The 288,358-nt window shown below is 40.6% G+C and overlaps 1 protein-coding gene across 1 annotated transcript; it reads left to right on the forward strand.

The window, feature by feature from the left end:
- The first annotated feature begins 106,211 nt into the window (after positions 1–106,211).
- On the forward strand, positions 106,212–107,282 carry LOC137503309 (zinc finger protein 568-like). The gene has a single exon (XM_068230858.1). It carries the CDS (start codon positions 106,212–106,214, stop codon positions 107,280–107,282), a length of 1,071 nt encoding a protein of 356 aa, XP_068086959.1.
- Positions 107,283–288,358: the final 181,076 nt, after the last annotated feature.

The following is a 288,358-nucleotide window of genomic DNA, read 5'->3' on the forward strand; positions in this document are numbered from 1 at the left end:
ACAAGTGTCCACTGATCAAGTCAAGTGGGACAAGGAATGGAGCCGGGTCATCACAAGGCTGTTTTAAATGTGGGGCTTTCTCACATATCGCCAAGAATTGTCCCAATTCGAATAGCACCCCCTCCTGCTCAACTTCTGGTGCAAATTCCACCTATGCCAATAATAAAAAGTGACTAGTGGCTTCGGCTGAGTCGACTAATCCATCTTCCCGAGACTCAGCCCCGGGTAAACAGGTTGTAACTTCAGGGAACGAGCAATTTTCAAATTCATCTTTTGAAGGTCCCAAAGAGTGTCTTAGGATTGCGGCGGATTCCCCCGCACCGGTCCCCTTTCTCAAAATTGAGTTAAATAACGAGCCTATAACAGCTCTCTTTGATTCAGGTAGTGTTTGTTCTATTATTTCGGCTGATTGGTATTCAAAATTGAAATCTGTTTGTAAGCTTCCTAACTATTGTTTGTCGGCGATCCAATACGTTTCGGCTAATTCCTCTCCATTAGAAATTCTCGGTTCCTTATATGTCAAAATTCGTATTTTTCAATTCACATGGAAAGTTAAATTGTTTGTGGCCAAGCATTTGTCTTGCCCCATTATATTGGGAGCGGACTTTATTTCTCACACTGGTCTTGTGCTCGATCTTCAGAGTAGGTCTTGCACTTTCAAATTTGCCTCTAATTGTAATATCCCTCTATTAAAGTGTAATTCTGCATCATGTTCTTCTATTTCGCCTACCCAGGATGAGATGTTGTTAGACCTTAGACATCTACCTGAGGAGCAGGCTGATAGTAATCGCAAATTGTGTCAGTCGTTTCCCGAGGTGTTCTCTGATACTCTTGGTGTTACTGACCTTATTGAATACAAAATTGAGGTCACGGATTCGATTCCTGTCCGTTTTCCACCTTATAGGCTATCTCCACCTAAAATGAAGGCTCTAAAAGAAATCATCGATCAGATGTTGAAGGACGGTATTATTAGGCCCTCTAAGTCAGCGTATTCTTCGCCTATTTTTTTAGTCCCGAAACCCCAAGGAGGCTTCAGGCCTGTCATTGATTACAGGGCTCTCAATCGGAAGGTGGTGTTACAATCTGTGCCCCTTCCCGACCTTCATTCTTGTTTTTCATGGTTTCGTAAGGCCAAGTTCTTTACTATCTTGGACTTGAATCAGGCCTATAATCAAATTCCAAAGTCTAAACATCTTACAGCGTTTGCCACGGACTGGAATTTATACGAATACAACCGCGTGCCCACGGGAGCAGCTGTACTCACTAGGCTACTAGATAGGGTCTTCTCCGACATCAAATTTGAGTACTTATATCACTACTTGGACGATGTCGTCGTATTTTCAGAGACTTTTGAAGAACATCTAGATCATCTGCGAGAAGTTCTCGATCGCCTTCGTAAGGCTGGGTTAACTGTTAAGTTGTCCAAGGTTGCCTTTGCTAAGCCCTCTATGTCTTTCCTAGGGCATATTGTGTCACCGGATGGTGTAGCAGTCGATCATTCTAGAACACAGGCCATCCGTGATTTTAAACCTCCCAAGGACATTAAAGGTATCGCCAGGTTCATTGGTATGGTGAATTTCTTCAGGAAGTTTATTCCTAACTTCGCTAATAGAGCGGTGCCCTTAAACCTTCTTCGTAGGAAAGGCATCAAATTCGAGTGGGGACCTTCTCAACAAGCCGCTTTTGATGACCTTAAATTATCTCTTTGTAATGCCCCTGTACTTGCTATGCCTGATTTCTCGAAGAAATTCATTGTCCAAACCGACGCATCGTCGTCAGCGGTAGCTGCAGTCCTTCTTCAAGAGACTGAACTAGGGAGGCGCCCCATCGCCTATGCGTCTAGGACATTGTCGGCTCAAGAAGCCAAGTATTCCATCTATGAGCTCGAAGGTTTGGCAGTCTTATTCGCCTTAGAGAAATTCCGTCTCTATCTGGAACATGTCAAATTCGACCTGGAGACAGATAATCAAGCCTTAAGCTGGGTCTTAGGTAGGCCGCGTCGTACTGGTCGTATAGCCCGCTGGGCCATCCGTATTTCTGCCTTCCAGTTTGATGTTAGACATATCAGAGGTACCGAAAATGTTGTTGCTGATGGACTCAGCCGTATGTTTTCTAACGACGTCGAGACCCACGAACCGGTCGACAGTTCATCACCTTCCGAGTCCATACTATCTAAGGTTAATGCCATCCTAACAGATGCTCCCATGCTCTTTAGGGATATCGAGAAATACCAACGTGAAGATCCGACGCTGGCTCCGATAATGGAAACCCTTTCTTCTGGGGAACATGTTGTCCCTTATGTTCTGAGGAATGGTGTTCTATGTTGCCCTTCGAGGCATGATAAGATGATGAAAGTTGTTGTTCCAGCGGTTCTTGTACCTATGATCTTCAAGTATTATCAGGAGACCCCATTAGGAGGGCATCTTGGTATCTTTAAAACTCGTGAAAAGATTCGTGAAATGTTCATCTGGAAAAGTATGGACGGTGAAATCCGTGAACTAGTAAAGGCTTGAAAATCCTGTTTGCTTAGTAAACCGACCATGTCCACCAAGGTAGGCCTCTTGTCTTCTCAGCAAGCGTCGCGCCCCATGGAACTCCTGTATATTGATTATGTAGGACCATTCCCCCAGTCAAAGGGTAATGCCAACAAGTTCATCCTTGTGTGTGTAGATGGTTTTACCAGATTTTCTTGGTTATTTCCGACTAAGCTGGCTACCGCTCAGTCTACCATTACTTGCTTAAATTCTATTTTTGCTTCTTTTGGTCCGTGCCAATATATTGTATCTGATAATGCTAAGGCTTTTACATCTAACTTATTTCGTAAATTCTGTTTTGACTTATCCATCTCTCATGTAACTACTTCTGCTTATTACCCTCAACCATCTCTGGCTGAACGGGTTAATCGTAATCTCAGGTCCGCACTTATTGCCTATCATCATGAAGATCATTCCAGGTGGGACACGTCCCTGCATTGGTTAGCTTTTGCTTTGAATTCGGCGGTTCATGAATCTCATAAGTTCACTCCAGCTTCCTTGATGTTCAAGTTTGTTCCCAACACGCCGCTCTCTAACCTTTGGTCTCTGAGTGACATTCTAACCGAGACAATAGATCCGGATAATATTAAAGATCTTTGGAAGAAGGCTAAAGCCAATCTTAAGGTATCTCATGAAAAGGTTAGGGAAAAGTATGATCGTGGACGGAGACCCACCACTTTGAAGGTAGGTGACCAGGTGATGGTCAAGAATTTTGTTCCCGCGGGCAAGCTTGCCCCCAATTTCATGGGCCATGCATCATTCTCGATTTTCTTACGCCGGTTACATTGTTAGTAAGCAATCCAGCCACCGAGAGGATATTTAGGGTTCACCTGTCCCAGGTGAAACCGGTGTAAATTTTGTGTCAACTTGCTTCATATAATTAGATAGGAATATGAAGGTTATTTTTTTTTTGAGTTCCACTCTTAAGGCATTCTGCTCCTTCTATTTTATTTTATATGTAAGCATTTCTGTGAAACCTCCCCCGATTTGTTAAACTGCCATCCTGTCCTTGCCACGGCCATTACCACGCTCCCGTCTCCTGCTCCACTACACACAGTGGCTGGCTTAGATGAAATGCCATGGATATCTGCACGCCGCTGGCCCCTCAATCTCTCTACATGCCTGTGCCCTCAAAAGAAACATGATGGTCCAACACAATTCTGCCGCCTAGCTTTAATGTTTCAGTGCCCCCGCAGCCGCGCGGCGCCGCGCCGCAACTGGGTTTGAGGAAGGGCCCCCTCGGCCCCAGCGAGGACGACATGTGCACGGCGAGCCGGAGCTCTCCTCCCGGCCAAGGCTGATGTGCGGCGCACGACCTGCTACTTGCCCGCAGCCTGTATATGTTCACCGCGGGCGCGGCGTGTTTCAACACCTCTGCTCCCTTCATAGTGCGGGCGAGCGGTATCTCAGGGTACTTGAGGGGTCCGAGCGGCCTCCTTTGGACGCAAGCTGCAACGGCCGGTCTGGCCATCCAACTTCATCAACCTCAACTACATGGACAGTTACGATAAGCAATGACTACACTCGGGAATTCAACAGCAATATTTGGTGGACATTGCAAAATTTTTCATCACTTTTAAGTATTAAAAGTTTATCCTCAGAATTCTACTTCTACAAACTTAAAAACTATTCTTCATCTGCAACAACAAAATTTTGAAACTAAATCAAACCAAATTAAGAAAATCTTATAAATTTTTTTGGCAATTAATCTCCATATCTACATCAAAACTTGGACCTTGTTTTCAAACAATTTCATGTGTCACCCCGGGAGGAACTTTTTGGGGGGGGGGGGGTCTGTACCGGGCGGTACACCTCCACTCCGCTAATTTAAAATGTGCGCCAGTTGAAACTCCTCTGCTGGAGGAAGTCTGAACTTTATCTACGCTATTAATTCTCTACTTTCTCAGAAGATGTCACCACGTGGAAAATTTTGAGTTTTTGAACTGTGTCATTTTTGATGTGGTTTTGTTTCGCTTGAAGTAAGAAGTGTGAACTTTCTCTTCTAGAGGACACTACTGAAGATCAACAATAGTGCAACCTAGTGCGGAGTCAAAGAACTATTTTGTTGGAGAAATTTTTATTTCAAATGTTTGTTCTTTGCTAAAAATTTTTCAGTCTTTGGTTAAGTTGGCAATATTAACCCCTTCTTTCCCCTTGTTTTAAATCTAGCGTATCCCGAATTTCTTGAATTAATTTTCCACCAATTATGTGTTTCTTCTTAGTATTGTGTAGGGGGTTTATTGATCTACCAATAAAATTATCGCGGGAGGGTGTTTTCATTCCCCTAACGCCTAGAACCTTCTGCGAGAGTATTTAAACTGCTGATTTTAGGGTCTCCGGGCCACTTCTGTTCCATCTTTCAGTGTATAAAGTACATAGCAGGAGGCGGGAAGCGCCTCTTTCCTCGGCAGCGGTCATCAATAAGGTAATGGCCGATTAATAAATTCTTCCTTTGCTAGCTCAGCAGTTTAACTCTCGGGGCGGGTGCGAAGCGTTCCTCCATGTAACCTTTACCTAAAATGTAACGATCTTTTCTTCTATTCTCTTTTAAGCTGCATATTGGGATAGAGAGTGCTAACCCTCTCGAGCTCCCACTCACATTGTCTTGAGGTGAACTTATTTTCTCAACCTATTCTTCGTTAATGTAAAACAAATTGTTCTTTCCTAAAGTCACCTCGGTAGTATGGGATTAGCCCTTGCATTAGTGGCCTAGAGCCAGATTAGGTTTTTAAAAACAAGTGTATTAGGAGTGCAAGATCGCCTCCTCTCAAATTGTTATTTTAGAGGTCATGTAATTGCCCATTTTTATTTAATAGACCTCAGTAGGTTGGGTATTTTACCCCTGTGTCTATGTCCAGTGAGGACAACTTGAAGGTGGAGTTTGGTGTGGCCTGGGAGAGGCTTACATTTTGAGAGCGAGTGGCTCTTTCGAAAATTGAGTGTTGTATGCCTCGTGGAGGCTTTTCTGTGTAATTTGGAGCAAGGGCTCCTAGGTATGAATGGGGTTTCTGCCACTCTGTTAAAACTCGTGTTTGGGGTAAAACTGAGCTGATTGCACAAGCAGTGTAAAATCAGGGCGCGAAGCCCAATTCCTGTAAATATTGTAACTACCCCTTTTGATTTGCTACTTTGTACCTGCCATGCTTGTTATTTCTTTGTTTTTGAAAAGAAAATATAACCTTGTTAAATTTTAAATTAATTTTGCTTTCGTAGCTGGAGACCTATTCACACCCGCACCTTCTTTCACCTCTACCTACCACGGATATCTCCGTAACACTCTCAATCCATCGTCGACGGAAATGCCTGTTTCTACCCCACCTACAAAGGAGATGAATATGGACACTTGGAAGGAAAAACCTCTTCACGGGAAATACCCCCACGAACTGGATCAGCCTCATGTCGACAAACCACCGTCGCACGCTTGGCTGACCTACTCTGGTATATTCTCTGAAACAGAAGGATTTGTTCTGGCCATCCAAATTCACGTAATTGCTTCACGGAACCACCGTAGATTCATCACGAATGATCCAAGAGTCGTCTCATACAACTCCCGCCGCTGTTCCAGAACTACAGAGACCATAAAGCACGTCATCTCTGGCTGCCCGTCCTTGACCAACACAGATTATAAGCACCGACATGATCAGGTAGCTAAAATCATTTACCAGAAACTTTCTGTAAAATGTGGATTTCTTCAGTCATCAACTGCATATTGGAAATATACAACTCCACCCGTTCTCGAAAACTCTTCATACAAACTACTATGGTACCAAGAAGGCATAACCGATGTCACGCTCTGCAACAATAGGCCAGATATTGTTCTAGTCGATAAATAAAAAATAGCCACAAGGATATTAAAATCCACAGAACTGGCAATAGAAATACAATGCCTGTGGAAACTAGAATCAGTCACGGCAGTTCCAACAGTAATATCATGTACTGGTGTTATTCCAGAAGGGTTGCACAGCTCTCTGGCCGCATTAAACCTGCATCATCACACATACGTCGAACTACAGAAAGATACCCTCCTGAGCACCTGCCACATTGTGAGAAAGTTTCTAGGAACAACTTTTCCTCTAACTTACGCCAAACAGCATGACGTTCCAGGCCGCAGTTCCAGTAATACTGAAGAACAGATTCCAAAAAGGGGAGATAAAGAGTTGTTTAGCGACATCATCTGTGCATATTTCTTGCATCTATATATTTAATCAATCAACGCACAGCAAAACCTACTGGAGATAATTGCATGAAAATTTGAGGACATGTTCCTACCGTAGCTTAGATGCGCACTAAGAAAGGATTTTTAAAATTCCTCTTTTAAAGGGTGAAAAGGGTTGAAAGGTGATGTTACATTTTTGTTGATTTTCTCCATTTCTGTGAAAGATGTAGTAGGTACTTATATTCATTCACATATTTATTTCCATATATCATAAATCTTCATCATCATCTGTTTACCCTCCAGGGTCGGCTTTTCCCTCGGACACAGCTAGGGATCCCACCTCTACCGCCTCAAGGGCAGTGTCCCGGAGCTTCAGACTCTTGGTCGGGGATACAACTGGGGAGAATGACCAGTACCTCGCCCAGGCGGCGTTACCTGCTATGCTTAACAGGGGCCTTGTGGAGGGATGGGAAGATTGGAAGGGATAGGCAGGGAAGAGGGAAGGAAGCGGCCGTGGCCTTATGCTAGGTACCATCCCGGCATTCGCCTGTAGGAGAAGTGGGAAACCACGGAAAACCACTTCCAGGATGGCTGAGGTGGGAATCGAACCCACCTCTACACAGTTGACCTCCCGAGGCTGAGTGGACCCCGTTCCAGCCCTCATACCACTTTTCAAATTTCGTGGCAGAGCCGGGAATCGAACCCGGGCCTCCGGGGGTGGCAGCTAATCACGCTAACCACTACACCACAGAGGCGGACTTATATCATAATTACTATTTTAAAAGAAATTCTTAAAATTTCGATTTCAAAGGGGTGAAAAGGGGTGATATGTGGTTTTACATTTGTGTTCAAAATATTCGTTTTTTAACAATATTCTACATATATATTCATTCAGTCTTCCAAATCGTCTCAATATTACAGCAAAAATCTTGCATTTCTTGAAAAGTCATCGGAAATATATGTATTTTCAAGATTTTTCAGATGAAATGCTTGCCTTGCGCGCATGAACCTTTGGCTTTTGCCAATTAAAAATGGCAGCGGCACTTTCTCCAACACATACGTGTACGTGCCGATTCACTCCGCTTCCGTGTATTTTAAGACGGTAATGAACCAAATCCTTAAAGGAAAGAAAATACAAATAACAGTATATAGGCCTACATATACGAATGTTTGTGAGTAAATTCGTGAGAAGTTATATTGGGTTGTGCTGATAGCACAACGGTTAAGTCAACGGACTACAGACTGTAAAAATGAAGGTTCGAATCTGCCTGTGGGCAGCCTTTTTTAAACTCAGGAATATTGTTTTATCAATGAGATTTATTACGGTTTTATATTTTGTTAGTGAGTTATGCAGCCGCTTACAGTTTAAATGAATTGTTTCATCCACACAACTGGTAGAAAAGGCTAGGCGAAAGCAGTACCAGTTCGGCACGAGCATGCGTCATTAACAAAGCTGTCTATGGTTCGAAGATATGTCGCTCATATTGACGAAGGAGAGACCGGAGGCAACTTGCATAATATTGTCGACCAGTAATGAAGTGAGTGCCACAGAACTCTTGAGCAATAAGGGTTTGAACCTTGGTAATCCTTGCTAATAACTACTCCTCCTCAGAAGAGTACAAACATTTCATACCAGAAGATACAACGTACTGGTGTGTGATATTTCAAGGAGACAGATAACAGACTGCAGCGCGATAACGTCTTTTTCACGCACACAGCATAATGGCAGTAACTTATCTAAACATTAATGGTGAAGTGTTGCCACATAACATTGCTTCTATTGTAGGTGGCGGTGCATGTCTGTTTAGATCTCTTTCTTACATTTTATATTCTACTCAGTTACGGCTTGATGAAGTTCGTGAAGCTATTGTTTCGTAAGTTGTTTCCATTTTGTCCGAAAATCATCTTGGTAATAACTATTCCTCTTCATAATAGTGCCGACTTATCGTGTCAGAAGATTCAACTTATGGTGGAACATGTGAGTTGACGGCATGAGGCAAAATTTTTCCATTCCGCTTTGAAGTTTATCGTGATATAAAGTTATACTGGATATTTAGTGATGAAGCTAATCCCGTAAAAAGATTGCGATTTACTGGTAATCTCTCTAACGGACATTTTGAAGTACCGTACTGTATGTGAATGTCTGTGCGAAGAAACAAGTGCTTCATTTGTTGTTACAAAAGTTTCTGAAAAACGTCGTACTCGATACTCAAACGGTATGAGAAAAATACAATTTAAAAAATAAGCAGTCACATTTTTACAAAATAATCCTTCCGCACGTACGGTACCATTGCTGGAAGTAAATACCAAAATGAAAATCCCGCAGTCCATAGAGCAGCAGCGGACACGTACCAGAAGAATAATCTCAAGTTTCATAGAGCAGCGGCAGTCACGTACCAGAAGAATAACCCCAAGGTTCACAGAGCAGCGGCACTGACATACCAGAAAAATAATCCCGAGTTTCATAGAGCAACGGCAGCTACACGCCAGCAAATTAATCGCGAATATCACAGGACAATTCAAATGCGATATGAGCAACATCACCCAGGGGTCCGAAGAGAAAGACGACTGCGTCCATGTAAAATTAAGTTTCGTTCCGGGATGTCTTACGATCCTGAAATGAATTACGAAGATAACAGCTTGATAACCATTGGTACAATCATCCATAAATGCCAATTCTGCAATGCTCTCAAGTGGAAAGATGAAACACCAGGCATGTGCTGCGATTCTGGCAAGGTTCTGCTGCCACCACTCTAATCTCCACCTGAACCATTGTACAGTTACTAATGGGTGCCCATCCAGATCATGGTAATTTTTTTGATCGAATTAGAAAACATATCAGCTGTTTTCAAATGACATCTTTTGGTGCTAAGCAAGTCATCCAACCCGGCTTTATGCCTACTTTCAAAGTACAAGGCCAAATTTAGCATTCCATAGGCAGTCTATTGCCAAATGCTCATCAAGATCCTGGATTTTCGCAGGTTTACTTTAATGAGACGGCTAATGAATTAAATCAGGGCCTCTCAGGGTGCATGCGCCTGGTGTATGCACTGTGCACGGTGCAAAAGACGACTTCGATTCGATGACCAGAGTGCAGACCCCCACTCCTCGACTTGGAGCAATAGCGCTGTCTCTCTCTTTCCCCACGCCTGTCTCGCTCGCTCCCCCTGTCTCCCTCTTCCTCACTTGCTCCGTAGCGCTCCAAATCCGAGCCGAGTTGAGCCGAGCCGAGCTTAGCCGAGTAGCCCAGAGACGAGGCGTTGGTGCGAGCCGAGCCGAGCGGGACCGATGCACAGTGCACGGAGCTCTTGCGCCTCGATTTGCACGCGTGAGATTTTGGGCGTTTGAGAGTCCCTGAATTAAATCAAGCATTGCTTACATATTTTGAAGCAGAAAAATAGAGTCTAAATCGGTCGACACGGTATTACAAACAGACGATGCTCTCAGTTATCCAGTAGAATTCCTAAATACTCTTAATCCTCCGCCAACGGCCGTAGCCGTGTTGAAATACCGCATCCCGTGAGATTCTCCGAAGTTAAGCAACATTGGGCGTGGTCGAGAAGTGGATGGGTTGCCACGCGCTGTTGGTGGGGGTAAGGGAATGGAGGAGCGGAAAGGAACCGCCCACCCTACCGCACGTAAACTCCGGCTCAGGACACCTCTGCGGGGGTTCGGACCTGCCTTCGGGCAGAACAACCCTTACCTTACCTTAATCCTCCAGGATTCCCATCTCACAAACTTCGTTTGAAAGTAGGAGCACCTGTAATGTTGTTACGTAACCTCAAACCACCTAAGTTGTGCAATGGCACTAGATTACGTGTGACGAGGTTAAAAAATAATAGAAGCTACTGTTATTACAAGAGAATTTCATTTAACAGCGAACTCGGAACACGCGTGAAACTTTTCAATTCCGGCCGAAGCCGGGACGGGAAAACACATCATTTACGTTCATGTCTTACATTTCGTACAAAAGTCGATGAACACGTAAGGTTGGTTCAGTGGACTTCAAAAGAAAATGGGAAATAAAATAATATAATGGGACATAACTCAACTATGACGCGAGCGAAGTCGCGGGGAAAGCGCTAGTAAATGTACATATTGTAATTATTTCTGTTGTAAATATTTGTTAATATATGTACCTATAGTTTCATAATCAAGAGTGTGACCCCTTGCATGGGCCGAGTCAGCCCATTATGTTACCGGCAGAAGCCGAGCCTTCCTAAATTGATATAATAATCTTATTGGCTTTACGTCCCACTAACTACTTTTACGGATTTGGGATTTGCCGAGGTCCGGGAATTTAGTCCCCAGGATTTCTTTCATGTGCTATTAAGGGGCTTATGTATTTGAGCACGTTAAAATACCACCGAACTGAGCCAAGTTCGAACCAGCCAAGTTGGTGTCAGAAGGCCAGCGCCTCAACCGTCTGAGCCACTCAGCTCGGTGAGGATGAAATCAATGACGGGTTGTTTCAGAAGTATGACGAAAAGCTATCAGGGTTTTATGGCGGAGACAGCACCCAGAAGACAGACAGGCCCTTTACCACAGGAGTGGAAGAAAGCGCTGCTCGACGGGCTCAGGAAAAACTGGCAGGATGTCAAAGAGGGCAGACGAACGACACAGACACTGAAAATGAGATTGGTTAGTTTTCATAATCTTCATAAATACACAGAAAAAGAACTTGATTCATAAACACATATTTCGAAAGAATGTCTTATGAACAGAGCTATCAAAAGTTATCACAAATAAACAGAAAATATAGAACGTGCTTCACAAATACATTTTTTGAATGAATGTCCTATTATTGTAGGAATATTGTTTGTAACGTTAATACGGAACTTGATAACCTTAGGAACTATTCGGAAAGTTGTGCAGCTAGTGTGGATTTGAACGCTACCTGTTGGCGTGACTATTTACTAAAGTGGCGCACCTGGTGGCCGCTATTAATGTGGCAAATGAACTGATACAAACAAAATACTAATGACCCATGTAGTCTGGAGTAAGATGGAGTCGACAGCAGGCGGATATTCGTGTTCCTGGCGAAAGACGTTGTTCAGAGGATTGGATTATGTTCCTGGCTAAATATATCAGTTGGTTTCAGGCTAGAAAAGCACTTTTCATCGGCGCTAGGCGTCAAAATGTTTTATTCCATTTTGATTTAACTTTGGGCAATTATGTTTTCTTATGCCCTTGTAACAGTTTGATTTCATTATGTATAATCAGCTTAACTAAGTATGTGCTGATTCCGGAACCTTAAACTTAATGATCTAATATTGTTATTGGCATGCTTTAAATAAAGAGTTTATTTATAGAAGTTTCCTGTATCGATTTTATAAGCAGGTAAAATAGCTATAGTTCGATCTCATAACTATAAAATTGGGAATCCTTAATAACCGTTCGGACCAAATTTTTCTTCTGTTAACATAATTTCTAATCTGATTCTTGCATAAAGTTTATTCAAGGTCTATCGAAGTTTCTTATATGCGAGGATGGGCCTAATAATATATCGTCACATTCTTTTCTACTGATGTAAACGAAGCCTCAAAATTATTATTTCGCCACACATTATTACAAAACCTTCGTAAATTTGACTACTCCAATTTATAATTGTTATATTTTCTACGGAACAGCTTATATTTGGTTATTGAGAGTTCCTATAGTGTCGTGAACTTAACATGAATCAAAATACGTAGATAAAAAACATTTTTGGTGATTATTTGTTAAATGTAGAAAACTTGGCGCACAAAAAGTATTAAATGAACACGTTTTATAAAAAAATTAATTTATAACACAACATATTAAAATAAACCCTTAAATTATGAATGTAGGTTATTTACATCGCAAAGAGACCAAAACTACCAAGAAAATAAATTAAATAAGTACAAATGTAAAAAAGGCATGACGAAAGATTATACTTATAAGTTCACACTATCACTAACCGTTCGTGAATATGACGACACCCACCCAATTATTACAAGAATGAGCAAAGATATCAACAATCGCACATGCCACAGTCAATAACTGCTCGAAAAAATCAGCTACACAAAATAGCGGCACGCACGCACGCGCGGAAGGCATTAAACTATACCGTTCTGCTACCTACTGTCGTAAAATTTACGAAGGGTTAGTGTTCTAGGGTTAAAACTAGTTTACAGTACGTTATATTATGCCTTGTCTATTGTTCAGGTTTGTTGCCTTATAATGGCATTTATTTTGATAATGAATACTTTTTTGCCCTTTCTCTTGTTTATAAAAAATAATGAAAGACAACTGATGTGCTGATCATTACCACATGACTATAACATATATTCTTCACGCTTGTCACTTCGTGGTTGTATCCTAAATAGTAATTGATTTGATGCTAGTTTATCTATTTATTAATTATCACCTCAATACGTTAATCGTAAAAGTTGAGATTTAATTATTTCCTGATCTGGCCTTGCATTGTTGGATGCGCTTGAGAACGGTTGGCTGTTGAGAGAGCTCTTGCATTATTGTAATGATAAAGTAGTTAAAATTATTGAAATTGCTTAATGTTTTGTATTTGTGATTCATTTAGTGCAATTTATATAGTGGTGTTTAGTGCTTGTTGGTAGAAATTGGGAGTAGTGATATTTATTTAAATTTTATAACATGTAATTCAGTTGGTCTTCAGTAATTTACGTTTTCTAGGTTAAGTAGGCTAGCTAGGTGTACCTTGTTTCGAATTTAGGTTTGGGCAATAATATTAACTTTTAAAATATTTGTGAATATCTGTAGGTTCGTTGGTATAATACTTACAAAGGCAGCTTATCATAAGGAATAGTACCGTAACTTCCGCCGAAATTCCTCCGGTATTTCGTATAGATATCCGTCCGAACTATCGCGAAGGTAATAATTTACTACATTTCTTCCATTTAAAAAGTAGTTAAAGAGATTACTCGGTAGTAGTTAACAGTCGTTGTATTGTTATTGATTATTGTCGCTCCTCATATTCAAATATTGCATTGTTGACTACAGTCGTGAACAAAGGGAGTAGTGTAGTCAAGTAAATATAAATATAAATCAGCTGGCCTTGTATTCCAGTCATTTGTACTTCTGAGTAGGTTAAAGTATCCGTAATTTATACTTCACTCCCTCGATCCTTCAGTATTTATGATCGGTTAGCTAATAATAATAAAGTTCATATATCCCAGTGGGCCTAATTGCAGTTAGAGTCCCTGGAGCAGTAGGAGTAGTTTTGATAGAAATATTTGAGAAATTATTGTAGACAACCTCGTATTTTTCAGTAGGCCTAATTAAGGACACTTTTACTCTCAGTCACGTGGAGTAGGGAAAATAATAGTAATCCACCGGCTGTAATAATCACGTAATCACATTTCAGTAGAATTGTAGTGAAGATAAGGTATAATATATTAGATAGTATCTTGCCAGTTATATTCGTGTTTTTCTTCCTGTACGGCAAACCTTTCGATACTTAAGAATTTAACCAAACGTAGTGTAGTGTAGTGTAGATACATTGTAGTATAGGTACAGTACATTTAGATAGTGCCGTATCTTGCCTGCTACATTCGTGTTTTATCTTTCGTGTGTATCTATTAGATCGTAATGCTAATAATAATTTGTCTAAGCATTTAGCTTTGTTGGTAATCTTTGAGTACAGTAGTTCTTGCAAAGTTGCAAACTATCCAAGATGGCGACTAGTGTGATGAGTGAGTAATTTTCGCTCCGTAAACATCCTACTCGATTCGCATAATAAGTTGCAGAAAGCGTTTGATCTGTGCATAGTTGTGGAACATAAATTGACAAGCGTCAGTTCTACACTCCCGTCATTGCTTTGAAAGAAGCAACTAGGAAAATAACTGAATTTGAAGAAGTGATGAAGGACTTTCAAGCTCGCTTGGACTCCGCTGTAAGTGCTGCCAACCCTCCGACTGTACTTCAAACGCTGGACGGCGAATTCCAGGCATTCAAGTCGCAAGTAACAACTGCAATTGGTGACCTGAAGAAACAACTAAGCGCGATAGAGGATAAAATTCAGAAACAGGATGAGGCATTAGATGAGGCAGAGCAATATAGTCGCCGAAATTGCCTACTGCTACACGGCGTCCCGGAAGAACCGTCTGAAGATGTATATAATAAGTCTTTGGATATAATAAAAACTAAATTTTCGATTGAGCTCTCAATGAGTGACGTTGACCGCTGTCACCGGCTGAGGCGCCGAAGCCGGACATCTGCACAAGTGGTTGCGCAAGGAAATCGCCCGATTATAATTAAATTCCTGCGCTATCATGATCGTGATAGTGTGTGGCGAGCCAAGCGTGCACTGAAGGGGAGTGGATTTCTTATCACAGAGTCCCTCACAAGTGTGAGGAAAAGTATATTAAATCGTGCTAGGGACTTTTGGGGACCAAGAAACTGTTGGACTCAGGACGGGAGAATATGTGTTTTGAAAGATAACACAAAGTTTCAAATATGCACGATTGCGCAACTAAATGCCTTAGCTGTGTAGGATGAACGAGTGGACTGTTAAATTTTATTATGTGTGTTTTCAGTAGTTTACGTTTGTGTGTGAGTGAGTGTGTGTATGTAATAGTCAGTGGATGTATTCAGTGCTGTTCTCAGGTAAGCTCATCTTATTTCATGTACCTACTATTAGTTTTCCTGTTATGTTGGTAGACGAATCTATCCCTTGTGTCAATGACCCGCATTCCTCGCCTCCCCTCTTAACTCAACCCTCACCCCTCCCATACTCTGAAGCAACGGGATCCATTCTGAGGCGACAGCTGATGAATCACCCGAGAGCTCTCTCGTGTTGTCACCTAAATTCACTATCCATTGCAGCTCACCTAGAAGAACTACAGGCAATTTTCGAAAATAATAAGGTGCATTGTATTGGCATATCAGAAAGCTGGTTACGTGGAGATTTGCCGTCATGTGCTGTAAATCTCGACGGATACTCGCTCTTACGACATGACCGTACTGACAGACGAGGTGGTGGAGTAGCCTTTTACTACAGGAATGATTTAAAATGCAAGATTATCTGCACCTCAGACCCAAGCCTTCCCCTGCGACCTGAGTATATGTTTGTTGAACTCGACTGTAATAAGAAAATATTAATAGGAATTGTATATAAGCCACCTAATATTAGACAAATGGGGGAATTCGAAGCAGCTTTAACTGATCTTATCTCGGTCTACGAAGATGTCATAGTCATTGGGGATTTTAATACTGACTTGTTAAAACAAACTAGTGAATCGGATAAGTTGTGTCACATATTCCATGCTCTGAACATGGAAATCCTACCACTTAACGCTACGAATCATGTCTACTACCCTGACCACTCGACTCACACTTTAATTGACCTTATAATTTCAAATCAACCCCAGAAAGTCGTTAAGCACGGACAGATCCCAGCTCCTGGGATGTCAACTCACGACTTATTGTACTTATGTTACTCTATCAGAGGACCGAAGTATAAAGCACGCTACGTTATTTTAAGAGACATAAAACATATTGAATTAGATGACCTACGTAATGACGCATATAACTTACCGTGGGATGACATACGTAATTTTCATGACATTGACTCAAAAGTCAACAGATTCAACTCATTAGTGCTGAACTTGTATGACAAACATGCTCCGGAGAGGCAGGTAAGATTTACCCGCCCCCCTTCTCCCTGGCTGACGACCGAGATAAGATCTGTTATGGCCAGCCGTGACCGTTGGTACAGACAATTCAGACGAACACGTGACAAAGATGACTTTGAGCAATACAGGATACTTAGAAACAAAGTTAAACAGCTAATTAGAAACAGTAAATGCCGCTACTTTCAACAGTTAGCGAGAAATAATAATTTAAACCAAACCTGGAAGAAGTTACGATCTCTGGGCATAGGCAAAGCCGTAGAAGAGCACATTCCCACCATATCTCTAGATACCTTAAATGATTACTTTTCTCAGCCTAAAGTCGGACCAGTTCCATTACCAGCTAATCCCACAAACTTAGCACGCTCTTCCGAGTGCGACCAGTTCTCTTTCCACACCGTTAGCGCAAATGATGTTCAACGTGTGCTGTACTCTATCAGTTCCGATGCGACAGGTAATGACGGTATCTCTATAAAATTAATTAAAAACATCATCGGGGCTGTACTACCAATACTGACTCACATATTCAACTACTGCCTGACCAATGGAGTATTCCCTAACGTTTGGAAAGACGCACTAATAAGGCCTATCCCGAAAAACAATACCTTGGATTCTCCACCAGATTACCCCCCTGTGTCCATCCTGCCACCCCTCGCAAAAGCACTCGAACGTCTGATTCATGCACAAATCACTGTATACCTGACCCAAAATTCCCTCCTTGACCCTTTTCAATCCGGCTTTAAAAAAGGACATAGTACCGCGACAGCATTACTGCGAGTTACGGACGACATCAGACAAGCGATAGACCAACGATATGTGACTGTAGCAACACTACTAGACCTAAGCAGCGCCTTTGACACAGTTAGCCCTGGGTTACTATTGCTGAAACTCCGTAGTCTCAACTTTAATATGACATCTCTTAAATTTTTTAGCTCCTACCTCACTGACCGTCGGCAACAAGTATCAGTAGGAGCAATGTACTCAGGATGGCACAACAAATCCATAGGTGTCCCGCAGGGGTCGGTTTTGGGCCCAGTTTTATTTGTTGTTAGTGTCAACGACATAGTGGACGCATTGAAATATAGCAAGTACCATATCTATGCAGATGATATTCAGATTTATTATCACCCATATCCACAAGACATAGATGTAGCCATTGACAGAGTAAATTTTGACTTACGACGACTGAATGACTATGCAAAAAAAACAGCTTGTTAATAAATCCTAACAAAACTCAGGCTATTATATTTGGTACCAAAATAAACCTCAACTTGTTAAAAAGTAGACATGTACCCCCAATTATTTTAAATAACATTGTCGTGCCCTATTGTACGTCAGTAAGAAACTTAGGCGTTATAATGATTGAGACCCTCAACTGGACTGAACAAGTGACAAATACATGCCGTAAAGTGCAGAAATCCCTTTTTCCTCTCAAACGCTACTCTTCTATATTTCCAAAAAATCTTAAAATACAACTGGTAAAATCCCTAATCTTACCAATTCTAGACTACTGCGACACTGTACTTACGGACATATCTCAAGACAGTAACAAGATGCTTGAACGGAGTTTGAACACCTGTATTCGATTCATATTTAAGCTGCGATATGGTTCTCACATTTCACCTTATTACAGGGAGTTGTCATGGCTTCGTGTTCATGAGCGTCGCAGTCTCCACATGTTGTCTCTTCTGCATGGAGTCCTAAACACAGGTGTACCGAATTATCTCTCTTCAAAATTCAATTACCTCTCCTCCTATCATAACCACGATACACGATCTGGCTCCTGTTTAACAATATCTCTCAGTCACTCCAGGACCTACAACCGCTCCTTTGTAGTCACTGCCGCGAGGCTGTGGAATACCCTACCTGCTACCATTAGGGATTTGCGTTCTCGTAGGAGATTTAAGATGGATTGCCGAAATCACTTTCTGAATACCTCTAGCTGACTTTTCGATGTGTGTAGTGTGAATGAGTGCGTGAATGAGCATATATTCATAAAAATTAGAAATACATTTGCCAGTTATAGGTTTTTTCTGTGTTTCCGTCTCTTATTATCACTAGTGTTAGTTTTATATTTATTATCATGTACACTTAGATTGTAGTGTTGTACATTCTACAATAGTTTTTTATTACAGTCTCCAAATTTTCTATTACTACCATATTATTTTAAAAAATCTGTTGCATTTAAATATTATATGTACGTTAATCATTTTAAATATTGTGGTTAAGTGTAAGAGAGGGCCTTGAGCCCTAACTTCGCCACGAATAAAGACGAATTACTTACTTACTTACTTACTTACTTACTTCATATCTGTTTGTGCTTAGTAGTGACATACGGTACCGGTATCGAAATTAGGATACGTCTGAAAGTAGTTTAAAAATTACTGTAGTGTACTGTACAGTAGTATACGAGTAATATCCTATTAGAATTTAGTGTGCTTATTTTATTATTGTAAAATATTTGTGTAGTACTGGTGTAGTAGAAGTATTCGTAGAAACTTTTATTAAAAATTCTGTTGTTGTAATTAGGATAGGCTTAATTGCAGTTTGGAATTGTGTAGTTCTTGTGTATTACTTTCGATATTCAGTAATTAACAGCAGTTTTTATCCTGTTACAGGTTGTAGGATAAAAAATAGAGTAGTATTGTAGTGTAGTCGTAGATTAATTACCCTATTGTTCTGTGATCTTTGAGTACTATCCCAGACAATATATCCCTCCGTTCATTTATTTTTTTAAATTATTTTATTTTTAATTTCATTTTTTTCGTAAAGAATGGCTAAGGAGCGCGAGTATACGAACTGTGGGTGTGGCGAGGCATTGAGGGGTATGAGGGAGGAGTTGTAAAGTTTGAGGGAGATAATTAGGATTCTCACAGAAGACAGGAAGGAATATAGGACTCCCTCAAACAATGTACAGGTTACAGTAGGTGTACAAGAAGGAGGGGAGGGAGAGGGGGAGTTGTAGAAGACAGGTGGTCTAATGTTCTAAGGGGAAGGAGATTGAAGGCTAAGGGCTCTATTCAGGATCAGAATTCAGGACAGGTGTCTGTGCGAAATCGGTACGAGTCACTCCAGGTAGACCAACAGAGGGAAGATGACGGACAGGGAACTGTTGGTGAGATGTGTGGAAGTAGGAGGAAGGGAAAAGGTAGGAAAGGGAAATGTAGAGTAGAGGATATGAAAAGACAGGTGGAACAGGGTCATGGGAAGGAGAAAAGGGAGGAGGAAGTAGCTTCTGCAGCTATCAGGAAAGATAGGACTGACCAGGAGGGGAGTGGATCAAATGAGGTGGGTAGGGTTGAGGCTCTGGTCATGGGGGATTCCATCGTTAGACACGTGGGGAAAGTGTGTGGAGGAAAGGGAACCAGGGTAGAATGTTATCCAGGAATTAGGTTGAGGCAGATGTTGAAGAAAGTAGAAGAGAGGGAGGAGGGGAAGGAGAAAGTGGTAGTGTTTCATGTTGGCACCAACAACGTAAGGCAAGCTGATATAAGTGCCATAGTTGAAGATGTGTGGGATCTGGTAAATGCAGTACGGGTGAAGTTTAAGAAAGCGGAGATTATTATTAGTGGAATACTGTGTAGGAGGGATACTGACTGGAGGGTGATTGGGGATTTAAATGAGACTATGTAGTGGGTATGTGGGGAACTGGGAGTGAAATTTCTAGATCCTAATGGGTGGGTAGGAGATGGGGATCTGCGCTCAGATGGCCTTAATTTAAACCGCAGTGGTACGTATAAGTTAGGAAATTTGTTTGGAAGGGTAATAGGGAGGTACACTCAGGTAAACAGGGTGGCCTAGGGAGCGGTGGTAAGGGAACACGGAACTGGAAATCAAGTAGGGATTACATAAAATTGTTAGTGTTGAACTGTAGAAGTATTGTAAAGAAAGGAATAGAATTAAGAAATTTAATAGATATATATTTACCAGATATTGTAATAGGAGTTGAATCATGGCTGAGAAATTATATAATGGATGGAGAAATTTTCTCACGGCACTGGAGTGTGTATCGTAGAGATGGGATAGGAATGGTGGGAGGGGGAGTGTTCATTCTGGTGAAAGAAGAATTTGTAAGCTACGAAAAAGATAAAGATGAGACACATGAAATTCTAGGTTTAAGGCTCATTTCTAAAGGTAGTAGGCAAACTTGATATATTTGGAGTGTACAGATCGGAAAATGGTAGCACTGACGCGGATTTGGAATTATATGATAGGATAGTCAGCTGTGTGGGAAATGACATGGAAAGAAATGTGATTGTAGCGGGAGATCTGAATTTGCCAGATGTCAATTGGGAAGGAAATGCGAACGACAGGAAGCATGACCAACAAATGGCAAATAAGTTAATATGGGAAGGACAGCTGATTAAGAATGTGATGGAACCAACCAGAGAGAAAAATATCTTGGATGTGATGCTGATAAAACCAGATGAGCTCTATAGGGAAACTGAAGTAATAGATGGTATTAGTGAACATGAAGCTGTTTTGTGGTAGTTAAAAATAAATGTGATAGAAAGGAAGGTCTTAAAAGTAGGACTATTAGGCAGTACCATATGGCTGATAAAGCAGGCATGAGGAAGTTTCTAAAAAGTAACTATGATCGGTGGCAACCGGTAAATAATAATGTAAGCAGACTCTGGGATGGGTTTAAAGAAATATTTGAGGAATGCGAAAACAGGTTTGTACGTTTTAGGGTGGTAAGGAATGGTAAAGACCCACCTTATTATAATAGAGAAATAACGAGGCTAAGAAGGAGGTGCAGACTGGAAAGAAATAGAGTTAGAAATGGCTGTGGAAGTAAGGAGAAATTGAAGGAACCTACTAGAAAATTGAATCTAGCAAAGAAGGCAGCTAAGGATAACATGATGGCAAGCATAATTGGCAGTCATACACATTTTAGTGAAAAATTGAAGGGTATGTATAGGTACTTTAAGGCAGAAACAGGTTCCAAGAAGGACATTCCAGGAATAATTAATGAACAAGGGGAGGGTGTATGTGAGGATCTTCAAAAGGCAGAAGTATTCAGTCAGCAGTATGTAAAGATTGTTGGTTACAAGGATAATATCGAGATAGAGGAGGAGACTAAGGCCAAAGAAGTAATAAAATTTACATATGATAACAATGATATTTACAATAAGATACGAAAGTTGAAAACTAGAAAAGCAGCTGGAATTGATCAGATTTCTGGGGCTGTACTAAAGACAATGGGTTGGTATATAGTACCATATCTGAAGTACTTATTTGATTATTGTTTGGTCGGAGGAGCTATACCAGATGAATGGAGAGTTGCTATTGTAGCCCTTGTGTATAAAGGAAAGGGTGATAGACATAAAGCTGAAAATTACAGGCCAGTCAGTTTGACATGCATTGTATGTAAGCTTTGGGAAGGCATTCTTTCTGATTATATTAGACATGTTTGTGAAATTAATAACTGGTTCGATAGAAGGCAGTTCGGTTTTAGGAAAGGTTATTCCACTGAAGCTCAACTTGTAGGATTCCAGCAAGATATAGCAGATATCTTGGATTCAGGATGTCAAATGGACTGAATCGCGATTGACCTGTCTAAAGCATTTGATAGGGTAGATCATGGGAGACTACTGGAAAAAATGAGTGTAATTGGACTAGACAAAAGAGTGACTGAATGGGTTGCTATATTTCTAGAAAATAGATCTCAGAGAATTAGAGTAGGTGAAGCTTTATCTGACCCTGTAATAATTAAGAGGGGAATTCCTCAAGGCAGTATTATCGGACCTTTATGTTTTCTTATATATATAAATGATATGAGTAAAGGAGTGGAATCGGAGGTAAGGCTTTTTGCGGATGATGTTATTCTCTATAGAGTGATAAATAAGTTACAAGATTGTGAGCAACTGAAACGTGACCTCGAAAATATTGTGAGATGGACAGCAGGCAACGGTATGTTGATAAACGGGGTTAAAAGTCAGGTCGTGAGTTTCACAAATAGGAAAAGTCCCCTCAGTTTTAATTACTGCGTTGATGGGGTGAACATTCCTTTTGGGGATCATTGTAAGTATCTAGGTGTTAATATAAGGAAAGATCTTCATTGGGGTAAGCACATAAATGGGATTGTAAATAAAGGGTACAGATCTCTGCACATGGTTATGAGGGTGTGTAGGGGTTGTAGTAAGGATGTAAAGGAGAGGACGTATAAGTCTCTGGTAAGACCCCAACTAGAGTATGGTTCCAGTGTATGGAACCCTCACCAGGATTACCTAATTCAAGAACTGGAAATAATCCAAAGAAAAGCAGCTCGATTTGTTCTGGATGATTTCCGACAAAAGAGTAGCGTTACAAAAATGCTGCAAAGTTTGAGTTGAGAAGAATTGAGAGAAAGAAGAGGAGCTGCTCGACTAAGTGGTATGTTCCGAGCTGTCAGCGGAGAGATGGCGTGGAATGACATTAGTAGACGAATAAGTCTGAGTGGCGTTTATAAAAGTAGGAAAGATGACAATATGAAGATAAAATTGGAATTCAAGAGGACAAACTGGGGAAAATATTCATTTATAGGAAGGGGAGTTAGGGTTTGGAATAACTTACCAAGGGAGACGTTCAATAAATTTCGAATTTCTTTGAAATCATTTAGGATTAGGCTAGAAAAGCAACAGGTAGGGAATCTGCCACCTGGGCGACTGCCCTAAATGCAGATCAGTATTGATTGATTGATTGATTGATTGATTGATTGATTGATTGATTGATTGATTGATTGATTGATTGATTGATTGATTGATTGATTGATTGATTGATTGATTGATTGATTGATTGATTGATTGATTGATTGATCAAACAGTTGTAATTTGGGGATTCCAGAATTTGAGCTCTAACCCATTTGGCAGTAATCAGTTTCCTTCAAGATATATTAAATAATTAATTATTGGTTGTAAGGACTCATTTAAACGTTATTACCTCAAATTAATAGCAAATTTAACCATGCAAATATTCTCATTTAGCTTCATAAATGTTATCTGTTATTTATATAAATAAAATTGTAGGGGTCCGCTGTCTGAAATTTCGTTTGTTTTGCCTATTTTTCAGATATTTTTCCGTTTTATGTCAACTCAATACCGAATCGGTGTTTTTTATTTTTCGTGTCTATTTGTCCGTTTGTCTGTTTGCTGTCTGTTTGTTTGTACCACCATCACGGTGAAACGCCTGGATAGATCTTAAACAAACGTCATATTTGGTATATACACATCCCGGGGAAGGTTTTGATATGCGTATCATTTTAAAATCTTTGAATAGACTGGGTGTTTATAGGAAAACCCAAACAGTTTTCCCCCATTTTCTGTTATACTACTGTCTTTCTGTAAACGTCGTGGTCTGTATGTGAAATATCTCTTCATTATAAACAACTTATAGTATGTTCATAATTGACCTTGCTCTTCAAATGACGGAGAAAATTACTAATTTCTGCGGGTATCATGCTCTGCATTGAGTGACCGACAGACCGACAACGAACCTACAGGTTACCATGGCAACTTCTCTGACTGCTTGCCAGCAAGGAAGTAGCGTATTGCCATTTTCGTCATCATTCCTGTAAATTCGTGGTTGTCCCTTGGGTAGAAAGCAAGAGAGACGTCAATCGGCCATTCTGCGGGATATTGGTAGAATATCGTTGGAGGTTATAACCGTCATCGAATAGCTTAAGTAATAACACCATTAGTCATCTTCTCATGTGTTTTCCTAAGAATCCCAGCGCCTAAATTTCCCATCTGTTACCGCTTTCTTATATCCTTAACTCATATCAGCATAATTTATTGAGCAGCATCTGATTTTCCAATACATTCACTTGGTGTTTACATATTATTGTCCTATCCGACTGTCCTCAATTATTGACCTATTTTCTATTAATTTCAACTTTCTTAACTGTATTATTTTCTTCCTCCATACATATGCGAATGCTAATCGCGAAGCCTGGACACTCTTTCTTTGAGGAAATATTCTAAGCTATGCAAATGTATAAATTTTGGCGCCGGAAAATATCGGAATAGGGATGAAATTTTAACGGCGGTGCAGACCTTCGTTTCGGGATAATTGGTGGCTAAGCGGTAAATCATCTCACAAAACAGAAAGCACAATCTTTTTCACTCTGGAGAGATCTACAACTTTGGTCGTATTTCTATCCCCTATACGTTAAATAGAGATGTATTTCTCGATTTCAAGTTAATTTTGTACTTCTTACACGATTATGTTCTCGCTTCGCACGCTTATAGGAAACATAATATAGTGACGACATTCAGCTCGCATGTTGACATGACCAGTTGCCATATGATAGCCAAATTTTGTGATTCTAGCTGTCACATGAGTGATAAAACTGTACAAAATGTTACTCAATTCAATGACTCTAACTCAATCTAACCCATAAATATAGGAGGTACGAGAAGATGTCGTAGGGCCAACCATGTAAACACTTAATGAGACGTCTGATGGTGAGGTCCGTTTGTAGATATGTCGTACAGTTTCAAAGCAGCGACTCTCGAAATAAAGGTCTGCACTTCTGGACGTGTACATGCTTATCTATATAAATAAAGTTGTAGGCGGTCCGCTGTCTGTAATTTCATTTGTTTTGCCAAATTTTCAGATATTTATCCGTTTTAGGTCAACTCAATACCGATCCGGTGATTTTTATTCTTCGTGTCCGTTTATCTGTCTGTTTGTTTGTCTGTTCCATCATCACGGCGAAACGGCTGGATGGATCTCGACCAAGCCTCATATTTAGTGTATACACATCCGGAGGAAGGTTTTGATATGCATATCATTTTTAAAATCTTTGAATAGACTGGGTGTTTATAGGAAAAAACGAACGGTTTTCCCCCATTTTCTCTTACACTACTGTCTTTCCGTAGACGCTGTGGACAATACATTATCATGCCTACAATAGGATTAGATGAAAGTTGCTGATGAATCAGAGAATTTAGCTTGATTGTGGAGCAAAGTGCGTTGTTGCAGTGCGAGTGAACGTAGCGCAGCGCTGCATTTAAATTCTAACGAATAAGACGAGACTTACATCAAGCAACAAGGAGTAACAATGGTTCAAAATATTGCAGATAGCTCTAAAACAAAAGAGAATACAACAAAAAAATAATTATTGAGAAAATTAAATAAAATAGATGCATTAGTAAAAGAAAACAGTGCTGAAACCTTCAACTCCAAACGTGAATGCGTAGCGACTACAAGCCACAAGTATCTGCGCGAATGTGACTACAAAAGTATGAGAGATTTTAATCGTTAAATTTTGAAAAAATAAGGCCCATTAGCAAAATTGCTTGAACAGGTGTAAACTATTATTAATGAAGGAAAAATCCTCAACATTTGAACATTTTTCTAGAAAAATGAAGATGAAATGGAACTGGGTGAGGAGTTGGAAGGAATCGGCTGTTTGCCTGCAAGTAAAATAGGAAACTGCAGTAAAGTATTTTCAGGACAGCCGATAGCTCTCTAATATCTCAAAACATTCCTATACGCTTTATTTGAACTTTTGTGAGGCAACCTGGACGAGGTACTTGTCCTCCTTCCCAGTTTATCCTTGACCCAAAGTCTCACGATCCAGGACACTGCTCTTGAAGCCGTAGATGTGGGATCCTTCGCTGAGTCCGAGGAATAAACCAACCCTGTGGGGTAAACTGATTAAGAAAGAAAGAATTTGTCACCGAGTGAAAAAAAATTTTCGCTGTTTTTATGCATCTGCTCCTATTCGAAGGCCTATGGTCTCTGCAACCACTATTATAATATAATATAATATAATATAATATAATATAATATAATATAATATAATATAATATAATATAATATAATATAATATAATATAATATAATATAATATAATATAGTATCCGACTCGTTGGCTGAATGGTCAGCATACTGGTTTTCGGTTCAGAGGGTCCCGGGCTCGATTCCCGGCCGGGTCATTGGTTAATTCCAGTGACTCGGGGCTGGGTGTTTGTGCTCTCCCCAACATCCCTGCAACTCACACACTACACCTAACACTATCCTCTACCACAATATAATGCAGTAGTCTACATATGGCAGATGCCGCCCACCTTCATCGGAGGGTCTGCCTTACAAGGGTTGCACCAGGCTAGAAATAGCCACACTAAATTATTCTTATAATATAACATAATATAATATGCTATAATTGTCGGGTGAGTTGGCTGTATGCGAGCTTGCATCCGGAAGATAGTGGGTTCGAACCCCACGGTTTTCAGCCCTAAAGATGGCTGTACCTTAATGAAGGCCACGGAAGATTCCTTCCTTCTCGTAGGCCTCTCCTATCGCAGCGAAGCCATAAGCCTTATCTGAGTTTATGTGCGGCGTAAAGCAAATAATATATATACTATAATTGAACAATCAAAGGCATATATGATGACAGTTGGGGTACGGAGAGCGAAATGAGTTCTTTGTTCAAGGAGTTAGAGGAATTAGACAAAGCTGTTTGTTATTCCTACTTTTAATGGATAAACTACTGGAAAGTAAAAAGTGACAGGGAGGGATTCAGTAAGCAGTTTGGCAGACTCTGCTGAAGCCCGGGATCTAGAAACTTCGCGTTGGCTGCTCTAACACTGAGATATGGTGGCCTAGTAGTAATTTGAAAATAGATGCAGTGAGTATCCAGAAACCTTAGAGAATTTTTGAATCTGAAGTTGGTGATACAAATCTGGAACAGGTAGATCACTTCAGCTATTTAGGATGTGTATTCTCCCAGGATGGTAGCACAGTAAGTGTGATTGGTACAGCAAAGCTAATGCAGTGAGTATCCAGAAACCTAAGAGAATGTAAACTGAAGTTGGTGATACAAATCTGGAACAGGTAGATCACTTCAGCTATTTAGGATGTGTATTCTCCCAGGATGGTAGCACAGTAAGTGTGAAGCTCGCAGTGTGTGTTTTATTTAATTTACAATTTGCTTTACGATACAGATAAGTCTTATGACGACGGGACAGCAGTGGGAAGGAAGCGCCCCAGCGTTTGCCTGGTATCAAAATGGGAAACCACGGAAAACCAGCTTCAGGGCTGCCGACAGTGGTGTTGACAGGTGTGTGACTCTAACCGCGCAGCCAGAGTGTTCTGTAAGAAAGAAGTCTATCTGTGTACCAATCTGTTTGCTGTTAGAAATAGCTGCTACAAACACGTGGGAACAATGGCAGGAAGGTACTAAGACTGAGTTAGGAATGAACACGGTAAATGAAGCGGTACACGTGAACCGGCTTCTGTGGAGAGGTCATGTGAAGCGAGCGGAGGAAGGTAGGTTGTCTAGGAGAATAATGAAGTAGTTGTGGAAGGTAAGTGACGTAGAGGGAAACACAGAAGACGATGGTCAGAATCAGTTTTAAAGATAAGAATATGGAAATAAACGAGGTCTCAGGTATAGTTGAATATAGATTATTCTTGAGGCGTTTAGTAACTTCACAAGTCTTGCAGACAGAACGCTGAAAGGCATAAGAGTGTATAGTATAGATGTTCTTCCTCGAGATAGTCATAGTGTTCATTTGCTCTGACGGCTGGACGTTACACTCGCGTCAAGAGGTCGAGGGACTCGCATCAAGTATTTCCGCCGCGCAGCTGGTGTTATAATTATTATGACCATATTTCCAGCTTTACTACGCATTTTCGGAAAACTCACAGATATTTGCATCATCTAACAATTTATTTTCCCAGTTGATAAATTAAAATTTATTTTACTAGCATCAACAATTCAAAGCTGGATTCTAGTTTTCCTGTGATGTGTGAAAGAAAGTTCCGCTCTATGCATACGTCTTCTCACTCAACCCACTGTCACCCTCATCCAATAGCTTCCACTGTTGTTCTATTGTTATCTGCGTGACTTACAATTTTAACCCTAGGAATATCAATATTTTTAATGTCATTGTATACCAACGGGAGTGTGCTTTGTGACGAGCACTTAAAGTCAAGTTCCTGTGAATCTCTGATGTTTATTATTGGAGATATTTACCAACTTATTTCACATTACTTACAATCAACTAAAGAAATATATTTCAACTTGGTAACATTATCAGCTGTCAACCCCATAAATAAACAGCTGACTGAGCTATTGTTAAAGTGCAAATATTTTCAATGTTCTACATTCAGTCTGATGAATCATTTCTACGCGTCTGGCGGATAACAGTTTTGAAACTGGGTTTATATGTGTATCTCTCTCATGATGGTAATCCAGCTCGCTTTTTTTAAATATATATATATTCTCAGTTCCTTCTTCGTTTTCACTAACAGTAATATCAATGTCGTCATCTTCGGACGAGTTAGCTATCTCGGAGAGTATTCCAGCATCCATCCATCAGGTGCAATGCTCTTGGAGTACACACAGAACTATCCAGTTAGTAATGTCTAGTAGCAGTCAAGAAAGAAACTATTTCAGTTTTACTGTGAGTGGCCAACAACGCTATAAATCCTGCCAATACTAATTAAGTGGAGGGGTTACTTCTTGCTCACTCATGTTTGAATGACTGCGCCGCCTTCAGACGGTAAAAATGAGCAAACCAAATACACCATTCGGAGTTGGTAACAATGAATACATTTTACAGTCTTTTAATATCAAATGTCAAAAGAAACAGAGCAATAAATAGCAGGTGGTGGGCACAATGTACCCCCCGTTAGTATTCCTGGGGTTAACTATAAGAAGGAACCACGAATCCAAACCTGACCGTTGCCAAAGAGAAGTAAATAATATACAGTAAGATAAAATAAACCCAGAAGAATAGAAAAAGTACAATTTCAACAATAGTATTGAATATTTTTGTTATTGGCTTTACGTACCACTAACTACTCTACTTGTATAGTTTTCGAAGACGCCGAGGTGCCGGAGTAGTATAATTGGACAGTTTTGCCGCCACCGCCACCGCGGGCTCCCAGAGGCCACCTCCACCGCCACCGCACTGGGGGGCCTCCCAGGGGCCTCCTCCACCGCCACCGCACTGGGAGGCCTCCCAGAGGTCTCCTCCACCACCCGCGGGAAATTTGATTTGGTAAACAAAGCCACGTGCTTTTTGACAGCTATCATCAACAACAACGCATCGCTAACCTCAGTACTGCCATCTTGACGGGCCTAAACCTCAGTGGTACCAACTTAACCTAACTAGCGCGAGATTTGAATTGGTAAACAAATCCACGTGCTTTTTGACAGCCACGTGCTGTTTGACAGACAACAACGCATCGCTAACCTCAGTACTGCCATCATTGCAGGCCTAAACCTCAGTAGTACCAACTTAACCTAACTAGCGCGAGATAAACAAAGCTACGTGCTCTTGGACAGCTGTCATCCGCCATCTTTAAACTACAGAGCACCGTGCTGCCCTCTTTATCGCAGTAGCTGCAAATTCGTCACCTGTCATCGGCAGTGCTGCCATCTTGGCGGGCCTAAACCTTAGTGCTACCAACTTAACCTCACTAACGCGAGATTTGAATCGGTAAACAAATCCACGTGCTTTTTTGACAGCTGTCATCCGCCATCTTTAATCTATAGAGCACAGTGCTGCCCTCTTTAGCTACTTACCTTTGAAATGTGGTGGCGGATAATTTGAAAAATGCTTTTTGACAGCAGCCATCTTTGAGCACCGTGCTGCCCTCTTTAGCTAGATACCTTTGAAATGTGGTGGCAGGCAATTCCACATGACAGCAGCCATCTTTAATCAAGAGAGCACCGTGCTGCCCTCTATGTGGTGGCGGCAATTTGAAAAATTCTACATGCTCTTGTTTGGAAACAAAGTCACGCGCTTTTTTGACATCCGTCATCCGCCATCTTTAATCAACAGAGCACAGAGCTGCCCTCTTTAGCTAGATACCTTTGAAATGTGGTGGCAGCAAATTCCAAGTGCTCTTGTTTGGAAACAAAGCCATGTGCTTTATTGACAGCTGTCATCCGCCATATTTAATCAACAGAGCACCGTGCTGCTATCATGTGGGCAATTTCGTCAGCTGTCATCCGCCATCTTTAATCCACAGAACACCGTGCTGCCCTCTTTATGGCTACTACCTTAAGCACGTAGTAGCGGGCAATTTGAAAAGTTCTGTTAGCTATCATCCGCCATTTTTAATCAAGAGAGCACCGTGCTGCCATCTTTAGCTAGATACCTTTGAAATGTGGTGGCGGATAATTTGAAAAATGATGCTTTTTGACAGCAGCCATCTTTGAGCGCCGTGCTACCCTCTATGTGGTGGCGGAAAATTCTACATGCTCTTGTTTGGAAACAAACCCACGCGCTTTTTTTGACAGCCATCATCCGCCATCTTTAAGCAACAGAGTACAGTGCTGCCCTCTTTGTTGTGGCGGTAAATTCCACGTGCTCTTGTTTGGAAACAAAGCCACATGCTCTTTTGACAGCTGTCACCCGCCATCTTTAACCAACAGAGCACTATGCTGCTATCATACGGGCAATTTCGTTAGCTGTCATCCGCCATCTTTAATGAACAGAGCACCGTGCTGCCCTCATGCGGGGCAATTTCGTTAGCTGTCATCCGCCATCTTTAATGAACAGAGCACCGTGCTGCCCTCATGCGGGGCAATTTCGTTAGCTGTCATCCGCCATCTTTTAATGAACAGAGCACCGTGCTGCCCTCATGCGGGGTAATTTCGTCAGCTGTCATCCGCCATCTTTTAATGAACAGAGCACCGTGCTGCCATCTTTGTGTTGGCATCTTTATTCTTTGACATGTGGTGGCGGCAAGTTCTACATCCACAATCTGAGAGCACCGTGACGTACTCTTCGCTGTGGCGGACAATTTAAAAAAGAACATATCAAGGAATACCTTTGTTCTAAAAGAAAACAAGACTACGGTTCTGAACGGCTTGCGTAAGATAGCGATTGTTATATCCTCCTTTTCCCTGCTCTGTTAAGGCATAGCTTTATCGAACATACAACGCGATCTTACACATAAGACAGCATGCATATCACGTACCTGCAAGTTTAGACTTGAACACATAATACTGCTTATAGTTCGACATTGTTGAACACTGCATTGCATGACTAGAATCGAGCCCTGTTTAGAAAGAAAAAATTATCTTCTCAGCATACTTAGTAAGCTGCTCTTTTTCCTCTATCAAGCTACATCTCTATCGAACACGCATTGCTGTAAAACATATTCTTAATCCCAAGAGAATCGAACCCGAGACTGCCGGGTGAGAGGCAAGCACACTAAACCAAACCGTAGGAGCTGGCAATTCTCTTTCTATATAATAATTTCGTGTAGCTATTTCCAGCCAAGTGCAGTCTAAAAATAAATCCTAGTCTTGTTACATCAGGAAGGGTAACTGGCTAAATCCTGGTCTTTCAGCGTCAGGAAGGGCAACCGGCCGTACCGTGAAACAATAGTGTATGATGTAAGAGGCTAGATACTGCTTTTTAAAATCTAAGAAGAGCATCTAGCTGTAAAACGCCGATTCTCGTGTTAGAAAGGGCAACTAGTTGTAAAACAGATTCTTAATCTCAGTTCTTTGACGTCAGGAAGGGCAACCGGTCGAAAACAGTAGTGTATGATGTAAGAGGCTAGATACTGCTATTTAAAATCCTAGGGGGGCATCCAGTTGTAAAACAGATTCTTGTGATTTAAAATCTCGCGTCAGGAAGGGCAACCGGCCGTACCGTAAAACAATAGTGTATGATGTAAGAGGCTAGATACTGCTTTTTAAAATCCTAGAAGGGCATCCTGTTGTAAAACGGATTCTTGTGATTTAAAATCTCGCGTCAGGAAGGGCAACCGGTCGTAAAACAGATTCTTGCGATTTAAACTCTTGCGTCAGGAGGAGGCACTCGGCTGTAAAACATATTTTTAATCCCGTCCCTGCTACGTTAGGAACCACATCTAGCTGTAAAAACAGGAGCTCAAAACATTTACAGTGTTAAGCTTTAGGAACGGGTTATGGGTTACATTTTTTGTTCTACCGCATAGAACACTATCTTTGAAGTTGTATCGGCGCACTCATTCAGAGCGAAGTGCGGAATGCATGCGTTGGCTGAAATTGTACACTCGGCTTCCGGCTGTACTAACCTTGAACGAGGACACTGCGTGCTGATAAGCCATTTGTAACTCACGGAACGGTTTCTTAGCTGTGTAGCATTTAGCTCGTGTAAGTTCCTAACATAAAATATTATGATTGTACAGAGAGGTTAAAACACAGCGCCAGAACATAGCCTACCCCTATCGAAAGAGCCTGCACGGCGCCGGCATAAAGGCTACTCCTGTTGAAGGAGCCTGTACAAGGTTTAACACCCCCCCATCAACAGCCCTTACTTAATGCTGGCTTTTTGCACACCCTCGAAACTGCCTAAGAATGTAATATACAATAGTAGGGAGAGGGTAAAACCCGGTGCCGGCACATAGCCTACTCCTACCGAAGAAGCCTGCACAAGGCTTAACGCCTCCATCCGACAGATGAATCGCCATCAACATCTTATACTCATAATCATTTTCGAAGGAGTCTGCACAAGGTTTAACGCCCCCATCAACAGCCCTTAATGCTGGCTTTTTGCATGCTCTCGAAACTACCTAAGAATGTAATATACTACAGTAGGGAGAGGGTAAAACCCAGTGCCGGCACATAGCCTATTCCTACCGAAGAAGCCTGCACACAGCTTAACGCCTCCATCCGACAGATGAATCAGCATCAATATCTTATACTCACAATCATTTCCGAAGGAGTCTGCCCAAGGTTTAACGTCCCCATCAACAGCCCTCACTTATTGCTGGCTTTTTTGCACGCCCTCGAAACTACCTAAGAATGTTATATACTACAGTAGGGAGAGGGTAAAACTCGGTGCCGGCACATAGCCTACTCCTACCGAAGAAGCCTGCACAAGGCTTATCGCCTCCATCCGACAGATGAATCGCCAGCAACACCTTGTACTCACAATCATTTTCGAAGGAGTCTGCACAAGGTTTAACGCGCCCATCAACAGCCCTTACTTAATGCTGGCTTTTTGCACACCCCGCCTCTTAGATCATACATCATAGTTTTACGACCGGTTACCCTTCCTGACGTTAAAGGACTAGGATTTTAAATCGCAGTATACGCGATAAATTTGTTGTAGCGGGTTTTATAACTCGATATCCCGGTACCGGCACATAGCCTACTCCTACCGAAGAAGCCTGCACAAGGCTTATTGCCTCCATCCGACAGATGAATCACCATCAACGTCTTGTACTTACAATCATTTTCGAAGGAGTCTGCACAAGGTTTAACGTCCCCATCAACAGCCCTTACTTAATGCTGCTTTTTGCACACCCCGCCTCTTAGATCATACACCATAGTTTTACGACCGGTTACCCTTCCTGACGTTAAAGGACTAGGATTTTTAAATCGCAGTATACGCGATAAATTTGTTGTAGCGGGTTTTATAACTAGATATCCCGGTACCGGCACATAGCCTACTCCTACCGAAGAAGCCTGCACAAGGCTTATCACCTCCATCCGACAAATGAATCACCATCAACGTCTTGTACTCACAATCATTTTAGAAGGAGTCTACACAAGGTTTAACGTCCCCATCAACAGTCCTTACTTAGTGCTGGCTTTTGGCACACCCCGCCTCTTAGATCATACACCATAGTTTTACGACCGGTTACCCTTCCTGACGTTAAAGGACTAGGATTTTAAATCGCAGTATACGCGATAAATTTGTTGTAGCGGGTTTTATAACTAGATATCCCGGTACCGGCACATAGCCTACTCCTACCGAAGAAGCCTGCACAAGGCTTATCACCTCCATCCGACAAATGAATCACCCTCAACACTCTTGTACTCGCAATCATTCTCGCTACTTCGCGAGATAGCGGGTTCGAACTCCTACTGTCGGAAGCCGTAAAAAGTAGCAAATGCTAGGCGAGGGACCTGCGCGATCATCATAAAGTGTAATTACATGATCTAGCTAAATGTAGTTTTAGCTCAATACCTTTACGTACCTACAGGTAAGGAATACCGCGGATGTAGCTTAGTACCCTCCCGTTTAAGTCCAGAGGTCGAGGATCGCGCGCTAACTTTCCAAGGCTCGATCCGCTGCAGAACTCTTAAATTCTAACACCTCGGCATCACCAGCAGGTTCGATCCCGGCTTAAATACATCAGCCTGCAGAACTCAGCGTAAGACCCTCAGGAGAGCTCTTGTTGCATAAACATTTCATTCCGACTGTACTGCAAACGTCTGCAATTCTTGATATCCGCTTGGTAACAAGGAGCATATTTACTCGCTGCAGTCTGTGTGAAGCGCTCTCAGTTCTTTGTATATGTTTATTACGTGCACATCTCCCGTCTAAGTACTATCCGCTGTGAATATTATTCTTCAGCCTTTAGCTTAAGGTAAGCCTGAACTGTTAGTTACTGTTTGCAAAGCAACTTCTACGCTAAGTAATAAACATCTACATTCATACATGTTTGCTCTTTTCTTTTTTAGGTACCGTTCGAGTTACAGGCTTGAAAGTACGCATTTTATTCATCCGAGTAACAGTCTGCAGCACGCGCATTTTTAAGGTATGTTTTCGAACTTTGAGTTGTAAAGATAGCTAGGCTAGCTGATGTACCCTACACTACATTCATATATGTTTGTTCTTTTCTTTTTAGGTACAACTAGAATATTATCATTCGAGTTACAGGCTTGAAAGTACGCATTTTATTCATCCGAGTAACAGTCTGCAGCGCGAAGATTTTAAGGTATGTCTGACCTCCATACGTTGAAACTTGGTTTCTTCCGAACATCGTAACTTTAAGCTAATCATAAATAGTTGTTCTCTTCAATCCTCATGCTATAGACGAGGTTAATCTTATAATTTCAAACTCACAGCAATGTCCGACCTCTATACGTTGAAAATTGGTTTCTTCCGAACATCGTAACTTTTGTCTATTGATAAATAGTCGTTCTCTTCAATCCTCATGCTATAGACGGGGGTAATTTTATAATTTCAAACACACATAGCTATGTCTGACCTCAACAGGCTGTAACATGGTTTCTTCTAAAACATCGTAACTTTAGTCTATTGATAAATAGTTATTTTCTTTAATCTGCATGTCATAGAAGAGGTTAATCTTATAATTTCAAACTCACAGCAATGTCCGACCTCTATACGTTGAAACTTGGTTTCTTCCGAACGTCGTAACTTTAAGATAATCATAAATAGTTGTTCTCTTCAATCCTCATGCTATAGACGAGGTTAATTTTATAATTTCAAACTCACAGCAATGTCCGACCTCTATACGTTGAAACTTGGTTTCTTCCGAACATCGTTACTTTAGTCTATTGATAAATAGTTATTTTCTTTAATCTGCATGTCATAGAAGAGGTTAATCTTATAATTTCAAACTCACAGCAATGTCTGGCCTGTACAGGTTCAAACTTGGTTTCTTCCGAACATAGCAACTTTAGTCTATTGATAAATAGTTGTTCTCTTCAATGTTTTATGCTGTAGAAGAGGTTAATCTTATACATTCAAACTCACAGCAATGTCTGACCTGTACAGTTTCAAACTTGGTTTCTTCCGAACATAGCAACTTTGGTCTATTGATAACTAGTTGTTCTCTTCAATCTTTCATGCTGTAGAAGAGGTTAGTCTTATAATTTCAAACTTTCAGCAATGTCTGACCTCTATAGGTTGAAACTTGGTTTCTTCCGAACATAGCAACTTTAGACTATTGATAAACAGTTATTTTCTTTAATCTGCATGCCATAGAAGAGGTTAATCTTATAATATCAAACTTACAGCAATGTCTAACCTCTATAGGTTGAAACTTCGTTTCTCCCGAACGTTATAACATTAGTCTAATGATAAGTAGTTGTTCTCTTCAATCCTCATGCTATAGAAGATGTTAATCTTATAATTTCAAACTTACAGCAATGTCTGACCTGTACAGGTTCAAACTTGGTTTCTTCCGAACATCGTAACTTTAGTCTATTGATAAATAGTTATTTTCTTTAATCTGCATGCTATAGAAGAGGATAATCTTATAATTTCAAACTCACAGCAATGTCTGACCTGTACAGGTTCAAACTTGGTTTCTTCTGAACATCGTAACTTTAGTCTATTGGTAAATAGAAATTTTCTTCAATCCTCATGCCATAGAAGAGGTTAATCTTATAATTTCAAACTTACAGCAATGTCTAACCTCTATAGGCTGAAACTTGGTTTCTTCCGAACATCGTAACTTTAGTCTATTGATAAATAGGTGTTCTCTTCAATCTTTCATGCTGTAGAAGAGGTTAATCTTATAATTTCAAACTCACAGCCATGTCTGACCTCTATAGGTTGAAACTTGATTTCTTCCGAACGTCGTAACATTAGTCTCATGATAAATAGTTGTTCTCTTCAATCTTTCATGCTGTAGAAGAAGTTAATCTTATAATTTCAAACTTTCAGCAATGTCTGACCTGTACAGGTTCAAACTTGGTTTCTTCCGAACATAGCAACTTTAGTCTATTGATAAATAGTTGTTCTCTTCAATCCTTCATGCTGTAGAAGAGGTTAATCTTATAATTTCAAACTCACAGCCATGTCTCACCTCTATAGGTTGAAACTTTGGTTTCTTCCGAACATCGTAACTCTAGGCTAGCACACTTACCCTTTTATATCCTATTATTACTATGTGTGATGCATGTGCTAACGCTACATTTATATATTTGTTGTTTTTAGAAAAACCATGGAGAAGATTAACCAGCTAGGTCATATTTCAACTCCAACTACCAAGCCGCTAACAAATCTACCGCTAAATGAGACATTTAAAGTAATTTCACTACCAAGATTAAAAACGAAATTTGGAGAAAGGATTTTATGTGTCTGCAAAGACTTTCAAGTTTTTTTACCTAATAGATTTAGCGTGCTAACTGATTTAGAAATAGAAGAACTAAATCAACGTTCTATTTTCATTATATATCGCGGCATAGAGAACAAATCTTGTGTTATTAGTTTTAGTGACGCGTAAAAGCATGTACATACAAGAATTACATCGAGAAAACAAAAGTATGCAAACATCACTACAAGTAAAATCATTCATGATAAAACTAGTACATACAAGATGTAAATAAATACTGTAGAATTGGCATATTCTTTTATTTTAGATTAGGTATTACCTTCTCCTCCTACTCCTTCCTCTCGAAGAAGAATAAGAGCAAGAAAGAAGATGTTGATTAAATTCGTAAGTATGTTATCGTCTAGCACAGTAAGTATGTTGAGAAGAGATTTTTTTTCCTAAACAGTGCTTGATTCTAGTCTTGTAATGTAGTGTACTACAACATCGCACTATAGTATGTGTATATATGTTTTTTGAACGGTAGTATGTAATCAAGTCTAAACTTGCACACTCTCGCTTTGCGATGCATGTTCGATAAAGATGTACCTTGGCAGGGTATGTAAAGGTAAAGGAAGTTATACACATCAATTAATGTTCTGATCACATGTTAAGGTTAACAACATCGAGTGCAGTGTTCGATTCTAGTCTTGATCACTTATCTAGTGTTTTGAGCACATCAATTAATGTTCTGATTACATGTTAAGGTTAACAACATCGAGTGCAGTGTTCGATTCTAGTCTTGCTATGTTTTAATCTCATTTCATGTTCTAATCACATGTTGAAGTTAACAACATCGAGTGCAGTGTTTGATTCTAGTCCTGTTATGTTTTACAATCTTGTTTTTTGCAATGCATGTTCGATAGAGGTGTACCTTGAAAGAGTAGGAAGAGTTCGATTCTAGTCTTGCTATGTTTGAACCTGATTTAATGTTCTAATCACATGTTGAAGTTAACATCAAGTGCAGTGTTCGATTCGAGTCTTGTTATGTTTTACAATTTTGCTTTTGCAATGCACGTTCGATAGAGATGTACCTTCACTGAGCAGGAAGAACAGCTCAGTAAGTATGTTGAGAAGAGAATTTTTTGTTTTTCTAAACAGTGCTTGATTCTAGTCTCGCCATGCTGTGTTCTGCAACATCGAACTATAGTACGGGATTCTAGTTGTAATAGGTTTTAAACAGCAGTATGTGTTCAAGTCTAAAAATGCATCACTCCAGTTACGCGATATGTATAAAGGTATTCTCCAACATGTCGTATCGTGTTCTATTCTAGACTTGATCACTTATCTAGTGTTTTGAACACATCAATTAATGTTCTGATCACATCTTAAGGTTAACAATATCGAGTGCAGTGTTCGATTCTAGTATTGCTATGTTTTAATGTTCTAATCACATGTTGAAGCTAAGCAAACAATAGCTATCTTGCGCAAGCTATTTAAAACTGTAGTCTTGTTTTCTCTTAGAAAAATCGATGTTCTGATCATATGTTGTATTGAGTACAGTGTTCGATTATATTCTTAATCGCTCCTTTTTGAATTGTCCGTTACTACGACCAAGAGCGCAGCACGGTGCTCTCAGATGGCGGATGTGGAATTTGCCACCACCACATGTCGAAGAATAAAGATGCTAACACGATGTTCTCTTGGCAGCTTTTCAAATTGTCTACCACCACATTTCAAATAAAGAGTGCGGCACTGCGCTCTCTTGATTAAAGATGGCGGATGACAGCTGACGAAATTACCCCGCATGAGGGCAGCACGGTGCTCTGTTCATTAAAAGATGGCGGATGACAGCTAACGAAATTGCCCCGCATGAGGGCAGCACGGTGCTCTGTTGATTAAAGATGGCGGATGACAGCTAACGAAATTGCCCCCCATGAGGGCAGCACAGTGCTCTGTTCATTAAAGATGGCGGATGACAGCGAACGAAATTGCCCGCATGATAGCAGCATAGTGCTCTGTTGGTTAAAGATGGCGGGTGACAGCTGTCAAAAGAGCATGTGGCTTTGTTTCCAAACAAGAGCACGTGGAATTTGCCGCCACAACAAAGAGGGCAGCACTGTACTCTGTTGCTTAAAGATGGCGGATGATGGCTGTCAAAAAAAGCGCGTGGGTTTGTTTCCAAACAAGAGCATGTAGAATTTTCCGCCACCACATAGAGGGTAGCACGGTGCTCAAAGATGGCTGCTGTCAAAAAGCATTTTTCAAATTTTCCGCCACCACATTTCAAAGGTATCTAGCTAAAGATGGCAGCACGGTGCTCTCTTGATTAAAGATGGCGGATGATAGCTAACAGAACTTTTCAAACTGCCCGCTACTACGTGCTTAAGGTAGTAGCCATAAAGAGGGCAGCACGGTGTTTTGTGGATTAAAGATGGCGGATGACAGCTGACGAAATTGCCCGCATGATAGCAGCACGGTGCTCTGTTGATTAAATATGGCGGATGACAGCTGTCAATAAAGCACATGGCTGTGTTTCCAAACAAGAGCACGTGGAATTTAATGCCACCACATTTCAGAGGTATCTATCTAAAGAGGGCAGCACTGTGCTCTGTTGATTAAAGATGGCGGATGACGGCTGTCAAAAATGCGCGTGACTTTGTTTCCAAACAAGAGCATGTAGAATTTTTCAAATTGCCGCCACCACATAGAGGGCAGCACGGTGCTCTCTTGATTAAAGATGGCTGCTGTCATGTGGAATTGCCTGCCACCACATTTCAAAGGTATCTAGCTAAAGAGGGCAGCACGGTGCTCAAAGATGGCTGCTGTCAAACAGCATTTTTCAAATTATCCGCCACCACATTTCAAAGGTAAGTAGCTAAAGAGGGCAGCACTGTGCTCTATAGATTAAAGATGGCGGATGACAGCTGTCAAAAAAGCACGTGGATTTGTTTACCGATCCAAATCTCGCGCTAGTGAGGTTAAGTAGATAGCACTAAGGTTTAGGCCCGCCAAGATGGCAGCACTGCCGATGACAGGTGACGAATTTTCAGCTACTGAGATAAAGAGGGCAGCACGGTGCTCTGTAGTTTAAAGATGGCGGATGACAGCTGTCCAAGAGCACGTAGCTTTGTTTATCTCGCGCTAGTTAGGTTAAGTTGGTACTACTGAGGTTTAGGCCTGCAATGATGGCAGTACTGAGGTTAGCGATGCGTTGTTGTCTGTCAAACAGCACGTGGCTGTCAAAAAGCACGTGGATTTGTTTACCAATTCAAATCTCGCGCTAGTTAGGTTAAGTTGGTACCACTGAGGTTTAGGCCCGTCAAGATGGCAGTACTGAGGTTAGCGATGCGTTGTTGTTGATGATAGCTGTCAAAAAGCACGTAGCTTTGTTTACCAATTCAAATTTCCTGCGGGTGGTGGAGGAGACCTCTGGGAGGCCTCCCAGTGCGGTGGTGGTGGAGGAGGCCCCTGGGAGGCCCCCCAGTGCGGTGGCGGTGGAGGTGGCCTCTGGGAGCCCGCGGTGGCGGTGGCGGCAGAACTGTCCAATTATACAACTTGCCGGAATTTAGTCCCGCAAGAGCACATTCACCTGCTCGTAAATCTACCAGCTTGGGGATGGCGTATTTGAACACCTTCAAATACCACCTGACTGAGCTAGGATCGCACCTGCCAAATTACGGTCAGAAAAAGTCCAGGTAAAATGTATATCAGTACTCGGAGAACCATATAACTAAGTCAAGAGTGTGAATTTAAATCGGTAGTTGGGATCCAAAACAGAGAGATGTTAATCCGTCTAAGGACATCCCTCATGGTCCTGTGATTTACACTATAAAAGGCCTTCTGATGACCAACTCCTGTGCTCCCTCTACCATCCAACGCATATTATTAATGATATCTATCCTAAAACGAGCTCGAGGTTTAGACAATTAAGGTTCTAATCTTCGTTGCGTGATCTTTAGCAACACCTTACTAGCATGTGATATTAGGACAAGCGTACTGTAGTTTGTGCTGTCCAACAGATCGCCTTTTTTTGGTATAGGAACGTAGATGATGGATCGTTTCCAGCCAGTGGGTATTGTTCCATTTTTCCAATCTGCTGACATAATACTCTTAAAGCTTTGACCGAACCCTCTAGTGTAGCTTTATTTTGATATTAGAGTATCTCCTTAGTAACTACATTTTGTATGTGTCTTGACACAGATGATGTACTATACTGTCTTAAACTACCTATGATACCCATAAAACAACTTTTAAGGGGGAACATACGTAAAAATGAGTAAAAATAGCAAATTTTTATTTGCTCATAATATACCGTAACATGTCAGGATTTTGATAAAAAAATATTACAGGTCAATGCCGTCTGTAAATATGAGAAAAATGAGTATCTGTAACTGCTTGTATACTGCCACGCCCAACTCTGTAGGACGAGTTTTTTCATTACTCTTACGGAGAATTTCCACGTGTTTGTCTTTCTTCCATGGAAACCTGTCATCAATAAAGCTGTGGAAAAGTATGGCCGCCGCATTCTTCAGGTTCCTTTATTGACAGCGTATTTATCTATATGTGTTGCTGTGGTTTCATATCCGATTTACCAATTGCTAATTTTGTTAGTTGTATGTTATTCAAAGTAGCAGTATGCCTTGAGGTGAACGTAGAGTTTTGAAGAAAGTAAAAAAAGGACAGTTCTTCTCGGTTTACGAAAACGAAATCGAATGTATCAGGGCAAGGCACAGAACAGGATACCAGTATCCGCAGTCCTTCGTTCAAGATATCCAGTGCTGCTGAGACGAATATTGATTGAGGCATTTCGTTCGATGAATACAAGATGGAAGATAAATCCTCAAGTGGGTTTAGGTTCATAGATTTGAGGATTCTGCGAGAAGTTATTCGTTCAGCTTGTGCATGTGCTAACTGTTGTGCGCGAGATTTGAAGTTATATGATGACGAAGAGAGGGTTGGTGTAGTCTGTACGTTATATTTGTATTGTGACAGCTGTCAGTTTTATATTGCTTCTAGAACGTCTGAAGTGAATAACTGGTCTTATTAAGCGACCTGAGATTGTGCTATGTAATGAGATGTTCAGGTATTGGAAGGGAAGATGCCAGCTTGTTTTGTGGAATTATGAACATGCCACCCCCAGCTGCAAGGTAGACTCATACAAAGAGAATTAATGTGAGGATAATCTGACATCATCAGTGCAGGAAGCTGTGAACCTAAACAGTGATTTGGAAACAACTGAATCAGATGTTCCCGTTACTGGCTTGCGTGTGTCTTGCGCTGACACAAGGATGAAGCGTGGGCAAAAGACGTGAGTGAACGATTCGGAGATGACTGGAGCAAGGTATTATAAAATTATAATTGGTTACTTATAATAATACCAGTCAATGAACCTGAATTATGATACGATATTCTGAAGTAAGAAAATTCCAAATTTAACACAAATGAATGAAATTCCCCTTGCAAGAAACTTATTCATTTAATTTTCATTATACTGATGTGTGTATGGTATTAGATCTGTTTTTAATTTTCCAGGCATATTTTTCCGACGAACCAGTGTTTGCAATAACAGGCGAAAGTAGTGAGTACGTGAGGAGAAGCACTGATGAAGAGTTCTTGCCCCAATTAATTGCACAAACTGTCAAGCATCCCATCCAGGTTATGGTCTGGAGTGTTACGTCAGTTCATGGTATAGGACGTCTGTATATTGTAGAGGGTATGATGAACCAGCCTCAATACAAAACAGTACTTGAAAGAAGATTATTGACGCAAATGAGAGAGTGGATTCCCAATGGTGACTTTGTATTCATACACGATGTTGCTCCTTGCCGTAAAGCGAAGTCTGTGACGAAGCTTTTAAGTGGAAACAAAGTAAAAGCACTTTCTTGGCCTGCAGTAGTCCAGATGTAAACCCCGTTGAGAATCTCTGGGCCATTGTGAAATGAAAACTGAAGAAAAACAGCATTACAACAAAGATAAATATCATAGAGTCACTTATTAATAAATGGCACTATGATAAGCAAATCAAAGATTCCTGCAAAAAAAATGTAGAAAGCATGCCATATCGCACTGAATCTGCCATATAATCAAAGAAAATGCATACCAAATACTAAATATGTGATTAATTTCAATTGGAAGAAAAATATCAATGAATAAAAGTGATTTTATACAAAATTTTCAAATTTTTCTAATAATTTTCACACCGCTGTAAAATCAACAATGCTAAGGTATTTTCTATAATCGATATCTCGATACAAAGAGCAATGCACAGAGATTATAAATATGACGAGACTGCAAGTGAACCCTTTAACAAACGAAGATGTAGGAACGAGGTAGGATCGGCATATAATCGTACACCTCCTATTGAATTTCGTGATGTTATTGTGCAAATTATTGCAATATCGTTCAATTTTCTAGTCATCTGAGTTCGCCAAAGCTATTTCTTTTTAGCAATATTGAGCAGTATAGCGTGACGTTCCCTGAACATCACTTTTTAGTCACTCTTCAAGCTTACCCTTGTCTGAATGAACAAAAACTGAAAACAGAATTGCAAGTTCTATATTCAAGACCAAGTCTGCGAGTGGCTGCCGGTGCTAAAACGTTGTTAAGGCTTCTTCATTCGGAATAACTTTCTGGTAATGCGTCAATGCTGTGAATAAAACCGTCACCATACACATGCCAACTGTTGAAAGTTAACGTCGTTCTTCGACTCAAAATGGGGTTGACATTTTTCTGAGAAACACTATGAGAAGATGGCTCTGTTCAGCCTTGGGAAACATCCCGGAGTTTAATAAGAAAGAAACAGAGCAGTACAGAGGAGCTAAAGAGAGAAGACTAGACCTTTTATACAAACAATAAATCATCAGGTGTGGTTATCATAATTATCTGCATGTTAATTACATTGTAATATTCCTTAATTAGTTAGCTTAGTTCAGTTCCGCTCTTTTTGGGTAGCGTTCTATCAAATGACAACCTAGCAGAACATGAGGTGAACAATCGAATCAATAAGGCAACACCATTTTTCCACCAGGTAAGACACATGCTGTGGGATGAGCAAATACCTATGAAAACAAAAATGACGTTGTACAAGTCCTATTATACACCAATTCTTACATGCAGTCTCGAAACCACAACAGTGACCAATAGAGATAATTACAAACTCCAGGCAGCTGAAATGAAACTTCTACGCACTGTGATCCATAAAACCAGGAAAGAAAAGGTTAGGAATGAGAAAATTCGAGAAGAAGTAGGAATAGATTATTTTCTCCTCAATAAGATTCAGATATCAAGACTGAAGTGGTTTGGCCACATGAAGAGGATGCCAGTTAACAGAACTGCAAGGAAGGAATTTGACAGAAAAGTAAGGAAGACGACCCGTGGGAAGGCCACGAAGGAAATGGATAGATTCAGTTAAGAACGATGTATTGCTGAGAGGTCATGATTGCAACAAGTTGGTGGAGGAGGAATGGTACAAGGCACATGGTACATATACCACACCCGGGAAACTGGAGATGGTTTAGGATGTTGATGATGATGATGAGTTCATATCCGCTCTCGAAAGCATTTTCTTCGTGCGGATGAAAGAATTCCGAATGATGTAGAATGATTTTTCACTGCTTACGTCAGTCAGAAAGGCTAGGATATATAGATCAAGGTCAGGAACCACCCTTTGTAGTGGGATTGCTGCCTGGGAGACTGGTTACCTCGGATCGAGTAGGGGTATTTCAGTCGCCCTGACAAAGAATACTGCGATGTATTCGAAACGTCAGCAAACTGTATGTAATGTACAAAAAACGACAACACCGTTCAACCCGGAAAGTAAACCAGCTTAAACGTGTTCAGGCTATACTCTTTAATTTCTGTAATAGTGTAGGGGATCTATTTCCTCTTAAAATCAGAGATGAGCACTAAAATATGCCAAACTCCTTGGCTCAACATATTTATGAACTGTCTAATAAAGTTAATAAATAATGTCAGGGTCTGCGGGTAGAAATGGGGTCTATGCTGTCCCATTAAAAGTCAGTACGGAAGAGGATCGTCTTCTCAAGGTTGTTCCAAATGCGGGCCATTCACACACCAGGCTAAGAACTGTAACTTGTCAAATGGTATATCTTCTTGTCCTACTTCTGTTTTTACCTTTACTAACCACAGCAATAGAAAATGACTAGGGTGCTCGGCTGAGTCCGCGCCACTATCTGCACCTCAAGGCCCAGCCCAGTTTAAATCGGAAATCATATCTTCTAAAGAGGGAAGAACGCCTAAGACCATCTTTGAAGGTCCAAAAGAGTGCCTCAAGATTGCCTCCGATACTTCAGATTTTGTTCCATTCCTTAAAATTGAAATAAGCAATGAACATGTTACTGCCCTCTTAGATTCCAGAAGTGTTCACTCTATTGTTTCGGAAGAATGGTATTCAAAATTAAAGCTTAGTTATAAATTTCCTGAATAAGTTTCTCCTTCTGTAAGATGTGTTTTCGCTAACTCTTGCCCACTAGAAATTTTAAGATTTACTCAGGTGAAACTTCGTATTTCTAAATTTACATCAAATTTTATGTTATTTGTTGGTAAAAATTTGTCATAGCCTGTGACATTAGGTGTAGATTTCATGTCATATTCCGGTATCGTGCTCGATTTTCAAAGTAACTTCTGCGCATTCAAATTTAGGATTAATTTTCATATACCTCATTTAAAATGTAATTCTGTATCATCATCTGTTATTTCGTCTACCGGGAGTGAGATGTCGTTTGACGTTAGCCATCTACCTGAGGAAGAGGCTAATTGCATTCGTAAATTATGTCAGTCATTTTCCGACGTTTTTCGGAAAATCTTGGTGTGACTGACTTACTTGAATACAAAATCGAGTTTCCGGATTCGGTCCGTCTAAGGTTTCCTCTGTACAGGCTATCTCCACCTGAAACAAAGTCCCTCAAGGAAATCATTGACCAAATGCTGAGGTATGGTATCATTCGACCCTGCAAGTAGGCGTATTCTTCACCCATTTTTTTGGTTCAGAAACCTCAAGGCGGCTTGATTAGAGGGCATTAAATCGTAAGATAATTCTATAATCAGCACCCCTTCCCGACTTGCATTCGTGTCTTTCTTGGTTTCGTAAGGCTATGTTCTTCACCATCTTAGATCTTAACGAAGCCTAAAACCAGATACCTCTGGTGGAAGAATCGAAATATCTGACTGCTATCGCTAGTGAATTGAACCTGCATGAATACAACCGGGTGCCTTTCTGGCTCCCTACGGACGTGGCTGTTCTTATATTTACAAACGTAAGGCCATGTTCTTCACCATATTAGATCTTAACCAAACCTATAACCAGATACCTCTGGTGGAAGAATCGAAATATATGACTGGTTTCGCTAGTGAATGGAACTTGTATGAATACAACGGGATGCCTTTCAGGCTCCCTGGGGACGTGGCGGTTTTTAATTGGCTGCTAGTTAGCATCTTCTCCAATATTAAATTTAATTATCTGTACCATTATCTGGATGATGTTGTTTTCTCCGAGACCTTTGAAGAACACTTCGCTCGTCTAGAGAAAGCCCTAAACACTTGTGTAAAGCTAGATTGACGATCAAGTTGTCAAAGGTACCTTTTGCTAAACCATCCATGTCCTTCTTGGGCCATACTGTGTCACCTTCTGGAGTTTCGGTCGATCATTTCAGAACTCACGCAATCCGTAGATTCGAGCCTCCTAAAAATGCTAAAGGTGTTGCCAGATTCATCAGCATGGTGAATTCCTAATCGTTGCTAGTAGGAAGGCACCCCTAAAAGGTGCCCAGTTTGAATTGCGGACATCACAGCAAGCTGCGTTTGAGGATCTGAAATCAGCTCTGTGTAACGCCCCGGTCTCGGCAATGCCAGATTTCTCCAAGAAGTTAACTTTACAGACAGACACCGCTTTATCTGCGGTGCGGCGGTTCTTCTTCAGGAATATGAAATCGGAAAGCGCCCAACTAAACAATGCGCCTGGAACATTGTCACCTCAAGAGACCAAGTACTCTATATATGAGTTGAAAAGACTGGCCGCCTGATTTGCCTTCGAAAAATTCCGCCTCTACCTTGAGGACGTTTAATTTTAATTGGAGACCGACGATCAGGCTCTGAGCTGGATTTTTACTAGGCCCCGTTGTACCGGACGCATCACCCGTTGGGCGACTAGGGTTTCAGCTTTTCAGTTTGACGTGCGACACATTCGAGTGTCGGAGAACGAAGTAGCAGTTGCTTAAGCCGAATGTTTTCCGGCGATTCAAATTCTGTTGATCCGAAGGAAAGACGTTCCCCTTCTATTTTCAAACCAATTGCATAAGTGCAATTTTGACTAATGCCTCTTTGTTATTTGACGATATAGCCAAATGCCAGCGTGGAGACACGGTGCATGCTCCTATTATGGAAACCCTTTCTTCTGGGGAATATGTCGTCTCTTATGTTTTGAGCAATGGAGATCTGTGTGGCCCTTCGAGGCACGATCAGAAGACAAAAATTGTCGTTCCAGCAGTGCTAGTACCTATGATTTTAAAGTATTACCATGAGATCGCATTAGGGGAAATCTATTCATCTATAAAACCAGAGAGAAGATAAGAGGGACGTTTATCTGGAAGAGTATGGATGGCGAGATTAGGGAACTGGTTAAGGCATGTAAGTCTTGTTTGATTAGCAAGCCCACGTTGTCAGCTAATTAAATACTATTGTCCTCACACCAAGCATCTCGCCCTATGGAGCGATTGTACATGGATTACGTCACACCCTTCCCCAATATAAAGGGAATGGGAATAAATTCATTCTTGTGTGTTGTGGGTGGTTTTACTCGGTTTTTATGGCTGTTTTCGACTAGGCTTGCCACTACTCAGTTTACTATTTCTTGTCTCAGTTCTGTTTTGTCGTCTTTTGGACCCTGTCAATATGTTGTTCCTGTTAACGCTAAGCCGTTCCCCTGTAATTTATTTCGTATGTTCTGTTTCGATCTCTCTATCTCGCATGTCACGACGTCTGCGCACCACCCACAACCATCCCTAGCTGAGCGGGTTAATCATAATCCTCGACCTGCCCTTATTGCTTTTCACCACGAAGATCATTCCCAAAGGGACACTTCCTTACACTGGTTATCATTAGCATTTAACTCGGCCATTCATAAATAGCACAAGTTTCTCCAATTTCTCTTATGTTTAAGTTTGTCCCAAATACTCATTTGTCAAATTCGTAGTCGACCAATGAGATTTTGCCACAGACAATAGATCCAGAGAATATCCCAGATTTATGGGGAAAAGCTAGAAATAATCTTAAGGCCTCTCACCGGAGAGTGAAAATGAGGTATGACCGTGGACAAAGATCCACCAAGTAGAAAATTGGAGATCAGGTAATGGTTAAAAACTTTGTTTCCGCGGGCAAGCTTGCCCTCAGATTTCATTAACCCTGCATTAGGCTTGATTTCCTTACTCCTGTCAATGAAATGAAAAGATTTTTGAGCTACACCTGTGTCAAGTAAAACCTGTGTAAAGGCATTTGCTTCTTCAGTATATGCCACCAAGGGATGATGTTGCTGATTTAATTATATTTCCTTCCTTAGCATCTTATTAGTTTAAGTTTTATATAATCAAGTTAGAATAAGGAGTCTTGCTACCCCTGTTGGCTGTGAAATATTGTATGTATTTAAGTAACATCATAACTTAAATTTCGTTTTTTGTTGAAATCCTTTTTTTTAAACCTTCCCTTCAATGATCTCATTATTATTCTGCCATTAAGGACCCTTCCTCCAAACCTGTGTCGAAACTCCGTACACTATTCCTCCAAAGTCGCCAACCGTACCTGCACCACATGTAACACTCTCTCTGAGTAAGTTACAGTTGCCCCAAAAATCAATACTACAGTGCCATATTTTCACCTGAGGCCACGTCTTGTCAATGAGCGAGAGATGCCGGCGCGGGGTATGGACCCGCCTCGTTCCGGCCGAGACTCCGTCCAAACTGACTCCTTTGGGAATATCATCCTCTGGAGTGGCTTTGATGCTGAACTCCAACCGCCCACTCTATATTTGGCCCGAACAATGCTACTTCGTAATTTGTGACCATCGCCTTGGTTGCTCCTCAAAATATACGGGAGGATGATATCTGAGGGTACCTTGGGGGCCCGGGCGACCCCATCCTGACATCGTCATCGGCGGCCGCTCTTGCTGTCGACTCTGGGAGCAACACCCCGAACTTCTACTACTTCGCAAACACTATCTAAACTACTTTACTTCAACAACTAAACATGAAAGGACTATCTATCAAGTGATACTCCAACTTATATATGTTTTATCAAAAATTATGTACGGCAAGATTCAAGATTTCAAAGCTGTTCATACCGTGGTAAAACCTTAGGGAGTGGCGGTCTGTACCGGGGGTGCACCTTCTCCGTGCAGTCAGACTGCTTGCCTTCTGTAAGGATATCTATGTAATTGAACTTGAATTAATGTTATGCAATACACTTGGATTTTCATCTATTAGATGTCTCTACCATCGGCCTAATTGTCCTCTCCGCCGGGATTAAAGATAATTTGTGTATACTTTCTCTAGCCAAATAAATTTTGTTTTCGGGTGTGTACAAGCATCCAGCCTATCTGTAAAGAGTTCTGGAACTTCCCCTCCAGATACTATAAAAGCTGAGCGCTTTAAGGCTGTATTGTCATGGTCATGGCTCCAGTTTATTGTGTGCGTCGTATACTAAAGTGGCAGAGGACGCAGTCGGCGTTCAAAGGCCCAGCAACTCAAGGTAATGGCAGAATTTTCTTAACATATGAAATGATTCAAAACTCTTTTATTTCATGTACATTACTAAACTCTGCTGTATAAATGAAAAAAAAATTCGCCAATCTAAGTAATCTGTTTTATTCCCTACTGGGAAATACATAATGTAAGGGGACAAGAGTGATTACCCTCTGTTGACTACCGTTCATCTCGGTATGGGGTGACTAAAGTTTCTTATCCTCTAAAATTATTAACAGATTTTGGTATTTAATGTTTATCATTTAGTCTCCCCGGCGCACAATACGCTTAGCCTCTGTATGTTGGGGCCATAAGCCCACTTAAGGTTTTAAGAGTTTTCTACAAGGAGCGCAGGTTTTTCGCCCTCATGGATTTTGTTTTTCCCCGATCTTTATCAACCTTTACCTTTTTACATCATAGCCATTTATTATGGGCACTCATCGCCCCTGTTTATGTTTCCGAAAAAAAACCAATAGAGCGGAAGTGACTGTAAATACCTGATTTGAAGATTGCCATTGTATAACCTTCTGCGCTATAAGAAAGTTATGCCTCTGAGTTTGGAGCTCAGACTCTTAGGCTATGGAAGTTAATGGAGCAAACCTTCTCTTATAAAATAGTATAACTGTTTCAGAGCTAATAATACTCATCCATCGTGTATTATCATCCTGATAATTCTCTCTAATTTTGTACCTGATTTTTGACTTTATGTCTTTGTTGTTGGAACTAACGAGTTCATTTTTATATTCTTATTGCTTTTTTTAGATCTTCTATTTACCAAATTTTAAATAAGAGAACAAGACGGAAGGAATACAATTTCAAAATGTTGGGCATTAAATTATGCTCTTGTCAATTCCTTGTCCATCCATTCAGCACAACACCTTCTTACATCTCTGTGATGCACGATATTTCCGGAATAATAATATTAGATGGTTCATGGTGTACGTTGCTGTAGTCACGTTCTAGTTCGTGAACCAAGGGCAACAGCTGAGTGGCCTAGTAAGTGGTCGAGAGTTGCTACGGAACAGGAGTGGGTCCTCAGAGATATTCTGTATAATGGCCCTTCATTCGCTCATGCGGCTAGGACTACACAATCCACCGATGGTCCCTAACCCGTTAGAGGAAAAATGCCCACCAGGACTATGTGTAAGTACGGTGACATCCTGCTTCATGGATTTACCAAGTTCAGTACGTTTTAAGAAAGCCTCGGACCTATGGGAGTAATGGTGACCCACTCTCACTTGACAGGCGAGGTTCTCCTTGGAAACAACTTTGTAAAAAATGGAATTCGATGGGGAGCTACGGAAAAAATAAAGTAGAACAGGCTGAGTCAGAAAAGAGGATGCAGCTGCATGTACTCGGTGTAAGTGAAATTAAGGGTAAGAAGAAATAACGAGGAAGAGACAGGAGATTATAAAGTATACTTGATTTGTGTTAAAAAAGTGAAAGTCAGAGTATCGGGTAGGACAGTTTATCAGGAATACTATTGTACGCAGCGTAGTTTCTGTTAGGCACGTAAATGAGCGAACGTTGTGGGTAGATTAGGCAGTTGGAGGAATTAGGACGAGAATTGTCTCAATTTATTCACCATGTGAGGGTGGAGATGAGGATGAAGTTGACAAGTTTTATGCAACATTGAGTGACATCGCAGTCAGGGTCAACAGCAAAGATAGGATAGTGCTGATGGGCGATACCAATGCGAGAGTTGGAAAGAGAACTGAAGTATTCGAAGGGGCGATTGGTAAATATGGGGAAGACATGGAAGCTAATGGGAAAGGGAAGCGTTTGCTGGACTTCTGTGCTGGTATGTGTTTAGCAGTTACGACTACATTCTTCAAGCATAAGGCTACTCACCACTACACGTGGAATGCTAGGGGTACCAGTTTCATAAAGTAGACTATATATTAACCGACTTCAAATTCAGGAAGTCTGTTAGGAATGTACGAGTTTTTAGGTGACTTTTCTGTTATACAGAGCACGGTCTGATCTGTAGTAAGTACGAGTATCTCAATGGCCTAGGACAGAGAAAGTGAAATCTGTCTGCAAAGGGATAAGTGTAGAAAATCTCCAGGACGAGGAATTTAGACAGAAGTAGGCCTACATGGATATTATTAGTGACAAGTTTCGAACAGTGGACAGTAAGCAGGTTACTGGTATAGAAAGAGAATATGTGGTATACAGGGATGCTGTAGTAGAAACAACAAGGGAATGACTAGGAACGACTGTGTGTAAAGATGGGCAAAGCGAACATCTTGGTGGAATGATGAGGTGACAGCAGCTTCTAAACGTAAAAAGAAGGCTTATCAGAAATGGCTCCAAGCAAGGGCCAATGCAGACATTGATTTGTACGCAGAAGAATGAAACAGAGCGAACGAAATAGTCGTTGAATCCAAAATGAAGTCGTGGGAAGATTTTGGTAATCACCTAGAAGGGCTATTTAAAGCATCAGAGAAACCTGGGCAGAAATACATAATCTTGGGAAATGAAGGAAAAAGGAAATGAGCAGTGTTTTGGTTAATTCAGGTGAACTCATAATAGATCCCAGGGAACCACAGGACAGGTGAAGGGAATATTTTGAAAATCGTCTCAACGTAAAAGGAAATCTTCCTGGTGGTGTCGCGAACAACCAAGCTTATGGGGAGGAAGAAAATGATGTGGTGAAATTACACTTGAGGAAGTGGAAAGGATGGTAAATAAACTCCATTGTCATAAAGCAGCAGGGATAGGCGAAATTAGACCTAATGTTGTGAAGTATAGCGGCAAGGCAGGGATGAAATTGCTTCATAGAATGCCGGTAGTACCTAAGATTAGAACCGAGTGTTGGTGAGGTACCTTCAGTTTGGACACATGCATTAATTGCACCTATCTATAAGCAAGGGAACAGGAAGAATTGCAACAACTATCGAGGTATCATATTGATTACTATACCAGGCAAAGTTTTTCACTGGCATCTTGGAAGGGAGGGTGTGATCAATTGTTGAGAGGAAGTTGGATGAAAACCAGTGTGGTTACAGACCACAGAGGAGCTGTCAGGATCCGACTTTCAGTACGGTATGCGCCTGGTAATTGAAAAATGTTACGAGATGAATAGACAGTTGTGCTTATGTTTCGTAGATCTAGCGAAAGTATATAGAAATAGAAATAGAAATATATTTATTTAAAGTTAATTACAAGTAGGACCAGAGGTCCCTTTGGCTGTAACTAACTGCCACTTTAACTTAAATGTATCACCTAACATACAAAATCTAATGAAAGAATACATAAGAAGCGTAAGATACATTTTCCTACTGAGGATATAAGAATAAGATTAAAAACTAAACATCTAGGAGGTTACAATAATGCTTTAACATTTCATAAACATACACTATACTAACAAGGAACAGAAGACGAAACAGAAACCTAAGAATTTTAAAGCCGAGGATGAATTAAGAGTAAAACTGAGCATCTAAAATGTATCTAGGGAATTATGATATTTCGTACTATTTAATTAATTTGGTGAAAATTCATTTACATGGCTTAATAAGTGGAAAGGTAGCGGTATTTAAGATATTTTTTCTGAGTTCCAACACTACTTTGCTGAATTTCATATAGTTTAAGATCGTTGTATAATTGAGAGGCAGTGACAATGAACGACTTACTGCACTTTACCGTACGATGCTGTGGAACCTGAAGGGTGTTAGCTGTAAACCTATTGTCCCGGTCGTGCACTTGACTCATCTGGACAAAGGACTTGGTCAAATATGAGGGAGCATTAGATTTTAAAATTCTCAGAAGTAAACAAGCAGCTGAGTATGATCGTCTATCCCTGAGTTTCAACCACTCTGCGGCTTTGTAGTAAGATGTTACGTGACAGTCTTTACGAATATTGAAGACGAATCGAACACAGGCATTCTGAATACGTTGGAGTTTGCTATTATATTTCTCAGAGATATCGCTGTAAATTACAGCGCCGTAATCTAAAATAGGAAATACCATAGTTTGGATCAGCATCTTTCTCACCGAGAAAGGAAGATACGGCAAGTTTCGTCGAAACTGATGCAATATGCCAGACACTTTCTTGACCAAGTGCTTGGCATGAAAGGTCCAGGACAGAGTGTTATCCATTAGAATACCTAAATTCTTAACACATTCCTGATACTTGACTACAGAACCGTTTACAATTACTGGAGGAATGTCCCTTTTGAAAAGATTTGATAAGTTTCTTCGATATCCTAGAAAAATAGCTAAAGTTTTGTTTTCATTTAATAGTAAATTATGACTTAGTGTATATTGATGTAGTCTTTCTATATCTAGATTCATTTTACTAATACTTTCGACAACACGATTCACAGGAAAATGGTAATAGATCTGTAAATCATCGGCATACATATGATGTCTCGTGTAGCGTAAAACTCCAGGCAGATCGTTTATATATATGAGAGGGTAACGTGGGAAAAGATGTTCACCATACTGAGGGGCTATGGAATTAAGGGTAGATTATTAGAATCAATCAAAGGCATTTATGATAAAAATTGGGCAGCAGTGAGAATTGATGGTAGAATGAGTTCTTGTTTCTGGATGCTTACAGGGTTAGACAAGGCTGTAATCTTTCTCATTAGCTCTTCGTAATTTACGTGTATCATCTGCTGAAAGGTATAAATTGGCAGGGAGAGATTCAGGCAGGTGGAAATGTAGTAAGCAGCCTGGCCTCTACTGACGTCTTCGTCTTAATGGCAGATTGTGATTGTGCCGAAAGCCTGCAGTCTAAAGTGTTGGAACTTGAAAATATGTGCAATGAGTATGGTATGACAATTAGCCTCTCCACGTCTAAATTGATGTCACTAGGTAAGAAAGTCAACAGAATTGAATGTCAGATTGGTGATACAAAGCTGGAAGAGGTAGATAATTTTTTTTTTTGTGTTCCCCCAGGATGGTAATATAGTAAGTGAGATTGAATCAAGCTGTAGTAAAGTTAATGCAGTGAGCTGGCTGTTGCGATCAACAGTGTTCTGTAAAAAGGAAGTTAGCTCCTGGACGAATCTGTCTTTACATCGGTGTGTTTCCAGACCATCTTTGCTTTACGAGAGCGAAAGTTGGGTGGACTCAGGATATCTTATTTATAAGTTAGAAGTACAAGACATGAAAGTAGCGAGAATTATTGATTTTACAAACAGGTGGGAACAATGGCAGGAGAGTACACGGAATAACCAGATAACGGCTAATTTAGGAATGAACTCGATGGACGAAACTGTACGCGTAAATCGTCTTTGGTGGAGGGGACATGTGCGACGAATGAAGCAGGATAGGTTACCTAGGAGAATAATAGTCGCTATTATGGAGGGTAAGAGGAGTAGAGGGAGACCAAGATGATGGTGGTTTTACTCAGTTTCTAACGATTTAAAGATAAGAGGTATAGAATTAAATGAGGTCACGGCACTAGTTGCAAATAGAGGATTGTCGCGACGTATAATAAATTCACAGAGGCTTGCAGACTGAACGCTGGAAGGCATAACGGACTATAATGAAAATGCATGTATATATGTATAAAAGCCGGACGATTTTATTTCCCCTTGTGTACGAAGAATTGGATCGTAAAATTCAGTCACTTGATCCCTCCTTCCATGGCATAACACTCCTTAAGACTTATGGACCTGCTTTGGAATTCCCTTTTTCACCCGGAGAGGTTCCTTCTCTCTTACATACCGGTATCCTCCTTGAGCCAGACTTAGCGGGACATTGCACCCAGTGTCGCATACTGCAATTGTAGACATTACGAATATGTTAAACTACAACTCTCACCACAGTTGTGTATTTTGGTATACCGTATATGAGTGTTACAGTGTGATTTATTACAAGTACGGTATTGGAACTGGGTGATATAACAAGCCCATTCACATTTCAAGCGAATTCAGAAGCAGAAGAAGTGTCGCATAGTCTGCAGTGGTCATTAGTAATACATCCTTTCCTAAATTCAGCCTGATCTACTGACTGTTGCAAATCAAATTTGTTCTTCAAGAGTTTGTTGTAGGTGATTTATCAACATTCAAATATCCGGTTTTGTTTCGAAGTGGCTGATATGTTGTTATATAAGGCGCGTAATAGCCAATTCTACAGCTTATTCCGTTAAGTGATTTACGGATTTTCTTCTTTGAGGAATTGTGATTTGTATCATTCTACACTGTGTTCACAACCAGTAACATATTGTTGGTAAGTTCAGTCATATACTTTTGCTAAATATATAGATCTCAATTGAGAATATTAGAAGTTAATATCAATCTTTCTCAGTTTCAGCATTCTCCTAATTTTTACTATTTAATTTTATTAATTTTCTTAAATTTTATTTTTAATTAAGCATTCAAAATGAATACGCATATATCTAGCTTGCTTTTTAAAAAACTCCCAGCCTGTGCGTTGCAAGTACCTGCAAGATGTGTGTAGCAGCAATATATCTCAATTTAGTGAAATGACGATCTTTTTCTGAAGAGCTACGCAGATGAGGATTGCGGATGGTAGTTTCAGAAAGAAATTCAGTATGTAGTGTGTAATTTTAATTATTGTTTTCTTTACACTACAGGTTGCGACATATGGCAGTAGGGTTCCAAATCTTGAAATGTTTCCATTTAGGATATCTGTATCTTGTTATATCAGTGTTGTTATGGAGATTCTTCAGTATCACATCATTATCCCACAGCAGCTACATCCGGTTTTTATTCGTGATGATGTAGGTAACAGTTGGCTGCCTCTCTGATTTATTGGTGTGTAGAAGATTATCAGGGGCGAGTGGCGGTGAGTTTGCATGGTGTCGAATCCTAGGATCTGCAGCCCTGGAAAACGTTTCCGTGTTCCCCATTTTATCATTACTTAACCTTAATTAAAGCTGCTGCGTACCTAATCTAATCCCTTTCCCTTGGAGTTGTTAGTGCAACATTAAACTGCTAGCAGGAATGGAAGAACAATCCTCAGGAATACATTCTGGCTGTGGAAGCTGTAAAAGCAGTTGCTTGAAAGTAAAGCTAATAACATATTAATAGAATAACCTGTGATGGCCAGAACAAGTAAACACAGCACATTTCAGTAGTGTCCCCTACATTGAAATATACAAAATACTATTGAGCATAGTTTCCTGAATAGATATGTGTTTAGATAGAAATCTGTTCCCCGGCAATGTGTAAGAATAGACTCAATTAGCCCAATTAGCCACAGTAACAAAGTTTATATATTACCTGTAGGAGAAATTGTAGTATTCATTGTTAGTGCAGTAAGTTTACATTTACAGTGAAGTATCACAAAGTGACTAAAAAACACTGCTATTGGGTGAAATGAATTCCCTGAGGCACTACTCGAGGTATTCAACATAGACAATTTTTGTACCACCTGGGGAACAATAAACAGTTGTTGGATACAAGGATAATGTCCAGATAGAGGAGAAGACTAATGCTAAAGAGTATTCAAATTTACATATGATAACAATGACATTTACAATAAGACACAAAAGTTGAAAACTAGAAAAGCGGCTAGGATTGATAAGATTTCTGGGGATATACTAAAGACAATGGGATGGGATAGAGTACCATATCTGAAGTACTTATTTGATTATTGTTTGCTTGAAGGAGCTATACCAAATGAATGGACAGTTGCTATAGTAGCCCCTGTGTATAAAGGAAAGGGTGATAGACATAAAGCTGAAAATTACAGGCCAGTAAGTTTGACATGCATTGTATGTATGCTATGGGAAGACATTCTTTCTGATTATATTAGACATGTTTGTGAAATTAATAACTGGTTCGATAGAAGGCAGTTCGGTTTTAGGAAAGATTATTGTACTGAAGCTCAACTTGTAGGATTCCAGCAAGATATAGCAGATATCTTGGATTCAGAAGGTCATATGGACTGTATTGTGATTGACCTGTCTAAAGCATTTGATAGGGTGGATCAAGGGAGACTTCTGGCAAAAATGAGTGCAATTGAACTAGACAACAGAATGGCTGAATTGGTTGCTATATTTCTAGAAAATAGATCTCAGAGAAGCTTTACCTGACCCTGTAATAATTAAGAGGAGAATTCCTCAATTTGGTGTTATTGGACCTTAAAGTTTTCTTGTATATAAATGATATGAGTAAACAAGTGGAATCAGAGGTAAGGCTTTTTGTGGATGATGTTATTCTGTATAGAGTAATAAATAAGTTACAAGATTGTGAGCAACTGCAAAGTGACGTCGATAATGTTGTGAAATGGACAGCAGGCAATGGTATGTTGATAAACGGGGTTAAAAGTCAGGTTGTAAGTTTCACAAATAGGAAAAGTCCTCTCAGTTGTAATTACTGCATTGATGGGGTGAAAGTTCCTTTTAGGGATCATTGTAAGTATCTAGGTGTTAATGTAGGGAAAGATCTTCACTGGGGTAATCACATAAATGCGATTGTAAATAAAGGGTACAGATCTCTGCACATGGTTATGAGGGTGTTTAGGGGTTGTGGTAAGGATATAAAGAAGAGGGCATATAATTCTCTGGTAAGACCCCAACTAGAGTATGGTTCCAGTGTATGGGACCCTCACCAGCATTATCTGATTCATGGAATGAAAATCCACAGGAAAGCAGCGCATCGATTTGTTCTGGTTGATTTCCGGCAAAAGAGTAGCGTTACAAAAATGTTGCGAAGTTTGGGCTGGGAAGAATTGGGAGAAAGAAGACGAGCTGCTCGGTTAAGTGGTATATCACTTAGTTTACAAAAGGAGTATATTTATTACCCCACATATGCAATACAATTAATACTATTGTAACGTGTTGGCGGGGTAACTAAGTAAATAAATGCATACAGCACCTGGTAGCAACCTATTTCTAAGATTTATTAACTAAGCACTATAATTACAGATTTACACACACACAGACGATAGCCGAGCTTACAAGTTACACAAGTACACTTACGGTTCGCGCGCTCTCTCTCTTAGTTTCTCTTAGGTTCCATCTACAATGACACACACACACGCACAGAGTCATCGATTATTTACAGTACACTCTCTCAGCCACTCAGTCACACTCGTTAGCGCTGTCACGGTCGTCAGCCTCGCAGGTCGGGATAGTATCCGCTGTTCACTCAACCCGTTGAACTCCGCAGTCTTCACACGTCGTCTCCTAGTGTTCCCTTCTTCGCCGCTCCAGAACACTCCAGGTTCTCCTCCAGCAGCCAGTCTCAAGGGACGCACACACACACGATATCAGGAAGACAGGAACGAGTCGTTGGCTCCGACAGACAGATACTCGATCAGGCTGCACTCTGTCAGGCTATTACTGACTGCTCTCCAGCGAACTCAGTCTCGCTCCCACTCACTCACTAACTAACTGTCACTCTCCAATTCTCACTGACTAGCTCTCACTGACTAACTGACTGTAGGCAACTAACTGCTCTTTTATACCTGCGCCAGCCCTTCTGGAATAGTCCGGATATTCGATGGATCGAAAAACCTCGCAAAATAGAAGACTCCAGATTAATCTTCCAGTCGTTTCCGTAGTTCGCTGCGGCGCGACCACGGATAGAAGTGAGATGGGCCGACCCAGCGCTTGAGTGTTGCTCGCGGATTGGCGCGCTCGAGCGTAAAGGGGGTGGGGCGATGGGTGACCTCCCGGGGCGTAGCGAGTTAGCATGGCGGCCTCTACAACCATTACATTGCCCCCTCCACGTTTCGCTGCAATACAGTTTGTTCGGTTGGCCACCACCTTCCCATGGGGGATCCGCTGGGTCCGGTCGACGGTGTCCTCGTTCCCGTTGGTAACGATCAGCAAGTCCTCGCGTGGCAGCCGGATCTTTGGTGGTTATCTTTTCGTCCACCCGCGTCTATTTTCAGGGCTTGAGCGCCTTCGTAGTTCTCTAGTGCGATGCCGGGGACTGGTTTGCTCGTCCCAGATTTAGGCCTGCTGGATTTCCTCTTCTTCCGGGGTGCGGAATTTGGTGTTCGTACCGACACGCAGCTTCGTGCCGGAACAAGTGTCCTAGTCAGGTGGCATCCTTGTTCGTTGGTCATCGGTTCGTCTTTCATTGCTGCTCCCTCTCCTAGTAGGGGTCCCTCCAGCCGTGCCGTTGCAGTCGCTGCCGCTGTCTCGTGGGCCATCATCAGAGCCTCTTCCTAGTTCTGTTTCTTGCCGATCGTCCTCCCTGGACGGATCTCAGCGCCACGTAGTTTCTCACAGGCGTCAGCCGCCTCGAGCTTGGTGTCACCTCGCGATAACTCTTCCACAGTCACGTCGCCTAGTCTCTCGATCTCGGCGTCAATTATCCGGGGCGTTATATCTGTGCGCTGAGTCCTCTCCTGCGACTGGACTCGGTAGATGGCTCTCTGTTGGTGGACCCCGCAGCGTACGTCGAGCAATCCCATAACCTCCTCGTAGGTCGAACTTGGCTGGGGGCTGCGTTGTACACGTGGCCCGGCGATTGGATATTCGGCACTCTTCTTGGACGTCCGGTCTTGAACTGGGTCCGGCATGTTCTCTTGTAAGTAATCCCGTCGCCCCGTAGGTTTTCCAACTTCACGATGCTGGAGCCGCCGTCGCTGCTAGCAGGATTCTTTCGCGTCTCCACAGCCATCGTTTCCGCACGCAGGGCACTCACTTCCACCTCTGGGCCTCGAACTCCGGACTCCACAACCGCGAGCATCTCTTCGGATCCCTTTTCGTCCAGTTCGTTGCCATCCCGCACATCGTCAACGTCGCCCTCGGTTTCGAGAGAGCACACTTCGTCCTAACTCTTCCGTTGACTCAAATCGGTTTTCAGCTGGTCCGGGTTTGACCTCCGCTCAGATCTCAGTTCACTAATGAGTTCGCCATAACCAGATAAAATTTTATTTTCAAGTTCACTAAACTTGCTTAGAAAAATCTGAAGCTGTTCGGAATTCATTTCTGCCGGCTAGAAAATAAGCTACCAGGTACTCGATTCTGACACCAGTTTTTACGTAAGAGTTTATCCACTAGTGTATCACACTTGTCCATTCCACTTCTGACGCCAGTTGTAACGTTTTGGCGGGGTAACTAAGTAAATAAATGCGTACAGCACCTGGTAGCAACCTATTTCTAAGATTTATTAACTAAGCACTATAATTACAGATTTACACACACAGACGATAGCCGAGCTTACAAGTTACACAAGTACACTTACGGTTCGCGCGCTCTCTCTCTTAGTTTCTCTTAGGTTCCATCTACAATGACACACACACGCACAGAGTCATCGATTATTTACAGTACACTCTCTCAGCCACTCAGTCACACTCGTTAGCGCTGTCACGGTCGTCAGCCTGGCAGGTCGGGATAGTATCCGCTGTTCACTCAACCCGTTGAACTCCGCAGTCTTCACACGTCGTCTCCTAGTGTTCCCTTCTTCGCCGCTCCAGAATACTCCAGGTTCTCCTCCAGCAGCCAGTCTCAAGGGACACACACACACACACACACACACGATATCAGGAAGACAGGAACGAGTCGTCGGCTCCGACAGACAGATACTCGATCAGGCTGCACTATGTCAGGCTACCATTGACTGGTCTCCAGCGAACTCAATCTCGCTCCCACTCACTCACTAACTAACTGTCACCCTCCAATTCTCACTGACTAACTGACTGTAGGCATGTAACTGCTCTTTTATACCTGCGCCAGCCCTTCTGGAATAGTCCGGATGTTCGATGGATCGAGGAACCTCGCGAAATAGAAGACTCCAGATTAATCTTCCAGTCGTTTCCGTAGTTCGCTGCGGCGCGACCACGGATAGAAGTGAGAAGGGCTGGCCCAGCGCTTGAGTGTTGCTCGCGGATTGGCGCGCTCGAGCGTAAAGGGGGTGGGGCGATGGGTGATGCTCCGGCCGTAGCGAGTTAGCATGGCGGACTCTACAACCATTACACTATGTTATGTGGTTAAATAAACATTGAAATTCATAATTTTAAGGTGACATGTTTCGCCTTCTTTTATTGGGCATCTTCAGCCTTGTTTAATCTTAAAACAAACATTATTTAGAGGACATTGACATTTATGATTTATAAAAATTGAACTGTGTATTCTTAAGGTTAAACAAACTAAGGAATAGTAGTTATAAAATATGATGTTGACATGGCATATACAACATATGTTAAAATCATCGTAAACAATTTTAAAATCTTTGCCCAAAAGAAAATCTGTTTCATATAAAATTCTAAAAACAACTCTAGTCTGGCACTGAAGTGGATCTTCTTCGTAAGAAAATTCGAGCATATGTTAGCTTGAGGCTGTTGTCAATACAAGTCTTCGATAGACTAGATTGGTTGAAACGTTGAGGTTGGATTTTGTATCCTTTTGTGAACAGTAGCCTAAGAATATTGGCCAGGAGGAAAGGCGAATGTTTTAAATTACCTTATTAAGTTCGTTGATCTGTAAATTATCGTAATATAACAAACAAAAAGAAAGGCGTGTATGACGGTGTGTGTTTTAATTGTATGTTAATATCCAAGAGTTATGTATTATGTAAAACGGGTACTTACTCATTCGCCGTAACTATGTATATCTTTGTGTATTAGCAGCGTTGTTCTGTCTGGAGTTCCTACTCCTCGTGTTGTATCGATGTGGTAGAGGAGGATCGGAATGTTGAGGGGAAGGTAAAACGCACACCGTGTTACACGTCTTTCTGCTTTGTTTCATTACAGTATATGCACATCCTTTTCCACGATGGTCTACATCTTCTAGAGGGAATACACTTTCACGAGAAATTCAAACATACCTGTCAAATACCAGATATACTTGTTTCAAAAGCAGCTTCAACCAGCACAACAACATCTTTCCTTGCACTGGTTATATTACTATATATTACGATTATTTATGGATCAATCAACTTAATGAGATAATTTGAAACATTCGCCTCTTCTCCTGGTCAATATTCTTTAGCTCCTCTTCGCAAAAATAAACAAAATCCAGCCTCAACGTTTCAACCAGCTACTCAATTGAAGACTTGTACTGACAATTGCCTCAAGCTAACATATGCTCGAATTTTCTTACGAAGAGGATCCACTTCAGTTCCAGACAAGAGTTGTTTTTAGAATTTTATATGACACAAATTTGCTTTTGGACAAAGATTTTAAAATTGTTTACAATGATTTTAACATGAGCTGTATATGTCATGTCTCAACATCATACATTGTACCTACTATTCCTTAGTGTTTTTAACCTTAAGACATCAAAGTTCAAATTTTGGAAAACATAAATATTATTGTCCTCTAAATAATGTTTGTTTTAATATTAAATAAGGCTGATGATGCCAAATAAGGGAAGGGCGGAACATGTCCCCTTAAAATTTTGAACATCTCTGTTTATTTAACCACATAACGTGGTATTAATTGTATTGAATTGACGGGGTAATAAATATACTCCTTTTGTAAACTAAGTGTGCTTGCTGTTTTCAATATGGAACCAAAATGAGAGTGATGGTTTGTAACAAGTGGTACGTTCGGATCTGTTAGCGGGGAGATGGAATTGAATGACATTAGTAGACGAATAAGTTTGAGTGGCATCTTAAAAAGTAGGAAAGATCACAATATGAAGATAAAGTTGGAATTCAAGAGTACAGACTGGGGCAAATATTCATTTATAGGAAGGGGAGTTAGGGATTGGAATAACTTACCAAGGGAGATGTTCAATAAATTTCCAGTTTCTTTGAGTTCATTTAAGAAAAGATTAGTAAAACAACAGATAGGGAATCTGCCACCTGGGTGACTGCCCTAAATGCAGATCAGTATTGATTGATTGAAACTGCTAAACATTTAAACCAATTGTTTGACATGGAACTCCCTACAAGGGGCGCTCTGGTAAACACCACTCGGTTCTGTCATTAGACGTGACATGCACAGAAAAATAAAGAAAGGACACTTAAGTAATTGTTGATGGCATTGCTCAATGCAATGAGCTGATTGTATAAATTTTTGTCTTAATATCAGTAGAATTTTCTTCATTTTCCATTTCCAGTCTTTTGCATTGAAATGTGAATCAAGTACCTCCTCAGTTTTTCTCTACCACTCCCTTCCTTCCTCGAATATTTTTTCTACATTTACTCCATTCTTCTCTGTACTCTCCTTTCCATATCCATTCACCCTTTTCTGGGCATTCCCCGATGTCTTTCTCTTATGACTTTCTCTGTAAATACTTACTTTGGTACTCTATCCTCTTCCATTCTCATCATGTGTCCATACCATTTTAGCATACGGGACTCAATCTTGCCTTTCAGTTCAGGGAATCCAACCCTCTCCCTGATGTCTATGTTTCTGACTTTATCCGCTCTTGCCCTCCCTATTATTTCTCTTAAGGAATTTCATCTTGGCCTCTTGCATTCTGCTTTCATCATGTTTTATTGTTGTCCATGTGCCTGATGCATATGTCAAAATTGTTTTGTAATACATTGGGTGCAGAATTTTCTCATATATCTTTCGGACGTACCAGGTACAGACTATACATCTCACACATTAGTAAAACTCATTGGCTTGTTCAATTCTCTTTCCAATTTCTTAATTTATTTTCCCATCTTCTGCAATTATTCTCCCCAAATACTTGAAGCTTTTTCCACAACTTCTAATGGTCTTCCATTTACTTCAATATTCCCACTTCCTTCTCTATTACCTCTCGACACCACTACTATCATACACTTTTCCATACTTATTTTCATTCCATATTCCTCTATCTCCTAATACCATACAGTGTCTTGTTCTTGTGCTTCCATTTCATCTTCTCCGCATATTACTGTGTCATCTGCAGAGATGCCTTCTTGTTTTCCATTGTTTGTATACTTTTGTGGATTTCTTCCATGACTGTAGTGAAGATTGGAGGGGATAAAACACATCCTTTTTGAAGTCCTGTTTCTACTTTGAACCAGATAGTTTGTCCCATCGTAGTATTCATACTACTTACTCACTTGTCTTTCATGGCTTTCATAATTGGTTCTCCTCTCCCTGCCCTTTTATTTATCAATGCATCACGTGCCATGGTACACTAACACATGCCTTGTAAATATTGATAAATATCATCACTGAATCCAGCCTAAATTTCCATCTGTTCTCCATCACGTTCGTTAGGTTCACAGATTGAAAAAAATTAAAATTATGTTTTCACTGAATATGGAGTACGACACCATATGGAAGTGAAACACGGATAATAACTGATGCCGAAAACACAGAGTTGAATCCTTTGAATGGCCATGATATCAGAAGTTCTTGATTATCAGATTGATAGAAAATGTCTCAAATAAAGAAATAGTGAATCAGCTGGATGAGGGGAGAATGTTTTGAGAGAATTTGATCCTGAGAAGGAAAATTTTGATAGAACAAATCTCAAAGAGTTGTCATCTTGTTCAGTTAGTTTTGAAGCTATTTGCAAAGGATATAAATTGTAGGAAGGGAGTCTCCGTGGCTCAGATGGCAGCGCGTCGGTCTCTCACCGCTGGATACCGTGGTTCGAATCCCGGTCACTCCATGTGAGATTTGTGCCGGACAAATGGGAGGCGGGACGGGTTTTTCTCCGGGTACTCCGGTTTTCCCTGTCATCTTTCATTCCAGCAACACTCTCCATTCTCATTTCATAGCAACTATCAGTCATTAATAAATCACTTTGGGAGTGGCGACCCTATCATACTAATAGCCTATATCTTCTTCATTCATTCCATCCCTGACCTGGTCAATGACCAGAAAACAAGTTATAGATTTTCATAAATTGTAGGAAGATTTCAAGATATGGACCCAGGTGATCAGAGTGATATGCAAACGGAATAGTCACTTAATTTTCAAGAAGTTTTGTGCATTTCGATCACATTGGATTTTTAATAAGAAAGGTCATCTTGTTGCGGTTTCAGTTCCATATAAAACTGTATCTTATATAGCTATTAATATGATATATGGTGTCATATAATACTAGGGGTCCATTGACTATGATCTTGATATTGACAGATATGTTAACTTATATTTCCTATGGAAGTGATCACTGTTTTAGGAGTCATGTAAAACTAGACACCGTTAGCTATGATCGAAGTATCAGTCATAGAAAACTTGAGGTCCTTAGCTATGATCACAATATCAACAGGCATATCAAATTTTGAGTTCTTCATTATGTTCATAATATGATGGTCATGTAAAATTACAAGCTTGTTGCTTAGTCTGTTGACAAACAACATATGTAGCAATGACATCAACAAGGTAATATATTTTTCCAGCTTATGTTTCAGTGTAAGGTCATTGGAAGTAATCAACGATCCCAGTACCTTCTACTTCAGTTGCAGTACGGAATGGACCTGGAAATAAAGATCAAAGAGGAACCAGCCGGGCTTGATGGAACAACAAATGCATCTCTTGTAAGTCTCATTCCAGATAACGTTATAGAATTTTACTCTTAGCAGTTCAATAAGTTTGACAGGGGTATAATTTACTATGTGCATCCCCAATATTAACACCAGCAGTCACCATTTGCTGCATGGGCATCTAAGCGTAGTACGACTCTGTTTTGTTTCTTTGTCTTGGAATACACCACAACATGCTACACAAAGCTGCCAAATCTTAGGAACTTAAGGTTGTGGTTGGATTAGTCTGTACTTTTTACTGTCAGTATCTATCTAACTCTCCTGTAGGGAATGCTTCTCTTCTATTTTCCCCCTCCGATTATAATAGAGGATGGTTGGCCCATTGAATTGATTTTAAAACTAATATTCTCCAACAGTACTGCACCACCATTAGCACCACATGTTAAAAATTATTACTCCTACCATAATTAGTGTAGAAGAAGTTAAATCACAAATCATTCGTTAGTGTTTTTGAGACGATACGCCAGTCTGCTAAACAAAAAGTCAACACAGGTGTGATTATTCTGGGTTACCCTCACATCCACAATATGCTGGAAGATATTATGTGTGTTGAAGAAAGAGCAGATTTGCCTATGACATGTGAGGGATAAAATAGCTCAAAATCTGAATATACTTATCTCAAAATAAGTATTTTTCTCAGGCATTGAATTCATTCAAAAAGGCTGAGTAGTGAATAGCTCATTTTATTCCTCAAATGCAGGTCAGCCTATGTTATATAGAGAACCATGTCTAAGGGCTCTAGAATGCAGGATTTCTGAGAATAATTTCTTAAGGCTCTTAAGGCACATTAAACAGAGTTTTTCTTTCCACATTTTCATTATTTCCCTGTCCTTTTTGTTCATCCTTTTCATCCATTCCTTAGTTCAGCTACTGTTCTCTTCTATATTGAATGCGTTAAGTTGGTATATTGTAGAACTTGATACTTTAATTCACTTTTAGTAGTAGGTTAACTTATATTAAAACATGAGCTTTTATTCACAGTCCCTTCCCCCCCTTTACTGTTGACAAGGTTTTATGAATCCAAGTGAAAAATGTAAATGTTTTGTCGTGGATCATAAGGGATCTTCTGAAACTGCAGATATACACTCCAACACTGCTGATTCTCCACTGACGGTGTTCTCATCCCCTCAGCTCCTCACAGAACACTACATAACATGCTTATAGTAGTAAAATATTTCATTTCTAGTTGCTTTTCCTTTGGGCTACATCACATATTTTGCTGGTATATGACTGTGATAAGTCTGCTTCATTCATGTTTATTTTTTTTCATTTTAAACTTGGAAGCATTGATATATGCTGTTTGAAACAGAACTGCCTTAATGGTTTACGTAGCCCCCGTGATCTCAGCAAAACCAGAGTAGAGAATATTATTCCATTATTTCAAGGTATTTTAATCTGTCTATAAACAAACTGTATGCTGAGAACAAAAAATTATTTAGAACAGTTGTAAAGCTTCTAATTGGTTCACACAACTTTTATGATTTGATTGATATGATTGTACATATGAAAACAGTTCATACAATTTAGTGTTTATGCCTATCGCTGCTTCCTTCCAAATTCTGTGTGAGATGGCCCCAATTCCATCCCTGGTATTATATCTTCTGATATGGCTAGAAAATATTTTGCATTTTATATTTTGTTCTCCATCTCATCCTTTCTCTGACATAAGGAGTGGGCAAGAATAGTAACACCATTCTCAGTACAGCCTTTGGTTATAACAGTTCTTTGCTGGTAGAAATCATCCTTAAACATCAGTGAAAATTCTGAAAGTAACTGTAATACTGGAAATCAATGAATTAACATGCTCATTTGTTAGTGACAGTATTTGTAGATGTGTGTTATGAGCATACCTAATATAACTTATTTTCCACAGGAAAATTTTGAACACGTATCAGAAGTGATAGCTCTGAAAGAAGAAGTTAAATCAGAGTTAGCAGAGCCAGGGTCATCGCAGGAAAACTTTCGTGAGGTAATGTGCATAATTTGATAAGCGATCATCAGGAAATGGAACTGGGTAGAAAATTGCTCAACAGATACCAGGGTTTGATCCTTCATTTCAGGGTACATGAGTGATAGTCCTACAGAAAATATACTTTTTTATGAGATTGACTGTTTACTTACCTAGTTTTCACTTTTCCTTCAAGTTGTTCCACCATCTTGCGTTATGATTTGTGCAGCAGTTAGGATTATTCCAAAGACCTCTATTCTATGTTATTTGGGATCTGGTATCATTCCTACTAATACTTTTGAATTTGTAAATAGTTTTGAACACAAAGTAGCTAAAAGACACATTGTTTTGTTACTGTTACAGGATATTTTACTAGTTGGTTCCAAATGAAACACCTTTGTTATTTTATTGATTATATTAATTATTGATTTCTAGATAATGCAGTAATTTGTTCATACAAGTTGTAGTTGATGTGCTTGTTTACTGTCAGCATTCGCTTGTATACCACACACATTGCAGCCATCTCTTGGGAAGTGAAAAATATTCTTATTCTTCCTAATGTGATCTGTGGTGTTACTAGTCCATTTTGACTTATAATATTTGTACCAGGAAGTACACCTCAACCCCGCACATTTAATAGAAGTGCCTTAAGGAACACTATCTATTGAACAAAACTTGAAACTGCTAATGCATAAAGTAGTAATCAGAAGATGTCACTACTGAATAACTGAGTAATATTTTATTTTAAAGTTACTTAAACTGACTGGATTTCTTTGTTTTGTTTTGGTGTACATCTATAAGTTTGAACTTTGCTCCATAGATGTCCGTACAAAAAACTGAAGTCTTGCACTCTGGTGCAAGGTGTAATAATTAATGATTTAAAGAAGTCTTGTGTTTATAAGTTTTCTAATCTAAATTGACTTTCATGTATTTTGATAGTTCATGGTTTGCAACACTTCCTTCTCATTCTGCCAGCTTTGGAGTCTGGCCAATCACAAATTTTCTGTATTTATTTTTTGGCCAATCATAAGCTTCTTGTATCTACTTGAGTATCCAATAAATTGAGAGGGTGTGGTCGGATTTAGTCCGATGCCTTCTCGAACCCTCCACTCGGGTATAAATGCCGCGGCTTTTTCTAGTTACCTCGTCTAAACTCGTCAAATATCTGAGTGTGTGTGTTAATAGAGGAGGCGGTGTGCCTAATTGTTCGGCAGGAAGTACATCAGCCCAGGTAAAAGCCACCAGTTTTCTATCTCTGTATCTATCTCCGCAAACTCACCCGAGGGGTAGGTTCTTATATTTAACTATGTAACCATCTGTTTACTATAACGTAAACTTTATTTCTGCTAATGTAAAATTTCATACAGACTTAAACTGTAAATCTGTGAATAGAGAATTCTTTACCATCTCGAATTCCCCTTCAATTTATCTTGATGTGACTACGATTTTGTAACTTTTTTTCCTCCTGTAAATCACTCATTAACTTCTATTTCTATTCACCTCAGTAGTGTGGGATTCCCTAGCCTCTGCATCATTGGGCCACAAGCCCAAGTAGGGTATTAAATCTTGGTTTTAAAGGAGCGCAAGTGTACGGCTCCATACATTTTGAGTTTGGGCCAGTATTTTATCCTGTTCCTCTTTTCCACAAAGGCCCGGTAGTATGGGTAATAGATACCCCAGTGTAAAGGAATTGTAAATTGTACATTGTGCTTGAAGAGGCAAGAAATTGTAAGGTTTGAGCATAGCCTCCTTGGTTGAATTTAAAGAGCATGTAAACTCTTTTGTGATATTGGTGTAATATTGAGGGGGGCCTTCGGAAGGCTGTACGTTTAACCTTTGGAGTAAGGTGCTCTTGAACTGTGTCTTGGGAGATATCTCTCGTTATCTAAACAAACACAACATTTGTGAAGTTGTAAACTTGTAAATTGGAGCTGGAAGCTCAAAACTTGTAATTTCCAACCCTTGCATTTCTATTTTTGTTTGCTATTTTGTGTCTGACATTTTGTTCCTTCACCTAGTGAAAATTTTTGTTAAGTTTGAGATCTGAAAAGAAATATAACCTTTATTTTAATGTTTAAATTAATCTTTGATATCGTAGATAGACCCAATCAAAGCCGACACCTTTTTTCATCTCTCTGCGTTCCACAGATAATCCCGGAACAATATTACTTCAACATGCAAGGAATAGATAAGCGATTCAAGAGTTATCTTGCCTTTATGTTTCGTAGTTCGTAAGGGATAGTGTTTGTGAATAGGGCTAGTAAGTTCACCGTTACTCACCTGAACTTTCGTTACGTGAATGAATTCGTCATTACCAGGATATGTTGATTGTTGATGCCCATAGGGAACCTCAAGCATTTGTTCCGAATGAGTAAATTTATAATACCAATATAAATGGTCCGTCCAAATGTCCAATAATGGACCATTTATATTGGTATTACCAGGATACACATTAGATCACTGTCATTGCCCACTTCATAGCATTTGTGTCATCTTCTTTCAGTTTGACTATGTTGCTATGGGGTATTTCATTGCCCATTTATTGAGATATTCATTTCAACATTTCTTCTGGGAGTTCTGGGTTAGCTGCTGAAAGTATAGCCTTGTGGGCAAGGTTGTATAATCATGATCAGAGAGTGAAGTAATTGACTCTCCTATAAGGAAATGGGATGTTGTTAGGTAGGAAGTGTCAAAAGGGTCATCATTTAGCTTTGGTGAGTGGATGTGAGTATGTGTTGTAATAATGGTCCCTTCTTTGTTGGTGGAGCGATAAGAACCCATCACTCGTCTGAGCTGATATATCAGACTCCTGACAACTGCTTCCCAGATTCCACCAGTGTGGTGCTGCAGAAGGGATGAAATGCCACTTGAGTCCCATGCCTGCAGTTGTGTGAAAAGTAGGTTTTCTGAGGGTTGTTTTGTAGAAAGGCCTTGATTTCTGTAGCTGCTCCAAAGAAGTTTGTTCCATTATTGCTGTAAATATTCAGGAGTTGACCTCTATGAGAACTAAGTCGATAAAGTGCGGAGAGAAATGTTGTGGTGAGATCAGGTATCATGTCTATTTAGACAGCCTTGGTAGATAAGCGGTCTGGTCTTGTTCGATTTCACACGATTTTTTACTAGAATTGGGCAGGCATACTCTATGCTAGTTATAACAAATGGGTATGTCAGGGTTAGAGGCACCCTTTGTGTATTTTGCATTAATTGTTCTGAGTTATCTGCATTCAACTTAGAACACTTGAGATGTGTATGAGTGTGGCTTCTTTCAGTCCCCTTTGCTGATGAGATCCTAAACTTTTCTCTCAGTGTGTTGAGTGCCATTATGAAGTAGATGAAGGTGTTCTGCCACCATAACTATATTTGTGAGATGAAGCAGAATTTCTAATTCTTCCAGTCCACTAGTATTGGAGTATTGTGCAGTCTTCCACCAACAAGAAGATGGCCTTCCTTATGTATGATTGGATGTATAGTCTTTATATGAGTTGATAGTTTCCTACACAACATTAGTCTAACATTTGTATACAGGGTTCATCTCCGATACGAACAGTGGACTTTAATTTCACTCCGTGGGTTGTTTACAACAATCTCAGATAATTATATGTCACAAATCTCGTGACTGGTCCGTATTAAAATGTACATTAATTCAACAATGTTACAAAAGTTTATTGAAATCCATGTATTCAGTACACGTTGGGTTCTTAATATTAAGATTTTGATCTTGTCATACTAATTTAAGGAGACATGTTTTGCCCATTGCATGGGCATCATCAGCCATGATCTCATTCCTAAGGGATAAAAATCACGATCCTGATCACTCTAGTCAAAGTGTTACATAGAGGAACGTGTGTTATAAATATGAGGAGACTTGTTGTAATTTCACAAATGACAATTTGCACAATTAAGACATGTCTAAATTCACAAATTCCAATTTACACAATTAAGGCACGTCTAAAAGATGTTTGGTGAAAGGATGTATGTGTTATGAGAGTGGTCCATTCTTTGTTGGTGAAGCGATAAGAATCCATCACTCTTCTGAGGAGATATATCAGACTCTTGACAGATGCTTCCCAGATTCCACCAAAGTGTGTTGCTGCAGGAGGGATGAAATGCCATGTCAGTCTCATGCCTGCAGTTGTGTGAAGAGTTGGTTTTCTGAGGGTTGTTTTGCAAGAAAGCCTTTTTTTCTTTAGCTGCTCCGAAGAAGTTTTGCCATTATCAGTGTAAATGTTCAGCCTACAGCCAACACTGCATAAGCTCAATGCTCCGCCCATCTCCTCTCCTCCGCCACACTCCGTTCCCTAAATGCCATACAGATACAATACAAGATGTGCAAGTGTCATTTGTTCTGATGCTGCAAAGGCAACTAGTTAACACCAGAAAGGTCAAGGGGGTAAGTAAATGTATACACAGCGTTTTTTGTCAAATTTAACCCTTATATCCTAATCTTGAATATCTTCCTACCCTCCTCTCGTTACAGATTCTTTACCACACATCCCTCAATAGTAGATTTCAACATTGAAGCTGTAGCCAACTTCAAGCATGAGCGTCCCCATTTGACTAATAAGACAGGAGTAGGTTATCACATCAGCTAGTAAAGACATACACATTAACACACATTCATGAACATGTTTTCACTTCTACAAAAAAAAAAAAAGAAGACTGGCCTCACCATCCAATACAGGTTTAACAGAGTTTCGCCCATACGGGAAACCGGGGAATGTCAGGGAATTCAATAAGTAGCAGGAAATCCAGGAAATAACAGGGAATTCAGAAAAAAGTCTCAAAATTCGTTCTTCTACCAGATGAAATGGTCATACCATGTTTATCCATTAATAGAAGCACATGTTTCAATTTTTATAACATTAATCGTGGGTATGTCTTTTATGCCAGGAATAAATTGTAAATAAATCTGAATAAACATTAAAGAAAACAAATGTGATCTTGAATGTGAAGTAACCAATAGCATCAGTAGCTATATGGATAGGCTATAGCAAGCAGTAGCGACTATGATTGATCGACTGATCGATCAAATTTTCAATGTTTTGATCTGCTTACTATTGTATATTCTGTGTTGTTGGGGAATGGCAAGGCCTACATTGCGTTCTCAATTTTCTAATCGCTTAAATACATTGCTTCCACAACAAAATTTGCGTATAGACAAAATACCACAACCCAACGGATGACTGTTTGTTTACTTTGAAATGACATCTGCGATAGTCACTACCTCGTAAAATGTATATACTGACAAAAAACACTGACTGAATGCAGGAAATGGGCCGATGACCTTCGATGTTAGGCCGCTTAAAACAACAAGCATCAACAACAACATGAAAGCAGGAAAGTGTGAAATTCACTGAAACTTAATACTCATTCTAGTGCTCATTATTATTATTATTATTATTTTTATTATTATTATTATTATTATTATTATTACAATTATTAAACGTACTGATGTAGGTAAACCTTGTGTAAATGTATAATGCATCAGGACACCGTTCAGGCCGCACCATGTATAGTTTCTAACCTATCTGTTGAAATGTTTGGTGACGGACGTGAGTGAATGAGGCTCCACAGTAATCAAGTGATTTGAAGGTGTTATACAGCAGTGGAAGTGATAAAAACTTGCAGAAATGTTACATTTGTATATACCCACATGTTTTGTCGGTATTGATCTTCTTTTTGTTCCAAATTTTCATTGTAAAGAAAATGGCCCACCGAAACAATGGAGTTGGAAGCCCAGCCACTACCAGTGCTGCCAACATACGCTGCCTCATGAAGTGTGTGTGGACGACTTCATTAATTCGGACAGCTTCCTTGAAAAAATTGTGCAGGCCATTTTGACCTGCATAACAGAAGTGGTCATAAAAGAACTTGAAAAAAGTTTAAAATTTAATATCAGAACACTTTCAGAGTTACCTAAAAAACTTGATAAGAAGGAGACAGAAATCCACAAACTGAAGAAGGATGCTAAGTATGATTCATTTGAGCAATACAGCAGAAGTAATGTAAGAATTTTCGGCATCCCTGAATGTTCGAACGAAAGCTGTGATGAACCAGTGCTGAACGTGTGCAAAGCAGTAGGTGTAGATGTTAGACTTAATGGCATTGATAGGTGTCACGGAGCAGGACCTCGATCACCAAGGAAAATGAGACCTATCCTAGTGAAATTGTTGTCCTATCGCTCATGTCAGGATATCTTCACTAGGAAAAGGAAACTAAAGGCTCATCCACGAAAATCCATGAAAATCTAATGGCTATCAGAATGTCCATCTTGAAAATGGCAATTCAGCATTTTGGTTGTACAAACACTTTGACTTACTCAGGAGACATCGTAATCAAAAATGCCGACGGGATGAAATTAAGAGTGTGCCAGTTAATGGAACTTCCTATGGCATAAGCTTCTGTTGCAGTGCTGCCTTATCACTTGGCAATGTGAGTCCACTCCCATCTTTCAACATAAGTCACAGCTGAGAACCTAGTTTTTTCAAGTAGCTTTATCTATGTATCTAGCTCTCTACTTTTCTATCCATTTACTGTATTTATTTATCTATTTATCTAAATATCTATTTGCTTATCTCCCTTCTGATCCTACCACCTGTCCATCTACTTATCCTTTTTATTAATTTTCCTAACTGGTTCTAACTTAAGTTAGGCCTCCATATTACGTCCACATAGATCTCACACCAACACTATGTACAATAAGCTCCTACTTGTGTATTCTGTATGCCTAATCTGCTGTTGCACATTATTATTATTATTAATATTATTACTACTACGGACAATTTCACTATCTAAAATATGTTAATTGCTGACCATTCATAGGATATAGTCGCATGCTGTGTTCTAGTTAATTTTATTTTACTAATTGGCAATGCATCCCACAGCCGTATTCCCTATGACCATAGCAATACATTCCCTTGTCACACTTCCCCTTCCCAATCCATCCCTTCAACCTGTCTACCTGCTAGTCCATTGACCCAATCCCCACTCCTTGAAGCTGCAACACACATTCTCCAGTCAGCCCTAAATAGACATAAAAGCGCACTTCACATGTCACCTTAATGCAAAGAGTTTAGTTTCTCAAGCTCGTATACATGAACTAAAAGCGATTTTCATACTACTGTCCTTTGATATAATCTTATGCAGTGAAAGTTGGTTCAAAGTCAAACAGCAGGCTAAGAATCTGGAATTACCTGGCTACTGCCTTCTGAGGAATGAGAGACTTGGCAAAGGGAGAGGTGGGGTCTGTGCTTTGTCTCTTCGTGCTTGATACCTCAAATTATCAGTCAGTCTCCTCAACCGTATGAGCGAAAACCTGAGTACATGTTCATTGAGATACAGGTCTCTACTGTGAAATGCTTAGTAGGTGCTGTATACAAGCCACCTAAAGCTCACCGTCTGAATGACTTAGAGACAGATCTTAACAGAACCTATGTACAAACATGTTATAATGATGGGAGACTTCAATACAAACCTTCCAGATTCAGATCCTTCCAAAACCACCCATCTATTGAACATGTGTCTGGCATGCGGTATGGCGATCCTCCTACTTTCTCCCACTCACCACACTAAAACTTCACACACACTACTGAACGTAATAGTAATGAACAGCCCTGACAGAGTATTACATCATGGCCAGATATCTCCTCCCGGACTGTCAGCCCATGACATTATCTTTATGTCTTACGCACTGCAATACCCCAAACATAAACCTAAATATGTGACTTACAGAGACTATAGCCATACTGACATCGAAAAATTATTGAAAGACGCTATTTCGATTTTGTGGCAGGAGATAACTCATACAACTAACATTGACAACATGGTCAACCCTTTCAATAACATGATATTTCACATTTTTGACAAACACGCCCCTCTATGAAGAGCACGCATCTTTAAAAGACTCCTCCGTGGATAAAAAATATTAGAAGTAATGATGGCCAAGCGGGATGCAGCTCATAGGAAATATAAACATTACCCGACAGAGGAAAACTTTACTACAAATGACTATGTATTAAAACGGCTGATACAGTAAGAAACGCTCGACTATCGTACGCCCATGGCCTTATAAAACCTCACCTTATGGAAGTCATTCCGACAATTCGGACTAAATAAACCGAACATGGTAGACGATTTGGAGTTTTCTGTTGATGAATTCAATAATCACTTAATGTCTTCCTATGTTCAGTTAAACGAAGAAGCAAAAGAAAATCTTTTGAGTGCAAATTACAATCCACTACGCATAGGCATAGACAAATTTTATTGTAGTTATATCTCACCTCTGCAAGTAAAAGCGCTTTTCTTGCAAATTAAAACTAAATCCACAGGGGTGGACAACATATGCATTATAATGATAAAGAAAATTATCGACACCATTATTCCAGTATTGACATTCATATACAACTTCTTCCTTCAAAACAGTGTATTTCCAACTGTCTGTAAAATGACCCTGGTACGTCCTTTACAAAAAACAAAATCTCCTAGACTAAACAGTGACTACAGACCTAATAATATACTGTCTATAACAGCCAAAGGACTCGAACACATTGTGCATAATCAAATCACGAACTATCTCAACGACCACGACATACTAGACCCACACTAGTCAGCTTTCCGACGAAATCACAGTACATGTACTACCTTACTAAGCGTGAGTGATGAGGCTACTGATGAGCAAAAGCTGACAATTCTAGTATTGTTGGACTTCAGCAAAGCATTTGACTCTGTAGACCATGAGTTGCTCCTATACAAACTTTATCGCCTAGGGTTCTCCTACAGTACTCTGAAATGGATGGGAGCCTATTTACGCGAACGTCACCAAAGTATCGTCAATCAGGGTACCTTTTCTTCGTGGCAATATGTAAAAACAGGTGTAACACAAGGGTCAACCCTAGCTCCCTTGCCACTTTCTGTCTATGTCAATGACTTAGCTAAACAGCTGACTCATTGTAAATGTCACATTTTTGCTGGCAACGTACAATTGTATATCCATGCAAAACCAACGGACGTTTCGGAAGCAATCGACGAAATTAGCATGGATCTAGTACGCCCTCCTCGTGGCATTGCCCCATAGGTTAGCATTGGGGGCACTCTACACCCAGGGTCTTGACGGGTTCTTTTATTGTTGTGGGGCTGTTTCATAGGATCACAGGACTTTGTATGTGCCTCAGCTAGCTAATATGTTCCGGTGAATAGAAATCGCATCAACGGTGGAAAATTGGTTTCGGAATCCTATCAGGCGGCTTATTATCAAATTTCTATATTAAAGTTTCTAAGCCAATCGCCGTTATGTTTGCATCACCTATTTTCATAATTTATGACATGCTTGTAACAATCGAGACCTTGTCTTGAATTAAAATAGATTATACCAAATATGATCTTGGAATTTGAAGTAACTTCATAAGTAAGGCCATGTATATCTATTTTATAATGAAAAAATGGAGATATTCTGGATCGGATTATATTTATTAATATAAATGATCCTACTAGTTAAGACGAAACCAAAGTATAACCCAGATTTCAAATATTACCGAAAAACAAATTGGTAATGACATAAAACGGCTGTCGTAATTTAATTAATTTATACCCGATTCAACATAATGCAGTGATTTCAAATTGATCATTCCTCATTTTATAATAGCTATTTGAAATTCCAAACCTAAATCTATATTTATTCAATAACATGCCTAAACCTGGAAAATTACCATTATGACCGTGTTCTTTCTTTTACTCCACAAGTTTTAGGTGTTCTTATTCCTTCAGTTTTGATTTGATGTCTGATTTTCAATAGGAGAATCTCGTTCATGTCAAATTCAGCTGATAATGATGTCTTTTTATATGTGATGCCTAACCTAATTAAAATAAATAATCATCACCACCTTAACTAACTCGTACGTCCTGATGAGGTTCGCCTCAACGCGACAATAATTACACGTCCATCCTCGCGCATACCTTCGAGGATCATGTTACCTTAATGCTAATGCATAAAATAAATAATCAAAGATAATATACGTAAGGACAAGAATATATACATTCAAATGTTAATAAAACCACATACGACATCTCTACTACATCTACTAAACTACCATGTCCATGAAGTAAACATCTAACTTATTAATATCACGTCATATATCCTCGAAGCTGTATGCGTGGTAAGCCTTATGCACGCCTCAAACACGTCGCCGTCATACCTACTAAAAACCCTAATGATTGACATAAATTTTGAATATGACATCCGAAACGTAACGATAATCGATAGGACAATTGTGACCGACATCTCATCGCAATTAATAATTATCTGCCTTACCATCTTACCCTACACTTACATATCAACATTACGATCCCAGCATTCAATCATATAAGAGTATTATAACCTTAACATCATCTTATACCAGCGCATTACAATTTCAGCATTAGCTTATATACGAGTGTTACACCTCCTTTTGCTTTATCTAACTTCACACTGGCATAACGCAATTAAACAATACGTTCTATGTAGCGACATCAAGATAAATCTTCATTGTCACCTCCCATCTTATTAAATAATCCACACAGCACAGCACTTTTCATTATTTCAACCACTAAATTTTATGTAAGCTAACCCACACATCAGTGGCATATCGCGATATCATCCCCTTGTTTTATTATTCATCATCATAATAACTATTACCACCACAAGCACTTAATACACTTGAATTATTCATCAACACAATGACCACCATCATCGCAGGTACTTAATATATTTGACACTCACACCATCATCATTGTCATTATTATTATTATCTCACGTTGATTCACACTAGTGTAATTACTCACAACATTACTACATTTGTGTCACTTACCTGCATTACCAAGGTTAGCTTCGCGATAAATATGCTGATTCTATGTTAATGTTGTTACATATGTATACATAGGCTCGTGTCTTCCAGTAATCACGGCACTACAACATAATATAAGCGATGTCGAAGTCATCCACTAACATAACCATTCATTCACTCGCATGGTATCGTATCATTTCGAATGCCGAGTCGCCAAACGCATATGGGAATTCCTATATACCAAATAACATAATATCACGCCGCTCGAGGTGTAATTACTATTACGTTTTGGCGAACTACTTCAGAACATGTACTACATATACATTACTACCTACATTAAAGAAACTAGTGACTAAAATAAAATACAGAAGCATGTTGCATCAAATAAAGTGCACACAGTAAAAAGACATCATTATAATGGAAAGCAGTTACTGACTTGAATGGCCAGGGTTATATGAATCACTGGCTTAGGTTATCCATCCCAGTAACCACTCCATCATCTCAGCTGGACCTACTCGTACATGATTTAGCACTCCATATTCTCCTGTGAATTAGTACTTCTTGAATACATTTCTGACAACATCATTTTAGACTCATGCAGATTACACCTGAAAAAGTTTAATATTAGTTCTTTGACAACACACAGAGCCACTAGTAAATCAATTACGCATACACTTTTGATTATATGAAGTTATTTACGATGCGGACAATCTCTATTATATATCGTATTGCTCCTTCTGTAATGGCTTGGCCTTTATACAATCATAAGCATATCACCGTTATTTTAGGCCAGGTGCATTCGCTTAACTGCATATACATATCCCCTATTAACTTCCTTTTGCATACAATTTCTAATTTTTACGTATCATTTCCATACTACCATCACATTGACATTAACAATGAACAAGAATACTTTTAAAGTTTTACACAAGTCATAGAATAACAAAATTACATACTAGATGTGGAACTCTATCTTAGGTGTTTACTTACATCAACTGACACCTAGATGTCGCTACCGTTCTTATTAACAAATATCGATATTTTATACTCCGTAACATTACCCTATGTGTTCAATCTTTGGTTTCGTCTTGTTTTCATACATTCTACATTTTACATTTGATTTAATTCTAACAATATTTACACATATATACACGTTTTCTCCGCTTAGAGATGAAAGTAAAGTCCTTTCTTCACAATCACTTCATTGCGTATTCGACATTTATAAACCAGTCCTCGTCTAAACTGCTCCGACGCCATGTTTCCGGACCTCGTGCTAGTTGGTTTTTGTTTGCGCTGTAGCATGTCACACATGAATACGGCACACTAGAAGCCATAAGCTAATGATCTTCCCAGCATGGACTTATTTTAAACCCAAAACATCCCAAACCATAGCAGTTGCCCACTCAAGACTTATTTCCACTAATTACTGCATGCCCACTCCTCAGGTATGACTTCAAAAGCAAGCTTTACTCTAAAAAGTCTCGGAGTGGTCATTGAACAGCACTTCTCGTGGACGGATCAGAGAATATCTGTGAGTAGACGATTTTTCGCGATGCTGCGCCTATTGAACAATTTCAAATTTACTTTCCCCATTCAGTTTAAGGAAGAAACTAGTTGAAACCCTCGTTCTTCCAATATTCGATTATTGTGACGTAGTTTACAAAGGCATGAAAACCGAGCTTCGGGATAAACTACGATGTGCACAGAATGCCTGTGTAAGATTTATATTTAATCTGAAATTTTGAGATCATTTTACCCAGTCTTATGTCGACCTCGGATGGCTACGCCTTGAAGACATACGCAAGCTGCATACCCTAACTTCATTGTATCAAATCCTTAGGTTACAATCCCCATCTTACTTGTATGAACAATTTCATAGCCTTTCTGAACACCATGATAAAGACACCAGAGCGCTGAGCTCGACATTGCTCGCTATTCCTAAGCAAAAATCATTTACCTACAATAATTCCTTCACTGTTGTGGCCAGCCGTGAATGGAAATTCCTTCTGCAGGAGGTCAGAGGGATATCAAACCGAGGAAGATTTAAAAGTATGTGCTAAAAATATCTCTATGAAACGAGCTTGTAGAGCGACAGATTTCTTCTTAATCACCTTCTTCTCCTATCCTGGCCTTTCCTCCTCCTCTTCTTCTTCTCCTTATATCATTCATCAGTAGTGTTAGAGAGTACTCAGCTGTGGCTCCCTACATAGTTAACCTTATCCCGATCCCCATTTTGTAATGTTTTTCGCCAACAATAAAAACACGAAAACTGTAACATTTGTTTGTGTGTTGGATTCTCCAAATTATTATTATTATTATTATTATTATTATTATTATTATTATTATTATTATTATTATTATTATCATCATTATTAGTGTGTGGTTTTTATGGTACTTAATAATTGAATAGCCGAGCTGAGTAGCTCAAACGGTTAAGGCGCTAGCCTTCTAACCCCAACTTGGCAGGTTTTATTCTAGCTCAGCCCAGTGGTATTTGAAAGTGTTCAAATACGTCCGCCTTGTTTCGCTAGATTTACTGGCACATGAAGGAAAGCTTGCAGGACTAAATTCTGGCACATTGGCATCTTGAAAAATTGTTTAAAGCGGGGATTGAAATTTCTGCACTCAGCAAATTCATTGCGGAGCTGAGTAGCTCAAGAGTTTAAAGTTTCTTATTGTGCGTGAACGTTGACTATTCAGCATGAAAGCAGTTTTGAGCTTCAAAATTATTATTGCAAACTTTTCAAACTTTCGAGTGTAGTTAGTAAGACGTAAAGAGAATGTTATTATTGCCCCCCCCCCTCCCGTGAAAGGAACTCGAATTTGATGTGTTTCAATTAAACAAACAAGCTTTTAATGTACAGTCCTTTAGTTAGCATTCTTGTTTCTTGCCAATGTAAAGAAGCCACTGGTTCGATTCCTAGTTTGGTCTGTGATTTTTAATTTATTTTAGCTCGATGGTTGTGTGTATTGAATCCTTTAGCTATTATGATAGTCAACAGTCCAAGGGAAAGTGTGCTGAATTTGATTACCAGGTGGCCTGGGGATTTTTTAATTGCTCCCTGCTCTAATGTAAGGTGCCATGTGATGTAAACATTTCAGCAGGAAATTACACATCTCCAGGTTTCAAATCTGCAGCCCACAGTTCGATGCGCGAACAATAAACTTTGTGTTCCCTGTCTTAGCAATTAAGTTACCTCCAAGTCTGGTCAACTTGCTCGTACCGCCAATGTTCATTTTCTAAGATGTGCATGCTAGGCTAATTGCAAAAACAATGAACTTTGTATTTCATGTCACGGCAAATATTTCCAAGTCTAATCAGAATATTCCTACAATCAATTTCATTTTTGCTGAGACGTACATGTGTCACGACCTTACTTAATACAAAATTTGTTGCATTCTCTTTCCACATTCAGTTAACATAGTTTGTGCGAATCGTTCACACTTAGTCTTCAGTGAAAGAAAAGCTTGTCATCGACTCCGGGTCAGGTTGAGGTCTTTCAACATTTTTTCTTCTTATGAACTTAAGACCTTTAGTTCTGAGTCGAAGTTAGCTCCAGGTTTGAGAACCCAAATCAGCGATTGTTTTCTTTGCTCAGAATTAGAAGTTTGAATTTTTGGAGTTAGATATTTGAATAGCACTTCAGCTTTGGGTCCAAGCGTGCTCCATGTTCAAATCCTAGTATTGCTAGTGATTTTTCCTCTGAATCTTGTAACGCTAAACTAGGTGTTTCAGTGAAACACATAAGCTGTTAATGTACAGTCATTTAGTTAGCATGGTTGTTTGTTTCCCAAGTAAATGAGTCCCGGTTCAAATCCTAGTCGGGTCGGCGAAATTTTCATTTCTTGTAGCTCAAAAGTTGGGTGTTTCTGTACTTAACACACAATAATTTAGTTACTATGGTAGACAGCAGTCCAACGGAAAGATTGCTGAGTTAGATTTCCAGTCGGTGTGGGGAATTTTTTAATTTGACGCAGCTCAAATGTTAGGTGTTTAGAATTAAATAGAAACTTTCAGCGTGCAGTCATTTACTTAGCATGATACTCAGCAGTCCCAGTAACATGTAGTGAACATTTTTATGATGTTCTGAACGCTTAAGTTTTAATCTCTTAAGTGATATCAACAGTATTATATTTCTAGAATTCTAGAAAATGGTTTTCCGTGGTTTCCCAGTTTCACACCAGGCAAATGCTGGGGCTGTACCTTAATGAAGGCCACGGCCGCTTCCTTCCCACTCCTAGCTCTTTCCTGTCCCATCGTCGCCATAAGACCTATCTGTGTCGGTGCGACGTAAAACAACTAGCCAAAAAAAAGGAATTCTAGAATAATTCTAAAACTCAAATATCTGAGCTCGAATTGTTACAATAAACATTTAGAGTTCCAAACACTAAAAACCAGCAGTACATTACGCAACAACATCTGTGACTCTGCAGCCGCTCAGCTTGAGGACCTTGAAATAGCTTTATAGAGGTATGTCCCTATGAATAGTGCACATGTGTTAAACCTTTCACCATCTCCACAGTCCCATACCATCATCTTGTTCCACATTCAAATCTGAGCCCTAGACCATACCTCATTCCCTTTTGCCCTTTAGTTTGTAGCCCTTTTGGCCTTTCGCAGTCACTCAGCTCCATGACCTGATGTCAACTTTCCGCGTTATGCCCCCATGAATAAAGCACATGTATTAAGCTTTACACCATCTGTCTTGTCTTATTAAAATAATGTGAATGGCCGCCATGCACTACGAAGCTCAGCTCCTAAAGCCCATGCACCATGTCTCATCTTGTCTAGTTACGTTAAGCCTGGGGTTGAATGTCAAACTCGAGTCTGTAACGCCCTTGTAAGGTTAAGCCGGGCAGAAAATCCGTGCTTGATAGCTTAAGCCAGCACTCTTGGACATCAAACTTGAGTCTGTAAAGCTAATGACCTTGTAAGGTTAAGCCTAGGGTTGAGTCCATGGCCTGTGATATTAGGCCTCGAGTCGAATCCATGCATGTTAGGTTAAGTTTGCATTCTTGGCTAAGCCCTACTTTTCAAATACCCCAAACCTCCAAAAGTTAGGTCATGTGAGGTTAATCATTTTATTTAGGCATGATTATTACATGACGTGTGTTCTTCATCATTTATTGAACATTCGAGAACTTATGTCTCTCTCGCTATAAGAATCATGATCGAATAACTAGAAGAATGATCACTTTAGCACATTAAGATGATTTGTCAATCTATCTTCCCACATTATAGAAGATAGCCTAATAATGGTTTAATATTTGCATTAATTAGATACGTTTCCTTAATTAGACAAGCTTGGTGTTGTTGAGTGAGCACAGAGAGTGATTTATTACCTTAAACTGTGCTGTTCGCTTCATATGCTCAATAATATACTCTCCATAATGCAATATTGGTTGCTACTTCCTCACTGTTCATAAATATGAGCTATCATTCCATTCTGTCACTTAAGAAGGCTAGGCTATTTCCGTTGAGCACTAACCGCCTTCTTAAATAGAGCCTCGTATGTTATTAAAGCCTATTATTAACACTCCTTCATTTACATCCACGTTCATTACTTTTAACATAACTTACCTTTATATCATAAGTTTAGTTCCTAATGTACATAAGTAACATTTGGGGGACAATTTATACTTCATTGATGAAATTATGCAAGATGAGGTGTAATATTATGTAAAAAATTCACAAAGGAATGCACCGTATTCATCCCTGTTAGTGTTTTAGGTTCTAAGTTAAACAAATTGGTCTGTGATTTTTAACACTTAATTGTTAATGCACTACCTTGTTAATGAAATTCAAATAATAGAACTATTACAATATCAACACATTTCAACTCTTAGAAGTACACTCATCTTCATAAACAACAGAATACCTTGAAAGACTGGAGGTAGGAAGTTCATATTCACAGGACATGTTCATTAGTATTTTCTGCAGAAACGATTAGCATTTCAGTACCCCAGATTCGGCATGTGCCCCGTTGCCTAGTAGGCGCTGGGTCCTCCAGGGGCACTGATAACTTATTCCATGTGTGATGGCATCAACACGTATAAGGCACAGATGGGGTCCTGGGTTATAGCCATCCATGCTGCATTCACCTGGCTCCACAGTTCATCTTTGGTGGTTGGCATTGGGTCAGAGCTCCACACCCGTCCTTTCACCATATCCCACACATTTTCAATTAGCGCCAAGTCCGATGATCAGGTGGGCCAGGGCAACCGTCTGACATTCTGTGACAACAAGAAAGCACGTGTTCATGCAGCGACATGTGGTCGCGCATTGACCTGCTGAAATAAGGCGTCTGGGGTGTTGTGTAGAAAGGGTGTGGCTAAATTCGCAGGATGCCATTCACGTAGGTCAAACTCGTAACATTGACCTGGACACACACCAACTCTGATTTGTGGTTGTACCCAATAGCACCCCACACCATAACGCCTTTAGTTGGCGCTGTATGTCTTGTGTGAAAGCAGTCAGTGTGATGCCTCTCCCCCTGTCTGCGGCGACCCAAAATGCGGCCATCATTTTCAAACAGAAAGGACCTGGATTCGTCCGAAAACACTATCTGCTGCCATTCCTGTCCCCAGTGACGTCGTTTCATACATCATTGCAGTCTAGCATGTTTATGCACATTGGTCAAAGTTAGGCGGAGAAGTGGAAGACGCGCTGGTAACCCATATCGTAATCAACGGGGACGGATTGTCACTCCTGGTAGTGAACGATGTGTTCCACTGTTCCACTGTTGCGCCAGAGCCGAGGAAGACGCAAATCTGTTCTGCAATGCCATCCGGATGAGGTGTCGATCTTCTCTGGTTGGTGTGACCGGACCCATCTCGTTGTGATCTACGGCCTTCTATGAACGTTCCGTACACAACCGCTGCACTGCCGACACACTTCGCACACAAGCTGCAGTTTACCAGATAGATGTATCACGTTCTCTCATGCCAACAAATCGCCTTCTTTCAAACTCACTAACTTGACAATACTTTTCTTGCATACGTCTGCGAGGCATCAGGCACGTCTTCTCAAGTCACGCTGATCCATTACCTTTGGTTTATAGTGACAACGAGAGCCGCAGGCACAATTTACGAGTCCGTGGTTGTGCGCAGGGATATCGATGTGGACCTTGAACCTGAGGATCGGCATGTTTCAAATGCTAATCGTTTCTTCAGAACATACTAATGCATATGTCCTGTGAATATGAACTTCCTATTCCTAGTCTTTCAAGGTGCTCTGGATTTTATGGACATGAGTGTATTTCAATCATTCACAAAATTTACCAACACCAATAAGTAGATGAGAAGCGGTAAGAATCTGTAACAACACAAAATAATAGAAGATATTATTTCAAGAATGAAGTCCTTCTGAAAAGGAAATTAATATTAAAAAGGTTCTCTACCTTTTATGATGGAAGTTGATTAAGTCCTGGCTGGCAACGTCTCACGATTGGTCCCTTTAGCACCCTTTAGGGTGTCGTGGGATCTCCCCTTTTAGTGGCACATTCCGGAAGTAATATCCCTTGCAAGGTGCACCATGATGAAAGTAGAGATTCCTCTTGCAGGCAGCATGATGATTCCCCTTGTTCATTGTCTTGCAGGCTTCTTGTAACAGTAGGCTTCCACTCACACACATATACACATACTGACACATACTGAAACTAAAATGGCACATTAATATGTGTTCCAACCATGCCTATTTAAATGTCAGTCGACAGGTAACTTGCGGGTTCAGATGATTTGCACCCCACACGTGTTCTGGAATTAATATTGTAGTGGTTATGTCGCGCAGAAGACGAAACAATGTGTTCCCTTTGTAAGACATCACGGCTAATAAACGACGTTTGGCATTGGATATCTTGTCGAATTATAGTGGGAAAGCGAAGTGAAGTTGTGCTTTAAAGTAGAGCAGTATGAAAACAGTAGAGTAAAATCTGAGTAAGTTGAGCGTCGGTTTCACACTGATTTTATCAGTCCTCAGTCTAGAAGGTTTGATTAGTAGGAAACCAATCATACATTTCTTCACGTCTTCTTATAGTATCATGGTTCAAAACTGATCTTGTGAAGAATTCTGAAAACTTGCCGGGCGGTGTTAGCCTTGAAAATTTTAACTGTTCATATCTGTCACATGTTAACCTCCTGACCAATAAGAAAATAGGGACGGGTCGCCACACGACCATGCAGCTATGAGCTTAAAGGCGAATTTCTCCAAGGTTATCAGATCTTGGCCTTCACCAGAGCTGTTACATGACCCATTGACCGAATTAAATTAAGCTTTTGCGGCAATCTCAATTTTAACTCCAATTATGCCATTTTCGGGTGCAGTGTGTTGTAGATGAAAGATTTATTTCCACAGTATATACTGCTGTATTAATTATACAGAAGTATGAAAAGTGCATTATTTTGATTTATTGATGCCTTGTTGAATTAGTAAAATTGGTTTGCAGAAATCCTGTGTGTGGTGTGAAAATCGCATTTTCAGTATAGTTTGTTGTGTAGAATTTTAAGGTGAAATTATCTGTAGACTTGTACAGTGCTTACGCAGTGTCATTCTACATTATTAGCAGTTAACTTCTCTGAGATGCCCAGCTATCGTTTAGCTGTTAATGTTAATACTATAATTGGTTTTACAGTAAAATAATGGTAATCATTACATTTACTATTTCTTAATTGATATTTCACCCATGTGTCATTGAAATGTGTTTGATCCAACCCAGTCTCCTCATTTTGGAGATAAATTGACCCGTGAGTATTTCTCTATGCCCAGATACCTTTGATGCATGATTCCCGTTTACAGCATATACCCTGCAATTGATTAGTATTTTCGTACACTTCTCTTCCAAATATTCCATGCGATAATTCTGGACGTCGGTTTATCTTCACATAAATTTGTACGTTGTTTCTTAATATGGATAGATCTGTGTTGATGTAGGACAGTCAAAGTTCATAGAACTATTGTGATAAAGCTTTTTCTTGATTGTTGTCTCTTTTCCTTTGTCCCATCAGTGAGAGACTTTGCTTGTTGTATCTTTGGAAGATGAGGCAGTTTAAAGAACTCATTATCAACTGGCTGACAAGCTTCTTCAGTGCCAGAGTTGAATCTGGCTCTGTTCCCAGTCATTGGGCTGTAAACATCCTTGTGTCTATTTTTTAGCAAAATGACGATTCAGCAGAATGTGCAAATTACCATCCAAATTGCACCCAATTGTACATGAGATGATCTTTTAGAGTAGCCTTCATTATTGACTGGGTGAAATCGCCGGCATTATTGCTATACAATGCATCTTCATTTAGGGTGATGGAACAACTCATGCAATTTTCACTGCCAAAATGCTAATTGAAAAGCACTGAGAGTACCAGCCGGCAGTGTACATTGTCTTCCTTGATACTGGAATTACTTTCAGCCGTGTTACTACGGCTTGTTGCTGTGTACGGTGTTGAATGTTGACAGATTTAGAAAGGTATGAAGTAGCAATTACACAGCATGAGAATGTGTATACCTCATTAGTCGATGGGCATCGCAGCCGTCACTCGTGACGCATAGGATATGTCACCAATGGTTTGGTCATGTCCTTTTGCAGTACCTGACGCAGTTGACAATTTCACCTAATCCTTTGAAATTAATTTACAATATCCACTATACGGAACATTGAATGTAATACACAAAAATTTAAAACTAGAAATGCTGCTGGGATGCGTAAAATTTCTGGGCATATACGAAAGTCAGTTCTTTGAGATACTGATTAGAGTATGTATGAAACAGCTATACCAGATGAATGAATACTTAGTATAATAGCACTCTGTGTATAGAGAAAATGTGCTAAACTTAGGGCTAGTAATTACACAATAGTCGTCTTGACTTGTGTTGCATGCAAGCTCTTGGAATGCATTCTTTCTGATTATGTTATACACATTTAAGAAATTACCAACTGGCTCGATAGAAGGTAGTTCAGATTTAGGAAACATTATTCCACTGAAGCTCATCTTGTGGATTCCAGCATGATATAGCAGATATATTAGATTCAGGAAGTCAAATGTATCACGATTGACATATCCAAGGATTTTCTTAGGGTAGATCTCGGGAAACTACTGACAAAAAATTAGTGCGTTCGGGATAAATAAAGATATGGCCAAATTATTAAACCTTAAAAATTCGAGAATTGAACAGATAAGATGTTACCAATTTTTAAGTTGATGACATTAGTACTTTTTATGCACCCCCTTAGCTTTCATGAGCGACTTGATTAGACTGGGCATACCCTCAAACAGTATTTTACACTGACTCTTTAAATCGTCATCATGACACCAGATCTGACCGAGCTTCTCAATCAAGCCAATTTCTGTCGTTATACTTTTTGGACTTTTCTTTGCTATTTTCTAAGGATATTCTATGGGGTTCATGTCTGGACTGTTTCTAGGCTTTGTTCTTGCATAAAAATCTTATCTTGCATAAAAATAAATTCACTTTGGCCGAATTACTCTTGCACCTGAGCTACCAAACGGGTTCTTAATACTATACTGTTCACGTCTCATAGTTCCTTCTACAATATATAATCGTCCACAGCCATACCAAGAAAACACACTGCAGACCATCACTAAAGTTGGATGCTTCACTCAATCTGGATGGAATGCTTCTCCTTATCTTCTGACATATTGACTTGTCTCTTCTATGACAGGAAATACCGATTCGTCACTAAAGCAAACCTGAAATAAATAAAACAAATAAGCCTAGCATTAAATGCAATAAGCTGTATGGTTTAAAAGAAGAATTCCATACATTTACTGTACTGTACGGTTACATCACTTAGATTGGGTTATAATGGAATAATGAATGGTCATTTAGGAATTACAGTAATTGTCATGGACTTGCCTGTTTCCATTCATCAGATGACCAATTCTGGAGAGTCATGGCACACTGGAACCTCTTTACAGCCATAGCAGGAGTAAACTTCGCTTTGCCTTGAAGTCATCTTGCTTTCATTCCAGCATTAAACAGCTCTCGCCTCGGAGTCCTGGCTAATACAAATGACCCATACTCTTCTAATTTCTTACGTAAATCCAAACTAGTAACCTTGCGGTTGTTTACTGACAAATTAATCAGTTTTGCTTCCTCCTTGGGGTTGGTTTCTTCTTCTGCACACAGTTTCCAACACGTCGACATTTTGTCTTGGGCCGATGACCGATGTTAGGCCCCTTAAAACAACAATAATCATCATCATCATCATCATCATCATCATCATCATCATCATCACATTCTGTCTTCCCGTTATCTTCACATATTAAAACTCTACTTACAGATTGCTGTGGTATTTGCAATCTAGAATCTATTTCTTGTTGTGATTGACGTTTCTCAAGAAGTAGCTCTCTGACAATGCCTTTCTTGGTGAAAGGTCTCTTCGTCTCCCCATAACCTCAAATTTTGACAGTTCTCTAGAACCACTCTTAAGAAATACCAACTGAACTCCTGAATAGTATCAATAATACATGTAATTTACAGAATGCACAGTATTAATAATAGGTCACATTATTTACTTCCAAACAGCAACAATATGCAGGTAATAAAGATAAACAACAGAACATGCTCACTAACAAAAATGACACAAAACCATGTGAATAATGAAATTGCATTGTGGTTCTCACTGTAGCCACTGTATGAAAAACATACAATAGTGTGGACCAGGATATCCCAAGTGGAAACTTTGCCTCCAAACAAGTTCAAGGATTAGGCTATAAAGGTCGATAGTTTACATAAAGGTAGAAATATAACTGTCACCATTAAAATTTGGCCACGTCTGGTGTATTTCTACAAAATAGGACTCAGAGCATTAGAGTAGGTGAAGCTTTATTTGATCCTGTAACAATTATGGGATTGGGTCCCACAGGGCAGTATTATGAGACCTTTATTTTCTGATATATTAAACAATATGAATAATGAACTGAAAAAAGTAATGAGGCTCTGTGTAATAAATAAGTTTCAGGATTATGACTAACTGAAAAAGACCTTGACAATATTGTAAGATGGACATTGGGCAATGCTATATTTGTAAACATGGTGAAAAGTCAGTTTCTTTGTTTCACATATAGAAAGAGTCCTCTCCGGTTTTTTTATTGTATTGATGGGTGAAATTTCTTCATGGGGATCTCTGTAAGTACCTAGCTATTCATAATAAGGATATAGCTTCATTATGGTAATCATTTAAACATATTGAAAATAAAATTTACAGATTTCTTAATATGATTATGAGGTTATTTAGGGGTTGTAAAGGAGAGGGCATATAAATCTCCAGCAAAGCCACAATGAGAGTGTGAGACCATCACCAGTATTACTTGAGTAGAGAACAGGAAATGATCCACAGAAATATCTCCATTTCTTGCAGGTGATTTCTAACAAAAGAGTTGTGTTACATAGATGTTGCAAAGTTTCAGCTGGGGGAAATTGGAGAAAGGAGACAAGTGTTTGATTAAGCAGTATATTCTGAGATGTCATTGGAGAGATGGCTTGGAATGACATTAGTTGATGAATACATTTAAGTCATGTTCTTTAACTGTAGGAAAGGTCACAACATGAAGATAAGTTTGAATTCAAGGGGACAAATTTTGGCAAATGTTCACTTATAGTAAAATGATTTAGTGATTGTAATAATATGTTTCATATATTTCCACAATCTTTTTTCTATATAAACAACCAACAGCCCTAATTGCTGTTGTTTGATTGATTCATTGATTGATTCATTCATTGATTGGGACATTAACTGATTTATGCTTTTGGTCTTAATGTGATGTACAGAGGGGGGATGATGGATATTTCTATGCTTATGATTTAATCATTGTCCACTTGTTGGGAAAGTGATGGGAGTACTGTGGGATGATTTGATATTACAGTGAAGTGTTTTTGGAAAGAAAGTATATAGGAACATGGAAATGAACAAAGAGGTGACAAGTTAAGTCATATGTAGGAAGATGGGAGCAGGGGAATATGAATATAAGAGGATGAAGAATATGGCTAATCATTGTGGAATTAGGGATCAACAGAAAGAGAAACAGAAGCAAGGAATGGTATTGGGTAATGATTTGGAGATACTGCTTACTATTATTTATTTCCCTAAAATTGTACATGTTCACATACATGGAAGTACCTCCACCCATACATGTATGTGTACATATACTCTGCTGAATATTCACAAATATGTAGGTGATTTTAAATTTACAAATTTGCAATGCTCCTCCCTTTCTGAGCTACTGTGTTTACTGCTCTCCAACAGTGTGTTCCTTTTCATATTCTTATATCTCATCAATTGTTTGAAAAGCAGTGCCAAAGGGACTCAGGTTAAAACACAGCAGGTCATTGTGCAAGTTAGGTTCCAAAAAGGGTAAACAATTAAATAAGTAAATGCAATGTAATTTTTAACCTAATAGAATTTGTATAGTATTATTTGAAGTAGTTGCACAGGTGGTATGTGTGTTGATTATGTTTGTAAAACAGAAAACATTATGAGTAAGAGTTTGTAAATTCTATACATTTATTAAGGATGAGCTGTGTGCTTAATAGAAAAAAATAGCAAAAATTGTAGAATACTGTTTTTAGGAAATTGTCTTCTTCTCTGTCCTTTTAAAATTTAGTGCTTGATAATAATGTATTTTTGTGTACCATTTACCACCAAGGTAGACACCTCTCTTGCATTTCATGGGATTTTCATTTGATTGTTCCTTTCCATTATATATTTTTTAAATGGGGGATAAATTAATTATACTCTTCTTGTGCCACTATGAAATTTATTTTCTCAGCTGTTTCTATTTTAGGCCTATATATTTTTATTCCTTACTTCTTTATTCTACTTGTCTTATTTCTTACTGACAGCCTTCCGAAGATACTAAGGAGGAAATATTCATAGAGGAACAAACTGATGAAAAGCTGTTGCCGTACATCAAAGAAGAAACAAAGTACGTACACTACAAGTTTTATACAATATGGAATATGTTGTACCTATTCACAGTTGTGTTCAGTAGTGGTTGGTTTATCTCCAAAATGGCCATGTTCATCAGTTCAATCCTGTCTTTACAAGGTTACATTTAAACACTAATATCTGAAAATTCTATTGGTTAAAATTATCAAAAATATTCAGGAACTTTAAGGTCATATTTAATGTTCCATCATGTACTCGTAGTTTTATTCAATATATATCTACAAAAAGAATCTCTAGTAAAGCTAGATATTTTCGAAGTGTATTTGTTTACAATACCTTTAAGCAACCATGAAAAAGTGTTCTTTCTTTCACTTTCTCTGCTTCATTTGTTCATCACATTCTTATCATCTGAAATGCTATCTGAAACTATTGCTTCCAGATATTCTGAGTAATATTTTTATACGTGCATGCCAACAGTGACACACAGAGAAAGCTATATTGTAGATTAGAAATTAAATCTTCTAATTCGAAATTGTTAAGTTTTATGTACATTGTAAACAATAAATATTTCAAACTAACATAATCAGTTTCATTAATCAATATAATGATGGCTCAGTTCAATAATGTGATAACTCGAAGAATGTCATTTTGAAATTATTTGGTTAGATTCCTTTTTTCTGATCATTTCTGTTCTCTTGTGTGTTAAGTCAGATTCCTCCATTTGTGGACGCCAAAGCAGATAATGTGTTGTAGAAATGAAACTTTGAGGTCAGTTATGCTACATCTTCGGTATCATAGTTTTCAAATAAAACTTGTGCATTGTTGTAAGCATAAAAAATTGTGCTATTGATTTATGTTTATTCCAGTGATGTGGTCACACTTTCTGATTCATTTTAGTGTTCATTGTCAGTCAGGTGCTTCTAGTGTTATGATTGCAAACATACTTACACAATTAGTATTAACTAATAAAATGGACAGGTACAAGTGGAATTTAAAATTTGTTCAGGTTGCCTAAAAAATTCAGAATTCTTCAAGTAAGTGAATTTATTATCTCATAAAAGTAGATAAATAGGCGGTATATTATTGCTTCACGTCCGTAGGTTTACCCTCAAAGTGCCCTACACGTGACCGCCGGGTGGTGCTAAGAAAGCAATAACTGTGGCTGCTGGACCTATCTTTTTAAAGATCCTCCAGCAATAGCAGAAGTATTTCATGGAAATGGCTCTTCTCAGAGCTACCAGACAACAAACATCGTACCTTTCATCCATGTTCTCGAGCTTAACGTAGAAAGCATCAGCTGAGCAAAATGTGACTACCTATCCAAAGTTATCCTGAATAATAATATAGATGTGTGGGTATACATGAAATCCATACAGCCAATGAAGAAGAGTTTCAGAAAAGGGGCCTCATTAATGGTTTCACAGCTCTTGGTGCAACATATCACAGTGCACATGGTATAGCTACTTATGTTCGTAATAATATCCAAGATGCCTCACTGCTCTTTCAAAACGAAGACGAAGACATCCATTGTGTTGCTGTGCGTGTGGCACATGTTACTATTTTTAACATTTATAAACCCCAAACGCACAGTGGTCAGGTACCGTACTCCCGACTGCTCAACACCCTGCAGTTTATATAGGCGACTTCAACAGCCATCACGAACTATGGAAGTACTCGAATAACAATGAATGTGGAAAGAAACTCGTAGAATGGACAGAAATGAACAATCTCCACCCGATTTTTACCCAAAAGATCTTGGTACTTTCCAATGAGCTGCATGAAATAGGGATTTCAATCCTGACTTGTGATCTGTTAGCTGCAATGAGGCAGGACAGCCCTTACATACCAGTCGTAAAGTGTTAAGACATTTTCCCCACAGTCAACATGGCCCCATTGTAGTGGACATTGGCATCAAAATTCCTGTTGTACGGTCAATACCACATGCTCGGAGGAACTTCAGAAAAACAAACTTGTCAACATTCACCACTGAACTGGATAAATGTGTTCGGTGGATTGCTCCCAAGCACAATTACAAGCGTTTCGTAGATGCAGTTATGATGGAGACTAAGAAGAAGAGTATGCCATAGAAAATAATACATCCCTGGTTGGAATGCAGAGACTGATGCACTCTATAAAGAATATCTGCATACTGGTGATGAAGACATAGCTGATGAACTTCTTTCCAGCATGGATACTACCCGGAGAGAACGGTGGATTGAAACAGTGGAGAATATCGACCTAACTCATTCCAGTAGAAGATCTTGGGGGCACCGCAGAAAACTTGGAGGAAGGACACATTTGGTGAAGGAACAGCCTGGAGTTACTCCGGATGAAGTAGCATCTCACATCGTCACAACTTCCCAAACTCTGCCGGGGTGAGTGGCTCAGACGGTTGAGGCGCTGGCCTTCTGACCCCAACTTGGCATGTTCGATCCTGGCTCAGTCCGGTGGTATTTGAAGGTGCTCAAATACGTCAGCCTCGTGTCGGTAGATTTACTGGCACGTAAAAGAACTCCCGTGGGACAAAGTTTCGGCACCTCGCCGTCTCCGAAAACCGTAAAAGAGTAGTTAGTGGGACGTAAGGCAAATAACATTATTATTAACTTCCCAAACTCCATCAGATAAGAAACATACCAAATACATACGGCGCCAGCTCCAAACTCTGGAATCAAGAACACCACGCACATCAAGGTATTCACAACCGCTTACGGTGCAAGACATCAATGCTGCTCTCAATGACGTTAAACCAAGTACAGCTCCAGATTTTGACGACATTCATCCAGAATTTCGCATTCATTTAGGGAAGAATGCAAGAAGTTGGCTGTTAAGGTTTTTTACCGACCTTCTACAGAACAGACAACTCCCGGCAGAATTCAAACGAACGAAAGTGATTTCCATCTTGAAACCAGGTAAGCCTGCCAATGACCCAAGCAGTTATAGACCAGTTGCCCTTCTTTTTGATAGCCTATTCCACAACAGAATCAGCGCAACTATTTTTCAGCGTATTACAGTTGATCAAGCTGGATTCAGGCCAAATCGCAGCTGCTGCGATCAAGTGCTTTCACTGACATTCCACATGGAAGCAGGTTTCCAGAAACAACTCAAGACCTCAGCTGTATTCATTGATCTTACAGCAGCATTTGACGCAGTCTGGGGGGGAAGGATTAATTTACAAGCTTCTCAGAATTGTACCCTGTAGGACCATCGTGCAGGTTATAAGCAATATGCTCAATGACAGAAGATTTCGAGTGTGTATGGGAAATAGTACGAGTAGAGAAAGGAAGCTAAAAAATGGATTACCTGAAGGATCGGTACTGTCTCCCCTACTGTTCAATTTGTATATCTCTGATCTCCCAGAAATATCATCACAAACATTTTGTTATGCTGATATCATAACACTAGCTACTCAAATTTGAGACCTTAGTGTGACAGAAGAAGTGCTACAAAGAGACCTGATTTCACTTGAAACATACTTCAAGAAATGGCAACTGTGTCCTAACCCTAACAAAACAGAAGTGTCATGTTTTCACCTGAATAATCGCCAAGCTGGCATTAAACTTCACATACGTTTTTGTCACCAAGAACTTCGGCATAGCAGCTATCCCAAATATTTGGGGATTACACTTGATCGCACACTATCTTACACACAGCATCTTATGAATCTGTCCAGAAAGCTCAAAACACGTAATATTATCCTTCAGGTATTGTATGGCTCAAGTTGGTGTTCATCAGCAAAGACTTCATGATCTTCTACTTTGGGACTGGTTTTCTCGTGTGCTGAGTACTGTGCACCAGTTTGGCTGGATAGCCCATATACAAGACTAATTGATACTCAACTGAATGCTAGCTTGCAGTTAATATCTGGTACTATCCAGTCCACATCCCTTTATTGGCTCCCAATTCTGTCAGGTAAAATGCCACCTGTTTTAAAAAGATGAAATGCTACCATCCGAGAGTTCAAGAAGATAGACATGAACCCTCAACTGCCTGTTTTGGATGATATTCCTGTTCTCAAGGTAACGAGGCTCGAGTCACGACATCCATCTTTGCATGATGCTGTCGCATTGGCTGATGGGAATTTTCACCCTTTAGAAGAATGGAGAAGTCGCTGGAAAGTTGCCACAGACAGTTCCTTACACAACATCTTTTCTGGTGAACATCATCTACCGCGTAAGATTTGGACTACTGAATTGGGTGAGAACAAATCATGGACGACGCAGGGATGCCCTTTATAAGTGGAAATATATCTCATCACCAGAGTGCGACTTTGGTGCATCTCGACAGATGATCCCCATATTGTAAGTGAATGTACACGACGTTCCTACACAGGTAGTCCGAGTGACTTTTTGGAACCAACAGAGGAAGCCATACAGTGGATCACTCAACTGGACATTCTGCTATAAAACATGTTTCTTGTCTGTGTCTATTTGTAAATACTATATATTTGTATATACGTATCTAACTTGTTGCCCTATGCTAATAATAATAATAATAATACGTAAATAACGTAGTGATATAATATTCTTTCAAAATTGTAATTATTGTCACTGACCTTACAAAGTACCACAAGTGTATGTGCTGTTTTAAAACATTTAATGCAGTAGTGTTTTTGAACTGTAGTTGTGACATTGCTAATTAACTTTTTGCTGTCACACCTTTGTTGGTTACTGTGTGAAATGATCTTTGATAATCCCTGGGAAATGATTCTATAGTCTCGGATTGGTGCTCTTAATCAAGCCCTTGTATCAGCAGGTCATGCGATGGCTAGTCGTAGCCTAAGGTTTGTCTTCAAACAAGATTTGTAATGGAAACTACGAATTCTGTATGGTTTATTTGATTTTGTGAGTGGTTAGGGTCTTCTCGGCTCTTATGTGATGCACTGACTTGTTCCTACTGTACTTTCACAACTAGTGGCAAGAAATATTCATGTCGGTCCTCAGAACTACCCAGTACCAGCTCACACTCTCTGTTTCTTTGTAATTCATATGTAACAGGACACAATAGGCTATGTTAGAGAGCAATCTTGTATTATGACCACCAGTAAAAATGTTGCTTATGAATCCTTTTCACACACAAAATCATATTTCTATTTTTGATGGAGTCTAAATTAGCTTTCTACTTTCTAAACATATTTTGTGCAGAGACCAGCAAAGCGACATGCATTTTATGTGTCTTCTTTTTTCTTGGCATATATGTCAGAGGACAGTCCATTGTCTACGTAGCTTAGTCCATTTTACATCATAGATTTTAGATGCTTCTGAAGGATTCAGTCGACCGGATCTTATCTGCTACTTCCCACTTTGTTTTATACCTCACCTCAGGCGCTATTGTTTCCTCACTCTCATTTCAGCAGTCTACAAATATCATGCCGCAACTTAAATGACTTCCTATAAAATGTCTAACATATTTGCCATGCCAGTTGGGTATTGAATTACATAAGAAAAGATTTTAAGATTCATAAAATTTCCTACTTGTGGAAATACACGTATTTCTGAGGTTACCAATTAGTGTTGAGATTACCTTCCATTTGTGGAGAGACACATCGTCCTGAGCTAACTAGTGATGAGGCTTAGTTCCGTTTGTGTAGAGACACATGGTCCTGAAGTAACCACTTAGTTATGTGGCTTCCTTCCAGCTTTAGAGCGTTGAGTGTCACATGGCCCTGAGCTGACCACTTTGTGCCGCACCTCCATGGTCTTCATATTTATAGGCGTGATCGGAGTGAAAATAACAAACTGATTAATATGATCGTCTGCTGACTATGATGTATGTAAGCAGAAATATGAATTGCAAAATTCCATTCAGGCTAGAATACACTGACGGACTCCCCTCTTGTAGGTACTGAGACAGTATTACGGATTTAAAACTGCTTTCCCAAGGAACGGTTTTGATTTGGCCAATTAGCCGTAGAAAACAGTGTCACGTTTATATTCTCAACTTGGATTTCTCCTACTTGTAAACCATCATATTTCTTAAGTAATTAATTTATTCTCTGGGACTTGCTCTCGATAGTTAACTCTCATTCTGCTGTGTGCTGCCATCTGTTATGGTGTGGTCGAAACGTGGCCTCGCCTCCGACCAATCAGGGAGCTCCTCGCCACCTTGTTGAACTGCTCTCTTCCAGCGGGAGTAATCGGCCATTATGAAATGAGAAGAAGCTTGACCATGATGGAGGAAGGACATGCTACTCACTCGCTCCGGCTTTTGGCCTTAGCGCACATTATGGATCCGACATAATATATTAGTGCGATGGCTTTCAGCCATTCTAAAGGTTTAATTTTTAAATTTTGAAGACCGTCCTCCTTTCTGCAGTTAATGCAATATTTTGTGATATTACGTGTGTATGGAGCAACTGACGCGTTGATGTTACTACAAGCCTGATTCTGCAACTGTAAGTTTCTTCTTAATTTAAATTGAGCTTAGTCGCCGGAGACCGGAATGATGTTTTGGAAAACATGCCCTCTTCTAGAACTTTCGTGTGTTTAAGACCTTTGAAAAAGCCATAATGCTAGTTGTTGGTTCAAAAATTTAAAATGCAGTAACTGTTCAAGTTTTTCGGGTTTCCTCTGTAAAAATTTATATATATATATATATATATATATATATAGTATACATATCCTAATGCTCTGGATATGTGTGGTATGAAGGTGTATTACGTTTCATCTAGTTTGGGAAATTATGAAAAGTTATGATTATTATTAATGTGGAGTTTTGGGAGATAAGGTGTATCTCCTCTATATTTTCTTCAAAGGAACTCTACCTCTTGGAAAGGTTTTAGGACCATGTGAGTTTTCTCCAGGGTATCAGAAATTTAGTTTGGGTCTCTTTTAATTTTATTCCTGCTTTTCCTTTTATTTTTTTCTTGTAAAATGTAAATGAATGAGTTTTGGAATTTCCGGTTTCCTTATGCTTCGACCATTGTTATGCTTATGCTTTGTGATTGGTCATTGCCAACTCTTGATGGCGAATGTTGGTTACTATGGCTACTCTGTAGTGATGGTAGTGGTTGTTTTTGGGATTCTGTCGCTTTTGTAAATATTTTATTTTGGTGTCTGTGTGACTTTAACACTTTATCCAAACTTTCTTGACTTGATTTTTTCCCGGTTTGTGTTTGTTCGGCTGTCTTAACGTCTGTTTATTCTACTTGTGTTTATGTCACTCGAGACGTAATTACCCTGATCCCCTTGCGAAAGCTCCATGATCACACTATCCGGACGAATATAATAAGTTAAATGAAAGTAAGAGTAAATGAAGAGAAAACTTGTACTTTGAAGGTCACCCTTTGTAAAGCACCCCAAAGGCACTACTCACTTAAAGTAATTATCATGTAGTCATGTACCTTTTACACTTATTTCTGGTTGGCCGACCTCAGTTTTTCAGGAGTTTTCCTCAGTTGTTAATTACCTTATATTATTGTTTGTTTTTATCTTCTATGGACGGTATTATTTAATTTTATTTTTATATTTAAAAAAAGGTTGATCTACTTTGGGTATCAAGATTAAATTATTTTACCTCCTTAAAGGTATGTTGTTGTTCTTTCTTTCACTTTCTGGTGTTCTGATGTCCAGTACAGGGATTAATTTAAATTATCCACGGTTTGTTGTGACACTTCTCAACTTGTTAAGGTAAGTTTTTCTTGTTCTCTTGTTGTTGGAAGGAGTGTATAGTGTCTGATTAAGCTTCCACTTATTTCTTACGAACTGGTGCAGTTGTGTAACTGCTAGTTCATACCTTGGGCTGGCCGGTATAGTTGTTGTTGTGGTGTTTGGCAATGTAACGGCACAGTACTCATAAAATTTCACCGGATATTCAAACTGTCCTTCCCATTTAACACAGATATACCCATTTTTTGTTTTGTTGAGTTATAAATTTTTCTTCACAATGCATTTATAGGAGTCACTTAAACACGAAATCAAGAAGCTTTCAGCCATTCAAACACTATTTTGTGAAAATAAGTTTTTATAGATATCGGACATAGGCTTTAGGGGAGCAAATTTGAACATACAATAAACTAATTTGAATGTTAGGATGTGTAAAATATCCTTTGCACTCCATTTTTGTAACAGAATATTCATCAGTCTGCATCTGGTGGCAGGGTCCGGTGTTGTGGTTCATTGACTCCAGTTAGTTCGGTCTCGGGCCATGTCTGCGTGTAGTCTGCCAACTTTCAGGCCGTTGTGCACTTTATCAGTCTATGCGGTTTGTTTCGTCCCTAGCGCCTCTTTTCACCGACTTTCTGTGTAATACTCTGACTTTCCCAATGTATCGTCCTCTACACGCAACACTTGCCCAAACAAGCGCACACGCCTTTCCCCAATTTTCTTCTGGATCGCTGCAATGCCAAAACGTTTTCTAATAACATCATTTGAAATGTGATCTAGTCTAGTTATGCCAGCCTTCCACCTAAGCAACTTCGTATCCATGATGCTTATTTGGCGTTCTACCTCTAAAGCTGGGCAGCATTCGTTGCCGTAGAAAACGACAGGATGGATATCGATAGGACAGATATCAGTTCGGTAGAACTTAGTTTAGAGATGGCCCTTCGTCCAAAGTGCGGAAGGGCGCCTGTTGTCATTCTCCACTTCAGTCAGGCTTTGTATATCCTTAAGTTGACTTCATCAGTAAGTTGGCCATAATCATAGAGTGTGGAGCCAATATACTTAAATATCTCTACTCGTGCTATATCTTCAACGTCAACATGCATGGTTCCAACTTCTCGACGATTTAATGCAATGTATTCTGTCTTGTTCTTGTTGAGGCGCGGGGCTTATTGCGCTAGTCGATTGTTCCAGTCTTCTGTTTGACGCTGCAGGTCTAGCTTATTCTCTTCAGCCAAATGATATCATTTGCTTAGATAAGTGTCCATGGTATTGAACTGCACAGGTTTGTGGTAATTGTGTCCTTCACAAGAATGAGCTGCAGTGGTGATAAGCCGGAGCCTTGATGGACTCCTACAGTTATGCGGAAGTCATCAGACGCTCCTGCGGCAGCTTGAACACAACTCATTTGTTCTTTGTAGAGCAATTATACCCTCTCAGCAAGGTGCTCTGGAATGCCATGTACTTGTAGGGCTGACTGATTAGGTCATGAATTACCCGATGGGAGGGCTTCTAAGGGACCAGAAATTTGTCATGAAGCCTCTTATTCTTTTCACAGTGTTTCTCAAGTAATAGTCCGGCAGCATGGGTTTCTCCTATTGCGCCACAATTTTACACAAATCCAGCTTGGCTTGTTGTATGTTTGGCTAAATCGCTAATCCTTTTGTCGAAGATTTGTTCTAAGTCTCTCGTTGCGAGGCTCAGAAGTATGTTCGGGCCGTGATTAGAAAAATCGCCAGGACTTCCCTTATTTCTGAATTGATACTCCGTCGCCAGTCTGTTTGTTTTTGACCTTCTTTGATGATATGGTTGAAAAGCTTGCTTTAGCCACACTGCTGCATCCCCCCATTGAGAGAAACAAAACTGCCGGAAGATAATCGGGACAGATGGCTTTCCCTGATTTCATTTCCTTCAGCATAGCCTGGACTTTAGTGACGTCATTTTCCTACGTTGGACCTTCAACAGCGGAGGTGATTAGGATTGGTAGATACGGAAATTCCACGATTGAAATGTTGTCAAAATAGTTCCGCCAGTGTACTCGCCCTTCCCGCCTGTCCAGTAGCAAATCGTCTGTTTCCTCATTGATGCCGTAAAAATGTTGGACTTCTGACGTTTTACGTTGGCTCGATTGGACTAGCCGTTAAAAATTCCGCTCGAATTCGCGCATGTCATGTTTCACATATAGTCCTGCCTACCGGTTTGATTATGTTACGGCAAATACCTCCTTCATTTTACGAGTGGCAGCCTCGTTGGCATTCCAACGAGCAAGAAACTTGTGGTACAGCTGCTTCTTCAACCGTACTGCATATTTAACATCTTCATTCCTTAGCCATATATCATGTTTAATCCTTCGTTGTCGTCGCCCTGATTTAATTGTTCCAGGAATAGAGCGAAAGGCGTCTTTCAGTTTAGTCTGGCTCACTTCAACTATGGTGATTTGTTACTCTGTAACTTTTGCAACGACGTTAGTCTCCTTCTTCAGGGGCAACCATTGGATCCCAATTTGTCTATTTCCTGCGAAGTATTGGGCTCTTGGTGACTTTATCCGCAGCTTAGATGACTGGTCTTTGTTGCATCGCAAGGATTTAATAAGGGACAACTGTTATCCCTAGAATATCTTCGAGATTTCACTCTCTCACAAGGATGTAGTCAATGCGAATTGGATGGGAGCCACTGTAGTACTGAGTAGATTAATATCACTCTTTTTGAACCGTGTGTTAGCGATGATCAGTTTCTGCATAATCGCGAATTTTTTGGGCATCGTCGTTCTTTTCACTAGTCCATGAACGGCATGGACTGTTTGTTCTTCTTTCCTCGGTCCGACACGTCCATTCAGATCAGCGGCAGCGATAAGATAGTCAGCGGTCTTCTTGTCAGGCGGTGCCCAGAACGCATCTTTTTGGTTTCCATGAGCACGTCAGTTTGTGGAGCGTTGCTGTGAAAAATTGGAATTTCCCTCTTTCCCCGGTGCGGACGAGTTACATCAAGCGATTGTCAAACTTTTGCACCTCGGAGACTGAACCGTCAAATTTAGCTGATATGACAATGTCAACACCATGAACTGTCCTTCGGTTTCTATTGTACACCAGTTAGTAACCACACCTCTTTTCCCATGACGTTTCTCCATTCCATCTTTTTTTCCGCACCTCTCAGATGCCTACAAGCCTTTTCTCAAGTGCAGATGCTTATTCGCTACTTCATCCAGGCATAATTCAATGATGTGATACAAAATGGAGGTACTAGCATGGTTAGCCGTCACAGCCCGTGCGACGGTAACCCTAGCATACTTTTCATGCTGACTGGGCCCTGCCAATGCGCGTCCCTTCCAGGGGCTGCACTAACCTTGGCTCCGATACCATGAGACATATTTCTGTAATGATATAACGGTATTATTTTACGGCCGGCTTGTCTTGAGCATTTTAGAGCTCATGACAGAAGGGAGTAACTCAGCTCCGGACATGGAGAACAGATGCCTTTTGCAGCCACTCCTCTAGAGAAGAAACGCTACCCTCTTTTCTGCATTAACTTCCACAAATTTAGTGTACCTCTTCCGCCACCTGGTCCCTACTGAACGTCTCCATCTCCGCCAAAGTTGCCATTAAAGACTTTGTACATGTTTGGTACGCGAGAGCTTTTATATTTTGCTCAAGTTCATCGGCAGGCCAGCGGGGATCCCGTATCCGTCACCTGGGACGCGCCACGAGTTACAGCAATATAGCTGGTTCGTATAGAATATTTATCAATGCAAAATGAAACATTATTTTACTGAAAACTAATTGTGAACCTGATAAATTACTTGTCACAAGAATCACGTATTCACGTAAAGAAGAAGGGTTACAGACGTTTGCACCTTTGCTTGGCGTGATATGCCACAGAACGCATGACATACAATCCAGTGTCGTATTTTCTGCCCCCTGTTGTCTAGTCGTGTCAACATCAATATCTTGTTTGATGATCCAGAGATTTAGTCTGTCATATCTGGAATCAATGTCCCCCTTTCATTTGTCCACTTATTTTCTCCAAAGAGTGCAGTAACAATACATGGTCGAGCCTCTCATTAGTTGGCTTGTGAGCCAGTCATGCATTCGACTGGGCCATGTGAATTCATTTCATACAGCATGAATTGGAAAGTACCTGTTCATGTTACAATATATTTTAGCCTGCGTGATCGATTTTCCCATGTGGCAGTTGTAAGCGGATCTCACCTTTAACCCTTCTTCCGTAGAATATGTAGAACTACTCTGTGGTGGGGAGAGAGGCTCAGAATTGGATGCTATCCAACTATGTTATCAATCCACTAAAAATAATCACGTTGCCCGTGATCTTTTGAAATAAATAGAATAACATTCCTTCCTTTACATAGCAGCAATATCCACTACAGTGCAATTCAACGTCTTGTCATCTCGAATTTTGGCTCAAGCCTTGATTTTCATGCTCCTTCTATCCGTATTGTTAAAGTAATACTTGCAAGGATATTCAAGGGCATGATAGGTTGCGTTTGGTTTAAATCAGGATATTAGAACATTGTAATAAAACGCTACCACCAAAGCCATATTCTGTGTTGCCTTCATAATGTCTATAACAGCAGTGTCTTGAGGAGAAAAGACAGTATCAATGCTAGGGAGAGAGCCGTCGTATACTTGTTATATTTCAGCTTTTCCAGGAATTCATCAGTATTAGTGGTTTCCGTGTTAAATACAGCAATTAAGACGTAGAGTGATGTAGTACATGGTAGTAATTATGAACGTCCTTGTATAAACCTACCGTCCTATATATAGGTTGGCTATGTTTGATTGCACATCAAAGATACATATTTCGGAAAAGCGACAGAGTGACATAATAAAATGCTATAGTGATATGATAACAATGTACAAATACAATATGTACAATTGTGTGACAAAATAACATTCATAAAAGATTCAACAGATGTTGCTGAATGTCGGCAAACGTTCTCAACTTTATTAATATCTACAACACAGACATTCTCTCAAACAACCTCAAGAACAAGGTCCTTTACAAAAATTATTACTTGCTTGCGACAAAGCGCCGAATGGTTCAACGAGATCAAAACTCCAAAGCATATGCCGTTCTTTAAGTAGGAGAACAGACTACGGATTTCGGTAGAATAATATGTGCTGGATTAAAGAGCTTGTATGAGTATTTACCCTTTTAGGCTGGACCACTTCTCATGCTTTCTTCAAATGAGGTCTATTAACTCGTACATTTCTAAACCGTGACAAGTTTCTTGCGCGTGATTACGTGATTAAGAAAGGACGCAACACATTCTCGTTACAAGTGAGAGGTTTTGAATTTTAACCTCAGATAATGTTTACTCTCAGGAATGTAATGTTTAGGAGTAACGAGCTCTCTGCACTGGATATCAGTGATTGGAATGTCCAGTAGCAAATCCCCTGTGTGAGAGTTGTAGTGGATTTAGCTGTTGAACTATTGGTCACATGGTTTTAATTTGTCACTGTAGATCGAGACCCGAGGTGAGCTATAGAGATCATCAACCTCCGGGCGGCGGATCAGCTAGTTTTAGGTGTAGTGTGTGCAGTGACATCCTGGCTGGGAAGTTGGACCTCTTGCGACATCTGAAGAGACACAAGGAAGATCGACCCTTCAACTGCGATCACTGCGGAAAGGTGTTATGTAGCCGAAGCAGCTTGTCGGAACACCTCAGGATCCACCCGCTCCAAGTGTGCGTATTTTCTGATAAATGCTTTACAAAGAGGAAAATGCTGACAGAGGACACTCGATTGCATATAGGTGCGATTATAAACGAATGCTCAGTATCTCATAGAAATTTCAGGAAAAGGCCGGATGTTATGCTGGCTCACCCAGGCGAGAAGCCATACCGTTGCAATGTCTGTAGTAAATCATTCATACAGAAAGGCAATCAAATCAAACATATGCGGACCCATACAGGTGAGAAGCCATACAGCTGCGGTGTCTGTGGCAAATCATTCATAAAGAAAGGCAATCTAACCGAACATGTGCGGACCCATACAGGTGGGAGGCCATTCAGTTGCGGTGTCTGTCTCAAATCCTTCATTCAGAAAGGCAAACTAACCGATCATATGCGGACTCATACAGGCGAGAAGCCATACAGTTGCAACGTCTGTAGCAAATCATTCAGCAAGAAAGGCTGTCTGACCGAACATATGCGGATCCATACAGGTGAGAAGCCATACAGTTGCCGTGTCTGTGGCAAATCATTCATAAAGAAAGGCAAACTAACCGATCATATGCGGACTCATACAGGCGAGAAGCCTTACAGCTGCAATGTCTGTAGCAGATCATTCATTCTGAAAAGCATTCTAACCGGTCATATGCGGATCCATACAGGTGAGAAGCCATACAGTTGCAATGTCTGTGGCAAATCATTCAGGACGAAAAGCAGTCTAAGCGAACATATGCGGACCCATACAGGCGAGAAGCCATACAGCTGTCGTGTCTCTGGCAAATCATTCATAAAGAGAGGCAAACTAACCGATCATATGCGGACTCATACAGGCGAGAAGCCATACAGATGCAATGTCTGTAGCAAATCATTCATACTAAAAGGCATTCTAACGTGTCATATACGGACCCATACAGGCGAGAAGCCATTCATTTGCAATGTCTGTGGCAAATCATTCAGAAAGAAAGGCAGTCTGACCGATCATATGCGGACCCATACAGGCGAGAAGCCATACAGCTGCAATGTCTGTGCCAAATCATTCATAATGAGAGGCAAACTAACCGATCATATGCGGACCCATAGAGGTGTTAAGGCATACAGCTGCAATGTCTGTGGCAAATCATTCATGAACAAAGGCAGTCTGACCGATCATATGTGTACCCATACAGGCAAAAAGCCTCAGAGCTGCAATATCAGTGGCAAATCATACATATAGAAAGGCAGTTTGACCGACCATTCGCGGACCCATAGAGGCGTGAAGCTTAACAGCTGCAATGTTTGTGACAAATCATTCATCCTGAACAGCACACTCACTGTTCATCTGTGGAAACACACAAAAAGGTAGTCATACTGTTGCAAAGTCTGTGGCAAATCATTCAGCCGGAAAGACACTCTATCTCATCATATGTGGACCCATACAGACGAGACTTTCTGTGGCGAACCCTTTAGCAGGGAATATAACCATGCTTTCACATGCGCTCTCACACGGACGAAATGCCTTACTCTTGCAATGTCTGTGGCATGTTATTCGGCAGTAAATCCGTCCATGCTATTCACGTGCGGACACACATAGATGAGAAGCAATAATTCTGCAATGTCTGTGGCATGTAATTCACCAGTAAATCCGTCCAAGCAAGTCACATACGGACACACACAGTTGAGAGGCCATACTCCTGCAACGTCTGTGGGAATTCCTTCAGCCAGAAAGTCCATCTAGGCAGGTCAGATGCGTACCCTCACAGGCGATATACCACACTCTTGTAATGTGTTCGGCAAATCATTCATCCAGAAACGCGAGTTAGGAGATGACATGCGGACACACTTAGGCGAGAAGCCATATTGCTGCAATATCTGTGGCATATTCTTCAGCATCAAAGTCAGCCCAGTAGTTCATATGCTGACTGGCACAGGCAAAAAGCCAATCTCATGCAATGTTTGAATCAGGGTATTCAGCAGGAGATCCCACCTAGCACGTCGTATGCGGACTCACACGGGTGTAAGGCGCACTGCCGCAATATCTGTTGCAAATCCCTCACCCAGAAAACCGACCTACCAGTTCACATGCGGACTCACACAGGCCAGGAGCTATAATGGTGTTATGTCTGTGACAAATATACAGCCAAGAAGATCCCTTTAACATTTCAGATCAGAACACACACGACTGCTCTGTTTTGCAATAAAATGTTAAGAGAATCATTTAAGTTAACCACGCACATGTAAACCACACTGGTGAAATGCCGCACTCTACCGTGTTTCTTGGCAAATCGTTCGCACGCAGCACCACGCTGTCGGTTCACACGGGCGATACGGCGCACGAGCGTCACGTCACGTCGTGATTAAGCCGCACGTGATTTAATAACAATGTTATTTTGCTTAACGTCCCACTAACTACTACACAAGTGTCCGGAGTTCCACAAGACCTCCAATTCCGGAGATGTAGCAAGGCGCATGCGATCGCACACAGCAGAGAAGTAGTAAGCTCTTCAGCTAGAACAGCACCTTTTCTGCGACCTCATAACATACATCGGGGAGCGGTCCATCCTTTTGTACCATTTTCTCTGAGAGAAAATCTTCAGGTAACATAATGCTAGGTCCGTGTACGAAAAGAGCAAAGGTCATTTCATGAATTATCTCCTCATCAACCACAGATATATATAACCGCTTGTTCTCAACCATGGACGACCCTTTTTATGTTTTTGGACCAAAGTAGAAGTGTGCTCATCAACAATCGTTTGGGAGCCGTCCAGGACGAGGATAAGAATTAATTCGGATGAACACAGAAGGATCCTATGACAAAGAAAACTGGTAAAAGACTAGAAGCGCATGAAAGAAGTATTCAGACTTATGAATAAACAATACAAGGGAATTAGCAAGTGCCGAATCAAGTCATAATACGACGCAATTTAAGAAATTGTTGCTGAAACCTGAGCATATCTGTGCTTCCGTTTCCTACATGTCGTGTTTTCTTTTAATTATGAGTAGACCAGTAGCTCAAAACTGTACATACTCCCTCGGCACTTGTACGATAGTATTGTGTCTGTTAGCCGGTTCTGAATGCAAATTGAAAGTTCTACTTCAGTGCCTATAGCTATTCATGAATGTCACGTAATTCTCGAGGGGCGTCTTTAAGTAGGGACTCGTATGTTGACAGCTGCAGTATACTTTTCCCCATTTTAGTTTACCTGGGGGCAGTTAATTGGCCTCTCTCTTTTCTCTAACGGGGCCACAAGGAAGTTACTAAATATCTCTTATATCTCCACGTTGCAAGTGTTGAAGAGACATAGTGAGTAATGAACCCTTTTCGTCATGTCAAACTGGTGTTTGCCTGTTCCAGGTCTTCAGCTTGAATTGTTAACTCTTGTATCTCAGGGGGTGTTAATGGCTCTTCGTCACTTGCAGACATGACTATTGGGGTATCAAGGAAGGCCTACATAAATTAAAAGCCTACATAATCTAACTATTTTATTCAATAAAATACAATGAAAAATGATGCCGGGTTTGTTAACAAATATGGCCATAAACAGTGTTCTGCGGTCAGTGATATTAATATAACGCTGCGGCTGGACGACTTCGAGTTGAAATTAATATCCACCACAAAAAAGTCTGAAGGGCTTTTCACAGAAAACCAGTTTATGGTTAACTAGAAAACAACATGAGATTCAACCTGCTCAGCTCCATAAAGAACTGTGCGTTATGCATCCGATTTCTCGATCGTCTAAATATGAGGAAGTGTTTTCGATACCTTTTTAATTTAGGCCATCCACTGACTGTCCATCAGCATAGGACGAGATACCTGGACCCTCAATGGAATCTGAGAAACGTCGAAATGTACATCACTGAGCTATCATGGTCACCCACTATATTAATGTTTAAGGTTGAGGACCAAAGTGACCTATCGTTGAAGTTAATTGAATGTGCGTGATGACCACAGTGACCCTCCTAAACAAGTGGACTTCAAGTGCCAGTGAATAATAGCGTAAAATTATACAACATAAAATAGTGTTATTTGTATTGACTGAATGATGATTCATGAACCGAAATAACAGGTTGAAGTCAGTGATTGGAATAAATTCATGAAAACCTGTGAAAAGAAATTCTGTTAACATTTAGTTATAACCTTCAGTCAAACCCCAAAATAAACTCGACTCATGTGTAACCCTTACATATTTTAGGTCTCGGAGTTCAACTGCATCCACTTATAGTCCTGCTAAAATATAAACACACAAAATATTACAACTCCTTTATAAACAACATGGCAAAAATCATGGGTATCCCATGGACTAATGGCAGGGTGCTACTACACCCTATGGAATACTATGTGGTACTGACTCATTGTGTCAAACAAACCTGTCATCTAGGAGCAGTTGGCTAGCTACGTAATTTCACGATCCTAGCATGGGAGAGCAATCCCAAGAATCCCTTCCATGCACTTCAACCACCATCCTGCTTTCCACTGAAGGACACGCCATCGGCAGTCCTTAACACCTAGCTGCACTATGAATATATCAAGAAATGGAAATCTTAATATCTAAGGACAAACTTCTGACACCAAAGTAATTATTTAAACGCTCAGTGGCAATACGAACTATGACTGTGTTATGGAAACATCGAAACTAGAATACATAGTCAAGTGTTCGGGAATGTTACTGAGAATCCACTCTTGTCATTTGCCTATGCAGTAGAATTGAAATTCAAATTACTCCCCATTTATTGTAACATCAATAATGTTGTAACACGGGCCTCTATTTCCTAAGAGGTTCCGCCGCATATAAATGTGAACACCTGTTATCTCGTCAAACAGGTTTATACCTGCCGCTCTCCACTGGCTTACACAAGTGAGCAAACCGATCTCGCCACGGATGGCCTTTTACTACAGCACAAATCTTCGTCCAAATCTTTGTATTATCACAATATATCGGTCAACATTATTGCCATCACGAATAATTTCAAGTCTAATGGGATCTGTAGGATTTGATATGCATTTCACTGGTACTAATGGAGTAATTGGATGAACAAAGAATCCCTCTGGATATACGAACCTGTTTTTTGTTCAAACCATGGACCTTACCATATTTGAAAACACTCTGTCCTGATTTTTCCCTCGAGCATTTTTACAAAGAAACCTCGGCATTATCTACACCATTACCTCTGGAGTATCTACTAGGAGCATGTCTCACAAACTGAGTCGCATGGTTTCGTAACTACATGGACAAATAGAACTTATCTACCACCGACAGTTATGGACAGTTACGAAGTTTCTCACTTCACTTGGAAATTCAATAGTCCAGACGCATATGACACTGACTTCAACATAGACCCCAAACCTCAATACACCGAACCCCGAGCTATCACCTCCTGACAAATGTATCGCAGACTGACACTTCACAAAAAAGCATACCACATGGATGGTAACTATTACTCATTCCATTACTTATTATTATTATTATTCCAAAATGTTTTGCCCCACTAAGGAGCGCGATTGTACTTATTTTGCAGATGGTTGTGCTTTCTTCTCCTGCCAGAGTTTCTTCCCTCTTTGTGTTTATCATCTGTTCTTCCTTCTGTGTAACTGTGTACTCATCCTGGGTTCTCAGCAAAATGATGTTTGTTCACCAACGTTCTAAAGCTAGGCGTGTCCCGTATAATTTCATCTGGTATGTTGATTTCTTGAAGATCCTTTTCAATTTCGATTATCCAGTTATTCTGACTTTAAGCGAGGAGGCATTATTAAATTTTTAGTGAGTCTTTCATCATCTATTCTTTGAATATGGCAATCAAACTTCAATCACCTTTTCCAAAGATTGTATCTAATATTTCCTCAATATGTTGATATAATTCCGGAGACCTCCTATTCATCCACACTCCTATGCATACTGGGCCATGGTTTCCCTGAGGACTTCCCTATCTTGTTTTTCGATCATTTTAGATAATGATCTTTCTCGACTGATCAAGGTTTCTGACGTGTGTAATGTTTGAGGCTTAATTACGGTGTTATAATGCTTTAACATAGCGTTGCTTGATACTGATATTTTGTCGTACTTTTCCATGTGGTTCTATGGCCTACTTGTAATATAGAAATCTCTCTCTGTTTTCCTCATGATTTAATGCAGATTGTTTTATGATTTTCCCAAGTATTTGAAATTATTTACCTGAGTAATATTGCGAAAATGAGTTACCAGATTTTGTTTGTGTAATTATCGAGTAGATCCTCCCATGTATTGGGTTTTCTTATATGAGTTTTAGATTCTTTTTAGATGCAATTGCACGAAGTTTTACAGGGACTGAATTCGTTCCTGCCTATTGTTGGATAAAATAATGAAACCTTTTGTGAAGGCCGAACATTTGATATGAATTTTATGATTAACTAGCTTCACGGAAAGTGTCTTGAGGCAAGCTCAGATGCTAAATATCTTAGTTATACTGCTGAGATAGATTAAAGTCGAATTCTCCCCTGTCTTCAACTTATTAGCGTTATGAAATCAATTATTGTTATTAGTATGAGATAATATTTGTAAATATTATTTGTTTTAGTGATGTAGCCACACGCCAAATAAATAAATAAAGAAAGAAAGAAATATTGGAATTACTGACATCTACAAATTAGAAGTTGACCAGACCTTTCCAATTTGCATACTCAACTGATCCTCTAAATTTCACTGCTATACTGCAAACGTGTTCCTCATTACGTCTGAACAAATTTTATGAGAAATGCACTAAATCTAACGTCCCATCCTTAAAAAAATACGAATAAATGTCGGTTATAACACAGTGACACTTCTACCATACGCAAGCATCGTAAATTTCTACTTGTGTCTTTTCAGCACAAAAATTAATAGCTGAAACTGTGATAAACTTCCACTAAAATATTACAAGGTCAAATCAGACCTACAGATAGCAAAATACACCATGCTACGTTGTAGAAGTTACTATAAAAATAATTTCGTGTGGCTATTTCTAGCCGAGTGTAGCCCTTGTGAGGTAGACCCTCCGATGAGGGTGGGCGGCATCTGCCACGTGTAGGGAACTGCGTGTTATTGTGTTATGTGTGGTGTGTGAGATTCAGGGATATTGGGGACAGCACAGACACCCAGCCCCCGGGCCATTGGAATTAACTAATGAAGGTTAAAATTCCCGACCCGGCCGGGAATCGAACCCGAGGCCCTCTGAAACGAAGGCCAGTACGCTGACCATTCAGCCAACGAGTCGGACTGTAGAATTTACTGAAATACACAGACTATATTTAACACTTATCAGCTCCCATTTTCTGCTCAACTTCGTCCTCTGTATGTACAGGTTTACTGGTTTATGTTACGCAAGTTTTCATAATAATATTTTGCACTTTGATTATTTTATTTCTATTATTCACTTAATTTTAAGAATCTGAAAGACAAAACAAAATATATAGCCTTGCAATTTACTGGACACTCTTATTATATGCATTCAGGAAAGTCGCCGAGACTAGAATCTTCGCCGTCCAAAAATCAAGGTCATGTGTTTAGTGGTTGAACACCCTCAGTGCTATCCAACATCCAGATCATCTCCCGTGATGACATTGAGACTCTCACAGTAGAGCTCAATCAGTAAGCCACCAGGTACTGTATTTAGATTTGTGGAGCTTTCCAGCATCAACATGTGAATTTTTTGGTTGGTGACATCAAGAGTCATAATACAACATGGGGCTACCCAGGTACCAAAGAAAGAGGAGAAGCTGGCGTAGAATGGACAGATTCGTGCAATCTATTTCTACAGCATGATAACAAACTTCCAGTAGCATTCAACAGTGCGAGATGGAGGATGGATATTATCCAGATATTATATTACAGTATCTGCGTAAGCAAACACATATCTCGGTTTTCAGCGAAATCAGTGGGGCAAACAATCCCTCATCGTCCTGTTATATGCCAGATATATGCTGCAATCTGACCGCAGACAGTTCCTTTTCATACATACATCTTCATTACAGACTTTTATGCCTTTCATCGTTCAGTCTGCGACTCTCTGTGAATTTACAAAACGCCACCACAAAATTCTGTTTGCAACTAGTTCTGTGGCCTCGTCTTAGTTCAATACATCTTACCTTTAAATCGTTAGAATCTGAGTGCCTTTTCGAAGATGATGTCATTTTAAGAAGGCTGATTGGGGGAAATGTATTATTTCACTGCACGAGAACATTTTGAATATGGAGCATTTTCCTTAATGTGATGATTATGTAAATATCGTGACATTTTTCTCGTATCTCAATTCGCTGACGGTGAACACTATATACAAAAACTATTGAAATATTGAGAAACTATCGTGATCTCTTTGACAACGATCATTTGAGATCCGATACCGTCCAAGCTGGGGAAGATTTCTTAAAAGCGATATCTAATAACAGGTGCGATGGGGACACTGATCTAAGGAAGGATAGCCAGAAAGGCTGGAGGTTTCTTAAACGTCTGAGTTGTAACCAACCAGTTACAGAGGGTCATGCGAATGTTACAGCTAAACAGATTGCCCACCAGCTCGTGGAACATGGTAAACCTCACCAACATACTTCAAAATGTTACGGTCAGAAGAATTAGAGTCTAGTCATCTTATGTGGCTTTTCTGTATGGCAGCCATTGGCAGTTGTAAGAGCGGTAAGGGAGTGGGGACACACGACATCAAGTAACAGCAGATTATCCACGAACCTGCTACGCTGCCGTAGCATGGGGAGAGGTGTTACTCCCACGTGCTGCGTCCCAGGTGGCGTGTAGGGGGTTCTTACCTGGTTTTCCAGTCGACGTGAGCGAAATAATATAGCTCTCGCGGACCAAACACACAGATCTCTGTGGGTGGAGGACGAGACCAAGGGATGCTGAATTTTGAACCAAATTACTTGTGCTTAGTTCCACTATCCTTGTGATTAGTAGCACAAACTGAGGAATACCATGGGTCTGTTAGAGGATCACTGTGTATTTATAGTACCCATCACTATGACGGAGGCTAACCCTTTGCCTAGATTCGGTTAGAGGATTCCAGGTAGATAAAAGAAGCTAACGTCGCTCGGGTGTTTCAGCAACTGGTTGTGGAAACATGGGTGTGCGTTCCGAGGAACTCCACCGGATAGTACGAGTCCCAGGGATTTGTACAACTATATGACGAACACCATGGGTTGCGTTCCAAGGAACATCTGAAGTCTAGGTTTTATCTGTCATTAGTACCCACTATGTGAGGAAAACAACGGGAATGTACGGGTCCCTCAGATTTTCACAACTATGTGACGAACACCATGGGATTGCGTTCCAAGGAACATCTGAAGTCTAGGTTTTATCTCTCATTAGTACCCACTATGTGAGGAAAACAACGGGAATGTACGGGTCCCTCAGATTAGCACAACTATGTGACGAACACCATGGGATTGCGTTCCGAGGAACAGCACGGGTCTGGGATTTTCCTGACATTCTTACCCACTATGTGGGGAAGACCACGGGATAGAACGGGTCCCTGAGACTTCTGAAACTATGTGACGAACACCATGGGCTCGCGTTCTCAGGATCACCACTGGTCTGTGTTTTACTTGTCATTAGTACGCACTATATGAGGAACACCAGTACAGGTCGCTGTGATTAGTACCAATATGTGATGAACACCATGGGATAGTACGGGTCCCTCTGATTAGTAACACAATGTGAGGAATACCATGGGATGGTACGGGTCCCCGTAATTAGTTCGCACTCTGTGATGAACTTTACGGGATACTACGGATCCCTGTGAATAGTACAAATGTGTGAGGAGCACCACGGTATAATAGGCTCCCTATTATTAGTACCGCTATATGAGGAACACCAGGGTATAGTACGGGTCCCTGTGATTAGTACCACTATGAGAGGAACACCACGGGATAGTACGGGTCCCTGAGATTTGAACAACTATGTGAGGAAGACCTAGTGCTTCGTTCCGAGGAGCACCACGGTATAGTACGAGTTCCTGTGATTAGTTACGCTATGTGATGAACATCATGGGTCCGCGTTGCATGGAACACCACTGGTCTAGGATTCACCTGAAATTAGTACCCACTATGTGAGGAACACCACCGGATAATACGGGTCCATGTGATTAGTACCACTATGTGATGAATTCCAGTGGTTTGCGTTTTGAGGAAAACCACAGGTCTGCCGTTTACCTGTCATTAGTACCACAATATGAGGAACACCATGGGTCTGCGTTGCATATAACACCACTGGTCTAGGATTTACCTGAAATTAGTACCCACTTTTTGAGGGACACCATGTGCTTCGTTCCGAGGAGCACGACGGTATAGTACGGGTCCCTGTGATTAGTTACGTTTTGTGAGGAACATCCCTGTATAGTTCGTGTCACTGAGATTTGTACAACTATGTGAGGAACACCATGGGTTTTCATTCCGAGGAAAACCCCGGGATAGAACGGGTCCCTGTGATTAGTACCCACTTTGTGAGGAACACCCCTGTATAGTTCGTGTCACTGAGATTTGTACAACTATGTGATGAATACCATGGGTTTGCGTTCCTAGGAAAACCACGGGTCTCGTGTTCACCTGTCATTAGTATCACAATGTGAGGAACACCATGGAGAATCACGGGTCTGGGATTTACCTGGCATTATTACCCACTATGTGACGAACACTACGCGATAGTACGAGTCCGTGAGATTTGTACAACTATGTGACGATCACCGTGGGTTCGCGTTCCCAGGAACACCATGGGTCTGGGGGTCACCTGTCATTAGTACCCACTATATGAGGAACGCCACGGGATTGTACGGGGTCCTGTGATTAGTACCACTATGTGATGAACACAATGGGTTTGTGTTCCGAGGAACACCACGGGTCTGGGGTTTACCTGTCATTCGTACAACTATGTGAACAACACGACGGATAGTACTGTTCCCTGAGATTTGTACAACTGTGTGAGGTACATTTTGGGTTTGCCTCCGAGGAACACTACGGGTCTGGGTTTTACTTCTCATTAATGCCCATTATGTGAGGAACACCACGTGTGTGGGTTTTACCTCTCATTAGTACCACAGTGTGAGGAACACCGCGGGATAATACGGGTCCCGGTGATTAGTACCAACTATGTGGGTAACACCACGGTATAGTACGGGTCACTGTGATTACTATTCAATATGTCAAGGAATACCGTGGGGTAGAACGGGTCCCTGTGAATAGTACCCACTATGTGGGGAACACTATGGGTTTGAGTTGCCTATGGGTTGCGCCCTTTTGTGTGGAACACCGAATTTTTACGTTATTTTCTAGAAATACCGTTCTCACAACATAAGGTAAATGTCAAGAGTGTTAGCACGACCAGGGATAAAATAAGCAAAAGGACGACTTACGAATTATCCCAACAGAAGGCCGTCGCTGATTGAGGAAGCTCTGGACACAAGAGGCCTAGCGAATCAACTAAAATAAGCTTAACTAATTGGCTGAAATAATAACTCAAATTAAATTGATCAAACAAAATTTAATTAGGTAAATAATTTAAGAATTTTCAACCTCAAAACTATTTTTTTTAATCAATTACCACTGCACAATGAACGTGAACACCTTTCAGAATAATTAATCAAGGATATCAATTGAAAATAAATTATTTTAACACTAACTCAAATTGCCAGGAGGCAGAAAATATTTTTGAACAATAAACAAACGTAAATCAATAGAAGATTAAAATCTTAAGACAACTATTACTGAAAGAAAGCTGAAATTTCCCTAATGAATTTCTCGGTTACTCCAGGGCTGCATTAAAATTAAATTAAATCCACCAAAAAGCATAACTTCAGTTAACACCATGAAATCATTCGAAACATGGACATAAATCCATAAATAGGATAAATAACCCTAATATTCTCCAAGGTACGGTAGCTTAAACCAAATGAGTTAATCAAACTCATCAGAAAAACCTTCCATATGCACGAAGATCCACACCAAAAATCAGCTGAAAATCAAGTTACCAACAATAATTCGATACTCAAATGTCAAATTCAACACAGCATGGCCACGGTATATTTTCATTCTGTTATACAGAACACAACTTAGCTACCTCGCTGCTTAAATTCCAAGTCGACCGCTAGATAGCACACCATCACCATTTAGAGAAAGTCCATGGAATCCTGAAGTTTGAATACACGGTGGGCCAGACAAGAAAATGGACACATAATAAATGTGCATCGTATCATCGCGAAGATTAATTTTAAATCCATTACACCGTGGTTCTTCTTTACTAGCGATAGGTACCTTTATGAGGGGCCATTCACCTAGATTTTCGACCTCTTTAGACACAAAGCATAATCGATTCAAGGATGTGCTTTGGAAGCAGTTCCTTGGTCAGTATATACCATTGTTATAAGTTAGCTTCTGGATAGGTGCACCATTTCGGAGCGGATCCGCTGATTGTTTTAAGTTCATAATAATTGTTCATCGTCGTGTTTATATTTGTATTCGTAGGATTGATTATTGGAATTCTTCTTAATGTTTAATATTCGAGTTGGATCCGCTGATTATCTTGCTTTCGTATTAGTCCATTCATTATTCACAATCAAGATTTGAATTCCGGTCAGAGGTTGAATATTTGGACTTTTAAATTGTTTTTACATTTCGTATCATTAGGGGCCAAGGAGCTAGATGCTAGGCCTCTTTAAACAATAATCATCATCACATCACGAAGATATGGAGTATACTTGGCTAATTGTTACTCACGTTGCAGTTCCGTCATGAGGAATGTAATCACTATACAGCTCAGGAGATTTCTGGGTGTGGCTGTTGTATGTTGAGTGCAGATTGAAGTATGTATAGATGGCCGAGTAGTAAACAGTCCTCCCTCTGTTATACATAACGGAAAGGCGAGGTAAGCTGAGCCACAGCTTGTAGGAACACGTCATTCCACTCGACGGCCACAAGCGTTGCCAGATTCCCACTTTGACGGCAGTTTCATTTTGCTACATCTTCAGAGCTACACCGACAAAGTGTTTTATGTTTCCTTTCTGATAAATTTCTTGCCGCTTCGGATTGCTCTTCCATTTACTGGATGCCACACCTTCAGTACTCTACTGACCTTCATACGGACCGGATTCCTGGGAATGCCCCGCTCAGTTTCCGGTGGTACATAGGCAACTACTAACGCAAATTCGACCACGGCATACAGCGAAGACACCGGCCGTGAAAAACTAAACCGAGAGTCTCAGAGAGTTCAGGAAGCTCTCGAGCCTAAGGAGCAGGCAGTGGTGAAGTGACCGCCCGCTTCATCAAGGACATCTTAAAACATCTTCCTTCCAACATATTTACACAAAACTCTAAATTCTCTTGGTTTCTTGCCTGTAGCTCCACATCTCCCTTGCTAGTGTCCTGGCCAACGGGTCCCAACGTGTACGCTCTGGGTGCGCCTCAACTCGCAATGAGAACGAGACGCCCCGGGAATGCGGAGCCGCACAGCAGCGCGGCCCATCTTCCCTCGGTCCGCACGAGGCGGGACCTTCACTTTCATTGCGCCTTTAGGTTTAGTGTCAACCCAATGACTCGCGCACATGTTAGACTCCTTGGTCCGTGTTTCAAGACGGTTCGTGAAATTACCCGAAGCTTTTGCTTCGCTGCCGGGAGTCTACAAGATTTTTCTGTCCGAGGCATCCCCAAACCAACAGCTGAGCGGGGCCGGAGCCGGGCCGGAGGTCCGTCGTCCATGCCACGCGCCCTCGCTTGTCAGGGGCCGGACGCCTGCCCCGAAGGGCGGCGAATCAACTCCGCGCACACATACCGTCGAGCCGTCGGCCGGAACACCGGGGGTCTGTCCGACGAACACGCCTTGCGACGCGGATGAACAGGCTACACACCCAGGCCTTAGACCGACACCCAACGGGTCGCGACGTCCAACGAGGGGAGAAGTGCGGCCCACTGACCTCCTCACCACTACCCGGCCGAGTAGAAACCTGTTACCACCCTGACGCCGGATTGCTCCGTGCAGGGGGACAGACCCATCTGGCCAAAGCAGGGGAAGAGGCGCGGATAAGGCTTGAATCTCCCCGGTTGAGGTATTTTCGGGTTTCTCACGTTTACCCCCGAACGGTTTCACGTACTCTTGAACTCTCTCTTCAATGTTCTTTTCAGCTTTCCCTCACGGTACTTGTTCGCTATCGGTCTCGTGGTCATATTTAGCCTTAGATGAAGTTTACCACCCACTTACGGCTGCATTCCCAAGCAACCCCACTCTAAGGAGAGATCCTCCCGGAAGCCGCAGCGGTCTCTACGGGCCTGGAACCCTCTGCGGAGCGTGGCCCCTTTCAAGAAGGACTTGAACTCGCCGCAGGTTCCCGGTTAAGTGGACCCTCCCAAACACCACATTTCCCGGCAGGGTGAACCTGCGAGATTCGGTGCTGGGCTCTTCCCTGTTCGCTCGCCGCTACTAAGGGAATCCTTGTTAGTTTCTTTTCCTCCGCTTAATAATATGCTTAAATTCAGCGGGTAGTCTCGCCTGCTCTGAGGTCGTGTTTGGTTTGTGCATGTCGCACAAAATGTTCGGTCGCTGCACACACAGCACACACTTTCGAGCTTGGTCGCGGGGCAAGGGCGGCGAACCGGCGCCAGTAGACACAAAGACGCTGCGCGGACTAACCCTCCCGTCTCACACACTCTCAGTGGTGGTGTCGACCGGTCCAGCTCCACCGGGGTGAAGCTCTTTTCAGGAGACGCGGCGGCGGCCGTGGCCGCACGAACCGCGACGCTCCCACCCTTCGAACGCAATGTCGCGTTCAGTTTTAGCAACCGACCCTCAGCCAGGCGTGGTCCGGGAACGGAATCCATCGAAATGGTGCCTTAAATGAAGACTTCCAATTTTGACACAAAGTAGGGGCCCATTTCAACCAGGACCGATGTTCCTATCATAAGGGTATTGCTGACTTAATTTGACGATAAAGATCAGGGGGCTTGATAGCCTATTATCATTGTCGCTGAGCTGGCTGCAGTTGGAGTTCTGGCCACGGAATTCGGGAGTTATACGAATTACGTCCAGAAAGTAAGTTCCGTTTGGTAATAAAACTAAATTGTGTACAGATACAGAAAAATTATTTATTGCACAAAATTCCACAACTCTTAAACTCCTTTTCCCCATAACTGCAGACATTTGTCATAGCGGGGCACACGTTTTTGTATATCTTCTTCATAGAAGTTTGCCGCCGGTGTCTTCAACCAGTTCTTTCAGCACTAATTGTAAACCTGCGGTTTTCCCAATAGCGTGAAGCAGTTCTTCTGTAACCAAAGATGGACGCCCACTTCGTTCTTCATCGTGCACGTCACTACGTCCTTCATTGAACTGTCGGACCCACCTTCTCACCATTGAATCACTCATCGCATTTTGTCCGTAAACGTCGCAAACTTGCCGATAAATTTCAATTGGTTTCACTTTCCTAGCATTCAGAAAACGAATCACAGATCTGATTTCACAAGTGGCGGGATGTTCAATCAACACCGACATTGTAAACAAGCACAACAAAGCGTACGTAGCTGACAGCGGTCTCAAAATGGCACACGCTTCTTCTCCTTGATACAGAGCGTCTACCGTGCATGTGCGGACCTGCGATCACAGCGCTACAGCGGAGATAAATTGAAACGGAACTTACTTTCTGGACGTGCCTCGTAAAATGAAGACATCCTCCGGTTCGGATTCCACATTACACTAGAAAACCTTGGTCATGATCAAGGTATATATGTCCATGAGAGACAAGAAGTTTCCTCGCAGAAGAGACTAATTCATCTTGGTGTTGCTTTATTCCCAGTTGTCCAGAGACTTCTTTGGTTACATGGTAAACTGACTAATACTATATGATGTTGGTCTGGATGGAAAAGATATACGAAACGTTGCCAACCTGTATTAGCATCAGTTCGCATCTCTTAAGGTTGATAACACCAACGTCTGTGCTATTGAAATGAAGCAAGGGATGAGGCTCTGTTATAACTCCACTCCTCTTCAATAACTTCTATGAAAGGGTGCTTTTCTGATATCAGTATTGTTAAAGGAATCGTAATAAATAATCTGCCATATGCGGATGATACCCTTCGGTTTGCAATAAGTGCTGAAGGTCCAGAGATATTAGCGAACTGTGTGGTCAAACAGAGTTGTGCGTTTAAACACGAAAAATACTAACTTAATGATCGTAAGAAAACATGTCATTCAACCTATAAACTTGAGAGTAGCGGGCACATCACTAAAGCAAGTCCAGTACTTTAGGTCTCTCACCTGCGTACTTGATCACAGCTTGAGCAGTCCTGTTGAAACTGGGTCCAAAGGACTGCCTTCAAGAGATTTATTTAAATCCTCTGTAACAGGGACTTCATTTTCTCCGTCCATGTTTACTTCGGTGTTGTGTATCTCCTGTCTTTCTTAATGTTCTTGAGGCCTGAACACCATCCTTTGAGATGTGAGGCTACAGTACTCCCAGCTGGAGGTTACGTACAATATCATTCGAAATTATGAGGTAGTGCAGTTGTTTATACGTTTATATAATTATAAGTTAAAACCAAATCCATCAAAAACCCAGATCCATGCTTTTCACGTGAGGAATGAAGAAGCATCTTGAAACTTGCAGGTCAAGTAGATGGGATAGCTACTGGAACACAGTGATACACCTATGTACCTGTGGCCACACTTTGGAGGTATCACTGCGCCAACACCGAGGCAAAACTCCTCTCTCACGATGCTTTGACATGATCAGGCAGGGCTGCTCATCCAGCTCGCCTGAAACTTGCGAAACTTGAATAGATGTTGCTCCGTAACTACGGAGAGCCCTGGACGACGTGGAAGTCTTCAAAGAGAGTGCGAATTGCGACAACGTAAAGAGGAACATCCACCTGATACTACTGCTCATATCTGGCACTAGGCAGCACCACTGTACTATGTATAATCTCTCTTGTAATTTTTACTGTATTATGCGACTGACACAAATAAATAAATGACCTCCTTCAGTTTATCTCAAAGATATATTTTAGGAAAAGAGGTGTAGGAGAATAAGGAGAAAAATCTTTGCTACGGACTGTGCAAGAATGGTATGGGCTCGGTACCCCAGCTTGCTGAGGACAAGGGTCAGATCGCCCCGATGACAGCCGACATATGATAAGGATATTGTAGAAGAAGAACAAGAAGATGAATCATTGCTAGATTTATATTGTGAATATATCTGTACATCGTAGAATGGAATAAGCCTGAATTATTCCGCCTCGTGTGGCTTAAATACTGTTTTAATAATAGACATGGCCTAACTGTAACTGCTGAATGTTTCATACGGCACAGCGACACACGGCGCACTTCCGTCTCGGAATCCAAGAGAAACAGTGCTTCGCGATGGCGTGGAGGAACATGAACCACGTTTCATAGCTAAGTCTGATTCACGGACTAAAATGTTCGACGTTCTAATACAGATAAAATATGACGATCATAAAGTATTTAATGAGCAAATGTACAACGTACAGTATGATAAATATATGATGCACAGTATTATAGTACCGGTAATATACAGCGTTTCCTTCCTCATTACGCGCTTATAATGGCACTAAAAGCAATCAATTTTTCCGTTAAATGCACATTAAAACAGTAACTAATGTGAATAATTATAAAATGATTAACAAAATATAAAAACAGTTCAAAATAGTTATTCTATGTATACGTAATCCAGCTGCAAAAGTAGTCTAAGTAAGTGGACCAACTTGAATAATTATAAAATGAGTAATTAAATCTCAGAAGAGCCCAAGATCGATATTATGTGTATAGTAACAGACTTAGTCTATTCCAGTTTAAAATTTTACTTCAAATTGAAGTTTTAAAAAATAATTTTAGAAACATTTGTACTCGGCAAACCGAAGCGACTTTCTCTTATAATGTGACCCTGCTTTGAGGACAATAATATAATGTTTCCGTGTGAAAGACCTTACATTGTGGAGTGCATTGTTATTTTAATCACTTGACTCGCGATTCGGAATTCTCGGCTTATCTTCAGGGCAATGTCACGCGGAGTGAGGCGAGGAGATGAACAAAGCACCGTCACTGTTTCAAAGCTCTGCTGTTCCGAAGCATCGATGGTTCCTGTTCACGCGACATGACACACTAAGTGATCTCAATGCTTCGAAACAGTGAAGCCTTGATGTGTTGATTGCGCCGGCACAGTGTTTCGAAGCCTACTGGGTCTACGGTATAAATGTAAGGTAATCTAGAGGCACCTTCTCTGAAATATACATGCTAATTTTTCGCTTATGAACATTCAGAGTGGATGGCAGATGTTCATACATCTCTGTAGCTTGTACCGTCACGCAGGAGTACAAATTATTCTCAAGTGCTGGCAGATATCCACCTCGTTTATACCTCGGAACACGGGCCGCATGACAGTACCTCGAAATGTTTCGTCGTAGATAAGTACAGAAATATTACGGCAATCACCTCACAACACGATGGATCCCGAGGAGGGATGACAGCTGCTTTAACATTGGAGCTATATTTCTTTCTCTTCTACTGTTTCTTTTCAAATATTAAATTTTACACTCTGCTAAACAAATAACGATTCAGGTACAGATCTGGCTTGTTAGCTTGGGTACAATGTTGGAAAAATTAGATAACAATGATTTAACAATATGAGCATGAAGCTCCCTAATTACAATTTTTAAATCAGCGCTACTGATCCTTTCAATCAACTGTCAAGGAGACGGATCTTCCAATTTCTACATCAGGGGAAGAGCTTTTTGTTCTACAAATTCACATTTTAGTAGAATATTCTCGAAATTTACAAGTTCCTGGCCTATCCAGGCACAACCTACATTTAACAAAATGAAACAGTACTCCCTGTCCTAACTGCTCAACAGTCTAACAGCTTAAATATGAAGTGAATGATGTTAACTGTAACGGGGGTAACAAGTACCCATCCTACCTGACCTTTGATAAAAACAAAAGTTAAAATTACTGGCCGAAAATCGAAATGTTTAGGAGGCAAACACATTCACTACTTGATATTTACATGAAATTCTTAAAACCCTATTTGGGCTTATGGCCCGACGTTAGAGAGGTGACTACATGGAGAAAACGTTTAAGTTACAGATATGCTAGGTGTATTTTAACGGTTACAAAATCATGGTCACCTCAATGTCAACTCGAGAGGGAATACATGAGAGTTACTCACTCTCTATTCCCTGATTATGGTTAAGTTTTTTGACTTGTTTGTTTTATCTCAAAATCTACTTGTTAGTTCTTTTCTCCTGAAGTGGTTTTTTCCACATGTTTGAATACATCAGGTATTCAGAGGGAAGCGATAAGCTGTGACACGTGACCAAGCTGTGTATCGGCCATCTTTTCCTGCAGCTAGCGGCGTCTGGCGTCATTTGATCCCTGCGCATCTTGGAAGGAGGAATAAGGACAGGCTTGATACAAACACAAATTACTGTCAAAGACTCGGGAAGTGTGTCTTATTATTATCTTTATAAGTACTTCTTAATTTCCAACTGACACATAATTTGCGTTCAGTCTGCAACCCTCTGTGGTTCATTTAGTTTCATTGCTTTAATCTTTATCTCGTTAAGAACTGAGTCTAACCATCGTCGTATTGGTCCTCCCTGTACTTCTCTTACCCTCTATTGCAGTGTACATTATTCTTCGCCACTCGCCAAATATTACCCCACCACGAAAGCCACACTAAACAGCAGCTGTACTGTACGAATTGGGATTGAACTACCCTCATTCCGAATATCCTCCTGCCATTGTTTCCACCTGATTGTACCAGCAGTCATTCTCACTAATTTCAGTTCTGTTACTTGTATCGCATAAATAATGTACCCCACATCCACCCAGCTTTCACTCCCATGCAGCAAAGTTGATATGAAAACAGACCGAAGAAAAGATAGTGTGGTCTGGGAATTCTTTCTCACAGAATGCCGTTGATCAAACTCTGAGCTCACTGCAGTGGCTTTTCACAGGGAGGGCTACAACTCAGAATATACTTGAGGTGGCCACACCTATTCTGTAGCAACTTGTATCCCTCTGTACACATTACATGGCCATACCAAGTAGGTTATAAAGACAATAGCGGAAACACTCTCGAAAGTGCAGCCACTACCACTATCTAGCGGCTCGCAGTCGACTGCCCCTTGTGGCTGCTATGATATAATACCTGAACCAGGGGTCTCGAAATTGTATTGTATTGTATTGATTTTAAGTTTTAGACGAATTATGGAATAGCTTTTCAAGTACAACATGTGAGAACATTTAATGGGGAATATCATGTTACTTGATTCATATTTCTTCACTAGAAAGAGGAAGTTTTCAGGGCCATGGGAATTAAGTTCAAGGGACATCAAAACATTTTTACACACATTGTGTGCCAGTCTTGGGATTGCCCAACCAAGAACATAATTGTCTGCATTTGCCTGTGTAGTTTGCACATTACTGTCGATGATCTCATTTTTCATTACAATTAGGTCTCTTATCACTAATATTTAATCTTTCATTCACAACGTAACTCATTTTCAAATAATTGTATTTGTTTAGGAATACTGCAGCATCAGCCTCACAATTGCTACCTTCTGATGTGGATAGTAAGTTATATATCTAACAGTTCTTAATGCACTGTGAATATCAGATGCATCTGGAGCTACAGTATTGCCCTCTTTACCTCTGACAATGGCAAATGAATTTTGCAGACAATCTTGTGTCAGTCTTCTAGTGAAGATAAATTGAAAATCCAGTGCTCCATCAATTATGACCCCAAAATCTTAAGAGCAGTGATATTATCTACCCAGCAATGAATACATATTGGGTTGAGATTACTATTATCACCTCTGTTTAACACAATGATCTACCTTAGATATTTTCAATTTCTACCAATTTTTTCTAAATGATTTGAGTCACTGCAAAGGTGTTTTCTATACTGCTTAGGGCTTGTGATACTACATTTTGAGGAATTCAAGATGTCAAATAGTATGTCACATATTTCAATTAAAACAGTTCTAATATCTGCATAGAGTGGTAGTGATTAAGATGAACACGCACCTTTATGCCACAAGCAAGATAATGACTCATAGTCCGAACAGCTAAACACACTCTCATTGGTGAAAAGGAGGGAAGTGAAATACATTGTTTTATTAATTTTGGGGCTAGTCTGGGAACAATGTTTGAATCTTTGTTATAAAATTCTTCAGTATGAGACTAGCCACAAATTTTCCCTCCTACATTTAAATCATTCTTCTTTCGATTGTTTTTGAGTGATTTAATCAAGTGAGGGGCATCATAGATAAAGTATATTTTTTCATCATTTATTTCTGTTACGGGGATACCGTGGTGGTCAGAGGGGAAAGAAGGTGCGGGCATGAATGGGTCTATCTATGACAATCAAAATATTAATTAAAAGCTTTAAAATTAGAGTTATATTCATTTTTGGCTGTTTTTATGCTATGTTTTAACAAAACAATTCGCACAACAACAGAACAAGATTTCAAGTACAGAACTAGCTCGTTAGCTTAGATACAAGATAGGAGAAATCAGAAAAATCAATCAAAATTGCTAATTATCAATACGAGCTTAAAGCTCCTAATTTTACAAATGTTACTTGAGCACTACTGCTCCATCCACTCAGTGGTCAAGGAGACAGGTCTCCCAATTTCATTTACAGAGTACTCACAACGTACAATCTTCCGAGAGCACCTCTTGCTCTACAACGTTAGCGCCTTCCAAAAGGCACCATTCAATATTTACACTAACACCTCTACAAGAATAGAAAGATTATCTATGCTCTATGAATATGTCTAGAAGGCTGCGCTTCGAACCTTATACCCTTACTGCCTTCTCAAGGCAACCTTCAACTTTTACATTTACAACCAGTGCACATTTGCTCAATAAAATTAACACTTTCCAGGCCTCTCGAGGCACAACCTACATTTTACAATTCAAACCGTATTCACTGTATTACACACTCAACAGTCTAACATCTTAACATTAATAATCAATTTTACAGAAGTATAGAATACCCATTCTACCGGAACTTGGTGGGAGACAAAAATCACAGATTAAAGTTACTGGCCCAAAAATCAAAATGATGCGGAGGCGGACACTTGCACTCCTTGAAATTTGCACTCAAAACATCAAAACCCTATTTGAGCTTCGGCCCGAAGTTACAGAGGCTAAGCCTATACTACTGAGGTGACTAGATGGGGAAAATGTAAGTTAGGAAAGTTACAGAGAGAAAACGGGTACAAAGTCATAGTCACCTCTAAGTCAAGTTGATAGGGAACTCAAGAGGTGTCACTCTCTCTAGTCCCGAATTATAACTAAGTGCTTTTCGGCTTGTTTAAAATTTACATTAGAAGTAGACATTTACATTTTAGAAGACTGGAAATTTAATGTTACATTATTAAAGATAGGAAACCCTCCCCTCGAGTTAGCTTTCAGAGGCTATCACATAGTTATTAAAGGGCTGCCATACCTTAATCTGCTGGAATACTCGATGAAGGGCGAGACGCCGCCGCCTCATCTATTAACACACACTCAGTAGACTGGACGATCAATAAGGCAAGGTAGCTCGAAAAGGTACCATATTTTATATCCGAGAGAAAGGTTCTAGAGAGCTCTGGGCTAAGGCTCAACACACCTCCAAAGTTTATTGGATAATCAAAAAGGTACAAGATTGATCCTATTGGCTAAAAGGAAAATATACGAAATCTTATATTGGTCGATATTTGAAGTTAGTGGACAAAGATAGAGGTGTTGCAAGCTGTAATACACCCAAAACAAAGCGTAATCAACACAGTTTAGGAAACCTCAAAATAAAAATTACTTTAGGATTTGAATAGTTCCTCTTCACACTAGAGTGCATACCACACGTTTTTTGGCAGAGATATCTCTAGAGAAAAGTCCAAACTTCTTGCGCTAGTAGTTGCGACATTCATATATCAGATGGCATTCTTCAAGACGCTTCATTTCCCTTAAAGTCTCTCCTCACAGTTAAAGTTTGACATTTCGCTGGTTAGAAGAAAGAATATCAAGTTGTATTTTACAGACAGAAATGTTCTTGAAAAAGTTCATGTTTAAGAAATTACGTTATAAACAAGTCTTGAAGCCTTCTTTCAGCCGTACCAGTGTAAGTATAAGTTCAAGTTTTGACGGCAAGAGCAGCCGCCGCAGCCGGTGCCCAAGTTGGGTCGCCCGGATCCCCCAAGTACTCTCAGATACATCTCTCCCGCTACCTTGAGAGGCGTAGCCATGGTGTTGGTCGCCACAGACCAAATATAGTGTCACTGCTCCAAGATGGGCAGGCGGTTGTGTTACCGCACCACATCCCTCGCGGGAAAGGATGGTGTTCCAGTACGTCGTTATGCAGGAGACGGGGCCAGAGCAGAGTGGGCCCTTACCCCACGCCGGTGTCCCTCGCCAGATGTTGAGGCACGGCCGCAGATGAAAGAGAGGGGACTGAAACGGTCATTTATTTGGCGACAGGAATTTTTTTTGTGGAGAGCGAGAGTTGTGTATTTTTCTAATTTGCAGTTTCAGATAAGGCGGGCTGCGTCGAGGATGAGTGTGTGACTAGCAGGCTTGGACTTAGAGTCGGGGGATAAGGTAATGAGATACGGGCAACGGGATAAAATAAACTTAACTAGAGGTGAAGGTTGTATAGGATTTAGTATATGCACAAGATACTGCCCGTAGGTGGATATGGGAGGAGTAGAAGGCCTCCCCATATACCTTACAAACTGATATTTTTAAAAAAAAATACAGAACTGACGCAGAAGAAATATAACTGATTTCTTACTGCCATGACATACTGGACTATACTGAAAAACAAACGATTATACCGGTTTAATCTGCGAAAGTGAACTCTAAATATCCTCTCAATGGCTGGGTTGCAGACCAAAAGAGTGACAGGAGTTAAGAAGTCCAAAATAATACATGGCCCATGAAATCTGAGGGCAAGCTTGCCTGCTGTTGGGAATGTATCTTCGAACACCATATTTATTAACATTTAACTGTTTGATATATGTACCAACACAAATATTTACAAGAAAAGGTAAAAATTTCCCAAACATACCGGCCACCAAAAGGCACTGGTCTTTTAAGAAGGGAAAAAGAAAGATAATTCACTTCAGGAATAAACACATAACACAGATAGTCAGGGAGTTCATAAAGGTATAAATCACATCACTGTGTAACTCGAAACTTTAAGTATTCTTTCTCATTCTCAGGCAAAACACACAACTTCTTGATGGATCGTTTTATGATACCGGAGTTTGTTCTCACAGTGGCGACCCGTACGAGGTTGTCTTCACCAGGATGAACAGACTCTATTATGCCCATTCACCATTGCAGAAGTGGTAGGTTGTCATCTTTGATGAACACAAGATCTCCAATTCGAAGATTAGGATGTTTCTCAGTCCACTTGTGGCGCTGCTGCAGAGTGTTAATATATTCCCTATGCCATTGTTTCCAGAAGTCCTGGGTCATCTCTTGAAGATGTTGTCATCTGGAAAGTCTGTTTATGGAACCGTGAACAAGTTCATGATCAGGAAGTGCAGTAATTTGTTCCCCAATTAGAAAATGAGATGGGTTAAACAAGATAAGACTGTAGGATCGTCGCTGAGTCTTGTTAGAGGACGAGAATTCAGGCAGGCCTCTATTTGGGAAGAAAGGGTAGTTAATTCTTCAAAGTTAATCACCGTGCTACCCATAGTTCTTCGCAGATGGTACTTGAAAGATTTCACATGGTCTCCCAAACTCCGCCGAAATGCGGTGCTGATGGAGGGAAGAAATGCCAGGCGATCCCCTTTGTGGTTGCAGCTTCGACAATATTTCTGTTTTGATCAGAATCTTGGAGAAATTCTTGCAGTTCTTTCAGCTCCCTTGCAGCACCGACGAAGTTAGTGCCATTGTCGCTATAGATATTTGATCGACATCCTCTGCGTGACGTGAAACGTCACAGTGCGGCCATGAATGCATCCGGCGTAAGGTCTGAGACAACTTCCAAATGTACAGCTCTTGTGGCAAGGCAAGTGAAGATGGCGACGTAGGCCTTGCCCGTTCGTTTGCTTCGCAGTGTTCCAATTCTTATAAAAAATGGACCAGCATAGTCTACCCCCACGTTCAGGAATGATCTTGCAGGGGCGATTCTTTCTTTGGGAAGATTTCCCATCTTCTGTTGATTTGTTGTCAATTTTAATTTGTAGCATGGCAAGCATGAATGAATGCACCCTTTAACGACTTGTTGAATTCTTGGAATCCAATATCCCCCACGTAATGATGATATCAGGAGTTGGGGTCCAGCGTGGAGTAATATTTGATGTTCACTTAAAATAATAAGTTTCGTTAGGTGATGCTTGGGAGGTAATGTAAGTTGATGTTTAGCTTCGTAAGAGATGGATGATGCATTTTACAGTCTTCCACCAACACGAAGATAGCCATGTTGGTCCAGAGTCGGGCTTAAATTCCTAATTTTGCTAGCTGAGTGAATGTTCTTTCCTTGCTCTAGGCAACGAATTCCTTCACGATAGGATATTGCTTGAATAATCTTGATACATACATTGAGGGCATTACTTATTTCTTGAGGCCTTAACGGGGACATGTCGCGATCATCGGGGTTTCTCCTGCAGTTTGAAGCAAATCTGAGGCAATAGCTAATCGTCCTGAGTAGTCGGTTTAACGAAGAGAATGTGTTTAGAAATGAGTCGTTATGTTGCACAATAACAAGTGAAGTTAATATTCTTTTGTCTGGTATCTTGTTAGGGTCGGAGACAGTTTCTTGTTTCGGCCAAGCTGAGGGGTCTAAGCATAGCCAGGCTGGACCGTACCACCACAGCATGTTGTTCTTCATGTCTGTTGGTTCAATGCCTCGCGAGACGAGATCTGCTGGGTTATCCTGTGATTTAACATGAGACCAGTGATTCGAGGGAGCAATTTCTTGAATTTCTGCAACCCTATTTGCTACGAACGTCCTCCATTTAGTGGGGCACGCATTTAACCATGCTAGTACAATTGTCGAGTCAGTCCAAAGCTGTATCTTAGTGAATGGCAGTTGTAGTGAGGCAAGTGTTTTCTTCAGGAGATGGGAGAGCAGTAAGGCACCACACAATTCTAGTCGGGGAATTGAGACTTGCTTTAAAGGTGCGACTCTCGATTTTGCGCATAACAATCTGATAAGAACGTCACCCTTGTTGTTCACAGACCTCACGTAAATACGGCGCCATAAGCGTGATGTGAAGCATCGCAGAAACCATGGATGTCTATGGACTTGATTTTCCCTTCAGCGAGAACACACCTTGGGACCTTGATGCTATTAAGCGTGGGGATCTGATCATATAATTTCAAACAAATATCAAGTAAGTTTACTGGTAAAGGGTCATCCCATCCTGACCTTTCCTGCCAGAGACGTTGCATGAAAACCTTGAAGATGATTACTACAGGGCTTATAAATCCAAGTGGGTCGAAAATTGAGGATATCGTTGAGAGCACCATTCTCTTTGTGAACGTCGTATCACCCATTAATTCTTGAAAATTTGCGCTACAGTTTATTTGAAACTTGTCCGTGGATGGCTGCCAAGTCAACCCTAATGTCTTTACCATGTCACTAACGTTGTCAGTTAACGAGTGCTTAGGTTTCTCGTAAGCTTTCTGGGATGGAGTTCAGTAATTCAGGGCTATTGGAAAACCATTTTCGCAAAGGAAACCCTGCACGACTGAGAAGCTGTTGTAACTCGATTCGCAGCTCCAGGGCTTCTTCTAAAGTATCTGCTCCAGAAAGACAGTCATCAACATAGATGTCACGTTTGAGGATCGCGGCCGCTCTCGGGAATTCGGACGCTTCTTCGAGTGCTAATTGCTGGAGACATCTTGTGGACAGAAACGATGCTGCAGACGTGCCGTATGGAACAGTGTTAAGAGCATAAGATTTTAGATTATCTTGAGGATGTTCTCTCCATAGGATGCACTGTAAGTGTCGATGTTTCGGATGAACCATTATCTGGCGGTACATCTTTTCAATATCAACAACCCTATTTGCTACGAACGTCCTCCATTTAGTGGGGCACGCATTTAACCATGCTAGTACAATTGTCGAGTCAGTCCAAAGCTGTATCTTAGTGAATGGCAGTTGTAGTGAGGCAAGTGTTTTCTTCAGGAGATGGGAGAGCAGTAAGTGAGTGCGGAATCTCGTAACTATTGAGCAAAGATCTTCTTGAATTGTAGGTCCTACCATTAAGATATCGTTTAAGGCAGTACCGTTGTCAGTTCTTGCTGATCCATCAAATACGGCTCTTGTTTTAGTAGTGCTGCTAGAATGCTTGACAACAGCGTGATGAGGCATATAATATCTTTCTCCTTCAACGGGTTCTGACTGAAGTTTCGTCATGTGTCCAAGGGTCTGGTACTCTCTCATGAAGGTGATGTAATTTTTACGAAGGTCGTCTTGAGTTTGTAGTTTCCGGTTATGATAGATGAAAACGTCGGCTGGCAGTCTGCATTGAGTTTACAAGTTGCAACTCTCTCTTAAGGGGTAGCTCTACGATGAATCTCCCAGTTTCATCTCTTCTTGTGGTGTCCTTGAAATGGGCTTCACATTCCTTCTCTTCAGGCGAGTGTGTAACATGGTTCACTTCCTCGAGGCTCCAGAACTTCTGAATTTGTATTTCTAAGTTGAGGTCAGATCTGATAAAGAGCGACTTGGTTGGTGTCTCCTCTTCCCTTTCTCGATTGAGTTGTGAATATTCTCCGCTGAGAATCCATCCTAGCTGTGTGTTCTGTAGGCATGGTTACCCTTGTCGGCTTTTTCTTCCGGGTTGCAGGAGCTGTAAGAAAAACTGTGCGCCAATCAGTAAATTGGTTGCCTGAGGGATGTGAAAGTCAGGATCAGCGAGAGTGATGTCTTGTGGAATGTTCCAGTCCTTGCAATTGATATGTGAGACAGGTATATTGCCAGTTATTCTGGGAAGAACAATACATTCCATGTTGAAGTGATAATCGTTGTTTTTTGAGTGAACCTCAATATTCACTGCTGTGTTTGCTTGGGATGTGAGTTCACCAAAAGCTTGCAGTGTTATGGCGCTGGTCTTTTTCTTTTTCAGTCTCAGTTGTTGCACCATGTGTTCGGATATAAAGTTACTCTGCGAACCATTGTCGAGTATGGGATGAACTAAATGGAATGTTCCCTGACCGTCCTTGATCTTTACTAAAGCCGTACTCAGAAGTATCTGATTCTGCGATGTGCTTCTCAGAGAATGATAAGTTGATTGTTGTGGATTGTTGTTTTGATTTGCGGGAGATGATATATGGTCAGTCTCATGATGCAACAACGTGTGGTGATATTTGTTACATAATCTACATGATGTTTTTGATGTACATGCCTTCCAAGTGTGAGATGAGCTCAGGCAGTTGCTGTATAGATTTTTATCCTTTACTACTTTGAACCTTCCATCACAATCTAATTTAAGAAAGTCTGGGCACCTATAAAGCTGATGTTCATCTGAACAGATGCAACATTGTCTTGACGTTGTAATGTATGACTGTTGAGCTGCGATTTTTGACCTTGAACTTGTCTGATGGTTTTGCGATAGACTGGGAGAGGGGTTGGAGGCACAAAGGTGCAATGTCTGACAACGTCTCTCCAAGAACTTAACAAGTTCTTTAAACTCTATAGCTTCGAAATGAGAATGTTTATTTTCGAATTCTAGTCTCAATTTCTTATCCACTCGCGATAGTAAGAGCTCGTTTAGGAGAAGATCTAGAATGCTTATCTTAGTATCTAGTGCGTTCAGCGCATCAATGCTACCTCGGAATTTATTTACGAGTTGGCGTATCTCTGTTTCGGTTGAACATACTTTACCCGAGGATTCTAGGATCTGTTTAATATATTCAGCAGCTATTAATTTTGGCGAGTGATACCTGCTCACGAGAAGGTCATAAGCTACAGTAAAATTGGAGTCTGAAAGCCAATATTCCTAACAGCATCCTTGGCTTCTCCTTTAAGCGAGGATAACATGTAATGAAAGTTCTCAACGTTTGACAGATCATTGTTATTAACTATCAGGTTCTGAAAGGTGTCCCTGAAGTGAAGCCAAGTTGTTAATGTACCGTCAAATGTAGGGAGCTTGATTTCTGGCAATTTTATTTGCCTTCCTACATTATTGGTTGAAAGAGAACGTACTTCGTCAGCTAAATGTGAAGTCTGGGAAATGATAGCCTTTCTAAGCTTAGCTTCCAGAAGATCGCTATTATTTTCGAATTCCTGGTGGTAATCGATATGTGAATCGATATTTTCGTCATCATTTAGCTCGAGTTCAGTTTGAATGTATTTGAAATCTTCCTTAAGAGAATGTAGCCTATTCAGTTTTACTTCCATTAAAGTTGTGTCTGCCGTATCAAGTTCTGAGCTCACAAAGCTTTGTATGCGTGTTATACCGGCTTTAAGAACGGATCTTTTCTTCATTAGAGCTCTCTTTGTAACGGGATCCATGTTGCATTTGTAGAGATTAATACGAATGACTGGTGTCGTCTTTACGTGTCAAATCCGTCTAATTTCCGCCTTCTAAATCATGCGGCACGAATGTAACCGTGTTAGAATTTCCGTGCCATGGATCTTAGTTCTCATATGTCACACTAGATGACGCTACTTGTCATTATAACGATGTGCAATCCGTTGTTTTGTACAGGTCGCTTATTCTCCTTGGTACAGGTTATTTTCTAAACACTACGGTAGATGTCATAATCACAATGTCCAAGGCAATGCGTTGAAACACACAGAATCAACATGTTTCACAAAATTGATGCAGTAAGTAATAGTATTTCATTACATTATATCCTTTGATACCTTGTAAATACCAAAACTTGCCAGGTTCAGGAGTTTGCCGTTAGTAGTATAATTGGATGGTTCGGGCGCCGCCTCCGCCTCCGGCTCTCGGGAGAGCCCTCCGCCTCCCGCGGGAAATTTGAATTTTGGCGCGAGATTTGAATTTGTAAACAAAGCCACGTGCTTTTTGACAGCTGTCATCGACAACAACACATCGCTAACCTCACTGCTGCCATCTTGACGGGCCTAAACCTCAGTGGTACCAACTTAACCTAACTAGCGCGAGATTTGAATCGGTAAACAAAGCCACATGTTTTTGACAGCCACGTGCTTTTTGACAGACAACAACGCATCGCTAACCTCACTGCTGCCATCTTGACGGGCCTAAACCTCAGTAGTACCAACTGAACCTAAATAGCGCGAGATAAACAAAACCACGTGTTTTTTGACAGCCACGTGCTTTTTGACAGACAACAACGTATCGCAAACCTCAGTGCAGCCATCTTGACGGACCTAAACGTTAGTGGTACCAACTTAACCTAACTAGCGTGAGATAAACAAATCCACGTGCTTTTTTGACAGCTGTCATCCGCCATCTGAGAGCACCGTGCTGCCCTCTTTATCGCAGTAGCTGCAAATTCGTCACCTGTCATCGGCAGTGCTGCCATCTTGGCGGGCCTAAACCTTAGTGCTACCAACTTAACCTCACTAGCGTGAGATAAACAAATCTACGTGCTTTTTGACAGATGTCATCCGTCATCTATAATCTATAGAGCACAGTGCTGCCCTCTTTAGCTACTTACCTTTGAAATGTGGTGGCGGATAATTTGAAAAATGCTTTTTGATAGCAGCCATCTTTAATCGACAGAGCACCGTGCTGCACTCTGGTGACAGACAATTCCACGAGACAGCAGCCATCTTTAATCAAGAGAGCACAGGGCTGCACTCTTTGTGGTGGCGGCAAATTTCACATGCTCTTGTTTGGAAACAAAGCCACGTGCTTTTTTTGACAGCTACCACCCGCCATCTTTAATCAAGAGAGCATCGTGCTGCACTCTCTGGTTGAAATGTGGTGGCGGCAAATTCTACATTCTCTTGTTTGGAAACAAACCTATGCGCTTTTTTGACAGCTATCATCCGCCATCTTTAATCCAGAGAGCACCGTGCTGCACTCTCTAGTTGAAATATGGTGGCGGCAAATTCTACATTCTCTTGTTTGGAAACAAACCTATGCGCTTTTTTGACAGCTATCATCCGCCATCTTTAATCCAGAGAGAACAGTGCTGCACTCTTTAGTTGAAATGTGGTGGTGGCAAATTCTACGCACTCTACAAACTCATGTGCTTTTCTGACAGCTGTCATCCGCCATCTTTAATCCAGAGAGAACAGTGCTGCACTCTATGTGGTGGCGACAAATTCCACGTGCTCTTGTTTGGAAACAAATTCTACGTGCTCTTCAGCTGTCATCCACCATCTTTAATCAAGAGAGCACCATGCTGCCCTCTTTGTGGTGGCGGATAATTTGAAAAATTCTTTTTTGACAAGCAGCCATCTTTAATCCAGATAGAACAGTGCTGCCCTCTTTAGCTACTTACCTTTGAGGCGGTTAATTTGAAAAATTCTATTTGACAAGCTGCCATCTTTAATGAAAAGAGCATCGTGCTGCTATCTTGCGGGTAATTTTTACGTCACAGCTGTCATCCACCATCTTGCATTGCTAACCTTAGTGCTGCCCTCTTTAGCTACTTACCTTTGAAAAAAAATCTATTTGACAAGCTGTCACCCGCCATCTTGCATCGCAAACCTCAGTGCTGCACTCTTTAGTTGAGATGTGGTGGCGGATAATTTGAAAAAATCTTTATGACAAGCAGCTACCTTTAATCCAGAGAGAACAGTGCTGCCATCTTTAGTTACCGCTATCTTACATCGCTTACCTCGGTGCTGCACTCTTTAGTTGAAATGTGGTGGCGTTAAATTCGAACAAGTTTAATCACGCATCGGGAAAGCTAGAGTAAGCACGTGCTGCAGTGATGACGTCATCATGCATGTTTAGACTTGTCCGTTTTCTTAAGAGTAAGTCGGTGTAAAGGAATGTGGTGGCGGTAAATTCCAACAAGTTTAATCATGCATCGGGGGAGCTAGAGTAAGCACGTGCTGCAGTGATGACGTCATCATGCATATGTAGACTTGTCCGTTTTCTTAAGAGTAAGTCGGTGTAAAGGAATGCAATAAGTATGCATCATAAAAACAAGAGTTTTCATGTGCTGCAGTCATGACGTTATTGTGCATGTTTAAACCCGTTCGTTGACTAAAAGTTTTAGTCTTCGAGAAACAGTGATAGAGAGTGGTGTGCAAACATGACGAAAACATTAATAGTTGATGTGCAAGGCTTTAAAGTAAACGGAAACAAATTTGTGTTTAAAGAGGCGGCTGTGTTAGATTGCAGTGTGTTGTGGGCACCAAAACTTGTTAGTTTAGTATTTAGTCCACCGTTCCCTTACTGTTTGCAAACAGATGAAGATAAAAAGCAGACTCAGTGGATTGAAAACAATTTAGGTTTGAAGTGGGAAGAAAAGGGAATACCTTATCGTTTTCTACTTTTAATGATGAATGCACATTTGTCAAGAGCAGATCTTGTTCTTTTAAAGGGTTGTGAAAAGAAAGAATGGTTGCGTGATTTTCTACCATCATCGTGTGAAATTATCGACATTAATGAATTGGGGTGTCCATCATTTAACACCCTTCCGAAAGAGCATAGTAGAGAAACAAGCAAACAGTCTTTACAACATGTATGCATGCTCTTTGATTGGTTGTGTTGCAGTGCATGCCGGGAAGTGAACAACATATGTAAACTGCAGTGTCGAAATAACCTTAGTGTAAAAGAAACATTTGTAGAGTAAAGACATCATGTCATTTCTAACAGATACTAAGTGTAACGCAGTTGAAAAGGCGATCGTAAAATTTTATGCATGCAAAAAGAAACTAAACACTTTTACTGAAGAAGAGTTAAATGCATTACCAAAGGCATTTTTGGTTAATGTAGCTGCAAATGCTGTAAAGAAGATTTGGGATAAGGTGCCTCGTGAGTGGACTCAAGATCCTGTTTTGTCAGAGCTTTAAACGTGTAGTTTACATCATGAACACGTGAGTTTAGGTAGAAGACCTTCTGTGAGACAGTGCCGTACATGTCAACTAATTAAACTCTATCACGGACCTAAAACTAACGAGTTGTCTTCGCTTATAAACACTTATCATGGCTGTGGAGAGAGTAAACAGGGAAAAGGTGAAGAAACGTGCTGGGAGAAAGATGAGGAAGCATGTTGGGCGTGGACTCATCAATAGAGTGATTGATCTTCTTTTCTTCGGGCTTCATCTCCCCTGCGGCCCTAGAACACGTTCGCCTGACACGAAATTACTTGCTGCCTGCATAGAGTATGTCGTGTAGCTGTTAAAATCTGCTTCGTAAAGTTATGCTGTGTGTGTGTGTGTGTGTTATTACCTAGTGCTTTAGCTGCTCAGAAGATAGCAGCACTTGTCGTTGTTGGTGTAATAAAACGAAAACTGAGTGACAAAGACCGTAAAATAAACAAAGGATAAAAATGTATATATAGTCTAAAATAAATATGAATTGTCAAAACATATTACAGGTGTTGTTTAATCCTACAGCATGTCCTAGTGACTTAGAAGAAAGGAAACGTAGAGGATTAAAAGAAAACACACATAAGATTTAAAGTACATCCTCTTTATTAATCCATGAATTAAAGCTGTTATTAAAACCAAGCCATTTAACATACAGTTTATTGCCACGACGTCGAATAACACGTTCAACTAAATAGTGATCAGGATATTTTGTTTTCTGCAGTTCTTCGATGTAGAATCCTCCTTCAATAGGCTGTCCTCTGAGATCGCGAAGTAAATACGTAACTGGATTAGTAAGCTTAAAACTTCTGATTTGAAAAATTTCAGTGCTCCAGTTAGGTGTGTATCCTTTTGCAAAGATAGACTTGTGTTTGCTGATGCGAAGAAAATCACCTTCTTTAAAGCGCTGGCGACGTGGATCAGCTGTTTTAATTACAAGATGAATAGCATTTATACGAGGAGTATTCTTTGTAACAAGACGTGGCTTTGTTCAGATAGTGCGATGAGGTGTATCGTTGTAGGTAGATAAAAGTCTAGGTAGCAGATCAATCCAACGATATGAACTTTGCGCTGTAAATTCTCGCCACATCATTGTTTTGAGTGTACGATTAAAGCGTTCTACAACACTTGCCTTGAGATTGCTGAACGTAGAGTAGTGTTGAATGCCAAGTAACTTGAGGTAAGAAGAAAAATCCTTGTTGTAAAACTATTTACCTTGATCAGTTTGAAGAAGCCTTGGGCAGCGTTTCGATTCTTCAACAATATGTTTAAATGCTTCTTTAACTTGAACTGCTGTTTTAGAACGCAAGGGTTGTGCAAAAGCAAACTTCGAGTACACATCGATAACAGTAAGTAGATACTTATACCCCTTATTACTAGAGGCATATGGAATCATTTCTACTAAGTCTGCTTGCCAGAGATCATCTTTTCCTCGTGTAATAACGCGTCTCCGACAGTAGGTGCGACGTGCTGGTTTATGTAACTCATGTGCGATGTTTACCTTTACAGGTGAGATCTTCTCCTGACGAGCCATTACAAAATAATACCGGCATAAAGTAGTTCTCTTTCTATTTCTAGAATTTCTGATCCGTGACCAGTGTGACCAGCCTCTTGCGATGCTCTTAAAAGTTGTAATCGTTCAACGAGTAAGTTTGGGTCATTCCAGTATTTTACATCCACATACGGCAACAAAGGCTTGTAGATAACATCAAGACTACGTGCAGTCGGAAACAGCTTAGAAATAAACTCACGATACTTGTAACTCTTATTCGCATTTAGAGCTTCTGTTCTCTTGTAATTACGTCGTGTTGCATCAGTAGCAAAAAGTATTGCTTTATATTTTTTAAGATCATCTTGTAAAATTATATCCTTCTCAGGTATTCGTGAGAAAAGAAGTTCTAAGAGTCCTTTCGTAGGTTTATAGGTAACACCTTTTACAATGAGTTTGTTGTTATTAATCTTAACATTTGAATTTCCTATCCGGAAACAGTCATCTTCGTAGCGAATACCGTAGGTAGTGTCAGTTTGTCCTGTAAAAAGTTTTTCTGTATAAGGTGCAAAGAGAGATCCATAGGTATCTTGAATATAAGTTCTAAACTGATTGCGATACTCTGGTGCAATCATAACCTCAGACAAAGATGGTAGATTTTGCGTCGATGTAGTAGGTGTTTCAGCAGTAACATCTGTAGTTGAAAACTCAACACGCTTAGATGGTGATGTATCATTAAGTTCTTCTTCTTCCTTATCTTCCTCTTCTTGATCTACATCCTGCTTCTTCTCTTCCTTATCTTGTTCATGCTTTTCTTCTTCATGCTTCTCTTTATGATATGATGTTTGCATAGAAGCAAAACATGAAGTAGACTGCGGTAATGAAGTAGAATTAAAAATTTCTTTGAGTGGTGTACTTAGTTATGTTTTTAAAAATAAATCTGTGTCTGCTTGAATACGTTTAAGCTCCTTAAATGTCCGTCGAATATTGTTTCGAGCTTGGATGATATGTTTAGTGATCTCCTTGCTAGATGTTAACATGATGATGGTTTTTAATCAAGTAGTTACTGTAATTCTGTGTTAATGCATATAAAATGATCGAAACCCATGCGATATCGTCCATGCTGTACATCACTTTCTTTATCAATAACTAAAAAGCTGTAAAGGTGTAATGACCAACATTTAGCACACATACGTTTAAAGTCATCGAATGTCATATCAGTGTTAACATGATCGTTGTACACATGTCGCATGTTGCGCTCATCTTGCCGAAAAAGCACAATAACATTTGCGTTATCGCGTATCAACTGCTTAGGCACACGAGAATAGGTTTGGCACAAATAGATGCAATCAACATATTTATGCCGACCCATACTAAAGAATGCACGAATAACGTTTTGCTGTTCTGTTGCGACATCATCAAAGATCATAAGAGAATTAGGAAGCACATCGTCTGGTGATGGTACTTGCTCATGCGAATTAAATTTAAAATATCTTACTCCATCTTTAACTAGATCGTGCATTACAGTTTGTAGAATAGTATATGGCGGCTGATAGACTGACTTTGCGAAAACGTAAATATTCTCGAAGCGTACACCATTTACATAAGTAATAAGTGTGAGTAAAAGATTTGTTTTCCCGCATCCCGACGGACCTGATATAATACATCGAACAGTAAAAGGAAACAACGTTCCATGACGTTTTCTTGTAGTTGTACTAGAACTAGGTAAGAGATGTGGTAAAATGTCGGTAACAGGTAGCGTGTCTTGCTGCTTTATAATCTTCATGATAACTGAATCATAAAGTACGCAATAGTAATATATATATTAAACGAAACAAGAGGTAACGGTTAGTTTATGATTTGCTCTTGACTAGTAAAGTCGTGTCCAGCATGGTGAAACAACGATATCCAAACGACATGAAGAAGTAGAAGAAGAAAGTAAAAACTGTTGGATGGAAAGATGTTATAAAGGCTGCGCAAAAAGCTATTCGAGGGGAATACAATCCTCGTGTGTCTATTACTAAGGCGTTACGCGCAGCAAGAGCGAGAATTTCTCCAAAGTGCAGAGCAATATTTAGTAAACGTGCACGAATTATTCCTGTACCAAAACGAGGAGGATTTCTTCCTGCGCTGTTTGCTGGCTTAGCAGCTTTAAGTTCATTGCTAGGTGGTGCTAGTGCTGTAGCGAGAACTGTCAAAGCTGTAGAAGAAGCGAAACAACAGTTGAAAGAGAGTGAACGTCATAACAAGACGATGGAGGCAATTGCGTTACGAGGCAAAGGTATGAACATGAAGCTAGCGCCATACAAGAAAGGGCTTGGTATCTACATTTCTCCAAAAAACGTCTACTGAATGCACTGCCATATCGAGCTCTAACGCATGATGAAGTTTTTACGTTTGCTAAACAACTAGGAATTCATTATTTTCGAGGAGTGTATATGCGCGATCAACTACCAGCGCGCCCACGTGAACGTGAAAGTGCCGTAATTCACTTGGACGACAGTCGTGGACCTGGAACTCATTACGTTGCTTATGTAAAACGTAAATCTAAAGTATGGTATTTTGATAGCTATGGAGACTTACCTCCTCCTTTTGAGCTCATTCGTTATTTCGGAAGCAGTGCGGACATTGTTTACAATAAAAACCGTGTGCAAAACGCATGTGCGGACGATTATGTCTTATGTTCTTATATCAAACCCAGACAGTAGAGAAAGTGCATTAGTGTCTACGTGATGACGAACAGTGAAAGAACGTTTGCTGTACGTGGAGAAGGACCTGAAACAACCGTCTATTTTAATCCACCAATCGAACTTAGCTATCAGCCGCATAGTCTTGGACTAGTATCGTTTGAAAGCTACAATAAAATCTATAATGTGCGTGATGGTGTAAACAAGTTCTATTACGATGAGTATGTGCTAACACTACCCTCAGGTAGTTATTCAGTAGACGATATTCATGACTATATTGAAAGTACGTTAATTGATCAGTTTGGAGAAGATAGTTTTAGTAATCATTATTACAAGTTCTCAATCACTATAAGCAACATTACAAATAAATGTGTTATTGAATCATCATTTAAGATTGACTTCAAATCACAACCTGATTCGATTGGACCATTGCTTGGATTTTCATCGAGGGAGCTCCTACCGAACGTACGTTACGAGTCTGATCAACCTATAACACTCTTCGATGATTATCATGTGAACATTACTTGTAATATTATTACAGACTTCAATAGTAATCTACAAAATTCACACGTCCTGCACGACTTTATTGTTACAGAGGAACGTGGATATACTATATGTGAGAAACCAGCAGTGTTCATTGTGTCTGTAAAACACATTAGCAAAATTACTCTTAGACTTGTAAATAAACTTAATCAGCTTATTCATTTAGATCGGCACGCGTACGTAGCTTACAAACTACATCTCAAACCAGTATGAAAAACATCTATAAAACACGGTGTACATTCCGAAGACATACTACATGTGTGCAGAGACTCATCGAGTTAACAGATACCCATAAGCAGATACTCCAAGATTTAGGATATACTCTACTACAACAGAATGGAAGAAATGCTAGACATTACGAGTACAGTAGAAACTCGTGAAGGTGTAGTATGAAGTGAGCTTCATTCCTATCAACCTTTTACGTTTGGATTAAATAACAATGACGAAATTCATGTTATTATTAATCAGCAAGATGTATACACCTTACCACATGGAAGCTACCTCTATACTGAAGGACGACTAGAAAAGTCGGATGGAAGTGGACTAAGCACATCACAACTAAACAACCATGCTCTAGCTTTTCTCTTTTCTGAAACGCGATGTGAAGTAAATAATGTTGAAATAGATCGAACGAAGAATGTTGATATTACAAGTGCAATGAAACTCTACCCTTCTTTCTGTGATGAAGAAAGTAATCTTTTGACGATGGCAGGATGGTGTCCAAAAGCTACTAACAACTGAATGATTAATGAGGATGGAACTTTTACGGGTATGTTATCACTGAAACATATTTTTGGATTCGCAGAAGACTTTACACGTATTATAATCAACGCAAAACAAGAGCTTATTCTAATCCGTGATCGAAGTGATTACAATTCTCTTAAAGCAATAGAAACACCAGTAGAATTGAAAATTACACTTCATCGTATACTGTGGAGGATTCCACATGTAACCTTATCTGCTCGTGAAAAACTTCGATTGCTCAAGATTGTAGAAAATGATACACCATTACCTATACGTTTTCGAAGTTGGGAACTGCATGAATATCCTGTGTTTCCACCTACAAACAAGCATATCTGGGCTGTTAAAACATCACGTTTTACTGAGAAGCCCTTGTACATTATTTTTGGATTTCAAACTAATCGTAAATTCAATCACGAAAAAGATAGCTCACTGTTTGATCACTGTAAATTAAGACACGTTAGACTATATCTCAACGGAATTACGTATCCCTACGAAAACATAGACATTAACTTTGAGAAAAATAAGTTTGGGATGCTCTATGATATGTTTTGTAAATTTCAATCATCGTATTATCAGAAAGAAGATCGTCCGCTATTTACACCACAAGAATTAAAGCACCGTTTGTAGTTATAGACTGCTCTTATCATGAAGAATCTATAAAATAATCTCCAGTTGATATTCGTTTAGAATTTGAAACGTCTGAAAACATTCCTGCTAACACAGCAGCCTATTGTCTTATTATTCATATGAGTGATGTTACTTACCATCCGCTAACGAATATTGTTACGAGACTATAAATAAGAATAGCTCCTTATCATTTACATTAGTGTGTGCTTCGATATCATACTCTATGGAACAAAACTGTAAATGTGCATGCTGTTTGCATGCTCATACGCAACATCTTATTTATCTTACACGAGTGAGTGAGGCTATTAAGATGTTCTATAAACATAGAACCTCGATGTCAAAACATCTTATTCCATACTTACCGCCAGGATTTTTATCTACGTACGCTGCCTCTTACGTACATAATTTTCGGGACATCCTTCCTCCACACAGTAAGATGTCGATCGAATTAGCTTTATACAGAACTTGTCAACGACATTACAAGCATCGAGGAGAAAATGGTGATGATGATTGGGATGAACCAAATCCGAGGTTTGAACACTGTACACAGAGTATGAATGAACTTTCTCTAGTACCTCATGATGATGATGATGATGATGATGATGATTCCGAAAAGGAATAACAACAAGGTAGGAAGTGTATGTATGATCTTCTCAGTAAAGCATAACATACTTAGTATAATATATTTCTAAATGTTTTGTTTAATTTTAATGTTGTAGGAGGCATTTCAGAAGCATACGTTTTTAAGAAGCATACCAACCTCGTCAGCAGCAAAACGAACACTGTTGTAGTAGATTGTAAAGAATATTGAATCGCATAAATGTTGTACTTATTGCATTCAATATCCCAATGATAACTATCTCCGCTTCCTCAAAATTCCTCCGCTCTGCAGCAAACAGATCCCACAAACCTCCTGCTTGCCTTGCATTGAAAACTACCATCGTCTTCTTATATCCCTCCAGCAATTCTATTTTCCTCAGCATCTGCCTTAATACTCCACTCTTGTTCCCTTTCCTCTACGTGCCTGACCAGAGCCTCAACCTCGCAAACTTTAGATCATGTCCTTTCCCGGTCACTTCTTCCTCCCTCCCCTTCCGCCTATCAAGTACTTTACGTTTCCCTTTCCTCTTGCCCTTCCCAATCATTTAACACTTCCCTGATCACCATCTTCCCTCTGCTCATCTTCCTGCGGTGATTCAAACCAACAGCTCCTGGGCCCACTCCCTATGGATAACACTTAGCCATCGTTGTCCTTGACCCTAAGACATTTGCCCACTTGTCTTTTCTTCCGTTTTGACTGCCTACCTGCTCTCTGAGGATCGGAAGTGCCAGCGCGGAAGTGTCCGTTACGGGCTCATAGAAGGCCAGGAAACAAGAAGGGGAAGAAGAAGAGAAGGAGAGGAAGAAGAAGACGAAGAAGAAAGTATCCTATTGAGTAGATGATTCAGACTTAAACATTGCCGACAATAAGTAATCTCTTCAGCTGGCTATATCTGAGTCGCTAGAGCCACTAAGGCCGGGGGTTCAGGGCTCTATGGCGCGTGATTTTTGGATGAAAATCACTACCTAGTATCGCCGTGGATTCGATCCTCAGCTTTTCCAGGTGGGAAGCCGTCACCTAAGCCACTGATGTAATCACACACACACACAATAACAATTGTACCGGAGTTCACCTTCTCCGTCCAGTTAAACTGCGTGCCTTCTATAAGGCCATCTATGAAATTGAACTTGAAATAATGTTATGCAATTTCAACTATTAGATGCCTCTACCATCAGCCTAAGTGCCCCCTCTAGCTGAATTAAGGACAATTCATTCTTAATGGAAAGTTAAGGTTCAGAGGTGGATAACCTTAGTTTTGAAAATTGTTTTGTTCTTGTGTCAAGGTTGTCACCAATTCCGCCTTCTCAATCGCCTGTATCTATCAACCAATTAGAAATTTTGTGAATATTTTCTCTAACCAATTAAAATTGGGGGTGTGTACAAGCATCCAGCCTATCTGTCAAGAGTTTTGGAAACTTCCTCTCCATATACTATAAATGCCGGGCTCTTTAAGGCCGTATTGTCATTGCCATGGCTCCGGTTTATTGTGTGCGGCGTATACTAAAGTGACAGGGGTCGTAGATCGGCGTTCGAAAGCCCCAGCAACTCAAGCTAATGGCAGAATGTTCTTAACATGTGATAGCTCCGGCAGATACCTTGAGGGGAAGGTTTCAGTGTACTTTTATTTCATGTACATTTCTGAACCTGGTGGTTTAAAATGTAAAATTTTCGGCCATTCTAAGGACTCTGTTTTATTCCCCACTGGGAGATACGTAACGTAAGGGGACAAGAGTGATTACCCTATGTTGACTCCCATTCAACTCGGTATGGGGTGACTAAAGTTTCTTATCCTCTAAAATTATTAACCCTGTTTTTGTATTTAGAGATTATCATTCGGTTGCCCTGGAGTGGAATAGTGTTTGCCTCTGTATCGTCGGCCCATAAGTCCATTTAGGATTTTAAGAGTTTTCTAGAAGGAGCGGAGGATTTTGCCCCCCCTGCATTTAGTTTGCGGGCGATCATTATCAATCGTCTTCTTTTTACATTATGGTCATTTAGTATGGGCACTAATTGTCCCAATTTGTGTTTCCGGGAAGGAAAACGAAAAACTGTTGACCAGAAGTGACTGTAATTACTTCATTTGAAGATCGCCATTGTATTTCCTTGTGCACAATAAGAAATTCTTGCCTCTGAGAAGTTGAACTGTATTAAATTTTAGAGCTCAGACTTCTAGGCTATGGAATATAGTGAAGCACACCTGCTCTTATAAAATAGTGTACCTGTCTCTATGATACTCATCCCTCGCACATCATCATGCTGATAACTCTCTCTACTTTTGTACCAGATTTTGTAATTTAAGTCGTTGTTGTTGGAGCTAACGAGCTCGTTATTATATTGTTATTGTTTATTCTGATCTTTTACTTACCAAAGTTTGATTAAGAGAAAAAGTAAGGAATAAAATTTCAAAATTTAGTGCATTAAATTATGCTCTGGTCAATTCCTTGTCCGCTCATTCACCCCAGCACTTTCTCACACCTCTGTGATCCACAATATTTCCGGAACAAGTGGTAGAAGAGCGTAGTTCATGGGCCTGGACAAAGCTCCTTCTGATGGAATGACTAAAAATTTGAAATTGAACACTAGAAATTTTTCGGTGTTCTAATTATTCCGAATTTTGTCAAAATTCTTTCATCATGCCTGGTCCTAGAGAGGTTGTGGCTCGTTGGCGTTTGCGCAAGGAAGAACTTGTTTATGAACTAATTGTGAGAAAGTTTCAGTCTACTGGTACGGTTGTAACAGAGGCATCTAGAGTCAAAGATTCTTTGGATTTACCTATTAGTGTTCCTGTGTATGGAGAGAAGGAAGTTGGTGACGCTTTATCCACGATCACCACTAACATTGCAGACCTCGCTTCTGTTTTGAGTTTCTTTAATGATGTAAGTCCTCTCGTAACCAGCTTAAACGTATTTAGGCTAGACTCTTTAATTTCTATAAAAGGGTAGGCTATATCTTTATTGTTGAACAAACAGGCTTCCGCCAATACATGTTCTTATTCACATCAGGTTATAATTAAAAATTAAATAAGTAAAATAAGTAAGTACAATAAATTAAATTCTATATCAATAAGGGCTTTGAACAACTCCTTCTCGGAGGTCCAGTGGCCATGGCATTTCGGCAAACAGCGTATGAGCTAACAATGTCAATTAACAAATGGCATGATAGATAAAATAGTTAACGTAAAGTTAAGACAATGATAACAAGGAGCAAGGTGTCGCAACCCTGTAAACCTACTTCTACCTCCTACCCTGTCAGCATGTCTAATGGAAATATTACTGCATGCTGACGTCCTAGCCTCTAGAATACTGAGTGCCAATCTCTTACTGACCTGATTATGCTCGCTACTTCACTATTTACATTCCATGCCATTACATCATATACTCCCTCGTATTTCTCTGAGACATTGTTTTCTCACTGCGCATAAAAACTTATTCAGGCCACTGTTATTTCTTCACTGATTTGCAATCCATACAGTAATTTTATGTTCATCTCTTCATCTGCACATTTTTTGCTGCTTAACTTTTAGGAGTTTTGCCCTTAATATCTCTATTCCTATACAGCTACAAAGAAAATGTAAGTCATCTTGTTCGGACTCACATAGTATACACTGAGAGCTCTTCCTGATCCTGTTCCACCCTTTGTTTCTATGCAACCCAATCAGCCATCATAGTAACCTACCCTTTGATCTTCCGTCCCCAAATCTAATACTTAATTTGGAGAACTGGTATACCTTGTAGAATAGGCTGATCGAAGGCGTTTCCCTACATTCTTCCAAACATTTCTGGGTCTGTCTGTCCTTAATTCACATTGTTAGGGCCCGCTGCATTCAAATTTCGCCAAATATATCCCATACCCAATTCCTCAACATAACTTTGGATTTCTGCTAGCCAACCCTCATCATACATTCCTTCCAGTTCATATCTATATAATTCCTGCCGCCGCTTTCTCGTCTTATTCTAGTCCAGTAATTTAGCACCCTTTTGACACAGTCCAACTCAATGAACTCCCCGCATTAGATTAGCGCCCCCACATTAGCTGTGCATTGCGGTAGCCTCGTAACACCTTTGCTGAACTTGTATATTATTTGATTCAGGCTGTCCCTTTTCTTTTCTAATCCCCACAATTCAACCCCATAAAAAGCTATGATTAGGACCAGCGATTTTAGTAGTACTCTAAGTACTTTTAGCTTGCTCCTGGGTATTTGGCGAATAGAAATTTTATTGCTGCAAGTGCTGCAACCCCCCTTAGCTTGCATTTCTTTATGTGGTCGTCCCAACCTCCTTTTCTGTTTATTGTCATTCCTAAATATTCTAATCTATCTACTTCCTCTATTCTTGCCCCTTGTATCGATCATTCTCTTGCTTTTTTACCCTCCTTCTTCTACATAAAATCACCACCTTTGTTTTATTATAGTTAATTTTCAGCTACCACTTATTTGCATAATCTACTAGTTTATCCAGACTTTTTTCAGTCCATCCCTAGTCAGCGTCATTAACAGAACATCATCTGCGAAAATCAGTTCTGGGATCTCCATGTTATCCACTGCCGGTACAGTCCACCTAGCCCCTCCATGCTCATCCAATATATCATTTTTAAATAGTATAAATAATATAGGCGATAATTTACACCCTTGTTTGAGGCCCTGCTTGCATTCTCTCGGTTTGCTTATTAAATTGTTCTCTAGTTTGACACTACTATATACTCTTTGATACAGCGCCTCTATTGCACGTATCATTTTCCTAGAGACTTCCAACCTCCCTATTTTTTCTTTAACGCCTTTCTGCTTACCGTGTCGAACGCTTTCTCAAAATCGACTGCTGCTAGAAATAAGCATCCTTTTTTCCGCACAGTGTATTTCTCCGCTAGCATTTTCACAATCATTATATTATCTATCATTTGCCTCCCCCTCCTGAAACCTCTCTGGAATTTGGAGACTTTGCCGTTGTTTTCGGCCCAATCTCTTAGTCTATTGGCTGAGACACCTGTGTAAACTTTTCTCAATGAGTCTAACAGGGCTATATCTCGGTACTTTTGCTCCGTTGAAAACCCTATTTAATTGGTTTACAATTCCTTCTACAATCTGACCGTATTTACTTATTTGTTTCCAGCATGCATTACTAATACCATTCCCGCCCCCCTCGCTGATTTTATCTTCAGATTTCCAATCACCTCCTTAACTTCTTCTATCGTGATATCCCTATCTAGTTCGTGGATGCTTACTTCCACGTTAGACCACGTGACCTGCTTTCTTCCCTTACACTCCCAATCGTCCCTTCCTCCTAATAGCTCGCTAAAATACGCCACCTATTTTGCATAGTCAATATTCATTTTCTTCGGACCCTTCCCTCCTGTATTGATCATATTTATTCTCTCCCAATTATTGTCAGTCTTTAATAGAGTAGGGCATCTATTTTCTCTTAAAATCAGTGAGCAACACTCAAGTATAAAAATCTCCTTAGCTCAACGTATGTCTGAGCTGTCTAATAAAGTTAGTATATTGTTGTCTGGGTCTGCGGGTGGAAGGAGTGACTATGCTTCCCCATTAAATGTCAATACGGAAGAGGATCCGAACGAATCCTCAGACAGTTCGGAATCAGTCGAGCAACAACAACCTTCTGCCCCACCCAAAAAAATTCGTTGGCAATCCACAAAATCATCCGCCATTTTTCATTAACAATGTAGCTTTGACCCTCCTCAAAACTCGGCTACCCCTCCGATGATATCTACGGGTTTTAGCAGATTACCCCATCCTTTAGCCATTTACTCAAAACGTTTTCTAGATTTTCAGTTAACTCAAATAATGACGTAATTGCATTTTATGATTTCTAGTGGAATTTCAGGATCAAGCCTTGGTGTTTTCCCTCTCACATTCACAAATCTTACAGATCAGTTACCCTTCCACTGTTGGGGTTCTAGCAGATAATTTTGTTAAGGCGATATCGGAAAGGAGTTCCATTGAAACCTTGCATGCCCACTTGTTTGCAAACTTCTTCCCTGCAAGAACCTTGTCCTCCCAAATTCATAAATACTACTTCTGAGTCCAGAGGCTAGATGAAAACCCAGCGGACTTTATACAGGATATTAAGTTTTTACTAGAGTTTTTGCATTACACTATTCTGAAGGCCAAATTGTACAAACTATCGTCGAAGGGATGTCGCCATCTTATAGATCATTCTTGTGTTTCGATTCCCGTCCGCAAAAGTTTAGGGAACTTGAGGCCATGTTAGTGTCGCCTGAAGTAGTTGAATATGCAGATACTCTGCGAGTCGCTCGAATTCCATCAGCATCTCGGCCACCACATCACCGAACCTTCTCACCCCGTAAGTGTTATACGTGTGGGTCGGTGGACCATCCAAGAAATAAGCGTCCTCTATTAAAAATTAACGTACCTAAAAATGGGGGGTCGTCTTCTGAAGGATGTATCTAACGCGGGCCATTCACACACCTGGCTAATAACTGTAACTAATCAAATAGTACACCTTCTTGTCCTACTTCAGGTTTTACCTCTGTTAACCAGAGCAATAGAAAATGACGAGGCTGCAAGCTGCTCGACACTATCTGTATCTCAAGGCTTAGTCCAATTTAAGTCTGGAATCGTATGTTCTGAGGAGGGAAGACTACCTAAGACCATCTTGAAGGTCCCAAATAGTGTCTCAAGGTTGCCTCTGATACTTGAGATTTGTTCCATTCCTTAAAATTGAAATAAACATTGAACATATTACTGCCCTTTTAGATTTCGGAAGTGTTATCTCCATTATTTCAGAAGAATGGTATTCCAAATTAAAGTTTTGTTGTAAATTTCCTGAATATGTTTCTTACTCTGCAAGACGTGTTTCGGCTAACTCTTCTCCTCTAGAAATTTTAGGATTTATTCAAGCGAAAATTTGTATTTTAAATTGGCATGGAAGTTTAAGTTATTTGTTGCTAAACATTCTCATGCCCTGTGATATTAGGGGTAGATTTCATGTCACATTCCGGTATCGTGCTCGATCTTCAAAGTAAATCCTGCATATTCTTATTTAGGAGTAATTTCCATATACCTCTTTTAAAACGTACTTCTGTGTCAAGTTCTGTGATTTCGCTTACCCAGAATGAGATGCCGTTAGACTTTAGTCATCTACCTTATGTTCGGGCTAATTGCATTCGTAAATTGTCAGTCATTTTCCGACATTTTTCGGAAAATCTCCGTGTTACTGACTTAACTGAATACAAGATCGAGTTTTCGGATTCCGTCCATGTAAGATTTCCTCCATACAGTCTATCTGCACCTAAAAGGAAGGCCCTCAAGGAAATCATTGACCAAATGCTGAGGGATGTTATCATTCCACCCTCCAAGTGAGCGTATTCTTCACTCATTTTTCTGGTTCCGAAACCTCAAGGCTGCTTCAGGCCAGTAATTGATTAGAGGGCGTTAAATCGTAAGATAATTCTATAATCAGTGCCCTTTCTCGACTTGCATTCATGTTTTCCTTGCTTTCGTAAGGCTATGTTCTTCACCATCATAGATCTTATCTAGATACCTCTGGCGGAAGAATCGAAATATATGACTTCTTTCGCTACTGAATGGAGCCTGTATGAATACAATCGGGTGCCTTTCTGGCTCCCTACGGACGCGGCGGTCCTTAATAGTCTGCTAGTTAGTGTCTTCTCCGATATTAAATTTTGATATCTGTACCATTATCTGGATAATCCTCCGAGACTTTTGAAGAACACGTCGCTCATCTAAGGAAAGCTCTAAAACACCTTCGTAAAGGTGTATTGACGGTCAAGTTGTCAAAGGTACCTTTTGTTAATCCATCTATGTCCTTCTAGGGGTGTACTGCGTCACCTGATGGAGTTTCCGTCGATTATTCCAGAACTCACGCAATCCGTAACCTCAAGACTCCCAAAGATGCTAAAGGAGTTGCCAGATTCATGAGCAAGGTGAATTCCCAACCTTCGTTAATAGGACGGCAGCCCTAAACCTTCTCTGCAGGAAAGGTGTCAGGTTTGAATTGGGGCGTCGCAGCAAGCTGCGTTTGAGGATCTAAAATTAGCTCTGTGTAACGCCTCGGTCTTGGCAGTGCCATATTTCCCCAGGAAGTTAATTTTACAAACAGACGCCCCTTCATCTCCGATCGCGGCTTTTTTCTTCAGGAATATGAACTCGGATGGCAACCAATTGCCTATGTGTCTAGAACCTTGTCACCGCTATTGGCCAAGTACTGTATAAGCCCTATAATAGTTAAAAGGACTGACCGTCCCATTTGCCTCAGAAAAATTCCGTCTTACCTTGAGCGCGTTAAATTTGAATTCGAGATCAACAATCAGGCACTGATCTGGGTTTTGCATAGGCCCCTTCGTACCGGGCACATCGCCCGACGAGCAACTAGGATCTCAGCTTTTCAGTTTGACGTGCGACACATTCGGGGGTCCGAGAATGTAGTCGCAGGTGCCTTAAGGCAAATGTTTTCCGGCGATTCTAATTCTGTTGATCCTGAGGAAAGGCGTTTGCCTTCTATTTTCAAACCACCTAGCATAAATGCCATTTTGACTGATGCCTCTTTGTTATTAAACGATATAGCCAAATATCAACTTGAAGATCTGGTGCATGCTCCTATTATGGAAAACATCTTCTGGGGAATATATCGTCTCTTATGTTTTGAGGAATGGAGTTCTGTGCTGCCCTTCGAGGCACGATCAGGTGATGAAAATTTTCGTTCCAGCAGTTCTATTACCTATGATTTTCAAGTATTACCAAGAGACCGCATTAGGGGGACATCTAGGCATCCATAAAACCAGATAGAAGATAAGGGAGACGTTTATCTGGAAGAGTATGGATATCAAGATTAGGGAACTGGTCAAAGCATTAAAGTCTTGTTTGATTAGCAAGCCCACGTTGTATACCTATTTACGACTATTGTACTCACACCAAGCATCTCGCGCTATGGCGCGATTGTATATCGATTACGTCGGAATCTTCCCTCAATCTATAGGGAATGGGAATAAATTCATTCGCGTATGTGTGGGTGAATGGTTTCACACGGTTCTCATGGCTGTTTCCTACTAGGCTTGCTACTGCTCAGTCCAGTATTTCCTGCCTCAATGCTGTTTTGTCATCTTTTGTACCCTGACAATATATCGTTTAATTTATTTCGTAAGTTCTGTTTCTATCTATCTCACATGACACGATGTCTGCGTACCACCCACAGCCACAGTCACAGCCACAGCTGAGCGGGTTAATCATAATCCTCGATCTACTCTTATTGCCTTCCACCTGAAGATCTCTCTCGTTGGGACACTTTTTTACACTGGTGATCATTAGCATTTAACTCGGTCGTTCATGAGTCTCACAAGTTTTCTCCAATTTCTCCTATGTTTAAGTTTGTCCCAAATTCCCCTTTGTCAAATTTGTAGTCGATCAAAGAACTTATGCCAGAGACAACAGATCCAGAGAATACCCGGGATTTATGGAGAAAAGCTAGAAATAATCTTAAGGCCTCTCAACGGAGAACAAAAATGAGGTATGACCGTGGACAAAGACCCACCAATTTAAAAAATTGGAGATCAGGTATTGGTTAAAAATTTTGTTCCCGCGGACAAGCTTTCCCCAAGATTTCATGGACCTTGCATTGTCCTTTGTTTCGTTACTCCTGTCACCCTTTTGGTGAGTAACGCGGGAGATGAAAGGATTTTAGTGGTACACATGTATCACGTAAAACCTGTGTGAGGCCTTTGATTTTTCATTATAAGCCACCAAGTGATGATGTAGCTGATTTAGTTATATTTATTTCCTTAGCATCTCATTAGTTTGAGTTTTATATAAGCAAGTTATAATACGGAGGACTTCTGCTCCTGTGAGTTGTGAAATATTTTATGTAATTAAGTTATATCCTAAGTTAACTTTCATTTTTTGTTTAAATCCTTTTTTGAAGACGTTCCATTCAATGATTTCAAAACCATTCTGCCATTAATAACCCTGCCTCCAAACCTGTGTCAGAAATTCCGTGCACTAGTCCTTCAAAGTCGCCAGCCTTACCTGCACTACATGTAACACTGTCTGCGAGTAAGTTACCGTTGCCCCAATGTTCAGCGTCACAGTGCCCTGCATTCACCTGAGGCCACGTCGTGTCAACCAGCGTGAGATGCCGGAGGGGGTGTATGGACCCGTCTCGTAACGGTTGAGACTCGGTCTAAACTGACTCCTTTGGGACTATCATCCTTGGGAGTGGCTTGGATGCTGGACTCCGACCGCCCACTCTACCCTTGGCCCGATCAATGCTACTTGGTACTTTGGGACCATCGCCTTGGTTGTTTCCCACAATATACGGGTGGATGGTATCTCAGAGTACCTTCTGGGTTCGGCGTCCCCATATTGACATCGTCAGTGGCGGCCGCTCTTGCCATCGTGTCTGGGCGCAACAGCCTGAACTTCTACTACTTGGCAAACACTATCTAAACTACCTTAGTTCAACAAATAAACAAGAAAGGATTCTCCATAGAGTGATGATCCAACTATATGTTTTCTCAATAATTATATATGAAAAGATTCAAGATTTCAAAGCTGTTCATACCGTGTTAAAAACTTAGGGGGTGTCGGGCTGTATCGGGGTTAACCTTCTCCGTCCAGTTAAACTGCGTGTACCGGGCGAGTTGGCCATGCGGTTAGGGGTGCGCGGCTGTGAGCACACATCCGGGAGATAGTGGGTTCGAACCCCACTGTCGGCAGCCCTGAAGATTGTTTTCCGTGGTTTCCCATTTACACACAACGCAAATGCTTGTGCTGTACCTTAATTAAGGCCACGGCTGCTTCGTTCCCATTCCTAGACCTTTCTGGTCGCATCGTCGCCATAAGACCTATCTGTGTCGGTGCGACCTAAAGCTTACATAAAAAGAAATAAACTGCGTGCCTTCTATACGGCCACCTATGTAATTGAACTTGAAATAATGTTATGCAAGACACTTGGTTTTTCAACTATGAGATGTCTCTACCATCAGCCTAATTGCCACCTCTGGCGGGATTAGGGACAATTACTTCTAAAGAGAAAGCTAACTTACAGAGGTGGCTAACCTTAGTTTTGAAGATTGTTTTGTACTTGTGTCATGGTAGTCAACAATTCTGCCCCCCTCCCCTCTCAATCTCCTGCACTATCAACCGATTATAAATTATGCGAATGTTAATTTCTTCAGCCAAATAAAATTTGGGGTGTGTACAAGCATCCAGCCTATCTGTAAAAAGTTCTGGAACTTCCCCTCTAGATACTATAAACGCTGGGCGCTTCAAGGCCGTATTTTCATTGTTATGGCTCCAGTTTATTATGTGCGGCGTATACTAAAGTGGCAGGCGTCGCAAATCGGCGTTCGGAAGGCCCAACAACTCAAGGTAATGGTAGAACTTTCTTAACATGTGATAGTTCCGGCAGGTAGCTTGAGGGAAACCTTTCAAAGCTCTTTAATTTCATGTACATTTCTAATCCAGTTGGTTTAAATGTAAAATTTCCGCCAGTCTAAGGACTCTGCTTTATTCCCTACTGGGAAATATGTAATGTAAAGGGACAAGAATGATTACACTCTGTTGATTACCATTCAACTCGGTATGGAGTGACTAAAGTTTTTATCATCTAAAATTATTAACAGTTTTTGGTATTTAATGTTTATCATTTGGACACCCCGGCGCAAAATAGGCTTAGCCTCTGTATCTGTTTGCCACAAGCCCACTTAAAGTTTCAAGAGATTTCTAGAAGGAGTGCTGTATTTTCGCCTCCCTGCATTTTGTTTTCCCCCGATGGTCATCAACCTTTTCCTTTTTACATTATGGCCATATAGTATGGGCACTTATTGCCCCTATTTATATTTCCGAAAAAGAAACTGGAAATAATTGAGCAGAAGTGACTGTTAATACGTCATTACAAGATTGCCATTGTATAACCTTGTGCGCTATAAGAAATTTATGCCTCTGAGTGGCTGGACTGTATTACATTTTGGAGCTCAGACTCTTAGGCTATGGAAGTTAATGGAGAAAACTTACTCTTATAAAATAGTGTGCCTGTTTCAGAGCTATAATACTCATCCCTCTACTTTTGGACCTGATTTTGGACTATAAGTCGTTGTTGCTGGAGATAATGAGTTCATTATTATATTGTTATTGTTTATTCAGATAACCTATTTACCAAATTTTGAATAAGAGAAACAAGAAAGAAGGAAAAAATTCTAAATTCTGTGCATTAAATTATGCTCTTGTCAATTCCTTGCCCATCATTGAGCCCAGCACCTTCTTACACCCCGTGATCCAATAATAATAATAATAATAATAATAATAATAATAATAATAATAATAATAATAATAATAATAAGGCCGAGATTGTTCCAGGAATGCGAAAAATATCTGAGGCAGATTGGTATTTGAGACCAAGATATTCCTGACAGGAGCGCATTCAGAAGTTTCGTGAACAGGGACGTATTTTCCTTGCATGCAAGGAATCCACTGCATGAGTTATGATAGCGCAAAGGACTGTATGAAGTATGATTTTAGGTTGTTTCAAGGCAAGTGTTATTAATTTCATCTCTCAGAAGTGCAAAAGTTCCGCACAACTGCACTAGTTCCGTTGCTTGACACGTGTGGGTCTGGTGTAGTCTCGCCATCTAATCTATTGTAAAAAGAAAGAGACAGCAAATGGAGGAGTTAAGGACGTAACGCATTCAATTTTAAAATTGCGTTCAGTGGTAGACATAGTTCTGAAACCCTCCGCATGATGTCACTGCACTCGAATCTTTGTCACTCTTTACGTGCTACCCGCTGCCGTCTGTCAGCAGCTTCGGAGAAAGTCGGAACGCCCAAGGTATGAAGATAACGGTCGAGCGGCAAGCACGGATTACTTCCTGGCGAGATGTGCTCTCTTCGGTACGCATTCCATGTGGCTGCTCCATTTTACAAGACTGACCTTACGACGATAGCCAGCCGAAAGTTTTATGGAGGTTTTTTAAAATGTATAGGTAATCTGTTGCTGTTAATCCATTCAAATATTTGCCAGTATTTCTCTACCTTGTTATATACAGAGGAAGAAGGTCCTTTCAGCCAGCTGGACTTGGTGAAAATAAAATTGCGTACCAGGCTCCACGCCAGAACTGCTTCACGCTTCACGCCAGAAAACGCATTTAGAAATGTTAGGAAGATCTGTTACACATAATTATGAATTCTCTGAAAATACCTTGCGTAAGACAGGTGTTAGGGACCTATGCCTACCCGGTATAGGTATAACCAATTGATCACATAATAAACACTCACAACTGCTATAAAAGAAACACTATATTACAATTTCACACATGACAGTCCGTCAGCCATACTTGCTTTTCTTTTTCCAAAGATCATCATAACAACAGTCAATCACTCATAGTAAACATGACATACTCCCACCTTTTGATACCAATCAAAACACAATGTTTACAGACAGAGGCGAGAAGGTATTTTAACTCTTCTTTCACTCCTGGTGAAGTTGCGGCTGCCGAGACTTACTCTCTCAGGAACCGTATCACTGGGTAAGTCCATCTCCTCACTCCCACCATCAACCTCCAATGGATAAAGGTGCCTCGTAGGACGGATGAGTTCTTCTAAGGATGTTTTCACCCCAACTACCCTGGTCACTTTGTCTTTACCTGGAAATATAGCTGTCACTCTCCCCAGTGGTCAGTAGAATCTTCTCTTGTCATCACTACCAATGATGACCACATCTCCTACTTTCCAATGCCGATCAGACTCCTTGCCCGGTGGACAACACAGAAGGCTACCCAGATATTCCAGGCGGAATCTTCTCCTCAGTTCATTCCTCAGCCGTTGAAGGTACTGAAACCTTCTTGAGAGACTGACCTGATCTAGTTTGTCTAAATCTGTAGTAGCAAGCACGGGAATGTCCTGAAGAAACATTGACGGAGTTAGAGGTACCAATGCATCACGACTTTCTGAAATGTAGGTGAGAGGTCTGGAGTTAATTGCAGATTCACAATCAGCAATAACAGTCAATAGTTCCTCATACGTCAAGATAGCCTTGCCTAAAACACGCCTTAAGAGTTTCTTGACCATTTGCACAATGCGCTCCCAGAATCCACCCCACCAAGGAGCTGAAGGAGGACTAAACTTCCACTCAATTCTAGTAACCAATGTTTCCCCACCTATTTTTTCCAATCAGTGTTGCCGAACTATTTGTTAACCCAAGCAATGTTTGTCCCATTGTCACTATAAATCACATGAGGCCTGCCTCGTCGGGCTATGAAGCGCCTAATGGCTAGTAAAAACCCTGTAGCCGACAAAGTCATTACTAGTTCAAAATGGACTGCTCTAACAACTGCACATGTAAAAATCACAATCCAAGCCTTGTCTTTGGATTTTAGAAATAGTGGTCCAGCAAGATCGACTCCTACCACTTCAAATACACCTGCATCTCTCACACGATCTTCTGGAAGGGCTGGCATTTCAGGAACTGATATTTTCATTTCGAATCTTCTACATTGTATACATTTCCTGATGACTTTACGAATTGTTCTTCTTCCCTTTGGTATCCAGTAGTGCTCCCGCTGTATGGCGAGTAAAATCTGAACATCAGCATGAGAAGCCCTCATATGGTGTTCTCTGATTATCACCTCAGTCAGAGGGTGATTTGATGGGAAAAAAACAGGTGTACGGAAATCGTATTCATCCTTTCTGTTGGTGATTTTTGTCTTAACCCTGACGAGGTCCAGCTGGTCTTTGAAAAGGGCCAATGTTTTTGTTGGTTGTCCCTTTCAGTAAAGTTCTCTTCTTGAACAATTCTCAACAGTCGTCTCTCCGCCATTGAGATTTCAAAACAATCCAATTCAGAAGCAACATTCTACTCTACGTCCTTTCTCGCATTGTTGATGAACCGCAGCATCCGGGCCACCATTCTGACGATTTTTTAATACTGAGAAAAGAATCTTAAATACCACTGCTTTTCCTGGGAGACAAGCATAGTAGTCGTAAAAAGGCTTTTTTTTCTTTCTTCATTGACCTCCTCTTCATTAATTTCTACTGCGCGCGATGGCCAACTGTTCTGTTCCAACTTTAACCAAGCGGGTCCCTCCCACCAACGAGAAGAAATCAGCTGCGAAGTAGAGCAACCTCTCGAAGGTAGGTCTGCTGGGTTGTCTGTGCCTGGTAGATGAAACCAACGCTTAGGATTAGATAATAATCTAATTTCTTTCACTCTGTTGGTGACGAACACTCCCCAAGCTTCCTCTCTTCTTATCCAACATAGCACAGAAGAAGAGTCACTCCAATAGTACTCCGGGATGTCCGTCAGATTCAAACTTTCTTTCACAGAAAAAGCGAGACGTGAGCCTATAGTGCAGGCTAATAACTCCAGTCTCGACATCGTTATTATCTTTAAGGGGGCTACCCTTGATTTTGCTGCGACCAGTCGCACTTCAAACTCTTTTCCATTGAAATATCTTAAGAAAATAACGGCTGCATAAGCCACTTGACTGGCATCACAAAATACATGCATACTCCATGACGATTTGTCCTCACAACTAGAAAATCTTCTAGGCAGTTCAATTTCAGCAACAGAGGACAACTCATTCAACCACTTATTGAATTTGATTTTGGTGTCTTCACTTAACGGACTATCCCAACTTACTTTCTCTCTCCAACTTTCCTGTAGTAAAACCTTAGGTACAATGGAAACTGGACAAGTAAAACCAATTGGGTCAAAAATACTTTGAGTCATTGACAAAACTGTCCTCCTTGTGAGAACATCAGAGTCATTCAACTTCACCATTTTACATGACTAAACATCAGCTACGGGGTGACAGGTGTCACTTTAGGTACTTCATCCTCCAGAGTCAACCTGGTGTACTCCCATCCTCTTAGGTCAAATTTTCCTTGCAACAGTAGCTCCTTCGACTCATCCACAAATTGTTTAAGTTCTTCTTCTGTGTTCACGGAAGTGACGCAGTTGTCCACATACAGAGATGTTGTCAGTTTATCTGCGGTTTCACGGAAGCATGAACTGTTTTTAAATGAAGATCCAATACCGCTACAAGTAGCAACGGACTGCACTTAACTCCAAAAAACCCGTTTGTGGCGGTATATTTTAAGAGTTCCCTCAGCAAAATTCTCCCACCACAGGAATTTCAAAATGTTTCGATCCCGAAGATCCAATATCGCTCCAAGTAGAAACGGACTGCAGTTAACTCCAAAAACAACCCGTTTGTGGCGGTAAATTTTAAGAGTTCCCTCAGAAAAATTTTCCCACTACAGGAATTTCAAAAAGTTTCGATCCCTTTCAGCGACTGCGATTTGAAGAAAGGCCTTCTTTATGTCTGAGATCACGCCAATCCTGTTTAAACGGAACCGGTTCAAAATTGATGGAATTACGTCTAATAGATTAGGTCCCTTCTCCAGACAGTCGTTGAGTGAAAGTCCTCCTTTCGATTTACATGAAGCATCAAACACAGGCCTCACTGCTGTAGTCGATTCTTCCTTAAAAACTCCTCGGTGCGGTAAAAAGTACCCAACATCCTGAGAGCTTTCTTGGCTAACTTCTTCAATTATCCCTCCATCTTTCCATTCATGGAGCATCTGCTGGTACTTCTCAAAATTTTCTTCCTTGATTAAGCGGTGTGTAGCAGAAACCAGTCTTTTTTATGCAACATCCTTGTTGTCTGACAATAGCTGCTGATCTTCTTTCCATGGAAGTACGACTTCATATCGTCCTTGCTCATCTATCTTAACATTTTCTTGGAAATGTTTCAATGTTGCCTTTTCAATTTCCTTCTTCGACAACGTTTCGGTCGGATCACAAATTCCTATGCTTTCCAAGTTCCATAGTTCACCCAAAGAAGCCTTTCTCACAAGCAGAGAGTTCACCATAGACACTGTGTTAGAGTTCTCAGTTGTCATCCAGAGCTGTCCCATCATTGTACAACCAAATGTGGTTCTAACAGCAACCAAACCAGACCTCAACTTGATTGTTTCCCCTGTCAATAAACTTCCCACGTTGTCTGCACCAATGGGTAACTCAATCTCCGATGGCTCTGGACCACAATCAGAGAGCCAAATTTTCTTTTCTCTGATCTCATCCATCCAAGGACCCCCTTTTAAACGTGGGATTGTACCACAAATTACCTTTAGTCCCAGCACCTTAATGTTTTGAGAAATTGAATGACGTAGGTTGACAATAGCTCTCCTATACAGGTTATGATCGTTTGCACCGATTGAAGCACCCCCAAAAATCTTGTGTTCAATTTTTTCAGTCTTTGATCGAATATACCCCATTTCCACGGCTGTTTTGTCCAATAGATAGGATCTCTGTGAGCCTGTATCCAGCAATGCCCGTACAGATCTTTCTTTCCCTTGATGATTTAACCTAACTACAAGAGTTTGTAACAGTACTTCCGAAACATCACTGGTTTGGGTGTTAAAGGTTACAGATGGGCCACCTGACAACTTTGAACCCCATTCTTGGTTCTTCTCATCACCCTTATAACCCCTTTTATTTACATCTAATTTGGGACATATAATAGCCTCATGTTTATCACTGCACACGAGACATTTTTGTTTCGTAATACAATTAGCAGCCCTATGTCCCACCTTCAGAAATGAAAAACAAGCTTTATTCTCTGACAACCTTTTATGTTTATCCTTAAGTTCAATTCTTGAGCCAGATGACACCCTTTGCTGTCATGCGGTTTATTACAGAAGACACACTCCAAACTGTTTCCTTTTCCAGCGAAAAGTACACTAGCAGTAGCCAAATCTTGCTCCTCCCGCTCCCGTTCTTTAATCTTAGCACTCCTCGATTTATTAGAGAGTCCAAAACCAGCTTGAGCGAATGTAATACTCTCTTCATTCTCTACTTCACCCTTTCTGAAAACCAAGTAAAGCGGTCAGTTTGTCAGCATGACCATTATCCAGATCCGTTTTAGTCGTTGATGAACTCCTCATCCAGACACGTAGTACTGAACCCTTGGCTTACCATTCCATCGTTGGTCGGCCACAGCTGCTACAATAGAGCAATATTGAACTCTTAAATCTTGGGGTCGTTGCGGGAATGTTTCGGTCACGATCTTAAGCAAACGATGGGGTTCAGAAGAGAGCCTAACTACTTGAAATGAGGAGCAAATATGTGATTAGTAAATTTTATTAAATTCTTAATGGCACAAAAAAATTATTTATATAAATCCTTGACAAAATTAATTATCAATTATTAAATGTTTCAAACGCAGTCACATTGCGTAGCGTTAATTCATTTCTTACAATATCGAAGAGTTTTCTTCGGAGAAAATAGGAATCTCATAAATTGCTGGACGGTGAAACTGAAAAAGCGAAAAGAAAACCTGAAAAATCGGGCACCTATTGATCCAAACGATAACTGAGAATTAATCTACATGATCCGTGGAAAATCTGACCTTCAACAAGTAGAACGCCTGATTTCCTCTCAATAAAGGTTATCCACCAGTCGAATACCCTTTCGGATACGGAACACCCGCCGAATGGACCCTTAATCGAACCAAATTGACTATCAGTTGCTTTGGATAGGTTACGAACTATTATTGGAAAGCATGGTGTTCACTACAAGTTAACAGCAGCATTCACAATTGAAACCAAAATTCCACCATGTATTTGTCATTTCATTACACCCTTAAGTGATAAAATAATCCCGATGCTAAACGTGCATCACCCAAACAGCTGTTCAGAAGGAACCAACAACAACACGGTCCGGGAGGATCTTACGTTACGTCGTTCTGAAGGAACAAAACTGCGAAATGCAGGAAACACTTATTTATCACACATTTAGAAGAAATGCCAAACACTGAAGTTAATTAAAAAGTGGTAAATCACCTGAAAAATATTATTATAAAACCGACTTTCAGGTTATGAATGGTTACGTTACGCTTAATAAAATTACAAGTCCACATGGTAAAATAAAACAAATTTAAAGAATTCTTTCCTATTTAACAATGACTACCACCACAGATCCATCTACTTATTGTTTGTCCCAACACACTACCTACAAAGTTATCAATTGATCGAACTCGACTACGTATAAAAATGAAAGAACGACAATGATTTAAAATAAAATATATTACTGGCTGACGAATCGAATCCGCATTTGTAACTCAAGTCTCATACTAATACGTTGAGTGTCAACATGCACACTATCAAAGCGAAACGAAAAAAAATACCGAAGTTATTTGGACTCAAACTCGCATGGAGAACTGCAGTAAAATATTCAATCACCGTTAGCTCAGTGCCCAATGTTGGATAACCCTCATTTTGCCGATAGCGGTTCCATAATCTTAGGCAAACACCTTCCAGCTGTTGAGGGATGCGCGCAAGCTTGGCCTCGTTATTACCGAGCTAACTCTCTTCACATTTCATATTCTACTGCAGACACTACCTTCGATCAAGTCACTTCGCAAAATCATCTAATCTACGACTTGAGTATGTACAGCTGACATCCCAGACCTATCATCGGGCCTACTTAACATCTGTACACCCTAACACTAACCTCTATGTACACGAACCTTCCTAATTCTATCGGTGAGCGTGAACTAGGACGTCTCATCATCAGTATACTCCTAGGATAACATGTGATGTCCTAAATCTATTGTCGGGCGGAAACTGGGTCGTATACGCTTCCCCTAGCATATCAGGCGAAATCGTAATTTCAAACAAACTCTGATATTTCGGCTGTAAATCTGGTCGAAATTAATAACACACAGCGAAACAGCTCTTGCCACAGAAAGAACGCAAGTCGGGAAAATGCAACGAGTCCCTATCTTGTTACTAAACGTGACCATTGAAAAAAATATCGCGTGGCGAACAATCCACGACTCAAACACGATCTCAGCATGCGCAATGAAGTTTAGAAAAGAGTAACAGCTTCCAACACACGTCTAACATTTAGTGGATGTCGTCAAAAATAATAATCATCACCAGCGCAGAAATCCATACTATAATTTTAGGGTGAGGTCCTCAAATCGCCTACCGTCATTTTTTCCAAATATTCATATCCATGACTATCCAGTGAAACGAAATCCAATGAACCTATACAGCCAAGCACATCGCTTTAAAACGTCCAATATCTCATCCCACAATATTTTCCTATTTAACGATAAATTACAGCCTTGTAATTTATGAACTTTACTGATTGGAAACTTGTCATTATGTCAAATAACACCAGCCGTGTGTTCGAAATGCTCTTCTATCCTTGAGGTCCTATCATTCTAATATTCATTATATTGACTTACGTAACTAGTCACTTGAAATTTTACTACCAAGAGTTACCATCTTCACCAAATCGTTTTTCACTTGAGATCTTATTTGAAATTTACTGTGCTTCACACAATAATTATCTCGAACCGACCTTCTCCAGGTCCCAGCTTTCGGATCGTTAGCGAAATATACTACAGCCTGCCACATAAATCTCACATTTAATATACAGCCTGTCTCAAAAATCCTTCCTCGGCAAATATAGCTTGTCTCAAAAATTCATTTTTATCGCCTTCTCATGGCGGTATTACGTAAAAATCCAGGCTCCCTTTTGCCTTCAACATTTCTTCAACTCTTATCTCCACATATATAAACTCTTCGCTCTCAATCCATTTTTCTTATATTTCAAGACCTTTTCAAACCTCAATCCTCGCGTGAAAAACAACAACTTTTGTAAAAATATACCTTTTTATTTTTACTGTTACTACAACTTTCGGACCTCGTGAATACAACAACACACCGTGATTTTCCATATCATCGACATACACGATGTCACAAAATTTTACTTCCCATGAATAAAACAACTTTATCGGATTTCACTGGAAATTTTCTGGACGCCCGCAAACCTTGTGGAACATTCTTGTTAAATCCACTTTTAAAATAGGAAAATTTTATCCCGCGGTAGACATTATTATTATTATTATTATTATTATTATTATTATTATTATTATTATTACAAAAATTTTCTGAATTCAAACTATATTCGAAATTAAGACATTCGCCACGAATACTTTATCATTGTCACCTTCCTAATTTTCCTCAATTCGGACAATATCTCAAAGAATATTAACACAAGATTTAAACGTCGCATTTTATAGTTCCTTGACGTGAATTTTACAACACTAAAGATTTTCACACGCTAACCAGAAATATAACACATTCGCTCGATCATTATAAAATACCAACCCGACACACGCCTTGAAATTTGGTTAGGACAAACAACATTCTAACTACAACATTGATTAAAAGGTTACAGACCTGTGATCTTAGCCGTCATCCTGGAGTTCTGGATGCATTTAGCCAGCAAACCTCTCGTCTAGCCTTCCATGGCTAACGTGTACATCTCCTTATAAATATATATAACTTAAATTACACAATACTTTATAACGCACTTTCGACACGGTCGCCCTTGTGACGAGCTCGCTCCTCAAATGACGACTGACTTGTTCACCCTACTAAAAAGTCCAGATGTTCCAACAGATAAGAAACCAGACACTGTAGCTCTCATCCAGACTCTAACAAATACACTGACTGACAGAGCAAATGCAACACCAAGAAGGAGTGGTCAGAACTTTATGCCAATTGCAGGGTAGACTGACGTCACTGAGGTATGCTCATGATGTGAAATGCGCCGCTGTGCTGCGCACGTAGCGAACGATAAATGGGACACGGCGTTGGCGAATGGACCACTTCGTACCGTGATTTATCAGCCGACAGTCATTGTAGAACGTGTTGTCGTGTGCCACAGGACACGTGTATAGCTAAGAATGCCAGCGCGCCGTCAACGGAGGCATTTCCAGCAGACAGACGACTTTACGAGGGGTATGGTGCTCGGGCTGAGAAGGGCAGGTTGGTCGCTTCGTCAAATCGCAGCCGATACCCATAGGGACGTGTCCACGGTGCAGCGCCTGTGGCGAAGATGGTTGGCGCAGGGACATGTGGCACGTGCGAGGGGTCCAGGCGCAGCCCGAGTGACGTCAGCACGCGAGGATCGGCGCATCCGTCGCCAAGCGGTGGCAGCCCCGCACTTCAGGTCAACCGCCATTCTTCAGCATGTGCAAGACACCCTGGCTGTTCCAATATCGACCAGAACAATTTCCCGTCGATTGGTTGAAGGAGGCCTGCACTCCCGGCGTCCGCTCAGAAGACTACCATTGACTCCACAGCATAGACGTGCACGCCTGGCATGGTGCCGGGCTAGAGCGACTTGGATGAGGGAATGGCGGAACGTCGTGTTCTCCGATGAGTCACGCTTCTGTTCTGTCAGTGATAGTCACCGCAGACGAGTGTGGCGTCGGCGTGGAGAAAGGTCAAATCCGGCAGTAACTGTGGAGCGCCCTACCGCTAGACAACGCGACATCATGGTTTGCGGCGCTATTGCGTATGATTCCACGTCACCTCTAGTGCGTATTCAAGGCACGTTAAATGCCCACCGCTACGTGCAGCCCAACAGGCTCTACGAGGTGTACAGATGCTTCCGTGGCCAGCGTACTCTCCGGATCTCTCGCCAATCGAACACGTGTGGGATCTCATTGGACGCCGTTTGCAAACTCTGCCCCAGCCTCGTACGGACGACCAACTGTGGCAAATGGTTGACAGAGAATGGAGAACCATTCCTCAGGACACCATCCGCACTCTTATTGACTCTGTACCTCGACGTGTTTCTGCGTGCATCGCCGCTCGCGGTGGTCCTACATCCTACTGAGTCGATGCCGTGCGCATTGTGTAACCTGCATATCGGTTTGAAATAAACATCAATTATTCATCCGTGCCGTCTCTGTTTTTTCCCCAACTTTCATCCCTTTCGAACCACTCCTCCTTGGTGTTGCATTGTCACTGTCAGTCAGTGTATTATACGCACGCACTGAATACAAAGGGGAACTCAATTACTTATTCACCAAATATCTAAACCTTCAAAGTTCCTATTAGCGGCAGCTCAGAAAATTTCTATCATCTTCCATTCTGACAGTATATTTGAATCATGGCCACGAACATGTAATAAGTTTTTGGAGACCAAATTTTCACACTTTTCTGCCGACGAGGGACGTGGGATCCGCCGCTCCAGAAACCAGACAGACGCTGTGTAATGTTCGAAGGGAGATTTCTTTTATATCCTATGGGGTGACGCTACTCACACGATGAAGCTTGGTTGCACAATCTGCTAATTCCGCATCCAATAGACCGATTTTCCTGATATTTGTCCCATAACTTCGGACAGACTTACGATTTATTTCTGTGTTAATTTCATAATTTTCCCATACTCGCAACAGGTGAAATAAATTATTTCTGCCCGGGCGTTTCGCGGGTTTTCTTCATTCATCGACCTTGGCACGTGTCACTAGTCCGCGGATCGGACGCGGATTTGTCCCTAGGCTTAACTGCATTTATATTTACCCTGGGGGTTCTGTCTTCACCTAGGCTTTAAGAATAATTTAGATTCTTTATTTCTGGACTTACTGTGTTGCCAAAATCTCTCGTTACGAAGAATTCCTTGAATTTGGAAAATTGTTGAATATTCGAAGTCCACCGAAGAGTCCCGGCGTTTCTCGAGCTTGCGGCTCGGCTTGACACGGGGAGCTCGTTCCCACGAGACAGCCAGACTCAGGAAATGCAAACATGGCCGCTCTCAAACAAGTAACTTTTATTTGAAATAACTATTGAGAAAAACATATTTCTCCTCGTAGAATTATGGGTTCAGTACTTCCTCAGGCAAGCAAGATTCTTCTAACGGAAAGAGCATCGAGTCGTACTTATCTCGAGTAACGCCTATTGATTCTAAAGCTCTGAGCTGTGCTTCTAACTTGTCGTATAAGCTAGCAAGCATAGGCTTCTCCCTTGTCTGAGAAACAGTTTTTACTACAAGACTTATGAGCTCCCTGACATAGAATTTGTCAATAAATCTTCTCTTCCAAACCTACCTTTAAGGGATTCTACAGCCTTAGAGTAATTTTCAGCAGTGTAGGGGAAACTAGTAACTAAATCTCTAGCTCGGCTATCAACCTTCATGGACTGGATTAGGTATTGAAATTTATCTTCATCCTCAATTTCAGAGTCCTAATGGATGCGCCGAAATCGTCCCCAAAATTCCAACCAATTCCTAACCTCCCAATCGAATATCACAAGTTCTGTCTTCGGTAATTTCTACTGCCTTTTGTTTTTATTCTCAGCTGATGCAGTTGATCTACCTGACACTACTTCCAACACATTGGCATTGTTAGCTTGTAACCAAAGGGCATATTTTTGTCTTGCATCATCTAATTTGTCTCTGAAACTGTCTATAGATTCGTACTCACGTGCATACTCGTCATCTCCTTCTCTGCCAGTAATAAATCTAACACTTTTCTGTCCAACGGTGCCAGTTCCTTTCCTAACCTTTCCAATTTATTTATCAAGGATTGCAACGTGTCTTCATGAATGCCGTCTTGTATTTCTTGACTTAAATTTTGCAAGAGCAAATTGTACGTTTTCGTAAAAGTCGCTCTAACCGGCCTCCGAGCTTTCGTTAACTTCTCCATTTCAACACAATCTACAAGTTGTATACATTAATACGTATCCTGGCAAGGTCGCCACAATTTTGTTAGGGACCTATGCCTACCCGGTATAGGTATAACCAATTGATCACATAATAAACACTCACAACTGCTATAAAAGAAACACTATATTACGAAAATACAATTTCACACATTACAGTCCGTCAGCCACACTTGTTTTTTTTTCCAAAGATCATCATAACAACAGCCAAGCACTCATAGTGTAAACATGACAACAGGAACCTCAGCTGCATATTCATATTCCAATTGCAACTACACCAGAAGAAGAATCTGAGTCTTCTCATTTATTAGGTACGTTGTAGTTATTCATCCATTTAATGTTTCAGTATTCCCCTCATATAGACCTAGTTCACAAAATTTCATATAATTAAGGCCACGGCCGCTTCCTTCCACTTCCTAGGCCTCTCCTATCCGATCGTCGCCAAAAGACCTATCTGTGTCGGTGCGACGTAAAGCAAAGAGCAAAAGAATATTTCATATAGTGACATTTTATCTTATTTGGCGACTTCATGATAATTGGCAACACGGAATCTAGCAGCTCCCCAAGTTGAGTAGAGACTACCCAATGTTTACTTAAACTGAGCAAACAGATCTATTCAATTTGTATATTTATTTTTTATATTCAATTTATGCTTTCTTGCATAAACAAATAAGGAAATAACCCAAATGCACGTATTAATATCACCATACTCTTAAGAGTGTTAATGTGGAGAAAAAAGTCATTCCATTCGACTGAACACAATTTATAGGCCAATCTAAGAGAAAAGTTGGGGCTCATAAGGTGGAATAAAACATTTAAACCGGGCGAGTTGGCCACGCGAATAGGGGCGTGCAGCTGTGAGCAAGCATCCGGGAGATAGTGGGTTCGAGGCGCACTGTCGGCAGCCCTGAAGATAGTTTTCTGTGGTTTCCCATTTTCACACCAGGCAAATAACACACCACAGCCAATTCCTTCCAACTCCTAGCCCTTTCCTATCCCATCGTCGCCATTCGACCTATCTGTGTCAGTGCTAGGTACAGCAAGTCGTAGGTTGTGGGAATTATATACGGGCACTGGTAAATAAATACTTTGTCTACACACAAAACAATCAATGTCAACAACATGAGGCACAACGAAATCACACGCACTTGGAGCGGAGTAGCAAAATCATGTTATCACATGGTAACCGACACGAGACTACGGTATTGTATTCAGGTTATCTTAAGATGAGTGTATTGGCGTAGAAGAATAACCAACTAAAATAACAACATCTGTTAAAATTGTTCGTACCACACAGAAATAACCAACTAAAATAACAACATCTGTTAAAATTGTTCGTACCACATAGAAATAATCAACTAAAATAACAACATCTGTTAAAATTGTTCATACCACATAGAAAACGCTCGTAAATTTCAAAGTGCCCTAATACGACAGCCTCTTGTCAGAAGATTTACTGGCACGTAAAAGAACTCCTGCGGATAGAATTTCGGCACCTCGACGTCCATGGATACCGTAACAATAAATGGGGGCAGTAAAACAGTTCAGATATTACTGTTCATACAATAACAGCTGCTCAACCCTTTTTCCTTTTCCTGTGCGACGGTTCTTATTCTCGGTCACTATCTGTCCTGCCCCATGTGTAATGATGTCTAAAATGAGATTAATGTAGTAGTGGTTAAAATTAGGTGGTGATCGACAGAAAACTAAAGAAGTTCATAATTTCAGTCATTACTCCCCTTATTATAATGTAATATTAATGGAAATATTAAGGGAATTAGATTTTACACACTAATAGAGCATATCAAAAATTTACGGGCTTGTGATAAAACACCTGCATAGATTCTACCGTCAGTGGGTAGGGCCTGACATATCCCTCTCTGATGAGTGCAGTGTCAGGCATAAGGAAAAACATTGGTTTTATAGAGTAAATACTTGTATAGGCTTATATCTAACATTGTAATATTAGTTAGTTATTCAGGAACATTAACAGGACGTTTCCACAGGATTCGTCTTCCCCAGCTCTTTAACAGCTAAAAAGGACAATTATCAGCTTAGAGAAATGTTTTCCCGTGGATAAAACAGGTAAATCGCTTCTTCTCTCTCAAACAGCTGATTCATACGCCCCTCGAACCATCGAGCTTGAAATAGCGTAAGAGGTGCGGTGCGGTAGAAGGCTATATGGTTTGTCCTTCATATTAAGACCTAAACAAGCACCAGCTATCGTAAAATATACGTACTAACTCGGCCGCTATGCTGTTGCTAAGATGCTCATAATAATCTACCTCGTTCATTGAACGAAGTGCCGCGTGAGCTCTTTCCAAGCAGACAGCACAAATGAATTACCTCGTTCATTTGAAAACAAATAAGCTTGCACAAGAATGGCCAATGGCGTGACATGTTAATGGTCACGTGACAGCACATCACTCACACTTCTCAAATGGGGGAGAAGCAGTTATACAAAATTAGAAAGCTTATATGTCTCTCCGTCTCTTACATACCATTTCTTTACTCAGTCAGACTGGCGGCAGCATTGTGGAGCTGTTTTCTGTTCGTGTCATAATAAGCTAACTCGTTAATTTGAACGAAGTGCCGCGAGGGCTGTTTCTAGGCCTATATCTCGTTATGAACTACCCCGTCCATTTGAACTAGTTCATTTGAACTACCCAAGGCTATGTACGTTATCTATTGAACTAGTTCGAGCAAATGAACTAAGTGGACCCATCCCTGCTGTTTCTGTTTCGAAGTGGCTGCTATGTTGTTATATGAGGCGCGTATTAACCAATTCTACAGCTTATTCCGTTTAAGTGAGTTATGGATTTTCTTCATTGAGGAATTGTGATTTCTATCATTTTACACTGTGTCCACAACCTCTAACATATTGTCGGTAAGGTTCAAATTCAATAATTCAATTTTGCTAAATGTATGGTTCTCAATTGAGAATATTGGAAGTTAATACTAATGTTTTTAAGTTTCAGCATTCTACATATTTTAAATATTTAATGCTCATAATTTTCTTAAATTTTATTTTAAATTAAGCATTAAAAATGAATACGCATATAACTAGCTTGCTTTTTAGAAAACTCCCAGCCTTTGCGTTGCAAGTGCCTGCAAGTTTTGTGTAGTAGCCAGGGTGCAAAATCGCGTAGGGGGCTGGGGGGTGAAGGGAGATATTTCACCCCCACCGACGCTTTTATCTCAGACGTTCTCCCACTAAAATTACCCGGGGGATCCTTTTATTATTAAAAAAAAAAAAACAGGAAAATGTAGACCACATAATTTATTACTGAAATTAATGATTTTACTGGCTATATTTTCATAAAAACATCAGAAATAATTCAAATGACTGCCAGACCTTGAGCAGTGAAACTACGCAGTGGCACGTGCAGCCTATTGTTGATGTTTCACGCTGGCAAATTCATTTGAAACCCGGACACAAATGTAAATTACTTGAAGTTCTCCTCCCTTGTCATTTCTATATCTATCAATCAATCAATACTGATCTGCATTTAGGGCAGTCGCCCAGGTGGCAGATTCCCTATCTGTTGTTTTCCTAGCCTTTTCCTAAATGATTTCAAAGAAATTGGAAATTTATTGAATATCTCCCTTGGTAAGTTATTCCAATCCCTAACTCCTCTTCCTATAAATGAATATTTGCCCCAGTTTGTCCTCTTGAATTCCAACTTTACCTTCATATTGTGATCTTTTCTACTTTTATAAACGCCACTCAAACTTATTCGTCTACTAATGTCATTCCACGCCATCTCTCCGCTGACAGCTCGGAATATACCACTTAGTCGAGCAGCTCTTCTTCTTTCTCTCAATTCTTCCCAGCCCAAACTTTGCAACATTTTTTTAACGCTAATCTTTTGTCGGAAATCACAAATCACCCAGAACAAATCGAGCTGCTTTTCTTTCGATTTTTTCCAGTTCTTGAATCAGGTAATCCTGGTGAGGGTCCCATACACTGGAACCATACTCTAGTTGGGGTCTTACCAGAGACTTATATGCCCTCTCCTTTACATACTTATTACAATCCCTAAACACCCTCATAACCATGTGCAGAGATCTGTACCCTTTATTTACAATCCCATTTATGTGATTACCCCAATGAAGATCTTTCCTTATATAAACACCTAGATACCTACAATGATCCCCAAAGGGATCATTCACCCCATCAATGCAGTAATTAAAACTGAGAGGTCTTTTCCTTTTTGTGAAACTCACAACCTGACTTTTAACCCCGTTTATCAACATACCATTGCCTGCTGTCCATCTCACAACATTTTCGAGGTCACGTTGCAGTTGCTCACAATCTTGTAACTTATTTATTACTCTATAGAAAATAACATCATCCGCAAAAAGCCTTACCTCTGATTCCACTCCTTTACTGATATCATTTATATATATAAGAAAACATAAAGGTCCGATAATACTGCCTTGAGGAATTCCCCTCTTAATTATTACAGAGTCAGATAAAGCTTCACCTACTCTAATTCTCTGAGATCTATTTTATAGAAATATAGCAACCCATTCAGTCACTCTTTTGTCTAGTCCAATTGCGCTCATTTGTGCCAGTAGTCTCCCATGATCCATCATATCAAATGCTTTAGACAGGTCAATCGCGATAGGTCGATAGCGATAGCGCGGTAGCACGAATTTACACCACTCCTGTACTTCTTGGAGTGTGTGTGTTTCCCATAGGTATCAATAGGAAAATATTCACTTGAGCAGGGTACAAACTGACAGATTTGTTCTGTCAACTCAAAGCCCTTGTAGAGGAAAGTTTCATTAAAAAAGCAATAAATCATGACAAATTGCGCCTCGCCTGGCCTTTCATATGACAGCGACAGTCTCTCATGAACTTGTCAGCTGATTGGAATAACGTTCTAATGTTTATCGTTCCCCTTATAACAGCATAATTCAAACAAAAATATCTCAAATTTACATTTTTCTGGGTGGAAGGGTAATTAAATTACAGGGGAATTTTATACCCCCTCCCCCCTGCCAGGTACTGCCTGAAATAAACACCAGTATTAACTACTTCTCCCACCTCACCACTTCTTTCTGATTTTGCACCCTGGTAGTAGAAATATATCATATATCTAAATTTAGTGGAATGAGGATTTTTTTCTGAAGAGCAACGCAGATGAAGAAATACGGATGGTAGTTTCAGAAATAAATTGCAATATGTAAGGTGTAATTTTAATTATTGTTTTGCTGGTTATTTACCTCTGTGTGCAATTTTATAGTGACGTTGTGAATGTTGAGTTGTTCTTTATTCTGTATGCCAGGACATATGGTAGTAGATTTCATAATCTTGAGAGGTTTCCATTTAGATATCTGTATCTTGTTATATCAGTGTTGTTATGGAGATTCTTCTGTATCACAATCACCATTACCCCACAGCAGCTATATCCGGTATTTATTCGTGATGATTTAGGTAACAGTTAGCTGCCTCTATGATTTATTGGTGTGTAACAGGTTTTCAGGGTTGAGTAGCGGTGAGTTTGCATGGGTTCGAATCCTAGGATCTGCAGTCCTGAAAAAGGTTTCCGTGGTTTCCCCATTTTATCGTTAATTAACATTAATTAATGCCATTGCATACCTAATCTTATTCCTTTCCCTTGGAGTTGTTAGTGCAACATTAAGCTGCTACCAGGAATGGAAGAACAATCTTCAGGAATAAATTCTGGCTGTTGTAACTAAAATGTAGTTGCTTAAAAGTAAACCCAATAACAGATTATTAGAATAACCTGTGATGGCCCGAACAAGTAAACACGGCACTCTTCAGTATTGATCATAGTTACCTGAATAGGTATGTGTTTACGTAGAAACCTGTTCCCTGGCAATGCATAAGAATCAACTCAATTTGCCAGAGGAACGAAGCTTGTAGGAGAAATTTTAGTATTCATTGTTAGTGCAGTATGTTTACATTTCCAGTAAAATATCACAGAGTGACTAACGAACACTGCTGTTGGGTGAAATGAATTCACTGAGGCACCACTCAAGGTATTCAACATAGACAATTTTTGTACCACCTGGAGAACAATAAAAACTGCTTAACATTTAAACCAATTGTTTGACATGGAACTCCCTACAAGGGGCACTCTGGTAAACACCACTCGGTTGTGTCATTAGACATGGCATGCACAGAAAAATTAAGAAAGGACACTTAAGTAAAGGTTGGTGGCATTGTTCGGTGAAATTAGCTGATAGCAGTATTGTATACATTTTTGCCTTCAGTTCAACAGAATTTTCTTCATTTTCCATTTCCAGTCTTCTGGGTAGAAATGTGAATCAAGAACCTCCTCAGTTTTTTTCTCTCCACCACTCCTTCCCTTCCTCGAATATTTTTTCTACTTTTACTCCACTCTCGTCTGTACTCTCTTTCACCATATCCATTCACCCCTCTCTGGGTATTCGTCGATGTCTTTCTCCTATGACTTTCTCTGTAAATACTCACTGTGGAGCTATATCCTCTTCCATTCTTATCATGTGTCCATACCATTTCAGCTTATCAGTCTCTATCTTGCCTTTCAGTTCAGGGAATCCAATTCACTCCCTCATTTCTATGTTTCTAGGGGCCGATGACCTACGATGTAAGGCCCCTTAAAACAACAAACATCATCATCATCAGCGTCATTTCTATGTTTCTGACTTTATCCCTTTATGCCCTCCCCGTTATATCTCTAAGGAATTTCATCTTGGCCTCTTGCATTCTGCGTTCATCTTGTTTTGTTGTTGTCCATATGCCTGATGCATATGTCAAATTTGGTGTGTAATACGTAGGGTGAAAAATTTTCTTTATTCCATTGGACGTCCCAGTTACAGACTATACATCTCACACATTGGTAAAACGCATTGGCTTGTTGAATTCTCTTTCCAATTTCATAACTTATTTTCCCATCTTCTGCACTTATTCTCCCCGAATACTTGAAGCTTTCCACAACTGCTAATGGTCTTCCAATTATTTCAGTATTCCCACATCCTTCTCTATTACCTGTCGTCACCACTACTATCATACACTTTTCCCCACCTATTTTCATTCCATATTCCTCCATCTCCTGATTCCATACAGTATCTTGTTCTTGTGCTTCCATTTCATCTTCTTCACATATTACTGTCTCATCTGCAAAGAGTGAGGCCTTTGCCTCCTTGGTTCCCATTTTTTTGTTGTATACTTTTTTGAATTTCATCCATGACTGTAATGAAGATTGGAGGGGATAATACACATCCTTTTTGAAGTCCTGTTTCTACTTTGAACCATTTTGTTTGTCCTATCATAGTATTCATACTACTTACTCACTTTTCGTTCATGGCTTTTGTAATTGGCTCTTCACCTCTGCCTGTCTTCTTTTTTATCAATGCATCCGAGACCACTTGCCATGTTACACTGACATATGCCTTCTCAGTATCGATAAATATCATCACTGAATCCAGCCTAAATTCCCATCTGTTCTCCATCACGTTCTTTGGGATCAACAGATTGACAAATGTAAAAATTATGTTTACACTGAGTAAGGAGTATTACACCGTATGGAAGTGAAACACAGATATTAACTGGTGCCAAGAAAAACAGAGTTGAAGCCTTCTAAAGGCCGTGTTATCAGAAGTTCTTAAAGGTCAGACTGATAGAACATGTAAGATGTACAATATTATAGGGCAGGATCCACCTTTCAATACTCCGTAATAAGATGGTAAAAAGTAGTTACAACCTGTTTAATGGGACCGGTTTCAACACATTTTAAGTGTCATCATCAGCCAATTAGCGAAGATCTTAAAATAACTAGCACATTGAATACAGGCAAAAAATTAACATTGTATCATAACGTAGCAATTCAGTAAATGTTCAAAACACAATCACTGTCAAGAGAGTAAACAGAACATCACTATCTTGCGCCGAAAACAAATATAGCTGAAGTTCATAAGCAGGTCAAGTATGCACTTATGTAAAGTCGTTGCTAGGCAGGTCTTGTAGGCATTTGTTTCTCCGGCCGAAGAGCAAAAGGTGACGTGAATGAAGTCCTAGGAAAACAGTGTAGGATTTAATTTCGTCAAATTTCAAAGTGGATATATAGGTTTTTTTAAAATAATTTAAAACGTTAAAAAAGAATAAAGCCAAATAAAAAATATATTTAAAAATAGGAAGAAATAATGAAAGAAATACGAGGTTCAACTCGAAACAACTTGCCGTAGTAATTGATAAAGAAATGATAAATAGAGAAAGGAGGGACGTTAATTAGAGGGTGGTGATGGTGGTGGTGGTGGTGTTGGTGGTGGTGGTGGTGGTGGTGGTGGTGGTGGTTATTGTTATTAGAGGAAATACAATTGGGCAACAATCCTTAATATAACACTAATTCGAAGAAAAAAGAAAGAGAACCGACACTTCGAAAAATGAAGATATCGGTTAAAGGAAGACAAGGGCCACGAAGGGCGTGAAAATGAAAGACTCCGTAGCCCTCGCAAACCTAATAGCATCGGGGTCGGAAAAGAACAAGAATTGACCAAGGGAGGTCGGACAGGATAGATGAAAGTGAGGAGCCTGGCACAAGTAAGTGGAAGCAATGCCAGGACTCAGCTAAGGGCCCCGTGGTCGCCAACCCACGCTCTGAAGTTCAGAGCCCCTGGGGGATGGAGGATGGGAAGGAAAGAAAAATGGAAGGGATCCGATACTTCGAAAAATGAAGATATCAGCCAAAGGAAGACAAGGGCCACGAAGGGCGTGAAAATGAAAGACTCCCTAGCCCTCGAAAAACTAATAGCGTCGGGGTCGGAAAGGAACAAGAGTTGACCAAGGGAGGTCGGACAGGATAGATGAAAGTGAGGAGCCTGGCACAAGTAAGTGGAAGCAATGCCAGGACTCAGCTAAGGGCCCCCGTGGTCGTCAATCCACGTTCCGAAGTTCAGAGCCCCTGGGGGATGGAGGGTGGGAAGGAAAGAAAAATGGAAGAGATCCGATACTTCGAAAAATGAAGATATCAGCCAAAAGAAGACAAGGGCCAACGAAGGGCGTGAAAATGAAAGACTCCTTAGCCCTTCGGAAACCTAAAAGCGTCGGGGTCGGAAAGGAACAAGAGTTGACCAAGGGAGGTCGGACAGGATAGATGAAAGTGAGGAGCCTGGCACAAGTAAGTGGAAGCAATGCCAGGACTCGGCTAAGGGCCCCGTGGTCGTCAATCCACGTTCCGAAGTTCAGAGCCCCTGGAGGATGGAGGGTGGGAAGGAAAGAAAAATGGAAGGGATCCGATACTTCGAAAAATGAAGATATCAGCCAAAAGAAGACAAGGGCCAACGAAGGGCGTGAAAATGAAAGACTCCCTAGCCCTTCGGAAACCTAAAAGCGTCGAGGTCGGAAAGGAACAAGAGTTGACCAAGGGAGGTCGGACAGGATAAATGAAAGTGAGGAGCCTGGCACAAGTAAGTGGAAGCAATGCCAGGACTCAGCTAAGGGCCCCCGTGGTCGTCAATCCACGTTCCGAAGTTCAGAGCCCCTGGGGGATGGAGGGTGGGAAGGAAAGAAAAATGGAAGAGATCCGATACTTCGAAAAATGAAGATATCAGCCAAAAGAAGACAAGGGTCAACGAAGGGCGTGAAAATGAAAGACTCGCTAGCCCTTTGGAAACCTAAAAGCGTCGGGGTCGGAAAGGAACAAGAGTTGACCAAGGGAGGTCGGACAGGATAGATGAAAGTGAGGAGCCTGGCACAAGTAAGTGGAAGCAATGCCAGGACTCAGCTAAGGGCCCCCGTTTTCGCCAAACCACGATCCGAAGTTCAGAACCTCTGGGGGATGGAGGGTGGGAAGGAAAGAAAAATGGAAGGGATCCGATACTTCGAAAAATGAAGATATCAGCCAAAAGAAGACAAGGGCCATGAAGGGCGTGAAAATGAAAGACTCCCTAGCCCTCGGAAACCTAAAAGCGTCGGGGTCGGAAAGGAACAAGAGTTGAACAAGGGAGGTCGGACAGGATAGATGAAAGTGAGGAGCCTGGCACAAGTAAGTGGAAGCAATGCCAGGACTCGGCTAAGGGCCCCGTGGTCGCCAACCCACGCTCCGAAGTTCAGAGCCCCTTGGGTGAGAAGGGGGAGAACTGAGGAGGATCAAGGGGGGTGTTGCGGAAGGGGGAAGTGGCATGAGAGGGTATTGTGTAAATTGTGAAAGATTGATTCCTTATTTGTTGACTTCAGGTTATTTAAAAAGGAGATGAGAAAATCGAAAAGGGGATTGGGTTTCTCAGAAATATCATTCAGATTAAGATTTGGATTGAAAAACTGGTCGAGGTGTATAAAACAGTTTTCGGTGATGTCTAGGAGAGGGCCTTTATTTAGAGTGCTGAGAATTTCAATATCCTGGTTTATTGTAGTGAAAGCATGTTTTGTGTCATGTATGTGTTGTCCCACTGCCGAAAATCTGTTGTGCTTTATTGCATTAACGTGTCCAAAGTACCTAATTTTGAAGTTGCGACCAGTTTGACCTATGTAAGAAGAATAACAGTTGTGGCACTTAAAACGGTATACGCCTGATTTAGAAAAGACACTTGTTCTATTTAAGGAGTGGGAATTATGTAATAATTCAAGGTTTCTATTATTAGTTCGAAAAGAAATCATAGTATTATGTTTTTTGAAGACATTAGCTATACTATAGGTATTTGCATTGAATGTGAATGTGGTGTAAGCAGCTGGTTTGGGAATATCTTTTAAGAGTGTTGTGTTAGGGCGGTGTCTAAATTTGTTAATGATTTGTTCAATAAAATAAGAATTATAACCGTTAAATTTGGCAATAGATCGGATGATGTTTAGTTCTTTATTTAAGTTATCCTTTGATAGCGGAATTTTGAAGGCGCAGTTAACCATACTGTTGTATGAAGCACGTTTATGTATGTATGGTTAACCGCGCCTTCAAAATTCCGCTATCAAAGGATAACTTAAATAAAGAACTAAACATCATCCGATCTATTGCCAAATTTAACGGTTATAATTCTTATTTTATTGAACAAATCATTAACAAATTTAGACACCGCCCTAACACAACACTCTTAAACGATATTCCCAAACCAGCTGCTTACACCACATTCACATTCAATGCAAATACCTATAGTATAGCTAATGTCTTCAAAAAACATAATACTATGATTTCTTTTCGAACTAATAATAGAAACCATGAATTATTACATAATTCCCACTCCTTAAATAGAACAAGTGTCTTTTCTAAATCAGGCGTATACCGTTTTAAGTGCCACAACTGTTATTCTTCTTACATAGGTCAAACTGGTCGCAACTTCAAAATTAGGTACTTTGAACACGTTAATGCAATAAAGCACAACAGATTTTCGGCAGTGGGACAACACATACATGACACAAAACATGCTTTCACTACAATAAACCAGGATATTGAAATTCTCAGCACTCTAAATAAAGGCCCTCTCCTAGACATCACCGAAAACTGTTTTATACACCTCGACCAGTTTTTCAATCCAAATCTTAATCTGAATGATATTTCTGAGAAACCCAATCCCCTTTTCGATTTTCTCATCTCCTCTTTAAATAACCTGAAGTCAACAAATAAGGAATCAATCTTTCACAATTTACACAATACCCTCTCATGCCACTTCCCCCTTCCGCAACACCCCCCTTGATCCTCCTCAGTTCTCCCCCTTCTCACCCAAGGGGCTCTGAACTTCGGAGCGTGGGTTGGCGACCACGGGGCCCTTAGCCGAGTCCTGGCATTGCTTCCACTTACTTGTGCCAGGCTCCTCACTTTCATCTATCCTGTCCGACCTCCCTTGTTCAACTCTTGTTCCTTTCCGACCCCGACGCTTTTAGGTTTCCGAGGGCTAGGGAGTCTTTCATTTTCACGCCCTTCATGGCCCTTGTCTTCTTTTGGCTGATATCTTCATTTTTCGAAGTATCGGATCCCTTCCATTTTTCTTTCCTTCCCACCCTCCATCCCCCAGAGGTTCTGAACTTCGGATCGTGGTTTGGCGACAACGGGGGCCCTTAGCTGAGTCCTGGCATTGCTTCCACTTACTTGTGCCAGGCTCCTCACTTTCATCTATCCTGTCCGACCTCCCTTGGTCAACTCTTGTTCCTTTCCGACCCCGACGCTTTTAGGTTTCCAAAGGGCTAGAGAGTCTTTCATTTTCACGCCCTTCGTTGACCCTTGTCTTCTTTTGGCTGATATCTTCATTTTTCGAAGTATCGGATCTCTTCCATTTTTCTTTCCTTCCCACCCTCCATCCCCCAGGGGCTCTGAACTTCGGAACGTGGATTGACGACCACGGGGGCCCTTAGCTGAGTCCTGGCATTGCTTCCACTTACTTGTGCCAGGCTCCTCACTTTCATCTATCCTGTCCGACCTCCCTTGGTCAACTCTTGTTCCTTTCCGACCCCGACGCTTTTAGGTTTCCGAAGGGCTAAGGAGTCTTTCATTTTCACGCCCTTCGTTGGCCCTTGTCTTCTTTTGGCTGATATCTTCATTTTTCGAAGTATCGGATCCCTTCCATTTTTCTTTCCTTCCCACCCTCCATCCCCCAGGGGCTCTGAACTTCGGAACGTGGATTGACGACCACGGGGGCCCTTAGCTGAGTCCTGGCATTGCTTCCACTTACTTGTGCCAGGCTCCTCACTTTCATCTATCCTGTCCGACCTCCCTTGGTCAACTCTTGTTCCTTTCCGACCCCGACGCTATTAGTTTTTCGAGGGCTAGGGAGTCTTTCATTTTCACGCCCTTCGTGGCCCTTGTCTTCCTTTGGCTGATATCTTCATTTTTCGAAGTATCGGATCCCTTCCATTTTTCTTTCCTTCCCATCCTCCATCCCCCAGGGGCTCTGAACTTCAGAGCGTGGGTTGGCGACCACGGGGCCCTTAGCTGAGTCCTGGCATTGCTTCCACTTACTTGTGCCAGGCTCCTCACTTTCATCTATCCTGTCCGACCTCCCTTGGTCAATTCTTGTTCTTTTCCGACCCCGATGCTATTAGGTTTGCGAGGGCTACGGAGTCTTTCATTTTCACGCCCTTCGTGGCCCTTGTCTTCCTTTAACCGATATCTTCATTTTTCGAAGTGTCGGTTCTCTTTCTTTTTTCTTCGAATTAGTGTTATATTAAGGATTGTTGCCCAATTGTATTTCCTCTAATAACAATAACCACCACCACCACCACCACCACCTCCACCACCACCATCACCACCCTCTAATTAACGTCCCCCCTTTCTCTATTTATCATTTCTTTATCAATTACTACGGCAAGTTGTTTCGAGTTGAACCTCGTATTTCTTTCATTATTTCTTCCTATTTTTTAAATATATTTTTTATTTGGCTTTATTCTTTTTTAACGTTTTAAATTATTTTAAAAAAACCTATATATCCACTTTGAAATTTGACGAAATTAAATCCTACACTGTTTTCCTAGGACTTCATTCACGTCACCTTTTGCTCTTCGGCCGGAGAAACAAATGCCTACAAGACCTGCCTAGCAACGACTTTACATAAGTGCATACTTGACCTGCTTATGAACTTCAGCTATATTTGTTTTCGGCGCAAGATAGTGATGTTCTGTTTACTCTCTTGACTGTGATTATTGTGTTTTGAACATTTACTGAATTGCTACGTTATGATACAATGTTAATTTTTTGCCTGTATTCAATGTGCTAGTTATTTTAAGATCTTCGCTAATTGGCTGATGATGACACTTAAAATGTGTTGAAACCGGTCCCATTAAACAGGTTGTAACTACTTTTTACCATCTTATTACGGAGTATTGAAAGGTGGATCCTGCCCTATAATATTGTACATCTTATTTCTCTATTCAATACGGAACAATAATGAAGTTTTTAACTTTAAATGATAGAACATGTCTCAAATAAAGTGATAGTGAATCCGCTTGGTGAGAGGAGAATGGTTTGAGAGAATTTGATCCTGGGAAGGAAAATTTTGATAGAACATATCTCAAAGAACTGTGAACTTGTTCAGTTAGTTTTGAAGCTGATTGCAAAGGATAAAAATGGTATGAAGATTCCGAGATATGCGCCCGGGTGATCAGAGTGATATGCAAACCCTAGGGTCACTGAATTTTCCAAACGTTTTGTGCGTTGGATTTTTAACAATAAAGGTCATCTTGTTGCGGTTTCACTTCCATATAAAGCTGTATGTTATATAGCTATTAATATGATATAAGGTGTCATGTAATACTAGGTGTCCTTTGACTATGATCTTGATATTGACAGATATGTTAACTTATATTTCATATGGAAGAGATCAGTGTTTTAGAAGTCATGTAAAACTGGAGGTCCTTCACTTTGATCGAAGTATCAGTCATAGAAAACTTTGAGGTCCTATAGGTATGATCACAATATCAACAGTCCTGTAAAATTTTGGGTTTTTCAGTGTGGTCATAATATTGATGGTCATGTAAAATTACAAGGTTGCTGCTTAGTCTGTTGACAGACACAAAATATCAATGACATCAATAAGGTAATATAATTTTCTGGTTTATGTTTCAGTGTAAGGTCATTGGAAGTAATCAACAAGTGCAGTACCTTCTAACTACTTCAGTTTGCAGTGCAAAATGGACCTCGAAGCAAAGATCAAAGAGGAACCAGCCTGGTTTGAAGGAACAACAACTGCATCACTTGTAAGTCTCATTCCAGATAACTTTATAGAGGTCAGAAATTAACCCTTAAAAACTGAATAAGTTTGGCAGGGGCATAATTTTTTATGTGCTTCCTCAGTATTATCACCAACGGTCACCACTTGCTGCATGAGCATCTATGCATAGTACGCATCTGTTTTGTTTCTTTGTCTCCGATTACACCACAAACAAAGTGCTACACAAAGCTGCCAACTCTTAGGAAGTTAAGGTTGGGGTTGGATTAGTCTGTACCTTTTACTGTCAGTATCAAAATTATTTTGGTTTAGGGATTGCACATCTTCTATTTTCCCCTCTGATTGTAATAGAGGATGGATGGCCGTTGTATTTTCTTTGAACCAAATCTTCCAACACTACTGCACCACCATTACCACCACATGTTAAAAATAATGACTCCTATTGTAATTAGTGTAGAAGAAGTTAAATGACAAATCTTTCATTCAAGTTTTTGAGACTGAATTCTCCAGTCTGCTAAACAAAAAGTCAACACTGGTGTGATTATTCTGCATTACCCTCATATCCACAATGTGCTGGAATATGTGTGTGTTAAAGGAAGAGCAAATTGGCCTATGGCATATGAGGGATAAAATAGCTCAAAATCTGAATGTATGTTCTCTCAGAGTAAGTATTTTGCACAGATGTTGAATTAATTTATATCTGTGGGCTCTAGAATGCACAATTTCTGAGAATAATATCTTTAATATGACCCTTCTTAGTGGGCTGTGACACTTCAAGGCCTCAAGGCACATTAAACAAAAAAAAATTCTTTCCTCATTGTATTTATTTCCCTCTCCTTCTTGTGCATCCTTTTCATCCATTCCTTAGTTCGGCTACTAGGGTTAAGTCCGTTTTTTCTGGAACTTCATACTTTAATTCACTTTTATTAGTAAGCTAACTTATAATAGAACATAAGCTTTTGATCACAATCCTTCCTCCCGTTTGGTGCCGACAAGGTTTAATGATTCGAAGTGAGTATTTAAGTGTCTCGTAGTAGATCATAAAAGATCTTCTGAAACTGCACATGTACACTTCATCACTGCTGACTCTCCACTGACAGTGTTCTCATCTGCACAGTTCTTCACAGAGCACTACATAACATGCTTGTAGTAGTGAAATATTTCATTTCTAGTTGCTTTGACTTTCGGCAACAGCACATCTTTTGCTGGTATGTGACTGTGATAAGCCTGCTTCTTTCATGTTTATTTTTTTATTTTACACTTGGAAGCATTGAAATATGCTTTTTGATACAAAACTGTCTTAATGCTTTATGTAGCCCCTGTGATCTCAGCAAAACCAGACTAGAGAATGTCATTCCATTCTTTCAAGTTATTTTAATCTGTTTATAAACAAACTGTATGCTGAGAACAAAAAAATATTTAAAACCGTTGTAACACTTCTGATTGGTTCAAACAACTTTAAAGATTTGATTGATATGATGGTACATATGAAAATAGTTCATACAATTTAGTGTTTGTGCCTATGGCTGCTTCCTTCAAAATTCTGTGTTAGATGGCCCCAATTCTATCCCTGGTAGTATATCTTCTGATATGGCTAGAAGATGTTTCTTATTTTATATTTTGTTCTCAGTCTCATCCTCTCTCTGACATGAGGAGTGAGCAAGAATAGTAACACCATTCTCAGTACAGCCTTTGGTTATAACAATCCTCTGGTGGTAGAAATCTTCCTTAAACATGAATGAAATTCTGAAAGTAACTTTAATACTGGAAATTAATGAATTAACACGCTCATTTCTTGGTGACTCTTTTTGTAGATGAGTGTTATGAGCATACTTACTATATGTTATTTTCCACAGGAAAATTTTGAACATGTATCAGAAGTGATAGCTGTGAAAGAAGAAGTAAAATCAGAGTTAACGGAGCCAGGGTCATCCCAGGATAACCCTCTTGAGGTAATGTACATAATTTCATAAGCCATTGTCAGGTAATGGAAATCGTTAGAAAATTGTTCAACAGATACCAGGGTTTGATCCGTCATTTCATTGTACATGATTGATAGTCCTACAGAAACTGTATTTTTTTTATGAGATTGACTGTTGACTTACCTGATTTTTACTTTTCCTTCAAGTTGTTCCACAATTTTGCATTATGAATTGTGCAGCTGTTAGGATTATTCCAAAGACCTGTACTTTATATCACTTGGGAGCTGGTATCATTCCTACTTTTACTTTTGAATTTGTAAATAGTTTTGAACACAAAGTAGCTATTACATTCGTCGTCTTGTTACTGTTACAGGATATTTTATTAGTTGTTTCCAAATGATTCACCTTTGTTATCTTATTGATTATATTACTTTTTGATTTCTAGATAATACAGTAATTTGTGATGCAAGTTGCAGGTGATATGCTTGTTTACTGTGAGCATTCGCTTATATACAACACACATTGTAGCCGTCTCGTTGCAAGTGAAAAATATTCTTATACTTCCTAATGTGGTCTATGGTGTTACTTGTCCATTGTGACATATAATATTACTTATGCATTCAATGGAAGAAATAAGCCATTCAGGAGTTTTCTTACCTTTCTCTTTCATACTTCGTAAGGGATAGTGTTTGTGAATAGGCCTTGTAAGTTCACTGTTACTCACCTGAACATTCGTTACATGAATGAATTTGTCATTACCAGGATACACATTTGATCACTGTCATTGTTCACTTCATAGTATACATGCTTTCTTCTTTCAGTATGACTATGTTGCTATGGGGTATTTCATTGCCCTTTTATTGAGGTATTCGTGTCACCACCTGTTCCACAAGTTATGGGTTAGCTATTGAAAATATAGCCTTGTGGACAAGGTTTTAATGGGAGAGGAAGTATAATCATAATCAGAGAGTGTAGTAATTGGCTCTCCTATACGGAAATGGGATGTAGTTAGTTAAGAAGTGTCAAAAGGGTTATCATTTAGCTTTCGTGAGAGGATGTGTTGTAAGAATGGTCCATTCTTTGTTGGTGAAGCGATAAGAATCCGTCACTCATCTGAGGTATTATATCCGACTCTTGACAGCTGCTTCCAAGATTTCACCAATGTGTGGTACTGTAGAAGGGATGAAATGTCACGTCATTCCCATGCCTGCAGTTGTATGAAAAGTTGGTTTTCTGGGGGTTGTTTTGCCAAAAAGCCTTGATTTTTATAGCTGCTCTGAAGTAGTTTGTGCAGTTATTGCTATAAATGTTCAGGGGTTGACCTCTATGAGAAATAAGTCAATAAAGTGCATAGGGATATGTTGTTGTGGTGAGATCAGGTATCATGTCTATGTAGACAGCCTTGGTAGCTAGGCATTCTGGTCTTGTTCGATTTCACACGATTTTTTATTAGAATTGGGCCAGAATAGTCTATGCTAGTTTTATGGAATTGGTATGTTGGGGCTACAGGCACCTTTTGTGTATTTCGCTTGAATTGTTCTGAGGTATCTGCATTCAACTTAGAACACTTGAGACGTGTATGAGTGTGGCTCCTTTCTGTCCCCCTTGCTGATGGAATCCTAAACTTGTCTCTCAGAGACTTGGGTGCCAGGATGAAGTAGTCGAGGTGTTCCGCCATCATAATTATATTTGTGAGATAATGCAGAATTTCTAATGTTTCTTCTTCACTGGTATTGGAGTATTGTGCAGTTTTCCACTCACAAGAAGATGGCATTCTTGATCTATGTTTGGATTCATAGTCTGTGTGTGAGTTGATAGTTTCCTACACAACATTAATCTAACATTTGTATATAAGGTTCAACCCTGATACGAATAGTGGACATCAGTTTGACTCCGTGGGTTGTTTACGACAATCTCAGATAATTATATGTTACAAATTTCATGATTGGTACATATTGAAATGTACATTAATTCACCAATGTTACAAAAGTTTATTGAAATTCCTGTGTTTAATACACGTTGGGTTCTTAAAATTATGATATACATCTTGTCATACTAAGTTAATGGGACATTTTTTGCCCATTGCATGGGCATGATCAGCCATGATCTCATGTCTAAGGGATAAAAATCAGGATCCTGATTACTCTAGTCAAAGTGTTACATAGAGGAACATGTGTTATAAAAGTGAGGAAACTTGTTGTGAGTTCACAAACAAAAATTTACTCAATTAAGACACGTCTAAAAAATATTTGGTGAGAGGATGTATGTGTTATAAGAGTGCTACCTTCTTTGTTGGTGAAGCGATAATAATCCATCACTCTTCTGAGCTGATATATCAGACTCTTGACAGCTGCTTTCCAGATTCCACTAAAGTATGGTGCTGCAGTGGGGATGAAATGCCATGTCAGTCCCATGCCTGCAGTTGTGTGAAGAGTTGGTTTTCTGAGGGTTGATTTGTGAGAAAGGTCTTGATTTCTTTAGCTGCTCTGAAGACGTTTGTGCCATTATCGCCGTAAATGTTCAGCCAACAGCGCATAAGCTCAATGCTCCGCCCATCTCCTCTCTTCCACCACACCCCCTTCCCTAGATACCATACAGATACTAGAAGTGCAAGTGTCATGCGTTCTGATGCTGCTAAGGCAACTAGATCACACCAGAAAGGTCAACGGGGTAAGTAATTGAATACACAGCATTTTTGTCAGATATAACCCTTTCTTCTCTAATCTTGAAAATCCTTTTACCCTCCTCTCGTTACAGATTCTTTGTCACACATCCCTCAATAGCAGATTTCAACATTGAAGCTGTAGCCAACTTCAAGCACGAGCGTCCCCATTTGACTAATATGACAAGAGGAGGCTATCACATTGGCTAGTAAAGACGCACACAGCAACACACAGTCGTGAACCTTTTTTCACTTCTTCAACAAAAATAAGAAGATTGTGTCCTCACCATACAAATACGGGCTTAACAGGGTGTCCACCCGTATGGAAAACTGGAAACCGGGGAATGTCGGAGAATTCGATAAATAGAGGGAAAACCAGGAAACTTCAGGGAATTCGGAAAATTTCAGGAAATTCATTCTTCTGCCAGATATTTGTTACTAGAAGCACATTTTTTCAGTTTTTATCATATTAATCTTGGGCATGTCTTTTATACCAAGAATAAATTGTAAAGAAACAATTTACATTTTGTAAATGTGTAATGCTACTGCCTTGTGAGGAATGACAGACTTGGCAAAGGGGGACGTGGGGTCTGTGCTTTTGTCTCTTCACTCTTGAAACTTCAAATTATCTGCCAGTCGCCTCAACAGTATGAGCAAAACCTGAGTACATATTAGTAGAGATACAGGTCTCTACTCTGAAATGCTTAGTAGGTGCTCTATACAAGCCACCTAAATCTCGCCGTCTGAATGACTTAGAGACTGATCCTTACAGACTGTTACCTCTCTACGAACATCTTATAATGATGGAACACTTCAATACAAACCTTCTAGATCCACATTATTCCGAAAGCACCCATCTATTGAATACGTTTCCGGCATGCGGTATGGTGATCCTCCCACTTTCTCCCACTCACCTCACTAAAACTTCACACACACTACTGGACCCAATAGTAACGAACAAGCCTGACACAGTATTACATCACGGCCAGACATCTCCTCCTGGACTGTCAGCCCATGACATTATCTTTATGTCTTATGCACTGCAATGTCCCATACATAAACCTAAGTACGTAACTTACAGAGACTATAGCCGTATTGACAATGAAAAATTATTGGAAGGCCCAATTTCGATGCCGTGGCAGAAGTTAACTCGTGAAACCATCATTGGCGACATGGTCACCACATTCAATAACATGATACTACAATTTTTTGACAAGCACACCCCTCTACGAACATCACGTGTCTGTAGAAGACTCTCCCCGTAGCTAAATGATGATATTAGAGCAATGATGGCTAAGCAGGATGCAGCTCATAGGAAATACAAACGTTACCCGACAGAGGAAAACTTTATCTATTACAAACGAATACATAATAAAATGACTCTGACAGTAAGAAACGCTCGACTACGGTATGCCCATGACCTTATAAAACCTGACATAAGACCCGTTACCTTATGGAAGTCAATCCAAAAATTTGGACTAAATAAACTGGACAAGGTAGACGATTTGGAGATTTCTCTTGATGAATTGAATAATCGCTTTGTATCCTCCCATGTTCAATTAAACGAAGAAGCAAGAGAAAATCTTTTGCGGGCAATTTACAACACGCCACCCGTAGGCAGATTTTATTGTAGTTATGTCTAACACCTGCAAGTGAAAGCGGCTATCTTGCGAATTAAAACTAAATCCATAAGGGTGGAAAATATATACATTATAATGCTAAAGAAAATTATCGTTGCTATTATTCCATTATTGACATTCATATACAACTTCTCCCTTCAAAGTATTGTATTTCTAAATGTCTGTAAAATGGCCCTGGTACAGCCCTTCCCAAAAACAAAATATTCTAGACTAAACAGTGACTACAAACCTATTAATATACTGTCTATAATAGCCAGGGGACTCAAACACATTGTGCATAATCAAATTGCGAACTATCTCAATGACCACGACATACTAGACCCACACCAGTCAGGTTTTCGACGAAATCACAGTAGGTGTACTACCTTACTAAGTGTGACTGACGATGTAAGACAGGCTGTTGATGAGCAAAAACTGACAATTCTAGTATTATTGGACTTCAGCAAACCATTGCCTCTCTAGGCACAACCTACATTTAACAAGACCTTATCAATTGATTTTTAAGTTTACACAGGGGTATTGAGTACCCTTTCTGCCGGGCCTTTGTGAAAAATAATATTTTCAATTACTGGCCCAAAAATCAAAATTATGGAGGCAGGAGCATGTGCTCCCTGAAATCAAAGATTAAAACCCTACTTGGGCTAGTGGCCCAACGATGCAGAGGCTAGTCCCACACTACTGAGGTGACTAGATGGAGGACAATTTACAAGACTACAGATAGAAAATGGTTAAAAAGCATAGTCACCCCAAAAACTCGAGAGTGTATCACACTCTCTATTCCCGAATTTCAGTTAAGTACACTTGATTTACTTGAACGTTTACATGAGAAGAAAGAGTAGTTTACATTTTAGGAAATGGACTGTTACATAGTTAAATTTGGAACCTTCCCCTCGAGTCAGCTCGCGGAGATAACTACTGAGATAGAAAAATGGTGGCCATTACCTTAGCTGATGTTCTGCCTGCTGATGGATGAGGCCCCCTTCCCCTCTTTTAGCACACACACTCAATAGCATGACGATCAGTAAGACAAGTTGACTCAAAACAGTGTCAGCTTTTATTCCCGAGAGGAAGGTTCGAGATTGCTCTGGGCTAAGACCAGACACACCCCCTCAATTTTATTGGACAATCGAAAAGTTAAAAGAAGCCTATGATTGGTAGAAAAATAAATACACAAAATTTTTATTGGCCAGAGTCCAAAGCTGGCGGGATGAGTAAGAAGTGTTGAAAACCTGGAAGTATCAAAAACAAAGGTAATCTGTTCAGTTCAGAAAACCTATAAACACAACATTTCTTTAAATTTCTTGTTGTTCCCCTTTACACCAGAGTGCATAACATCAGTTTGTTAATAGAGACATCTATGGGGAGAAGTCCAAACTTCTTGAAATAGCTTTTGCCAACTGTGATACACAAAAAAAACAAGTGAAATCCAGTCAGTTTAAGAAATCTAAAAATAACACATTACTCTAACACTTTAGTAGTAACATCTGTTGACCAACATGCCAACTTCCTGCACTAGTTGTTTCAATTTTTATGTGATAGATAGCGTTCTTCAAGGCACTTATTTTAAATGCATAGGGTTGAGGTGTACCTCCCGGTACAGACGCCCTCCCCCAGTAGTCTTTCCCTGGGTGACACTGTAGAAATTTGCAAAAAAAAAATTATGTTGGAATTTCACGGATGGAAAACTTCTTGCTGAATGTTCAGTTTAGAAAAAAAGTTTGAAAACCAGCCTAGAAGTCTTCCTGAAGTTCTCAAAGTCCGTGATGCCTAGTTCAAGTTTGATGGCAATAGCGACTGACACTGCCTATACCCAGGTGGTGTCCCCCGGGACCCCCCATGTACCCTCAGACATGCCTCTCCCACTACCTTGAGAGGGTTAGCTGTGGTGGTGCCCACCACAGACAAGATATAGTAATGCTGCTCCAAGATGGGTAGGCGGTTGAGTTATCGCACCCCAGTCTTTGCCGGAAAGGATGGAGCTTCGGTGTGCTGTTCAGAAGGAGACTGGACCAGAGTGGAGTGGGCCCTTACCCTACACCGGCATCACTCGCCAGATGTTGCGACATGGCTGCTGTTGGCTTAGAGGGCACTGAAGCAGTAATTTGTTCGGTGACAGAGATTGTTTGCTGGAGATTGAGGGTCTTTATTATTTTGCAGGTTTTTATGAGGCGGGCGGCGTAGCGGATGAGTGTGTGTCTGTTTTCCAGGGTTTGGAGACTGGGGCTAGGTTATGGCCACTAGGCCATGGACAAACAGAAACCCTTATTGGAGGTGAAGGTTGTACAAATCTAATTGCAATACATGATATGAATTTCTTACGATCGGGGCAGAAAGCCTCCATATTTCAAAATAAGTTACCTAATTAATTTTATGATTTAAGATGATTACTGTAAGGAATATAACCTTTGCATACTGCCAAGCTTTAGTGGCCTATGTACTAAAACAAGGAATTTTTTACTGGTTTCACCTGAGAAAGGTGAACCCTAAATATCCTCTCATTGGCTGGGTTGCTGACCAATAAGGTGACAGCAGGTTAAGAAATCGAAAACAATACATGGCCCACGAAGTCTGGGAGCAAGCTTGCCCACAGGTACAATTTTTTTTACCATAACCTGTTCTCCAACTTTTAAATTGGTAGGCCTCCGTCCATGATCATATTCCTCTCTAACTTTTTCATGAGAAGCTTTAAAGTTACTCTTAGCCTTCTTCCATAGATCTCTAATATAATCGGGATCTATTGGCACTGGCAACATGTCATTAAGTGACCATATATTAGACAGCGGCATGTGGGAACAAATTTAAACATGAGGGTGATTATTACCTTAAACTAAGCTGGTCGCCTCATGTGCTCAGTAATATACTCTCCATAATGCAATATTCGTTGCTACTTCCTCAGTGTTCATAAATATGAGCTATCATCCCATTCTGTCACTTAACAAGGCTAGACTATTTCTTAAATAGAGCATCCTGTGGCATTAAAGCCTATTATTAACACTCGGTCATTAAATCCACGTTCATTACTTTTAACATAACTTACTTTTATATCATAAGTTTAGTTCCTAATGTACATGAATAACATTTGGGTGACAGTTGATACTTCATTAATGAAATGATGCAAGATGAGGTGTCATTATATAAAAAATTCACAAAGGAATGCATCATATCCATCCCAGTTAGTCTTTTAGGTTCTAAGTTAAACAAATTGGTCTATAATTTTTAACACTTTATTGTTAGTGCACTACGCTGTTAGTGGCATTCAAATAATTGAATACTTACAACATATTTCAACTGATAGAAGTGCACTCATGTTCATAAAACAGAACACCTTTAAAGACTAGAGATAGGAAATTCATATTCACATGACATGTTCATTAGTATGTTCTGCAGAAATGATTAGCATTTCAGTCACCCAGGTATGACATGTGCCCTGTTGCTTAGTAGGCACTTTGTCCTCGAGGGGCACTGATAACTTGTTCCACGTGTGATGGCATCAACGCGTACAAGGCGCAAATGGCATCCTGGGGGATAGCCATCATGTGGTTCCACAGTTCATCTTTGGTGGTTAGCAGCGCCGCACCCGTCCTTTCACCATATCCCACACATTTTCGATTAGCGACAAGTCCGATGATCAGGTGGGCCAGGGCAACAGTCTGACATCCTGTGACAACAAGAGGGCACGTGTTCGTGCAGCAACATGTGGTCGCGCATTGTCATGTTGAAATATGCTATCTGGGGTGTCGTGCAGAAAGGGTATGGCTACGGGTCGCAGGATATCGTTCACGTAGGTCAAACTTTTAACAGTGACCTGGACATGCACCAGCTGTGATTCATGTTTGTACCCTATAGCACCCCACACCATAAAGCCTTGAGTTGGCTCTGTATGTCTCGTGTGAATGCAGTCAGTGTGATGCCTCCCCCCTGTCTGCGGCGAACGAGAATGCGGCCTTCATTTATAAACGAACAGAACCTGGATTCATCCGAAAAAACTGTCTGCTGCCATTCCTGTCCCCAGTGACGTCGTTCCATACATCATCACTGTCTAGAATGTTTATGCACATTATTCAAAGGTAGGAGGAGAACTGGACGACGCGTCGGTAACCCAGATCGTAATCAACGGGGACGGATTTTCATTCCTGATAGTGTACGATGTGTTACACTGTACCACTGTTGCGCCATAGCCGAGGAGGATGCCAATCTGTGCTGCAATGCCATCGTGATGAGGTGTCGATCTTCTCGGGACGGGTCTGGTTGGTGTGACCGGACCCACCTCGTACTTATCTACGACCTTCTATGAACGTTCTGTACACATCCGCTGCACTGCTGACACACTCTTTCGCACACAAGCTGCAATTTCCCAGATAGATGTATCACCTTCTCTCATGCCCATAATTCGCCTTCATTCAAAGTGACTAATCTGACAGTACTTTTCTTGCATACGTCTGCGAGGCATCATGCACCTCTGCTCAAGTCACGCTGATCCATTACCTTTGCTTTATAGTGACAATGAGAGCCGCAAGCACAATTTACCAGTCCGTGGTTATGCGCAGGGATATCGATATTGGACCTTGAACCTGAGGATCGACATGTTTCAAATGCTAATCGTTTCTTCAGAACATACTAATGCACATGTCCTGTGAATATGCACATCCTATTCCTAGTTTTTCAAGGTGCTCTGGATTTTATGGACATGAGTGTATTTCAATCATTCACAAAATTTACCAACACCAATTAGTAGATGAGAAGTGCTAAGAATCTGTAACAACACAAAATAATAGAAAATATTATTTCAAGAATGAAGTCCTTCTGAAAAGGAAATTAATATTTAAAAAAGGTTCTCAACATTTTATGATGGAAGTTGATTAAGTCCTGGCTGGCAACGTCTCACAATTGGTCCCTTTAGCACCCTTTAGGGTGTGGTGGGATCTCCTCTTTTAGTGGCACATTCTGGAAGGAACATCCTTTGCAACGTGCACCATGATGAAAGTAGAGATTCCTCTTACAAGCAGCATGATGATTCCCCTTTTTTCTTGTCTTGCAGGCTTCTTGTAACAGTAGGCTTCCTCACACACACACACACACACACACACACACACACACACACACACACACACACACACATACACACACACACACACACACACTCACATATACACATACTGAAACTAAAATGGCACATTAATATGTGTTCCAACCATGCCTATTTAAATGTCAGTCGACAGGTAACTTGCGGGTTCAGATGATTTGCACACCACACGTGTTCTGGAATTAATATTGTAGTGGTTATGTCGTGCAGAAGACGAAATAATGTGTTCCCTTTGTAAGACATCATGGCTAATAAACGGCGTTTGGCATAGAATATCTTGTAGAATTGTAGTGGGAAAGCGAAGTGAAGTTGTGCTCTAAAGTAAAGCAGTATCAAAGCAGTAGAGCAAAATCTGAATAAGTTGAGTATCGATTACACACTGCATCCGCCCTCTGTCTAGAAGGTGTGATTAGTTGGAAACCAATCATACATTTCTTCACGTCTTCTTGAAGTATCATGGTTCAAAAGTGGTCTTGTGAAGAATTCTGAAAACTTGCCGGGCGGTGTTAGCCTTGAAAATGTTAACTGTTCATATCTGTCGCATGCTAACCTCCTGACCAATAAGAAAATAGGGATGGGTCGCCACACGACCATGCAGCTATGAGCTTAAAGGCGAATTTCTCCAAGGTAATCAGATCCTGGACTTCACCAGAGCTGTTATAAATGACCCACTGACTGAATTAAATTAAAGCTTTTGTGGCAATCTCAATTTTAACTCCAATTATGCCATTTTCGGGTACAGTGTGTTGTAGATGAAAGATTTCTTTCCACAGTATATACTGCTGTATAAATTATACAGAAGTATTAAAAGTGTATTATTTTGATATATTGATGCCTTGTTGAATTAGTAAAATTGGTTTGTAGAAATCCTCTGTGTGGTGTGAAATCTGTATTTTCAGTATAAAGTGTTGTGTAGAACTTTAAGGTGAAATTATCTGTAGATTTGTACAGTGCTTATGTAGTGTCATTCTACATTATTAACAGTTAACTTCTCTGAGATGCCCAGCTATCTTTTAGCTGTTAATGTTAATACTGTAATTGGTTTTACAGTAAAATAATGATAATCATTACATTTACTATTTCTTAATTGATATTTCACACATGTGTCATTGAAATGTGTTTGATCCAACCCAGTCTCCTCATTTCAGTGATAAATTGACCCGTGAGTATTTCTCTATGCCCAGATACCTTTGATCCATGATTCCCGTTTACAATATATACCCTGCAATTTACTAGTATTTTTGTACACTTCTCTGAGTATTAGCTTCCAAATATTCCATGCGATAATTCTGGACGTCGGTTTATCTTCACATAAATTTGTACTTTGTTTCTTAATATGGATAGATCTGTGTTGATGTAGGACAGTCAAAGTTCATAGAACTATTGTGATAAACCTTTTTTTTGATTGTTGTCTCTTTTCCTTTGTCCCTCAGTGAGAGACATTGCTTGTTGTATCGTGTGGTACCGAATGTTCTCATTGTCAAGAAATGTTAGTTGAAGTGAATTGTTCTACTCTAACTGAAGTTCTGTTAGATTCAACTTGCATTAGCTTGATCACCTCAAGAATCATGTCTTTGGCTGTTCTTCTGAGCAGGAGATCTTTCATGGGGTTACTTCGGAATGTGTTGCAAGAATATAAGCATAAATTTGGAAGCATTGTCTCCGAAGAGCATACGTAGGCAGCCCATCTTGACTTCAAGGGAGGAAAGCATTTTCTGCATAGAATTTTGGGATTCTACTTTACTCTTTACTTTTCCAAAGTAACCCCATGTATCGTAAAATTTTGGACATGTATATGAAAACTTATGTCCAAATGTGCATGTACATCTGGGGAACTGTGAAAGCTGAATTTTTAAAATAAAAACTTACCTTTTAACGTATTGTTTGAAATTACATATTAAGATACTCTCACAAAAAGTATTGGAAGAGAAGGAATTCAAGCAGTTGCTTCCTTGTTGTACTGAATAACTGGCCATGTAGCTCTAGGTCTGCATTTATAAGATGCTGGGCTCGAAGCCACTGTCGACAGCCCTGAAGTGCATGTTTCACATTTTCACAGCAAACAAATGGTGCGAATGTACCTTAATTAAGGCCACAATTGCTTCCTTCTCATTCCTACCCATTTTTAGCTCATCATCGCCATATGACCTATCTGTGTCGGTGTGAAAGAGAAATGGTAGAAACCACCAAATAAACAATATGCCGTAGGTTATGTTCAATTAACTTTCATTAATATGGCTTAAATTTATGATTATAACTGGCCACTGTTCTTTGACTGATAATTACATTCAAACTATTCACCTTTTTGTCTCTTTGCTAAATCAAGGAAACTAAATTTTATGTACATATTCAATGAATATTTACATTCTCATAAGTTCCATAGATTCATACTTTAGGAATATTTGTTGCTTCAGTTAAACTATTGTAGCTAGGATACATCTAAATGTGGCTTAGAATTATTGTAGAATAGTTATTTTATTAGTAAATATCATTCTTGCTTTATTATTACTTAATCTTTTCATTCTATTGTTCCTGTTAACCTGTTGCAATTTGGATAATGTAAGTCCGGTTTAGAATTGAAGTGTAGCTATGTAATTAGATTTTAAGTTGCTCGCTTTGGAAAGGCCAGAAATCTCATGACATCAAAGATGTCTGTGAACTTATCTGCCAGGTTACATCCGGCAGGAATGGTGTTGATTTCATTGTGTGCGCAAGCATGCAAGATTGAGTTGCTGAGGTTCAGCGCTATACCGACAGCCTTATGTGAATTACATTCGACGTTGCATCCTCTCGAACTTGTGTTTTCTATGTCACAATCTGGCTGTGATGACCTGGATAAGGAAGAGCATTGGCAGAAGCTACGAGGTCATGTTGCAGCGTATCCTGAAGATGAGTTTCCACTTCTCTGTGATGACCTTAATGCGCATGATGGTCACTAAGAATTTTTATAGCTGCCATGGTGGTAGAACCTTCGGTACCTGATATGATGATGGAACTCATATTTGAGGTTTCAGTTGTGGTGACTGAAGCAAGCAAATTGACCTTATCGTTGTTCAGCACCGTGATCTACGACGATGAAAGGATGTGAATGTCATATCATCTGACTGTATTCCACCTCTGCATAAGGTAGGCATAGCGGATTTAAGGACCTCTATGCCCTCGAGAACATCAAGTGGTGGAAGCTTAAAGACTAGAAGGAGACCATAGCAACAACAGAAATTTTCCTCTTGTTGATCTTAATGCATTTGACAACATGTAGACACATTCTACAGATCTTTCACTGCAACCGTCACAGTAAACTTGGGTACGATATAACCTAGTTCCTCTTGTATTCAATATCTAACGTTCCTATGGATGATTGCAGTCCAAGAAGAGTTGTAGGATAAGACGAAGGCATACTGTATATAAATTGGCTTTCAAAAAAGACTCCAGAACACAGGGAAAGAATTGTCTTTGAGGAACCTGTGGCTAAGAAATCTGTCGCTGAATCGAGACGCACTCACTGTAATGACATGTGTACAAGGTGTATCAGAACTATACTGACAGAGAAATCAGGAATGCCCTTCGTGGTATGTTGAGAATGATGGTGCAGTGAGATTCTCGGGGAAATGTTTCCTTTTGAGGAAATTAAAGTGACCTTGTTACTTCCGGTCATGCAGTTCAGATTGATGAACTTGCTCTATTTGCTATGTCAGAGAGTCAGCCGCTGTGCGTCAGAAAAGAGAAGGCAGGGGAAGTGAAATTTGGAGAAATAGGTAATTCTCGATGTGAATGCACAAGTTTCTCGTTCTTTTCGCATAGTCGCTTCCAAACTCCGGTAGGCACTGTACAGTTTGTTCTACACAAATTGACTACTATGTGAACCCTATAGAAAGGGAAGACATCTTGTAACAAGAATACAGGCAGCTTTCCAAACCGTTCGCCACACACTACACATCCTGGACATAGTCCATAGTCACTCACTACTACGCCATAGTGAACTATACACCAAAGTAGGAGGGGGCCTTATTGAACATACACTGTAATCAAATCACTCGGCGTGTTGATTCCTTCGTTCAGTATTTCATTGAGTTTACAATATTATGAGGGAAGGAATACAAAATCTTCGAGCATGTTAATTAATATAGAATATTACTGCGACACACAGACGAGAGGAGAAACAATCTGATGCTTTCTTTGACTAACATGTGTGTCTTAAATACAGTGTGTTCTTTAACTGTGTGTGCAGTTACGGCTATTAGATAAATGGACTGTGGATATTGCCTGTTAGAGACAATCCTTTCGAAGTCGTATGAGGAAGCATTATCTCTGTCTGCTCATACACTCCGCAACACCTCCCTACCCTTATCTTCCCTGAAAGGCGGCAGCAGCTCTTCAATTTCAATCGCGCACCAGGAAGTAACAATTTAACCTCATTTTCTCAAAAATATAATTTTTCCCGCCAGTCTGATTGAACCATTATTCTTAACATAATACGTAGAGCATTCTTGAATTTTTGTCGGTGTAATTCTGATAAACACTGTACACCACTGAGCTCAAGAGAGGAAGAAGAGAACTGTTTTCCATCTGACGAAAATTGACACAAGTATTGAGCACACTGTCTGCATTAGAGACAAAGATGACCAGTGATTAGAGGACAAACAAGAAATCCTCAATCATTGGCAACACCATTTGTAGATATTTCCTGCATTGAATTACCACATCACCCTATTCCTGATGGTAAGTCGCATCCTATGCATTACATCAAAGGAAGTGGAGAGTGCCATTAGGAGTATGATGGACCAAAAAGCGCCAGGACCGGATGACCATCCAGCAAACTTCTGGAAGATGAGGCTGTTTAAAGAACTCATTATCAACTGGCTGACAAGCTTATTCAGTGCCAGAGTTGACTCTGGCTCTGTTCCCAGTCATTCGGCTGTAAACATCCTTGTGCCTATTTTTGAGCAAAATGACGATTCAGCAGAATGTGCAAATTACCACCCAAATTGCACCCAATTGTACATGAGAAGATCTTTGAGAGTATCCTTCATTATTGACTGGGTGAAATCGCCGGCATTATTGCTATACAATGCATCTTCATTAAGGGTTTTGGAACAACTCATGCAATTTTCACTGCCAGAATGCTAATTGAAAAGCACTGAGAGCACCAGCCGGCAGTGTACATTGTCTTCCTTGATACTGGAATTACTTTCAGCCGTGTTACTACGGCTTGTTGCTGTGTACGGTGTTGAATGTTGACAGATTTAGAAAGGTATGAAGTAGCAATTACACAACATGAGAATGTGTATACTTCATTAGTCGGTGGGCATCGCAGCCGTCACTCGTGACGCATAGGATATGTCACCAATGGTATGATCATGTCCTTTTGCAGTACCTGACGCAGTTGACAATTCCAGCTAATCATTTGAAATTACTTTACAATATCCACTATAAGGAACATTGAATGTAATACACAAAAATTTAAAACTAGAAATGCTGCTGGGATGGGTAAAATTTCTGGGCATATACGAAAGTCAGTTTTTTGAGATATTGATTAGAGTATGTATCAAACAGCTATACCAGACGAATGAATACTTAGTATAGTAGATCTCTGTGTATAGAGAAAATGTGCTAAACTTAGGGCTAGTAATTGCACAATAGTCGTCTTGACTTGTGTTGCATGCAAGCTCTTGGAATGCATTCTTTCTGATTATGTTACACACATTTAAGAAATTACCAACTGGCTCGATAGAAGGTAGTTCAGATTTAGGAAACATTATTCCACTGAAGCTCATCTTGTGGATTCCAGCATGATATAGCAGATAGATTTAGGAAGTCAAATGTATCACGATTGACATATCCATGGATTTTCTTAGGGTAGATCTCGGGAAACTACTGACAAAAAATTAGTGCGTTCGGGATAGATAAAACAGTGGCTAAAAGGGTGACTATCAAGATATGGCCAAATTATTAAACATTAAAAATTTGAGAATTGATCAGATAAGATGTTACCAATTTTAAGGTTGATGACATTAGTACTTTTTATGCACCCCCTTAGCTTTCATGAGCGACTTGATTAGACTGGGCATACCCTCGAACAGTATTTTACACTGACTCTTTAAATCGTCATCATGACACCAGATCTGACCGAGCTTCTCAATCAAGCCAATTTTTGTTATAATTTTTTGGACTTTTCTTTGCTATTTTCTAAGGATATTCTATGGGGTTCATGTCTGGACTGTTTCTAGGCTTTGTTCTTGCATAAAAATCTTATCTTGCATAAAAATAAATTCACTTTGGCCGAATTACTCTTGCACCTGAGCTACCAAACGGGTTCTTAATACTTTACTGTTCACGTCTCATAGTTCCTTCTACAATATATAATTGTCCACAGCCATACCAAGAAAACACACTGCAGACCATCACTAAAGTTGGATGCTTCACTCAATCTGGATGGAATGCTTCTCCTTATCTTCTGACATATTGACTTGTCTCTTCTATGACAGGAAATACCGATTCGTCACTAAAGCAAACCTGAAATAAATAAAACAAATAAGCCTAGCATTAAATGCAATAAGCTGTATGGTTTAAAAGAAGAATTTCATACATTTACTGCGCTGTACACTTACATCACTTGGATTGGGTTATAATGGAATAATGAATGGTAATTTAGGAATTACAGTAATTGTCATGGACTTGCCTGTTTCCATTCATCAGATGACCAATTCTGGAGACTCGTGGCACACTGGAACCTCTTTACAGCCATAGCAGGTGTAAACTTCGCTTCGCCTTGAGGTCATCTTGCTTTGATTCCAGCATTAAACAGCTCTCGCCTCAGAGTCCTGGCTAATACAAATGACCCATACTCTTCTAATTTCTTACGTAAATCCAAACTAGTAACCTTGCGGTTGTTTACTGACAAATTAATCAGTTTTGCTTCGTCCTTGGGGTTGGTTTCTTCTTCTGCACACAGTTTCCAACACGTTGTTGACATTTTGTCTTGGGCCGATGACCTTCGATGTTAGGCCCCTTAAAACAACAAGTATCATCATCACATTTTGTCTTCCCGTTATCTTCACATTTTAAAATTCTACTTACAGATTGCTTGGTATTTGCAATCTAGAATCTATTTCTTGTTGTGAATGAGGTTTCTCAAGAAGTAGCTCTCTGACAATGCCTTTCTTGGCGAAAGGTCTCTTCGTCTCCCCATAACCTCAAAATTTGACAGTTCTCTAGAACCACTCTTAAGAAATATCAACTGAACTCCTGAAAAGTGTCAATAATACATGTAATTTACAGAATGCACAGTCTTAACAATAGGTCACATTATTTACTTCCAAACAGCAACAATATGCAGGTAATAAAGATAAACAACAGAACATTCTCACTAACAAAAATGACACAAAACCATGTGAATAATGAAATTACATTGTGGTTCTCACTGTAGCCACTGTATGAAAAAAATACAATAGAGTGGACCAGGATATCCCAAGTGGAAACTTTGCCTCCAAACAAGTTCAAGGATTAGGCTATACAGGTCGATAGTTTACATAAAGGTAGAAATATAAATTTTACCATTAAAATTTGGCCACGTCTGGTGTATTTCTACAAAATAGGACTCAGAGCATTAGAGTAGGTGAAGCTTTATTTGATCGTGTAACAATTATGGGATTGGGTCCCACAGGGCAGTATTATGAGACCTTTATTTTCTGATATATTAAACAATATGAATAATGAACTGAAAAAAGTGATGAGGCTCTGTGTAATAAATAAGTTTTAGGATTATGAGTAACTGAAAAAGACCTTGACAATATTGTAAGATGGACATCGGGCAATGCTATATTTGTAAACATGGTGAAAAGTCAGTTTCTTTGTTTCACAAATAGAAAGAGTCCTCTCCAGTTTTGTTATTGTATTGATGGGTGAAATTTCTTCATGGGTATCTCTGTAAGTACTTAGCTATTCATAATAAGTATATAGCTTCCTTATGGTAATCATTTAAACATATTGAAAATAAAATTTACAGATCTCTTAATATGAGTATGAGTTTTTTTAGGGGTTGTAAAGGAGAGGGCATATAAATCTCCAGTAAAGCCACAATGAGAGTGTGAGACCATCACCAGTATTACTTGAGTAGAGAACAGGAAATGATCCACAGAAATATCTCCATTTCTTGCGGGTGATTTCTAACAAAAGAGTTGTGTTACAGAGATATTGCAAAGTTTCAGCTGGGGAGACTTGGAGAAAGGAGACAAGTTGTTTGATTAAGCAGTATATTCTGAGATGTCATTGGAGAGATGGCTTGGAATGACATTAGTTGATGAATACATTTAAGTCATGTTCTTTAACTGTAGGAAAGGTCACAACATGAAGATAAGTTTGAATTCAAGGGGACAAATTTTGGCAAATGTTCACTTATAGGAAAATGATTTAGTGATTGATATAATATGTTTCATATATTTCCACAATCTTTTTTCTATATAAACAACCAACAGCCCTAATTGCTGTTGTTTGATTGATTCATTGATTGATTCATTCATTGATTGGGACATTAACTGATTTATGCTTTTGGTCTTAATTTGATGTACAGAGGGGGGATGATGGATATTTCTATGCTTATGATTTAAGCATTGTCCACTTGTTGGGAAAGTGGTAGGAGTACTGTGGGATTATTTGATATTACAGTGAAGTGTTTTTGGAAAGAAAGTATATAGGAACATGGAAATGAACAAAGAGGTGACAAGTCAACTTATATGTAGGAAGATGGGAACAGGGCAGTTTGAATATAAGAGGATGAAGAAAATGGCTAGTCATTGTGGAATTAGGGATCAACAGAAAGAGAAATAGAAGCAAGGAATGGTATTGGGTAATGATTCGGAGATACTGCTTACTATTATTTATTTTCCTAAAATTGTACATGTTCACATACATGGAAGTACCTCCACCCTTACATGTATGTGTACATATACTCTGCTGAATATTTACAAATATATAGGTGATTTTAAATTTACAAATTTGCAATGTTCCTCCCTTTCTATGCTACTGTGTTTACTGCTGTCCAGCAGTGTGTTCCTTTTCATGTTCTTATATCTCATCAATTGTTTGAAAAGCAGTGCCAAAGGGACTCAGGTTAAAACACAGCAGGTCATTGTGCAAGTTAGGTTCCAAAAAGGGTAAACAAATTAAATAAGTAAATGCAATGTAAATTTTAACCTAATAGAATTTGTATAGTATTATTTGAAGTAGTTGCACAAGTGGTATGTGTGTTGATTATGTTTGTAAAAGAGAAAACATTATGAGTAAGAGTTTGTAAATTCTATACATTTATTAAGGATGAGCTGTGTGCTTAATAGAAAAAAATAGCAAAAATTGTAGAATACTGTTTTTAGGAAATTGTCTTCTTCTCTGTCCTTTTAAAATTTAGTGCTTGATAATAATGTATTTTTGTGTACCATTTGCCACCAAAGTAGACACCTCTCTTGCATTTAATGGGATTTTCATTTGATTGTTCCTTTCCATTATATATTTTTTAAATGGGGGATAAATGAATTATACTCTTCTTGTGCCACTATGAAATTTATTTTCTCAGTTTTTTCTATTTTAGGCCTATATATTTTTATTCCTTACTTCTTTATTCTACTTGTCTTATTTCTTACTGACAGCCTTCCGAAGATACTAAGGAGGAAATATTCATAGAGGAACAAATTGATGAAAAGCTGTTGCCATACATCAAAGAAGAAACAAAGTACGTACACTACAAGTTTTATACAATATGGAATATGTTGTACCTATTCACAGTTGTGTTCAGTAGTGGTTGGTTTATCTCCAAAAGTGGCCATGTTCATCAGTTCAATCCTGTCTTTACAAGGTTACATTTAAACACTAATATCTGAAAATTCTATTGGTTAAAATATTCAGGAACTTTAAGGTCATATTTAATGTTACATCATGTACTCGTAGTTTTATTCAATATATATCTACAAAAAGAATCTCTGGTAAAGCTAGATATTTTTGAAGTGTATTTGTTTACAATACCTTTAAGCAACCATGAAAAAGTGTTCTTTCTTTCACTTTCTCTGCATCATTTGTTCATCACATTCTTATCATCTGAAATGCTATCTGAAACTATTGCTTCCAGATATTCTGAGTAATATTTTTATACGTTCATGCCAACAGTGACACACAGAAAAAGCCATACTTGTAGATTAGAAATTAAATCTTCTAATTCGAAATTGTTAAGTTTTATGTGCATTGTACACAATAAATATTTCAAACTAACATAATCAGTTTCATTAATCAATATAATGATGGCTCAGTTCAATAATGTGATAACTCGAAGAATGTCATTTTGAAATTATTTGGTTAGATTCCTTTTTCCTGATCATTTCTGTTCTCTTGTGTGTTAAGTCAGATTCCTCCATTTGTGGACGCCAAAGCAGATAATGTGTTGTAGAAATGAAACTTTGAGCTCAGTTATGCTACATCTTCGGTATCATAGTTTTCAATTAAAACTTGTGCATTGTTGTAAGCATAAAAAATTGTGCTATTGATTTATGTTCATTCCAGTGATGTGGTCACACTTTCTGATTCATTTTAGTGTTCATTGTCAGTCAGGTGCTTCTAGTGTTTTGATTGCAAACATACTTACACAATTAGTATTAACTAATAAAATGGACAGGTACAAGTGGAATTTTAAATTTGTTCAGGTTGCCAAAAAAATTCAGAATTCTTCAAGTAAGTGAATTTATTATCTCATAAAAGTAGATGAATAGGCGGTACATTATTGCTTCACGTCCGTAGGTTTACCCTCAAAGTGCCCTACACGTGACCCCCGGGTGGTGCTAAGAAAGCAATAACTGTGGCTGCTGGACCTATCTTTTTAAAGATCCTCCAGCAATGGCAGAAGTATTTCATGGAAATGGCTCTTCTCAGAGCTACCAGACAAGAAACATCAGACCTTTCATCCATGTTTTCGAGCTTAACGTAGAAAGCATCAGCAGAGCAAAATGTGACTACCTATCCAAAGTTATCCTGAATAATAATATAGATGTTGTGGTTATACATGAAATCCATACAGCCAATGAAGAAGAGTTTCGGAAAAGGGCCCTCATTGATGGTTTCACAGCTCTTGGTGCAACATATCACAGTGCACATGGTATAGCTACTTATGTTCGTAATAATATCCAAGATGCCTCACTGCTCTTTCAAAACGAAGACAAAGACGAAGACATCCATTGTGTTGCTGTGCGAGTGGCACATGTTACTATGTTTAACATTTATAAACCCCCAAACGCACAGAGGTCAGGTACCGTACTCCCGACTGCTCAACACCCTGCAGTTTATATAGGCAACTTCAACAGCCATCACGAACTATGGAAGTACTCGAATAACAATGAATGTGGAAAGAAACTCATAGAATGGACAGAAATGAACAATCTCCATCTGATTTTTTACCCAAAAGATCTTGGTACTTTCCATTGAGCTGCATGAAATAGGGATTTCAATCCTGACTTGTGATTTGTTAGCTGCAATGAGGCAGGACAGCCCTTACATACCAGTCGTAAAGTGTTAAGACATTTTCCCCACAGTCAACATGGCCCCATTGTAGTGGGCATTGGCATCAAAATTCCTGTTGTACGGTCAATACCACATGCTCGGAGGAACTTCAGAAAAACAAACTTGTCAACATTCACCACTGAACTGGATAAATGTGTTCGGTGGATTGCTCCCAAGCACAATTATAAGCGTTTCGTAGATGCAGTTTTGATGGAGGCTAAGAAGAAGAGTATGCCATAGAAAAGAATACATCCCTGGTTGGAATGCAGAGACTGATGCACTCTATAACGAATATCTGCATACTGGTGATCAAGACATAGCTGATGAACTTCTTTCCAGCATGGATACTACCCGGAGAGAACGGTGGATTGAAACAGTGGAGAATATCGACCTAACTCATTCCAGTAGAAGATCTTGGGGGCACCGCAGAAAACTTGGAGGAAGGACACATTTGGTGAAGGAACAGCCTGGAGTTACTCCGGATGAAGTAGCATCTCACATCGTCACAACTTGCCAAACTCCGCCGGGGTGAGTGGCTCAGACGGTTGAGGCGCTGGCCTTCTGACCCCAACTTGGCATGTTCGATCCTGGCTCAGTCCGGTGGTATTTGAAGGTGCTCAAATATGTCAGCATCGTGTCGGTAGATTTACCTACTGGCACATAAAAGAACTCCCGCGGGACAAAGTTCCGTCACCTCGCCGTCTCCGAAAACCGTAAAAGAGTAGTTAGTGCGACGTAAAGCAAATAACATTATTATTAACTTCCCAAACTCCATCAGATAAGAAACATACCAAATACATACGGCGCCAGCTCCAAACTCTGGAATCAAGAACACCACGCACATCACGGTATTCACAACCGCTTACGGTGTAAGACATCAATGCTGCTCTCAAAGACGTTAAACCAAGTACAGCTCCAGATTTTGACGACATTCATCGATTATTTCGCATTCATTTAGGGAAGAATGCAAGAAGTTGGCTATTAAGGTTTTTCACCGACCTTCTACAGAACAGACAACTCCCGGCAGAATTCAAACGAACGAAAGTGATTTCCATCTTGAAACCAGGTAAGCCTGCCAATGACCCAAGCAGTTATAGACCAGTTGCCCTTCTTTTTGAGAGGCTATTCCACAACATAATCAGCGCAACTATTTTTCAGCGTATTACAGTTGATCAAGCTGGATTCAGGCCAAATCGCAGCTGCTGCGATCAAGTGCTTTCCAGAAACAACTCAAGACCTCAGCTGTATTCCTTGAGCTTACAGCAGCATTTGACGCAGTCTGGAGGGAAGGATTAATTTACTAGCTTCCCCGAATTGTACCCTGTAGGACCATCGTGCAGCTTATAAGCAATATGCACAATGACAGAAGATTTCGAGTGTGTATGGGAAATAGTATGAGTAGAGAAAGGAAGCTCAAAAATGGATTACCCCAGGGATCGGTTCTGTCTCCCCTACTGTTCAATTTGTATATCTCTGATCTCCCAGAAATATCATCACAAACATTTTGTTATGCTGATATCATAACACTATCTACTCACATTCGAGACCTTAGTGTGACAGAAGAAGTGCTACAAAGAGACCTGATTTCACTGAAACATACTTCAAGAAATGGCAACTGTGTCCTATCCCTAACAAAACAGAAGTGTCATGTTTTCACCTGAATAATCGCCAAGCTGGCATTAAACTTCACATACGTTTTTGTCACCAAGAACTTCGGCATAGCAGCTATCCGAAATATTTGGGGATTACACTTGATCGCACACTATCTTACAAACAACATCTTATGAATCTGTCCAGAAAGCTCAAAACACGTAATATTATCCTTCAGGAATTGTATGGCTCAAGTTGGGGTTCATCAGCAAAGACTTCATGATCTTCTGCTTTGGGACTGGTTTTCTCGTGTGGTGAGTACTGTGCACCAGTTTGGCTGGATAGCCCATATACAAGACTAATTGATACTCAACTGAATGCTAGCTTGCGGGTAATATCTGGTACTATCCAGTCCACATCCCTTTATTGGCTCCCAATTCTGTCAGGTATGATGCCACCTGTTTTTAAAAGATGAAATGCTACCATCCGAGAGTTCAAGAAGATAGACATGAACCCTCAACTGCCTGTTTTGGATGATATTCCTGTTCTCAAGGTAACGAGGTTGGAGTCACGACATCCATCTTTGCATGATGCTGTCGCATTGGCTGATGGGAATTTTCACCCTTTAGAAGAATGGAGAAGTCGCTGAAAAGTTGCCACAGACAGTTCCTTACACAACATCTTTTCTGGTGAACATCATCTACCGCGTAAGATTTGGACCACTCTGAATCGGGTGAGAACAAATCATGGACGATGCAGGGATGCCCTTCATAAGTGGAAGTATATCTCATCACCAGAGTGCGACTTTGGTGCATCTCGGCAGATGATCCCCATATTGTAAGTGAATGTACATGACGTTCCTACACAGGTAGCCCGAGTGACTTTTTGGAACCAACAGAGGAAGCCATACAGTGAATCACCCAACTGGACATTCTGCTATAAAACATGTTTCTTGTGTGTGTATATTTGTAAATACTATATATTTGTATATATGTATCTAACTTGTTGCCCTATGCTAATAATAATAATAATAATAATAATAATAATAATAATAATAATAATAATAATAATAATAATAATAATAATAATAATAGGTAAATAACGTAGTTTTATAATATTCTTTCAAAATTGTAATTATTGTCACTGACCTTACAAAGTACCACAAGTGTATGTCCTGTTTTAAAACATTTAATGCAGTAGTGTTTTTGAACTGTAGTTGTGACATTGCTAATTAATTTTTTGCTGTTACACCTTTGTTGGTTACTGTGTGAAATGATCTTTGATAATCCCTGGGAAATGATTGTATAGTCTCGGATTGGTGCTCTTAACCAAGCCCTTGTATCAGCAGGTCATGCAATGGCTAGTCGTAGCCTAAGGTTTGACTTCAAACAAGATTTGTGATGGAAACTACGAATTCTGTATGGTTTATTTGATTTTGTGAGTGGTTAGGGTCTTCTCGGCCCTTATGTGATGCACTGACTTGTTCCTACTGTACTTTCACAACTAGTGGCAAGAAATATTCATGTCGGTCCTCAGAACTACCAAATACCAGCTCACACTCTCTGTTTCTTTGTAATTCATGTGCAACAGGACACAATAGGCTACGTTAGAGAACAATCTTGTATTATGACCACCAGTAAAAATGTTGCTTATGAATCCTTTTCACACACAAAATCATATTTCTATTTTTGATGGAGTCTAAATTAGCTTTCTACTTTCTAAACATATTTTGTGCAGAGGCACTCTCGGACCAGCAAAGCGACATGCATTTTATGTGTCTTCTTTTTTCTTGGCATATATGTCAGAGGACAGTCCATTGTCTACGTAGCATAGTCCATTTTACATCATAGATTTTAGATGCTTCTGAAGGATTCAGTCGACCGGATGTTATCTGCTACTTCCTATTTTGTTTTATATCTCACCTCACGCGATATTGTTTCCTCACTCTCATTTCAGCAGTCTACAAATATCATGCCGCAACTTAAATGACTTCCTTTAAAATGTCTAAAATATTTGCCATGCCAGTTGGGTATTGAATTACATAAGAAAAGATTTTAAGATTCATAAAATTTCCTAATTGCTGACTTGTGGAAATACACGTATTTCTGAGGTTACCAATTAGTGATGAGATTTCCTTCCATTTGTGGAGACACACATCGTCCTGAGCTAAATAGTGATGAGGCTTACTTCCGTTTGTGTAGACACACAAGGTCCTGAACTAACCACTTAGTTATGTGGCTTCCTTCCAGCTTTAGAGCGTTGTGTGTCACATGGCCCTGAGCTGACCACTTTGTGCCACACCTCCATGGTCTTCATATTTATAGGCGTGATCGGAGTGAAAATAACAAACTGATTAATATGATCGTCTGCTGTCTATGACGTATGTAAGCAGAAATATGAATTGCAAAATTCTATTCAGGCTAGAATACACTGACGGACTCCCCTCTTGTAGGTACTGAGACAGTATTACGGATTTAAATCTGCTTTCCCAAGGAACGGTTTTGATTTGGCCAATTAGCCGTAGAAAACAGTGTCACGTTTATATTCTCAACTTGGATTTCTCTTACTTGTAAACTATCATATTTCTTAAGTAATTAATTTATTCTCTGGGACTTGCTCTCGATACTTAACTCTCATTCTGCTGTGTGCTGCCATCTGTTATGGTGTGGTCGAAACGTAACCTCGCCTCCGACCAATCAGGGAGCTCCTCGCCATCTTGTTGAACTGCTCTCTTCCAGCGGGAGTAATCGGCCATTATGAAATGAGAAGAAGCTTGACCATGATGGAGGAAGGACATGCTACTCACTCGCTCCAGCTTTTGGCCATAGCGCACATTATGGATCCGACATAATATATTAGTGCGATGGCTTTCAGCCATTCTAAAGGTTTAATTTTTAAATTTTGAAGACCGTCCTCCTTTCTGCAGTAAATGCAATATTTTGTGATATCATTACGTGAGTATGGAGCAACTGACGCTTTGATGTTACTACAAGCCTGATTCTGCAACTGTAAGTTTCTTCTTCATTTAAATTGAACTTAGTCGCCGGAGACCGGAATGATGTTTTGGAAAACATGCCCTTTTCTAGAACTTTCGTGTGTTTAAGACCTTTGGAAAAGCCATAATGCTAGTTGTTGGTTCAAAAATTTAAATGGCAGTAACTGTTCAAGTTTTTCGGTTTTCCCCCGTAAAAATATATATGTATATATTTAGTATACATATCCTAATTATCTGGATATGTGTGGTATGAAGGTGTATTACGTTTCATCTAGTTTGGGAAATTATGAAAAGTTATGATTATTATTAATGTGGAGTTTTGGGAGATAAGGTGTATCTCCTCTATATGTACTTCAAAGGAACTGTACCTCTTGGAAAGGTTTTGGGACCATGTGAGTTTTCTCCAGGGTATCAGAAATTTAGTTTGGGTCTCTTTTAATTTTATTCCCGCTTTTCCTTTTATTTTTTCTAGTAAAATGTAAATGATTGAGTTTTGGAATTTCCGGGTTCCTTATGTTTCGACCATTATTAAGCTTATGCTTTGTGATTGGTCATTGCCAACTCTTGATGGCGAATGTTGGTTACCATGGCTACTCTGTAGTGATGGTAGTGGTTGTTTTTGGGATTCTGTCGCTTTTGTAAATATTTTATTTTGGTGTCTGTGTGACTTTAACACTTTATCCAAACTTTCTTGACTTGATATTTTCCCGTTTTGTGTTTGTTCGGCTGTCTTAACGTCTGTTTATTCTACTTGTGTTTATGTCACTCGAGACGTAATTACCCTGATCCCCTTGCGAAAGCTCCATGATCACACTATCCGGACGAATGTAATAAGTTAAATGAAAGTAAGAGTAAATGAAGAGAAAACTTGTACTTTGAAGGTCACCCTTTGTAAAGCACCCCAGAGGCACTACTCACTTAAATTAATTATCATGTAGTCATGTACCTTTCACACTTATTTCTGGTTGGCCGACCTCAGTTTTTCAGGAGTTTTCCTCAGTTGTTAATTACCTTATATTATTGTTTGTTTTTCTCTTCTATGGACGGTTTTATTGAATTTTATTTTTATAATTTAAAAAAAAGGTTGTTCTACTTTGGGTATCAAGATTAAATTATTTTACCTTCTTAAAGGTATGTTGTTGTCCTTTCTTTCACTTTTTGGTGTTCTGATGTCCAGTACAGGGGTTAATTTAAATTATCCACGGTTTGTTGTGACACTTCTCCACTTGTTAAGGTAAGTTTTTCTTGTTCTCTTGTTGTTGGAAGGAGTGTATAGTGTGTGATTAAGCTTCCACTTATTTCTTACGAACTGGTGCAGTTGTGTAACTGCTAGTTCATACCTTGGGCTGGCCGTTATGGTTGTTGTTGTGGTGTTTGGCAATGTAACGGCACAGTTATTGGTAGCAGAGTGTGGTTAATTGTTTTGTGTTCCATTTACTCGTATATTCTGAAGGTGTGTTGTATCCTTCATTAAATTTATTCTGCATTGTACTGTACCAGAATGTTAACTGAGTGAAAGAAGGACATGGTATTTAAAAGGTGTAGAATGTTATTGTAAAAGAAATGCATTCGTCTTGTTTATTTTGAACGATTTTTGTTTCATGTAATGTCAACGCGGAGTTCCTTGCCTTTCCATTTCTTGCTGTTTTGGTAACTGTTTGGAGTCAAGAGTGTGCGGTTGGTAGCCCTGTTACCAGCTGTTTACTCTCGCTATATGCTGCTCCCTTGGTTTCCTGCTTCTCAGGTGTTGTGTACCTTTTCCTCTTTTGTTTCTTCATAAATTGGTGAGTACTGCTGTATTGATTTAATTCGGAATTTGGTGTATTATTGTAAACCTTGAAACTGTTCCTAGTATTTCTATTCGGACACAAATAGATTGGGCTTGGGCTATGAGCATGCTACGGTTTGCAGTGTGCTCTCCGTGATTTGTGTGACTTATCTGTTTTGATATTTAAAAAAAACGTGTGTGTTCTCTATACTAGTTCGGTGTGCATTAATTTTAATTTCTACTTGGTAAGCTCGTGTGATTTTATTCACCGTGTGAAGTGCAGTTGGTTTTTGGTTTAAAGTATGATGTGATAGTTCATTATCTGGGAACGCTGTATTATATTATTTTTGCTGGCATTGTGTTTTGATTCCCAGATTTAGTGTGGTGATTATAATTAGTGTTGTTTTCTGGCCTGTGTATTTGTCAGGGTGTGTACCAACATTTTATATGAGAAACTACTGTTTCTGACAGTGTTCTGATGTGCTAGTACTGGCGTGTGAACCGAAATTTTACTTAACCTAAATTTAGGCCTAAGCATCGTGTGTTATTCATTTGTGCCACTGGTACTGTACCATCATGTATCGGAAATTATCTTCTCCTAGCATCGTTATTACCTGGTGCCACGTATTTTAGTGTGATTTCCCTGGTGGTCGTGTTTTCCGTGCCGTCTGATGGCTTGATGGTGCGGTTTTCATGCTAGCTCTGATTTTTCTAAATTAAGTGAAACCTAACCGGTGGTGAATTATTTATGCTAGTTTTGAATTTAATACGCTCCATTGTGTATCAGTAACCTTGGCCTTGCAACCTTATTTAACCATTAATATTTTATGTTTTCAGGCAGTGTCTTGTGGCCAGTTACGTTATTTACTGGTGTGATAGCTTGGCAAGCCTGTAATGCCTGTATTAACCTGTGTAGCATCTGTTTTGATTATTTATGGCCGGTTGGTGTGATGGCTCTGCTTTTGTTGCGTGTTTGCTGGTCTGTGCTGGCTGTGAGGTTGGTGTTTGCAAAATTGCATGAATGAAGTATTTCATTTTTACCCTGTCTCGCGGTTGGTATGGATTGGTGAACTGCTGGGCAGAGGTTTGAGTCATTCACCCACCTCGTCCTTAATATTATGTGTTATGGGGAAAGCATTGGTTACGGTTGTATACGGTTAACTTGTGAACCTTTTACCTGCGATGTATGTGATAATGTGCTGTTGGAAACTACCTTTGGCCTAATTGATATCGTTCTCGTGTGCCTTGCTTCTTTTAATATTTATTGAGATCTAACTGTTGAAAATTTATTTAACTAAGTTACTGTTTTCATGTCAGGTGTCAAATATTAGCGACTTTTGAGTTATAATTATTTCTTTATTGCTTAAAATTGTTTACCTTGAGGTTCGGTCATATTTTCTTGTGGTGATACCTTGACTGAGTATTGAAATTATATCTCCTGCATTATTTATTCTGGTCATCTGGGGACTGTCATTGGTGGTGTGTTCCTGTTCCTGCTACGCTATAGCTAATTGTGAGACTGATGTTTGCCTATGGCATAAATATGTATTACTTTTACCCTGTCTCGCTGCTGGTGTGGGCTGGTGTGTTGATGAGCGGTCACTCGAGTTATTTCACCAAAGATTCTGTTTGTTTGGGATTACTGGGTAGGCATTCGTTGTTGTTGAATTCTGTCAGGCGGTAACAGTGTGGATGCCTTGTTGACCCTGTGTCTGGACCTATTCAGGTCTTTACTAGTTCATCCGTGCTGGTTATTGGTTGCTGGTAGTTTTCTATTTCTGATGGATCCTGTGCTCTCTAATTAATTTAACCTGTTCCCTGGTTATGGTGTAGTCGCCCGATGTGTGGTCTTCCTCGAGGTTCCAGCTCATGTATTTTCTGTCGTGCTTTTGAAACCTAACCTGTTGCATCTGTGAAATTCTGCCTGTCAAACCTCTTGCGTTAGTTCTGGTTCATGTGTGGATATTCATAGGTGACTAGTGGTTTTCTTGTGTAGTTTCTGTGGTACTCTGCCGTGCTCATTGTGTTCATGGAATTCCTATGTCGAGAAAATTGCTAACCTATTTGTATTTAATTGCATTCCATTTTGAGTTGTGGATTCCATCGGCCTCCCTACCATTTCTACTGTATTGGGTTGCTGTTGAGCAAATGTGGTCTGTAGCCTGAGGACGGAAAAGCCTCTTAACCTAATAGGATTGGGTACAGATCGGTGTTGGGTGATGAGATTGGTACCAAGTATTTGTTGTTTGGGGTTTATATTTCGGGGTGAGCATGATAGTTTTGCAGCATGTCGTTGAGGGTTGTAAGTGCCCTTTTTTCCCTATTTGGGCTGGGGCATGCATGTTGGAGCTAGTCATGGTTGTTTTACGGTTTCTGTGTTGTGTTGTTGGCTCATTATGACGTGTCAGGTATGGACCGGTTGAGGTCTTATTATTGTACCTTGTGTCTTCGTAGATTTGGAAATACCCTTCAATGTGGGTCTATTGCTCTGATGGAATGATTTTAACTTGTGTTATGTAACTTGTTGGCTTTACGTGTCCTGGTTTCTTCGCTTTTGGTCTCACTGCATTACCTATTGATCTGACGTTATCTTGTGTTCTGTTGCTACCTCTTGTAATGCTCAGTTAATGTTCACCTGTCACTCTTTGACATTTTTTCTCTTCAGTGGATCTAATTTGTCTTTCGACAAGGTTGTTTGGTCATCTTACCGTTCTGTGGAGTCATTAACTTGGTATGGGACTCGTTAATGGTCTTTAGGCGGTACCGAAGTCGCCCAACTGTTAGATTATGGGGTCTATGTGTTGAGTTCCTTTATTCTTCATTTTCTGTGAGCATTCTTCCAATGTCCTGCCATCTTTTCTGCCATTTATATTTTATTTTACCTTGTTTCCTGGTTGTATGGAAAGGTACCTGGTTAGCGGTAATGCTACAGTGTGAATCTGCAGATGTCATATATTTCTAGTCCGGTTATCACCGAGGCCTTGTAAAAGGCAACCGGTAGATTAGGTTGGGTAGGTCATTGCTCTAATTTCTTCATGGTCATCTGGTTTGAGGTGGATTCTATCGCCTTTTCTTACTTAATCAGGTGTCCTGCGTGAAAGCATGTTGTTGTGAATTCAATGAAGCTGGAGGTTTTGTGACTTCGGATAGGTTTTCCCTCCTGAATTTCTTTCATCCATTTTCTATTCTGTTATTCCCATGGGGTTAATGAAGGAGTCCTTATGTATTTACTGTTTTCCATCCTTATATTATTCTTGGCTTGGTATTGTTGTTGCTAGTTCGGTTGTTGATGACAAACATTTAGCGCACCTCACCATCTTATTGAATCAGAAGTCTCCTTCCGTACTACCAGCGTTATCTTGTCTCGAAGATTTTTACCTCTAACCCTAGGATATTTTCATTTTCTTAAACTTGCAGTAGGTGTGTGATATTGTTGAATTGAAGTACTGTTTCCTCTCAGTTCTCTTGCTCAATCAGGTGATGTGTTGTGATTGGGAATGTTGAACCAGTAATTGTTGCAAATTTTACTTGATGTCTTTGAAAAGTTTTTGGAAATTTAAAAAATGCATTTGTTGCTCACCGAGCCGCTATATGGAGATGGTTTTGTTCTAATAATTTGAAATTAAGTGTACCTTCAGAATGTCGGCTCCTGTAATGTCTTATGGTTAGGAATTTGTACCTCTGAATATACCGGGGGTTATTTTATGTTCACTGTGATGTGGTTGGTCGTGACCTGGTTTGGTAAGTACATGCGATGTATGCCTTAAATTTGTGTGTTACCTAGTTAAGTGTTCAGTGGTGGTACTGTTATTTAACTTGGCGTTGTGGATTTTTGATATTGTGATGATGTTAACTGGTAACGGACTTCCGCCGTGTGGTGAATCGGAAATTGATTATTGCACTGCTGATTGAAATTGGTGTCGAAATTTCTATTTTCTAAAACTCGGACATGTGTACTTATTTAAGTGTCGTTCATTCTGTATTGGTGGAATTTGAAGAGTCACTAATGTTTGTGCGGTTTAATCTTGTACTACTCCGTAGGCAAACCTATGCTCTTATGTGGTATGCTCTGGCCCTGGCTCAGTCGATTGTAGTTTGAAATTTTAAATTCATTTCTGCCTATTGGATCTTAGTATCCGTTGTAATGTATACACCAATTTAGCCATCTTTTCTCTGTTTGCCGGACTGAATGGCTCAGACGGATAAGGCGCTGGCCTTCTAACCCCAACTTGGCAGGTTCGATCCTGGCTCAGTCCGGTGGTATTTGAAGGTGCTCAAATACGACAGTCCCGTGTCGGTAGATTTACTGGCACGTAAAAGAACTCCTGCGGGACTAAATTCCGGCACCCCAGCGTCTCCGAAGACCTTAAAAATTAGTTAGTGGGACGTAAAGCAATTAACATTATTATATTATTATTATTTCTCTGTTTTCCTTCTTTGCTCTTTTGCGGTCTTGATTCTGTGGTTATGCCCTATTTAATTTTGAGATGAAACAAGAGGCTGCATTTCTTGATACTTGAAACCCGATTATTTAGATCTGCACTGAAACTCCATTTTTAAAGGTTAATTGTACTGCCGAAGTGTATTATTCCTGTTAATCCTATTTGTCGTAATCATTTGGCAATTAGAACTCCACTTGAAAAAAGGTTAATTTTACCTGTGCATCTGAGTGCGTGCTGTGTTAAGATGAACTGACGGCTGTGAGCTTGCATCTGGGAGATAGTAGGTTCGAATCCCACTATCGGCAGCCCTGAAGATGGTTTTCCGTGGTTTCCCATTTTCACACCAGGCAAATGCTGGGGCTGTACCTTAATTAAGGCCACGGCCGCTTCCTTCCAACTCCTAGGCCTTTCCTATACCATCGTCGCCATAAGACCTATCTGTGTCGGTGCGACGTAAAGCCCGTAGCAAAAAAAGATGAGCTGATTACTGAAAATTTAATCTGCCGTTACATTGAATTAAAGAAAGTGTGTAATGTTGAAGAGACTCTGGTCTAGTGCTCACAAGTGATGTGTCAAAGGTGCTGTATTGGTGGTCGTGTCTGATGTGGACTTCATTTTAAATTTAGACTGTTTCTTGACCACTAATCTAAGTGACCATGTTGGAAAACATGATCAGTTTTGGGAGGGGAGGACTGAGACAGTATTACGGATTTAAAACTGTTTTCCCAAGGAACGGTTTTGATTTGGCCAATTAGCCGTAGAAAACAGTGTCACGTTTATATTCTCAGCTTGGATTTCTCCTACTTGTAAACCATCATATTTCTTAAGTAATTAATTTATTCTCTGGGACTTGCTCTCGATACTTAACTCTCATTCTGCTGTGTGCTGCCATCTGTTATGGTGTGGTCGAAACGTGACCTCGCCTCCGACCAATCAGGGAGCTCCTCGCCATCTTGTTGAACTGCTCTCTTCCAGCGGGAGTAATCGGCCATTATGAAATGAGAAGAAGCTTGACCATGATGGAGGAAGGACATGCTACTCACTCGCTCTGGCTTTTCGCCTTAGCGCACATTATGGATCCGACATAATATATTAGTGCGATGGCTTTCAGCCATTCTAAAGGTTTAATTTTTAAATTTTGAAGACCGTCCTCCTTTCTGCAGTAAATGCAATATTTTGTGATATCATTACGTGAGTATGGAGCAACTGACGCTTTGATGTTACTACAAGCCTGATTCTGCAACTGTAAGTTTCTTCTTCATTTAAATTGAACTTAGTCGCCGGAGACCGGAATGATGTTTTGGAAAACATGCCCTCTTCTAGAACTTTCGTGTGTTTAAGACCTTTGAAAAAGCCATAATGCTAGTTATTGGTTCAAAAATTTAAAAGGCAGTAACTGTTCAAGTTTTCCGGTTTTCCTCTGTAAAAATTTATATATATATATGTATATAGTATACATATCCTAATGATCTGGATATGTGTGGTATGAAGGTGTATTACGTTCCATCTAGTTTGGGAAATTATGAAAAGTTATGATTATTATTAATGTGGAGTTTTGGGAGATAAGGTGTTTCTCCTCTATATGTACTTCAAAGGAACTCTACCTCTTGGAAAGATTTTAGGACCATGTGAGTTTTCTCCAGGATATCAGAAATTTAGTTTGGGTCTCTTTTAATTTTATTCCTGCTTTTCCTTTTATTTTTTCTTGTAAAATGTAAATGAATGAGTTTTGGAATTTCCGGGTTCCTTACGTTTCGACCATTGTTATGCTTATGCTTTGTGATTGGTCATTGCCAACTCTTGATGGCGAATGTTGGTTACCATGGCTACTCTGTAGTGATGGCAGTGGTTGTTTTTGGGATTCTGTCGCTTTTGTAAATATTTTATTTTGGTGTCTGTGTGACTTTAACACTTTATCCAAACTTTCTTGACTTGATATTTTCCCGGTTTGTGTTTGTTCGGCTGTCTTAACGTCTGTTTATTCTACTTGTGTTTATGTCACTCGAGACGTAATTACCCTGATCCCCTTGCGAAAGCTCCATGATCACACTATCCGGACGAATATAATAAGTTAAATGAAAGTAAGAGTAAATGAAGAGAAAACTTGTACTGTGAAGGTCACCCTTTGTAAAGCACCCCAAAGGCACTACTCACTTAAAGTAATTATCATGTAGTCATGTACCTTTCACATTTATTTCTGGTTGGCCGACCTCAGTTTTTCAGGAGTTTTCTCAGTTGTTAATTATCTTATATTATTGTTTGTTTTTCTCTTCTATGGACGGTTTTATTTCCTTTTATTTTTATATTAAAAAAAAGGTTGTTCTACTTTGGGTATCAGGATTAAATGATTTTACCTTCTTAAAGGTATGTTGTTGTTGTTCTTTCTTTCACTTTTTGGTGTTCTGATGTCCAGTACTGGGGTTAATTTAAATTATCCACGGTTTGTTGTGACACTTCTCCACTTGTTAAGGTAAGTTTTTCTTGTTCTCTTGTTGTTGGAAGGAGTGTATAGTGTCTGATTAAGCTTCCACTTATTTCTTACGAACTGGTGCAGTTGTGTAACTGCTAGTTCATACCTTGGGCTGGCCGTTATGTTTGTTGTTGTGGTGTTTTGCAATGTAACGGCACAGTACTCATAGAATTTCACCGGATATTCAAACTGTCCTTCCCATTTAACACAGATATACCCATTTTTTATTTTGTTGAGTTATAAATTTTTCTTCACAATGCATTATAGGGGTCACTTAAACACGAAATCGAGAAGCGTTCAGCCATTCAAACACTATTTTGTGAAAATAAGTTTTTATAGATATCGGGCATAGGCTTTAGGGGAGAAAATTTGAACATATAATAAACTAATTTGAATGTTAGGATGTGTAAAATATCCTTTGCACTCCATTTTTGTAACAGAATATTCATCAGTCTCCATCTGGTGGCAGGATCCGGTGTTGTGGTTCATTGACTCCAGTTAGTTCGGTCTCGGGCCATGTCTGCATGTAGTCTTCCAACTTTCAGGCCGTTGTGCACTTTATCAGTCTATGCTGTTTGGTTCGTCCCTAGCGCCTCTTTTCAACTTCGTATCCATGATGCTTATTTGGCGTTCTACCTCTAGAGCTGGGCAGCATTCGTTGCCGTAGAAAACGACAGGATGGATATCGATAGGACAGATATCAGTTCGGTAGAACTTAATTTAGAGATGGCCCTTCGTCCAAAGTTCGGAAGGGCGCCTGTTGTCATTCTCCACTTCAGTCACGCTTTGTATATCCTTAAGTTGACTTCAACAGTAAGTCGGCCATAATCATAGATTGTGGAGCCAAAATACTTAAGTATCTCTACTCGTGCTATATCTTCAACGTCATCATGCATGGTTCCAACTTCTCGACGATTTAATGCAATGTATTCTGTCTTGTTCTTGTTGAGGCGCGGGGCTTATTGCGCTAGTCGATTGGTCCAGTCTTCTGTTTGACGCTGCAGGTCTAGCTTATTCTCTTCAGCCAAATGATATCATTTGCTTAGAGAAGTGTCCATGCTATTGGACTGCGCAGGTTTGTGGTAATTGTGTCCATCACAAGAATGAGCTGCAGTGGTGATAAGCCGGGGCCTTGATGAACTCCTACAGTTATGCGGAAGTCATCAGACGCTCCTGCGGCAGCTTGAACACAACTCATTTGTTCTTTGTAGAGCAATTATACCCTCTCAGCAAGGTGCTCTGGAATGCCATGTACTTGTAGGGCTGACTGATTAGGTCATGAATTACCCGATGGAAGGGCTTCTAAGGGTCCAGAAATTTGTGGTGAAGCCTCTTATTATTTTCACCGTGTTTCTCAAGTAACAGTCCGGCAGCATGGGTTTCTCCTATTGCGCCACACTTTTACACAAATCCAGCTTGGCTTGTTGTATGTTTGGCTAAATCGCTAATCCTTTTGTCGAAGATTTGTTCTAAGTCTCTCGTTGCGAGGCTCAGAAGTATGTTCGGGCCGTGATTAGAAAAATCGCCAGGGCTTCCCTTATTTCTGAATTGATACTCCGTCGCCAGTCTGTTTGTTTATGACCTTCTTTGATGATATGGTTGAAAAGCTTGCTTTAGCCACACTGCTGCATCCCCCCATTGAGAGAAACAAAACTCTGCCGGAAGATAATCGGGGCAGATGGCTTTCCCTGGTTTCATTTCCTTCAGCATAGCCTGGACTTTAGTGACGTCATTTTCCTACGTTGGACCTTCAACAGCGGAGGTGATTAGGATTGGTAGATACGGAAATTCTATGATTGAAATGTTGTCGGCCAGTATCCGGTATTCGGGAGATAGTAGGGTCGAACCCCACTATCGGCAGCCCTGAAAATGGTTTTCCGTGGTTTCCCATTTTCACACCAGGCAAATGCTTGGGCTGTACCTTAATTATGGCCACGGCCGCTTCCTTCCCACTCCTAGCCCTTCCCTGTCACATCGTTGCCATAAGACCTATCTGTGTCGGTGCGACGTAAAGCAACTAGCGAAATGTTGTCAAAATAGTTCCACCAGTGTACTCGCGCTTCCCGCCAGTCCAGTAGCATATCGTTTGTTTCCTCATTGATGCCGTAAAACGTTGGACTTCTGACGTTTTGCGTTAGCTCGATTGGACTAGCCGTTAAAAATTCCGCTCGAATTCGCGCATGTCATTTTTCACATGCCTACCGGTTTGATTTTGTTACGGCAAATACCTCCTTCATTTTACGAGTGGCAGCCTCGTAGGCATTCCAACGAGCAAGAAACTTGTGGTACAGCTGCTTCTTCAACCGTACTGCATATTTAACATATTCATTCCTTAGCCATATGTCATGTTTAATCCTTCGTTGTCGTCGCCCTGACTTAATTGTTCCAGGAATAGAGCGAAAGGCGTCTTTCAGTTAAGTCCGGCTCACTTCAACTATGGTGATTTGTGACTCTGTAACTTTTGTAACGACGTTAGTCTCCTTCTTCAGGGGCAACCATTTGATCCCAATTTGTCTATTTCCTGCGAAGTATTGGGCTCTTGGTGACTTTATCCGCAGCTTAGATGACTGGTCGTTGTTGCATCGCAAGGATTTAATAAGGGACAACTGTTATCTCTAGAACATCTTCGAGATTTCACTCTCTCACAAGGATGTAGTCAATGCGAATTGGATGGGAGCCACTGTAGTACTGAGTAGATGAATATCACTCTTTTTGAACCGTGTGTTTGCGATGATCAGTTTCTGCATAATCGCGAATTTGTTGGGCATCGTCGTTCTTTTCACTAGTCCATGTACGGCATGGACTGTTTGTTCTTCTTTCCTCGGTCCGACACGTCCATTCAGATCAGCGGCAGCAATAAGATAGTCAGCGGTCTTCTTGTCAGGCAGTGCCCAGAACGCATCTTTGGTTTCCATGCGCACATCAGTTTGTGGAGCGTTGCGCTGAATAATTGGAATTTCCTTCTCTCTCCAATGCGGACGAGTTACATCAAGCGATTGTCAAACTTTTGCACCTCGGATACTGAACCGTCAAATTTAGCTGATTTGACAATGTCAACACCATGAACTGTCCCTCTTTTCCCATGCCTTTTCTCCATTCCATCTTTCTTCCGCACCTCTCAGATGCCTACAAGCCTTCTCTCAAGTGCAGAGGCATATTCGCTACTTCATCCAGGCATAATTCAATGATGGGATACAAAATGGGGGTACTAGCATGGTTAGCCGTCACAGCCCGTGCGACGGTAACCCTAGCATACTTTTCATGCTGACTGGGCCCTGCCAATGCGCATCCCTTCCAGGGGCTGCACTAACCTTTGCTCCGATACCATGAGAAATATTTCTGTAATGATATAAAGGTATTATTTTACGGCCGGCTTGTCTTGAGCATTTTAGAGCTCATGACAGAAGGGAGTAACGCAGCTCCGGACATGGAGAACAGATGCCTTTTGCAGCCACTCCTCTAGAGAAGAAACGCTACCATCTTTTCTGCATTAACTTCCCGAAATTTAGTGCACCTCTTCCGCCACCTGGTCCCTACTGAACGTCTCCATCTCCGCCAAAGTTGCCATTAAAGACTTTGTACATGTTTGGTACGCGAGAGCTTTTACATTTTGCTCAAGTTCATCGGCAGGCCAGCGGGGAACCCGTATCCGTCACCTGGGACGCGCCACGAGTTACAGCAATATAGCTGGTTCGTAGAGAATATTTATCAATGCAAAATGAAACATTATTTTACTGAAAACTAATTTTGAACCTGATAAATTACTTGTCACAAGAATCACGTATTCACGTAAAGAAGAAGGGTTACAGACGTTTGCACCTTTGCTTGGCGTGATATGCCACAGAACGCATGACATACAATCCAGTGTCGTATTTTCTGCCCCCTGTTGTCTAGTGGTGTCAACATCAATATCTTGTTTGATGATCAAGAGGTTTAGCCTGTCATATCTGGAATCAATGTCCCCCATTCATTTGTCCAGTTATTTTCACCAAAGAGTGCAGTAACAATACATGGTCGAGCCTCCCATTACTTTGCTTGTGAGCCAGTCATGCATTCGACTGGGCCATGTGAATTCATTTCATACAGCATGAATTGAAAAGTACCTGTTCATGTTACGATATATTTTAGCCTGCGTGATCGATTTTCCCATGTGGCAGTTGTAAGCGGATCTCACCTTTAACCCTTCTTCCGTAGAATATGTAGAACTACTCTGTGGTGGGGAGACAGGCACAGAATTGGATGCTATCCAACTATGTTATCAATCCACTAAAAATAATCACGTTGCCCGTGATCTTTTGAAATATATAGAATAACATTCCTTCCTTTACATAGCAGCAATATCCACTATGGTGCAATTCAACGTCTTGTCATCTCGAATTTTGGCTCAAGCCTTGATTTTCATGCTCCTTCTATCCGTATTGTTAAAGTAATACTTGTAAGAATATTCAAGGGCATGATAGGTTGCGTTTGGTTTCAAAATCAGGATATTAGAACATTGTAATAAAACGCTACCACCAAAGCCATATTCTGTGTTGCCTTCATAATGTCTATAACAGCAGTGTCTTGAGGAGAAAAGACAGTATCAATGCTAGGGAGGGAGCCGTCGTATACTTGTTATATTTCAGCTTTTCCAGGATTTCATCAGTATTAATGGTTTCCGTGTTAAATACAGCAATTAAGACGTAGACTGATGTAGTACATGATAGTAATTATGAACGTCCTTGTATAAACCTACCGTCCTATATATAGGTTGGCTATGTTTGATTGCACATCAAAGATACATATTTCAGAAAAGCGACACAGTGACATAATAAAATGCTATAGTGATATGATAACAATGTACAAATACAATATGTATATTTGTGTGACAAAATAACATTCATAAAAGACTAGCCATGTTTCAACAGATCTTGCTGAATGTCGGCAAACGTTCTCAACTTTATTAATATCTACAACACAGACATTCTCTCAAACAACCTCAAGAACAAGGTCCTTTACAAAAATTATTACTTGCCTGCGACAAAGCGCACAGTGGTTCAACAAGATGAAAACTCCAAAGCATATGCCGTTCTTTATGTAGGAGAACATACTACGGATTTCGTTAGAATAATATGTGCTGGATTAAAGAGCTTGCATGAGTATTTACCCTTTTAGGCTGGACCACTTCTCATGCTTTCTTCAAATGAGGTCTATTAACTCGTACATTTCTAAACCGTGACAAGTTTCTTGCGCGTGATATCGTGATTAACCCTTTAAGTTTCTTTGGGATATATTCTTCCCACCTAGTATACGCTAGTGCTCCAGAGAGATATCTAGTTCCCAACGTGCAAGGATTATGTAGTTTCAAGTGCTGGACACAGGGAGTGCATAAATTGCCTCAGTCATATATTTACTCTTTGACCAGCTAGTCAGATGTTACCAGGTGGGAAATATATATCCCTCTGGTTGCTTGAAGTTCTTTATGGACGATGCTGTGTTGCAATAGGCGAGTTTGAAGCAATTTATTGAAAACCTGAGCCAAGGAGGAAGTCTAATTAGTAAAAATAGTTTTCTGTAACATATACACAACTAATATTACGCTTTAGTTTTGTGCCTTGATGCATTGATTTACAGTTCTAAATGTTAAATGTCATGTAATGATTCAGGTTATATTTTTGTTTACAAATTTTGATGTTTCAGAAATAAATTCGGGTGCCACAGATCACAAGTATTGGACTGCATATCAGTGAATTGCATATTTAGTTGTTTGTGTATGCAATATTTTGTTGTTCTCTATCTTGGCCAAGTTGTTATACCAACTTGAATTCATGAATGCAGATTTTTTACACTAGTTTATTAGCATACACACATTGGTGTACATTTGAAGGCTGTTAGATATACTTTAGCATCTGGGTATTTGACCTAATTTGTAGTATGATACATATGAACGTGTTTACACGCTTGTTTTGTAGATTTGTATTTATTAACAAGGAATATGGACAATATTGCGAAGTGGCTGGTAGAGGAAATTCCAGATGAGCAGGCAATAATGATGCTAGTGATGCTGAAGATTGCTCACTCTATTTTGGTAAGTTTATTTAGCAGTTAGCTTGACTATTAAAGTATTATTACTGTATAGTGCCAACAATTGCAGTGATGGCATTTTGATACATGCTGTTGATGGATGAAAACTTGAGTTATAAGCTTTATATTTTTTCTCTTAGGAAGGAGATCTAATTTTACAGCCAGAAATGGAACCTTCCAACAGTGGTGAAGGAAGAGCGATGAGGAAATACTGTATGCCTCTTATTAGAATGACCTGATTCTGATGATTCTGAATTAGGATTATCTGACAACTCGCTGGCCGATCCAGACTTCATACCTGCTTCTCCAACAGCGGAAAGACGTCCGTTATTCCCTGATGTTGTGTCAGACAGCGACTCAACCCTTTATTCAGAAGACTAATTACTCAACAGTGACATTGCTATGAGAAATAATAGAGAACAAAAGCCTCAGCCAGAAAGTTATGCTACTTGTGCAAAATACTACGTAATTTACTAGGTGGGAAATTATTATCTCAATGAAAACCCCAAGAATGTCAGCTGGCGGGAAGTGGCAGTAAGATATATATTTCCCACCAAAAATATATCACTAAATTAATTTGATTTTGTAAAATAAACATGTATGTATGATAGTCTATTGTATTTGATTCTAAACATGCAATAAAATTGATTTTTAAAATTCTCCCAGTCTTTTGCAACTTAAAGGGTTAAGAAAAGACGCAACACATTCTCGTTACAAGTGAGAGGTTTTGAATTTTAACCTCAGATAATGGTTACTCTCAGGAATGGAATGTCCAGTAGCAAATCCCCTGTGTGAGAGTTGTATTGGAGTTGGCTGTTGAACTATTGGTCACATGGTTTTAATTTGTCACTGTAGATCGAGACCCGAGGTGAGCTATAGAGATCATCAACCTCCGGACGGCGGATCAGCTAGTTTTAGGTGTAGTGTGTGCAGTGACATCCTGGCTGGGAAGTTGGACCTCTTGCGACATCTGAAGAGACACAAGGAAGATCGACCCTTCAAGTGCGATCACTGCGGAAAGGTGTTATGTAGCCGTAGCAGCTTGTCGGAACACCTCAGGATCCACCCGCTCCAAGTGTGCGTATTTTCTGATAAATGCTTTCCAAAGAGGAAAATGCTGACAGGGGACACGCGATTGCATACAGGTGCGATTATAAACGAATGCTCAGTATCTCATAAAAATTTCAGGAAAAGGCCGGACGTTCTGCGTTCTCACACAGGCGAGAAGCCATTCAGCTGCGGTGTCTGTGGCAAATCATTCATAAAGAAATTCAATCTAACCGGACATATGCGGACCCATACAGGCGAGAAGCCATACAGTTGCAATATCTGTAGCAGATCATTCATTCTGAAAAACATTCTAACCAGTCATATGCGCATCCATACAGGTGAGAAGCCTTACTGTTGCAATGTCTGTGGCAAATCCTTCAGGAAGAAATGCAATGTAACCGAACATATGCAGACTCATACAGGCGAGAAGTCCTACAGTTGCAATGTCTGTAGCAAATCATTCGTACTGAAAGGCATTCTAACCGGTCATATGCGGACCCATACAGGCGAGAAGCCATTCAGTTGCAATGTCTGTGGCAAATCATTCAGACAGAAAAGCAATCTAACCCATCATATGGGGACACATACAGGCGAGAAGGCATTCAGTTGCAATGTCTGTGGCAAATCATTCAGACAGAAATGTAGTCTCCCTGATCATATCCGGACGCATACAGGCGAGAAGCCATATAAGTGCAATGTCTGTAGCAAATCATTCATACAGAAAAGCATTCTAATCGGTCATACGCGGACCCATACAGGCGAGAAGCCATACAGTTGCAATATCTGTGCCAAATCATTCATAATGAGAAGCAAACTAACCGATCATATGCGGACCCATAGCGAGTTAAGCTATACAGGTGCAATGTCTGTGGCAAATCATTCATGAAGAAGGGCAGTCTGACCGATCATATGCGTACCCATACAGGCGAAAAGCCTTAGAGTAGCAATATCTGTGGCAAATCATACATAATGAAAGGCAGTCTGACCGATCATATGCGGACCCATACAGACGTTAAGCCAAACAACTGCAATGTTTGTGGAAAATCATTCATTCTGAACAGCATACTAACTGTTCATATGCGGACACACACAGACAGGAAGTCATACTGTGGCAAATCATTCAGCCGCAAAGACACTCTATCTCATCATATGTGTACCCATACAGACGAGACTTTCTGTGGTGAATCCTTAAGCAGGGAAGAATACCATGCTATTCACATGCGTTCTCACACGGACGAAAAGCCTTACTTATGCAATGTCTGTGGCAAGTTATTCGGCAGTAAATCCGTCCATGCTACTCACGTGCGGACACACATAGATGAGAAGCAATTATGCTGCAATGTCTGTGTCAAGTAATTCAGCAGTAAATCCGTCCAAGCAAGTCACAGACGGCCTTGAGTTGCAATATCTGCAGTGTGTTCGGCAAATCATTCATCCAGAAACGCGAGTTAGGAGATCACATGCGGACACACTTAGGCGAGAAGCCATATTGCTGCAATATCTGTGGCATATTCTTCAGCATCAAAGTCAGCCTAGTAGTTCATATGCTGACTAGCACAGGCAAGAAGCCTATCTCATGCAATGTTTGAATCAGGGTATTCAGCAGGAGATCCCACCTAGCACGTCGTAAGCGGTCTCACACGGGTGTAAGGCGCACTGCCGCAATATCTGTTGCAAATCCCTCATGCAGAAAACCGACCTACCAGTTCACATGCGGACTCACACAGGCCAGAAGCTATACTGGTGTTATGTCTGTGACAAATATACAGCCAAGAAGGTCTCTAACATTTCAGATCAGAACACACACGAGTGCTCTGTTTTGCGATAAAATGTTAAGAGAATCATTTAAGTTAACCACGCACATGTAAACCACACTGGTGAGATGCCGCACTCCACCGTGTTTCTTGGCAAATCGTTCGCACGCAGCTTAACGTCCCACTAACTACTACACAAGTGTCCGGAGTTCCACAAGACCTCCAATTCCGGAGATGTAGCAAGGCGCATGCGATCGCACACAGCAGAGAAGTAGTAAGCTCTTCAGCTAGAACAGCACCTTTTCTGCGACCTCATAACATACATCGGGGAGCGGTCCATCCTTTTGTACCATTTTCTCTGAGAGAAAATCTTCAGGTAACATAATGCTAGGTCCGTGTACGAAAAGAGCAAAGGTCATTTCATGAATTATCTCCTCATCAACCACAGATATATACAACCGCTAGTTCTCAACCATGGACGCCCCTTTTTATGTTTTCGGACCAAAGTAGAAGTGTGCTCATCAACAATCGTTTGGGAGCCGTCCAGGACGAGGATATGAATTAATTCGGATGAACACAGAAGGATCCTATGACAAAGAAAACTGGTAAAAGGCTAGAAGCGCATGAAAGAATTATTCAGACTTATGAATAAACAATTCAAGGGAATTAACAAGTGCCGAATCAAGTGATAATACGACGCAATTTAAGAAATTGTTGCTGAAACCTGAGCATATCTGTGCTCCCGTTTCCTACATGTCGTGTTTTCTTTTAATTATGAGTAGACCAGTAGCTCAAAACTGTACATGCTCCCTCGGCACTTGTACGATAATATTGTGTCAGTTAGCCGGTTCTGAATGCAAATTGACAGTTCTACTTCAGTGCCCATAGCTATTCATGAATGTCACGTAATTCTCGAGGGGAAACATTTTCTTTCAGCACTAATTGTAAACCTGCGGTTTTCCCGGATCTTGTCATCAGTTCTTCTGTAACCAAAGATGGACCCCCACTTCGTTCTTCATCGTGCACGTCACTACGTCTATCATTGAACTGTCGGACCCACCTTCTCACCATTGAATCACTCATCGCATTTTGTCCGTAAACGTCGCAAATTTGCCGATAAATTTCAATTGGTTTCACTTTCCTAGCATTCAGAAAACGAATCACAGATCTGATTACACAAGCGGCGGGATGTTCAATCAACACCGACATTGTAAACAAGCACAACAAAGCGTACGTGGCTGACAGCGATCTCAAAATGGCACACGCTTCTTCTCCTACCGTGCATGTGCGGACCTGCGATCGCAGCGCTGCAGCGGAGATAAATTGAAACGGAACTTACTTTCTGGGCGTGCCTCGTAAAATGAAGACATCCTCTGGTTCGGATTCCACATTACACTAGAAACCCTTGGTCATGATCAAGGTATATATGTTCATGAAAGACAGGAAGTTTCCTTGCAGAAGAGACTAATTCATCTTGGTGTTGCTTTATTCCCAGTTGTCCAGAGACTTCTTTGGTTACATGGTAAATTGACTATACTATATGATATTGGTCTGGATGGAAAAGATATACGAAACGTTGCCAACCTGTATTAACATCAGTTCGCATCTCTTAAGGTTGATAACACCAACGCCTGTGCTATTGAAATAAAGCAAGGGATGAGGCAAGGCTCTGTTATAACTCCACTCCTCTTCAATAACTTCTATGAAAGGGTGCTTTTCTGATATCAGTATTGTTAAAAGAATCGTGAAAAATAATCTGCCATATGCGGATGATACCCTTCGGTTTGCAATAAGTGCTGAAGGTCCAGAGATATTAGCGAATTGTGTGGTCAAACAGAGTTGTGCGTTTAAACACAAAAAATACTAACTTAATGATTGTAAGAAAACATGTCATTCAACCTATAAAGTTGAGAGTAGCTTGCACATCACTACAGCAAGTCCAGTATATTAGGTCTCTCACCTGCATACTTGATCACAGCTTGAGCAGTCCTGTTGAAACACTATGTCCCAAAGACTGCCTTCAAGAGAATTATTTAAATCCTCTGTAACAGGGACTTCTTTTTCTCCGTCCATGTTTACTTCGGTTCTGTGTATCTCCTGCCTTACTTAATGTTGTTGAGACCTGAACACCATCATTTGAGATGTGGGGCTACAGTACTCCGAGCTGGAGGTCACGTACAATATCTGAATCAATATTATTCGAATTATTTGTTTTTTGCTAGGGGCTTTACGTCGCTCATTCGAAATTATGAGGTACTGCAGTGGTCTACACGTTTAGAGAATAATAAGTTTAAACCAGATCCATGCTTTTCACGTGAGGAATGAAGAAGCATCTTGAAACTTGCAGATCAGGTGGATGGCAGAGGTACTGGAACACAGTTTTACACCTATGTACCTCTGGCCACACTTTGCAAGTATCACTGCGCCAACTCCGAAGCAAAACTTCTCTCTCACGATGCTTTGACATGATCAGGCTGGGCTCCTCATCCAGATCGCCTGAAACTTGCGAAACTTGAATAGAAGTTGCTCCGTAACTACGGATAGCCCTGGACGACGTGGAAGTCTTCAAAGAGAGTGCGAATTGCGACAACGTAAAGAATAACATCCACCTGATACTAGTGCTCATATCTGGCACTAGGCAGCACCACTGCACTATGTATAATCTCTCTTGTAATTTTTACTGTATTATGCGACTGACACAAATAAATAAATAAATGACCCCCTTTAGTTTATCTCAAAGATATACTTTAAGGAAAGAGGTGTAGTAGAAGAAGGAGAAAATCTTGGCTACGGACTGTACGAGAATAGTATGGACTCGGTACCCCAACTTGCTGAGGACAAGGGTCAGATCGCCCCGATGACAGCTGATATGATAAGGATATTGTAGAAGAAGAACAAGAAGATGAATCATTGCTCGATTTATATTGTGAATATATCTGCACAACGTAGAATGGAATAAGCCTGAATTATTCCGCCTCGTGTGGCTTAAATACTGTGTTAATAATAGACATGGCCTAACCGTCACTGCTGAATGTTTCATACGGCACAGCGACACACGGCGCACTTCCGTCTCGGAATCCAAGAGAAACAGTGCTTCGCGATGGCGTGGTGGAACATGAACCACGTTTCATAGCTAAGTCTAATTCACGGACTAAAATGTTCGACGTTGTAATACAGATAAAATATGAGGATCATGAAGTATTTAATGTGCAAATGTACAACGTACAGTATGATAAATATATGATGCACAGTATTGTAGTACCAGTATATATGACCGGTAATATACAGCGTTTCCTTCCTCATTATACGCTTACAATGGTACTAAAAGCAATCAATTTTTCCGTTAAATGCACATTAAGCAGTAACTAATGTGAATAATTATAAAATGATTAACGAAATTTAAAAACAGTTCAAAATAGTTATTCTATGTATACTTAATCCAGTTGCAAAAGTAGTCTAAGTAAGTGGACCAAGTTGAATAATTATAAAATGAGTAATTAAATCTCAGAAGAGCCCAAGATCGGTATTATGTGTACAGTAACACACTTGGTCTATTCCAGTTTAAAATGTTTCTTCAAATTTAAGTTTTAAAAAGTAATTTTAGAAACATTTGCGACTTTCTCTTATAATATGACCCTGCTTTGAGAACAATAATGTAATGTTTCCGTGTGAAAACCTTACATTGTGGAGTGCATTGACTCGCGATTCGGAATATAAAGAGTCTCGGCTTTTCTTCAGGGCAATGTCACGCGGAATGAGGCGAGGAGATGAACAAAGCACCGTCACTGTTTCAAAGCTGTGCTGTTCCGAAGCATCGATGGTTCCTGTTCACGCGACACGACACACGAAGTGATCTCAATGTTTCGAAACAGTGAAGCCTTGATGTGTTGATTGCGCCGGCACAGTGTTTCGAAGCCTACTGGGCCTACGGTATAAATGTAAGGTAATCTAGAAGCACCTTCTCTGGAATATAAATGCAAATTTTTCGCTTATGAACATTCAGAGTGGATGGCAGATGTTCATACATCCCTGTAGCTTGTACCGTCACGCAGGAGTGTTGGCAGATATCCACCTCGTTAACACGGGGCGCATGACAGTACCTCGAAGTGTTTCGTCGTAGATAAGTACAGAAATATTACGGCAATCACCTCACAACACGATGGCAGCTGCTTTAACATTGGAGCTATATTTCTTTATCTTCTACTGTTTCTTTTCAAATATTAAATTTTACACTTTGCTAAACAAATAACGATTCAGGTACAGATCTGGCTTGTTAGCTTGGGTACAATGTTGGAAAAATTAGATAACAATAAATTAATAATATAAGCATGAAGCTCCCTAATTACAATTTTTATATCAGCGCTACTGATCCTTTCAATCAACTGTCAAGGAGACGGATCTTCCAATTTCTACATCAGGGGAAGAGCTTTTTGTTCTACAAATTCACATTTTTGTAGACTATTCTCGAAATTTACAAGTTCCTGGCCTATCCAGGCACAACCTACATTTAACAAAATGAAACAGTACTCCCTGTCCTAACTGCTCAACAGTCTAACTGCCTAAAAATGAAGTGAATGGTGTTAACTGTAACAGGGGTAACAAGTACCCATCCTACCTGACGTTTGGTAAAAACAAAAGGTAAAGTTACTGGCCGAAAATCGAAATGGTAAGGAGGCGAACACATTCACTACTTGATATTTACATGAAATTCTTAAAACCCTATTTGGGCTAATGGCCCAACGTTAGAGAGGTGACTACATGAAGAAAACATTTAAGTTACAGAAATGCTAGGTGTATTTTAACGGTTACAAAATCATGGTCACCTCAATGTCAACTTGAGAGGGAATACATGAGAGTTACTCACTCTCTATTCCCTGACTTGTTTCTTTTATCTCAAAATCTACTTGTTAATTCTTTTCTCCTGAAGTTGTTTTTTCCACATGTTTGAATACATCAGGTATTCTGAGAGAAGCGATAAGCTCTGACACGTGACCAAGCTGTGTATCGGCCATCTTCTCCTGCAGCTAGCGGCGTCTGGTGTCATTTCATCTCTGCGCATCTTGGAAGGAGGAATAAGGACAGGCTTTATACAAACACAAATTACTGTCAAAGTGTGTCTTATAAGTACTTCTTAATTTACAACTGTCACGTATTTTGCGTTCAGTCTGCAACTCTCTGTGGTTCATTTAGTTTCATAGCTTTAATCTTTATCTCGTTAAGAACTGAGTCTAACTATCGCCGTATTGGTCCTATTGCAATGTACATTATTCTTCGCCACTCGCCAAACATGACCCCACCACCAAAGCCACATTAAATCAACAGCTGTACTGTACGAATTGGGATTGAACTACCCTCATTCCGAATATCCTCCTGCCATTGTTTCCACCTCATTGTACCAGCAGGCATTCTCACTACTCTCAAGTCTGTTACTCATATCTCATAAACAATGTACCCCAACATCCACCCAGCTTTCACTCCCATGCAGTAAAGTTGATGTGAAAACAGACCGATGAAAAGATAGTGTGGTCTGGGAATTATTTCTCACAGAATGCCGTTGATCAAACTCTGAGCTCACTGCAGTGGCTTTTCACAGGGAGGGCTACAACTCAGAATATACTTGAGGTGGCCACACCTATTCTGTAACAACTTGTATCCCGAACTCAGGACCACTCATCTGTTGAAGTACGTGACTACAGTAACCTACACCATGAACTATTAATATTGAACTTATAATATGGTAATAAGTTTAAGACTTAGCGGGGTAACCGCAAGGACTCCGTAGAATATAGGGCTAATTGTCACAAATCCACAATTCAGTACAAGTGTTTGCTATCACATTGAAGCACATTGCCTGTGATATATTTCCAGCTGAATGTAGGAGTTTTTATACCAAGGTTTAGCTCGTCCCTTGGATACAACACTACAGCTGCAGAAGGGATTTCTGGAGATTATGATACTAGACACGTGTTACGTCCTCTGACACCTTCAGACAATAGGATGCCGTTATCTTATGGAATACTGTCGAAAGAGGCTACTAAAAGAGATGCCTGTCTTGAGAGAGCATGGGTTAGCGAACTGGGAGCTTTAGCTGAGTCTAGGCATGATGTATTCTAAGTTGTTGTGTATCTAACCCCCCTTGGCCAACTCTTGTAGGGAACTTTATTCTGATGTTGTGGAGTTCTAAAAGAGTAAAGCTACTCCAGGGGCACCCTTGCCTTAAGTAAGAGCCGAGCAACCTGTGCCGTTGTTGTGTCTGCATTGGTGAACTAGGGGTATTTAGTTGAGTCTAGACATGTTGGGTGGTAAGCTGTTGTCTATCTAACCTCCTGGGCCAAATCTTGTAGGACACTTCATTCTGATCTGGTGGGGTTCTATAAGAGTAAAGCTCATCCAGGGGCACCCTTGCCTTAGGTAGGAGCCGAGCAACCTGTGCTGTTGTTGTGTCTGCATTGGCGAAATCGCGGGCATCTGTATCTGAGTCTAGGCATGTTGTGTGTTAAGCTGTCGTCTATCTAACCTCCTTGGCTAACACTCGTAGGGGGCACTTCAACCCTAGGTGAGCAGAGTAAATGTCACTCCTCAGGATTCGAACGTGGAGTTGACATAAACTCAAAAACTAAAAGAGCTTAAGTGCATTTCAAATATCCTCACCCTGATTGAAATATGTGTACGATGAAGATGTACTGACTACAGTAAATGTGAAGACGTGTATATGTCAGCAGAAAAAAAAAGAATGACTTTGCGAGCTAAGTTGTATTTTTCCTATCTGGCGTTGTAAAGGAATGCGACAGTGTGTTATGACTTGAGAGAACTTGGAGTCTTCAGCTACAGGTCAAAGCTTGTTCGCGGTGACGTCACTACAGCTTTTGCTACTATGATGACGTCACTCCACCCAGATCCCCGTTTTTTATGAGGTGAGATGGAGGGGTAGAATTGCATCAATGGTATATTGCCAGTCGCAAGGGTGACTAAAAGGGAGGGCTAACTCAGGAGGGCGCTCTGCTAGGACACAGGGGTAAACAGGCATACACAGAGCCTTATAGAGGCAATTCCCTAAACCCTTCTTCTTCTTCTTCTTCTGCTTCATCTTCTTTATCTGTTTACCCTCCAGGGTCGGTTTTTCCATTGGAATTACCGAGGGATTATACCTCTACCGCCTCAAGGGCAGTGTCCTGGAGCTACAGACTCTGGGAGTCGGGGAATACAACTGAGGAGGATGACCAGTACATCACCCCGCCTCATCCACGAGTTAACATCTCGAGACCTAATTGCTGACGTGATTATGGTCAAATGTGCTAGGTTAACCCATGCGTTTGACGCCAGGCTTAACTTTACGAGGGCGTTACAGTCTCAAGTTTGAGATTCAACTTTGATCCTGAGATTTGTGGGAGCTGATGGCTACACATAGGACTAGGGATATGGTGTAATACAAATGTTTTACTCATAGGGGACGTAATATTGGGAAGCATGTTGGAAATTCTAGAAACGGTGAACCTAGGATGCACATATCAGCAAAAAAAATAATTGCTCGTGCAAGTTGACTAGTTTGGATGTGTTTGCTGACCAATGGAATACAAAGTTCATTTTTTCTACATGTTCACAACTTAGGTACAATCACGCAGGAAGACCTAACCTATTTTTATACTGAATACCCAATATAATAGGTAAAAATAATGTAGTGCCGGAATTTAGCTCTGCGGGATTTCGCGTATTATCAGAATTCCCGAATACAGAATAAAATCCCTACCTACACTTCACGTTCGATGCTCCTGCAAGCCTAACGTTGCGTTGGCCACGCATTAAACTCCTAGGACTTGACATGGTACTAGGGAGATGGTGTAGGTCTTAATACACAATGTGCTTTATTCATTGAGGCTTAACGCTGAAAAGCGACCTTAGGTCTTGGGGAGTGGAAGGACCGCGCAAGGTATCAGACAAAGAAGGACAAGAGCTACGAAAGGCGGGGAAATTAAAGACTCCTTAGCCCTCGTAAACGTAATAGCGTGGGGGTTGGAAAAGAACAAGAGTTAACCGAGGAAGGTCGGATAGGATAGATGAAAGTAAGTGGCCTGACACAAGTAAGTAGAAGCACGCGTATACAAGGGCTCTTATGGCACTAACTCAGTGGAGGATGTGCTAGGGCTTTTTTTCAAGTATTACCCCAATTCGAGGTTCTATCCTCCTAACCGGATGCCCTTCCTAACTTGCGACTCTCTGTGGAGTGATGTAACATAGGTAGGAGGGTGATGGAATACTGCTCTAAGAAACAACTAAAAAGGGGTGTTATGAGCTCTTAGCTTCCGAGCGTGGTATTAGCGGCTAGAGGACCTCAATCTGAGTCTGGCATTAATTATAGTTGTTTAACTTTCATTGAATAGGGAATCGAGGGTTGCTATTACTTTGAAAGGATGAACTATTCCGTAGACAAACTGAGCTGCCAAAAAAAACCTAACACAGAATAACATAATTTTTAATTAAAAATATATTAACTTTAAAACTAAAATTAAAAAGTGTAGAATATCAATTTCTCTCACAGTAAAGAAATCTCCAAAAATTCACATCATCAGATAATTGACAGGTCGTAACAATCCTAGAAGTAAATATTCAACCGTAAACATTGAGAAATATAGTTCAATATAAAATGTGTGGCAGGTGAGGGCTCTACATTGCAAATAGATTCAATGTTTAAATCATCCTTTTAGCGTGCAATGTATTCTTTCTTTCTTTGTTGGCAACCTGACTACAGCGCCACTCAGCTGACGAAGTAAGTTTCTAGAACATTGTAATAGGGTTGCCATGTCTGCAGCACTTCGTAACTTAATCAATTTCCTTTCAGGTAATTCTCATGGTGGCCACTTTCATTAACATGATCCCATGTAAACCGGCTCTAAGGAGGACTATCTGTTAATTTGTGGTGTTATTTTGTGTTCCAGACTCGGTGCGACTGTGTGCGGCACTCTATGGGTTACTGGCGGAACATGTGGAGAGGAGGGAGTTGCAGCCGAAAGATAATACTAGAGTGGTGGAAGAATTGGGGAGAAGCCCTAATGAGACAGAGAACAGCGCTAGTTCATGGGAAGATGTGCTGAAAAGGAGATGGTGATAGAACAGATGGAAGAGGTGTTTGAGAAGAAAGCAAAGGATGTGGAGAAAGCGCGTAAGGAGAGAGAAGAGGAGTTGGAGAGAGTATATAAGAATAGAGAGGAGGAAAAGGAAAGTGCATGTAAGGACGGAGAGAAGGTTGTTGAGAAGAAAGAGCTGGCGTGCGAGATGAGAGAGAAACTTCCTCTCCAGAGAGAGAGGATTGGCGGAAAAGAGAGGAAGGTCCACAGTGGCGGGAACTGGTCTTCCAGTACGAACCAGGTCACGAAATCCTTCAGCAAATTCTATATTGGGCCGCTGATCAGGGATATATCAATGTGGTGAATTTCCTTCTTGCAAGAAATCCCTGTGTGGACTGGAAGCGTACCGATTTGAACCATGCTGCAGAAGGGGACAGCTGCATGTTGTGGAGGCTCTGGTAGGAAAGGAGAAAATCGAGGTCGAGAGGACTGTCTCTCTTTGGAAGGAGTGTCATTGGTGTGAACATTGGTACCCACAGACAAGGAGTGCCTGCACTTTCCTTGTCAGCCATACATGGCCACGTGGAGGTGGTAATGTACCTGCTGGAGGAGGCAGGTATTACTGGGGAGTTGCTGGGTATTACTCGTGTACAAGCTGCTCAGTGGGGTCACCTCGATATAGTGAGGTATCTCACCACACTAGACCACACTAGTCTCAGCGTTAAGACTATTGATGATTACCCTCCACTACATGTGGCTGCATGTGAAGGTCACCTTGAAGTAATGATGTACCTCACCACACTAGACCACACTAGTCTCAATGTTAAGAATAGTGGTGGTTACACACCATTACACTGGGCTGCACGTGGAGGTCACTTTGAAGTAGTGAAGTTCCTCAACACACTAGACCCCACTAGTCTCAATGCTAAGACTAATAGTTGCACAGCTCTAACCCTTGCCAAACGGAGGGGGGGAAGGCACCATGAGGTGGTACGCTTCCTAGAGCAGTGCTCATTGAATAAGTAAGTTACTTGGACACACAACAGTAATCTAGTGTGTCTCCCTCTATCCGTAGTACAATCCCTACCTGCGCCTTGGAGGTGAGAAGGAGCCCTTCCTCCTCTCACGAGATTCAGTGTTACAACAGTGAGGGATCCTGCCGGTAACAAAGAACTCTGTGTTGTGTAGTTGCCTGGAAGCGAATGGTATTCTGTGCTAAGGCTTGTACCAATGTAAATAAATTGTTTCAATGTAATAAAACTGTTAAATATGAGTTAGTGTTGGCCCCAGAACTACCTTCCTTGTGATTAAATTAGCAGCTCTCTGCCTCCTTTGTTACTAAGGGTTGCAGACCATATGACGCTCTCTAATTGGGAGTTGAGTAGAGCAATATACTTGCACAGTATCGTCGAATTAAGTGGTTGAAGCCGGTCTACAAGCTGAGAACAGTGTGGATAGTCAGCACCATAGAACATCCAGGTATGTGACCTCGAGGAACGTTTCCGTTAAAGACACTGGCATCCAAGTACATAGCTTGATCTCACTTAGGTGTTTAACATTTCAAAGATTAGCGATGCAAGATGGCGGATGACAGCTGTCAAAAAAGCACGTGGATTTGTTTACCGATTCAAATCTTGCGCTAGTAAGGTTAAGTTGGCAGCACTGAGGTTTAGGCCCGTTAAGATGGCAGCACTGAGGTTAGCGATGCGTTGTTGTCGAAGACAGCTATCAAATAGCACGTGGCTGTCAAAGAAGCACGTGGCTTTGTTTACAAACAAGAGCACGTGGCTTTGTTTACTAACAATAGCACGTGGTGATGACGTCATAGTCACGTGACCGGAGTCAATGATCTCAGGGTCAATGACCTCGGTGCTGACTCAGCAAAAATAATGCTGACGAGGTGGATTTTGACGCCCACAGCTCCCCTACTTCTACTGACTGATGAAATACAATATAAACATAGACTATCAAGCTGGAAACGTGTTGAAATCTTGTTCTAACGCCAGCTTGGAAGATTTCCAGAAGTTTACTCTCATTCTAAATGATGATAAACTTTTATAAAATTAATTAATTAATTAACTATCACATCACTAATTCATCTTACATTTGACAATGCCTTAATTGTTATCTCGATCATCATTGATGTAAAGTGCATTACAATAGTTTAATAACCACCATTTAAATGTTTATTACTGACAATTAGTGTCACCAATTATTGCATTATAATAAATTATAATTTTACATCATGGGTTATTAACTTTACATTTTCTTGGAACATTCCAATATAGCGGTTCCATTATTGTATCGTGGTTGCAAAGTTGATCACTGAATTTGAAATAATTCTGACGGCTTGGGTTGGAATATTTCGGACTGAGTGGCGTGGTTGAGAAATGGCGGCAATACTGATTGTCCCGTGTTTCACTCTATTAACTGTCGGCCACACATCTAATAAATTTTCTTCCTCCACTATTTACGCTTTATAAATCGGAGTGTTATTCCCACAAAATTATCTGTAACTTCTGATTGATAGCCTATAGTGACTAATAAAACAGAGCGCTAACACTGAAATACTTAGAATGGCGAATTTTCATTGGCTGAGGTATTTTGATGATTGTCTGTCTGGACGATTTCACTTCATTTTTAGGGGTTTCAGGAAGGTATTTCCAACTTCTCTCTTCGTTGCTCCGTGGTTCCTTGTCTCGCAACCAGCGGAAAATTCCCACACGTCTGGGTGGGTTGTCCTACTTTCTACGCTATCTAGTGCGCACTGGTGAGCTGTTTTTCGCCGAGATAATTGTTTTATTGCCCCAAACAGAACGTGATTTTAAGAAACTTGAGTGGCTTAAGGATATTCTTTGGCGGTCTTCGTCAAAATACTGCTGTAAGAGCACTGAATTTCGCTTTATGAAAAAATTCACATTTTTATATTCAATAAAGTTTTATTTTGATCAAATGAGGCTCAATTCGATGGGAGCAGAAGGCTAACATTTACCTAAATTAATCTGTGGTTTCGTATATAATGACAAACTACGATGGTGTGAGAGGATTATATGCTTTATAAAGTCGTTGTCAGGTGTCTGTACAATACGAAAAATCACGTGTAATTTTTTATTTTTTTTGGTTACAGTTTCAGTTTCCCGGGTGCTGTAATTATGAATATTGTGCTTTAATTGATATCAGTTTTCAAGCTAATGAGGCAAGGAAGAATATGGGTAATTGCATTAAGAAGGGAGAATTTCTTGCCTGGCAAGCATTCAACATTATGCTCGAAGCATTTCTCACCGGAATGTTTTCATAACGAAGCTCTTGATGTGGGAATTAAAATGAAGCCAAATTCAGTACCAACAATTCTTAATTTCCCACACCACATTTTACCAGCAGGATGTTTCTTTTCTTCAGCGGTTCCTATTTATAGGCCTATTTCAAATGTGGCATGCGCATTAGTTATAATGTGCTTTACCAAGCCGAAATTAGTAGGTGGAGTGAAATTTCACCTGTGTTGCTTTTTATGTATCCCTTTATTATTCTGATCATTATTGTTGAAGCAGCATATTATAAAAGACTCATATACAACCAGTGCCAATTGAGCTGCTGTTGACGCTAGTGTATTGTGTATTTTCCGACTGATGATAAGTGAACCTGTTTATCTTTTGCTCCTGAGAGTTCATCTGTTGGCGCTGTACGCTACTCGTGTAGCTGTGTTTGCGCATTGCTTGGTGTAGATATATTTCAGTACACCAAGAATGGTAAATACAGTTTTTACTTCTGTTTGTGAAAGTTATGAAGTGTTTATTTTAGATGTCATTCTCATTAATATTTAAAATTAGGCTACATTTCCTTATGAAGAACTTTCAAATGTTACCCTCAACCATTAATCCGAATAATATGATGCGGTAATTTGAAAAAATAAATGTCCCTTATATTATAATAAATAATGGACATTAAACAACAAATACTTACAAAAATACAATCATAATGAGATTGTAATCTATGGTAGGTCACCTTCAGGAAGGACTTCCGCTGTAAATATCCATTTATGTCCACGGTTTTCATTGTAATTTACGGTTAACCAGAGCAGCTAAGTAAGTACCTCCCATGTTCCGAATTCATGACCTTTTCTCATGCCAGTCTTTGACAATTAACCATATATCCCCTCAGAACCTATTTCGAATCCCCGATGATCTGATAATGATATTGGCCTCACGCTGTGTATTCATACTCTGAAGGTAGCATTGAAGTATAATTCTAGGTGATTCGCCGATGATTGAAGTTTAAGAATAATATCGCCTTGTCCACAAAGTGTAATAATGTTCAATTTACAATATTTTATACAAAAATCATGAAATATGAGTACCGGTGGGTACACCTGCCCCGCTCATTTAAATCATGCGCATTGTAGAACGACATCTTAAATTGAAGATGGCACCAATTAGTGCAAGAAATTTGGACTTCTCCCAATAGATGTCCCTATTAAAAAGGAACTACTAAAATTCTGAAGATATTTGTTTTTCCTAGGTTTCCTAAACTGAGTTGATTATGTTTTGTGTTGTTATGTTCAATGGTTTACTACACTTCTGTCTCTGACCGCCGACTTCCAATATTGACCAATAGGAAATTTATATATTTATTTCAACCAGTAGGGATTTTCATGTACCTATGAATATTATCCAATAAGAATTGGGGGGAGGGTGTCGGGCTTTACCCCAGTGTTATCGGGAACCTTCCTCTTGAGTGTATAAGCTACCCATTTTTCGAGCCACATTGTCTTGCTAATCGCTCTGGTCTAGCGTGTGTGTGTGTGTGTACAAAGGAGGCGGGGCCTCGCCCATCATCGAGTCGTCGAGCATCTACAGGTAATGACAGTCCACCCGTATTAAGTGAAAGCTTACTCGAGGGGAAGGTTTCCGAATTGAACCATGTAACATAAATTGTTATGTTCTACTTCTAAAGGAAACTTCTAACAGCTGTATATAACTTAAACTTCATTAGGGAATAGGGAATGTGTTACTCTCTCGACTTCCCTCTCATGTTGATTTTGAGGTTACTAGAATTATGTAACCTTTTCAATCTTTAAATTCTGTGACGTAAAGATTTTCTCCAGCTAGTCACTTCAGTAGTTAGCCTGTGTATCGTCGGGCCACGAGCCCAGCTAGTGTTTTCGAGGATTTCGATTGTTCGCCTACACTTCACTTTGATTTTGGGCTCATAACGTTAACCTGTTGTGTAACTCAAGCAACTGTACAGGCTGTGATGTGAAGTATGTATTGAATGCCAGACAAAGTTAGTAGCTAAACGAGCATGCACTGACGTAAGGTATGGATCGATGGCCAGAAAATATTACTTATTAAGTATTAAGCGTGAATGTAGGCATTTTGCTATATCATTCAAATAACATACTGTATTTCATTTGAGATGAATGTTCGAAGGTTACGGGTAGCAGTTTGTTATGACTGTTGACCTTGAGCATCTGTGTACCTCCCTCACGCCTCGACCCCTCTCTGACACGCAGGAGTCTGCTAACCCTTGACTGATGGCTGTTGCGTTATAAAACAATTTATTCTTGTGGATCACAACTGTGATCAGTGCGACCACTAGCGTGACTTCTTTTGACTTTGTTCGTTTCTTATTACGGTGTCTAATCTCAGCTCCTGTGCTTATATAAGCACCGTGTCATGAGTTTATTGGTATATAGGAGCAAATTGGATGACTGTGAGAAAATAAATCTATGAACCAGACATTGAGGAAGATAATGGAGGGAGTGAGTGAGACAAATCACAATGCCAGTAATATTTTAGGTGTCTCTTATAAATGCACACATAATAATATTACACTGTACAGAAAATAGAGTTCTTTTCACAATGCACAATCATATTCATTGAATAAGTAGCACAGAACAGCCTCATATCACAAAGAAAGTATGGATCGCAATTGTGATACGCGCGACCACTGACGTTACTTTCCTTCGCGCGACCACCGAAGAGTTAATTCCAAGTATTAATAATAAAGATGATAATAATAAACACATGTATCGTGTTAGCTCAAGATGGATTTGTTTACCTTTAAAAATTTTATTCGTACTTTCTTTGGACATAAAAGTCTTATGGCCGGAGATCATCAGAAATAAGTCGACAAATGCGTAACTCTAGCAACTGTACAGGCTGTGATGTGAAGTATTGATGGATGGCCGGGAAATGCTTCCAGGAAACAGTACAGGCTGTAACGTGAAGTACGGATGGATTGCAGGACAATGTTACCTAGCAAACTTGCAGGCTGTGATGTGGGGTATGGATTGATGGCATAAACTGTTACCTAGTAACCGTGTAGACTGTGATGTAAGGTATGGATGGAGGGCCGTAAAATGTCACCTGGCAAACAATAAGGATGTGATTTTAACTATGGTTTGATGGCCAGACATAGTTACCAGTAACTGCGCAGGCTGTGATGTGAAGTATGTTTGGATGGCCAGGTGATTTTACCCAGTAACAATTCTTGCTGTGATGTAAGGTATGGATGCATGGCCAGGAAGTATTACCTACAAAATTGAAGGTTGTGATGTGAAGTATGCGTTGATGGCCCGAGAATGTAACGTGGTAACCGCGGAAGCTATGGTATGAAGGATGGACGAATGGCCAGAAATTGTTACCTACAAGACATGAAAGCTGTGATATGAAGTATGCATGGATGCTCAGACAATTTTACCTCGGAACAGCGCAGATTGTAATGTGATGTGTGGATGGATGGCCATCCAATTTTACATGGCAAACTTGCAGGCTGTGATGCAAGGTATGGATGGATGGCCAGACAATATGCAGGAGTAACTGTGCAGGCTGTGTTGTGAAGTATGAATGCATGACCAGACAATGTTACCCAGAAACTGTACAGGCTGTGTTGTGAAGTATGAATGAATGGACAGACAATGTTACGTAGAAATAGTTCAGGCTGTGTTGTGAAATATGAATGAATGGACAGACAATGTTACCCAGAAATTGTTCACCACAGGGGGTGTGACCCAACCAGGCCGTTAATTCTGCTATTTGACTACTGCTATGCCAATGAATGGGCAGAAAATTTTACAGAGAAACTGTGCAGGCTGTGTTGTGAAGTATGAATGAATGGACAGACAATGTTACCTAGAAATTATACAGGCTGTGTTGTGAAGTATGAATGCATGGCCAGACGATGTTACAGAGAAAGTGTACAAGCTGTGATGTGGAGTATGGTGGATGACCGGACAATGTTTCCAAACAACCGTGCACGCTGTGGTAGTACGATGAATGGATGGCCAGAAAATGTTACGTAGCAAATATTAAGGCCGTGATGTGAAGTACAGGGGATGGCCAGACAATAATACCTAGCCACCATGCTGGATGTGATGTGAAGTATGGGTGGTTGGCCAGAAAAGGTTACCAAGAATCTCTACAGGCAGTGATGTGAAGTATGGATGGATGACCAGACAATGTTGTCTACTAACGGTGCAGGCTGTGATGTTAGTTAAGGAAGTATGGCCAGAAAATATTACCTACCAAACGTGAAGGCTGTGATGTGGAGTATTGATGGATGGCCAGAAAATATTACCTACCAAACTCGGAGGCTATAATGTGAATTATGGTTGGTTTGCCAGACAATGTTACATAGTACCTTTGCGGGCTGCAATGTGAACTATGTATAGATGGTCAGGAAATGTTACATAGTAACAGTACAGGCTGTGAGGTAAACTACGGATAGACGGACAGAAAATGTTACCTAGTGTAATACAGGCTGTGTTATGAAGTATGGATGGATGGCTGGCTGGAGAACGTGCAGGCTGAGAATTGATGAGCAGAAGATGTTACCTACCAAGCATTAAATCTGTGATATGAAGTATGGGTTGATCGCCCGTAACTGTGCAGGCTCTGATCTGAAGTATGGGTGGATGGCCGGACAAGGTTGCCCAGTAACCGTTTAGTCTGTGATGTAAATTGTGGATGGCCTGAAAATGTTATCAAGAAAATGTAAAGTCCGTGTTGTGAAGTATGGGTGGATGGCCAGACAATGTTGCTAAGATACTGTACAGGCTGTGATGTGAAGTATGGGTGGATGGCCAGACAATGTCACCTAGCAACCACGCAGGATTTGATGTGAAGTATGGATGCATGGCCAGATAATGTTGCCAAGAAATTGTACAGGCTGTGGTATGGAGTATGGATGGATGGCCTGAAAATGTTACCTGGCAAGAGTGCAGTTTGTGATATAAGGTATGGATGGATGGTCACAAAATGTTACCTAGCCACCGTACAGGCTGTGATGTGAAGTATGGTTTGATGGCAGGAATATGCTACCAAGAAAAATGTACAAGCTCTGATATGAAGTTTGAATGGACGGCCACATATTGTTACCCCGCAATCGCGCAGGCTCTGATGTAAGATGTGGATGGACGGCCAGACAATATTACCTAGAAACTGTGCGGACTCATAAATGTGAAGTATGGTTGGATGGCCAGAAAGTTTTCCAGAGGAACTGTACAAGCTCTGATATGGAGTATGGTGGATGGTCAGTCAATGTTACCTACTAAGTGTACAGACTTTGATACGTAGTATGAATTGATGGCCGGAAAATGTTACGTAGTAACCATGCAGGCTCTTATGTTCAGTATGGATGGATGGCCAGATAATGTTACCCAGTAAACATGAGGCTGTGACGAGAAGTACTGGTGGATTGTTATAAATAGTTATCTGGTTACTTTGAACGCTCTGTTGTAATGTGCGGATGGATGCCACAAAGTGCCATTTATTGATCTTTCAGGATGTGACATGAAGTTCGGATGGATGGCCAGAAAATGTCACGTAGTAACCGTGCAGGTTGTGATGTGAAGTATGGGTGGATGCTAGCCAACTTTACATAGCAATTGTACAGGCTGTAATGTAAGATGTGGATGGACGGTCAGGCGATGTTACCTGGCCAAGATGAAGGCTGCGATGTGTATAGTGGGTGGATAATCAGACAATGTTACCAAGAAACTGTACAGGCTGTGATGAGGAGATAAGATGGATCGAAAGACAATGTTTACATACAACCATGCAGTCTGCGATGTAAGATTAGAATGGATGGTCGGACAAAGATACCTATCCACAGTGCAGGTTTCAATGTCAATACTGGTAAGTATGGGTTTTAAGGACCACTCTATCGCCCACACGTCGCACAGTACACGGACACCTTACACACCACACCTCAATACGGTAGCATAACAGCCTTCCTCTGAGGCCTACGAGCAATTGTTCAACGCCTCACCGCTAGAACATTGATCTCAGTCAGTCACAAGACCGATGATGGGCGGCCGTGACTGAGAGACGTACAGAACGAAACTTTGATTTTCCTACATAGAAACGTGACACCAGTTTTAAACAATTTACAGGCGGAAAGCTCAAGACATGTGTACTTCATTACAAACTGATCTATTATTAGTTCTGAGGAGATGTGTTGCTTGCAGAGGAATCTCGCAGAAAATACCGTTTGCTATTTAGCGAAAAAGCAACTTTGAAAGTACACTGACTGACAGAGCAAATGCAACACCAAGAAGGAGTGCTTCGAAAGGGATGAAAGTTGGGGAAAAAACAGAGACGGCACGGACGAATAATTGATGTTTATTTCAAACCGATATGCAGGTTACACAATGCGCACGGCATCGACTCAGTAGGATGTAGGACCACCGCGAGCGGCGATGCACGCAGAAACACGTCGAGGTACAGAGTCAATAAGAGTGCGGATGGTGTCCTGAGGGATGGTTCTCCATTCTCTGTCAACCATTTGCCACAGTTGGTCGTCCGTACGAGGCTGGGGCAGAGTTTGCAAACGGCGTCCAATGAGATCCCACACGTGTTCGATTGGTGAGAGATCCGGAGAGTACGCTGGCCACGGAAGCATCTGTACACCTCGTAGAGCCTGTTGGGAGATGCGAGCAGTGTGTGGGAGGGCATTATCCTGCTGAAACAGAGCATTGGGCAGCCCCTGAAGGTACGGGAGTGCCACCGGCCGCAACACATGCTGCACGTAGCAGTGGGCATTTAACGTGCCTTGAATACGCACTAGAGGTGACGTGGAATCATACGCAATAGCGCCCCAAACCATGATGCCGCGTTGTCTAGCGGTAGGGCGCTCCACAGTTACTGCCGGATTTGACCTTTCTCCACGCCGACGCCACACTCGTCTGCGGTGACTATCACTGACAGAACAGAAGCGTGACTCATCGGAGAACACGACGTTCCGCCATTCCCTCATCCAAGTCGCTCTAGCCCGGCACCATGCCAGGCGTGCACGTCTGTGCTGTGGAGTCAATGGTAGTCTTCTGAGCGGACGCCGGGAGTGCAGGCCTCCTTCAACCAATCGACGGAAAATTGTTCTGGTCGATATTGGAACAGCCAGGGTGTCTTGCACATGCTGAAGAATGGCGGTTGACGTGGCGTGCGGGGCTGTCACCGCTTGGCGGCGGATGCGCCGATCCTCGCGTGCTGACGTCACTCGGGCTGCGCCTGGACCCCTCGCACGTGCCACATGTCCCTGCGCCAACCACCTTCGCCACAGGCGCTGCACCGTGGACACATCCCTATGGGTATCGGCTGCGATTTGACGAAGCGACCAACCTGCCCTTCTCAGCCCGATCACCATACCCCTCGTAAAGTCGTCTGTCTGCTGGAAATGCCTCCGTTGACGGCGGCCTGGCATTCTTAGCTATACACGTGTCCTGTGGCACACGACAACACGTTCTACAATGACTGTCGGCTGGGAAATCACGGTACGAAGTGGGCCATTCGCCAACGCCGTGTCCCATTTATCGTTCGCTACGTGTGCAGCACAGCGGCGCATTTCACATCATGAGCATACCTCAGTGACGTCAGTCTACCCTGAATTTGTCATAAAGTTCTGACCACTCCTTCTTGGTGTTGCATTTGCTCTGTCAGTCAGTGTATTTAGGACCTGCCTGCTGTGTATACATTCTCTGTTACTGCGGCGGACAAGGTTGGATTCATAAAAAATAATTGTTTCCCTTTAAATAGAATTATGTAACAATTCATCACAGCGACAAAAAGGCCCCAGATGTCAGAGATTATATTGTGAAAAACGAAAATGAAGGCTAAAGATCGAGACCGCAGCCCTGAGGAGCTGCTCTGTTATCCGGCTCTCCAGACCGCCACCAAGTGTAGCACAGTAGATCCATGCAATTTTCCTCTTTTCAGAATATCGCAGTTGTTTCTGGGATCGCTGTTTGCTCTTGGCCGGAAGATGATCCTGTTGCTCGGCAAAGCAAGATCATCTGCTTGTCTTCAACTAGGAGGTGGGTCTAGACCTACAATATTATAGACGATCCCGCTAGAAAACAGCTGTGTTCCACTGAGAGTAATAAAATCCTTGGTTTCCAAGAGAATAATGGTTCAGAGCGTAGTGCTAATATCACCCCCTGTGTCATGTGATGTGTCGTCTTTGCTGGGAATGCTGAAAACTGCAGACTCGGACAAAATCGGATATTCCAGAAACTGAAAAGGCACGTCGTGACTGTAAATACATTAGAAACTGCTTCCGAAAACAATGATGTGCTTCAGACACGTTAAGCAGAAGTTAAAGTGAAATATCCGCAGATACCGAGTTTAGTGGCTGGTTAAACCTCCGTCCGAAATGTGTCTCTGATCACAGTCCCCCGCAAAACCACCGTAAAGCTCTACTTCGGCATCTGCTCAAGATGAACCATTTCCAGAAGAGCAAAGTAACATTTGGCTGTAAATTCAGGTTCACTAATTCTTCAGTGACAATCCGACAGAGAACTCACACTGAAAGTCAGTGCTGAAGTAGAAGACGCTGGTTTTACCTTTGTTACAATAACGACACACAACAATCCTCCATGTGTACTAAGCCTGGAAACTCTGCTTCATGGGGTGGTTGCGGTGGTGCTGGGGGTGGAGGTGGTTATAATTTAACCACCCTCTATTAACACTAAACAGAAGTTAAACTGATAATATCGAAAAATGAAGGTATCAGAGAAAAAAGACAAGGGCCACGAAGGCCTTGAGAATGAAAGACACCGCAGGCCCCGATACCTAATACCTAAGGGGTCAGAAAAGAACGAGTGTTGACCAAGGAAGGTCGGGTTAGACAGATGAAAGTGCGGAGCGTTACTCAAGTAAGTTGAAGGTAAGTGTGCAGTGGTCGTCAACCAGCGATCCCAAATCAAGAACCTCTAGGGCTCCTTTTAGTCGCCTCTTACGAAGGGCAGGACTTAACTTGGTTGTTATCAATCGCCTCCACCCACAGGGGGTGTGACCCAACCAGGCCGTTAATTCTGCCATTTGACTATTGCTATGCCAATAAAAATTGAAGAGTGTCCTTTTAGTGTCAGACGTACATTGCCCCGCAGAAGCTCAAGAGGCTGTAGGAAATCTGCAGAGTGGAAGTCTGTTAGCTTACTGATAAAGAACCATCCTAAACCTAGCAATTTTCAATGTCAAAAAGACGGTACAAAATTCCTCTAACGAGAACATTGCCAGAGTTCAGTCAGTGGAACTGTGCATCTCAGCACCTGTTTACTCAAGCCAAACCACATCAACCCAAAGAGGAAATATAATTCTCCCGCATGACCACTGTCTACCTGAAGGTCAAGGAAAGGCTTCCTCAGGTTTCTCAAGGCTCCATGGAACCAACTGTGTCAGTAAGTGGCAGGAAAACGGAACGACAAGACCAACAGTTCTAACTTCGTTTTAAGTAGAAAAGTAGAATTATATCATCTCTTTCATCATTGAACAGCACCAGCCCTCACTTTGGGAGTCCTGCAGATTTCAGTGATGCAAGCAAATGATTAGGCAATTTTCTGAATTTAGGTTGTGCTACTTTTGACTTGAAACCTGAAGTACGTAAGTCTTCTTGGATCCCCCGTAGTTACACTGGAGTACTTTCCAGTTGCGTTCCTTCCCTAGCTCTTCAATGTAACGCAAACTCAGATAACATCACCATAGCAAATGGATCGTGACCATTTGGCGATAACAAAGACAGTCCGAAGTGCCGAAACACGGCCCACCTCATGGGAAAACTGGCCGTAATTTTCCAAACGCCAAGTGATTGTGGGTCTGTTGAAAACCGCGCTGGGAATTGCGACTGCGGCAGAGCAAACAAGTGTTTCCTCCTCCGGCATCTCTCGCAATTAGTCAGATGACCGAACATATAGCAATTAAACACCTACGGCCTAAAGGATTCGAGATGGCAGGTATAGTATGTGTCTTCCGTGACGGCACATACTCCATCATCGCAAGTGTGGCCAGAACTCCCGCGTATCGTCGGAGTATACAATTCACCTACTCATCTCTATCTCCCGTCACTTTCGGCAGGTATGTTCAGTTTTGGCCATAAAGCGCGAGGTTGTGGCACACCATCTCAGGCGCCCCTCATGGAGATGGACTTGGGGAGTGCAGCAAAGCGTCTCCTGGGCCGTACAAAATCCAAAACCATTTGAGTGACTGATCAACAGCATATGACGTAAGGGCACTGGGATTCCAGTTCCCAAGCCAGGTAAAGATTATGCCTCTGAAAGCTGCCTGTAGGGATGGGTAATGGAAGACTTTTGCGGGCCTTCGGTGAGCGAGGTTTCTTGACGTGTGTGACGGTCTGCTGTGGATCACAATTAAGGAGGCTGCTCCTCGGCAGTAGCACTTAGTCGCCGTGTTTTATTTTTACCTGGGAATGTCTTAGAACGGTACCTGGTGGTATTTTCACCATAAAACAGAGGGGATTGCGGCGACTTCATGTCCCTCAAGCGTTTTCCGGTTCGTGTATCACGTTCAAAATCATGGAGATCTTTACTGAATGCCGCTCTGTTCGCAGTCGTTCCATCGCTGTGCGTAGACTATCAGCTCTACATTTGAGCTCCAGAATGATGACGGTCCCTGAGTAAAGTGTCAAACGAGTCGAGAGACAGTAGAGAAAACCACAGTTGCACACTTCTATCAACAATGGCGTGAAACCTCAATGCCCACTACATATGCCAGATGGCCTTGTATTTTATAAAATATGGTAACTCATTGCATGTCTCATAGCATTGTTGTTTTTAAGGGAAAGCTGAACATAACGGGTCTGATGACCTTGCTGATTTTCAGGGAAGGTAGAACATCATGTGTCTGGTGACCATGTTGGTTTTAAAGGTTGGTAGAGCACTACTTTTCTGATGACCTTGTTGTTTTTAAGGGAAGGTAGAACATTACATGTCCGATGACCTTGTTGTTTTTAAGGGAAGGCTGAAAATTACGTGTCTAGTGACCTTGTTGTTTTAAAGGGAGGAAGAACATTATGTGTGTGATGACCTTGTTGTTTTTAAGGGACGTAGATAATTGCATGACTGATGACATTGTTGTATTTAAGGGATGGTTGAACTTTAGATGTCCCATGACCTTGTTGTTTCTAACAGAATATAGAATATCACATGTCTAATGACCTTGTTGTTTAAGGGAAGGAAGAACATTACATGTCTCATGACATTGTTGTTTCTAACGGAATATAGAACATGACATGTCTGGTGACCTTGTTATTTTTAAAGGAAGGTAGAACATTATATATCTGGTGACCTTGTTACTTTTGAGGGAATGTAGAACATTACATGTCCGATGACCTTGATGTTTTAAAGAAAGGTAGAATATTATATGTCTGATTACCTTGTTGCTTTTAGGGAAGGTAGAACATACACGACTGATGACCTCGCTGTTCTGAATAGTTTCCCTGTAGTTAGTGTTGAAACAGGAGAAAGAACGTCACATCTTATTTACAAGTATCTTTATTATATATCAACACTGTACATGTTCACAGCGGGATCTCGCAGATGAAGGACCGGTGATGTGCACATCTGTAGTTCCACAGCGGACCTCTCGCGTTAGCAACGGCGCACTTCCTATCAGCCGTGTTATTCGGGTAACCTGGATACCACCAACTGCTGAGTGCAGGCTCACCTGAAACACAGGACATAAGTGTCGTACAGTAGATCCATAACACTTTATCTTTCTTCAGATTATCCCAGTTATTTCCGAGGTCACTGGAACACCCCAGGCTCATTTTGGTTTTCGCCTCAGATTTACGGCCAGATGGACTTCCTGACAACACGCGCATTTCTGGATGAAACCATCAACCCAGTATACAGCGGGATTCGAACCTCAGCCTTCATAACCCCCAATGGATTTGGGAGTTAGAAGAGCATCCACGTTATCCCCTGTTTCTCGTAAGAGGACACTAAAAGGTCAACCACTGGATCTCACTTGAGACCGTGGTTTGACGACCACGGTTCCTCTAGCTGAGCCTGGCATTTTCCCCACTAAATTCTTGTCAGGCTCCTCTCTCTTATCTTCCTTGTGCGACCTCTCTGGGTTAACACTTGTTCTAGTCCGACATCGACGGCCTTGGGAGTCTTTCATAATCACGACCGTCGTGGGGCTTCTCTACCTTTCCGGTACCTTCAATGGTCTCCCAGTGGTATTCCTATTAAAACAATATTCACTGATGTTCTACTTGACTGCACTGTTAAGCCACCAGTAATCTTATTCTAAAAATAATTTCTATTGATGACAACAACTTACCACGTGAGCGGTTCGTCAAACTGGTATTACATATTGCTATCATGAAGTCAACCAGGTCCGTGTAAATGAGATCGGAATATGTTCACAGATCCACGAATTGGAGCGATGTCAATTTTATCTACGCTTTTCACAGGCAGCTGAAGCACTTTGTGGAAATTTATAAAGAAGTCTTGGATGTTATCTCGTGCTCCAGTCTTCAATCCGATAACTTTGATGTTACGAAGCTGGTACTTCATGTCGATACGCCGTGTGCTGCCAGTTGTACTCTATTACGTGCATTCCCACATTCTGTTCCGCTCTTCTGTATTAAATTGTATTCCCTATCGTTACGCACCGCGGTATTTCTATTCTGATTTGATGTACTTATTCTTACAATTCTATTAATAAATAGTCTGTCCCTTATAAGACACAGTCATCGCTTTCGGTATATTTTCAACATTTTCAAGTTTCGTAATGCTTATCCGTGTGTTTTGAGGTTGCGACAACATTGTTTTATTTTCCCGATACGTACGACCCCGTGGGTAGGGACCATGGAATACATCCGTGGTATTCCCTGTCAATCGTAAGAGGATAACAAAATGCGCCCAAGGAGTTCTTCATTTTGGAGCGTTACTTAGTGACCGTGGGGAAGTTAGCTGAGTCCTGGCATTACTTCCACATAATTTTGTCAGGCTCCTCACTTTCATCTATCCTTGTTTAACTCTCGTTCTTGTCCGACCAAGGCGATATTACATTTTCGATACCTGAGGAAACTTTCATCTCCCCCTTCCCTTTCTTTAGCCGATACCTTTATCTCTCGAAGTGTCGACCCTTTTCATTCTTTTGCTCCATTAGTGGATGGCTGCCCAATTTTAGTTCCTCATAAAATACAAATACCACCATACCACCACCCAATAATTGAAAATAGTAATAAGTAACAAATGCCGACATGAAATATTGACCGAGCTGCCTCAGAGACGATGAAGTCTTGTCGCTATAACGTACCACAGTAGTCCGAGTGATTGAATAGGCCAGAGAAGAAGTTGAAGTACATGCTGATGCTCCTCAAACCAAGATCAAATCCACTATGACTGGAGCACTGTCGTCTGAAGAAGTTGTGGCAGTGCCTTGTTATACATCTGTTGACCTAAAATGTCCACTTAGTAAGAATCGCGCCGTGCTGTCAGAAACTCACAACATTATAAACGACTAGTGCTGTACGACAAGTAATTGGAAATAAGAACCACAAATGTTAATGTATTTATGAAACAAAAGACAGATAGTCGTTACCCCTGGAAGTACTGAACGCTGAAAGGCATAACAGTCTATAATGATAATGTATGTACGTATGTTACTAATCTTTAATACATACTATGGAGATAACATGGTTTGCATTGTGCAAATGATCCATTCACTGAGAGATAGTATTTAACACTTAACAGTTCGAGATCTTGTAATGTGTAACTGGTGCCAATGATTCCCGTTTCCTCAGTAACTTTGTGTAAGGCAACAGAAGTGCCGTTGTAGCTATGTACATCTTCACACGAGGCAATCACTTCGCAGAAATGAGCGTCTGTCTATAACTGGGGAAACATTCTCATTATTTCAATATCGTCCTGAATGACAAACAAAATAGGGATTTAATACATAAAAGAACGGCCAAGGTATCCTCACAGCCACCGATCTGTAGCACTCGGCGTGCTGGTAGCACCTGGATATCGTAACGTGCCAGGCTGTGTTCCACTGAGTAACATCAGAGATTGACGAAACTATGCCCGTCCCGATCTGTCACCCGTAGTGCACATTTTATAACAGACACAAACATATCGAAAGTCAATACAAACTACTGAACCACGCAAAAGTCAGCCAAAGTGAAGCGATGAGAATCATAATTGCGATGAACGAAATACTCAAAGGCACAGTGCAAATATCACCCCCAGTGGAGTGATAGTGTCAGACTGTACTTGTTGGTGGCTGCAGGGAATACAGTGATGCGAAACTTGCAAGTCGCAGACTCAAAGAAAAACGGAGATTGTAGTAGCTGCAATAAGGAAGCTGAAAAGAGAGCACAGTGAGATTCATAACAAATTCGAGCACTTTCTTTTATTATAACTGAGAAGAAACGGGAAGGAGATGGCTTCAAATATCACAAAAAATTTGAAAATTCAAGCGCACCAGAAAGTAGAAACTGCTTCTGTAGTGTTCTCTTGCGATTCATGCAACAGGAGGAGTATCATTTGTCACACAAACTACACGAAGAGTCCTTGTTGGGTTCATGGTATTTCGAATTCTTGCATATTCTGTGGTGGTATCCACGTATCGCCAGGCTTCTCAGTGCAGATCGCACGTCGTGGTTTCCTTTTGTCCATCCTCTATCATCATGGCATCTGTAGAGTAGAAATTCTCTTCTACATTCGTCCGCTTGTCTCGTCGGAGGGTCAATAATTATTTTCTTCGCTGGTTGATGGCAGCATTAAGTGACATCTCAAGTCCTCATTGAAGGAGGTTCATACGCAAGCCTTGAGTTCGCTTTCTTGCTATTCCGACGGCTCATTTTAGGAAGCGGACTTTTACTTTTTCTATTGTCTCTAGAAATTCCCAGATCAGTTCCAAGTCGTACGTGATAATTGGTACTATTTTAGCGCTGAACAGAGTCATAGCTCTTATCGCTCTTTCCCTGATGTGGATCCTGTATGACGTTCCTGTTGTCTCTAGAGTTAGTCCTAAGTATTTGTTCCTAGTAACATCTTGTCTTCGGTCGGTAACCTGCCCCTCTTCGAAAAACCATATGTATACTTTTTCCAGGTTTATGACGAATTTGTTGTTTTCAGCTCAATGTTCAGTTTGTTTAAGGCTTCTTTAAGGTCATTATCGGTCTGCGAACCTAGGACCATATCATGAGGATACATATAGAGCGACACCGATTTCAGATTTTCAATGGATTTTCTGCGTCAGATGTGGCAATGTTAACAGGAGGGAACTAACTGGGTCACCTTGGAGTACTCTATTTGTTTGAAGGATTTCTTTTGATATACTTATCCCGTCGTTTATCGCTACATTGCTTTGTGGTAGGAGTTTCCTATGAGTTTTACAGTTGCCTTGTCTTCTGTCATGGGGTCCATACTGTTCCTGTCCAACATGTCGAATGTGAAGACTGTACAGTATTGGCCTATGGGGTGTCTTAAGCCGCCCAGATGTCTTCTGCCTGTGAAGGTGATCGTTTCCTTCTTAATCTAAATTGATACTCTTATATTTGTTGGTCAGTGAAGTTCGTTTGTCCTTCTGATATTATAATCTAGAGCAATCCCTCAGTATAAGATTCAGTTGTCGCCTAGTCCTTTCCTTTATATAATGTCTTTATTCAGGATTTCCTCCAGTCCTCGGAGATTTTTCGCTTTGTAGACATTTGCTGAACAATAAGATCCATATATTTACAAGGTCTGATTGCGATGGTCTGAAGATGTGAGTACACTATTTACATCAATAATTTGAAAAACTCAAGTACAAAACACACCAAGTAGTTTTTCAACGGAGGTTTACGAACACTTGGTCTGTGTCCACTGTGAGATGCATTCGGTACTTTTCAAAATCTGGTTTCCGTTTTGTCCTTACAAGTCAGTTCTCAGCTCACACAATTGAGAACACCTCTCCCCACATCAGGAAGGCCATCCGGCTGAGTGTCTCAGGAGGATGTGATTACCAGACAAATGCTGTTTTATCACCAACGGAACTGATCATCGTCTATGAGTGCAAACTGTAAGAACAAGGCCACACATTCTACCAATCAGAAATGAGAAAGTCTGCGACAAAACACGGGACTGCGTTTCTGCACTTGAGACTGAGATAAATCAATATCTTGGAAGAATATGAAGTTCTGGCTCTGATGTAAATGAGACCTGGTAATCTGGCAATCTTAAAAGTTGTAGCTTGCTGCCTGTTAGAACTCTTAAATTCTGTAACGGCTCCTCCAACATTTTCACGTGTCAAAGTAAAGACATTCCCGCTCTGGCTCTGCTCAGTAATATCAATCAAGGTGATAACGCTGGTACGCGTATCCTTCTAGCTAATTCACGGCGATATATATCCTGAAACAGAGACAACATTTACGTACGATCTTCATCGTTCAAAACCGTTTGTTATATATAAAAATATTGTGTTCGAGACCATCTGAACGAGTAGCGAAAAGTACATGTTATTAGTGCAAATTGAAATATGGATATTGTAAGCATGTTTCTGGGCCCTGCCTCACGAATTACTTCAAGTGATTCGTAGAAAATAAGGAAATGTTTAGTAAGAAATCGGTAAGACACGACGTCAGCTATAAATAGAGATCGGAGTAGCTGACAGCTGCTGATGATTGGTAGTGTGTGTGAAAAAGAGAACAATAAAATATGACTACAGGCGGTACATTTAAACAGGAAGCGACACATTCTTATTCACTCGGGCTGTTTGTCTACGAGCTTTACCTGTAATATTTATCGTCGCTCATGTGGGTCCTCTTCTCGCCATGAGTGTGTTGGTGATCAAGAAACACCCTGTACCTGCTTGTTCGTAGTAACACTTCTCACAACGAGAACTCCATGACGAGGATTTCTTATTAATTAGGATGTGCATCATTAAATGCAATTCACTTCCCCTACACGATGCAGGAGCATTCGCACCCGTTTCCCACGTGATCGACCGTCTCATGGTGAGAAAATTTTCGAAGGCGTTTTCGACGGCTGCTTCGTTGTTGAACCTGTTTCGTGTCCAACCATGACCCCAGGGTACTGTTGTCGTGTGAGTGACTGCAGTCACGTCCTAGTACTTGAACTATGGGCAACGACTACGGGGACGTGTAAGTGGTACTGAGAGTCGGGAGTAGTATTGGGCACCTCGGACTTATTCTGAGTCATGGTCCTCCTTGAGTCGGGAGTAATATTGGGCACCTCTGACATATTCTGAGTCATGGCCCTCCTTGAGTCGGGAGTAGTATTGGGCACCTCGGACATATTCTGAGTCATGGCCCTCCTTTAGTCGGGAGTAGTATTGGGCACCTCGGACATATTCTGAGTCATGGCCCTCCTTTGTGTCGGGAGTAGTATTGGGCACCTCGGACATATTCTGAGTCATGGCCCTCCTTTGTGTCGGGAGTAGTATTGGGCTCCTCGGACATATTCTGAGTCATGGTCCTCCTTGAGTCGGGAGTAGTATTGAGTATCTCGGACATATTCTGAGTCATGGCCCTCCTTGAGTCGGGAGTAGTATTGAGTATCTCCGACATATTCTGAGTCATGGCCATCCTTGAGTGGGGAGTAGTATTGGGCACCTCGGACATATTCTGAGTCATGGACCTCCTTGAGTCGGGAGTAGTTTTGGGCACTTCGGACATATCCTGTGTCATGGACCTCCTTGAGTCGGGAGTAGTATTGAGTATCTCCGACATATTCTGAGTCATGGCTCTCCTTGAGTGGGGAGTAGTATTGGGCACCTCGGACATATTCTGAGTCATGCCCTCCTTGTGCTCAAGAGGCGAGGACTATACAATCAACCGTAGGTCGCTAAACTGTCAGAGGAGAGACTTTCACTTGGACTATGTTTAAGTAGATTAGCAGCCTGCTTCACTAAATTTACGGAGCTGAGAATATTTTAAGCAAGCATCCGGGATTAAAGGATTTCCAATTCGTTTTGACAGTGCAGGATTCTTTGGAAGCAAAGAGGTGAAAGAAAAGGTATTCGATATTAATCTATCGACCCACAGTAATGGGGAAAAATAACAAGTAAAGTAGAAATGGGCGAGTTAGGAAGAGTTAGGAAATAATGATATTTCGGTAAGCGGAGATAATGAGGAAGGGATAGGAGAAAATCAAATGCTTTTTACAAGTGTTGATAAGGGATGTGCAGTGTGTGGGTTACCGAGGGAAAACGGAAATAAATAATGTTATGAGTTAATCTGGTGAACTCATAGTACTTCCGAGGAAATCACGGTACAGGTGGAAGGAATGTAAGAGGAAATATTTTTCTTGACGTGAACAACCGAGCTCACAGAGTAATAAGGTGAGCCTGGAAAGTTAGAAAATATCCTTCTGATTTGACGAAAGCAGTAATTGCAGCTATCTGTAAGCAAGAGGACTGCTAGAACCATCAAGGTATTTCAACGACACTGATGATGGTGATTCCTTCGTGCACCGGGCAAGGTATTCACTAGTATTTTGGAGGGAGAAACCAATAAATTTTTTATGCAATGTTGGATGAGACCAGTGTGGTTTCAGACCTCAGAGGGGTTTTCATGGTCAAAACTTCAGTATTCGTCAGATAAGTAAAAAGTGCTATGATATGAATAGAAATTTGTGTTTATGTTTCGTAGATCTAGAGAAGGCATATGACAGAGTACTTCAGGGAAGGATGTCAGCCACACTGGGAGAATATGGGGTTATGCCTAGATTAATGGGAGCAATAACACTCACTTATGTTGACATTGAAAGGTGATGGTACAACGAGTTCTTGATTCAAGGTACTTACAGGGGTGGGATATGGCTGCAATCTTCAATGTTGTTGTTCATAGTTTACAAGGATCATCTACTGGAAGGTATAAAGCGCCAGGGATGCTGAAATGTCGTAAGCGTTTTGGTGTTAATGGCAGACAGAGCTGAAATCCTGCAGTCTAATTTCTTGGAACTTAAAATAGGTGCAGTGAGCCCGACATTAATATTGGCATTACCAAGAATAAAGGGGAGGCGGTAAATGTACAATCGGTTCGCCCGGAAGGACGTGGGTTCGAAAAAATTCATAAAATTTAGGAAATGAGATTTCCACTTTCGGAGGTGCATATGGCCCTGAGGTTCACTCATCCTACACCAAAAATGGTTACCAGGTTAATTCTTGGGGCCAAAGGCCGCCGGGCGTAAAGCTAACCACTCTACCCCATGAAGTGCCGAGGTTACGAATAGTGGAAGCCTTTACCTTCCACCACTCCCAGGGCCTTCATGGCCTGTATACAGATGTCTTTGCTTTTTTTTATTACCAAGAGTAAAGTCATGTCAGTGGGGAATAAAGTTCCGAGAACTGAATGTCAGGTCGGAGATACAAAACTGGAACATCTCCCAGGAAGCAAGGTGCATCAAAAGTAATGCAGTGAACTCTGGGATGAAACAGCCTGTTTTCAGGAAAATTTCGCTGTGTGGGAGTGCAAGCTCGGAGGATTCGGGATATCTCGTCCATACGTTAGTTGTAATATACGTTGAAATAATGAGAATGATGTCTGGAAACTCCGGGTGGGAACAATGACAGGAAGGTACCCAGAATGAGAAGGCAAATGCTAAGTTAGACATAATCTCCATGGATGAAGGGGTATTCCGGTGTTGGGGTTGCGTGAGATGAATGGAAGATGATGGGTTACCTACGAGAATAACGGAGTCAGCCATCGAGGGTAAGAGCAGTAGAGGAGATCAGGGCTCAGTTTCTAATTATTTAAAGACAAGAGGTGTGGAACTAAACGTTGGCACAACATTCTATAATGATGATGTCCCTACCATGACCCCAGTGTGTCCTACTCTCTATTTGACGTCCGTGATAAACCTGCACGTCTTGGTGCGGCACATAGCCTACTCCTGTCAAAGAACACCAAGAGGTCTGCTCAAGGATTAACGTCCCCATCCGACAGACGAATGTCCTCATACCCTCACTTTACGGGCCTTTCCCTTCATTTAGACATAACTAATATTAATCTCTTTATATTCCAGTAACTACATTCGTATGATTTGGGAGACGCCAACGTGCCGGAATTTTGTCCACCAGGATTTATTTTATGTGCCAGTAAATCTACCGACACGAGACTGTCGTACCACCGGACTGAGCGAGAATCGAACCTGCCAATGTGGTCTCAGAAGGCCAGCGCTCTACCGCCTGAGATTCTATGGGTAAGACTTCTTCATTCTTCCCCTGATTATAGGCAATACGGTGTGATCATCAGCCAGTGACATCGCTAACTACAGCTAAATGTCGGCTTCTGTTGTTTAATATGACAAATGTCTTCCGTCCGACATTCGGTAATTCACGAGGAGAAGAGAGCTAGAGAGAACTCACCTCTCACAGACACCCAACGATCTTCACCTTCGGGCTTGTAAACTCCCATCCAGGGGATCCAGATCACACTCTTGTACATTGTAGGGAACACCTCGCTTCTCTCCCGTTCACTCTCGAATACCATGAGATCGCCTCCGTCTCTCTTGCACTGCTCCCTGGCGTCACTCCAACTCTTTACTTCACGGTACGCCTTATAACAGTTGAAACCTCCAAACAGTCGGTAACCTGTGGGCAGTTAGAACATCACACGTTTATATTTTAGACCATCCTACGAATGAAAATGACGATCCTTCATTATTTGTCCTTCTTTTTGATGCATGACATGATTAGGAGGCATCGTAGCGTACAGAAGAGGACATAATGAACTGAAGTGAAGGACGTGAGGTACGATAGCGGAAAAGGAGAGGGTGAAACGCGGTGCCGACATGCAGCCTACTTCGGTCATAAAGCAGCAAGCGATTTGCTCAAGGCTCAACTTCGCCCTCGCTCTAAGTGAGCAATGTGGTGAGGTTTGTAATGAATCCAAGCTTTTGTACGCAATCCACCAGCACCTCTCCCACCCGGCTGGCCAACATTGTGATGGTGAAAATTGTTTCGACCAACGGGACGCCTTAAGCATCTTGCCCAGCAGGTGGACCAGTGCTTCTATCTACGTGATAAACTGATGTGTGCAGCTCATTTCAGGAGCTGGATCGTTCGGAGTATTTTCGAGATGATTTAGCTGTCTTGGAAACAGCCAGCTCTCTTCGTATTCTGGAGATGTGAAAAATGAATAACCAACAAGATCACCATCGTATTTCCTGTACTTGGTCATGGATACTTAAATATGTGTGGCCCGTCTGAATGTGCCCAGTTTTCAGCTGAGTAACTTGGACTGGAAATTGGACATATTAGATTCTTCATGTTGCCGGATATTCCTAACGATTTCCATAACGTTTTATTCTACTGGCTACCATGTGACTTGAAACCAATGATTCCTACACACGGCTGCTCTAATTGTATGATGATATGAATTAGAATGTTTGCAATTATATCAACAGTGGTGAAGTTCAGTCCAGGATGCATTGCTTTGGGCACTTTCAGACGCGCCACACATATTTAAGTATGCATGACTAAGTACAGGAAATACGACGGTGATGTTCTTGATTATTCATTTTTCACATCTCCGGAATACGAAGAGAGATGGCTGTTTCCAAGACAGCTAAATCATCTCGAAAATACTCCGAACGATCCAGCTCCAGAAATGATTCAGAGTTAAACATACTTCCTTCTGTAAGCTTTAGCTCGTGTAATATCAACGTCCATGCTCCTCCTTCCACTCAAACATTGCACTATGGCAGCAGTAGCACGATCATTAAAGGCCCTTCACTCAAATGAGATTCGGTAGGCAAAGTGGCGGTAAGTCGTGATGATTAAGCGGTGCCGAAAACCACTGGGAGATTTTGTTTTAAAAGAAGAGAATCCAAGGCAATGCATTCCATTCCTAACTTTCAGTTGACATTTCTTTAACATTGTATAGAATATAATTATTTCGTATTCTTGTTGACTTATGTTCAGATTCGGGATTTCCGTAGTGACATCTGTCCGCGTGGATTGCCCCTTCTCTGGAGAGTTACGTTTCCTAACTGTCCTCGGGAGAAATTTCATCGATCTCCGTAAATTACTTTACTTTTATCAAGAAGTAATGCTAAAAATTGATATCACACATAAAAACAAATTATGAGTCGGATTTGTGTCCTTTCCTCGGACAGCCTTCTCCCACTGCTCTAAATGGCTACCTGAAGATGATCGGTTATGTGTACGAAACATGCGGCACTGTCTTCAAGCGCAGTAAGACATAACGCAAGACGCACTATGTATTAATGACTTCCTCTTGAATTTACTTGCATTTCCCCTGTTTTGTTGCCACCTCCATTTGCTCACTATTATTAACTCTGGAGCAGCCTAAATCTACATTAATCACTCATTAGAGGGGGCTTTTATCCAACTGCAAAGTTTCTACTATATACAGTATTTCCAACAGTTGCGAGCAATAGAATCACTAGAATGTGGTCCACATTGGATTTCTTAAAAGTGAACGACGTATTACTAACTTCATCATTTGTACAACTTTTGCTTAAATTACACGAGACATTATTTTACAATATTTTGAAAGTTAAATCTCAGCGGTTGGCAACACTGCATTTATGAGTATTTCTACCTCATTACGTCTTGATTAGTCACATAATGCAGCTTTTTTGTGTTGGCCTGCGAGGCCCATGTTATACATTAGTGTAGAATAAACGAGCACTCACACAAAACAGGAGCACATATGACAGTCAGTAGAACTGAGAACATCAGCACTGATCAACGGCATCCACACTTTGGAAGAACCGCCGTTCTCAGGACGAATTATAATAATACTGTGAAAGAAAACAAAGGCCAGGTCATGTCGTCTTAGAATGCCCTAAACCCGCACATATTGTGCCACTCATCGGAAAGGCATCTGCAGTTGTACCAAGTAAAGTAATGAGAGTTACCGAGCGGAAGTGATAAATGGAGAACTTCTGCTTGACCACTGTCTACCTCAAGGTCTATAAAGAGCTTCCACATGTTCTCCACGTGCCCAAGGAACCGCGAGGGAAGAATGGAATAACTGACAGAGGGATGACCTATAATTCAAACATCAGCAAGTTTTATAAATAACCGAGCTCGATAGCTGCAGTCGCTTAAGTGCGGGCAGTATCCAGTAATCGGGAGATAGTGGGTTCGAGCCCCACTGTCGGCAGCCCTGAAGATGGTTTTCCGTGGTTTCCCATTTTCACACCAGGCAAATGCTGGGGCTGTACCTTAATTAAGGCCACGGCCGCTTCCTTCCCATTCCTAGGCCTTTCCTATCCCGTCGTCGCCGTAAGACCTGTCTGTGTCGGTGCGACGTAAAGCAAATAGCAAAAAAAAAAGTTTTATAAATAAAAAAATTCACATGATTCACGTGTCTCTTGATTTAATATTTCAGAAAAATGTCTTGATAATTATTCTTTTCATACGTAATATTGATCATCTTTATGTTTGTGTCCTTCAGATTGGAAGATGGTGGGACATACTTCACTGGTGTGTAACCATTCAGGGTTCTGTGAGAGGGTACATGTGACTTTAGGGTCTTCAAAAGGACTAATTCTCTTTAGGGAGACATAAACAGTTATCCGCGTTAAAGTTATGTCCACTGAAAAGTATGATGAAAGAGAAGTTGTAGCAATTACAGGTTTCGATCGAATCGTTCACATACGACTTAAGTCAGAAAATGATGATCTGAGAAAAACAAGATCAAAGTTTTAGAATCTCTGCCAAACGAACACGCATATATACCGGCTATCATTTCGAAGTTATATGACTAATATAATTCTTTCCTAGGGTTAGTATGTATTTAATTTAACTCGAAATATTGTTTATTTAGTACATATGTTTAATCACGAAAGCAATCAATAAAGTAACTCTTATGGCACCTCGCCCAATTACTCTGTCATTTTGATGAAGAGTTTTTCTTAATGTTATTATTATTTAGTCAGCGAATCTACCAAAAGGGCCCTTTGCTACCTCCTGCCTTTGGTGTATTTATCAATGTTAAACTTTTTCTCTAATTAACTGCTGTTGGCATTTTACCAGTTTTTCTCTCTCGTTATAACGAAGGCTGTGCCTCCAACTAAAATTATCAAATGTAAAATTTATGCAGTGCAGGTTTTGACAAATTGCAAGTCATTAAATTAATCTTAACCTGGCAACGTTTCATGTAAAAATATTATCCTCTGTTTTTTGTCAGACGTATAAGACGACTTGTTTTCAGATGGTGTTGTAAGGCTTTCGACTTATTTGCTATTCAATTATTCATGTGAAAAATATCAATTATAAAACATTTTTTGTAAACTAAGTGATAATGTTAAATCTGTGGTTCTGACATCCATTCTCTCCAGTGGATCCCCCAGGGGTTTTGTTTCCTATTTCCCCTACAAGTGGAATTCTCCATTCGAGGAACGGTTACAATCCTAATGTGTACTGTTCGCAGCTCTCAAGAGCGCCCCGAACAAGTTGAGGAGGGAGACGAGCCTTTCTCTGAGAGTCCTGCGGAGTTCAGCAAGAACTGATAAGGATGGTTGCTAAATTTTGTACGTATTGCAATTCACCTGGAAACAAAAGGTAAGTATGGATTCCTGGTAGTTTTATTGAAGTAGTTTCCAGTTGCTTTCCTGCCCAAAATCATGAATCAATCTTAGATAATAATATTATGACTGCGTGCCGTAGGAAAGAGCCATAAACGGGAAGGTGCCTTACTAAATGTGCACATCCAGATATTTGTCTCATGCAAAACTGAGAAGCCACGGAATCACCTTGAGGGATGTCGAACCCACAACCTCTACAATGGTTTTCACGTGATAGTATCATCGGCTCGCGTGTGGGGCCGCTGTGCCGTGCGCTGCGATATGTGGAACACTCACCGGGTCCCGCCTTCACTTCGGACCCAAGACGCTCTCATTTCTCCTCCTACAACAAGTTTATCATATTCTCTCTACTCGTGCACTCGTTCTGCAGACTGCTGCTCCAAGCAAACACCTACACAGTAACTGCAGGGTGAGTACTTTATCTGTGGAACGTGGAATACAACGATTAAGAGCTTTACTTTTCTATCTGAACAAACTAGATCCAAATCTCCAAGAAACACATGCACGTTCGTCTCTCGTACACCACTCATAGATAATCTGATTAAATTCTTGAGTGTTTATCACTCACCTGAATGAGGACAGGACCTTGGTTTCGTAGTAGTAGTACTAGCTGGTGTAGTAGTAGTTGGAGCAGTGGTAATAGTAGTAGTCGGTGGAGTAGTAGCAGTCGGTGCAGTAGTGTAAGCTGGTGTAGTAGTTGCAGGTGTGACTGGCTTCATATATTGAGACGTCGAAGTAACTGGAACAAAAATACGCATGAAATATGCAATTTCTGATAAATAATAATCCTGAAAATCTATCGCAAACTGTGCAAATAAAATCCGTATGGAATCATTTTACGGTCTGCGACAAGGCCTACTTCAGATTATGGTTATGTTCAAAAAATCGCCTGTACCAAGATTATTAAAATAGTGCGTGTGTCTCTTACTTGTAATGATTCTATTTTGTCCAGTTGAAACACTACTCATCATGATAATGCCGCTCCAGAAAGGTGTATATGGTTTGTTGTATCATTCATAAAAGTGAAGAAAGGTTAGATTCCTTACTTAGGTCCTTTTGAACACAATCACGAGTTTAAGAAGGAGGAGGTTAATTTTGATTTTATGGCAAATAAAGATAAGTTGTTTACACTTTATATTATTACTGTATTTTCAAAGCAGATTCATATAGCAACGGACTTGATATAATTTAGATCTCCTACACACATGGCATTCATTCCAGAAGGAAACTCAGTTTGACAGCCAGATCTAAATTGCCTAGTGATGCCACGCTCCCCACCTCGCTGATTACCTAGTGAAATATTTCCGCGTCTGCATCAATTCATCCGTACCTGTACACCGCAAAGAGATGAGCCCTATACCTAGAACTTAATGTTTCTCAACTTTTCCATACCATAAAAATACTTCTTCCGCCGGTATAAATACTCCCCCAGCTATCGATTTGATCCCATCTCTACAAAAACACTCCAGTTTTGGAAGAATCTTCGCATCCATTACGTCACTTCTCAACGATGAAACAATTCCTTATACAATATCTGGTAAATATGAATCTTATAACCACCATGTCCACGTACTTTCACTTCCGCTGCCTAGTCCGCCATGTATCCTTTCTAAACAACACACGCACTCCCAGTCCCCCCCACATAAATACCCCTTAGTTTCATTTATATTACCCTCTCCTAGAAAGTATCCCACTGATAATAACCTCCTCTCCATTCAACTTCATAACAGATCCCACACTATGTCGTACGTTGTTCATACCAACATGGAAAACTACCACACCCTTTCCCCATCTTCTGTCTTAACGTAATTCCTCTACCTTGGTTCCCTTTCCTCTGTGCACTTTCTCCCCGAGCCTAACTATGGAGTCCTCGATGACCAGAGTCTCGACCTCACTTACTTCATTATATCCGCTTCCCTACTAGTCTCAATAGTCTTCCTGATGTTTGCAGACCATACCTTCTCCTCCATTTTCTCCTCTTCGTGACCCTGTTCCACCCCCTCTACCCCACCTTTTCTCTTACCCCCACATTCCTGAAACAAGTTCATTTCCCCCTATATCCCTCTGTGTTTACCAGCGGTTACACACGGATACCCTAGTGATAACTGCTCTTGACTTTATCCCTTTGCCCTCAGTTTCCTCCCCCTTAAACTATTAGCATATCTGTCTTTCAGAACTTCTCTTCTCACCGCACCCTGTACATTGTTCCTGTTCTCCGTCAACAGCCTAAACACTTTTTCATACTTATCCCATATCTCCCTCCCGTCACCTGCTCTTTGTTTGGGCTATGATCGTCCAATCTCACCTTAAACTCCGTAGAGTAACGGTTAGCACAATTTCTTGCAAAGCACGTGGTCTACGCTTTTTCCCACTACTTTGAGAAATGTAATGTTGGCAGGACTGCAGGTAGGTAGTTAAATATGATCACCTCGATTAGGAGTGCTGCTGGAAAGAACTGCATCACCTCGAGGCAAGGACACGAGGTCCCATTATTATCAAAAGCATTCTTCTGTAACACCACATTTCAAAGGCCTCTACTCTATTTCTCTACATAGCATGACTCTAACGTTACAGACAAATACTTCGGCAAACGACGGCCTGAATTGTATATTTATGGTGAGTAGAATGTTTTATTTACAAGATGGCTTCCTTTAGCAAATATTCTTCTTCGGTAATGAACGGATAGTTTCCCCTTTCATTCGTTATGTTACTTCCTAGCCACCCAAATTCCTCCACTTCCGTTATGAGTACATTTCGTAGTCTTATATCACTTGCTTCACCTGACCTTATCTACTACATTCAACTGCCCTTGACATCCTCCAACAATGACGTTCCTCCATATCCAATATTGCCTGCTCTATATACATACATTTAACTGAAGGAGAGGCAGACCACGCACCTGCCTCGCTCTCTGCTTCTCTTACTCTGACCACTGCAGTTTGTGTTACTCTTCGTTCCCTGTAATTCCAATCCTCTCAAGCATTTCAGAACGCCTAGTCCCGTCCACAATATCGAATAGGGAGGAGACTGACGCAGGCACGCTCCCAAGCTGATTGCCCCTGGACACGGAGGAGATACCGCCCACAAACACTGCAGTCCTACTTCTTTGGGGTAAGGAACACCGAGTGTGAATGAGAGTTCTATGACAACGATCAGGTCTTACCGTGTACTGGTGGATGTACAGACGTCACCGAAACAAGCTGCTCAACTTCACTGCTATCACTTGATCTTCTTCCTTGGTGGATATTCACGGCTAATTCCCATTGGTTCTCCGTCAATGTCAATTGCCGCGTATCAACCTGTAACGAATATTGAACTCTTAAGACATAGAAAATTATAGCCCACATTCAGTTCACAATCCACTATAATTCCAAGGTGAGTATGAAGCACCCATTTGAAACAACCCTTCCTACTCACATTCCTGTTTCCTTCTTCGCACGTCACATGAGATGCCATTATGCCCAACTACCACACCACACAACCACAACTGGTGCTTTACTCCGAGTTTCGCCGCACCATATAGTGGCAATCGGAGACGTAACTTACGGAAAACCTATAACGTACTCCCAGAGATGCTGTTTGTTCTTTATTCTTAGATATTACTAAAACATCCCAGTTTCATTTAATTCAGTACAATTGTTCGTGTGTTTTAGAACTGAATGTTTAAAGCACGGAATTTCGGTATTTCTTGACATCATTCTCGTGCTGTAAAAAGGGACAATATGCCAAAAAGAAATTCATTTATCAAACGAGACTTCTGATGTCTCCAAGCTCGGCTTCAGTGACCATAGTTTCGAGATAAAGGAAGTGGAGTGGACGAAATCACAATCACATATCAGAGTGAATATAGCGAAGAGATTCAGGGATCGGTTCGGGAATACGGTACCGTAGACGTAGATGCGTTTCCAGGCAGTGTAGCAGTAGATATGACCTGGCTGGACTTCTTCTTACGGCTCCAGGCAGTGTAGCAGTAGATATGACCTGGCTGGACTACTTCCTATGGCTCCAGGCATTGTAGCAGTAGAAATGGCCTGGCTGGACTACTTCGTACGGCTCCAGGCAGTGTAGCAGTAGATATGACCTGGCTGGACTACTTCGTTCGGCTCCAGGCAGTGTAGCAGTAGATATGACCTGGCTGGACTACTTCCTATGGCTCCAGGCAATGTAGCAGTAAATATGACCTGGCTGGACTACTTCCTATGGCTCCAGGCATTGTATCAGTAGAGATGGCCTGGCTGGACTACTTCGTACGGCTCCAGGCAGTGTAGCAGTAGATATGACCTGGCTGGAATACTTCGTACGGCTCCAGGCAGTGTAGCAGTAGATATAACCGGCTGGACTACTGCGTACGGCTCCAGGCAGTGTAGCAGTAGATATGACCTGGCTGGACTACTTCCTATGGCTCCAGGCATTGTAGCAGTAGATATGACCTGGCTGGGCTTATTCTTACTGCTCAAGGCAATATCGCACTAGATATCGATTGGCAGGACTTCTTCATTAAACCCAAGACGGCGGCAGTCTCCACTTCCAAGAAGCTCTTTTTTTTCCTCAGGTCTCCATCTGGGCTGGACAAACCTTTCAGACTTCATCGTAAATCAGGGGGGGACCATTACGAGATATTTCCAGCCAGACCGATGTTCCTGGAATGATTTCTTAAAGGAATGGTCTAGTTTCTACTTTACTTATTTTCCATAAAACCACAACCTGTGTGTTACCGTTGTTATATTATTTAACAAGTTCAGTCCGGGATTAACATAGGCTGTTGTCACAAAGACAAACTGTGTGAAATGTCTGTGAAATATAAATTCAGTTAACGACTAAGTTCTAGCGCCTCCTGTGACGATCTCTCGAACTAGCTGGCTGCTTGTCTTGGGGCAAGCATATTAGCAACATGCAGATATTATTTTAAACACGGGATTTTTTCCCAGCAATAACAACACAATCGTGAGTAATTACGTCTGCTACGAGTTACTCCACTTTCTTAAGCCGTTAGTGGTTAGCACATGCAAAGCAGGTTAGTGTTTAATGCACTATGATATCAAGGACATATTAGATTACTTCCGCAAACTGTACTGTAGTTTGAAAGTTGGTTGAAATTTGAATGGTGTATGCATATATTTATTATATACAGCACTAAGTTACTTGTATTAATCACATACAATATTATCCATCCAACACGGAAACACAACTCTGAATTTGATAATACACGGTACCGTTATTATCCAATGTCCACTGGCGTTCTTGTGGCCATGCACAGACAGGTCCAACTTCGAGCCCACAGACGATGCACAGTGGTCTGAGCTCGCCAGTGAAACTGCTAGCATCAGGGGCAAGAGAACCTGGAACAAGTACAGAGTTCAACAGTTAACCATGACTAAAATTACAGCCTAAAGGAGGTTATGACAGAAAATATGGTACTTGAATGCAGAATACTGATTTCAGCTTCCTTCGCTATCCATCCTCAGTCAAACAAACACATTACCTTAGATCGTCAGCCCCGCTTGGAAACTTTGCTGGTCAGTTAAGAAAACAGCCCGCAATATTTTACTGTGTAAATTAATCGTCCGCTTCCCGTTACAATTTTAAGTATTCTGACAGGATTTATTAACATGTTCCTAAGTATTTGTTAATTATTGTGACGAGAGCTTCATGAACTTGGTTCTAAGTACATGCTAAATGGTCTTACCATTTCACGGCCCGTGATACATTTTCCTCTGTCGTGGCCAATATTCCTATAACGGAGCCTTGAAAACTACAGCCCCGACTAGTCCAAGTAACGAGTGCCTTGTGCAGAGACTCACTGTAGTTAGGGACAAGGGCTGGACTGTATTTTCTCTGAACGTGAACCAACAAGTTGAAATGTAGAATGAGGAGCTCGAAATCTCTGATACTTTACAACATATCTGCGTCTATCACAGTCTGATGACCCGCAGGCTTGCCTTTACAAATTGGAAAGACATAATTTACAAAAAGAAGCCGTAGCTTCCAAAGCATATTAGCTAGGTCGGGTCTCGAATCAAGAAGTTCACTTTACATTTGAGTTTAAAAAAGGTACTCAGAATCGGCAGGAGCAGTTGCTTCTAGTTTTACATTAAACGGGGCTTGAACCTCCAATTTTAGTACACAATGATTTTACAATACGCCCGTTGTCGGTGCTGTAAAGTACGTTACACAGACCCTTAAAGCAGAAGGGGTGTATTACTCACATAATTTGTTATACCTGGTTATCCTCTCTGTATTAGTGGAACCAAACAACAGAGGATGGGACCTTCGTGAATTTTAGGGAAATGCGGACACACTAACTGTTACAAGCTTACTAAAATTTCTAAATCCACCCGAGTTTCATACGCATAATTTTCACATAATTACATTTCTGCCATACCTTGTTAATTACCTGTTCCCCCGCCTCCTCTCCCTTAATACACACACAAGTCAATCAGTACAAGACAACTCTATCAGCCGATGTTTCCTGAAGGATTTACTTTCATACATTTTGAGTGAATAATCAATTTGATATTATATCATTTGATGGGCCGATTGAATTGATCACAGTTTTGATAACTTCTGAATGATTAAAAGAATAACTTACTGCCGATAGGTTACCCAGCTTCAAAATACCACTTCTCTCCCAGGCTGATAAAGTGCTTTTAACACCAGGGAGCAGTCCAAAATCGATGCTAGGGACATATTGTCACGGAAGTCAAACTACTAGAATATCTGACGGTTTAAGGCATTTCACACAGGTAACAGCATAGTCAACTTCACGAGGCCGCAATATCGAAACAGTGAACGTAAATGCCGGCAATGCCTACAAGTTTTCCTGTAGGATTCCACCATACACCTCTCTAAATGTGTCATAATTGGGCATAACTACTTATTTACCTTGGAGCACCTCCCCATTTACTGTACTTCACTGTTTGCATGAAGGAGCTATACGAAATTAGCTCAGAGTTTCTATAGTATCCCCAGTTTACAAGTGACTAAGTGACAAACATATAAAGGGGATAGTTATAGGCCAGATAGCTTGACATGTGATGCACGTAAGATAAGGAAAGCATTCCTTCTTGTTACATTGCACACAATGTTTCAAACTGCTCTGATAGAAGGAAATTTGTGTTTAGGAAAAGTCATTCCACTAAGGAAGGGTTCAAGCAAGATATCGCAGATATTTGATACTCAGGAGGCCAAATGGACTGCATCGGTATTGACCTAATCAAAGTCTATTGAGAGAGTAGAACAAGGAAGAGACGGCCAAGGTGTAACTGAATAGGTGGCAATATTTCCAGAAAGCAAACCCAATGCCTTAGAATAGGTGGAACGCTGTCGGGTTATACTATGATTAACAGTGGATCCCGCAAGCCAATGTTATTGTTTTCTTGCATGTTAATTACTGCGTCGATGCTGTGAAAGCAGCACATGGGGATTACTGCAAGTACCTAGGTGATCTTTACAGATCTCTTCATATGGTTATGGGTGTATTTAGGAGTTGTAGTAGGAATGTAAGACAGAGGCGTATAAGTCACTGGCAAGACCCATTCAGCGTACGAGAGACTCACCAGATTACTTGACTCAAGAACAACATGAAAAGACCCAGATGAGAACAGCGAAATTTGCTCTGGGTGGCGTCCGACAAAGAGCAGTGTTATGTTGGAAACTTCGTGCTGGGAAGACTTGGGAGTAAGGAGACGAACATTTTAAACATTATTTTGATTAGCAATACATCACCACACTTAACTCTATACATGGAAATTGTCAGGGATAGAGATTTAAATGTTATGCCTGCATGACCTAAGCGCCATCACAGTCCTGGCTCTGTGGCCTCTTAGCACATTTTGTACTCATATTCTTTGAGGAAGGAATGCTGTGGAAACAGACTGATGACGTGCAGCAGATCTTGATGAAAGTTGTGGAGACATGTGAAAACCTTGGTCTACACCTGAACTTAAAGAAGACCCAATACATTATTGTGAGCAAGGCCCTGTGGGTCAACGGAGCTCCGATAGTGAGGATCGAGAATATCGCCGTCAACGAGCGCTGCAGCTTCGTCTTAGGATAGCGCGGAGCTGTGTGTATGGAGTAGAGTCCTGGACTATGAGGAAAGATTAGGAGCGTTTGAAATATGGGTCTACTGTATTGACCAGGATGTGTAGAAATGCGTTGGGCTGTTAAGATCATGAAGCTCTCCTACTCTGGTCGTATCATGAGGCGCCCTCCTCCAAATAAATATGCAAGGAAACATCGAGTGAAGAGGGGTCCTGGGAGACCCCGCACGTCTTGACTGGGGAACCTGCGACTGTGGTTAAACCAACGGCAAAAGTAAGATCGCCAACGTCTGATGACGGATACGGCACTAGGACTCTGTCCAGTGTGATGCTAATTATTCCGGTAGACTGAGCGTCCAAAGAGACGGGAGGATAAAAGTGGAACATGCATTGAATAATGTACTCTTAATAATGGATTGTCCCTCTATTACTCTGGTGGAGAGACCGCACTTAACTGTATAGCTTGGTGCCTGCTGAAAGTCTCTCTTTGCTCCCCTCCGACATATCTCCTACACTGACAGTACACTCACGTTCCCTTGTTTGAACATTCATCAATCACAAATTATCCCACTCAAATTCTATGAAAATTCCATTACTCTAAAGAGATATTCCATCCTTAAATTACCAAGTTCCATGGCGAAATGGTTTGGTACAACGGGTACCGGGTTCGATTAGCTGCCGTGTCGAGATTTAAACCTTATTCGGTTAATCGGGGCCCGGGTGTTTGTCACGTCTTCTTAAGTAGGAGCCGCATGCCCAGAGACATGGAGATCGCCCATAAGACCTGCACAAGGCCTGCTCGGGGGACATTCGCCGTTATTATTATTATTATTATTATTATTATTATTATTATTATTATTATTATTATTATTATTATTATTATTATTATTATTATTATTATTATTATTATTATTATTTGTCCAACACTTGTCCCGTTTCACTACGAGGTCGGGTATGAGTTGAGATGAACCTGTCGTGGCGGGTTCTTTTTTCTTTTGAACGGATATCCTCTGACGTCAAACTTACCAGAGAAGTTAATGAGATGAAATGAATTACCTGATATGATAGTAAGGAAGGAGAGGGTGAAACCCGGTGCCGGCACATAGCCTACTCGTGTCGAATAGCACCAAGGTGGCTGCTTATGGCTGAACGTCTCCACCCGACAGTCGAATCAAAGGCAACAGCGTCATATGGCCTCACTCCGTATGAGCACTGCGGAGACGTTTACAATTTAATCCAGGCATTGGACACGCAATCTAGTGATTAGAAATTGCATACCACCAACACCTGTACACTGCCAGCCAACATTCGACCAACGGGACTCGAACCGAATAACCGCGGTGTCACGGCGTTTATACCTCAAAGCCTCAACGATCAAGACCAAGAGGCGGGTTGTTATTATTATTAGTAGTAGTAGTATTAAATTTCCTATCCAAGCCTGACATCACCTCTCCCTTGACCCCTTGTTATCAGCTACAGAGAAATAAACAAACACTCACCAAGAGAAGCGACATCCTTACGAGTTCTGATAGTGGTATCTTTAGCTCTGGCTTGCTATTTATTTAATTGACTTGAGTTGTAACAAAGTCCCGCATGCTGAAAGCAGCCAGCTTGTTGGCCGACCCGATGACCTCTGAGAACCTTTGCCGTCATGTTCCGATAACCGAGAGGAGGTTTACCACGTAAAAACTCACTGTGCGAGCCTGTAACAAAAACCACGAATAATGAGCAGATTTTAACAAAACTCTTTCATTTTGTGACTAGAAAGGTTACAATTTTTCTATGCTAAGGTAATAATTAGTTTAACATTAGGTTTGATTCGATCAGTAGCAAAATATGTGCGGCTATTTAAACTGTGTAGGCCTGAACCCTCGGTGTCGGCATTCTTTCCTAAATTTACAACTTTGTGGCTTTGTTAATGAGTTCTCGAGCTCGGCTCACATTATTTGTACCCTAAACCAGCAGCGTCTTTGTCTGTGAAGTAAGATGTAGGTACGAGGGCGACCGAGAAGTTTGATTTGTGAAACATTGACAGGAAGAGGTGCAAGTGTAATTTAGTAGCGAATATTCCACGCAAAATCTTCGATTACCGCTGCCGTTTTTACCACCTACATTTACCTCAAAAACCAACTGAACAAATATTGCGAGTCTTAAGATATGTCCGATCATCCTGCTTCTTCTTCTTCTGGTCAAATTTTGTTAAATCGTCCTTCTCTCGGCAATCCGATTCAGTATCCCTTCATTCTTGATTCAATCTATCCAACTCATCTTCTATAGCACCACATTTCAAAAGCTTCTATTCTCTTTCTTTATCGTCCATGTTTCACTTCCGTACAATACCATGCTCCATAATTCCTATATTATTGTTAGAAGTACGACTTTCTTGCTTGCGCTAGTCTGCTCCTTACTTATTCCTTTCCTAATCTGCACTGCATTCCTTTGAACATCTTGTACTCCTCCAAGACTCCGTCCATACCATTCTCCAATTTTTCCAGATTCAGATAAAATGTCATCGACAAACCTCAGAGTTATTACTTCTTCTTCTAGGATAGCGATTTATTTCCCAAATTCCCCTTCTGTTTCCTTTATTGCCTGCACTATGTAGACATTGAAAAGGAGACGGGACGAACTGCAGCCTTTCCTGAATCTTTACTGGACTGCTGCTTATTTTTTTCATAGCCTACGATTCCTATGTGTACAGACTGCTTTTTTCTACAGATCGTAGAATCATTCTTGGTATCCGTACGCGATCAGCTTCAGAATATCGAATAACTTGGTCCAATCAACATTATCGATTTTTTTCTACATCTGCTAATGACTTGCACGTGGGATTGTCTTCCTTAATTCGGTCCTGTAAGATCATAAGTAAAGTCTGGATTGCTTCAGATGTTCCTACATCTCTTTTGAAGCCAAGCTGATGTTCTGCCAACTGAGGTTCAACTTGTCTTTCCATTCTTCAGTAAATAATACTGGTTGCCTTTTGCAGGCGTGGGATACTGAACTAATGGTGCGGTAGTTTTAACACTTGTAAGCACCTGGTATAACAATATTCTGTGTAAAATCGGATCATACATCTGTATCATACATCTCCACCTTCTCCTATGGCAGAGGATTTCATCAGTTCCAGGTGCCTTGTTCCTATTTAGAACTCGCAGAGTTCTGTCCAGTCCTGACCTCAAAACTGCGTCTCCCATTTCACCAGCATCAACAGCTTCTTCTTCTGCTTGATACAGTTATTCAGTTCCCCCATCTTTCTGCCCTGTCTTATTTACGCAGAAATGGTTACGAGCTGAGTTCGTTCTTCCTTAGCTATCCTGCACTTTATATCTTCTTCGTTCTTTAATCGCTTGCATTCTTTTCTTCCCTCCTCAGTTTTTGTGTTCTTGTTCATCAGTCAGGTCGAATATCTCTGATTCTTACTTGATCTTAACTTCCTTCCTAAATTATTTTAAGCTGACCTACTGAACTTCTCCTTCACGAATGTCCATTCTTCCTCTTCAGCCTTGTTATGAACGAAATCTGACTGAATCTGAGCGTTATTAGACGCGATGCTCATTGTGTTACTCGTATCCTTAATTTTCTAAATGCGTCAACCAAACTTCATATTTAGCATCTACCTATCCAAGGTATGTTTCGAGGTTCATGGTCCCGGAATGGACTGGGGATTTATTGGAAACCGAAATAGTGATTTAACTCTTCCTCATTGTATACAAGACTTACCTGACTGGCAATCGACCAATGAGGAAAAGTGTTTAGAAATTTATTTCCATTAAGGCGAGCAGATTTCAGTTAAGTTTGGTTGTGTATATTTTGTGGGAGTGCAAAATCAGGGTCTCGATTTCGTATAAACCCGCAGTGAATTCAATGATTTAGAAACAATATGTTTGGTTCTATAACATTTTCTCCTATCTCCCACATTTATGGGTTAAATTGAGTCCGAAAATTTGAATAGGGTGAAATTTGAGTACATTTTTACGCTTTGCAATTTTTTTTGTGAACTGATGTATAAGCTAGACTCATGAAATTTGATCCACATGTGGTCTTCGATCGTGCCAATGTGCGCACCAAACTTGATGACTCTATCATCCTTATAAGTATGTCAAACAGTGAAATATACAGCAAAAATAACCATATTTACGAACAATCCAGAAATACAGCCAAATCTAACGTATAAGGGAGAGAGATACGACAAAAACTCATAGGACCAAAGTTGTAGATCACACTAAATTGAGTAGAGTTCGTGCCATCCGTTTTGTGATACGACTTATTGTTTAGCCAGCAAATAGCTCAAAAGAATGTCTGCACAGTCATTAAAATTGCGTCCACATTTCGATATTTTGGGTGGTAAAACGTGAAAATTTTTAACATCTTGGATTTCTTCCATCGGTTACAGGCTAAAAGCTATAATTTCGCCAAATTTAAATATCCTAGCTCGTCAGTCAGATTGTGCCGCGACCTTGATTTTTTGGGGGAAGGGGGAAATTTAGGAAATTCAAGAAAATTTGTAAGACGACGGAACATATAGGATGTCGCTTTGGATAAATTATACGACTGGGCTTACGCTGAGCCCAAAATTTGAAGGCCTCCAACGTGCTCCCTTCGGGGAATTTTGAGAATTTTCTATTTTTCTAGGGGTCCTGGGGTCGCCAGCTTCTCCGGTACAAAGTTTCTAATTTCTGAGATTTCTGGAAGTGCCTCACAAATTCACGGCAATTTTCTTTTTTTTTATACGTTTATATATAGATCGCTCCAGACCGACCTGCTTATATATAGATGACTAAGGGCCGTATATTTTGGTGAAATATACCTGTTGATTTCGGTGTCAAAACTGACTTATTTCGGTCGGTATTTCGTGAAATAAATTGTCATAGTGATCCGTGCTTCTTGTGATTCCTTCCTTATAGTATGCGGTAAAACTGACTGATTTTGTGATTAGGGGTTTTAAAGTGAACTCCTGTAATGTATTAAATTGTTATTGAATCATAGAACAACTAAATATACAAAATGTCATAGAAATAAGTACTGGTATACAAACCACTGATACCTCGAAATTAAGTTAGTTGGTCTGCCTGTGATATGAATTTTTACATAGCCTACATATTTTGCATTACTTGTCTACAAAGTTCGAACTAAGCATGGTTTCAACGTTATGAGGATGCAGAGATGTGCGACAGTCAGAAAGTATCTTTGTGTGACCACATTAGAGACGAACACTTGGATGCAAATTCACTGTGGTCTTCTCTCACTTCACTAATACTGTCTTCGTCTGTACCAGATGTGCTTTCACTGCCCTTGAAGATGTTCGTGAATAGGCTGGTGCTGCCCGACCAGGGATGTGTAGCTCACACGGTTAAGGCGCTGTTCAGTCCGGTGGTATTTGAAGGTGCTCAAATATGTCAGCCCTGTCAAGTACGGGACAACATTTCGGCATCTCGGCGCCTCCGAGGACAAAAACAATAACATTATTACTACTTATACCGTCGTATTTTACGAGAAAGACAGTATTATTTATCTTTCCTTTTATAATCCTCCATGTCCTCATGCCAGGATTATCCAGTTTCTCTATAGGAATGCTGGCTTGCATGAATGCTTTTGTTTGGTCTATTACAAACTGCTGGATATCACTTTTCAACTTCCTTGCGATGTGTAAAGTATCGCCGAATATTATTCGTCGCTTATTTGCTTCATTCGTCTTCTTTTGTGTGATTCTGATTCTCTGTTTAACGCATCTGTCTTCCCGTTTCCACTTAATACGAACATTACTTACACATTGGAATCTTTCTCTCAGCACCAAACACATAGAACGCCTCACTGCTATATTCATCGGGCCTCGGAAAAAAAAAAAACTGTTGTGACTTTAGTTTCGGCATTTTTATTCTTAAATGGTGGACATTTTCCAGTAGCGAACTCTCACAGCCAAAGAGTATAATACGCACTGCTGTATCTACAACCGCAACGCCATTGGCTGTAATCGATAATATATACCGATTTTGATTGATTGCCTTAGAGACCGCGGAACTGAATACACAGTCCTCATCGCTTCGTGTGGAGAATATACAGCCTATCAAGCAACAGACAGGAAACTAAAATATTCACGTTGTCAGAAGCGTTTCAACATTTATTGGAGAGCTTTTCTGGAACTATTTAGCACTTTTCTTAACAAGTGGGGCATATTTCGTGATTATTTGCGTAATTCGCGCAGTAGATCATATTTAATTTTGCTGAAATACGGTACATTAGTACCTATAAAATCATATATAGGAAAGAAAGAAGATATGAACAAATTCGTGCTTAAATACGTCAGCTCCGTGTCGGTAGATTTACTGACAGAACTCCTACATTCTGATACCTCGGCGCCTTGTGTTGTTAACATGGCAGGTTCAATCATGGCTTAGTTTGTAGTGCTTAAATACGTCAGCCTCGTGTCGGTAGATTTACTGGAAGAAGTCCTAAATTCTGACACTTCAGCGTTTCCGGAAACAGCAGGTTCGATCCGGGCTCAGTCCGATGGTGCTCAAATCCATCAGCTTTGTGTCGGTAGATTTAGTGGCAGAACACCTACATTCCGGTACCACGGCGTCTCGTGTTGTTCTTGGCCCAGCACAACGGCCCTAAGAGGTTACAGGCAGGGGATATCGTAGATGATACCCCTTTTCTTTACGGTCTCTGAGCCAGGATCGAACCTGCTGTTTGACCGCTTCTTTGAGGAAGAAAGTCAGTGCATAAACTTTTGTTACAACTGTACTGCAAACGTATGCAACTTGCTTTGCTGCATAGTAACAAGTCACAGTCCACCCGTGTGTGTGTAATCGTGTGTGCATATAGGGAATATGCTGGATACCCTCACCTTCAACGAAGCTGACTATTGAGATTCATATCTACTGAAAACGGTAAGTTTAATTCTTTGATTATTATTATTATTATTATTATTATTATTATTATTATTATTATTATTATTATTATTATTTCGAACTTTTACAACTTTTTTTTAATATCATCGTCTGCCGTCAACATTATTCAAGTTAGCATTCTTCAGTTTACAGTCTTCGTCTTCAACTTAAGGTAAGCCAAAGCTGTTGGTTGGTGCCAGGCAGTTCTGTTAACAATCCAACTAACGTTCGAGCGCTTCCATCACTATGTGCGATGCAAGTGCTGTGCTACTCTCAGGCAGTAACAACAGGCTACCTGTTAACGAGCTCGTGCCCTTTCCTATCCTATGATCGCTATGTGCGATGCAAGTGCTGTGCTACTCTCAGGCAGTAACAACAGGCTACCTGTTAACAAGCTCGTGCCCTTTCCTATCCTATGATCGCTATGTGCGATGCAAGTGCTGTGCTACTCTCAGGCAGTAATAACAAGCTACCTGTTAACAAGCTCGTGCCCTTTCCTATCCTATGATCGCTATGTGCGATGCAAGTGCTGTGCTACTCTCAGGCAGTAATAACAAGCTACCTGTTAACAAGCTCGTGCCCTTTCCTATCCTATGATCGCTATGTGCGATGCAAGTGCTGTGCTAACCTCAGGCAGTAACAACAGGCAATCTGTTAACAAGCTCGTGCCCTTTCCTATCCTATGATCGCTATGTGCGATGCAAGTGCTGTGCTACTCTCAGGCAGTAGTAACAGGCTACCTGTTAACGAGCTCGTGCCCTTTCCTATCCTATGATCGCTATGTGCGATGCAAGTGCTGTGGTAATCTCAGGCAGTAATAACAGGCTACCTGTTAACAAGCTCGTGCCCTTTCCTATCCTATGATCGCTATGTGCGATGCAAGTGCTGTGCTACTCTCAGGCAGTAGTAACAGGCTACCTGTTAACGAGCTCGTGCCCTTTCCTATCCTATGATCGCTATGTGCGATGCAAGTGCTGTGGTAATCTCAGGCAGTAACAACAGGCTACCTGTTAACGAGCTCGTGCCCTTTCCTATCCTATGATCGCTATGTGCGATGCAAATGCTGTGCTAATCTCAGGCAGTAATAACAGGCTACCTGTTAACGAGCTCGTGCCCTTTCCTATCCTAAATCGCTATGTGCGATGCAAGTGCTGTGCTACTCTCAGGCAGTAATAACAGGCTACCTGGTAACAAACTCAAGCCCTTTCCTATCCTATGATCGCTATGTGCGACGCAAGTGCTAAGTTTACCTTTCTAGGATATCTTTCAGACATACATTAATATTTTTTTTTGTTTTCTTCTAGGTACATCAAGAATTATTGTTGTCATTCATCCGAGTTGCAGTTCGCAGTCTTTAATCGTCCCTCATCTGGGTCGCAGTCTTGAAACGAGCACGTCTTAAGGTATGTTTTAATATTTTTTTAACGATCTCATATGTTTACATGGTTTTTAAAAATCTAAAAAATAGAATTCCGCTTTTATTGTAGAAAAATCAAACGGATTATGCAGACGGCTAGGCATACTTCAGCGATTTAGAAATGGGAGGAAAGATTTTTCCGTGCCTGTGACGACTTCTACTCAGTGTGCTAACTGATTTTAGAACTAAATCTTGTGTCATTAGTTTTGTTGGTGCGTAATTATGACCATGAATTCGGAAACTGCACATACATGTTTTTCATCGCGTATTCTGAGCGGCATGATACGAAATTCATTAAATATTCTAGATCCAAATTCATTTTTACTCTCTTGCTATAATGTTTTCGAAGAAAAAGTCAGTGTTTGCTGTCTATGTATACGGCGCTTAAACTAAACGCTAGTCTTGCATGTTCTTTTATTCTTTTCAAAGATAATCATGAAAATCATGAAACATTTTACATTTCTTCTAAAATGACGAAACTCTTACGTTCAGACGATATTTCGATATGGTTTCGCAAACACATCGTTGACATACTGCTAGCTAAATTTCAAACATTTGAAGAAGGAGCGAGAAATAAGGCACTTGAAAGTGTTCAATCAATCAATCAATCAATCAATCAATCAATCAATCAATCAATCAATCAATACTGATCTGCATTTAGGGCAGTCGCCCAGGTGGCAGATTTCCTATCTGTTGCTTTCCTAGCCTTTTCCTAAATGATTTCAAAGAAATTGGAAATTTATTGAACATCTCCCTTGGTAAGTTATTCCAATCCCTAACTCCCCTTCCTATAAATGAATATTTGCCCCAGTTTGTCCTCTTGAATTCCAACTTTATCTTCATATCGTGATCTTTCCTACTTTTATAAACGCCATTCAAACCTATTCGTCTACTAATGTCATTCCACGCCATCTCTCCGCTGACAGCTCGGAACATACCACATAGTCGAGCAGCTCTTCTTCTTTCTCTCAATTCTTCCCAACCCAAACATTGCAACATTTTTGTAACGCTACTCTTTTGTCGGAAATCACCCAGAACAAATCGAGCTGCTTTTCTTTGGATTTTTTCCAGTTCTTGAATCAGGTAATCCTGGTGAGGGTCCCATACACTGGAACCATACTCTAGTTGGGGTCTTACCAGAGACTTATATGCACTCTCCTTTACAACCTTACTACAACCCCTAAACACCCTCATAACCAAGTGTAGAGATCGGTACCCTTTATTTACAATTCCATTTATGTGATTACCCCAGTGAAGATCTTTCCTTATATTAACACCTAGATACTTACAATGATCCCCAAAAGGAACTTTCACCCCATCAACGCAGTAATTAAAACTGAGAGGACTTTTCCTATTTGTGAAACTCACAACCTGACTTTTAGACCCGTTTATCAACATACCATTGCCTGCTGTCCATCTCACAACATTTTCGAGGTCACGTTGCAGTTGCTCACAATCTTGTAACTTATTTATCACTCTATAGAGAATAACATCATCCGCAAAAAGCCTTACCTCCGATTCCACTCCTTTACTCATATCATTTATATATATAAGAAAACATAAAGTTCCAATAACACTGCCCTGAGGAACTCCCCTCTCAACTATTACAGGGTCAGACAAAGCTTCACCTACTCTAACTCTCTGAGATCTATTTTCTAGAAATATACCAACCCATTCAGTCACTCTTTTGTCTAGTCCAATTGCACTCATTTTTGCCAGTAGTCTCCCATGATCCACCCTATCAAATGCTTTAGACATATCAATCGCGATACAGTCCATTTGACCTCCAGAATCCAAGATATCTGCTATATCTTGCTGGAATCCTACAAGTTGAGCTTCAGTGGAATAACCTTTCCTAAAACCGAATTGCCTTCTATCGAACCAGTTATTAATTTCACAAACATGTCTAATATAATCAGAAAGAATGCCTTCCCAAAGCTTACATACAATGCATGTCAAACTTACTGGCCTGTAATTTTCAGCTTTATGTCTATCACCCTTTCCTTTATACACAGGGGCTACTATAGCAACTCTCCATTCATCTGGTATAGCTCCTTCGACCAAACAATAATCAAATAAGTACTTCAGATATGGTACTACATTCCAACCCATTGTCTTTAGTATATCCCCAGAAATCTGATCAATTCCAGCCGCTTTTCTAGTTTTCAACTTTTGTATCATATTGTAAATGTCATTGTTATCATATGTAAATTTTATTACTTCTTTGGCCTTAATCTCTTCCTCTATCTCGACATTATCCTTGTAACCAACAATCTTTACATACTGCTGACTGAATACTTCTGCCTTTTGAAGATCCTCACATACACACTCCCCTTGTTCATTCATTATTCCTGGAATGTCCTTCTTGGAACCTGTTTCTGCCTTAAAATACCTATACATACCCTTCCATTTTTCACTAAAATTTGTATGACTGCCAATTATGCTTGCCATCATGTTATCCTTAGCTGCCTTCTTTGCTAGACTCAATTTTCTAGTAAGTTCCTTCAATTTCTCCTTACTTCCACAGCCATTTCTAACTCTATTTCTTTCCAGTCTGCACCTCCTTCTTAGTCTCTTTATTTCTCTATTATAATAAGGTGGGTCTTTACCATTCCTTACCACCCTTAATGGTACAAACCTGTTTTCGCATTCCTCAACAATTTCTTTAAACCCATCCCAGAGTCTGTTTACATTTTTATTTACCGTTTTCCACCGATCATAGTTACTTTTTAGAAACTGCCTCATACCTGCTTTATCAGCCATATGGTACTGCCTAACAGTCCTACTTTTAAGACTTTCCTTTCTATCGCATTTATTTTTAACTACCACAAAAACAGCTTCATGATCACTAATACCATCTATTACTTCAGTTTCCCTGTAGAGCTCATCTGGTTTTATCAGCACGACATCCAGGATATTTTTCCCTCTGGTTGGTTCCATCACTTTCTGAATCAGCTGTCCTTCCCATATTAACTTATTTGCCATTTGTTGGTCATGCCTCCTGTCGTTCGCATTTCCTTCCCAATTTACATCTGGCAAATTCAGATCTCCCGCTACAATCACATTTCTTTCCATGTCGTTTCCCACCTAGCTGACTCTCCTATCAAATAATTCCGAATCCGCATCAGTGCTACCCTTTCCCGATCTGTACACTCCAAATATATCAAGTTGCCTATTATCTTTAGAAATGTGCCTTACACCTAGAATTTCATGTGTCTCATCTTTAACTTTTTCGTAGCTTGCAAATTCTTCTTTCACCAGAATGAAAACTCCCCCTCCCACCTTTCCTATCCTATCTCTACGATACACACTCCAGTACCGTGAGAAAACTTCTGCAACCATTATATCATTTCTCAGCCATGATTCAACTCCTATTACAATATCTGGTAAATATATATCTATTAAATTACTTAATTCGATTCCTTTCTTTACAATACTTCTACAGTTAACGTATGCAACGTATGCAAATTTGACCCTTTCAATTCAGGTAGGCGACACATTAAACTTCCTCCAGCGATTGTAAATAAAAGAGCAGTCATCAATATTCAGATTAACGATGATTATTGCTTCTTATGGCGCATTGCCAGCAACACGTCATCATTCAAGAACTTCTCAGTACAAGGATATGTTTATCCAGTTACAACAGACATTAAATTTTGAAGGTGTTTCTTTTCCTATGGATTTAGTAAACACATCTACGTTTGAAAAAAACCCGAATTTTTCCTTTCCTGTATACGGTGTTGACGGAGACCGTATTGTAGTGCCACTTTACTCCGCTTCTTCTCCCAAACAACATCATCTTCATCTTTTATACGTTTGCAATGAAACCACAAGGCACTACTGCTTTCCCGTCTGTTAAACTCTCAACTTTCAATACACCATGGGAAAAATTTTATTTTTGAGCGATGTTTGCAGTACTTTACGACAGATAGTTTGTTAGCTACACATGTCAATAATTGTACAACACATCCTGCCGTAAAACTTGTTCTGCCAACCACGGAAAATGCAGAAATATAGTTTGAGAATTATTATCGACAGGAACCTGTTCCCTTCTCGGTATATGGAGATTTTGAATGTTTTACTCACCGCCGTCTCGATCCTCCTATACTGCCTGTTCTATGCCACTAGTTTAACACAGGAAGGCGCGACTACCAATATTTCTCCAAGTCGCCGTAAGAGTGCAGCAGTAGACGCACAATCTTCGCTATCAGTGTGGGTGTAGTACTGTGTTATTTCGTACAATAAGTAAACGTGTCTGGTCACTTCCGTTCGTACAAGAGATATTTTGTATAGAACTGTTAAATGAATTAATCAGGTTATGCTTATAGACATTTCAAAAGTGATTTTAAGGTGTTGGTACTTGTTTCTTTCCGTTTGTGCAAGGTATGTTTTTCGCAGAACTAAAACTTCAGATTCTTTCCCCGAAATATTCAATTGTTGTGTACCATTTTGCCTATCTCGGCAAGGTGGTTCGCAGCCAGAAAAGATAACACTCAATGAAATACCGTCTAGAAGGGAATTACGGTAAGAGAAAAGCGGCTGTCAGCTTTATCCAGGCAGGGACCTAATAAAGGTAGTAATTGGATATCTTCAGATTACGCTCGTATCTGTGCCTTTACACCTTATTTCAGAAGGTGATAGAGCCTCCGCGGCTCAGGCGGCAGCGCGCCGGCCTCTCACAGGTGGGTTCTGTGGTTCAAACCCGATCACTCCATGTGAGATTTGTGCTAGACAAAGCGAAGGCGGGACAGGCTTTTCTCCGGATACTCCGGTTTTTCCTGTCATATTTCATTCCAGGAACACTCTCGGATATCATTTCATTTCATCCGTCATTCATTAATCATTTCCCCGGAGGAGTGCGACAGGATTCGGTAGCCGGCACAATTCCTATCCTCGCTGCTAGATGGGGGCTTCATTCATTCCATTCCTGACCCGGTCGAATGACAGAACAGGCTGCGGATTTTTTTCAGAAAGTGATTAAAGCCGTGGAGGATAGTGGATTCCTTGTGATAAGAATTGTGACGGACAATCACAAAACAAACGTATTCATGTTTAGACATTTTGGGCAACCTCAGATATCCAAACGATAATATTCCAATCAAACTAAAAACAGGAAATCGAATCCTAATTTGCCGGTACTAGGTTCGTGTTATTGAAGAGAGGATGGATTGTGACATTTGTGTCAGCAACATCTCACTGCCTAGAGCTTCGACACCGCTAAATGGAACTGATTATGCATCAGGACAGAGGAGGAATTCGATACCCGAAACCTTATTTTGTTGCTCTGGTGAAGCATCTCCAGGAGTTCGTTTAAGCTGCTGTGCCCTATTGTCGAAGTCCTTCAAACGTACGAGCGTAATACGAGGAC

This window comes from Anabrus simplex, chromosome X (genome assembly GCF_040414725.1).
Source record: "Anabrus simplex isolate iqAnaSimp1 chromosome X, ASM4041472v1, whole genome shotgun sequence".
NCBI lineage: Eukaryota > Metazoa > Arthropoda > Insecta > Orthoptera > Tettigoniidae > Anabrus > Anabrus simplex.

Coding starts and splice junctions, on each gene's coding strand:
- LOC137503309 (XM_068230858.1), top strand. CDS start 106,212: ATGCTGGCTCACCCAGGCGAGAAGCCATACCGTTGCAATGTCTGTAGT.